General features: G+C 38.1%; 3 protein-coding genes across 11 annotated transcripts; 1 reads left to right on the forward strand and 2 right to left on the reverse strand.

The window, feature by feature from the left end:
• Window positions 1–3627: 3627 nt before the first annotated feature.
• si:ch211-125o16.4 (neuroblast differentiation-associated protein AHNAK) lies at window positions 3628–10487 on the forward strand. The gene is made up of 5 exons (XM_067455591.1): window positions 3628–3705; window positions 5737–5798; window positions 6122–6215; window positions 6432–6565; window positions 6656–10487. Exons 2-5 carry the CDS (start codon window positions 5793–5795, stop codon window positions 9938–9940), a joined length of 3519 nt encoding a protein of 1172 aa, XP_067311692.1. The 5' UTR covers window positions 3628–3705; window positions 5737–5792; the 3' UTR covers window positions 9941–10487.
• A 477-nt stretch (window positions 10488–10964) lies between these two features.
• Window positions 10965–30292, reverse strand: edaradd (EDAR-associated death domain). 2 transcript variants are annotated; one of them, XM_067455592.1, is made up of 6 exons: window positions 30028–30292; window positions 21354–21412; window positions 20763–20814; window positions 20472–20542; window positions 18809–18860; window positions 10965–13537 (listed from the first exon to the last, which is right to left on the reverse strand). In XM_067455592.1, the coding sequence occupies exons 1-6, from the start codon at window positions 30083–30085 to the stop codon at window positions 13161–13163; spliced, it is 669 nt and encodes a 222-aa protein (XP_067311693.1). In that variant the 5' UTR covers window positions 30086–30292; the 3' UTR covers window positions 10965–13160. The 2 variants fall into 2 exon arrangements, with proteins under 2 accessions (XP_067311693.1, XP_067311694.1); XM_067455593.1 differs by lacking the exon at window positions 30028–30292 and adding an exon at window positions 21705–22577.
• A 17913-nt stretch (window positions 30293–48205) lies between these two features.
• On the reverse strand, window positions 48206–216318 carry slc8a1b (solute carrier family 8 member 1b). 8 transcript variants are annotated; one of them, XM_067455601.1, is made up of 7 exons: window positions 215982–216318; window positions 143791–145634; window positions 70482–70594; window positions 65459–65604; window positions 63538–63637; window positions 59293–59568; window positions 48206–52981 (listed from the first exon to the last, which is right to left on the reverse strand). In XM_067455601.1, the coding sequence occupies exons 2-7, from the start codon at window positions 145611–145613 to the stop codon at window positions 52605–52607; spliced, it is 2835 nt and encodes a 944-aa protein (XP_067311702.1). In that variant the 5' UTR covers window positions 145614–145634; window positions 215982–216318; the 3' UTR covers window positions 48206–52604. The 8 variants fall into 8 exon arrangements, with proteins under 8 accessions (XP_067311702.1, XP_067311697.1, XP_067311698.1 ...); XM_067455596.1 differs by having other exon boundaries at window positions 143791–145637; XM_067455597.1 differs by lacking the exon at window positions 215982–216318 and adding an exon at window positions 183336–183389 and having other exon boundaries at window positions 143791–145637.
• Between the last annotated feature and the right edge of the window lie 5052 nt (window positions 216319–221370).

Genomic DNA, 221370 nt, shown 5'->3' on the forward strand with positions numbered 1-221370 from the left:
TGTGGAATTTTAATTTTGTGATAAGTATATGAAGAAAAGGTTAAATACACCTTTGAGTGGCTTGTTCACAAACTCTAAACATATTAAGAAATAAATATATTTTTTAAAGGGCTTAGTTGTGTTTATGGGATGCAGTATAACATGTCTCAATACTTCTTCTTTTTTTTCTTATATTTGACCTTTATTCCACACCGCTGTCTCCACTGTCAGTTGAAAGGCTTGTTTGCTTCCTGCTTCTAAGCCCATCCCTCCAAAAAATGCAATGGTCTTAGACTGGTTAGATGGCAAATGTAGTTTCATGTATTTTTATTGGCTAAAGTGCCAATCACTTTTTAAATTAGATTTAATGAGAGCTACACAAAAAAGTTGGGACAGGTAAAAATAAGAGGCCGGAAAAGTTAAATGTACATATAAGAAACAGCTGGAGGACCAATTTGCAACTTATTAGGTTAATTGGCAACACGGTTGGTTATAAAAAAGAGCCTCTCAGAGTGGCAGTTTCACCAGAAGTCAAGATGGGCAGAGGATCACCAATTCCCCCACTGCTGCGGCGAAAAATAGTGGAGCAATATCAGAAAAGAGTTTCTCCGAGAAAAATTGCAAAGAGTTTGAAGTTATCATCATCTTCGGTGCATAATAACATTCTCTGTGCATAAGGGTCAATGCCGGAAAACTGTACTGGATCTTCAGGCCCTTTGACGGCACTGCATCACATACACACTGTAAAAAAATATTGCTGGTTTAACTTAACCCAGTAAGTAACCTGGTTACCGTAAAATTTTAAGTTCATTGAAATAACATTTTTTAGTTGATACAATGAAGGAAATTGGTTTAATAAATAGAAACTCAAAATATTTTTGTATCTAAACCATATAAAAATGTGATAAATCATTTTGGCTTGGTTCACTGTCTCATCACAAATAAAACACACACAATAACCCAATATGCTTACAAAATCTTTTAATTATATTTGAATAAATGTTGTCGATTCTCAAACATGTTCATTGTAGTAACAAAAATTTTAAATTTCAATGAACTCAAAATTTTAAGGCAACCAGGTAACTTATTTTTTAAAATATTTTTTGCAGGAATGATACTGTAATGGAAATTCTAACATGGGCTGAGAAATACTTAGAGAAAACATTGTCGGTGAACACAATCCACCTTGCCATTCGTCGATGCAGGATAGGTCAAAAAAGAAGCCATATCTAAACATGACCCAGAAGCGCAGGTGTTTTCTCTGGGCCAAGGCTCAATTAAAATGGACTGTGGCAAAGTGGAAAACTGTTCTGTGGTCAGACGAATCAAAATTTGAAATTGAAACTGAGATGCCATGTCATCCGGATTAAAGACAAGGACAACCCAAGTTGTTATCAGTGCTCAGTTCAGAAGCCTGCATCTCTGATGGTATGGGGTTGCATGAGTGTGTGTGGCATGGGCAGCTTACACATCTGGAAAGGCATCATCAATGCTGAAAGGTATATCCAAGTTCCAGAATAACATATGCTCCCATCCAAATGTCGTTTCTTTCAGGGAAGACCTTGCATTTTCCAACATGACAATGCCAGACCACATACTGCATCAATTACAACATCATGGCTGTGTAGAAGGAGGATCCGGGTACTGAAATGGCCAGCCTGCAGTCCAGATCTTTCACCCATAGAAAACATTTGGCACATCATAAAGAGGAAGATGCGACAAAGAAGACCTAAGACAGTTAAGCTTAGGTCATAAAGCTAAGAAGCCTGTATTAGACAAGAAGGGGACAGCATTCCTATTCCTAAACTTGAGCAACTTGTCTTCTCAGTCCCCAGACGTTTGCAGACTGTTATAAAAAGAAGAGGGGATGCCACACTGTGGTAAACATGGCCTTGTCCCAATTTTTTTGAGATGTGTTGATGCCATGAAATTTAAAATCAACTTATTTTTATTATGTGGTGTGTGTGTAGAAAGTAACATTTTAACACTTTAGTTTAGGGTCAAATTCTCACTATGAACTAGTTGCTCATTATCGTGCATATTACTAGGATATTGGCTGTATATAAAGCCCATAATAATGCCTTATTCTGCACAACCATATTCTACATCCCTTAAATAAACTTTACAATTACCTTACTAACTATTAATAAGCAGTAAGTAGGGGTTTATTGAGGCAAAAGTCATAGTTAGTTAGTTAGTTAGTTAGTTAGTTAGTTAGTTAGTTAGTTAGTTAGTTAGTTAGTTAGTTAGTTAGTTAGTTAGTTAGTTATAGTGAGAATTGGACCCTAAACTAGTGTGACCAAATGTATTAGTCCAGAAGTCTTAAAGTGTAAATGTAAAACGATCAATAATGACATAGTAAATAATGTTTAAATGTATTATAATAGTTATAATAGTAATAAAAATCAGATGCTCACACAATAAAGGGCTTCCCTGTTTTTAGATAAATAAAGTCAAGTATGTTTATTGCACTTGTTTTCTAGTTTAAAGGTGTAACATTTTTTTATTTTTACTTATTTTTATTTAAACTTTTACTTGTACATTTGTCCCTGGAAAGATTCACAATTGCTGCAGTTTAGTGTTCATGTTAAATCCCATTCTCTGCAAGAGGTTGATCATTTGTATTGACATAGTTTCTTCTTGTAAATCTAAGACTTATGCTGTTTCTGCCATGAATAGTGGTTAAGATGAAAAGCTCCAAGAGCTTATGGTTGCAAGGTGGGTGACTAATACTTTTCAAAGTATGCCAAATATAGTTAATACTAAGAAATGTGGATGTACTAGAGTTCATGAAGTGAAACAAAAAATTACTTACAATAAAGTCTAGTTCATATGCCAGAACGACAAATCATTTCAGAACAACAAATGCATTGCACTAATATCTTAACAACTTTGTGGTTTATTTTATTTTATTACACATCTTTCCCAAACTCTCAGTATTATTCAACAAGACATCAGTTTCCTGCTGGACTTTTCTTTTGTGTGTTCATTTAATTGAATATGCCTCTGTAGTGCTGAGAAAAGTGAAAAATCACTTACATGGGGAAAAAACAACATTCATTTCCTTTACTGAAATGTTTAAAACATTCATCTGAAATCTTTCTTTAGCCCTTTTTATTCAAATGCATTTTAGAAAGAACTTAAGGGTGTGTGGCACAAGACTGTAAGGCCAAACCCTTGCAAACACAACAGTTTACTGTTGACAAAACACACTTTTTTTTTTTCTCAGGGGATGCTGCTGATATTTTTAATAATCTGACTGAAACCAGTGCCATATAGACCTTAAGACTCTCACAGTTTGACATTTGGTCCCCAAAAATATTATATATCTGATCACATCCTTGACTAAACCATAGTTTAGCTCAGCATAGTTCAAGTATGATGCAAATGCAGGTTTTCCAAATATGTTTTGGGCTATCTTATCAAATCACTGTGGCTTTGTCTGAACTAATGTTCTCCATGAGGCAGAATGCCTAAAAAAATAAAATAAATCACAATTGCTTCAAAACATTCATCTGCATCAAACTTACTCTCTGTATCTGTAGTTTCGGTGTGAGTGTGTGTGTCTGTGTGGTTGTCATGCCAATGTTGTAGAACCTGTTTGGTGGGTCCACATACATTTATCAGACAGAAACCCCATGACAGAGAGAATGACAGTCATATTCACCTGGAGTTTAGAGGTGTCAACACCAGCGGATACAGAAACACTCTCATGAACGATTTTGGGTAAGTGGCTTAAATCTCTCCCTTGTTCGGCTCATTGCTGCTAATATAAAACATACAGAATCAGAAAGAACACCATAGTGTAATTTATCAATCTGCATCATGATTTTGTGCTTAGGCATCTTTGCCTCTGATCGAGACTAATTCACTTACTTGCAATATGTAGAGGCACAGATATGGAATAAATATTCAAACTGTTCTGTTTTTTGAAGCTTGAATATTTGTGTGTGCAGTGGACTTCGCTCAGGTTGTTGTTATAAATGTGAGTTAATGGATGTTTTAGTGATTAATAGAAACTGGAAACGTTCACAAAAATGTGAACAGAAGAAATGTTGAATTTTTCTAAGCTGAAGCGTTTAGCACTGATTTGTCATGCTCAGGCTATAATTATAATATCATGATAACAAAGATGGCTTTTTAGCATCAGTTGTTTTAGAAGCAAGGTGACATATTAGATGATTCCTGTTGCTGATTAAACTCAAGGCTTTATTGTGTAATCGTATCGTTTTGATTGTGACTTTGAAATCTTCACTACATTGTCAATGTAGTGATTGGAATTGTCCATCTGGCCATTCCAATCACAGTCTGAATAATGTGTTTTAGACAAAACACTTGGAAGACAGACATTTAGGGAGGAAAAGCAAGAGAGATGCAGAAGTACCTGGGGCCTCATGTATAAAACTTTACATAGATTTTAGCCTAAAAGCTAGGATGTTAAAAGCTGGATTTCGCATACACACAGAAATCTTAAAGAATTGCCTGCAATTTATAAAACCCAGTCAGTATGAAATGTGTAAATGCATCTTCACCTTGTCTCCTCCCGAATTAACCTAGTTTTACGCATATCCTCATCTGCATATAATTTCCATATGTATATTCCAATCCTCATGATATCATGTTGGCATACAAGACATTAGGAAAATATGAGATAAGGACTATAAATTCCATTTGCTCAGTCAAATGACATTGCTAAAAAAAAAAAAAAATTGTTTTATAAATCCTGATATGTCCATGGAAAATTGCATATGCACATTTCAATGCCTTTTTTTGTGTATGTACGCAACGTTTATACATCAGGCCCCTGGTATTTATCTCCTCATTCATCTTTCTTTCATCTGAACAAACTGGTTCTCCTCATACTCCACAGTCCATACATTCCTAAAGCATTCCTGACAGAAACCACACACACACACACACACACACACACACACACACACACGCGCATACACACACCTAAACATCTGTTAAAGACACAGCATACCAGGTTACAACGCATTTATAGGAGTTATAGGAGGGTAGACTTGCTGTTGCTGTGTTTTACAATCTGAAATGTAACTTGTCTTTAAGCAATGTGGAATATTAACAGCATGGAATAATATCTTCCTATCCTCCTATCTTATTTATCTTTTGACAAACACATTCTCACTATGAGATCTAGTCTTGTTGAACATCTGAACAACATAATTACATTTATGTCTTGGAAAAACTGGAGGTGGTTCCTGACTTTTCACTGCCACTTCCTCTTTCCCTTCTTCAAAACACAATGTTTGTTATTTTTAGTTATAGTGATAAAAAAGTGCAACAATCAACCAGTTCATGGTTTAAAAAACATGTAACAGTGTAACTTCATATTATCTTTATTCCCAGTAAATGTACAAGGCTACTAAAAATGATGCAATATAGATGTAACAAGTGTATAAAGGACTGTGGGAAGGCGTTAAGCAAGGAAGTAATCGCAAACTTATGCCCATTTATGGAGTAGCAATGGCATGCCGATTGTGTGTAACAGCATTGTTTTGAATCAGCAGGGGTTTCTCTTGCTCTTAGTACTGAAACTAGCATCACATTCCGATTAGTCACTGTACTTCCATTTTATGTCCCTAAAAATACTAAAATAAAATGTCATTTTACTTGCAAATGTGAAATGTAGGCTATACATATTTGTTTTTAATAATTTAAAAAGTTAATGCTGACATTAGCACAGTCCCATATGTTAATGATAAAGATTTTGTCATATTGTTTTTGTTTTGACAGATCTTCTGAAATCTGGTTTTCATGACATGTCCAGCTGTATTTAAAGGAGTGAAGACATGATGGTTGGTACCCTTTCTCAAAAATAACTATGTAAAGGTCTAGTGGAGCACAGGAATGATCCCTATAGCCTGACAGGTGTAATCAGATTTGTTTAGTCATTAAGAAGACAGGCCGTATCTGATTCAATGGTTAATGCTGATGGAAGTTCCAGCAAGGCTAACAATCATTTACAGCACCTTTAATTGTTATTATTTTTTTAACCTCTGATTACATCCGTGCCATGGCACAGTAAAATAATTTTCCTGATGCATATAATATATGTATATATGATATTATGAACAAAAGACTTTAATGTATGTTAGTAAGTCACCTTGTTCATGTGCAGAACGGAGAAACAAAGAGTTTAACTTTGGAGGGCAAAGGGAAAGGAGGGGCCGTAGTCACAGGAATCACAAATCCAGCAATTAACCTGCAAGAAGGTAAAGAACTCACATAAACTGAGCATGTCTCTCTCTCTCTCTCTCTCTCTCTCTCTCTCTCTCTCTCTCTCTCTCTCTCTCTCTCTCTCTCTCTCTCTCTCTCTATATATATATATATATATATATATATATATATCATATATCATCGTATATCAATCATACAAGCAAACGTCATTGATTATAACATACCTTATCCTCTCTTTTTGTTTTTTTCAGGACACCGGCTTGTTTCTGCAACAATTCATCTGGACCACCTCAGTGACGATGATGTGCTAAAACTGATCAAAATTATAGAGCCCTATGACAATAACCTTGAACTTAAGACAACAAAAGACCTAAAAGCAGGAGTGGTAAGCAATCTTGTGAATTACATTTTTTTTTTTTTTTTTTTTTTTAGCTAAACAGGTCTCATGATGTCTTCATCTCTTCTTCCTCTTTAGTCTGTTGGTGATCTCAGATTGAACAGGGAGGCAGGACTTCGAGCACCAGGTGTTCAGGTTAATGGACTAAATGGACAGATAAATGCCCCAAGTCTCAAGGGTGGCATCTCAACCCCAACACTAAATGCAGATATGCCACAGATTGAGCTAAAGGATGCCACACCAAACTTCAGCCGTCCAGTTTTCAAAATGCCAACTTTTGGCATGTCTGCACCAAATCTCGATGGAGCAGGTCTGGATGGCACATTAGAAGCTCCTGATGTCAGTCTCTCCAGCCCTAGTCTAAACACTCCAGATGTTTCTGTTAATGTGGATAAACCTAATTTGAAGACCAAAACGCCCAAGTTTAAAATGCCCAAAATGCCCAATCTACAGGCTAAAAAACCGAAGATTGATGGTGATGTGAATTTAACAACCCCAGACATAAATGCTGGCCTAAAAAACCCTGATCTAAATCTGTCAGCCCCAAAGATTAATGGAGAAATGAACACCCCTGAAGTAGAGCTCAGTGGTCCAAACCTGGACATTGACACACCAAAAGTGAATATTGAACCTCCCTCTGGCAAGTTTAAATTTCCCAAAATAAAGAAAGTAAAAACTACGAAAGTAAAAGTACCAGAGGCGAGTGTTGATGCAAATCTAAATGCACCAAATCTTGCGCTTTCTGCCCCAAAATTAAATGCAGATGTCAATGCACCAAATGTTGACATTGATCTGCCGAGAGCTAATCTTGAAGCTCCAGACTTAGATATTCAGACTCCTGATGTCGATATAAATGCTCCCTCTGGCAAAATAAAGTTTCGGACATTCAAGAAACCCACATTCGGGAAAAAGGTTAAAGCACCAGATGTTGGCTTAGATGCCAATGTCTCAACACCTGATTTGAGTCTCTCAGCACCAAAGATAGATAGAGATATCAAAATCCCAAACACAGATGTTAATGTAAAAGCACCTGATGTAGATGTTCAGGCGCCATCTGTAAAGAACAAGTTCTCAACTCTTAAAATGCCAAAGATAAACTTAAATAAATCAAAGTTGAAAACTCCAGATGTAAATGCAGGCATAGAAGCACCAGACTTGAACATGTCGACTCCTAAGGTAGATATGAATCTGCCAAAAGCTGAACTGGAAGGACCAAATCTAGATGTCAAGGCACCAAAACTCAACCTCTCTGCACCGGATCTAGACATTAAGACTCCAGCTGTTGATATGGAGGCACCAGATATTGACATAGAAGCTCCATCTGGAAAACTAAAGAAGCCGCATGTAAAAATACCTAAAATAAATTTATCTGGGCCAAAAGTAAAAGGTCCAGATGTAGACCTCAATGCACAGGCAGATCTCCAAGCACCAAACCTTAACCTCTCTGCACCAGATCTAGATATTAAAACTCCAGCTGTTGATGTACAGGCACCAAATATTGACATTGAAGCTCCATCTGGAAAGCTAAAGAAGCCACATGTTAAACTACCTAAAATAAATCTATCTGGGCCAAAAATGAAAGGTCCAAATGTAGACCTCAATGCACAGACAGATCTCCAAGCACCAGACCTAGAACTGAATGCTCCAGATCTTAATCTTTCAGCACCCAAAGTGGAGGGCAAATTACGGGCTCCAGATATGGACCTGAACTTGCCAGATGCTAATATCAAAAGTCCAAATGTAGATCTTGAAGCCCCGAACATTGACTTAAATGCTCCTAAAATAGACATCAATGCCCCTTCTGCCAAAGCCAAGCTACCTCACTTGAAGTTTCCCAAGTTTGGTTTTTCGGGACCTCGGCTTAAAACACCAAAAGTAGATGCATCTGATATAGATGTGGATATTCCTACAGCAGAACTCAAAGGACCTAATATGGATGTTAAATCACCTGATCTTAGTCTTTCCACACCTAAAGTTGAAGGTGACATTTCTGCTCCCTCCTTAGACATTGGTTTGCCAAAAGGCAACTTAAAATCTCCAACTGCAAACATTGGGGGAAATCTAAAGTCACCAAATCTGACCACTCCACATGTAGATATAAATTTGCCAAAAGCTGAGCTTAATGGACCTGATGCAAATCTAAAAGTCCCAGATGTTGACATTAATACCACACCTACAAGATTTAAGATGCCACATTTCAATTTGCCAAATCTGAATCTGTCTGAGCCAAAAGTAAAAGGGCCTGATCTGGATGCTAATGCAGATCTAGATCTCTCTGTTCCCAAACTCGAAGGAGAATTAAATGCACGTGGTGTTGACCTAAATCTTCCCAAATCTGGGATCAGTGTGCCTGATGTAAATGCAACTTTACCAAAAGCTGAAGGGAGTGTTCCCAGTATAGATATCAATTCCCCAGACTTACAGGCTCCATCTGGAAAGCTGAAACTAGTTACAATAAAGAAGCCAAAAGTTGACCTTTCTGGTCCAAAAGTGAAGAGTCCTGGGATTGACATAAATGCAGAAGCTCCTGATCTTAGCCTCTCAGCTCCAACTGTTGAAACAGATGTCAAAGTGCCAGATGCTGATATAAAGCTTCCCACAGCAGATGTCGACATCAACACACCCAAAGGAAAACTGAAGCTCCCAACATTCAAAAGGTCTAGTCCAAAAGTCAAATCTCCTGATTTTGACATTGCTGCTGATGTAAGTGGACCAGATCTGAATCTATCTGCACCTGGGGTTGGTAGTCCTGATGTTGACTTGAGTCTACCAAATGCCGGGGTTGATGTAGATGTTCCAGGCATTAATGCTGAAGCTGAGGGCTCCAAGCATCGTTTCAAATGGCCCTTCAAATGGCGCAAATCTGTTGAATCAAAGGATGAGGATATAAACATTAAATCATCAGGAGTAGATGGTACCACTTCAGAAATAAAACTCCCTAAAAATATACCTCTCTTCAAAACTCACAGCTTGCCTCCCAGCAACATTGACAATATCTTGAAAGAGCTCACTGGAGTGGTTGATGATAGTACTGGCCCTACGAAAACAATTACTGACGCGGTTGTCTCCGTCTCGTCAGTCAAGACGAATCTAAAAGCATCATCTCCATCTGTTGGGGTCAATGGACAGACAGTCGCTGTAGACATCCAGGAAAGGCTAAGGTTGTCTAATTCACGTAACACAAGCTCAGATTTCAGCATATCTTCAGAAACAGACAGCCCTATAAAAGTGAATAGAGGAACATTTAAAGTCACAAAGCCTGATACTGATAAGGACTATCCGGTAGTTGATACTACCAGCAAGGAAGATGATGCCAAGATGACCCTCAGCTTGAACAACATGCTTGGTTTGCCATCAGATTAAACTTCCAGTAAAACCTTGTTAGCGTGGTTGCATATCCACTCCATATAGTTAATGGATATGTAAAATAATCTGTAAAAAATTATAATAATGATAATGCACCAACTATTTACTTTAAAAGTGGGAATAGTATTTATGGAGAAGCATTTTAGAATTTGGCAGAGATGTAATTATTTTTATATTCAGTTAAATACATAATTGTATAATAATCTCTTTAAATGTTTAATGAACGAATCGTCTCAAAATATTAACAAGAACATGAAAGAAAATACACCAAATATATAATTCTGTCTATTTTGCCACTGTTTTATAGTGTGTTATTATTATCTAATATATATGTCTTTTGTTTACACTTTATATTACAGTTGTATAATTCTTTTCATCAGTATTGCAAATTGAAAAAAAAGAAAGAAATAAAAAACAAGCCCACTTCTTAAACCTAAAACCACATATGTGCTGCTTTCTGTCTGTTTAATGAAGGATGTGCCTACTGTATTCACAAAGGCAAAATTCTCTTAAAATGCTTTAATAAAGTTGATCATATGAACAACACATGGCTACTTTATTTTAATGTTCACTTCAGATGCCACAATGTTTGGATGCTTGATGCCTTAAATAGAAACTTTTTTCAGATCATCTAACAATGTGTATAACAGATGGAGTACAGCTGTAAAACATCTACAATGATTTGTTTCATTTTTCATCACTTCTGACATTAACTATGCCAATAACTCATAATGTATTGCTGATGCCAAAGCATCCAAAATAAAAGTTTGTGTTTAAATAATATGTGTGTAATGTGTATAAATATTATGTTTATTTGAAAACACACATACATGTATACATTTAAGAAATATTTGCATATATATATATATATATATATATATATATATATATATATATATAAATATAAAAAACTTAAATATATACAACCATGTGTGTGTATTTATATACCTATACATAATAATTATACACAGCACGCACTATACTAGACACACTATAGAGATAATTATAACAAATATTCAGATACTGTGCATAAAAAAGTTTTATTTTCATACAGAGAACCTCTGATGCACACAAACAGATGTGGCTTTAAAATTCAGACAGGAGATTAAAAGCTAGGTAGAGTACAGAGCACAAAACCAAACACTTTTTAAAGAAGACAAAAGATTTGTGTTTAGAAGAGGTAATGTTGTCAAAAACCTACCCTATACTACCTGCTTTGTGATTGACATTTTACCAGGAATTCTGAAATAACTATCACCTGCATTTTTGAAACGATCAAATATTTCCGATCATCAAATTAAGACTGTTTAAGCAAGTCTGATCAACTTCCAAATCCATGGTTCTCTGCAGTTATACTGCTATTTTAATCCTCCTTTCTCAGAGACATGCTAAATCTTTCTTAAAGATTCCAAAAAATAGGGGAAAAGTATTTTCAAGTGCCATTCATATACTAAATTCAAGTGCTCAGTAAGCAGTGCAATGGGAATCTGAATATATCACAATGTTTTATATGATACTCAAATGTAAATTTTGAATCTTTAACTGACTACTTCACAAACTCTCCTCACAGAATGAGTCTCATTTATAGAACACGAGCAGAACAAATTTCAGTGTAAATCAAACTATTCTTACATCTTGCATTCAATTCAGCAAAAATGTATCGACAAAATCATCGTAGCATAAAAAGGCCAACAATCAAAGCATGCCACCCTGTACCATATCCCTGTAACTAGGACTATGTTTAATTAAGTTAAATATTTTCCTTTACCTCATCAATTCTCTTGTTTTGTTTTTTTACCAGATCAATTCATCTTCTCTCTTAGTTTTTACTTTTTTATAGAGTTGAATCAACTGCTAAATAGATGAAGTCTATATGTGATTTGACATCAATCAAAAACATTGAGCGACCTCTAACCTCATATTTTCCTGGGATATATCTGCCTTAGTGCAGGATTTGTTACAACTACAGCAGAAATAAAAGGGTTAGTTCACCAAAAAATGAAAATTCCCTTTAAGGAGATTCCGTTTTTATGCCCAGACCAGCCATTCATTTGTGAATAATGCATAGGTCATTACTAGATTCCAGGAAAGACTAATGCTGCCCTCCAGGCAGGTTTTTGAGCCCGCAAGTTACAGCTTCAAACCACGACTCACGACTTTGTAATGTTCCAGGCAAAGTCTCGCCAATTTGCCTAAGCGCCAGGAATTGTGGCAGCTAGATGTAAACAAAGCATTGCGGACCTTACAGGGCTTATGCTCATTTACAATAATTTATATCGCCAAAGGTGCTTACACCTTTGTTTATTTGAGGGAAACGGAGGAGAAAAATGGGCGCATAAGGAAAGAGAAGCTGTTACCTTTTATTTTATGTTATTTGTATATTTGCAAAGGTATTTGATATTAATTTATTCTTGCTGTTAATGGACTGAAATTAGTCCAATTAATGGACTGAAAACTAGCTAACGCTAGAAAAGCTGCTGATAATGCATAACATTTGCGGATAAATAACGTTAGAGCAATACCTTATTTTAATAAACGATATGATTTTTAATGTGCGACTTCCATTAAACACTGCATCCATAGGGGCTGCCATTGTTGTTTCGCGGACTATGTGACATCAGAACTCGTAACTGGGAGGCCACCGATCTAGTACGAGTTCACGGGTGGGAAATCACAAGTTTGACTGATGTTCCAGTGCGCACTCACAGGATAAAGGTTGGAAAAACACGGGTCACAGGTTGCCTGGAACGTGGCATAAAGGTGAAAAACCATATCACAAAGGTTACTAATTTATGGACACTTCATAAAACCACCAACAGTGCCACAGCACCAGCAGATGGCTGTCTGCATTAAAAATAAATTAAACAGTGTTTGACTGAAATGACAGAGACTTTCCACACAGAAGCTAAATGTGTAGTCACACCTGAGTGGTCTTTCCATTTCCTCCTGAAGTGCTGGGGCGCCACTGCTTATATTTGTTGATCACCCTTCAATCACATAGTAAATATATGTATTTCAAAGATGTGAACCAATCTGTGACACTTGGATGAAATCAGCCAAAAGTCGAAAATGTCCAGTGTACAACCCTGTAAACACTGTCTTTGTACCACCACTGTTCAGTAGTGTGTGTTCTGGCCTGCTGTCCATCCCTGCAGTTATGAATTTTAGATTCTACGAACGTTTCATTCATTAAGGTCAAGTTATTGTTAAGTCCCAGCTAATGGGCCTTCTGCCAACGCGAGGGCCAGTCGTTCTCCATCCACCTCTGGAGCAATCGTAGCACATCGATACGCTGGTAAAGCTGGCAAAGTTCGGTGAGCTCCGTGACAGGTTTCTGGTTGTAGCGCAGGAGGAACTCTTGAGTGGGACTGTGGTAGGTGGCCCCGTGTGTGCGCTGCTCTAGAAGCGTGAGCTCGTCGTAGCTCATCCCCCAGCGGCTTGCAAAATTCTTCCAGTTTTTGACAGTGCAGTGAGTTGGATCGAGCTTCAGCCTAAGGGTGTACAGAAGGTCTTCGTCGTTCATCAGGTCACTGATTTTGGGTGGAGGGGCAGAACATATACACTCCTTACAGGACTTATGTTCTTTACTAAAGTCTAGAGAGTAGAGAAAGAAAAGTAGATATTACAACAGTGTATACAATTCCAATGTAGTTAACATGAACTAACAATGAACAATAATTCTACAGCATTTATTAATAAATGTTTTAAAAATATATTGCTTACTGTTAGTTCATGTTACTAATGCATTTACTAAAATGTTAACAAATGAGAAAATGTATTATATATGATATCTAAATTAATCTTTACATATTTCTGATGCACAGTTTCAGTTCAGTAAAGTATTTTGGTAACATTTTCTATGAAGCTCATGCTTATAATGAATTATAGACCAATTTATACTTATTCATAAGTAAGTATTACTAGACTCATCAAGACATATATTGCATTATAAAAACAGTTATAGCTACATTTATATAATTTTTTGATAATTACTTAAAAGTCATGCATTTGCTTTTTTAATGCGCATGCTCATAATCCATTTTACACTGATTTATAAGTATTAATTAGTCTGTCTTATGGTTCTATGAATGTATTTATAAATATGCAGCCTGCATTGCGATAATGTTATTATATAGTGTATTGTCAAAAACACATCATAAATAGTGAAGCCACCGCACCACCATACTGGTATTCCCCAAAAAGCTCACACTTTCTACTGAATTAAAGGGTTAGTTCACCCAAAAATGAAATTGATGTCATTAATGACTCACCCTAATGTCGTTCCACACCCCTAAGACATCTTCGGAACAATGTATTTTCGATGTTTCAAGAGATTCTAATTAACCAACTGATGTCACATATGGACTACTTTGAGGATATTTTTATTCCCTTTCTGGACATGGACAGTATAGTGTGCATTCACTTGTATACGCTCTCGGACTAAATATAAAATATCATAAACTGTGTTCCGAAGATGAACGGATGAACGGAGGTCTTACGGGTGTGGAACGACATAAGATGTCATTAAGTCATTAGTGTCATAAATGACATCATTTTCATTTTTGGGTGAACTAACATTTTAATAGGAAATTATATGATTTTTATACCTGACGTCTCAATGAATTCTTACAAAACAAAAGTCCTAAGCATGTAAATGGTTATTCATTCAATGTCGGGAATTTCCCCGGTTTATTAAAGCGTTAAGTTTATATTCATTACAGCACTAAACATCAGATTAGCTGACAGATGAGAATCCTCATCATGTGTATTACAAATGTCAAAGTGCGCATTCTAAAATCGGAATAAAGATTTATGCATTGTAACCTGAAATCACCTTTTACTGTTGTGTTTATGTATTCATCTTGTGTTGTAGCATTGTTTTTTATTCATACAGTAGGCTAGCTGCAAATGTTTCAACATTGATTTCATTAACAGCATGCATTTTGAATCACTTTTTACACTTTTTCACAAGATTTACAGGTGCAGTTTGTAATATTTATGAGGATCTATTGACAGAAATCAATACAATATACACTTACCTAAAGGATTATTAGGAACACCATACTAATACTGTTTGATCCCTTTCGCCTTAGAACTGCATTAATTCTACGTGGCATTGATTCAACAAGGTGCTGAAAGCATTCTTTAGAAATGTTGGCCCATATTGATAGGATAGCATCTTGCAGTTGATGGAGATTTGTGGGATGTGCATCCAGGGCACAAAGCGGCTCTATTGGGTAAAGATCTGGTGACTGTGGGGGCCATTTTAATACAGTAAACTCATTGTCATGTTCAAGAAACCAATTTGAAATAATTCGAGCTTTGTGACATGGTGCATTATCCTGCTGGAAGTAGCCATCAGAGGATGGGTACATGGTGGTCATAAAGGGATGGACATGGTCAGAAACAATGCTCAGGGAGGCCGTGGCATTTAAACAATGCCCAGTTGGCACTTAGGGGCCTAAAGTGTGCCAAGAAAACATCCCCCACACCATTACACCACCACCAACAGCCTGCACAGTGGTAACAAGGCATGATGGATCCATGTTTTCATTCTGTTTACACCAAATTCTGACTCTACCATCTGAATGTCTCAACAGAAATCAAGACTCATCAGACCAGGCAACATTTTTCCAGTCTTCAACTGTCCAATTTTGGTGAGCTTGTGCAAATTGTAGCCTCTTTTTCCTATTTATAATGGAGATGAGTGGTACCCGGTGGGGTCTTCTGCTGTTGTAGCCCATCCTCCTCAAGGTTGTGCGTGTTGTGGCTTCACAAATGCTTTGCTGCATACCTCGGTTATAACGAGTGGTTATTTCTGTTAGGGCTGGGCGATATGGCCCAAAAAAAAAATCCCCGATTTTTTCACCAAAAATTCGATTTACGATTTAAAACGATTTTTTTCCCCTCCTACTTAAAATCAGTCTGCAGATGACAAAGAAATTGTTCAAAACAAGTTTTAACTTTATTTTGTTTAGGTAAAATTAAATATTTGCAGCTTGGTAGAAGTGCCACCTGGGGTGCAAAACTTTCAGCATGTGAATAACACCCGACTATTCCACAGTATAAATGGGCACCATATCTTTTGCAATATACAATATACATATCAAAGGTTTATGAATTGATATGCAGATAAAATTAACTTTTATTAACAACAGTAATGTGCAAAAAAAGTATAGGGAAAATTTAAATGTAGCCTAATGCTCTTATTAAATATAGATTAGCATTGTTCTTCAATAGTCTCACACTGAACTGATCGAAAGCTTCAGTGATTATTAAAGGAGCTCTTTGCTTTACTGTAATTTAGTCACAATTTGAAGAAAAGTTTAGTTTTTCCTGAGACTGTGACCGTACTTTCCATACATTAGGGAGTTAAAATCGCTAATAAATCAATAAGTGCTCTTCTGCTGGTTATAGTGGTGGGCATTTCATATCTTTTTTAAAATAAAAATGCTACAAAATGGATTACACATTTAAAAAAAATAAACTAAAAAAAACATTCGACTATTTCTTTCACACGACCCCTTTAATTTTACAAACCATCACATTAAAAATAACATTATAATCGGATATCTAGAGCTTTGAAGTGCTGGAAATAAGTGTGAAGCTCTTGAAAACCATTGGAAAGTGCTTGAATTTCAATCTCAAAAGGTTGTACGAATCCTGAGATAAATAATGACAACAACAACATTAAATCCATGTGGTTTTACTACAGTACAATCGTGGTAAATGTTGGTGTTTTGTGACTGAAACCCCTGCTGACCTTCGCTCAGCTCTGTTTGATCTGATATCTGTGGTTTATAACAGAATTGTGCGCCGACCGCTTCCACTAGATCACAGTAGCAATGGTGTGTTGATTTAAACGGTCTCTCACTGGATCACCAGCGCTGTGTATCGTGTCTGTCACGAGATTGGCCCGTGTGAGCTCGCGCTGCGTTCGTGTCAGCGCAGCTTTAAATGAGTATAGCGCCTAGCGCGGTTCCGTTCAGACTTCAAACACACTTTGCAGCGGGGTATTGTTAATTGTTCTGTGAAAAACTGAACCAATTACGAATGACACGGTATGTTGTTAGACGCGATCCTTGTTGTTTGTGTACCTCTGTGGCAAACGCGCGCGGGGAGGGCTGAGCCATTACGGGAGCTCAGAGGGGAGCGTCGGCGGATTTGAAAGAGAAAACCGATTTTCATTCACAAAAATCGTCGTAAACTAAAAACTCGAATTAATTCATAAAATCGATTTATCGCCCAGCCCTAATTTCTGTCATAGTTGCTCTTCTATCAGCTTGAATCAGTCGGCCCATTCTCCTCTGACCTCTAGCATCAACAAGGCATTTTCGCCCACAGGACTGCCGCATACTGGATGTTTTTCCCTTTTCACACCATTCTTTGTAAACCCTAGAAATGGTTGTGGGTAAAAATCCCAGTAACTGAGCAGATTGTGAAATACTCAGACCAGCCCATCTGGCACCAACAACCATGCCACGCTCAAAATTGCTTAAATCACCTTTGAGGTTGTAATGACCAGGACCACACCGCTAAATGCACTGAAGCAACTGCCATGTGATTAGTTGAGTAGATAATTGCATTAATGAGAATTTGTACAGGTGTTCCTAATAATCCTTTAGGTGAGTGTACAACTATGCTTTCAGTTGTGTATAAAGATCTTAAATAATGAACTGTATTTTTAATACCTTAGAATGAGCAATTTCTCTCTGGTTACACGCGGGTCCCCTTACAGTGAAGTTACCATTTTGCAAGGTCATGTTTCTACATGGACAAACTTCTCTAACAGAGTGCTAGCTACTCTCTGCTGTCTCAGGTGACGAAATCTTTGTCCTGTGTCGGTCACCGTAGCTTCTCTACATGCTTCGAAAGGGAGGGGTGAGCGGTGGGTGATGGCTATTCGCAACCTCACCACTAGATGCCAAATAACGATGACTGGTTTATATTTCTAAGATGATGCATGGCAAACTCTGAACTTGAATACAATATAGTGTAATACAGTAACAGAGGTTTGTATTAAAATGTATTGTCTAGGCTATTCGAAACAATTTGTGCAGCTTAACACCAATATATGTTAATGTTTAATATTTCCTCCATAATTATATACATGAAATATATTTTTTGTGTTTGGTCAGTTACCTGTGTCCGAAGTGTGCAGCAGACACACCCACATCAATTTTTTCAACATATGACTTATCTTCTCCGAAAAAACATAAAAATTACAGATAACATCTGAAGTAACTATTAATTTGCATACATATATCGTAAAACTAATCCTGTGAGACGCTGCAGGTTGTGATTTTAGGTCAATGTTTTGGCTGTATGTTAATGATGCCCTCTGCCCGTAGGGAATCGTAAGACGACCGCTCGAACACTTGTGGCTTCACCGCCTGAAGGCAGTTTAGAACGCGATGAGCAATCCAAAAATCGGTGGATTTTAGAGATTTAATATTCAATTAATCAGCTAATTGTTTGTGCTTAATTGCTTGAATCTAATGCTAACTTAAAGCTAAGCTAAGAGACACTATGTAACTTTTGACGCAAACAAAACGAGTATATGACGGATCACTCAGGTACTGGGTTACTCCGCACCAGTTATTGTCCTGCCCGGTCTAGAATAGTCAAAATATAAACACTTATTATAGTTTCTGTTGCCCTGATTCAGGATAAGACAAAAACAAAGTTTGGAAGATAATGATATACTTGCTCATTATGCACATTTTGAACAACAAAACAAAAAAAAGTTACATATTGTACTTTATCACTGTTAAATTCACAAATTTTTAAATAAATATTCATTTTCACACTGTATATGATTACTTATAGCATATAAAAAACAGTATTCTACCATCAAACACATACCTGGTGAAACAGAAGCCGATGGAATAAATTCAGTAACATCATCTTCAACAGGCTGGGAGATAGAGAAGAGATGTTAAGGCTTGTGTATAAAAATAAGTTTCTATTATAAAACAAATACACTAAAATAAGTGGTATCCACAACTTTCCCGAACTCTGACCTTTCCCATGATCGCTAAGGCAACGTAGAACAAGCCGGTAACGAACTTCCGCTTTACGTTAGTCTGTACTGTTATTTGCTAAACGTTGGTTGTATTATCAGGATTCAGGAGTAGACTTGTATAACAACGCTTCAGGCAAAATTATCACATGTCCCAGATAGTCGCATGGATCTGACTATCTTACAAGAACTTACTAATATCTGTAGCACTAAGCGTTATGCGGCGCAGACATTTTGCCACTGTGTGGTAGGCTTGGCTGTTCCTATGAACCACGCGAGAGTTACCTTCCGTTCATGCGCCTGTAAATCGATTTTATTTTATTATAAATAAAGGTTTATTTGTTTCTATTTATTTATTTTGTTCACCCGCATCCACATTCACCCATCAAATATTATCCCGCGCCGCACTCGGTTTTGCTGGGTCCCGCGGGAGTGCAGGTCTCTATTTGGATAGTAACGTTCGGCTGTTAGAGCGGTCTTGCTACACATTAAATCAGTAAATTATTGAAAACAATAAACATACCCCTTGCAAAAAATTATACAGTTTTACTGCAGTATTTTAAATAGGTTAAACTAATATATAAACTCAATAATTACATTTACAGCAATGAAATGTTAATTTTTATTACAATGCATTTAAATTCATTGAAGTTCATGCATCTATTTTCGTGTTGATTAAAAAAAGTCTACTGACAATGTCTGACATGAACATTTCAACAATTACAAATATTAAATTACAAATATTACTTCTACATCACAATTCTTGAGTTTATTTGAAGCTCGTTGGGCATTGAATGGAAGGTGTAGGGTGCTGCTAGGCAACATGTCAAACGGGTCCGTTTATGTTGCATGGTTTATAGAAGCAAGTGGGTTTCGGAGGTGTGGGACCCAGGCGCTCAGCGCTCATTAACCCCGGCGAGAGCAGCCTTAATTCGGCTAGTCCTTCTGACGACTGCCGCTGCCTGGCAGAAGCCTCCCATGACGCAAATTTGCGTCTGTTGTGTAGTGAATGAAGCGAATGGATTCAAAATGTTTGCGCGTCCAACTTCGCACGAATTGCACTATTTATTCGCGGCACTTGCGTCTGGTGTGAACGCAGCATTACTGTTATGTGTGCTAAACCGGAACTGAGATACCGTCAACCGGTAGTATCGAGTGTCATGGCGACGCCCACTAAGACTTGCAGGAAAGTTGTGGATAGAACAAGTGAATCCACACCCCTACAGAATACTCAACTGAGAGCATGTTTAAGACGTAAGGGGAATAACCACACAGTCCAGAGGAGTGGAATAAAACACAGCCTTTGGCATTTACACATAAACCACATATTTCTTATACGACCCACTGCTTAAAATTCAGTACACCACACAGTTTGTGGTTTGCATCTATAAATAAGGATGTTGTCAGAAATGAGTATGTGACCTGAGCAAATAATGATAGCATGTGATCAGATCCAACAAGATGCAAAGAAATGATCTCAGGCAACTGAAAGATCACAAGACTCACCTGTCGTATTCTGTCCACCGCTGACGACAGATAACCAGGGGGGACAGAGCTTATCTGTAGGGTTACAGGATCTGCAGAGAATCAAAGGTCAGATTCACATGATATTTTATCAACACTACATCTTCATGTCCTATTAAACATGATTAAATGGAAAGTGTGGAGGCTGACCAAAAGGTCACTATTCTCAATATACCTTAAATGAGATCAGCATAATTTAATGCATAATTAAACATGCAGATAGGAAATAAACAAGTGTATCAGTGTATGACAATGTGAATAAGCAATAAATACCTCTGATGCATTGTGGATCAGTGACCTGAACAGGGTAATTTGACCTTAAAGACTGAAACACACACACACACACACACACACAAAACATCAGCAAAGACCCCCAGAGGTCAAACACACATCACACACATCTGAATCAAGACTTTAGAGGAAAACAATACACCTTTGTTTCTCTTTCTACATGTTGGGACACATTTTTAGAGAGGAGGTACGTACAGTGAAGGGGGGGGGATTAAACTTTCAGATGTGTGGATAAATGAGTGGAGAACATGCTAGAACAAACCTCTGAGGGCGTCACACAACAAGCTAAGAGTGTGGGTTTCAAAACCTGCCCCTCCCACCCAATGCTACTTTGATATCATGTATGAAAATCATGTCTAACCTACATAATCAGTGGCATGTGATCACAATATGAAAGACGACAATGTTTACAACTCATGTAGTCTGTCATAACAAACCAAAACTAAACATCACATATGATCCCACTGATGTGTCAGTGCAGTGGGTATTACAACAATCCGTAACATCCCACCCAACTCTTCTGAATAAGTAAAGTAAGACCGTAAAGTAAATCTGGAAAAATTAAAAGCATACCATATCTGTAATGAAGCTGCTGGGGTCAGTGTCCTCCACCGGTTCAGAAGACACTCTCCCTGCAAAAAACAAACAAAGGTGAAACACCATATCACATCAACATTGGCAGTGTTGCATGTTAGACCACAACAAACTGAATAACTTTCATTTGTGAGTATGCAGAATTTGTGCTAATATATAAATATCTGGCACAAAATAAAGGGAACCGATTGAGACAATCGGTGATGATATGCAAGAACAAAATGTGACAAGTATGATAGCATTTGATTATTTTCTATTTAAAAGAGAAAATGCACACACCGAATTCCAAGTTCATTAGATAAATATATCATTTTCGAAGATAAAAAGCACCTTTAATTGTTTTGTCGCAAAAAAAGGCTCCACCAATACAAGTTACTTTAAGGGATTCTGAAAAGTCGAGCAGTGGCAGTTCACAAACTCCTCCTCAGAAGCTGTATGACAATTACGGAACCAACAAACTGCATAAAGAAAGAGGATTGCCAGTAAAAATGACTGCGAGAGGAAGGAAGTGTGTGCGTGTGTGCATGTGTATTTCAGGGCCACCACTGGCTTGTGGCAGAAACACAGATCACAGCTTTCATGGCACAGTAACAATGATGTAATTGCTAGATTAGCTTTGTACAGACGCAAAATTTTTATGTTTCATTTTAATGTCTTGGGGTAATGATGATTTTTGTTTGTACGATATTTCAAGACTTAAAGTCATCATGAAAAAAACGTGTCCAATATATATTTTCTAAATGTATGTTATCGATTGACTCATCCATGCATGCATCCTATTTTTTATATGTTTTGAGTTTCATCTAGTGACACGCAGGACTTCTCTAATCATCTCGTCTGAATGAGGCCCTTCCCTTTCTTCAAGGGGTGAGGGGTGCGATGATCTGAATGATTATCAATACTATTGAATCTGCAGTCCGTAAGTTTTGCCGTTTTGTCGCCATCTGTTTGAAACCTGCAATTGCAGTTAGTTGTGGAATCATCATTTTACATAGGTTATGCATTAGCACAATGAATTAAATGTTTTGCGGAGTAGCCTATGTGTGGCTGTCATTCATTCACCACACTGGTGTGGATACTGTGCTTCGGAATCATAAATTCTATGTCTTGTATGTACGAGTAAAATAATATTTTTTACCAGAAAAAGAAAAAAAAGCATTACAATGAATTGAGCTACCAACAGTAATTGAATCTAACGATCAAACCGTTTAAATTGTTATTATTGTTATACTTTGTTCTCAAATTTTTTAATGTTAAAGCTACACTGTGTAACTTTTTTAGTTTATTCTTAGCTAAAAACTCTTAGTTCTTTCAAAAATATGTGTTCATTAATGTATATTTACTTCTTTCAAGTAATAAAGTATTCTCGTAAGTTTATAATATGCCTTTGAAAATACATACGGGGGAGGGGTTCGAATGCCGGTCGCCATGTTGTCCCTCCATCTTGAAAGTACATTAGCCAAAGAGGGACTTACCCATAAATTCAAGCTTCGCCTTTCGCGTTTTAACACTCGATGACACTCATGGACGACGTCGAACTGGAAGCCATGTTAATCTTGGACTAAATCGGCCACCATAGGAGTTAAAACGAAATCGGAATTGAGAGGAACAGAAACTAATATTCACTGGATTGTCATATACCTTTTCACTGCTAGATGGGGGAAAATATCACACAGTGTAGCTTTAAAGGTCCACTGAAATCAAAATTTAAGTTTTTTAGCTTTTAGTATGACTGTGTTAGCCTTAAAGTTATGAAAAAGCTGGTAAGTTCCAAAACTATGACAAAATTTGCATTTAGGAGATAGAAGCATTCAAAATTTACAATCTCCCACTTCCGTTAAAACGAATCTCAGGTTTTGGTGACATCATTGCAGACTTCACTTTCTCGTCAAATCTTCTGTCCAATCAAATTGCTCTCTAGAATCTAAAGCCCGCCCCCTACACTGCCGAAGCTGCGGCTGAAATTGGTCAGTTGTTAACAACACACATTTACTAATTTCTACATGGTGAAAGGCACATAGCACACTATATATGTGATAAGAAACCAATGGCTCTGGTCTAAATTTAGACTACAGACACGAGAGCGTAGCGCGGATCATATGCGCGAGTCCGCGCAGACAACAAACATATCGATCCATTTGAATTCTGCACAGAATGCTGTATTTCAAAGCGATATGGAGGAGATTATGATGGTAAACAGTGTTAGAGGAAACTGGCTTTACCAAACAGAGAAAGGTCCGCTCTTGCGATCTAGTCAAACTGTATATTAAAGAAATGCTATTGGCTGTTTCAAAAAAGGGGAGGAGCTGCTAACAGCTGAAGCCGTTTCAGGGGAAATTACGTTAACACATTGAATAATGCGGCTCGTTTCAAGGCACTTCAGTGGACCTTTAACAACATCCGCATTGGGCATTGTATTAGCGTTCTGTAGAAGTGTATATTTCAATTTCTGTACAGTCTAATATTTTGCTTGTGACTATATATGAATCTCCAGTTGTTACTGATGATAGTCACTGAACTTTTCTGGATTACAATATGCCATCAAAATGATTAATTTAATGTTTAATTGTTCCAGCTGCATTGAGAAAAGGTTATAAATGATCCGCCACCTGTAGCATCCTCACATGCGATATAGCCTACCTGGGACTCCATGCTCGAATTTCTTGCGGAAAGCCAACATTACCACTCAACTTATAACACATTATTACAAGCTTACCATTGTGAATCGGGCTAAGGTAAGGAGATAGTTTTGAACACTGGCTGGTTATGTACTTGTTCAAAATGTATTTAGATATTTTTTTAATCCTTTAAATAAATGAGAAACTAAACAAGTAGGTTAAGGCCTGGCCACACGGAGGTGCGTTTAGCTGTATATGTATACATTTTGTACCATATCAACGTTTCGTCCACACGGATCTGCCGTTTTGGAAGCATATCAGATATTTTCTGAAACCGGGTCCCAGAGTGGATCAATCTGAAAATGACATTCTTGCATTTTCTTGTGTACAGCCAATCCATATATTTGCATTAATGTAGGGGAAGGTTTATGGTTGAGGTAGGTGTTAATAAAACACATCTGTTAAGTAGCAAATGTATTTATTGTTATTTTTATGGAGAGATTCCCTCTCACCTCCTACCACTGCTATACCCATAGACAGTAAAAGAAATGGACAGAGCGATCCCATAGACGTCAACAGCGGAAAATTGGGTCAATTAGAGGCACTCAGTTCCTGATGGCTGAGCGCACTGCGCAGGCTCAGACTGAGCTTGACGACGTAGATGTGACGTAAGCAACCTGTCTGACAGTTGTAGGTCTTCTAGTAGTTGTGGAAAGTGAAAGCTGAATCACGTTGTTTAAATGTTTTCTCCCGTTGCTTTTGGCTCACTATGGGCTTCTCCCCATTCTTCCCCCTTGACTTTATTGGACTTTATGTCTCCACGTCCCCCCGACTGTCTCATAGACAGTAAAAGATTGTTTCTGAGCGTCTCCTCCTGTCTATACGGTAATTTTTCAACTGTGCACCAGAGTCGCGTTGGTTATGACGCAACCGTTAGCCTATTTTTATAAAAACAGCTTCTACGGGGCGATAGTGTAACGCCGCATTCACACGGGGCGTAGGCGTTAAAGCTTGACGGAGGGCGTGGCTGAAGCTGGGTGCTGACGCGATCGTCATAGTGACAACAGCCAATCACATTAACTTGCCGCTTGGACCAAAACACAACACAAAAAAGCACCTTTTTATGACAGCTAGTCTGTGAGACGAAATGGATGCCGATTTGGTGTTATGTGTGATTGCGATTGCCCGTGTAGTTGTTGTCAGTGCACTGCACAGGTGCTCAAAGCTGTTGGCTAGCGTCTGCTGTAGGATATTTGCATACGGCGATCTGGTTGGATGACGCCTGCGCTGGCGCTTGAAAAGTTGAGAAATCTTCAACTTCTGCCGCTTGGAACGCGAGTGAAGCGCCGCGACGGAACCCACAATTCAGTTCGGCAACGGATGATGTCACCCATTCAAAGTAAATGGGAAGCGTTAACGCCTACAATGTGTGAATGCGGCGTAAGATACAAGGTAATGGAGCCTTTTATGCATTGTCATCTTTCTGTCAATGGGATGCTAACAGCAGGTGATGGCTTGGTTAGCAATGGCCGCCCCTATGGGTGGAACACTTTCCGAGTGCTAGATTACCCCCTCGGCTATACCACTTCTAGCCACAACTCTTCTTCTCTGTTTTAGTGTATTTCTGTGGCAGAATTACAGCGCCACACACTGGCCTGGCATGTATGCTACACCGTTTTGAGTCGGTTTCAGTGATCTTGTGTGTACGTAGATATTTCTTGAAATGAGGGAGGAGACAGATCAGATTTTCACTCTATTTCAATTGCAAGCAAAGTTGTGTCCTGCTGCTGTGACTGCTTTTCTTACAGCTGACTGTTAAACTCAAATTCAGATCTGCCTCCATGCAATCAACATTCAGTGGACTGAACCAAGGCCCCACCCTAAATTTTATTCACGAGTTCACACTTACATATAATTATATAGAGTAATATAAATGCGTATTTGGCATGCTGTCCGGGGGGAGGGATTCGAGCTCGAACTTGGCCCAAACCCAGAGTACCCCCCCTTCGTGTAAGTGGTTAGAACAAAAAGAGCAAAATGTGGAGAAGGGGTGGAGGAGGGATGCTGATAAACTGTCAACAGAATGGAGGTAAGACTGCTGTGTATATATATGCACCTCTCGTTGATTAGCTGAGTGCTCTCCACCTGTGTCAATTATCTGAAAGCCCTCCTCCCGAATCTTTGTTAATAAACATTGTTTATTTTCAATAGTCCGTTTAACTTGAAAACAATGCAACATTAATGTAACATGAACGGATTTCAGTGGGTAAATTTCCATAAATAGATAAGTAGTTATTAAAATAGGTTCCATGCTTGTTGCTTAATATAGGTTCAATCATTTGTTGAGTCTTGTAAATATGCAAAAAAAGAATGTTAAAGGGGTACTTCAGCGCTGGGAAGATAAATCTGTATTTGAATGAGGTTATTGCAGTAGTAGAAATGTGAAATTATTTTTTAATTTGGTGCTTTTTAGACTGAGAAAAGACAGAAAATGTATTTTTGTCTCATGGGGATAAAAGACAGCAACTCCCAGAATGCTTCGCTGCCCTACGAGGCCACTCCCAAAGCCACCGGTACTGGATTACTGGATCACATTCACTTTCCCACCGCCACAGCTTCATTTTCATAGAATCAGTTCAGCTAGAGAACAGACACTACAATGTACTACAAGTGTCTGTTCAATATGTGATTTAGCCGCTGAGGAAGTCACACAGCATAGACGCTGCAGGAGTCAAATTACATACATTCATGATGAGCTGAATGAGCTCTCGTGATGAGAGCTGAGGTAAATGCGACTGCACTCGCAGCATAGATTCACAGCGCGAGTTCAGTCTGCCGCGTTTTCAGTTTATGCTTTTGAAAGATTAACTCTCATTGGAATTAATTTGAGAAGTTAACACTTACTTTGCTTCCCCTGGCCGCACCGTTTACATGAATGCCTGAGCCAAGCTGAGCTGTGAGTGCGATCTCCCATCCCCCATGTGCGAGTTGAAAACATGCGGAAACAGCTCCCTCCGCTGGCTGTACACTTTAGCCTCTGGCCAAAAATTCCTCCGATATTAGCCTCATTCGAGGAATTTTCCCAGAAATTAAATGCATAAATCTCTTGTCTCAGGGGGATATGAGGAGGGGGAGCACAATCATTCAAATATCCTCCACGGTTTCTACTGATACAAAGCCATATGCTAATCGCTGAAGTAACCCTTTAAGCCAAAGGCCCCATCCCAAATTTCATATGCAATTATGGTCTTGTGGACAATGGCCGCCGTGTGCATGTTTGGTGTCCCATTTCTCATTTTGGGTGTCAGAAGAGTTCTCACAAACGCCCACTTTGTGGTCGATATGCACCCTATACTTATATACTGATATATTGATATATCAGGGCAATTTCACTTTTGGTCTAAAAAGGGCATTTACATTTTTCTGTTTCTAAAAAAAACAAAAACAATAGCAAGCCAAGCCCAGGTATGAAAAAGTAACATAACACATGACTTTTTTATACAAAAAAGTAACTAACACAATAACTACGTTTACATGGACAGCAGTAATCTAATTATTGACCTCATTCTAAATAAGACAATATTCTGATTAAGGTGTTTACATGAGTTGCTTTTAGAGTACTCCGTTCATGTTCCCGTTTTACATGTGATAGAACATAGATCGATTATGGCACGTCATTACGTCCCCATGCCATGTTCTCCAACATCCAATCATAGCGTGACTTCGGCAGGTCTGTTAATTTTATGGGCTCAGGAAACCCGCTAACTTCACCTGTGGGTGTCGCTGTTGGACAGTGTTACTTTACATTAAGAAGTATAAAAAACATGTGTTTTTATAATGTTTTATATACATTTAAGTTGATTTATTTTTGTAATATTATGTATTGTCTCTTTCTGTTTTTTTGAAGAGACACTACCCCTCTTTTACTCCTTATTGACAGCCTACATTTAGAATAATAGCTTTGATTAATGATGAAAAAGGTTTAAAAATCGTGACTGTTTGGATTGTTTTTCCTGCCGTCGAGCCACAGGCGTTCACTGAATGACCCATCTGGTTCACGATTACAGATAAACTTATTGTATTTTACTTTTACAATGAGCATAATAATTACAACAAAAATAAAAATATATATAGAAAGGATGCAGTGATCAAAATGCGGCGAAATCTCCGTCACAACATTAATAGTTAGATTAAGGTGTGTACATGTCTCCGATAATGCGACTAAAATAGGCATACTCCACATGTCTTAATCCGATTTATGTTTAGTTAGATTATGACTTTAATCAGATTAAGGTAATTAGAAATCGCTGTCTACATGGTAGCCTCTTAATCAGAGTATTGTCTTAATCAGATTAATATCGGAGTATTGTTGTCCATGTAAACGTAGTCATTTAGTTATGCAATATTGCAATACATTACTTTCAAACTTAACTTTTTTCAACCCTGATCCAGGATGATGTCAGCCCTAAAATAGTGACAGCATTGGGTTCCTGCTAAATAAGTCCAAAGTATCTTTTTTTTTAAAATTTAGCATAATAAAAGCATGACTTCAATTACATCCTATTATGCTTAAGGTTAGAGACATCATTTCAGACATCAGACAGAAAAAAATGACTGTCTGCTACCACAGTTTTGGTGAGGGAAAAGATTGATCATGTAGACTGGTTATCACCCCAGTCTCACCCACCAGACAGCTTAACCAGTTGTATATCATGCATGTGTGTTGACAATTTCTGCTGTTTCCCACGAAAGAGACACAATTCAGAGGAATTTATAGGTTTTTTTTTGTTCCTTAAAATAGTCCTTAATAAACACTTGAGTATGAAATATAAAGGGTATTTTCGTAGAAATCCCATCAGCTGAAACAGGATGTTGGCTTTCAGAAGTGAAGCACCATTTATCATGGTAACTGTTGAAAGTACATGCAGGGAAAAAACAAGCAACAAACTCTGATGTAAGCATCGAACCGGAAAGAGTGCCTAGCACCTCGAGCTGATGTTATCTCTGTCTGGAAAGATATTTTCTTTTGCTCCGCTACAAAAAAAACCCAACAGAAAACCCAATACTAATAAAAAAGCTTATGCAAAATTATTTTCTATCAAAATATGCTTCAAAAGTTTTACTCATTCACAACCTAATGTTTCACAACCTAATGTGTTTCATTCTTTACACCAGTAGAGAGATAAACTAAAGCTCATGGACAGATCTACACGTGCCACATTTAGCCCCAGTCAGTACTGCAGACGAATCCAAACCTGTGCAGCCTGCATCCATTCATGAGTGTTTCTGCTCAGCCAGGGAATGCCGAGAGCATGTAGCTGCTTGCTCGGGATGCACTTGAACAGATAAAATGTAAACCACATCATAATATAATCCTGCAGGGCAAAACCCTCTGCACAGATCTTCTTCTGCACGGCCACCCATACACTAACAAGAAGCAACACAAATAAATACAGTATAAACCCTGTCAACTCTACATGCAAAGAATAAAAGCCTTTTTAAAATAAAAATGTCAAGTTATAGCAACTAAAACAAATAAATAAAAAAGAAACACTGCATCCATATAGTCACAACATACATTGCACTTGACCCATCCCATCACACAAATCAAACATTTTTATAGGCTATAATCCTAAATGCAAATATATTTGTCTACTTGTGTAAACGACAAAATACCCTACCAAACTCAGAACCAAACAAACGGAAACACTTTAATTTAGAGTCCAATTCCGACTAGTTACTTATTAGCATGCATATTAGGATATTGACTGTTTATTAGTACTTACAATGCCTTATTCTGCATGACCATATTCTACATCATGACCTTAATCCTACCCAACACCTTACTCAATATTAATAAGCAGTAATTAGGAGTTCATTAAGGCAAACTCGTAGTTAATGGTTAGTTAATAGTGAGAATTCGACCCTAATATAACAAGTGCAACCAAGACATATTAACAAAAAACAAGTGCCTCTCCGGCATGCAAATGCCAGTAACAAAGAAAGTTTAGTAAAGATCCCGCAGATTTACTTACCAAACGGCTCGGTAAACGCCTTCAAACTCGTCATGTTCACTACGATTGTCCCAAACATAGGAGAAGATCGCTGATGACCTTTACACGAAAACTGGATGTGTGCGGCGCCGGTGTTTACTTCGCCTTTGAGCGCGTTTCTGCGCCTGCTGTCCTGGCAGATAGAATCGACACAAAAACCTTTAAACTACCTGAACCAACTTTTCCTGCACAGCATACCAGACATCTACTTGCTTGTGTGACTCGAGCTATGGGAGAACAGAGTGGTCGAGAGTGTCTCTCCCACACAAGGAAATTGCGTAGACGCGCGAGCATTTACGCCATAGATCATTACGCATATTTTCTCACCTCTGCCTCAAACGTGAAAATGTCCCATTTAGCTAATGTCATGAGTTGGGTCACTCTCGACAGAAATAAATAGTAGGCTAATAATAAATTGTAATAAATAGGCACTGCACTTGCAACATTGCATGTGAATAAACAAGAATGTAAACCAATGCGCCATAGTACAAATAAATATTTACTTTGCACCTTTAATACAAGTGAGTTCTCAAGCATACACATTCAAAAATATTTCACTTAACTGGGCTAATTTGTTAAACAAAAAAAAAAACAAAAAAAAAAAAAAAACCCTTTATGTTTAACTTGATTTTGGAGGAAATTATAATAAAAACCGAGCAAAACTTACTTGTTGGAATCAAAATGCAGCTTAAGTCAGTTATGACTATTTACATTTTATAAGGCTATCTGTCTTTTTGTCCATTTAAACTTGTTGCGTTTCTATTATGCATATTGCTAACTTGCTGGGCCTACCAAAACCCCCTGACATATTTATGTGTAATACGGCGGTTGGAAAAACCTCCCTCAAAAATAAGTTTTGAGTTTTAGTGTGTGCACTTGTTTAATATTTGTGTGGGCCAAATACTCACTTATATAGTGAACAATTAAATAACAACAAACTTGAGGACATTTTAGTGGTCCTTAAAAGGGCTTATCAAATTAGCCAAAATATATTTGTATTAATGCTGGTGTTTTGCACATGTTTCTGTGATGTGTAGGTTTAGGGGTAGTGCTTGGGTTAGGCAATATAAAATCATCTCCCTGATATAAAATCAGTGGAAGTCTATGCAATGCCCTCACTATATATTACAATAAAACATCTGCGTGTGTGATTCCGGTAAACCGTATGTTATGAGGACAACATTTCTTTATAAGATGGCAATATCTGAAATCCTTGTCCTTGTGGGGACATATTTTGGTCCCTATGAGAAAAACAGCTTATAAATCATACAGAATTATGTTTTTTGAAAATGTAAACAATGCGTTTTCTGTGATGGGTATAATTAGGGGGTTAGGGGATAGAATATACAACTTGCACAGTATAAAAATCATTATGTCTACGGAATGTCTCCCAGTATATTAAAAATGAAAACAAACCACGAGCGCGTGTGTGAGTGTATTGCAGAATGTCACCACTGAGAGGCGCTATAAGCTCATGCTCAAAGAAAAAAAATAATGTTTTTCAAATTCTGCTTAGGACAAAAGGAATTGTGGTAGGCTAACACTTTACAATACCGGTGCACTAATATGCATTAATTCATGCTAATGCACTAATGCACAGATAATCATGAGTTAATATATGACTCAGGAGGAACTAAACCATTTATTAATGATTACTGCATCAGCAACTAATGATCATTCCATATGATTAATAAATTAAGTAATCATTACATATAGTTAAATGTGTCATAATGTATTAATTCCCTATAATAACATACTATATTAACTAATAGTGTAAATTCATATGTTAATTACCACAATAGGTCAAAGCCATGCATTTCAGCTTCCAGTTGTCTGCTTTAATTAATCATTAGCTAACCGTATCATTATATGACTTTTTTTTAACTTGTTGAGGCAAATGACTATTAACTCATTCAAAATGAATTCAAAACCCATAACCACAATGACATATTACGTAACAATAATTTAATAGTCATGTGCCTCAACAAGTAAAGTCATAACATAATGATACCTTTGCAAATTGTTGATTAATTAAAGCAGACAACTGGAAGCTGAAATGCATGGCTTTGACCCATTGTGGTAATTAACACATTCATTTACATTATTAGTTAATATAATATATTATTAGGGAATTAATACATGATGTAATACTTAATTAACAGCAATTCATACACTCTAAAAAATGCTGGGTTAAAAACAACCCAAGTTGGGTTGAAAATGCACCAACCCAACAATTGGGTTGTTTTAACCCAATGGTTGAGTTGTTCTTACCCAGCAATTGGGTTGTCTTAAGCAACATTTAACCCAACCACTGGGTTAAAACAACTCAACCATTGGGTTAAAACAACCCAATTGTTGGGTTGGTGCATTTTCAACCCAACTTGGGTTGTTTTTAACCCAGCATTTTTTTAGAGTGTATATTACTTAATCCAATAATAATATAGAATGATCATTCGTTGCTGATGAAGTAATCATTAATAAATGGTTTAGTTCTTCATGAGTCATACATTGACTCATGATTATTTGTGCATTAGTTAAGCATGAATTAATGCATATAAGACCCGTATTGTAAAGTGTTACCTGAATGGTTTTGCCGAGCTCCGTGTTTTACTTTTTTTTTTTTAATGGTAGGCCTATTGTCTGCAAGGATAACATTTTAACAGAATACAAGGTTTGATTAGGTTTGACTAATCAAGCAGAGTGACTTTTTTAGAAAGCACTTTTTTAGAAAGGGCACATATAAGGTCCCCCATGTTGCATGTTATTTTTCCATTTGTATTTACACTAAATTCACATTTGGTGCTCTTGCCTTTTTTAGGTGCTGATTCAAATGAAAACAGAACACACTACAGACTAGTAACAGAGCAAGATCATATTTTGTGCTTAAAAAGCATCTCAGCATTAATGAGTAAACGACATTTCCCTGATTCTCCAAGCTCATTTTACAACACAGTTTGGTTATTTCATCTCTTTCCATCCCCTCGTCCTCTATAAATGTTAATGTTGGCTTCACTTCATTGAGGTGAAGTATTAGATGTATCCATGTAGAAAGAGGACATTAATACACTTCTTGGAAAGCGTCAACCAGAATAATTAGCTCGCTATGTACTAAATGCTCCATTGTTTAAAATGGCAGGCCATGGTGTGATATACAGCCACGCAATGGGCTGTTTTCATTCTCGATATGGTCCGTTAAACAACAGAGGGTTTGAGAAGGGGGGCAGCCTAAATGAAAAGCTAGTGGCTACTGTTAATCATGTACTAATCAAATTTAGCACTTCATCTGCAGGGCTAATTACTGAAAAATGAACATATCTCCAATTATTTCTTATTCAAGTGTTTTCTTAATCATTTTTCATTCATTGAATAATGAGAGAGAAAGGAGAGTTACTGCAGAGTATCTATATTAGACTGTGACGTGAAAGTCAAGTATGGAATTTGTCCTCTGCATTTAATCAACCTTTGTGTTAATCAAACTTTGTGTGACTCTCCATTAGGCCACAACTGCCCAACTTATTACAGTGACACTGTGAAACACATCAAGTTATAGATTTATATATATATATATATATATACTGTGTAAATATGTAAAGCCAGAAATTTTAATAGAAATTCAAAAAATAAATAGAAACTCAAAATATTTTTGCATCTGAACTACATAAAAAATGTGATAAATCATATTTGGCATGTCTCACTGCATCATCAGAAATACAACACACACAATTACCCAATATGCTTACAAAATCGTTTAATAATATTTTAATAAAGATTGTCGAATCTCAAAAAATGTTCATTGTATTAACTCAAAATTCCAATTTCAATGAACTCAAAATTTTAAGGCAACCAGGTAACTTTTTTTCTAAATATTTTTTTACAGTGTATATATAATTTTTCTGGCTTTACATATTTACACAGTAAAGTGCTATTACACATTTTCTGAAAAAATACTGAATCTCCTGATCAAAATACGTGCGAAGAAGACGCAGAAACAAGCGATATCATATGTAACGTAATTTATAATGTAAAATAAAGTGATCGACATATAAATCAATCGATATTTAACAACATATAAATCAAAACTGTGACAAGCTCCGGGACTTGTTGATGGACTCGATCTAATCCATCTGTGTTTTGATCATCATTCTGAATCCGATCTGGATGTAGTGTTTGACATAGATGCATTTTTTTTGCTCAAAATGTAGCTTTTTTAACGAACCTTACCCACATTCAAGTTTTGAAGAATAAAGCGGGTTTAAAAGCAGAGGCTCTTTTCTTTCTTCTGCATGTTTAGATAATCATACAACAACATATGGCCATGAACATTTTGTGAAAATGACCAAAAATGTTGGCGGTGGATGGCATTTATTTTATCAAAAATACAGATTTTTTTTTTAATATAGTGATATATTATTACAATTTAAAATATTTGTTTTTCACCTTATTATTATACTTTAAATTATCATTTATTTCTGTGATGCAAAGCTGAATTTTCAGGATGGTTACTCATGTCTTCAGTGTCTCACGATCCTTCAGAAATCATTCTAATATTCTGATTTATTCTGAGTGTTGGAAACAGTTCTGCTGCCTAATATATTTGATGAATAAAAGGTTCAAAAGAACTGCATTTATTCAAAATAAAACATTTTCAAATAATATAAATCTCCTTTACTATCAAATTTAATCAATTAAAAACATATTTGCTGAATAAAATTATTGATTTATTTAAAAAATAAAATAAAAAATGAATGACCCCAAATTACTGACCAGTAGTGTATACTGTTGTTACAAAAGAGTTCTAGATTTCTCTTTTCTTTTCTTTTTTTAAGTATTATACACTCTCAGAAAAAAAGGTACAGTGCTGTCACTGGGGCGGTACCCTAAGGTACAAAAGTGAAAAGGTACATCTTTGTACCTTACTCACCCCTAAATGTTACATATTATTACATTAAAAGATAAATATCAGTACTTTAAGAGTGCATATTAGTACTTTAAAGGTACATATTAGTCAGGGTTTGCTAAGGGTACCGCCCAAGTGACACCAATGTACCTTTTTTTGTGACAGTGTAAAAAAGTATCACAGGTTATGAAAAAATATTAAGCAGCAGAACTGTTTCCAACTTTAAAAATAAATCATCATATTAGAATGATTTCTGGAAGATTATGTGACACTGAAGACCTGAAAATTCAGCTTTGCATTTCAGAAATAAATGATCATTTAAAGTATAATAAATTGAAAACCAATTATTTTAACTTGTAATAATATATTACATTGTACTATTTACTATTATATTGTAAAAAATATTAAATTTTTTCTGTATTTTTGACCAAATAAATGAAGGCTTGATGAGCTGAAGAAACGTCTTTAAAAACATTACAAATAGTAATGTGTCCAAACTTTTGGCCTGTACTATACACACACACAAACACACACACACAAACACACGCACGCACGCACGCACGCACGCACGCACGCACGCACGCACGCACGCACGCACACACACACACACACAAAACGCTAATGATGGTTTAAATGGTTCAAAATGAAGCTGTAGGTAATCAAAACTTTTTCCTCAACACAAATTATTTTCAAACTTCACAGGTCTCCAATTGAAATTTTTCAAGTGACTGATCACATCTAAAATTTTCAGTTGGCCGAATTAAAATTCTGTGAATTGATGCAATTTAATTAACAGAAATTCAATTTAGCCAACTGAATAATTTAGATGTGATCAGTCACTTGAAAAATTTCAATTGGAGACCTGATTTTTTATTTTTTATTTTTTATTTTAAAAGTGTGTGTAACTTACCAGCTCTGGCTATCTAACACTTGAAGTCTTACACCAGCTCTGAAAAAGTGATTTACTTTTTAGTTACTTATATATGTAGGGAACGAATTGAACTTGGATTGCAATTTTATTGAACAATTAGACATTTACAAAATAATCATATTTAGAAATAGTGTTGAGTGTGTCATAAGAAGCTGCCGCATTTAGAACCAGTGTAAGAAATGCTCAGAGCTGAGATTTCTCCTGGAATGAAATAAAAACTGTTGTTATTGTATTATAGCATAAGTGGATAAGGACACTTTGTTTCTATTTCTTCCACTTGCAATTAAATTTCCTTTGAGGTCCTTCTATAGCCTCCATAAAAGTGTCTCAGTAACAAGCTGAAAAATGTCCTAGAAAAAGGACAACCTCGTCTATTACCTCTTAAAACCCAATGAACACTTCTCTCCTAATTACAAGTGTTTAAGAATACAACAACACAGTAGAACACATGGAAACATCACTGCTTTGCTTGAGGATGCTTAAAGCTATTCAGGACGAGTAAAGGGTGCTTTGGATTGTATGTGATTTGGTTGAGCACAAGTCACTGTGGCTTGCCCTCTAACGTTACACACTCTAAAGGGCCCAGAGACCACTGCCCTGCCATTTATGTGACATTTAAGAACTCTTTATGCGGTCTAAGTTGGTCCTGTCAGAATGATATCTGTTTTGAAACGCACACCATTATTGAACATCATCTCAGCTGATTCATTCAAATACCAAACAATAGTAGAAAAGCTCTTCAAAGCAACAAGATAATAGCAAATGACAGAGAAAAAGAGAATGACTATAATAAAATGAGTCTGCTCGCTAGCAGATGCTCGCTCTCATAAAGAGCATTTCAATTCAACTGGTTCTGAAAACAGCTGATTATGTCTGATTCTGACATAAATGTTTCCTATCAGACCATTTTAAACTTTAATGAAAAGCATTTAGACTGCGTGGATGAGTGCGTTTATGAATATTTTGAATGTACTGCCTCTAATACAACGGCACTCGGCCTAAACGTCTAAAAGACTGTAGGTTTTTGAAACGCATGAGAGCAGAAACACAGCTGACACTCATGTGTGTTGGATGATTGATGAATCTGTGTGAAAAATATGAGGTTCTGCAGTCTTTAATCTGTCCTCCTGTCACATACTTTACACTGCAGTGCATTTCACACCCGCTAAAACTGATGGAAAACCGGCGCACTGCCTCAGGGGCTTCCCAGGTTTCCCAGCCCTATCATACACCCGGCTCAATGCGACGCCAGGCGTGATGCAAGTGTTTTGTGTGTGTGTGTGCTAGTTTCGGCCTATAACACAGTTATCATTTTCACATACAGCGCCACATTATTTAAAATGCAAATGCAGTCGCACCCATCTGTTCGCCTGAAACAAAGTGTGTTCAGGCGCAGTGTTGGCGTGTTGCTATTCTAATGCAAAACTGAAAACGACTGCGCCATTGACCAATATGCGCTTATAGGCGGGTGCACAACACGCGTACACTCTGCTTATTACAGACAGCAGCACACAAACATTTTAAAATATTAAAAATAAACGGATTCCTCTCTGGAGAAGCGAAGAGACCATGCGCCTGGCACGCCAACTGTTTTTTTCAGCCGGATCTCACTAAAAATGCGTATAAATAGTACGAGTGTGCAATGTCGTGGAATGTACAATGTGCAATGTCGTGCATATGATACGCTGTTTTTTGCGTGCATATGACACGCGTTTTATGGCGTATTATACATACAAACCCCCCACCCCACTACCCTAAACCTACCCTAGAGAGCGTGTCATATATACGCCATAAAGTGCGTATCATTTGCACACTCGTACTATTTATACGCATTTATGTGTGATCGCAAAAGTGGATCTGCACCATATGCTTCGGACATGCACTCAGATCATTAAAATAGGGCTCCACATCTCCTAGTCACTGCATGAAAAGTGGGATTTTCGTCCCCGTAAACGGCCGGAAATCTCCCTGATTTTCGACAATTAACGTCAGTTTACAGCCTGTGAACGTCGCGTTCGTCTGTGCCACATATTGACGGAAACGAACCATGACGTATGTGGAGCTTGCGGAGGCATGCTGGCGCCGGCGCTAATGGCTCTAATTAGCATATGAATAGCAGCTCTGGGCGGTGCCTTGCCGGAATGGCTTGAATTTCCTCACTCAGTATTGGTTGAAACTACTACATTGAAACAAGAAATATCAATTGTGATTGGTTGGCAGATCTGTTACTATTGGTCAACCTGGGTAATAAATTAATAAATTTAAACCCCCAAATTATAATAATTTTACACACACATATATATATATAAAATTATGATTTGCATATTATTTTTTAATTGTATATATTCATATTCATGTGATATGCTATTATGTTTTATATTCATGTCATTGTTATCCTATGGACTACGCTATTATAACCATCAAGGACATTCATTTATTGAGGAAAGGAAAATATGCCAGGGACGTGCAGTTTATTCAAAGAAAGAGCTTTATTAGAACAAACACAAACACACAACCAAATGCAAAACGTGTGAGATCTGCCCACACAACAATAGGAAGCTCACGAGAAGCCCAAAATCCTACAGCACCATGAAGTCTCTGTTTTCCGCTTCAGAGCTGTAGGTAACTAGCGCCATTCTGTCTGTTTTAAGTCCATTTTTCAGACGTCTGTCGTGCGTTGCCCTGTTCTTTGGAATCGCCTCTAATCTCAATTGCAGCGTGGCACAGAGCTCGGCGAGCTCCTGGCTGGTCAAACAGTCCATCCAGACACCGCGCGAACGATGCCGTCTTCCTCATCAGACATCAGGTCTATGGTAGCGCACTTCCAAAGGCCCACCTCATATCCTCAGCTAACACACTCTTTCTTGCTTGTAGCAGCTGTAAAAACAAACAATAAAGACAATCAGTATTGCGCGATGTACTGCGTAAAATGCACCTGAAAAAAGTCACACTGACCAAAAACGGATCTAATCTAATAAATCTTACCCTCTTTCTTCTCAATCGACCCCGAGCTGAACTCTTCACAGCTTCTGCGTGCGATGCAAGAACTGGATGTTTGTACCTCCTGCGTACTGTCTCTATGTCTTACATGCAGCTGGAAAACAATTACATGAGTGTTATGACGAAGTTGTGAAGACGGCGTACTGCTTCCTGTAAAATGACCAGAAAAAGAAAACACTTTTATAAAGCAACTTACATTTGTTCTTTTACAAGGCTAATTTCAGCTTGTGCTGCTTAAAAAGCTTTGCTTTAGGTTACTTTAGCTTAGATAACAGTCTTACCGCAATCTTAGGACTGGTCTTCTCTTAGGCACTCGTCTTCTCTTCTTAAAGTTAGTATCTTCCACACAGTTTTTCGACGTTTATGGACAGCAACCTGGAGATTACTAAAGTTAACTGCTCGTTAAAATCGGCAGCAAACTGAGCAAGCTGACGAGATAGCCCACTGATTGCATTCAGCTGTTTCTCCCCGCCGGTGTTACGGATCAACTGGGGATCATGTTATCTGGGGACGGGCGCGTGCACGCAGCTAGTTTTACCTGGATTTACAGCAGATGTTAGACGAGGACAGATTCGTCACAGCGGATTTTCCACTGAACAGATTTAAAACGCTTTCCACATTATTGGTAAATGTTTGCATACTATCAGGCTCTGTGTTTTCCTCTGTCGCTGCTTTGCTGTATGTTTCAAACGCAGTTTAAGGGAATTTTTAATGTGGTTTCATTTCACAACACAGACCACGCCCACATTTTGTTACATTCTTTTCGATGAAAGTCGTATCCAATGACAATTACATTCAATAAATTACATTGTGTCGTATTAGTATCGGAATTTTTATTTTATTTTTAATAACCATTGTTTTTGTAATTTGCTTAGGGTATTTTTTAAATTATATATATATATATATATATATATATATATATATATATATATATATATATATATATATATATATATATATATATATATATATATATATATATATATCCTAACTAAAATAACTCATAGCCTGTCATATTACCTTTCTCATATTAGCCTATTATATTCTATTATAATCTATTATATTGCCCACCCCTTGCCCACCTGCACATCCCAGCTGATATACAAGATTTGGGGGGTCATTCTGCATTTGAAAGTTTGAAAGGGTTTTAAATCTTCTAAATAAAGTAAAATGATTCAAAATCAAGTAATTTATATATGCCAAAGTCAACTTTAAACATATACAATGTTATTTCCAAACAGCAAAATTGTGGCCAGTGAAAATGCTGAGTGGCTAGTAACTTTGGAAAACCACTAGCCACAGTGGCCGGTGAGCAAAAAAGTTAATGTCAACCCCTGTATGTATATATATGTAGTGCCGTTAAAATTAATTTGCGTTAACACGTTAATTTTGACAGGCAATGATATATGATATATAAAGTTTGCTGATGTATGACGCCGCTTATTAGCAGGAGACCGCAATGATTGGTAAAAGTTGCGGTGATTGGTCAAAATTGCGAGTCGCACTGAATTCACGGGGACTGATTGCAAATGACACACAATAAATAATCTAGAATACTTTCATCAAATATATAAATTCAAGCTTAAGTTTAAGATTTTACAATTAGGCTATACTGAGCCTGATCTATCTAAGAGATTTTCTTAGAAGGAAGTTAATACCTTTTAGAAAAATGTCACATGGGTTAAAACTCCTGCTACCCTGATTTGCATTTGTATAGCTCACAGCATGTTCATTTACATGTTAAAGCCTCCCCTGGAGTTAAGGGAAGGGGGGTCTTGGGGGGGACAACTGCCAAGCAAGGCCCACGTCAATTTCTGACAATTCACGGCAGTTTTCGGTGTCGCCTGCAAACTGCCGTGTACAGTCGTAAACCTGATCTTCCACGACAATCTACAGTGCCGCTTACTGACGAAAATCCCACTTTTCATGCAGTGAGTAATACGTTTTACTAGTAAGATGATATTTAATATCTTTATTATTATAAGTTTTTGTAAAAAAAATAAAAATAAGCCAATCAATCATCAGTCCTTCTTTTAAAATATGATTTTGTCTTACCATGATTCACTATGGTAAGCCTATTATAAATGTTTATATTTTGGACCTGTTGGGATGGTTTTGGGGGAAATTGAGTTGCTCATGTGTGTGGTGGTAGTGGCATAGGATAGTTATCACAACAAGCCAAAATTGGTTGACATGGAGCACAATAAATCTCCAACCTCTGGAAAATCACTCCAAATAAAAACGCTGAACAAATGAGAGTATGCTGGCAAAATGAAAATGCAACAGTTAATAATAAAATGAGAATCAGCATTCACTTGGCTTTTCATAAAATACAATGCAATACAATGATAATTGAGAGAAAAACGTTCATCAAAAGCCTGATGTATCACATTTCATACTCACATTTTAAATGATTTTTCTTAAAAAATATAAATGGATAATCGAGGAGTTGCTTCAGTCCAGTAAGTATTCATCTTGATATATTTCAAACTATTTTAAAGTTATGGTCCCACTTTATAATAGGTGCCTTTAACTACTATATACTAACATTTAAAAATAATCATTACGATGCACTTGTTGTGTACGTACATGTTTTTACATTGTATTTATATATTTAAAATATCTGCATGTAATTATAACTGTAATTAGATTATTACATCTATAATGATACTACCGTTACCTCTTAATCCATCCTTAAACCTACCATATCACCAAACCCGTATCCCACCTCAATAGCAGCAAGTGTTTTGCAAAACAATATGAACACAGTATACTTACTTTTAGCACATAGTAGTTAAGGCCACACTCTAAAAATTAAAATTTCCAAATTGAAATCTCCAGTTGATATTTTTCTAGTGACTGATCACATCTAAAATTTTCACTTTGAAAAATTCTGTGAATTGATTAAAAGAAATGTAATTGAATTTTTGTGAAGTTATGCAATTTCATTCACAGAAATTCAATTCGGCCAATTGAAAATTTTAAATGTGATCAGTTACTTGAAAATTTTCAATTGAAGACCTGCTTTTTTTTACAGTGCACCTAATATAAAATCTGACCAAAGTTGTTCTTACGCTTATAAAAAAAGTATATTTCACAGCAAAAAGATGTGTACCATGTTTTTAGAATTATACCAAATTATAGCCTTTTATGTGCTATCATCCAGAGGGCAATGGCATGTAGTAAAATATTACAGTAGGCATTATAAGTTTAATTTACAACAAAAGAAAAAAAAAAATCTTGAATTTTATAGAATGAAATTGTTTGAGCTCAGTGTGGACCTTATTTGGGACAGTTTTTTTGTGTGAACTTTAATATGTGCAAATGATTGTGGGTGATTGGAGAACGTGAACGATACACTTGATGCATCCTTCAAAACACAGCAAATGAAGGATATGAAACATCGGCAGCGGTAAATGCAGTTGGATTATGACTTCTAAAGGATTCATGGCCACTTATCTCCCACTGCCCACCCTCCATTTTTTGTCCATTTCAAAAGTTTCACATTCACAGAATTAGAGAAGTTATATTTAAATATATATTTTTAAATATTCAACCCGTTCTTTCACTCAGAGGTGTTGAATGCCCGTGTCACCTCCTTTGGTAAAGAAAGCACCTTCTGAATCTAATTCTATACAAGGTTACAATACAATACAGTACTGTATGTGTACACTATGGGTTGATATTTTGTCATATTGTTCGTGTGGAACCGAAGCAGTCTGTGTTCAACGTGAATGTCTCCTTTATTAGAAGCATCAGAGAACTCACAAGTGAAACTTTCTGAAGGCCATTTTCCGCAGACAAGGTCCAAGTTCAGTCTCACCAGAACGCATTACCTGAACTACAAATGGAATCTGAGTAATGGAGTGATTTGTGTTCACAAAGAGCACAAAGGGTTTTCAAGATGAAATTCATGGACTGGCCCATGGTCACCCAACAATTACTTTTTCTGTGAGAATAACAGGAGATTTAAAAGATTTTTCAGTTCTGGAAGTGCATCATGAAATCTGTTATTTTATTAGACATGCAGGCAAATGCCTGTATTGTAGTGTCCATAATCAATAAATGGCATTCAGCGGGTCGATGCTAAAAAGTGTCAGCGCATTCAAGGTATACTGTCTTCCAAAATTATTAGCAATAATAATAATTTATACATCATAAAATAGTTCTGTTCTCTCTCCTGTAGCAATGGGAATTCAGATTCATATATATATATATATATATATATATATATATATATATATATATATATATATATATATATATATATATATATATAACATCACATACACACACACACACACACACACACACACACACACACACACACACACACACACACACACACACACACACACACACACACACACATATATATATAACATCACATATACATACATACACACACACATATAACATCAAAACATCAATTATTAAATAATCCTCTGATTTATTTATATTTGCATTTCCTTTATTGTCCACGCAGGTGGTCTTTTGCTCAGCTAACATGTAAAATAACTAGAAAGGCAATATTGAGAAAAACAGACCGATTCACATTACATACATTTATATTTATGCCAGCAGACATATCACCCTGTAGCCAAAGACTGGTTTCCCAATGAAGCTAAGCAGGGCTGAGTCTGGTCAGTACCTGGATGGGAGACCTCCTGGGCAAACTAGGTAGCTGCTGGTAGAGGTGTTAGTGAGGCCAGCAGGGGGCGCTCACCCTGTGGTCTGTGTGGGTCCTAACGCCCCAGTATAGTGATGGGGACCCTCTACTACTGTAACAAACACCGTCCTTCGGATGAGACGTTAAATCGAGGTCCTGACTCTCTGTAGTCATTCAAAATCCCAGGATGTCCTTCGATAAACAGTAGAGGTGAAACCCCGGCATCTAGGCCACATTTGCTTATTGGCCTCTGTCCATCATGGCAGAGCTCGTTGACAGAATAAACATTCGCCGTATCCGGTCGGTAAAACCCAGAACACATCTTCCCTTTTTAAGAATGACTTCAGTGCCGTTCTTTGTTCTTTTCTCAGAGAAAAGCTTAACTCCAAGTCTTCCAGAGTCGCGGTCAAAGCTGATTCGAAAGACCGCCGTTCGCCAGATTCTGTATTTACTAGAAGCATGCAAACGCAACTCAGCCATCGTCATTATGTTAAGAAAACATTTCATTTCATTTCACCTTCGTGTGAGCCAGATAGGCAGCCTTAGGTCGAGTTTGTTTTACCTAGTAGGCCAACTAAGGCTATATCATCAGCGTATTTAAATAGTCTAAAATTTGCCTCCTTAATCTTGAATTCATTAGTAAAAAGAAGGAAAAGCACAGGGGAAAGAACACAACCTTGTGGACAGCCTGTCTTTAAAGTGAGCACATCAGACATAATCCCCATAACACCCTCTCTGGACGGCAAGAAAGAAAGTTTCTGATCCAAAGGACTAACCCTGTCTGTATTAATCCTTTTTATGTGGTGACAGTAATAGTTGTGGGTGCTGTCGCAATGAAATTTTACAGTAAAAGGTCTATTGTCAGTAGCGATGCATACGGTACACATATCAAAGTCACTTTTAAACCAAGCAGCTTTCTGTTTGTCAGAGCAGTGAATACGTGACTTTAACATTAGGTTAATCTGCGTGAGGAACATTTTCGCTCTCATGCTAAACTCCCGAGGGTGCACATTCCTATTAAAATGACTGGCTGAGCAACGGTAAATATGAAACATACTGAGAGCCCCATACGGAGGCCATGTTTTTCATAAACACTTTTTTTATACCAGCTGAAACTGGTTGAGAACTTATAGAGTTCTTATCAGGTCGAGAAAGTATTATCATATTTTATCATATACCCCAAATTCATTCTGTACTGGTTACCTATTAAGTTCCATATATAAAAATTACAGCGTTGACCTTTAAGGCCCTTAATGGTTTAGCTCCTGTGTATTTAACCGATACTCTATCGCCCTACAATCCATCACTTTCTAGACTTTTGGTAGTACCTAAGATATCTAAGTCCACTAAAACAGGCACACTCACCCAGTTTAGAGACACATCTCTTTAGCCAAGCATTAACTTGCATCTCATAACCAGTTATATTAGATCATCACAATTATTAAATATTACCTGAAACATGCTAATTAAAATGTTCCATTTGCTTTCTGTTTCTTCTTTGGGATGCCAGTGTCGTGGCAAATTCTAAGTCCCAGTTGTCTTCAATATGTCAAAGAAAGTCTCGTTGTCGAGTCGAAGTTCCAGGTCTCAGGAAGGTAAACTTTATTGTATGAACAACAAAGTGAGATGCCAGCTGAACATCTAACCATCTCATCCCCGGCTCACATTTTTATACAGTTCTAACTCGTGATCTCATTTGCAGGTGCATTACTCCTCAAACATTTATCACAGTTACTCCATTCATGGACTTATTTAGTCTTCTTTGTAAGGGTGGCCGACTGCCAATTGTTTTTCTTTCTTGGTTGTCGGTTTCCTGGTCAGTACCTGGATGGGAAACCAACTGGGAAAACCAGGTAGCTGCTGGTAGAGGTGTAAGGCAGGCCAGCAGGGGGCGCTCATCCTGTGGTCTGTGTGGGTCCTAACGCCCCAGTATAGTGATGGGGACACTGTACTGTCAAAGAGCAAGTCTTTCGGATGAGATGTTAAACTGAGGTCCCGACTCTCTGTGGTCGTTAAAAATCCCAGGATGTCTTTCGATAAAGAGTAGGGGTATAACCCCGGCATCCTGGCCAAATTTGCCCATTGGCCCCTGTCCATCATGGCCTCCTAATCGTCCCCCTCTCCTGATTGGTTTCATCACTCGGTCTCCTCTCCACCAATCAGCTGGTGTGTGGTGAGTGTTCTGGCACAATATGGCTGCTGTCACATCATCCTGGTGGATGCTGCAGATCGGTGGTGGTTGAGGAGATTCCCCCTTCTATGTAAAGCGCTTTAAGTGCCTAGAAAAGCACTATATAAATGAAACAAATTATTCTGCATGATTTAATCAAAAATGTCATCTCATCTTCAAAGTTTAAAGTGTATATAAGTATAACTGATTGTGTATTTTTTTAAAGCAACCCACAGCTAGTATATGATACCTTTGCTACCTAAGGGGAAAGTACATTTTATAAAATTATATATTTTTTGTGTGTTTTGGGGTTTGATGAATCTGAATCGACCTGAATCATGCATTACAGTGTAGAATTGTGTAATGTATATTATGTACTGTACTATGAAAAAAAAGGTTCATTCTGAAATGCTTGAGTAAAAAAAAAAAAATTGTGTCATAAAAATAAATGTTCAAATGCTCAATTTTTGCTTTCATTTTTAGTGTTTTAAGCTTTGTGTTCAATTTATCTAATGTAATATTTTAAAGAGGGGGTGAAATGCTGTTTCATGCATACTGAGCTTTTTACACTGTTAAAGACTTGGATTCCCATCCTAAACATAGACAAAGTTTCAAAAACTAATGTTGGACGTTTGATGGAGTATTTCTGTGTTAAAAATACTCCTTCCGGTTTCTCACAAGTTTCAGAGAGTTTTTTTTCGAGTATAGGTCGGCTTGACGTTAATAGATCGGAAGGTCCTTGTATGGGCCGTACGTGCTCTTATCCCGGTAGGGTGCGCGCGTGACTAGCGCGAGAGAGGAAATGCACGCCCGTAAACACTCATGTGCAGATCCAGTCGATCCAGGCGCCGCGCTCCACTTTATTCCTATGGGTGACGTCGAGCGACTTCAACGCTTCAGCACAGCATTCCAGGAAGGCAGCGCTGCATTTGAACCGATTTGAACGCAGAAATGACGGGAAGCTTCACAACTTCGCTTCAGTCGCGACGCAAAAGTGGATCTCCACTGTTCACTGCTGTCAGGACTTTACCAAATCATACCAAAGAAGTGTGTTTTTGATGGAGCGGTCCCAGCGATAAAGGTTCGGTCCTGCTTTGGAAGCAGCCGGTGAGTAAAACTGCTTCAAATGTCTGTGCTCTTGGCTATCGTCACGTGAGTAAATATCAGTAAACGACACGATCGCGTGCTTCGTCATTCAAATGCGCTAACGCTATTGTTGTTCTATGTATAACGTTACACTAGTCTGATGTGCAAAACCGTTTTGCTTGCTACTGCTAAGGTTTAGTCACATACAATAGTCCATAAACCGAATCATGTCCTCATAAACGGCGAGTAAACACACACAAATGTTGACAGGCCACTAAATACAGTACATACCACAGAGACGGACGTCCTGCTGTTGCTGTTTCTCCTGTTCAATTTATTTCAGCCTCCGAATGATTCTGGATCATTATCTGTGATAGCCATGGGTTTCTCCACGCTTGAGGACGTCACCGCTTTGTGCGCTTGTCATTCTTTAGCTCCGCCCACACGATACGCCTCCAAGCGCTCTGTTTTTCCCGGAAAGACTCGGTACAGCCCATATTTCTTTTATAAATATAATAAAACTAAAGACTTTTCGGAGATATGAAGGATGCAATACTACTCTATAGGTACTCAAGATTGACATGAGATTGACTGAAACTGAGTGTTTCACCCCCCCTTTAAGACATAATATAAATAACAAATAATATGAATAGCAACTTTTTACTTTAAAAACTACAATAGGGTATATATATATATATATATATATATATATATATATATATATATATATATATATATATATATATATATATATATATATATAAACGAAAAGTGAGATCTATCTTATGAAATCTATCTAGCCAATCTATCATCTCTATAACTATCTTCAATTAGAACTTATTAATAAAATACTTGACATTTTTAACATCGTTTAAAAAGGGCTTGAAAAGCTCCAAATAAAGTAATGTTTATTAAGATAAATCAGCTCCGCCCACTTATGGCATGAGACTGTGGCGTGGCGCTGTTGTCGTCCTCAGACTGTTGTGAGTGACGTATATGGTTTCTGCAGTTAGACCTATCTCGTTTTACTGAAAAAAACAAAACAAAAACAAAATTCTTGTGACTTCCTCATGTGTGTTTTGATCAGGAGATTCAATAATCATTCAGAAGATGCGTAATAACGCCCCCTAGTGTCTGACAATGAAAACGTGGAAACCCGGAAAATTCTGTTTTTGGACTGGCTTTCGCTCACAAATAACGGAAAATTCAGTGTTTGGCTGGGAAAGATTTAAAAATCTGTGTATTTAATTGTTTTGTTGATAGCTTGTAGTATTGCTTATTACTTTTTTATATACTCTATCTGAACTAATTTGAATTATTAGTTTCACCATTAATGATGACACCTCTCTTGCTTATGTATGTGTGTATTGAGAAACATAATCATAAAAAGAGACAGACTGCAGTCACTTAGCTCTAAACAGGATATCCCAAACTTTATTTCCTGCGTAGAGGTGTACTAGGGGAGCAATCACAGTTAGTGGACTTCCATCTTATTAGATTGAGTGCAACACACAAAAAAATCAACAAAAAAGAATCTCATATTTAATTAATCAGATCGAAATAAAACCAACCTAACGATCAAAACAAAACGGCGTGAAATAAAGCGAAAATTGAGAAGGAAGAGATAAGAGAGAGAAGAGAGAGAACATGAGGAGGAAAATAGAGTCAGCTTTAATAAGCTTATGACAAGAGGGCTGTGTAAGACACACTATGGCCACAAGGCCACACACACTTGCATTAACATGACTCTCAGCGTTAGCTTACAGCGGTCGTACACGCAATGATTTGAGCCCCTCGATCTGTACAAGACAGATAAGATAATTTAACTCACAAGCCTTCATTTAGATCAACTATTACATTACATACAATACATTCAGTCCTGCTTTGGCATGAGAGATTTCTGCCATGATGTTTACATTGCAAAAAAACAGTGTTTTGTCTCGTTTTCCTGTCAAAATATCCTCAACACTATCTGATAAGCTTTTATAAATATTCAATTGTTGTTTTCTCTTGTTCTTAAGCATACACCTCTTTAAACTGTATTAGATTTCTACATTGGACAACAAAAAAATAAAAATTATTTGAGAGATCTTCTCTGAAATCTCTGCAAATGTATCTTGTTTTATGGATTTTAGATATTTCTACTGGAAAACAAGACAAAACGACTACTTAAGAACAATATTCTCTGCAGTATAAGTGGGTTTGCAAACCTTTATACATGCTATAAATTTACACATTATAAATAAGTGAAATGTAGACATTTACGCACATATACGCACTGTTCAGGAATACCAGGAACATTTTACACATATACACTGCGATCTTTACTACAACATACAGCCTATAGAATTTCACTGGACACATTAATGCAAGATGTTAGTGAGGCCTTGGATTGGTGAGAGAGAGAGAGAGAGAGAGAGAGAGAGAGAGAGAGAGAGAGAGAGAGAGAGAGAGAGAGAGAGAGAGAGAGAGAGAGAGAGAGAGAGAGAGAGAGAGAGGGGGGGGAAATGGGGGAGGAGAGAGAGAGAGAAATGGGGGAGGGGAGGAAATAATATTATCAAAGATTAGTATTAAACCCCTGAAAGACTAAAGACCATCTGAGCAGTGAGGAAGAGGGGAAGGGTTAGGAATGTAATACATACAACAAGGCAGACCTGACACTTCACACACTTTCTCCTGATGTTTTACAGACATTTTCCAGATGGTTCACTGATTTATGCAAGATGGTTTACAGACTCGGAGCAGATAAATAACGGATTATATGTTTCCTTAATTCTTACAGGTATCACAGATTGCTCCAGACTGACCAAACACACACACACACACGCACACGCACGCACACACACTGCTCAGCGAAGAAACTAGAACAAAACAAACTCTATGCAACAATCAATCCAAAAGGCAATATTTGTCATTCTGAAGTTCTTAAGGGTCTCAAATAAATATGTTGTATTCTCTCTGTGATAATGGCAGAGCGGAGACTCTGCCTTTATTCTACTGTACAGTATATACATACACACACCTTAACGCTTCAGCGAAAAAATATTCCATACTGTTAAATAATACAACCACTGCAACAACCAAGCAGAGGGCCTTGACATATTGCTTCCTTTTGTTTGTACATGTGCTCCTGTACCAAACGACAGATACTGCCTTTTTAATATACATGTGCAAGTAAGAACAAACAAAAGAAACATTCAAATGAAACTTACGGACAGGGAAACCAACCGAACAAGCAAAGGAAACAAAAGTCTGAATATCTAGCTTTCAAACCTCTGTCGACTACGTTAATGAAGGGGATTCTGCGTACTATATACAGACAGGTTAGCATCCATGCATTGTCAACACGAAGCACATTAACATTCCAAATATGGACATGGCAAACAAGGGGGCGGGGAACGGGGAGGGGCTAGGTTTCACAGGGGGCGGTTCCAATACAGCCACGCCCTGATTTACAGACTGCAGAGCACAGATGTACAATTGCTGACCCCTGCTCTGCCAAATCAAATACATATACAGTATAAACCGGAGAGACCATGTACAGTTTGAACGCCCCGTACGGAGAGACGCACCCACGGTCGGTTGGCGTGACGGCTAGCGAGCAGCACGTACGGCGAGAGTCCGTGAAGGTCTTCACGGCAGAACTTGGTATGGCTGTAATTCACATGGTTTCACCAACTCCATCTGTTTATTGGTTAAATAGATATTAGGCTTCAGGAAAAAAGTATTTTTATCAATGTTTTTTCCGTCATTGTTTTGTAGTGTCTTTCTTGTGGATCTTAGAATTAGCAAGCAACAGCGGACCATCTTCACCAGGGACTGAAGGTCATCTTCAAAGGTTTCCTGCAGAAATGCCCTAAAGCCTGTACAATATTGTATCCTTTCATTAAACATGTAAAGCAAAATAAAACAAACACAACGAAAAAGATCGAATAAACAGCTATTCGAGCTCATTTTTTTTCTTCTCTTTCAAAATCAAGCTACTGGAACTACAAACCCCAACACAGAATCCCAGAATTCCTTTAAAAACACTCTTTCATCACAAGAAAAGGTGTTCAGATGCAGTAAAAGAGCTTTAGGCTGGATCCCTTCAGTACAAACACCTATAAGAAATGTCACCAAGGCCTCTTTATCCTTGCAAGGACATTTTTTGGTGTGGGTAAAAAAATGTATGATTCGAAATAGAAAACCCACTTCAGGGGCTGTGGCACACTGCAGTTCTCCATTATAGAAAGGGTTTCCCTTTGGCAAATTTGGCTCAAAATACACAATAGATGGAGTCCAACATATCTACATCAGATCTACTGTGCTCATTCCAGAAGCGTGAACTTATTTTCAATTACCCACTAAGACTGGAAATCGAACTTTGGAAAGGACAGTGAAAAATCCTGCAATTGCATTTTCAAAATTTAAAACGAGCAACTTTTTTTAGTTTGTTCTGTTTGTTTGTTAAACCATGCTATCCTAAAGAAGTTTAGAGTCAAATTCAGATTAGTTCTACAATTTCTGCTTTTTAAAATCGACCTACGTCTAAAACCGTGACTACTCTACGAGATTTACCTTACAGCTCCGTATGCAGAGAATCTACAAAGTACAAAGAAGCAATCTCAGCAGGGTTGGAGGGAAAAGCGTGCCCTCGTAAACTCCACATAGATGAGTGACTGAGTGTATCTGTACGGGATATTGAGCAAGTTTATCAAGCAAAAGTCTACCAATTATACATGCTTGCATGTGTGTCTGAGAACAAATCAATGAAAGTATGGCCACTGGTTCTACGTATTTCTCAATGTTTGTGTCCGTTAATGTATGCGTGTGTGTGTGTGTGTCTGGACGGAAAGTAACAGTCATAATTGTAAACTCTCGATGTGATGTTGGCAAAAGCATGTCACATGCTGGATTATCTCAATACACTGACCTCACATACGTTCCATCGATTGCATAAATTAACGTTCTAATCCGTAACGAACCGCGGTATGTTCGTAATAGAAAATTCAGGATGTTCCTTAACCCGAGCTCACTCAATAGCACTTCACGATCAATGCTCTGAAATCAAAGTCTTGCACTAGTGCACCTCTGGTCTCTGAAGCTTCAGCGCAAAGAGAGACTCTCCTTATTGTTCTTCTCTTCTCTGAAGTGAAATGAACTGCACCAGTGCAAGAGATGGATAAAAACTGGCCTTCACAGCAATTAGTCAAACAGAGCTGCTCTTGAATGTGACAAAAGCCGAAAACGAACGGCGAAAGTTGAACCCTTTCGTTTAAGACCGCTTCGATTACATAATCTGTAAACACATAAAGTGGCGGGTCTGAAAATTCACCCAAGCAAAATTACCGCTCGGTCAACATTAAGATAACAAACCTATAACACACAGCCACATTACCCAGAGTTCCATGGCACTATGAAGGGAGCTTACAGATTCCACGGTCCCACGTGGCTTTTATACTGGTTTAGGTTAAAAAAACAGCACAACTACAGTAGTTAAAGGTAGCAATAGTAGCTTTTCATAGTCTAGATGTTTGAACACTGTGGTCATTTAGCGCACACAACAAACAGAGGAAGATGAGGATGAAGGAGAGGCGTGTGGAGAGAACAGAAGAACTCTGATGGTCTGCGGAAAAACGATTATCCACATGGAACCCGAAAACCCGAGTCCGCCGCTGTTGCCTTCCTCTGCAGTCTTTAGTTTTTTCCCTTTATTCGAACCTTTAGTCTTTGCGTATTTTCCACAGAATGCATGAACGTGTGTGTCACTGTGTGAAGGTGTGTAGTTCTGAGTGTGTGCATGTGTGAGCGCATGTGTGTGTGTTTAGAAGCCCTTGATGTGGCAGTAAGCCTCCAGAGAGGAGAACAGGATGTAGAGGAGCCAGAGGCTGATGAAAAGCATGGTGGTCAGCACTTTAGCAGTCCGCGGACCCCCAAGCTCACCACCGATGTCGGGCCGGCGGCGGTACATGAGCACCGCCACGCAGATGAAGGCGAAAATGGTGAAGAGGGTGACAGAGAAGGCCAGGCTACCCGGATCCACCCTGAAATCACGGTCCTTTGAGTTGTGGTAGATGGCGGCGATGGACCAGGCGACTCCGATGCCCAAGAAGACGTTCACAGCATTGCTGCCAGTCACGTTTCCGATGGACGCGTCGGCGTACTGATCCTGTATCGCTGCCACTTTACTGGCGAAGGTGTCTGAGAGGAAGACGATGAGGAAAGAAGGAAAGGAGAAAAAAGGGAAAGATTGTAATACAGTCAAATACATCTTTTTCATAAACATTCATAAACATTCCGAGGGAATAATAATTATAAGAAGAACTTAAATAAATAAGCAATCAAATAAACAAGCATAAATAAACAGAATACACACTTCCATTCAAAAGTTCTAGATCAGTAAGATTAAACGTTTTTTTAAAAGAAGTCTCTTCTGCTCACTAAGACTGCACTTATTTGATCCAAAATACAGCAAAAACTGTAATATTGAGAATTGTTTTGCCATTTAAAATAACGGTTTTCATTTGAATATATTTTATATATATATATATATATATATATATATAATTTATTCCTGTGATTCAGAATTATCAGCATAATTTCTCCAGTCTTCAGTCACATGATCCATCAGAAATCATTCTTATATGCTGATTTGCTGCTCAAGAAACTTTTATTATTATTAATATCAATGTTGAAAACAGTTGTGTAAATGATTCTTTGAGATATAAAATTCTAAAGAACAGCATTTATCTGAAATAGATTGTATTTTGTAACACTATAAATGTCTTTAATGTCACTTTTAATCAATTTAATGCATACTTGCTGAATAAAAATATTAATTTCTTTAATATCCTTCCCAAGTTTTCTTACTGACCCCAAACATTTGAATGGCAGTGGAAAATTATACAAAACAAGTCTATTTCAAAAAATGTTTTTATTTTACATTTTCTATTCATCACAATTTAATTTTTTTCATTGTTTTAAAACTAGTCTCAACATTGATAATAATAAATGTTTCTTGAGCACCAAATCAGCATATTAGAATGATTTCTGAAGGACCATGTGGCTCTGAAGACTAATGATGCTGAAAATGTAGCTTTGCCATCACAGGAATACATTACATTTAAAAAAAATAGAAAAAATAGAAAACAGTTCTTTAAAAGGTTAAAAAGAATAAAGTCATATACACCTAGGATGACTTAAAGGTGAGTAAATCATGGGCTAATTTACATTTTTGGGTGAGTTAACCCGTTAAATTGTAAAAAAATATATTTCACAATATTAATGTTTTTACTGTATTTTGGATCAAACAAATGTAGCCTCAGTGAGCTGAAGACACCTTTTTTGGTTTATTTGGCTGTACCAAAAGTAAAACCAAATAAACCATAAATACATTCAGATACTTTTTTCCAGGAATAAAAAATCTCGTTAAAAGAGCACAGACAAGTAGTAGTACCCCATTCTCTCTCACTCATCTCTCCTTTTTTGGTGAGGATGCAATTTTGTAATAACAGCCTGGTTAACCTCTGATTTGAGTTGAAATCAGTGGGCTGTCTGCTATTTAAACAGTGTGGTTTCTCTCTCTCTCAGAGACAGCTGCATGGTAACAGGTTGATCTACTGCTGACAGCTGAGAAGCCATGAGGGTGCTGATTGTGCGTTCTGTCTAGGAAGGCCTCTAAATAACCCTAGATGCACATACCCTTCCTTTCAAACTCGTTCTTCCTCCCTGTCTCTTTTCATTTTCATCTCTCTATTTTGTTATGCTAATGTACCCATAACACATAACCCTGCTGAACTGCTCTGGATATGTTGTTATTACTCTTTGCTGCCTGTCGTCACAAAGAGCCATTTTCCTCATTTAAAGGTCTCGCTATCCTGCGGATACACACTGTAATATTCACACATGCTAATATTATATTCATAGGATCAAGTAAAGACATTTATAATATTACAAAAAAATTATATTTCCAATATATGTTGTTGTTTTGAACTTTCTAAGAATTGTCATGATGAATCATTTCAAACAGCTCAAAGTTGTAATTCCGGTAATTCCAGCGCGACATAACTGCAGCACTCAACATCAGTCTAAAAGTGAAGGTTAGAAACTTTCCGTGGAAAAGTATCCGAGAACAAGAGTAGTCATTAGAGGGCTTAAAAGACATCGGCATCTCAAGATACTATTATAAAGTCAAAGCTGGGTTTTACTATAAAGTACTTAACTCTGAAATAACATTTTCCTTCTTGTTATTCATCACTGTCCTGTTATGTTGTTGTAAACAACAGCATGGATGGAGCCGTTTCCATGGCATTACCAAGGAAATTCTCAGTTAAGGCTCAGCTAACACCCAGTCTGGTGTAAAGTCCTGCCAAAGAACCTGGCAGCGTACAGACGACAACTGCTGCTAATGTGGGTGTCATGGCAATGCATAGCTTCATCCTAGAAAGACGCTTGGGAGCAGTTAATCATTACAGATTTAAATGTATCAGCGATCCAGACTGTTACAGACTTCGAAACTGTTATAAACCTCATATGCTTGCATTTGCATATGCAGGACGACCACACATATAGTTTAAATGAGTACTTTATTGACTATAAAAGTCCCTGTGGCTCAAGTACACTATATTGAAGCATCAGGACACCCCTTCAAATCATTGAATTCAGGTGTTTTCAATCACTTTCATGGCCAAAGGTGTATATAATCAAGCACCTAGGCTCACAGACTGCTTCTACAAACATCTGTGAAAGAATGGGTTTTATAACAAAATGGAAGCAATTGGGAACAACAAGCAACTAAAATCACAGAGTGGGGTCAGCGCATGCTGAGGCGCACAGTGCGCAGAAGTCGCCAACTTTCTGCAGAGTCAATAGCTACCGATCTCCAAACTGGCTCAAGAACAGAGCTTAGAGAGTGCTCCATGGAATGAGTTTCCATGGCCGAGCAGCTGCATCCAAGCCTTACATCAGCAAGCGCAAAGCAACATTTTTTCACACTGCCACTGGACTCAGTGGAACAGTTTGGGGATAGCCACTACCTGTTCCAACATGACTGCGCACCTTTGCACAAAGCAAGGTCAATAAAGACATGGATGAGTGAGTTTACTGTGGAGGAACTTGATTGGCCTGCACAGAGTCCAGACCTCAGCCCGATAGAACACCTTTGGGATGAATTCGAGCAGAGACTGCGAGCCAGGCTCTCTAATCCAACATCAGTGCCTGACCTCATAAATGCGCTTCTATAAGAATGGTCAAAAATTTCCAGAAGAGTTGAAGGGCCATATCAAACCCAACAGATTAAGAATGGGATGTCATGTGCATGTAAAGGCAGGCGCTCCAAAACGTTTGGCAATATAGTGTATGTCTGTGCTGGGAAATACAAAGTGGACTACAAAATATTTAAATCGAGAGAGAGAGAAAAATCACTATAATTAACCTTTCATATCACCACACATTAGCGAGACCGCATTCAGAGGATGCACGTTACTCATCAAGCCCATTTTCATTTTAAATTCATAGAGCAAATTATTAATTCAAGATCCTCTAGCTATACGAAGAATCTAAAGGCTTTGTTTTCTGTTCCAAAGCATTGTGAACGCTGCCTTATCAGTCAGCGTACATGTCCCTCGCCTGGTTTCTGGCCGTGCGCTTGGCTAATTGGAAGTTCAATTGTTTTCTCAGTACTATTGGCTTTCCTCTCGCACTACAGATTAACGGATTTGTCATTTTGTCAAACTGTGCAGAAACAGCAGAAAAACCAATCAATGGATATGGTTGCAAACTCTTCAGCAGAACAGTTTTTAAAATTTGCCTCATTTCCCTTACTATTGACTTGATTTTTGACCTGTTACTGGTTAAGACATTTTTGGTACCTGAACCAGGCTTTGTGATTTTATCATCTAAACAAACACAATTAAAACTACTCATTCATTCATATTTATTTTTAATCATTGGTCAAACTTAGCCAAAACATGTGCATTGTCTAAACTTTAGCTCCCAAAAGAACTTTTCTCTAACAATTAAGGAAAGACACAGTTTCCTGTTAGCAAGTGATTTTTTTGCTAGAAAGTGATTTTAGCTGATAGGGTTACGATGTGTCTGAAAAAACTGCTTGAATGTAATTTTCTCCTACTAAAGCACTAGTTCTCTAAACACCTGTAGTTCTTCTACTAGTACTGTCACTATTTTAGATTTACACTACGGTATTATCCTGGGAAAGATAAGGGACACTATATCTTACATTTTGAATACAAATATTTATATTTTGTGTTTTATCTTTTTATATTCAGTATTTTTTTTCTTCCCCCAAAAAGCATTGCTAGAAAAAGCCTTACTTAAATATTCATGAAGCGGCACAGTTTGTGTAAAAAGCAATATTGAAAAACAGCGTCCCATTTTCATTTTTGTTTCAATCACTTTTAGAGTTTCATCAATCTAATATAGAGAATCTGTGGGATATTGTGAAGAGAAAGTTGAGAGACGCAAGACCCAACACTCTGGATGAGCTTAAGGCCGCTATCGAAGCATCCTGGGCCTCCATAACACCTCAGCAGTGCCACAGGCTGATCGCCTCCATGCCACGCCGCACTGAAGCAGTCATTTCTGCAAAAGGATTCCCGACCAAGTATTGAGTGCATAACTGAACATAATTATTTGAAGGTTGACTTTTTTTGTATTAAAAACACTTTTCTTTTATTGGTCGGATGAAATATGCTCATTTTTTTGAGAATTTTGGGTTTTCATGAGCTGTATGCCAAAATCATCAGTATTAAAACAATAAAAGACCTGAAATATTTCAGTTGGTGTGCAATGAATCTAAAATATATGAAAGTTTAATTTTTATCATTACATTATGGAAAATAATGAACTTTTATCGCATATGCTAATTTTTTGAGAAGGACCTGTATATATATGTATATATATGTATATATATAAATAGTTTGGACACATTACTATTTGTAATGTTTTTGAAAGAAGTTTCTTCTGCAGAATTTTTTGATATATTATACAATAGTGTGATATATTATTACAATTTTATATAACTGGTTTTCAATTTATTATACTTTAAATGATCATTTATTTCTGTGATGCAAAGCTGAATTTTCAGGATCATTTCTCCAGTCTTCAGTGTCTCATGATCCTTCAGAAATCATTCTAATATGATGATTCATTTTCAAAGTTGGAAACAGTTCTGCTGCTTAATATTTTTTCATAACCTGTGATACTTTTTATAATACTTTGATGAATAAAAAGTTCAAAAAAAGAAAAAGAAAAATAAGCAAATGTTTTAAAAATAGAAATCTTTTGTAACAACAATATACACAACTGGTCGGTAATTTGGGGTCTTTTTTTATTTTAAATGAATAATTTTATTCAGCAATGATGTGTTAAATTCTGTATATTCTGGAAACAAATCCATTCATCTGCACTTATGCAAAAAAATGTGTGGAAGTTCCAGGTGTATTGATGATAACCATGATATAAAAAAGTGAAATAGGCTTATTGATATCATGTTAATACTGCATGAGCTGAAGCATCCCTGTGTTGCAACCAAACATTTATGCCTTTTTTTCTGCTTCTGTGAAACAGAAACAAAGATATTTTGAATATGCTTGTTTTTTGTCCATAAAATGAAAGTCAAAGGGGTCTAGTGTTGTTTTGGACCCCGTTGACTTACATGGTATGTTTTATCTTCTTCTTCATACAATGAAAGTCAATGGGGTCCAAAACAACACAACAAAATCCTTCAAAGTATCTTCCTTTATGTTCCAAAGAAGAAAGAAATTCACTCAGGATTGGAACAACATGATGGTGAATAAATAATGACAAAACTATATTTTTTGGGTGAATTATCCCTTTAAGGATGTTCTGAAAAATACTGATTAAGAAAATGTCCTTTTTGTGCATGACATTGTCAATGTATGATGACTTTTACTGGAAAGCAAGATGTAAATGTAAGAAAATTATTTTCTGCAGTGAGATGAGAAGAGCAAAAGGAGAAATGGAGGATGAAAAAAATAAACGGAGTGAGGTAAAGAAGGAGAAGAACAGCATTAGAGAGAGAGATGAGAATGCCTTTGCATTCTGCTCCCTCAGCGTTTTCTCTATGAGTAGTCCGGTGTGCCTAGAATACTAAACACGGTGAACATGTACTGCACTTCCAGCAGACACAACCTATTTAACGTCTGTGTGTGTGTGTGTGTGTGTGTGTCTCTTCTGTACATGAACATTGTGGTGTGTGTGTCTCTTCTGTACATGTGGTGTGTGTGTTTCTCCTGTTTTAAATAACAGTTATCATGACTGATGAAGGTAATATATGGGGGTGCAATGTAGCAAGGAGCTTTACTCTGCATAATTATATGATATATCATAATCATAGCCATGCGCATGCTCACACACACACACACGCGACACAAGCGCTTGGACATCCTCATTCTGTGATAAATGCCTGTATGTAAATATAAACATGGGTGGCTGAAGCACAAAAATCAGAGATGCATGTTTTTCCCCCTCACCTGGCACTGAAGTGCCCAGCGCCACAAACACCACGGCTGTGACGGAGTCTTTGAGTCCGATGGTGCAGCCGAAGTGGGAGGCTAGGTCTCCGATGAAAGCTGTCAAGAGGCCAATCATGCAGATTGACACCACGAAACACGCCCACCCGTTCCAGTAGTCGGTGGGGGGGACGAAGGCGAAGAGAACTTTCCAAAAGACAGTGAGGAAATGCATGACGTAATCGAAGCAGGAGGGGAGCTTCTCCTCTCCGCACTCTTCATCATCATCATCCTCACCTGCAGGAAGATAATAAAGAGAAATAATTAAATTTGACCTTCTGCTGCAAGCTGAATAAACCCCTAAATATTAAAGTTTGCTACATGAGTCATCCTGTACCATATATGCTAAAACAAGCAAGGAATATAATAGATTTGCACTGAAGGAGGAATCTGGGCCATATCTAAGGGACCAAAATGTGTTCTTTCAAATGATCAGCAGTCATGGCAGTGTAGATAAAGCCACACACACACACACACACACACACACACACACACACACACACACACACACACACACACACACACACACACACACACACAGCGTTTCCATGTTGTATGGGGACTCTCCATAGGCGTAATGGTTTTTATACTGTACAAACCGTATTTTCTATCCCCTTACACTGCCCCTGCCCCTAAACCTACCCATCACAGGAAACATTCTGCATTTTTACTTTCTCAAAAAAAAACTCATCCTGTATGATTTATAAGCATTTTGAAATATGGGGACATGGCCAATGTCCTCATATTTCACCCTCTCCTTGTAATACCTAGTCATACCCATGTCATTATACACATTTGAGTCCTCATATTTCACCCCCCCCCCCCACACACACACACAGACACAGCTTTTTATCAACATGTAGAACACGCATGTGTGCATGTGTGTGTGTTCAGTGAGGGTCTAATCTGTTTGATATTCTGTTGGTGCGGCGTTTCCTTGAGAGCGAAACGCGAGCAGCTTACACACGCCCACACACTGCTCTCTGACAGGTGAGGCTGTTCCTTTAAAGTGTGATTAGATGATACAGGATGTTCAGAAATCTCGCCTATTCACAGCATCAGCTGAGAGCAAACGGATTCAAGCCTTTGGCAGTGGATTCCATCATTGTTTTGCTAAGACTTTCTATTCACAGGCAAAACCTGATAACACGCTGCGATTAAAAGGATTATTGATCCGAGTAGATAATTAGACTGGGACACACTCGTTGAGACAGAACATCCACACTGATCATTCAAAATACTATCAAATAAAAATTTTAATCAAAAAAGAACTTAGATTTTTTTTTTCCAATCATTATGAGACCCTTTTGACGATTCAGAAAGAAATATGCTGATCTACATGAGTGTATATGTGTGTGTCTGTATCATTACAGCACAAGAATATTTGAAGGTCACAATGATGTTTGCTGTCAGTGCAGTGCATGTATGTAAATATGGATACATCTGTGTCAAAAAGACAGAGAAGGTCAACGTGATGCTTTATGTGCTGCCCACAAGTGTCTGAAGGGTGTAAATGCCTCATAAAAGAGCATCAGATTGCTTTTGGAGAAGAGTAATGCATGCATACATGCACTATTTTTTTGTCCTAAATGAGGATGTATTGTAGACTTACTGTCTATTATTGCAGCTTTTAATTATATATTTTTGGTTTTAATTTTAGTTTAAGTTGTAGTAATTTTATGTGCTTTTATAATTTTGTTGTTTTTATAAAATATAGCAATATATATGTAATGTAACATACAATTATTTACAATCATTTAATATTGTATTTCTAATATTTATATATTTTATAATATTTGTAATAGTTTGAAAATATTTGTAATAGTTTAGTTATAAAACTAAAATATATTAACATTGACCAAAAACTGTCAAAAATACCCCCTTCACATATAATAGTTTTTTATTATAATTGTTTAATGGAAATTTCTTTATGAATTATTTTCCCAGTAAAAGACATCTCCAAATGGTTGTGTGACATGTAGCTCAATTCTATTGACCATTTTGTGCCCAATCTACAGATAAGTAAACCCCTACACACTCCGTGCTCATGTTGTGTTGACTCTCTCCTTATCTTTCGATATAAATTATCTTGCTGTGCTGCGGAGTCTGACATTTAGCAAAGCTTTTAAACTTTAAACTCTTCAATTTACTGCCATTAGCTGCAGACCTTTTCCTCTTCTTTGTATCTATCTGTGTGCATTTGCGTGTATACGCGTGTACGCCTGTGTGTCCTGATAAAAAGTCTGTTGTGTCCTCAGCGCCATTAGATAAAAAGACTAAGTCATTGACATCTGTTAAGAATCGATTCATGTAAGTTTGATGTTACATAGGATGTTTACATTGCTTTTTTCCAGTGTGAAAGTAAATGGTGCTGCCAAGATCAAAAAATTACAACAACAACAAAAAAAAAACGTTATATTATTATATAAATAGTCTATTGTAAATTAAAATCTCATTTATATGGCTCGAAAATGCACATATAAATTTGTCGCACTGGGATTCATTCAAGACACACAAGACAAAAAAGCTGTTTTAGGGCAGATCAAAATGATATATGAAAAGACAGCAGTGGTGTACTGGTGATTACAGGTCAGTTCAGAAAGCAGAGCAACGCACACACACACACACACACACACACACACACACACACACACACACACACACACACACACACACACACACACACAAACACACACACACACAAAGGCTTTTAACCTTGCTTTGCCCCAGAGCACAAATTGGCACACTGAGAGGTGTTCAAGTGTGAATCACTAAGTCACCAACACCTGATCCACACACACACAAACACACGGCTAGAACAGCAGCAGCAGCCTCTATGATCATCAGTCTCTCCGAGGTCATGCTGCGAGTGCTAATTACTTCAGAGAAAACACCCCCCCCCCCCCCCCAAAAAAAAATCCCTCTCTCAATTTTTTTATTTTTTATTATCTACTGCCATTCTGTCCACTGCAGAGAGAATGAAGAATGCATGGCTGTAAGTGTCTGAGTGAGGTGAGGCTATAAGACTGAATTTCCTGAGTAGCAGAACGGCTACCTGGGGGCGCTTTACAGGAGAAGAGATGCATTACAAACATACTGTATGCTTTTAAATATAACAATTATTTTTTTGCATTGATGGTTCCATGATGGAGAACATTTAACATCCATTGAGGGTTTTTTTATGGTGAAAAAAAGTTTAAGTTAAAGTACGCCATTATGCTATTTTAAAGGTTTCTAATTTTGTTTTGGAGGTCTCCTTCAATAGGTTTATATGCATCCATGGCAAAAAAAATGTTCTCATCGCAGCATCACCTCTTTTCAAACAGTGTCTCAAACAGTTTCAGAAAGGATTCGGTCTCTCTAAACTGCTCCTTCCTGCGAGCCTACTCTGCTCTGATTTGTCTTCTGCTTACAGTGTGTGTCAAAAACAAAATGCCTATGGTTCTGCTCTGGTAAGGCAGGATCTGGAGCGACTTTACCAGCTCACAAGCTGCGTGGAAACAGACAATAATAAAATTTGCAAAAAGGGAATCCGGCAACACTTGTGGTAAGGGGAGCTTTAATAAATTACAAAAAATGATCAAGGCATTTTGGCTTAGGAGACTTCTTCAGGGTATACAACCGACACAGTGCATGAACATTTTAGGAAAACATCCCCATACTGAGTTACTCATACAAAGAAAATGAACAAAAGCTGACAAGCTCCACTCAACATGTCACACTAATAGGTTAAAGGTTAATGATCAGAATGAAACAAATCACCCATCCAGAAAACATCCTCATCAAATTGGCACGTTTTACCCCTTTCTATGTCATGATACAGAGAGAAATACTGTAGGTACAACAAATGCTGTAGAAAGATACTTTAAAAAATTGTCAAGACAGTGCCAGTACCCAAGTTTCAAGTGGAAACCATACAAACGTAACATTTGATGCAATCTTCCTGCAGAGCCTAGCTTTAAACCTATTACTAGAATCTTCCAGGCAGGTGTATTAAGACAGGAGCCTAAACTCCACAGGAAGATGGCCCTCCATGACAACCTTGATATAACCCTATTGAAAACAAAAGCGCTAAACAATGGCATTTAACTAATTCAGGCACTTCTGGCAACACGTATGAAAGATAAACATCACAAATGAATATTCCTTTTTTAATGAATCACTAAATCAGACCTGCCGATGCTCCTCACAAACCCAAATACTCACCAGCGCTGACTGTGATGGCCTCGATAAACTGGTCCCTCCAGCTGTTGGTGCCAACCAGAAGAGCCAAGTTTGTCTTTTTAATCAGCTTATCAACAGTGTTCTATATGTGAGAGAGAGAGAGAGAGAGAGAGAGAGAGAGAGAGAGAGAGAGAGAGAGAGAGAGAGAGAGAGAGAGAGAGAGAGAGAGAGAGAGAATCATTACTGTCAGTGTAACTGAGAACAGGAATAAACAAACAAACAAACACACACTTCAGACGAGGCGGATCACAATCCATCGAGTGCTTCTGACTGCTCTCTGGTCTGCCCCGCTATGAAGTGTGTGTGGGATCAGAGTGTGTGTATGTCTCAGGATGGCTAGTGTGTGTGGGCTAAAGTGCAGGCGTATGCATGTGTATCGCGCTGAAGTGTGTGGAGGCGACCGATGAGATGCCAACGTTCAAGATCCTTGAACTTCCCTGACAGAATGTGAGTGTTTCTATAAGAAACTAGAAGGAAACTTGTTTCTCAGAAAAATGGGCATCTGCACACTTGCAGTCTGATGTATTTCTGCTTCATACTCTCGAAGTGCTGAATGTAGTAACCCAGTGTCAGGTTTGCGTGAAAACTAGCAGCTATTGTCAACGAAAATCATCCACAAATCATAATAAAAGCCCTCAGTATACTAATTTTACTGCATAACAGATCTTAATGTGAGCTCCTTATGATAATTGGCTATTGCTTATACTGTACACCAATCAGACATAACATTATGACCACCGACAGATGAAGTGAATAACAATGATTATCTCTTCATCACGGCACCTGTTAGTGGGTGGGATATATTAGGCAGCAAGTGAACATTTTGTCCTTTGAAGTTGATGTGTTAGAAGCAGGAAAAATGGGCAAGCGTAAGGATTTGAGTAAGCTTGACAAGGGCCGAATTGGTGACTGGGTCAGATCCTTTCCAAAACTGCAGCTCTTGTGGGGTGTTTCCGGTCTGCAGTGGTCAGAATCCATCAAAAATGGTCAAAAGAAGGAACGGTGGTGAACCGGCAGCAGGGTCAGGGTCAAGGCTCATTGATGCACATGGGGAGAGATGGCTGGGGAGCTATTGTAGCTCAAATTGCTCAAGAAGTTAATGGTGGTTCTGATAGAAAGGTGTCAGAATACACAGGGCATCACAGTTTTTTGTAAATGGGCCTGCATATCCGCAGACCAGTCATGGTGCCCATGCTGACCCCTGTCGACTGCCGAAAGCACCAACGTGAGCAACAGCACTGGACCACGGAGCAATGGAAGAAGGTGACCTGGTGTGAGGTGTTGACGTCAATCCAATCGAGCATCTGTGGGATGTGCTGAACACATGGAGTCTGATCCATGGAGGCCCCACCTCACAACTTATAGGACTTATAGGACGATTTGCTGCTAACATCTTGGTACCAGATATCACAGCACACCCTAAGGGGTCTATAGGTTTTTGGCAGCAAAAGGGGAACCAACCCAATATCAGGTCATAATGTTATCCCTGATCGGTGTATGTACATAATAGTTCATATGAAAATGAAAATTTTGTTTTGTCATTTACTCAACATCAAGTCGTTCCAAACATTTATAACTTTCTTTTGTTCTGCAGAACAGAAGATAATTTGAAGACCTTTTTGGTCCATAAAATGAAAGTCAATGGGGTCCAAAAAACAACAACAAAAACATGGGGCCTTCTTGAATTTTATTGTATGGACAAATAAATACTGAAACATTCGTCAATTATCTTCTTTAGTGTTTTACAAAAGAAAAAAGTCATACAAGTTTAGAACAACCTGAGGTTAAGTAAATCGGGGAAGTATTTCCCCCATTTAGTGAATTTTTGGTTGAAGTACCCGTTAAGGTTTCTTTAATGTGATTATGAATACAAACTGTGAACTATTAAGTTTAAACAACACACCTTAAATTCATAAGATTCCTCAATGATAATCTCCAGTTTGGGGTGATCTCCGAGCATTGGTTTCCCCATCTCAGCGATGCGTCGTTCCTCTTCATCTTCGCCTGTCAGAGGCTCCTCCTCCTCCTTTCCCACTTCTTTCTCCTCCTCTGCAAACAAAACACCAGTCAGAGTAGAAAACAAACTCACCAAATCAGCCACCTTATATGTCATCCAAAACGTGTTTGTGGATCAATAGGTTTCTGTGGATAAACTGGATTGTGTAAATAGACATGAGTTTTTGTCAAAATGCTACAGTGAACAAAAATTTGTCTCTGCAGGTGAAAATCCTTTAAAAGGTCAAAATCTCAGATCTTCATTGGTAAATGTAATAAAAAACTGTGTCCATTTCATAAAACATACTTTCATAACAGAACACATACAGACCATGTGACCCGGTATACATGAGAAATATGTCAGGGGCAGGATTTTTCCTTCATTTGTTTCAGCGATGAAGCTTCTATGGGAATTCTAGATAAGTAAGTGTGTGACATAAGCAACTCCTGATCGTGTGACTGGGTTTAGCCCAATCAATCACCCACATTCACACACACACAATGAAATGAGAGGGTTAAAGGGAAGATGCAGACATAAGACAGAGGTATGATGAGATTCGGAAATGAAAACAATTAAGTAACATTAGAGGCATGCACAAACTGATGTGGACAGACAAAAGCAAAGGGCTGGGAAAGGACAAAATGACAATCCTTTGGGCAGCAACATGGTGATTCCAGTGGAAATGTAATTTCTTCCGATCACATATATTCTCTCTTTCAATGTGTCTTTCTCTCTCATTTATTTCATATTTCTTCTCAGTTCACAAGCTCAGCTGGCATTAAAAATAAATTGGTCACATTGTGATTTTGTGATTAGCTTTGGTAATTAAATGAGATGCTGCATATTTCCATTTTGCCCGTAGATGTAGCACAACAGTGAGATGGAGTCAGGTTCATGTAATCTGATATTGATTTAAATGGCTGAGGTTCTCTCTCTCTGGTTTTGTCCCTAAAAACAGAGCTATCATTTTCAGTCTACAGTTTACACACGCACACGCACACACACGCACACACACACACGCGCGCGCACACACGCACACACACACACGCACGCACGCACACACACACACACACACACACACACACACACACACACACACACACACACACACACACACACACACACACACACACACACACACACACACACACACACACACACACACACACACACACACACACACACACACACACACACACACACACACACACACACACACACACACACACACACACACACACACACCTTTTATTCTCATCCAACCATCTCTTATGCTGTCCTGTATTTTTCTAGTCTCATCTTTTCTTCTTTCTCTTATAATATGCCATCTTTTTTCTCTTGTCTATGAAGGTTTTGAATCATCCAGGGTACTCTGTGTCTTACAAACGAAGCTAATCAAAAGCAAATGGACTTGATTATTAATTATTTCGAAAATGATTCGCCACTCATCTGAGTGCCTTAATCAATTTTTATGTTAATCACTGATGAAGTCATATGGCTGAGTAGCAAAACATCATCAAAACTGTATAACCAAATCCAGCTGCATTTCATGCCGTTCTACCTGATGTTTCCCTCTCAAATGATCTCTTATTTTCCATGTTTTGACCCTTGGATCTCTTTTTGTTGCATCTTATATCAGTTATGCTAAAGAGCATTAACCAAAACCAAATGTAAATATAAATACGATAAAAAACATTTGATTCAATAAAGTGCTGGGAAACCGAACTGCTTGGCTTCCTGGAAAATAAATGTTTATCTAAATGTGAGATGAAACACACTCAAACAACCTTGGCTTTGAAGACTGCTCCCAATCTTGAGCTCAGAGTATTTTTGAGCTCCCCTAATCTCTCCTCATGATTTACAGCCCAGTATCTGAACTCATTTGCTGGTGTGTTTTGACATTTCCTTTGTGTCTAGTTATGAGATTATTGCGAGGAAACTAAATAAAACAGTTCGCTTTGAAGCTTTCTTTATGAATCTGCATGTATCCTGAACGCACCCTATATGGTAAACTACACAAAGACTGTTTAAGAGATGAATCTCACTATAAAGTATCATAAAAAATGAATTGGCCCTTTTAAATAAATGCTTTGTGTATTATATGAACACATTGCAAGCTTCAGTTTGAAACTCTCAGACACAAAGTCCATATGCTATCGTTCAAAAGTTTGGGGTCAATACGATTGTTTTGCTGTATTTTGATACAATAAATGCAAGCTTTAAAAAATCTCACTGATCTCATCCTTTTGAGCGGTGGTGTATAGATTGAAATAAAGCAGATGTAGCTTGTTCTGAAATCATAATATGTTAATATGCATATGACCGACCCCATTTAAACATTAACAGGGCCTTTTATGATACACTTGCTCTAAAACACCATAACTCTTTCCCCGCTACTGACGGACATTTCCGTCATTAATGAGACAGCTTCCCCACCGTTGCAGGACATTTCCGGCTTTGTGCGTTTTCCCTGTTATACGGTAGAGTGCGCTATGACATCTTCTGAACCTCCTGATCAAAAGACATGTGAAGAAGAAGCATAAACATGCTATATCATATGCAAGCAGATAATGTACTGTATGTAAAATAATGTGATCATTAACATTTAAGGCATATAAATCAAAACTGCCTAGGGCAAATGTTGACCCAGGACAAGTTCTAAAGGACTGTGAAGCTTTGGGGATCTACTCCTCTGCTCCATCTATGCTTTGATCATTGTTCTGAATCCAGTCTTAACATATTCTTTTGACAAAATGTGAATTTCTCGGATTTGTGCTAAAAATTTTGCTTTTTTTAATGAAACTTACCCACATTCAAGTATTGATAAAAAGGAATGCATGAAGCTAGGCTCTGTTCTTTTTTTTTTGATATATTGCATGTTCAAATATTCATACAACAAAATATTCTGGGGGCCATTCAAATTTTGTGAAAATGATCAAAAGTGCTGGCGTCGCCTCCCAACTAAAAAAAAAAAAAAAATGCTGGAGGGAAAGATACTAGGGATGTCACAATTCTCAATATAATATTGAACCGTTCGGTATGGCATTGATGGTTCAATACGCGCTGGTGAATTGCGGTTTTGCATTTAATGAATTATTTCTATTTCTCTTCGTTTGAAATATATCTCTCAGTTTATTTCGCCTCTGTTTGAGTGTGCCTGTGAGTCTACGCGCTGATGAGCAAACGTCCAATCATATGCACTAAAGTTAGGGGGTGTTTAGCCACGTTTTAAAGACTTGCTGGTTAAACATTTCATTCGCGTTTTAGATGTGCTGCGCGCACGCTTGTCAAACACACGTGATTATTGGACTAAGTATTCTTAACGTGCTAATACTGTCAAATACACACAAGGTTAATATATATAAACACAGTCGGCGTCTAAAGTGAAAGTAAACTGTGTGTCTGCATATTAATGCGAGCAGGTCTTAGCAGAGCAGCCTAGTGATTGTGAACACTTGTTCTTAAAGGGACAGTTCAGCTCTAAAATTGTGTTAATAAAACAACCAAAAACAAAGAGAAAAATCACTCACTGCCCTTGAATAAAATATATACAGTAGCTTTCAATCAATGTATATTGAATATTGAAGACTATGTAGTTTTAATTTTAGCCTACATTTATTCATTCAATTTCATACTTAAATGCTGCTGAACATCTCTGAGCTGCCACTGTAAATATATATATATATATATATATATATATATATATTTTTTTTTTATATTATACAATACACCCGGAATGTGTACAGTTTTAAAAAAAAAGTATAGTTAAGTTTAAGTAAGTTTTTTTTAAGTGAAACAAAGAAAGAGTATTACAATAAAAAAAATTCTTCTTAACCTCTTTCTGTTCCTATCGCCTAAGAATAGAAACCGAACAGAACTGAAAACCGTAGTTAAACACCGAGGTATGTATTGAACCGTATTATTGCATCCCTATAAGATATTATTACTTAACTGGTATTTATCTAAAGACAAGAGTAAGATATGAAAGTCTACCAAAACATTTTTCTGATCCTGGTAAGGTCAGTGCAAAAATAAAAAGCTGCATATTAGGGCTGTGCAATATATCAAAATTATTGAAATATCGCAAATGTATATATCACAATATGCATATTGCAACGGCATGCAATATCTGAATGATTTTAATAGGCTACTTTAGCATTGTGAAAAGTGTAAGTTTTAGGTCGGCGCATATAGCAGAGAATAGACACACGACTGTTAGCTTGATGTTAAAAAAGTTATTAAACGCAACTCCTTGCAGTCTCACACTGTATGACACACACCGAAACGTGCACACAAGCCGCCTCTCAGAAAGCATTCATTTTTCTGTCTACATTATATTTTTTGTTTGTTTACATTGATAATAAAATTATATAGTTAGATTTGTGACATTAATTTTTGCTAAAACGCAGCTGGTCACTTTCAGAAGATGTAGCGATACTTTCTTTTTCCAGAAAGAATGTGAAACACATAAATGGTTTTTAAATAAATGTTTTATGCAATTGAAATAGATTTTACACACTAATAGCAATATCATATCGCATTTCGAATATCGCATTATTTAACAATGTATTGCATATCGCATTTTTCTTCCATATCGCACAGCCCTACTGCACATGACCAAATCTCTTGTTTTAGTGAAATGATTTACTGACAGGCGAGTTGGCGGTTCCTCACTGGATGCATCAGGACCTATTAACATCTACTTAATTGTTTTTGGTAAAATAATCTTTAACATTAAAACAAGCATCTCAGCCCCTTTATAGCATGCGTAATGTATTGTGTGTTATTGTGCGAGGAGTTGTGTAATCAGCGAAAGCAAAGATTAGTGAAACAGCACACACACCAGGAGACAGAGACAGAGAGGGTGAGACTCTGCCCAGAGGGAGAGAAGAGTCAAAAGTAAAGGAGACACTGTGAGAGGGAGAGAAACCTCTGTATACTGTCCATCCTCTCCTTCTCCAAAGTGGCGTCTGTAGCTCTAAGCAAAAGCTGCATTGCTTATCGTATTCCTCTCGATTGAGAACCCTGACTGTTATCGTCTTCCTGCAGAAACAAGACAACAGGAGGGGTTTGGAGTAATGCATGCATGATACACACACACACGTACACATACACACACAAACACGCAAACAAGCACACGCGGGGACTAGGCTGCAGGGCTGTCGATGGTGTAGTTTGGCCTGTACTTGATCCCGATGATGATCCAGAGGACCGGTGTTCAGTGTGTGTGTGTGTGTGTGTTGTATGTGTGGTTTCCTCTGCAGGTTCAGGCCACGCCCCCCACCTCTCTTCTCACTGGTCTCTATGAGCTGAGGGTCTCCGATCTCCAGGAAGAAGCTCTTGTTCTTCTCGTATTCTTCGTCATCAATTATCCTGACTTTTATTGTTTTGCTGGAGAGAGGGGGAGAGAAAGAAAAAGAAGGAGAGGAAGAAAAGAGTGAGGAAAAGACAGACCAAGAGAAAAAGAAAGATCATGCAGGCATGCAGTCATGCACAGGCAGAGCATCAGAATGAGAGGATGATGCAAGAGAGACGGACAGAGAGAGAAAGAGAGCAGCCTCATCAAGTCTGACTGTCTGTAAATAAACTCACAAACACGGATACAATAAATATTCCCTCTAATATTTATTCATTACGGACGGATCCCTAATTTAGTGATAGCTGTTTCTCAATTCCAAGAATGCAAAGAACGAACTTGCCAGGCTACCTTGAAAGAACGAACTCTGAAGGAACACTCGGAAATGCATCTTTGTGAGAGTTGATGCAATCTTGCTGCTCAACTGACTGCCCCAGCATATTCCAGCGGCCAAATTACAAATTACAGATCATAAACTAATGTCATAACATATTAAAACATTTATTTCATATTATTATAGACGTTATTTTCATAGTATTTTAGGTCGCACTTTATTTTACAGTACATGTACTCATGTGTACTTACCATGAACGTGCTGGGTGACATAACTACAGGGGTTAAGGTTAGGTTTAGGGTTAGGTTCAGGGTTAGTGCCCAGTTATTACCCAGTTATTGCAATTACTATTCTATGTGCATAGTATGTACATGGGGAACAGGACTGTAAAATAAAGTGCTTCCTTATTTTATATTTGTTTTAATTTATTGAGTAAAAATGAGTATGTTTAATGCCTTGTCAATGCCAATAGAAATACAGCAGGCTTTCTCCAGGTCTTTATCACTTTACAAAGAACAAAGGTCTATTTACACGAGCCGTCACGTATTTGTGATCTTGCAGTGGAAATCTGTAAAGTGAGAACGAGAAGTTTAAGGCTCACAGGCTTCTGTCTTTTGGCATTTCTAATGGTTTAATTGTCTCAAGTCTGCACTTGATGCATCCTCGATATCAAGAACACATTTGGGTACTTTTATGCATTCTCTGTACTTGCCTTCCTGAGTATTGGAATTGAACTTCGACGGTTGAAGATGATGAAGTAAGAGAATGCACATTGAGAAACGGCCAAAGATTTTTATACTACTTTAATGAAGCGTTTTTAAAAAACACTGGGGGGGAAAGAGTTCAATAAAACCGATGGCTGTGTGGAAGGACTCCAGCTGAAACGGCCATTCATTTAGCTCTGACTCAAGAAAATGTGGTCCTCCTAAAAAATTTTCCCATCTGCACAGGAGTAACATCGGACCCGGTATGCTTAGAAGTTAGCCTCGAAATCTAGATGAAATCTAATTTGCCGGGAGTGTTGTCTAGCAACTCTCAATAGACTTCTGAGCTGGAAAAACCGAAGTCTGGTCAGGCCAATCACATCGTGTATAGAGTCGGGGGGCAGGCTTAATAATGAAGGCAGAGTTGGGTGCTACTTCTCTAGCTGGAGAACGGCGGTCTTTCGAATCGGCTTTGGCCGTGACTCCAGAAAACTGGAGAGCCTTTCTTTGAGAAAAGAACAAAGAACTGAAAATCATTCTTAAGAAGGGAAGATGTGTTTGGAGTTTTGCCGACCGGGAACAGAGAAAGTTTAATCAGTCAACTAGCTCCGCTTGACGTTGCTCTGGTTGGTTGTAGCTCTATCCAGTTGCGTGCAGAAGGAGTCTGAAAGACAAGAGTTTATCCCGCCCCTCGGATTGAGCCCTGTCTATGGTGAGTTTCCAGACCAAACATCTTGATGTGGGTTTGGCTTGTCAGGTTACTTAGAGGTAACACTGAAAACAAACCTCAACCTCCAAGCTAACAACATCATCATGATATCACCAGAACCAAAAACTAAATCTTTCATGCACAGAATCAAGACCACTTGCTGCTATGCTTGCATGACCTTTCCTCAAGAGCAACCGCCACGCAGAACATTACAAGCAGAAAATCTCCACAACCAACCATGTCACATTGGCCTAATGTCACGATTAAAGCCAACATGAAAACAAACTCGACTCTCTTGGCCTACATTTTACCCCCCACTGAATATCACATTTCTTTTAAAAGAAGTCACATTGAGGAAATAAAACAGATTGTAAAACAGAAAAATGTATTTACATTTAGAAAGAAAAATAATGTGTTTCAATTAACTGATACAGTTCTGAAGGATCTGAAATGAGTGAATATTTTAACCTAGTACTTTAAGTATTTTTAAAAATTCTATTTAACAAAATGTCAGTGCCAACCGGACAACATCCAGACTTTCAGAATACAAAATGCACAGTCACTTTTAACAGTCATCGATCTTCTATTAAGACAGGTACCACAGCAAAAAAGACAGTAGCTATACCTTTAAATGGACACTTTCCCTTTACATGAACATTAAATAAAGAGATTGGCTTGATGTGCAGGTTTATATGAAACAAGCCTCAAATGGAATTTAATCTTTTGACATTATGAATGGTTTTCTGCTTTTGGCGACACCAGCCGTCATCCTGCCATCACTTCTTTTCATTACCATCAGAAAAAAAAGGTACAAAAGCTGTCACTGGGGCAGTACCCTTTTAAAGAGTGCAAATTAGTGTCTCAAGGGTACATATTGGTACAAACATTGTACATATTTATTACTACATATTAGAACCTTTGTATAGGGTACTATCCCAGTGACAGCTTTTGTACCAATTTTTTCTGAGAGTATTCGTTTTGAAAAGCAGACAATCTATTTTGGGTCCTGATTAGGAGACGACAAGCACAATGAAGCTTTTTTTGTACTGAGCTGCTTATATTCATCAAACAGTTAGAGCGGCCCTTCCCGCGCTCAAAACAAGGCGTTTGTGGATGAAAGTCCTAAGCAATGACTGCTCGGAGGACATTGTCCTGCACAACTACACAGGCAAAAAGTGGAATTCAAATGTTGGAGCGATATCAGTCATTTATTACAGTATAACAACAGCTCTTTGCGTCATTATGCAATTTCTACATCATTGCACATGTGCAGTACTTTCCAGTTCCGGTTTTCAATCTGATCAAGTGTTTACACGTCCTATCGAATGGATTAGAAAAGTTTTAAACCACACCTTACAGTCCGAATTAAATTTGCCCAATGATTTCCGACAAATGTGGTTATGATGTTTTTTTTAATTCCGACTGTGCTGCTAGTTCAAATACAGATGGATTATTAGGGTCCACGTAAACGCAGCTAATGAAGAAAAGGCATGAGAGAATGAGACGAGAAAGACAGAAGACCTATCAAATGCTGGCATATGCTTCAGGGAAGATCTTTCTCCATCTCTTGCTTCTCAAAGGCAATTTGAGTTCAAAGCCTTCATTGGTTGTCAGAGAAACCGTTTCCAGATCTGCGCTGTGTAAGGCGCAGTAAGCTATATGTGTGTGGGAATGACCCTCTTCACTTCTCATCTGAATGTGGGTTAGGTTCAGCTGGGGTCACGGCAGTGCGCTAAAGCTACATCAATAAGTCATAGAACTGCTTTTACACGCACACAAAGGCTTTAAAATGACAGCGCACACTGTTTTATTATGTGTGCGTGCGTGTGGGGTTGTTTCCCTATTTATTCTTTGTACGGTTTGTTCTAGTCAAGTGTTTTTGACATCTGTTATCTGCAGTTACTGGACACTTGCATCATTTGAAACGAGAGAGGAAGAAATTAGGGGAGTGATGAAATTACGCATCGCGTTTATAACGAGGCAGCGGTTATTAAAATCGGAAAACAAAGCCATCTTTCAAGTGTGTGTGGTGTAGATAAGATGTTAATTAGAAGTGCCCCTGAGTTTTTATCATTCAAAAGAATCAACACATAACACATTTGCAAGCAGTCAACACATCGGAACTCAGTGAAAACATGTGAACGGTTCAAGCTCTGGAGGAGACAAACTGTGACCATATGAGACAAAAAAAAAAAACACCTGCTAAACACAATGGCTGGATATCTACACATTTCACAACCGTGCTGCCCTCATCGGTGATGGAACAAATCAACTGCTGTGTGGCGGTAAAATACATTATGTTACTGAGGAAAGAATGCAAGTTTGATGACGAACAAGAACGCATATAAAAAGATGGAATATCTTGCAGCAATTTAGCTCAGAATGGAAAAAATTAAAAGTTGATTAATTATGAATATTTCCCATTCGAGGTAATTTGCTACATCTTGAAATAATGATGAGAAATCACATCTTCCTATCGATCCGCACGCAAACAAACATACAGCGCAATGAGCGTGGGCAGATTCATGAGTGAATGACTCATGAGTTGACTCTGTGTCCAACTGTGAGATAACAAACCAATCAAAAAACTATTTACTCGTCTGAATCAGTCTAATGAATCATTCACTGAATCAATTCACTGACTCACTAAACCTCTTGATAACTTGGCACTTTGAGTCATTTTTGTCTACTTAAGGTTTGCAATGTCTTGACATCTTTATATTTAGGTTGTTGAAATTACATGTAGGCAAAGATATTATTTTGGCAATCAATTATTTAATAATTTAAATTAAAATTTTCTATCATGTTTTCTATCATGTTTCAAGGATCAAGGATTTCCATAATACTAAACATATTTATTGATTTACCTTAAATCTAACTTTCAAACAAATTTTTATATGTACTTTAAGAAATTATCCATGTTTATCAAGCAGTTTCCTCATACAAACCATTGGCTCATCTCCATAATGTAGATGTTTTCAGCTTTTACAATTTGCATGGGCCTGTGACATAATGTGCACACACACACAGTCTCTCACACACACAGTCACACGCACACAGTCTCACACACACACACCTTTATGGGGACTCGCCAAAGACATAATGGTTTTTATACTGTACACACTGCATATTCTATCCCCTCACACTAACCCTAACCCTAAACCTACCCATCACACAAAACTTTCTGCATTTTTTACATTTTTAAAATAACCTATTCAGTATGATTTATAAGCTTTTGTACCCATGGCACATTTTATACCCTGACATTAGTTCCCATGAGCCTGCGTGCATTCAGGTTGAAGTCGCCTCCAGGATAGCCAAAAATGTCCCCACGAGGACAAGGATTTTGTATATTGCTACCCCCCCCCCCCCACACACACACACAAAGGGATACTTGATGGACATGAAGACACACCTTTAAGCCTCCTGCATTCAGCACAACATTTCTCTCCTCGCGTGCTATTACAGTAAATGACATCTGACATCAGTAAATGGCTTTATGCGCGTGTACCAAGTTCCCCTCTGAGAGCGCCCCTCTCTCTTTAGCAGCTCAAATTTTAGCCTGCAGGAAATCAAAGCGTGCTTTAGATTAAGCCAAACGGGCAGGGCCTTATGGGAGACGCTCGGGGTCTTGAATCTCTGATCAGGGTGTTACATAAAGCTGCTCCAATTCATGCCTGACCAGAAACCAAGCACTGCAACATGACATCACAAGACATCATCTCACTCATAAAAAGCACAGGAGGCAACAACGCAGCACACACACACAAATGATATGACATTATCTGTTCATTAGCATATCTGCATTGCAGTAGCCTTGAACGGAAGAGATCCTGACACACGCACGCACACACACACGTCTGCTTCACTATCTTTGTGGGGACTCTCCATAGGCGTAATGGTTTTTATACCGTACAAACTGTACATTCTATCCCCCTACACTGCCCCTGCCCCTAAACCTACCCATCACAGGAAACATTCTGCATTTTTACTTTCTCAAAAAAACTCATCCTATATCATTTATAAGCATTTTGAAAATATGGGTGATCTTGGGTTTTACTATCCTTATGGGGACATTAAGGTTCCCACAATGTATAACAACCTTAAGCAAAATCTCTTTCGCACAGCTCTTTAAAATACATATATGGCTCATACATCTCATCTACCACTTAGTGTTTGAAATGATCTTCGGGTCGATGCTTCTCAAGGATCTGCAGACACGTTTTATAGAGCAGTTGTGGGACAATCAGGAAGCTTAAACTCACACACTCGAGCCGCAGTGATTGCAGATGATCGCCCGTCGCTGCTGCATTACAGCGAGTTAGTGACTGCGCTGATGTCTGATGTGAACAAATCTCTGCGTCTGACCCATGCTCAGGTACCAGTTTTAGATCAGTGCAGCTGGACCGGAATGAGATCCAGACCTATTAGCTTAATTCATAAGCCAAAACCACACATACACACTCAAACACACACAGTTTAACTTACATTACAGTCCAGAAACATTCGCCAGCAATTAGATCTGTGCTTAGCAACCACAGAAAGAGACAAAATAAAGCCACTTTTCAACTGATTTACCAAAGGCCACATTAAACCTCATGTGTGTGTGTGTGTGTGAGAGAGCGGGTGAAGTAACGCAACCTCTTTAAGATTCAGATCATGTCTGCTCCTTAACACAAGGAGGAGCCACATTAAATCAATAAGAGCTTACTTTTGTATGCATGTATGTTTGTGTGTGCACATGGGTGTGTGCATGTTTAGAATGAATGTAAGGGCATTCACTCTTTTTCTTGTGCCATGGCGAATTCGGTAAGAATGAATTGTGCCCGCTGATTACATTGCACATATGAACATGCACAACACACAAACAAGCAATAAGGTTTTAGCAGCTGATTCATACAGGACAGGAGTTATGCAAATCAGGCAACAATGCGAATTAGACTGTGCCTTACCCTTACCCTTAAGGGTTAGTTCACCCAAAAACGAAAATTCTGTCATTAATTACTTACCCTAATGTTGTTCAACAACCATAAGTTCATTTTCGGAACACAAATGAAGTTATTTTTGTTGAAATCCGATGGCTCAGAAAGGCCTTCATTGACACCAATGTCATTTCCACTCTCAAGACCCATAAAAGACACTAAAGACGTCGTTACAAAGCCCATCTCATTCCAGTGGCTCTACCATCATTTTATGAAGTGACGAGAATAGTTTTTGTGCACAAAAGAAAAATTAAATAACGACTTGTATAGAGATGGGTCGATTTCAAAACAAAGTTTTGAACGGTTATGAATCAGTGTATTGATTCATGATTCAGATTGCCAAAGTCACGTGATTTCAGCAGTTTGACACACGATCCGAATCATGAATCAATTATTAAAATCGGCCCATCACTATAAGTCGTTATTTCGTTTTTTTGCACACAAAAACTATTCTCTGTGCTTCATAAAATGATTGTAGAGCCACTGTAGTAAGATGGGCTTTGTAACGACGTCTTTAGTGCCTTTTATGGTTCTTAAGAGAGGAAATGACATTGGTGTCACTGGAGGATTTTCTGAGTCATCAGATTTTATCAAAATATCTTCATTTGTGTTCCGAAGATGAGCGGAGGTCTTACGGGTGTCGAAGGACATGAGGGTCATAAATGAATGAGAGAATTTTCATTTTTGGGTGAACTAACCCTTTAAAACACTGTACTGCTAAACTAAAACTCTTTTCTACCTCATTTCAAGCATTAATAATAAAACAATTAATTGCACAAGCAAAATAGTTGCAACAGAGTTATAGTTGACCTCTCATTTGCATTAAAAGTTAATTCAAATGTAACTTTTATTTCTTAAAGAAAAGTTAATTGAAAGTTAATTAAAACGAATGATTCATTTAAACATGCCTGGCACAGTGTTATAGTAGCACAGATATTGTCTATTTAAACTGGACTGCATAATTATAATATTAATTACAAAAACAAAAATATTTATGTTATTCATTTGTTTTAAACAACAAATATTTTACTGGAAAAAAAAAGGATTGTAATGGTTCAGATGTAGGTTTTTGCAGTGAAATATAACATAAACATCCTCAGATTGTATGTGAGAAGTGAACATTATGAAAAATTTAAACTTAAAGTGTGTGTGTGTGTGTGTGTGTGTTTGCACACGTGTGTGAGTCTAAAAGGAAAGGTAAATGAAACCATTTCCAACATGACCAGAAGTGCATGTAGAATAAGCATAAACTAACGTTGGCATATGCAATATGCAATCATTTTTATATATTCTGTACTGCAATCTGCAGATATCTTATGACGAATTGCATGCTCATTTGTGTAAATACACTTAAGCCTATATAAAATGTGCATGCGCTCTCTCTCACACAGACACGCAAACACACTGCAGGTATTGATTATGTCGTAGTGGGGTGAAATGAGAGCTTGCTGCAGAGACCTGCTAGCGAATAATGGAAGGAAGGAGAAGGAGAGAGAGAGAGAGAGAGAGAGAGAGAGAGAGAGAGAGAGAGAGAGAGAGAGAGAGAGAGAGAGAGAGAGAGAGAGAGAGAGAGAGAGAGAGAGAGAGAGAGAGAGAGAGAGAGAGCAGACAGACAGACGGATGTATGTGCCTTCATACATATTACACGTCACTGAACCACAAACATCATCCTCCACGTGATTTTAAGTACTTTAATAGATTTAAATTTGTTGAAGCTACAAGCTGATTCATGAGTGTTTCAAACCTTTTCAAGCCCTGTGATAAAACATGGCCCAATGAAGCATCACCGACTTCTGACACATTTGTACATTTGCTCATTGTTCTTTTACAAACCGCAATTATTACATAATGGGATGCTTCATAACTTACATTTACATATCTTTTGTAAATGCTGCTTCGTCACTATACCGTTGTTTTAAAAGGGCTTGTTGTTGGGCAGAAAGTGACATTTTGTAATTTAGTGTAAAACATGAGTACACTCAGAAGAAAGGCTTCTATATAGAGTGTATATGTACACTATAGTGTTGTCAGGTGCTTCATATATAGAATGGTTCACATCATGGGATCAATGGACGAATTTAGTTTTAATTAATTTTTCGTTTTTTAATAATTAAACAGCTCGTAAACGTACTTTATCAGTAGATTTTTTTTTTATGACCAGTTAAGCATGAAAGCATTACGCAATCATTTAAAGGGATAGTTCATCGAAAAATGACAATTCCATATCGAGCAGTTTAGTCCAACATTTCTAAAGACACACGCTCACTTTATATGATGAACATATTAAATTTAGGCTTTTATTCACATAAACATTCATCCGTTCACACATCAGTTGTGGTAAACAGAAGCTCAAACATGTTCGCTTGACGTGAGAGAACCAATGGTTCATTCTCGTGTGTTACGCAGCACGTTTGAGCTTCAGCAAAAGGTTTGTTCTCGTGTGTCAAGAAGGTTTGGTTGAGCTTCTGTTTAAATTGGCTGATTTCATTTCAATATATATATTGTTTTAATTGGTCATTTCATAATTTATTTTGACTAAACAGCTCAATTCATTCGGATTAGTTTGGCATCTCTTTATGAACTTTTGAAGTGTTAATGGAGGGACAGAAAGATTTGTGTTCCGAAGAAGAGAAGTCTTACGGGTTCGGAACCACATGAGGGTGAGTAAGTAATGACAGCGTTTTCATTTTTGGGTGAACTAGCCCTTTAATACATTTCTCCGTATATTCTATTTAAAGTGTTTTTTATTTATTTATTTTTATTAAGTCTATATTAAACCTAACTGAACCTTTTTTTGTAGATGGGATATAATAATTTAATAATGAATAAATATAATAGTTGTGTTTGCAGTTGTGTTTAAAAATAAATGTATTATATTCACACATTTATTTTTTTTAAACTGCTAACACAACTATTATATTACAGTTACATTAACTGTTATTGTGTATATTCCTCAACTTATTATGAGTATAAATAATAATTTACATTTTTCTTATTCTGCAAAATATGTATTTGACATGATTAGCTTATTTACAAAACAAATGAGGTGGTTATAATAACAATTCATACCTCTTTGATCACTTGATTTTCAATCGATGTTTCTATTGGAACGTGTATGATCCAATATAATGTTTTTGTTTAGGTCAGTAAATAACAGAAGTGTTTTTAAAAAAGTCATCTGATGGAAGTGCAACAGTGAACAAAAAAACATCTTGTATTCCCTGGCCTTATTTTGGAAAGGGGAAGTACATCTGAAATCTTTTCCTTTATATGGTTCTGTTCACTGCTCTCTGAATTCTCTGTTCCGGGTCAAGGTGAATCAAAACTGAACGAAAGATTTTTGTTCTTGACACAATTTCTCAAGTCTGAACGGTCACAAGAGACTGAAATGACAAGAAGACCCAATTTCAGAACCACAGCACTTCAAACCCTCCATTGCTTCTGTCTGCTGATATCTGGCTCACCCCGCCCATCTCTCTTCTCAGCATCTTCTTCTCTCATCCTCTCTCGGGTGACATGCCTGATGGGCAGGCCTTAAGTGAGACAGTTAATTAGATTAATGGTAACTGGCTATGTGCCTCAGGAGACTAAAGCATGCTTGTGTGTGTGTGCGCGCGCGTGTGCGCGTTTGTACTGGTGAAGTGAAAGAACTTTTTAAACTCCTTAGTGATAAAAGCATTTCAATATTCATGAGCTTTGTTTTGCTAATCATTAATAATGTATTAATTGAAAAAGCTGCAGTATGTTCTGCAGATGGGAGTGTTGAGACACAGTCCAACAAGTTGATAGTCCTTAAAAAAAGCAGCACAACAGACATCCATGCCTTCAAGCACTTACGTGTCTACACATACACACACACACGCAGGGTAGCACTTCAGAGAGTGGAACAAAAGGCTGCAATAAAATTGGCCTTCATAGTGTTTCTTGTCTTCTCTGTGTTCCTTTACAGCCCTTTGCGGGTCTCTCCATCTCTCTCTGCGCTTTCTCCAAAAGAAGAGCTTAAATCAGGGGCTGCTGGAACTGCAACAGTCCTGTCTGCCGTTTCTCTGTAACGAAGCAATGCTGGATTTGTGTGTCGAAGTCTATTGCCTCGAAACACAATCATGACATCCATACCTTTCCGGAAATTACAGAGAGAAAAACACTCTCTTAAAAAAAAAAAAGGAAGAAAGAGAATCTTTACATTTTTTAAAAAGGCAACTGCTAGCATTTTGGGTTGTTATTAGGGTGTTGCTAAGTAGTTGCTAGGCTGTTAACTAATTAAATCAGAGCAGATAGATTTCTAAACAATGTTTGAATGAAATTTTTTTTATGTCTTTGATTTCATGTACTGATTAGGACAGGGACTAACATCTCTGTATTTAGGTGGGATAGTGTTTTTTCTATACGTGGAAATTACAGAAGGTCACATGCTATTTACTGATATAATTTTAATTTATTATAAAGAACCTATTTAAGTAAACTTCACAAGTTTATAGAAGTGGCTGTTTATAATAAACCCACTTAAGTGAGCAGAAAAATCCAGATAAGCATCTTACTCTTACCTGACATTAACATTAAAATTTCTGTTTCTGCGATTTGGCTCAATTTATAAATGTTATAATGATATTTTTCCATCGGATACCATCTATATTGAGATGAAATAAAAAGATTGGTGTGCAAATGCTAGTTTAGGTAGGTCAGGCGTTGATACAACATCAGCAGTCACCAGCATTGCCTGTGGTCATTTTTCTGGAACTTTACAGAAGGTAAAAGTTCCTGCAATCTTTACTGACATTGTCTATTATGATTAACATTCGGATGGGACTAAAATCAATGAGAAGCTCTGGTAATAATTACTTTACTCTACCTCTCCATGTAAACTAATCCTGTTCGAATAGGGCTATAGATAGATAGACAAAGTCATATAGTCATGTCCCCATAGTGCTGTAGTCTTTTCTCTGCTGGGCTCTCTGGATGCCCATATAAGGATGCATTTCTCAGCAATGACCCCTTGACCTCTCCTCCTCTAGATCCCACATACATCAGCTCTACTGTCACTGTAGATTGCAGATTTGATGCGTATTGCATCAATAACTTTCATATTCTGCATTTATTGCATTTTCCATTTTACCTTAAAACTATACATTTAAAACTTTGCATTGTAAAGTGTGCAGTTATTAAGCGCTGAACATCTACATTACCTTATTGCCATTAATAAGGTATTAATGGTACCTTACCAAGACCTAATTGACCTCCCCCATCAAAACCATTGTTTATACATATAGGAATATCAAAATGTTTGTTAAACCTCTTTTTAATTTTAGGTTTTTAATGACTTTTTAATGAAATTGACACTGTGAGTAAAATACCAACCACAAAAAAATAAAACAAAAATAAACATTGCAATTCCAATATAGGGTCCTCGCACTGATGGTGCTGGGACCCTAAAAATGACAGTGCTATGCAAATTTCTGGTGGGGCTATAGCCTGATGTATTTTTGATCCTTCTTATGCGTCTCTGGTTCAGGTTATTGATGGATTTTCAGAGGTTTCCAATTCTGTTTTAAGCTTTATTGCATACACGTACTCCTACATCTCTGATGGCAGGCAAACATCCAAGCGAGACACAAAAAAAGTAATCATATATTTACTAGAGGTCAAATAACAGCAATCTCTCTTCTCTTGTGTCTTTTTTTTCGTTCCAGCATTCACTCTGGATTTCTTTTCTGGGAAGAGCAGCAGTATCTATTTTTCCTCAGATTACGTCTACTATGGAGCTGCATAGTCCACACGAATGTTTCTCGCTTGCACGCACATGCACACGCGCACACACACACACGTAGTGTTTCCATGTTTTATGGGGACTTTCCATTGGCGTAATGGTTTTTATACCGTACAAACCGTGTTATCTATCCCCCTTACACTGCCCCTGCCCCTAAACCTACCCATTACAGGAAACATTCTGCATTTTTACTTTCTCAAAAAAACTCCTTCTGTATGATTTGTAAGATGTTTTCCTCATGGGGACCCAAAAATGGCCCCACAAGGACAAGAATTTCGTATATTGCCATCTTTGTGTGGACATTTTGTCCCCATAACACACACACAGGGCAGCTACTGCACACTCAGCAGAGATGCGGATAACCAGAGAGGCTGAGTTCAAGACAAACTGACAGCACACAAATCAGAGAGAGCAGAGTCCCATCCCACCAGATCATTATCCACCTAATTTCCGAACAATTCCGCACAGATCAAGAGCAGATGAGGCCCATCAGCTCCAGCCAGCAGCCCCTAAGTTGAGTCACAGAGACCCTGCTCCACCCTGTTGCTCCTGTTAGCACCAAAGATACCTAGCAGCTTGTTTAGATGATCCACAAATGTGCATCGCAGTTACTCCTCTGCCACTGCGTGAACTAGAGTAAAGATAAATGAACCGATTTGTTGGACAGGTGCAAGGCAAGCGAGAATTCTACTCATTAGTGTGATAATAATGACAAAAAAGGAACAGGCTGACAGACTTGGAGACCCTGAGGCCATTTTTCACCGTTCTACTGATTGCGCCAATAATGCAATTCAGAGAGGTATCAGTCTTACTGCATTAGAATAAACAGGTCTCTACAAATTCTCCAATCACACTATCCACCTTTTGGCAGTTCAGTAGTCCCACATCAAACCCACGTGATTGGTTGAGAGAGAAGCTGACATTTTACATTTATGTTTAAACGTTTAGCAGACACTTTTATCCAAAGCGACATGACATAATGAGTAGAGCAATAGAAGCAATCCTGACAACAAATAGTGCCCTATTTGTTGTCTTGATTGCTTCTATTGCTCTCACACATCAAGGATCTCCAAAATTGTGCTTTGACTAAAAATCTGGGGGCAGTATATATATTTAGTTACCGTGATAGTTTGCCACCTGTGCAATAAGTCCACTTGTGAAATTTCCTCACTACTAAATATTCCATGTTCTTCTTTCAGTGGTTTTATAGCAAAGTGGAAGCAATTGGGAACAACAGCAACTCAGCCATTAAGTGGTAGGCCACGTAAAATAACAGAGCAGGGTCAGCGCATGCTGAGGCGCACATTGCGCAAAAGTCGCCAGCTTTCTGCAGAGTCAGTAGCTACACACCTCCAAACTTTGTGTGGCCTTCAGATTAGCTCAAGAACAGTGCATAGAGAGTGTGTAGAGAGGGTTTTCATGGCCTAGCAGCTGCATCCAAGCCTTATATAAAGTACAATGCAGAACGTTGGATGCAATGGTAAAGCATGTCACTGCTTCAGCATACCAAGACATTTTGGACAATTTCACTTTGTGGGCACAGTTTGTGGAGCCTCTTCCTGTTACAACATGACTGCGCACCAGTGCACAAAGCAAGGTCCATAAAGACATGGATGAGCGAGTTTGGTGAGTAGGAACTTGACTGGCCTGCACAGAGTCCTGAACTCAACTCGATAGAACACCTTTGGGATGATTTATAATCGGAGACTGCGAGCCAGGCTCTCTTGTCCAACATCAGTGCCTGACCTCACAAATGTGCTTTAGAAGAATGGTCAAAAATTCCCATAAACACACTCCTAAACCTTGTGGAAAGCCTTCCCAGAGGAGTTAAATCTGTTATTACTGTAAAGGGTGGGCCAACTCCATATTAAACCCAAAGGATTAAGAATGGGATGTCAATTCAAGTTCATTTGCATGTAAAGGCAGGCGCCCCTTTTGGCACTAAAGTGTATTTATTTATTTATTTGTTTGTTTGTTTGTTTGTTATATTTTATTTTTAGGAATTTGTACTCTCATTCAACATGGATGCATTCAATTAATCAAAAGTGACAGTAAAGAATGTGACAAAAGATTTCAGTTTTTTAAAAATCTTTCTATTAATCAAAGAATACTTTTAAAAATTGCTCATATTTTCCACAACAATATTGAGCCAAGGTGTTTTCATCATTAAGAAGTGTTTCTTGAGCAGCAAATCAGCATATTAGAATGATTTCTGAAGGAACATACGACACAGATGACTTTTGTGTTGTGAGTATTGATGCTAAAAAATTCAGCTTTGCCATCACAGATTTTTTTTTTTACAATTAATAAAATATTAACCAGAATCAAACTAAATATAACATCTAATGTTAATAATAATTTTAATTAATTATTGAGTGTTTTTAGTTTGGAGGGGACTATTCTCCTTCCTTCTAACTCGACTATATGAGAGCTGAGATCATCAAACCTCTTACAACGCTGCCTCCTCATGGGCTTTCAGCCTGACTGATGTCAAAGGTCACGCAGTGAGAGGCGCAGAGGGAGAACTTACTCATCACCCCACTGTATATGCAAATAACCTGCAACAAGGTAATTAAAATCTCCATATAATGAAGCCATGCTTGGGCAGGAATATAGAGCAAAGGGAGGGAGTTAAAACACAGCGAGAAAAGGAACTGCAAAAAGAAAAAAAGAGATCCTGAGGAAGTTCGTGGTAATCTATCATGTTAAAAATAAACCTATATATTTATGACATCAAAGTGAGACACCATGTTTCGGGCTGGTGGATCTGGAAAAGGCTCACAGGATTGAGCTCAGGTAGGGGAAAACAGAGATTTTCAGAGATTCTGAATCACTGCGGCCTTGAGCAAAACACTTGACTCCAAGTAGCTCTTTGGGGACTGTCCACTGACATAACTTTCCCGTTCAGTATGTGCCTGCCTTATATCAAATAGTGATGTTTTGGTCCTGAATGACGATGAACGAATACAGTATGACACTGATTCGTAAACCTTCTAAATGTGTTTCTACCTTCAAAGACTAACTATAAAAGTAACACATCAGAGATAAAATAAACAGTCTTACTAGGCAAGCTTTTAATCGATCAGTAAGAGTTAATGAACCGAACCTTCCGCTTCTCTAAATCGAGTTTGAACCAATGAGTGAGTAGAGAGGGACTGAATCAACCATCTTGTTTGTGAACAAATGAGGCATGTCCTTTGTGAATGAGTATCCGTTGACCTTCAATAAACCAAAGGAATGAGAATGTTGTTCATTCAGTTCAGCGAAGCATAAGCAGCCAGATGAAAAGAGTGTAGCACTATGAAAAGCTTTATAAGTGTACACACAGCATAATCCTTAATTTATGAATGTGTAAAAATGACTGGTGACATACAAAATTTTAACTGCAAGGAGCCTACTTGAAATGCATTGCTATGCTGCCCAATGTAATACAATATCTTAATAGCTCTTTAGACACTTTAAGCATATTATTGAAACCTAAATCATTTTCTCTTTAGCTTGATAAAAGTTGTAAAAATAGAAATAAAAACAATACAACAGCTTTCAAAACAGATATGACGGTATTATTTCTCAAGTCTCTAAGAAGATCATGTAGATTGGCAATGTTTTGTGAAAAATAGTACATTTTTGGTGAATTTGAATGAATTGAATGGCTCAATGGTTTACTCATAATATTCTAAGACATTCATTGGTTGCAATTTGCAACCTTCTGGCATAATGATGTGACATACAAAAAAAAAAAAAAGAGTCACTGAATTACAGAACAAATCGGAGCTATTGTTTTGGGAGAATGGACTCAAAAGAGTAACAGACATTAATCAAAACCCCTAGCCTGACAAGCAAGACCCACATCAATCCAAGGGCGGGATAAACGGTTGTCTTTCAAACTCCCTCTGCACGCGATAGGATATCGCTACACCAACCAGAGCAACGAAGGTGAAGCAGAGCTTGTTGATAGATTAAACATTCGCTGTATCCGGTCGGCAAAACTCAGAACACATCTTCCCTTTTTAAAAATGACTTCAGTGCCGTTCTTTGTCCTTTTCTCAGAGAAGAGCTTAACTCCAAGTCTTCCAGAGTCGCGGTCAAAGCTGATTCGAAAGACCGCCGTTCTCCAGTTTCTGTGTTTACTAGAAGCACGCAAACGCAACTCGGCCGTCGTCATTATGGCCCCGCCCACCAACTCTATACACGATGTGATTGGCACGGCAAGAGTTAGGGGAATACAGTCCAGAAGGGTATTGAGAGTTGCTAGACGACATTTGCGGGCAGATTAGATTTGCTGCCGCTAGGGTGCGTCCAGATTTCTAGGCTACAAAACTCCATCACTAATAGCAAATAGTTATAAAGTGAAAATCAATGGAAATGGCATGGATTTGCTCATTCATTCAAAATGTAGCAAAAGCTAATTTCGTCAATATAATAATAACATCTGGAAATTGGTCACCAAGGAGGTCTAAAATACTTAGATTTCTGCAGAGTTTTATTTTGCAAAAATGCTATTTAATCAGAATTCATTGCTACTTTTCAATGGCCGTCAGTTGAAAAACATACATTTTTTTCCTACACATAATAGTGTAGTTCTGGAATCTACCAGCAGGGATAAACTGCAAAAGCTCTGCTATGGAGACTGTCCATGCACTTTTTCTTGGTTTTGGTAAAGAGTCTCCTAAATGACAAGTAATGGTACTTTGGAATGCACTCACTAAAACATTTAATGTATAATTAATACACTCCACAAACCACCATTTTCTCTGCACAGACCAGTGAAAAAAATCAAACCTTTTACAGAACTCTCACACCCTCAATTTCTTTTACATGTTTAGAGAGCATGGTGCATTGAGTGAAAAATGGTAAGGGGTTGTATTTAGTAATGTCAATCATCAGAGCCAATTCCATTCTAATTCCATTGATGTCTGTGCTGTTTGCTTCCTGAATGTTCCGAAGTCATAGCAACTGGTTTTCTGAGGTCACAGGGGGAACTTAACAACATCGCCATTCCAAGTTTTCAATGGAAAACTTGTAATCAGTCCCTCTTTTTCTACTGCATGTTTCAAAAACATTATCCGTTTCTTCTCCTTCCATCACTCTTTCACTGTGTATACGTCTTTCGAGTCTGCATCTGTTACTGTACCACCCGCCCACACACACACACACACACACACACACACGCACACACGCACGCACACACACTACTCATAGAGCAACACGCACACACAAACGCGCACACATGCGCAAACACACACAGCTATTACTCAGAGAAATACACACAAATGCATTATAAAACCTTGTCAGTTTTTTTCACTTCAAAAGGTTGTCTGTAAAGCCAAAGAAGCACTCAAGAGACAAAGACTAGTAGAAAAAAATAACAGGGGAGGACAGATGACAAAAACCAGAGCATAATTTCAATGGCAACTGCAAAAAGACATGGCTTCTAACCTATGTCTACACGAACACTCACATATACAGTCACACATACATTGTAAAAAAAAGAAAATCAGGTCTCCAATTGAAAATTTTCAAGTGACTGATCACATCTAAGTTTTTCAGTTGGCCAAATTGAATTTCTGTGAATTAAATTGCATCAATTCACAGAATTTCAATTTGGCCAACTGAAAAATGTAGATGTTTTTCATTTTTCAATTGGAGCCATTTTTTTTACAGTGTCAAAACTCATAAAAAAAAATAAAAGTAAAAGTAAAAGTACAATGACAAAAATTTTAGGTGCTCCATTTAAATGCACAACTATTTATTTCATATGTCCTGTGGAGGAAAATGTAGTTAACTTTTGGTGTTTTCCTCAGACAAAGCCATTGTACTTGTTTAGAAGATTTAGAATGTGTGGAAAATTTTAAAACAATGTTTTAAAACATTCAAAATGTTAATTTTTAAAACATTGTAATGTTGTAATAAAATGGCGGTAGCGTAGGGGTTGGGGGTTAGAGCTTGGTTCTATCAAAAGAGTTTTGAAAGCAAAAATAAATAAATAAATAAATAAATTTAACATACTATGTAGTATTTTTGCAGTAAAATATCCCAAAACCACTGGGCCAGTGTTATATTGTTCAATTGAGTTCTTACAATATCCCAAATGTTTCCAGCTATTTGTAAATTGCGTGAAAATTGCTGTCATGGAGCCGGGACGTCTGAGGGAGCCGTCTGTCAATCGTGTCATATCTGCGTTACCCTCGGTTTCTGGTTTTATTTGGTAGAAACGCTTTACTCTCACTGCAGTGTGCAACAAGTGTCACAGCAGCCACCGAGCGAACACACAGAGTAATGTTATAACATCATTTTAAACACACTTAAATGTATCGAATATGATAAACAGAGCTACAAAAGTCCCGTTGCTCGCAAGCCGTGTGTAGCTCAACAATCGCTCTAGCGGCCTTGCTCAGCTCCTTAACACTCTGTTCTGCTCTGCTTCATACGACAGTAATGTTAATAATCACATTCATGAACATGAGTCCTATCCCGATTCTTTTCCACATGTCCCAAGATTCTGCGTTAAAAATTTCTTCACACAAAGCTACCGTAAAACTTCAGAAGATTTGGAATACAGTGCAAAAGCTGTAACTTGACTTTATTTACGTACAGTTTTTGGAAAAGAGCAGCTTGAACATTCTGCCTAACACTTCAGTTTGTGTTCTACGAAAGCAAGAAAGTTATATAGCTTTGGAACATGTAGGTGAGTTAAGCAATCTAACCCTTTTATCTATCTACCCATCCATCCATCCATCCATCCATCCATCCATCCATCCATCCATCCATCCAATATATATATATAATAAAACAGCTGAACAAGCGCTTGTTTCTGTCTTTCTAGGGTTCAACAATGCTAAATGGTCAAGAATAGACTACTGTTCAATAAATGAACAGAATTAAATATTGACTGCGTAACGATTACCTCCACCGTGTGTTTGATCTAAACACAAAACCTCCATTTTAAAGGTCAAATTGCAGTGATGAACACCAGTGTCGGGCATCTGATGCTTCTCTCTCTCTATGCAGAATGAATGACAGCTCCAGAAATTCATATTCCTTTGACACCCTTTCAATACCTGTTTTTTTCACTCGCACTCTGATCAGCCCATAGAGGCACCAGCCCATGGAATAAGGCAAAATATGTATGTGAGAGAGGAAGAGAGGTACTGTAATAACTGTAGGAGGTAGAAGGCTTCACAGGAGCAGGCATTCAAAGAGGAAGAAAGAAGGAAAGAAGAAGAAAGAGGGAAAAAAGGTAAAAGGAAAGTGGTCTGAAGGGAAATGAAATGAAGCCTCTGAAGCTGTTTGGGACTTTTCTATAGAGCTCCACTGAAGGTTTAATCAATCCGCCATAAACTGTTTGGTGCATATATCACACTAGGCTGCATTCGACATTAGCACGTGTGTGTATGGACCCGTAACCTATAGAAGTGCATTCATATGACGTGTTTCAGGACACATTTGGAAGAGAAAGGCGTATGTTTTTTTTACGCTCGTACTCAAACTAAACTCAGACCTGGTTTTATAAACAATCTCCGGTTGATTGCACAGCTATTCTACACGGGTTACCATTGATCAACCACAGCGAGAACAGAATAAACATGTACGTTAGTGTGAGTAGACACCCAAACAAACACATACACACATATACGGGTACACAAAAAAGTTCTTAAACACCCCAAAATGGTAGGCTGTACCTAAAACAGGCCAGTCATCTCCACAGCAACCATCTGCACAGCCAAAACAAAACAAAATCAGCAATGACACTTTCAATGAATGATAAATGGCGAAAGCCGGGATAAAGGGAAGTGAGTTAAGCCACTCTCTGAGATGACTGACAGATGGCACCGGTCAGCTTTCCGGTGGCAACGCCCCCCCTTACTTGCATAAGCCCAGCTGTGTGTTTATAGTCCAGGAGTGAGAATAATGCTCTGGCACAAAAACCCCTTGAGGACTGATTAGCGTCTCTCCCTCTCTCTCTGTCCATTTCACTGTCCTCAGTCAAACATCCTTAAGGACTCATTAGTTTCTGCTTCTGTCCACGCCGCTGTCACCTCACATCCACCCAAGTCCATGTCTGCATCCTAAATTCAAAAAGTTCACTGTGGATGGGTTCAAATACTTTGAGTATGTTTTAATATGGTCTCTAGTACTGGGACACAAAGTACCACGTCATGTTATTACATTTTCATACCACAGAACACAGACTTTTGCATGCAAGCATTAACACCAGGGGTTGGGTATTATTTGAATTTTAGTGATTTTGATTCTGCTTATAGATTACAATAAGGTAAAAACATATAGATATCAAACATATTCATTCTGTCTTTTTGCAAAAAATTCAGTTGCAGCTGAACACCATGAACAAAAACGAGCAGCCTATAGAACACTTACACAAAGAACTTTTGCCCATGGTTTAAACAAAAATACCACACCAAAAACAACTACACTGAATAATACAAGTTTCAAACATTATTAAAGACAAGTAAACATTCAGTAATACAATAAGAAGAAACAAACTAAATTAGAAATATCACCAATAAATACAACCAAACAAAGTTGCCAGCATCCATATCACCCTGTAGCCCAAGACTAAAGCTAAGCAGGGCTAAACCTGGTCAGTACCTGGATGGGAGACCAACTGGGAAAACCAGGTTGCTGCTGGTAGAGGTGTTAGTGAGGCCAGCAGGGGTCGTTCACCCTGTGGTCTGTGTGGGTCCTAACGCCACAGTATAGTGATGGGGACACTATACTGTCAAAGAGCACCGTCCTTCGGATGAGACTTTAAACCGAGGTTCTGACTCTCTGTGGTCATTAAAAATCCCATGGCACTTCTCGTAAAAGAGTAGGGGTGTAACCCCGGTGTCCTGGCCAAATTCCCTCGATTGGCCCTTACCAATCATGCCCTCCTAATAATCCCCATCCACTGAATTGGCTCCATCACCCTCTCTCCTCTTCACCTATCGCTGGTGTGTGGTGAGCGCACTGGCGCCATTGTACTGTGGCTGCCGTCGCATCATCCAAGTGGATGCTGCACACTGGCGGTGGTTGAGGAGAGATCCCTGACATAAGTGTAAAGCGCTTTGGGTGTACAGTAGTACATATGAAAGCGCTATATAAATGCCTCATTCATTCATTCATTCATTCAAGTTCAGGTAGAAAAATTTGATAAATAAAACTTGAGCAGTGTTTTGTTGAACTTTTGTTGTTGGATAACATTAATGACACAGACGGCAGTAGGTTTATTAGGCTGCTGTCACTTTAAGACTGAATGCACTGATCCAATATTCTGATACACATGCATTTTCTTTCACAATTATTTAAATTCACTTTAGAAAAAACATCCTGTTAACAAGGATATTTTGACATTCTTGTGTGTATTTTACTGTTAAAGCGCAAGACGACGTGAAAGAGAACTCAACTCAGTATAGAGTGCTGACATGAATCACTTGAATTACACCATCACTAAGCTTCCACCAACTCTGTGTTTACAAATAATTTAATAGTTTTCAGGAGAGTTTACCTGTTTGGCTAATGGGTTTTATTGACCCAGACAATCCCTTTAGTCCCATTTAGCCACTTGTTAGTAATTGCCTTTTATAAGACAAGTTAAAGAGGATATTCACTGATGTATTTTATAATGTAGAGAAAAACTTGAAAATATCTTGAGCAAACCTTTTTTCAAGCATTCAACAAAAAAAACCCCACTGACTTCACAATGATGGAACTGGAAATGCTAAAATGCTAAGTTGTTTCTGGCCTATAAAAATCTGCCGTCCCTGCACCACTCTATTTGCTCACTATATTGGCGCTTTTCCACTACAGTTCGTTATGGCTTGGTACGGCTCGCTTTGGCACGTTTCCACTGCATGGTACAGTTCGGTATACGGCTCACTTGTTGGTGCAGCATTTTGTTTTGCTGCTATCAGCCTCATTTGTAACGTATTTGTCTTTAGTTAACTTTAGTTAAAAACATCCACATGCTGAGAAGTAGAGCCGGCACAATTACAACGATCATTCTATAATCCAACCCACTTTAAAGCAGTGCTAACCGCAGTGGAAAACCAAACAGAGCCAAAAGTGAGCCGAGCCGTGCCAAACCGAGTCGTACCACCAATGGAAAAGCGAACAAACTAAGCCGAGCCGCACCGTAGCCCATCCCATGCAGTGGAAAAGTGCTGTATGAGAGGCAGTTTCTTATTTTTTGATTTATATATTCATTTTAAAGATGCTTTGAGATGATTAGAGGGTTTTTTCATTTAATCTGAATGCTGTTCTTTTAAACTTTCTATTGAACTTACTAACTCAACACTGCTAATCATAATAACTGTTACTCGAGCAGAATATGAGCATATTAGAATGATTTCTGAAGGATCACATGACACTGAAGACTGGAGTAATGATGCTGAAAGTTCAGCTTTGGCATTACAGGAATTTTAAAATATTTTTATTTCATAATATTTTACTGTATTTCAATCAAATAAATGCAGCCTTGGTGAGCATAAAATAATTATTGCAAAACTACTATTTAAAAAATCTTACTGACCACAAACTTTAGAACAGTAGTGTATGTTTTACCATATAACACCTTGAAAGAATACGGTTACAAATTCCTTCTCTTAAAAATGGGAAAAGAATTGTTGGTAATATAAGCCCAAACAGCACATACAGACTAATCATATGGCATCTACAAAAATCGGACATTTTCACATAATCTAGGACAGTATACTGTAATGATAGCGTACGAATTATATACATTCAACAAACCCACTGCCCACATGGCAGCTACACGCAGACCTCAAGCCCCTTTTTAAGGGCAGAATATGTTCAAATTCACAAACATTATGCTTCACGGACAGAGAAAAACACTGCACTTATCCCACTTGGATGCAGCGAGCAGTGAATTCACCTCCTCACCTCCACCGTCCAGTCTGAATGAGAATTAGCTCTGACAGCTGGTTGTGGGGGCGCGTGGAACAACTGCACACTCACAGACTGTTTCCTTTCAAACCTGAAATGCTACAGCCACACGCTGCGCATGTAACTGTGCCATCTGTCAGGTTTGCCGTTTTTTTTTTTTTACTGTGGCTAATTATTTCAAAACTAGCTTGTTAGTCCGCTCGATAAATGCAATGTAATGTTTTAGCAGCATTTGTTCTATACATGAAGGTATCTGAGATTTGAGGCTAGTTCTGATCGGCATTTAACCAACATCTGATTTAAGCATCTCATTTGCACAGGAAAATAATGCTATTTCCCCCCCTGATTTTTGTCTCATGGCAACATGTCCTAATATTTATATTTTTAATTATCTTAATGTGATTAATCGCATCCAAAATAAAAGAATGTGTTTACATAATATTCATCTATGTACTGTAAGCTAAAACACGAACAAAAAGCATGGATGTTTCCAAGAACATGTTTGAATTAAAGGAAATTAAATAAAAAACAAAAACGGAAAATGGTAATTTTCTGCCAGTACTTTATCCAGTAATTTTACGAAAAATTCCGTTAACCTTTAAAACACAAACTAATGTAATGTGTAATTCAAAATACAGGTAAAACACCTGTAAAAAACCAATACGGAAAATTCCTTCATATTTATACAGTACATTGTGCCTGTCTACAAAGTCTATTTTTACAGTATACCACATCAATCAGTTTTTTTTTTTATAAACTCCATTATATCATTAATTAATTATAAATGAATGATCCTGAACAACAGATTTCCATTCAATCAAATGTTTTACAGAATACAAAAAAATAGCATTGCATGCGATGTGGCAAAAGCCTATTAGCTGTTTTAAAAAGTGACGATTAAAAAGATCTTGAAGCTAAACCCTTGCATAAAACTTAATGGCCAAAAAAAGAACATGATGCTTATAATCTTATATCACCAGCTAAACCGCTGCCGATATCATAAATATTCAACATATTGTCATACATCCTTAATGCTCATTCATGCTGTATAATAACTAAAAGGCCAAAGATTCTCAAACAGCTGTGATGAGCAGTAAGAAATACAGTTTCGTTAGGCCAAAATGCTTCTCTTTTCCGCTTGGTTACAGAGGCCACAATTATCCTCCACTCATTCCTCCATCTGTTCTTACAATACGCCGCATCTCTCCTTCATTCTGCTCTTTTCTACAAAATGAGCCACTGAAGCAGTATGTACTGTAAGATGAAGTGTGTGTGCAGTTTAATCAGGCAATATATGCATGACGGATAACTGGGGGGTGGGGGGTGGGGGGGGGGGGGGCATGCACAACCGTTTTTTCTTTTTTTTTGCTGACAAAAACTAATAACAAGATGTAAATGAAAACTAGCTCAGTTTAGTTACTTATCCTCTATTTCAGATGAGCATATACTCATAAATACTCGTGGTGAAAGCACAAAACAAATCACAGTGCTTTTTGATTCGACATGGGCGCTGAGCGAGCAGAATCTGTTATGCTTCAAATGAAAATCACAATTTGTAGCTCTGCCTTTGAGATCAAAGCTTCCCGTTCCCGCAATTTCCTGATTGTGTGCATATTGTAAAACTTTAATGTTTCTCCAATAAAGGGCACAGAGTTACACAAACAATGAGGTGCAAACGTCTGAAATCATTCTGCATTCTTCTACTATATTTTAGGCTGCATGATGATTTGAGTGACAAGCTCAATTGAAAAATTAACAAATTCCTAAATGTCCCTCTTTTGCTTTGATGGCAAAAGCGCTCAGGCTGCGTGAACTCCACAAGTTTGTGTCTAACCCAATGATCATGTCCTCCAGCATGATTTGAGATGATCCAAAAAGCATATTGAGCTTCAATGGAAGAACATCTGACTGCCATGAGACCCATAAAGAGTGTCATTTCCTTGACTAGTGACTTAGACATTAGACTTTAGTGTATTTCCAGGTTTCAAATGAGAAATGTTACAGTAAGCCCCAAAGTACTTACAATAGAGACATGTATAATGTTACACACTTCTATTTTTAATTAATGTTTTTTCAACCTTCTTTTAAAGGTGCACTATGCAACTTTCCGTCCACTGGAGGGCGCCTATTGTAAACAAAGGCGTATTTTGATGACGCCAGGTGCGAGTGCAGTATTACTGCGCATACTGCCATACTGCCATAGCGCATACTGCCTCCCAGGGCCGAGACTGGTATTACGACACCTGTCGGGCCGGGGCTAGTAATGCTTCTGCTAATTAAGGTTGATATCTCTGCAGCACTATAACTTGACATTTTTTATGACATCATCGCCCTTATTTCTTCTCATTCTTTTGATGCGTGTAGGTCATTTTTTGGATATTTTTACCTCAATTTTTATACATGGCATCTTTTAATCTAAAATATATCACTGTTTCCATAAAAATAATTTGGGAGAGAGAGAGAGATAATAAATTAAAAGACTATGGCTGAACTGTAATGTTTGCATGTGTGTGGTTCATGGGTCTACTTGTAAAAAGGAAATGGGGTTGACCTTTGGCCTAGACTGAAAATGACAGAGTAAAAATATGTGGATGACAACTGTCATCTGGTTGACACTTGACCTGAGACAGTGTTCACTGTTCTACTGTTCTGTCTATAGAGTTTTCCCAGGATAAGGACATCTCTCAGCCACTTACAGTATTACGGTCACTTATGGTCAAAATCTATTTATTTCCTCCTACCACTATTTGCTGCCCCTCTTTTTTTTTTCTAAACAGTCCCATAATTGACAGGACTTACAATTCCCCTGGAGCCAGCTAAGTGCCTTGCTCCAAGCAACAATGATGATCGGGAAAGACTGTGACCCACTTTCTTTGTCACCATTAGTTGGCTCTATACCTGCAATAGTTGAGTTGTAGCAGCCTAGATGATCAACCATTCAAGTAATAGCTCTGTCATTTGCGCTCCCTTGTGCAGTTCCAAACTCGTATGACACTTGCTTCAATAGACTTTAGAATGAGTAGATGAAAGCAAGGCTGTGAGGGATAAGTCCAGTCTGTTCAATAAGTAAAAGAAATTATACATACATACATACATATATACATACACAGTGCCTTGCGAAAGTATTCGGCCCCCTTGAATTTTGCGACCTTTTGCCATATTTCAGGGAGTTGCAGCAAACTCTCTCCAGAAGTTCAGTGAGGATCTCTGAATGATCCACTGTTGACCTAAATGACTAATGATGATAAATAGAATCCACCTGTGTGTAATCAAGTCACCGTATAAATACACCTGCACTGTGATAGTCTCAGAGGTCCGTTTAAAGTGCAGAGAGCATCATGAAGAACAAGGAACACACCAGGCAGGAACACACCAGGCTGGATTTGGATACAAAAAGATTTCCCAAGCTTTAAACATCCCAAGGAGCACTGTGCAAGCGATAATATTGAAATAGAAGGAGTATCAGACCACTGCAAATCTACCAAGACCTGGCCGTCACTCTAAACTTTCAGCTCATACAAGGAGAAGACTGATCAGAGATGCAGCCAAGAGGCCCATGGTCACTCTGGATGAACTGCAGAGATCTACAGCTGAGGTGGGAGACTCTGTCCATAGGACAACAATCAGTCTTATACTGCACAAATCTGGCCTTTATGGAAGAGTGGCAAGAAGAAAGCCATTTCTTAAAGATATCCATAAAAAGTGTCGTTTAAAGTTTGCCACAAGCCACCTGGGAGACACAACAAACGTGGAAGAAGGTGCTCTGGTCAGATGAAACCAAAATTGAACTTTTTGGCAACAATGCAAAACGGTTTGTTTGGCGTAAAAGCAACACAGCTCATCACCCTGAACACACCATCCCCACTGTCAAACATGGTGGTGGCAGCATCATGGTTTGGGCCTGCTTTTCTTCAGCAGGGACAGGGAAGATGGTTAAAATTGATGGGAAGATGGATGGAGCCAAATACAGGACCATTCTGGAAGAAAACCTGATGGAGTCTGCAAAAGACCTGAGACTGGGACGGAGATTTGTCTTCCAACAAGACAATGATCCAAAACATAAAGCAAAATCTACAATGGAAAGGCTCAAAAATAAACATATCCAGGTGTTAGAATGGCCAAGTCAAAGTCCAGACCTGAATCCAATCGAGAATCTGTGGAAAGAACTGAAAACTGCTGTTCACAAACGCTCTCCATCCAACCTCACTGAGCTCAAGCTGTTCTGCAAGGAGGAATTGGCAAAAATTTCTCTCGAAGTGCAAAACTGATCAGCTGTAATCGCAGCAAAAGGTGGCGCTACAAGTATTAACTTAAGGGGGCCGAGTAATTTTGCACACCCAATTTTTCAGTTTTTGATTTGTTAAAAAAGTTTGAAATATCCAATAAATTTCGTTCCACTTCATGATTGTGTCCCACTGGTTGTTGCTTCTTCACAAAAAATTACAAGTCGCAAAGTTCAAGGGGGCTGAATATTTTCGCAAGGCACTGTGTATGTATGTATGTATGTATGTATATATATATATATATATATATATATATATATATATATATATATATATATATATATATATATATATATATATATATATATATATATATATATATATATAATTAATATTTTATGGACAAAATTATTTTTATAAACAGCCAGCTAGCTGAATTAGGATGCAGAGTAAAAATAAGAAGTCACGCAATTGTAAGTCTTCTAAAACAGCATTCTTCCTCTAGTGTTGACTCTAAAGCTAGATCAATCCAAAATTAATATTTAAGAGCAAACATGTTAAAGATTAGTGAAGGGCAATCGATTGAATAAATGGTACGCCATTTTCCCAGTTTATTTAGCGTAGTGAAGCCATAAAAAAAAAAAATCCATAAAAAAAATTAAAAGCTTCTGGTCTCCGTCCCTGAGTACCACAGTGTTTTTTTTTTTTTTTTTTTTTGCTAACCTTGCATGCTTTGCTACTATTCTGTTTGGTGCTCTCTGAGTAAATTTAACCCCAATAGACCCTCTGAAAACCAAAAGACAAAGCTCAACTGTCCCAAACAAGACACACATGAAAACATGATTGTGTGTGAGGGGGAAGGGTGTATGTACACATGTTTTTATGTTTTCATGTTGTGCTGGTGTGTGTTTATCTCACCTGTGCAGAGAGGCCTTCCTCTTTCTAACACCTTCTCTTCCTTAGGCTTTCATAATAATCTGAATGATCTACTCATGCGAACTGTATACTTTAATATACATAAAATAAACAGACATAGATGAAGGGTAAGAATGAAGATGCAAAACAGACTGCAGTGTGCATTTCCATATCAATGCTACCTGTGTTTTCAACACAACACACACAGACACACACACACATGCAGACGACCAATCAGCTGCTCTCTTATGTTTACACACCACTGATCTACAGCAGAGAGTGACACATTTATTAGATGTTATTGCCTGTATATCAAGTCTGACTGCATTACGAGAAACTACTGGACGTTAGAAAGGTTAACGTCAGGTCAAAGGATCCAATATGACCTACATCCAATCTGAAGTCAGAGCCACTCAAAGGAACGAGGGAATGTCACACACACACACACACACACAGACACACACACGTTTGTTTTTGTGACATATGGGGACATTCCATTGGCGTAATGGTTAGTATACTGTACAAACCGTATTTTCTATCCCCTTACACTTCCCCTGCCCCTAAAACTACCCATCACAGGAAACATTCTGCATTTTTACTTTCTAAAAAAACTCATCCTGTATGATTTATAAGCATTTTGAAAAGAGAGGACATGTCCAATGTCCTCATATTTCTCCTCTCCTTGTAATACCTGTGTCATACCCATGTCATTATACACATTTGTGTCCTTATATGTCACAAAAACATTACACCCCCCCCCACACACACAGACGCACATACACACAAACATCACAGATTTTATTTTATAATATTTAATAGAGCTGTATGAATCAGAGTTTTGAAAGCATTAGCATGGCTGCAAAAGGCGATAAGAAATGGAGATCAAGCCGATTGTAGAGAAACACAATCACTCTGTTTGCATTTGTTCTCTTCTGATGACTCTCTCTCCCTCTCAATCTCTCGCTGTGTCTCAGGCGGCATGGTAAAAAGACCTTTTGGAGCATTCAATTCACTCCTTTGTGGCTGCTGTCAGCGTTTTAATTGAACCAGGCAGAGATGAACAATACCACAGAGAGTTATGGAGCGTGTGTGTGTGTGTGTGTGTGTGTGTGTGTGTGTGTGTGTGTGTGTGTGTGTGTGTACATAGGTGGGGAGGGGGGAAAGTAACGTTTAGTAAGACTGAGAGAGCTACTTGTTGGGATTCGGCTTGAATTTGTCTACTAAAACAAACCAACAGCTAGTCATATATGAATAACTCTCATGACTTCTGCTTTGATTCACAGTGCCACTCTTACACAATTGATTGAATAAGGAAGTTCAAGGGTTAGTTCAATTTTCTTCCTTAGAATCCAAAATTAGATGTTTAGCAGAATGTCCAGGTTGATTTTTCTCACATAAAAGGGGGATGGTTTGGAAACTGAAGGTTAGTTTATGATATTTACTGAACTATCCCTTTAAGAAAGAGCAAACCATCAGCATTAAAGGGTTAGTTCACCCAAAAATGGAAATCTTTAAAATCTGATCTTATTTTTTTGTTCAATAGAAGAAAGAGAAACTCAGGTTTGGAACATTTCCTTTTTGGGTGAACAATCCCTTTAAGGCTAGTTCACACTGCCATGGTTTGGTTTGTAAGCAGCATTTAGGATCACACAAACTGGGGACTGACGACATCTGTGACCGTTTCAAAGAAAAGCAGTATGAACAATAATAATAATAATAATAATAATAATAATAATAATAATAATCTTTTGTTTTACGCCAGACCCACTTAGAGTGTCTGTTGCCAAAAAGCTCAATCTTGGTCTCATCTGACCAAAGCACACGATGCTGCTTTCTTTTGGAACTATTTTCATCTGTGAAATCATGGGTGAAATGGAACAAAAAAGGTTGTTTTGATCTAAAAAATTAAGTAACTTAATATGAATTAGGCTACTTGTTTATTGAACTAGGATACACCATTCATGCTACACAATTCACGATTGCAAAGTCGACTTGTGTTATTAACAATATCATAAATATCAACCGCTACAAAATGCTCAGTTTTACCCCAGTATGTTTCTTCTGTGAGTTTATATTGCTGCTCAATTGTTTTGATTTCTCCACGAATGCCTCTCACAAAGAGACAGGCAGCGCGAGCCTCAACGCGACTTGTAAATGTACCAGAGGCAGAGATACAATCATCAATCGCTGTTTACATTGAATATAATAAAAACAAAAATCTGAATCATTCTCACGTTTCTGGTTATTTTTATATTTTATTTGTACCATTTGTCCCAAAGAATGTCAAGCCCTCGGCTTACAGACAGCCCTGTATTCTCCTGTGACCAATGGTTTGTCTGTATGTGTATTCAGAGCCAGTGAGTAACGGCCTTTCAATATAACAATAAATAACTACGTTAATGCGCGATAAAATAATGCCGGCGTTAATTAATTAATGCGTTAATATATATATATATATGTATATATTAGAGGTCGACCGATAGTAGATTTTACCGATACGGATAGCTAGGTTGGACCTCGCTTGCCAATAACCGATTAATCGACCGATAGTTTTTAAAAAGATACTAAATAAAATATAATAATAATACATAAAATAACAGGTAAAAAAACAGTGCTGAACTTTATTACAAGAAATTAAAAAAAGTACTGAACCATGAAAATATGTTCAATTTCATATGTAAATATGAAAATATTAAAATGAGTTCTAACAGAAAAAAAATTCTACAGAAAATAACTAAAACATTAAAATATTACAAATAAATGTTTCTTAAGCTATAACCTAGAAACATGTATGTAAATGTCAGGTAACAGACAGCAAATCCCATTTGTTAACAATGATGTATTTATTTAGCTTACATGAACTAAATGCATTATGCAATGTACATTTTACAGCATGTATTAATATTCGAGCAATACAATTTTACCTTAATCATTCATGTTAGTTCATAGTGCATAAAAAAAGTTAACAGATAAAACTAACAATGAATAATACTTCTACAGCATTTATTAACCTTACGTAATGTTACAAATTGAATATTTTTGTATTATATGTGTTATCATTTCATATAAATCCAAACAGTTCGCTTTTTTTAGAAGACAACGGTATTCTTTCAAAATAACAATATATGTATTGACGTCTAATGCGTTTATATTTCTGTTGGATGCATGATACAGTTTCTCACATCAAAAAAAGTTTCTGTTACATCGTTTTAAATGCTTGAGGTAACCGTTGCTGCTAATATTAGCTTCCTGTCAGCCTCGACGACAAAGTACATATACTGCTGTTCTTCCCCTGCTAAAGCATCTAGTCAACAAATCAATTACTTTATAATGATTTGGCAACATGTACTGAAGTGTTCTGTATTCATACCGTTTCTCTGTTGGTGTTTTAAAGTTTATCAGATGTGTCAGCGTGCTGGTTTTTTTTTTTTTTTTTTTTGTCTTAAAAATGCTGTCTTTATTTAAAATTTTAAAATTGTCCTGTGGTGTGAATGTCTCAAGCATGGTTCAATAAATTATACATTTTAAATCAGGCAATTCCACAGACAAGTTTAATTAGTTGAAGGACCCCGATTCAAGTTTTTTTTGTTTTTTTTTTGTCAGCGCACTCTGTGCAGCGTGTGCTGTGAAGCGCGCAGCCTCACGTATTAATGTAAACAATCAGTGATAGTTTTTCATTCGGCCTCTAGAGGCCGCTCTCGTGCTATATAATGCCAATAGACCCTTCTCAGAGCTCTCGTAGGCTACCGTGTAATGACAGCAGCCTTCTCAGCCGATCCCGCAACGGACGCAAACCGCAAAAACTATCGGTGTTGATTTTTGCCGATAAACGATTGTTCCACCAATCAGCTATCGGTGCCAATTAATCGGCAAATCCGATGAATCGGTCGACCTCTAATATATATATATATATATATATATATATATATATATATATATATATATATATATATATAAACTCACCTAAAGGTCAAGAATATCTCCTGAACTCAAGACTGAATGTCAGAATGGGAAAGAAAGGTGATTCAAGCAATTTTGAAAAACATCTTATTAACCCTCATGCACTCTTAAAAATAAAGGTTCTTTCACGAGTTCTCACTTACATCAAATTAAATAGAGTAAAGATTATGCATATTTGCCGTGCTGTCCGGGGGAGGGCTCCAGGCTTACAATATGGCCCGAAACCAGAGTACCGCCCCCGTGATAGAGATACTCTAGAACTAGACTGAAGTGTATTATAGATTGTGTTGACTTCTAATAAGATTTTTTTAGAATCAAGTGAGGAGATGGGGTGGTGGAGGGATGCTAAAATGAAAATGGTCAACGAAGGAAGGTAAATCAGCGGTATATATACACAACTCTTATCGTTGATTAGCTTGATGTGCTCCACTGGTGTTTAATTAGGTTTAATTATCACACGTGCTCCTCCCGAAATTTTATTAATAAAACATCACTAAATGTTTTTTTGGCAGGGTGTTCCATGAAGAACATTTCCATTGCACAATAGGTTCTTTGTAGTGCAAAAAGGCTTTTTAGACTATAAAATGGTTAGGAGAAAAAAAAGGTTCTTTAAAGAACCTTTCACAAAACGGTTCTTTGGGGAACCAAAAATGATTCTTCTATGGCATCACTGTAAAAAACAATTTTTGGTTCTTCCTGGCACCTTTATTTTTAAGGGTGCATTTTGAAACGTATAATATACAGTATGTCTCTGACAACAACATTTAGGTGGTCGATGTCATCAAAACTTTGAAAAACACTGCATAAATATTCATACAGGCTCACTTTCTGAACAAATAGCTCAGACTCAATAACAGGTCAGACCGTGATCCGGTAGGCAGCTGGATTATTCTCAGTATAATGGGATTATTTGAAGCTGGTGTGCGATTATGACAGATAAGGACGTGACTGTGAGCTCTGCTCTCGTGCAGCCAGATTAGGGATTAACCAGAGACAAGATGCTCTCATTCTAACCCATATTATCCAGCAGGACTGCACTCTCTTTCTCTTTCTCTTTCTCTCTCTCTCTCTCTCTCTCTCTCTCTCTCTCTCTCTCTCTCTCTCTCTCTCTCTCTCTCTCTCTCTCTCTCTCTCTCTCTCTCTACATTGCCTTGACCTTTTCATTTCATCTCTTATTTTTCTGCTCTGGCTCCAACAGTGGAGCTCCAGGCACAGAGAACCCATGAAATTAAACCAGTATATCATCTCAAACACCCACCCACACACACACACACACACACACACACACACTCAACATTTCCTCATTTAACACTGAAATGGTTGTGAAACGATATGGAGAGTCTACCTCGGTGACTGAGTGTGTGTCAGTGTGATGTTAATGTGTAAAGTCATTGATCAAGCTCATCCCAGAATCCCCTCAAGCAGTCAGGCACTTTAAAGTTCCACTAAGCCGGATGGCACGGCTTCTCTCTCGGGGCCTTATGCGTGCACACACACTGCTCACACAACACCCGGAGTGAGTCCGCAGACACCCCTGTCAATTTAAAACACATGCTGGATATGAGAAGAGAGGGAATGAAGGACAACAAATTCCCCACAATGTCACTCGGCAAAACGGCGTTCCGTTCATCGCTGCCGCGCGCGTCATTCTGCCGCCCGTGTTCCCTGGCGACCACCTCTCAGACTTCCTCAGATGCTGAGATTTCCCACAAGGCTTGTCAGTGTGACAGCACCAATGACAGCGGAGAGGCTGAGTGGGAGGAGCTGTCACACTGCATGACAGCTCTGAGCCAATCACGGCCCAGCTGAAGCTCTGAGAGGGCTGGGACTGTCAGATCAGACACCACAGGGTTAAATTTCATGTGTTTGTGGGCTGTTGTACTTTACGCAAGTCTAAATGGCAGATCTGGGCTGTTCTCGATGTGCAAGTATGTGTACCTTCTCTTTTGTTTTGCGCTGATCTTGAGTGATCACGGCTGACCTTTAGCTGCTCAACAGCTACGAATGAATCATAACACAAGTGCGTGAGTTCATTGAAGCCAAACGCACACTACACGACACAAGCTTGTCAATGGTGATCTTTTGAGTTGTAGAAGTCAACAACACTGTGCTGGTATGCATACTTGCAGCTAGATTGTACACTTGAAATATATGTCTTCAAATGTGCATATAGTCCCAATAATCCAGAGAGCAAACATGAACACTGACAAGCAGAAGCAGAAAACATAAATAAAATATATTAGCAAAATCTGATAAAACTTTCCTTTGGGAACATCTAATGAGGTCTGGAAAATTATTTTTTTATTTATAGCTGAAGTAAATCATTTATATTTTTAATTAAATAAAATGGCTAGGGATTAGTATGTAGTAATTATAACTATCTTTGTATAAAACAACTGAAGTCTGTGGAATATCCACAGATAAACAGGGACGGATGTTTCTGGGACTTTCCTCCTCAGAGTCGAAGCTAAATCTCTTCAGACATCACTAACAAAAGCACAGTACGCAACATTAATAACATGACCAACAGATCAGTCAAACTCTGTCTAACTAATCACGCTGAGGGCGCAACCTATCAGGGCTGTTCTTCGTAGTCCCGCCCCATTTCTCCATGGCAACAACCAATAGGGTCTGTTTTCTGGTTAATTGACTTTTTGAGAGCAGAGGCAGGAACATCAGTCTCTTTAATGGGCAAAAAATAACTTCAAGAAATTAAGTCTCTCTCTCTCTCTCTCTCACACACACACACACACACACACACACACACACACACACACACACACACACACACACACACACACACACACACACACACACACACACACACACACACACGTCTGGTTCACTATGTTTGTGGGGACTCTCCATAGACGTAATGGTTTTTATACTGTACATACTCTACATTCTATCCCCTTACACTGCCCCTGCCCCTAAACCTACCATTGCAGGAAACATTCTGCATTTTTTCCTTTTTAAAAAAAATAAAATAATTAATTAGTATGTTTATGAATCCATTTACATTGTGGGGACCGCTGGCTGGTCCCCACAATGTAGGTGATCTCAGGTTTTACTATACTTATGTAATATAAACAATGTAATATAAACAAGGACACACACACACACACACACACAAACACACACACACACACACACACACACACACACACACACACACACACACACACACACACACACACACACACACACACACACACACACACACACACACACACACACACACACACACACACCTCTCTAAACCAATACATCAGTCCTGCTATATGATACTCACACTAAAACCAACACAAAACACACACAGAACAAAAATGACACAAAGCTATGTAACAGTGTGAAGAATCACATCCAAACACTATCACACTGTACCAACAGAGACCAAACTTATCCAAAAAAGCCACTTACTCCCTCCCACTTGACTTTCTCTCCACGCGGTCGCATCTTCGGTGCCGGCATGTGCGTGTGTTGGTTGGACTTGTGTTCTATGTTCTCTGGTTTCATGAATAATGGAGCTAACAGGTCCTTAATTTAATTTAATTAACAGCCTACATAACGTTTGGCAGAGTAAACGAGACCGAAAGAGGCAGAAACAGGGTGCTGACCAAAGAATTTCAGTACTGAGTTAATATTTGACATTTAGTATGATTATATTTAATTACATTTGTCAACTGCATGTTTTTAATCTCATCTTTGGAACATGATTACAATATAGATTCATCGGAGGTATAAGTTTAACTACCATTAACCAACCAATCAACCAACACCGCATAACTAAATACACTATTAATACTAAATAAGTATGTAAAACCAAAATGCCAAGTTACTAAAAAAAAAAAAACTATGCTACATAAACTAAATAAAAGTACACTGGTACTCCATGTATTCTCACAAGATAAATAAAATCATGCTAACCAGACAATTAAAACTATGCCGAGTAACTAAATAAAAATACACTAGCATTCCACTAAATAAATCCATGTAGCTATAGGCAACTAAGTAAAAACTATGCTAATTAAATAAAACAAAAATGAAATAATTAAATAATTAAAATGTAGTATCTCTGCAGTAAAATATCCAAAAACCACTAGGCCAGTGTTATATATTTTGTTTAGCTCTTACAATATCCCAAATGTTTCCAGCTATTTGTAAATTGTGAGAAAATTGCTATTATAACCAAGGAGCCGGGACGTCTGAGGGAGTCGCCTGTCAACTGCGTCATATCTGCGTTACTCTCGGTTTCCGGTTTTATTTGCAGAAATGCTTTACTCTTAGAACAACTGTCACAGCAGCAGCTTCGCGAATGCACAGAATAACTTCATAACATTATTTTAAACACACTTAAATATATCTAAAATTATAAACAGAGCTGCAATACCTCATAATTATGACCGGAATAGCGGAAATGGCTGTGTCCCGTCATAATAAACGTCCCGTTGCTTGCAAGACGTGTTTGTGTAACAATCGCTCCAGCTGCCTTGCTCAGCTCCACAACATTCGGTTTCATATTACAGTTATATTAATGTTAATAACCGCATCCATGAAGATGATTTCTTTCCAAGTCCTATCCCGATTATTTTCCACCGGCTATGAGGTGAAAGCCACATGTCCCAAGATTGTGAGCTCAAACTTGGCGTCATCAAACTACACCTTTGTTTTGAATAGGTGCCCCTAGCAGACAGAAAATTACATAGTGCAGCTATAAAAAAAACTGTGCAATAGCTAGGCTAAATTAAAAAAGGTAAAGTAACTAAATAAAGCTATAAGTAACTATAACAAACTTGTTTATTGTATTAACAAATTTCTACGCCCCATAATGACAGCCCAATGGAGCAGTATCAGACTCATATTCTGACTAGAATTGAGTATGACCACGTCAGGCTATAAAATACAAAAAAGCTAATAAAAACTGAACTAATCACATCTTGATATTTGTATTGAGCATGTTATTCTGTATTTTTAATAGACTGTATTTACAATTTTAGAAACATTGCACAACTATTACCTTTTGGGCAATCAGTAAAACACTGATTGCTTAGTTCTTGAGCAAATTGTCCTCCACATTAGACAATTGAATGCCATGGTTGGACTTCAAATTAAGCTAAAAAGAGTGCACTTACATAGCCTGCTTTACAGTAAATGACTGCGAGACCTTTCGACTGCTGGAGGGTCTTGAGTCATTCCTCATGTCTGAACAACAACATCATTTATCTACACAGTAACCCAAACCCGCCTTTCCTCTCCTACAGTGCACGCCAGATGAAACGACAAATAGTTAATGCAGTGCAAAAATAGAGATGAAACGATCAATATTTCTGCAAATCTTTGTATGGGTCTGTGTGCGAATATAGTTATTCTGATCATTTCTCATGGGTGTTTCTTTAAGTTCCCAACATTAGATTTGTCTCGCTCTCAGAAAACCTGCTCTGATATTTTGCCAGTTTTGCATTTACAGAAAACACACACACACACTCAAAATCATGCACATAATCCTCCCGACATGGACCCACATACAGAGTCTGAAAGTTCACTAGAGGAAGAGGAATGAAAAGAAGTCTACAAATAGATAACTGATACAGAGAGAGAGAGAGAGAGAGAGAGAGAGAGAGAGAGAGAGAGAGAGAGAGAGAGAGAGAGAGAGAGAGAGAGAGAGAGAGAGAGAGAGAGAGAGAGAGAGAGAGAGAGAGAGAGAGAGAGAGAGAGAGAGAGAGAGAGACTGATATGGACTTCAACGAAACCTCATATTCCTGTGGTGTGGGTTAGGGGTTAGGGCCTGCATGTGTTTTCTCTGCTGGTCTTCCATGGCAGGGTTTCATTTCTGAGGCAACCATCTGGATCAAACAGCATCAAATGCTAAAGGACAACACACACATTTGCTTCTCATCTGTCCACATGCTTCAATGCTTCTCTTTTTCATCTTGACACTGTATCCGTCCATCTCTACTGCTGCTATTCTCACTCTTACTGGATCTTCTCTCTCTCTCCCTTCCTCTCTGAGAGCGTTTTCTTGTCATCTCTCCTGCTTCTACATCACCAGATTACATTAGACGGTAAACATGTGACACAGACACAAGATCATCCACCAGTATTGGCATATATGAGCTGTGTGATTTGATTGATGGCGTTTTGGGAACCGCAAATATTTTACTACGACATATAAAGTCCTGACATATCAGTGCTGTCGAAATGAATGCGCTAACGTATGTGATTAATTTTTCAGTTTAACATTCCAAAATTATACGCAATTAACGCAGCAGCTGTTATCATCCTTTGGCTAGCGATACATTAACAAACAACACACAAAATTATGCCAAAATGCCAATTTTGTTAATTATACTCAAAGGAGCAGCCTTAATTTAGTTGAATAACATCTTAAATGAAGAGTTGTGAGAAAATAAGATGCGTTAGACAGCACGTCAGATCTGCATCTTGTGCACCAGCAGGTCTTAAAGTGACAGCAGCCTAATAAACTAGTTGCAGTAATGTCTGTCATTAACCTTTTCACACGCAAGTTTAAAATATTCCGGCTAACAGTTTTTCAAGGCGACCGATATTTAGAACGTTTCACTTTTTATTGTTTCTATGGTGACGTGTGATTGCTTGTCACATGATGCATGGTTGCTGCCATTTTAGTTTGTGCTATTGGATTTACAACACGTGAATTAATCCACTTTCATCCATTCATACATCAAAGCAAGTGACTGTTGAACTGAGAGAAGAATAGATTAAACTTTAAAGTAACTAACGCACTGTACATCTGATTTTGATAAAACTTATTTATATTATTATTAGAATTATTATTGTCGCTTCCATAGACATCAGTGTGTATTTTACAAAAACTCTAGCTAAATGCATGGTTTGCTGGTACTTATGTACATTTAATTGTCTGAAACCTAAATGAAACATTATGTGGTTTAAAAACACTGAATAGTTGTTGTATATGATATGGACCAGCCAAGACTGATCACACCAGTGTGATCGTACATGCGAAAGGGTTGATGTTAATCAAACAACAAAGGTAACAGAAAATTGTAGCTTTAATAAGGATTCCTCTATATTTAATTTATAATTTACGCAGATAAGACTGTAAAGTGTTTGATAACTATTACATTTCTGTATACTGATTATGTTTAATGTTTAAAAAAAATATAATTACATATTTACATATATAACACCATTACATATTGTAATGCCAATAAATTACATTTTAAACCATCTAAACAGTAACAGTACTTAGAAACAAGACTTCAAAATATTACAGTTTTACTGTATTTTGATCAAATAAATGCAGATTTTTGTCATTGTTTGCACAGACAGACAGACAGACAGACAGACAGACAGACAGACAGACAGACAGACAGACAGACAGACAGACAGACAGACAGACAGACAGACAGATAGATAGATAGATAGATAGATAGATAGATAGATAGATAGATAGATAGATAGATAGATAGATAGATAGATAGATAGATAGATAGATAGATAGATAGATAGATAGATAGATAGATAGATAGCAATGCCACTGGATCCCATGTTTCATAATGCAGAAACACTGGCCAGAGGACGGCCACACACACAGACTCTGGGGGTCTTGTTGCCCGGGTGACATTGCCCCATTATTTTAACTCATGCACAAAGAGGTTTCACAGGGGGGCTGTGTGTGTGTGTGTGTGTGTGTGTGTGTGTGTGTGTGTGTGTGTGTGTGTGTGTGTGTGTGTGTGTGTGTGTGTGTGTGTGTGTGTGTGTGTGTGTGTGTGTGTGTGTGTGTGTGTGTATACACAAAAAGGACTGAAGTCATGGAAAAAATGTTGAAGTTTACGTAGCTATTCAAAACAAGGAGCTGTGCCAACAAGAGACAGAGAGACGCAGAGCGAGACAGAGAGAGAGACAGAGAGATAGAGAGAGAGATTAATCATGGTAGTAATCTTTTTTATTTTTAACATTTCGTGATTTTAGTGTATATAAATAATGGTGATGATTGTTGTTTTGCTGCTCCATCTTTGGATTAACACTAAATTCAACAATCACAAGGTGGGGAAATTACCAACACAAAAACATCGGACACATGTTTCTTTCCTCGTTTTTTTTTTTGCTGCCATACTAAAAGAAACTGTGAGAACTGTATGTGTGTGTGTTTAGGGGATGTCTGGGCATTCCTGGGGGATTCCGACATTTTCCATTCCCTTTCAGAATGTCCCAGACTCTTTTCCATGAAACCGGAGCAACGGCTAATTCAGCTACTAGCACAAATGTAATCAGCCCCTGAAACACAAATCTAATGAATGTATGAACAGAATTTATTTATCAAATAAATCTTTCTGCACAGAGGGATGTTACTAAGTAACAATTAAAAGGATGAGTGTCCATCTCCCTTTTCTGGAACTTAAATAACTAAATAAACATTAAAAATGTATTGTCTAAATTGACTACAAATTGATTGGTACACGTTGTCTGTATTGTTTTAGCACTCAATTTATTAAAATAATTATATGAATCAGGTAACATGGCAAAAAAAAAAAAAAAAAAAAAAAAAAAATTCCCAGTGCATTTCCCCATCAAATGAATGTGCAGATGAATATGTCTGTTTATATAGGCATACAAAAAAGCTGTATAGAAAACAATACAGCAAGAAAACAAGTGCACAAGTTAACAAAGTTTTATTGACCTTCTTAAGCTAAAAAATAGTCTGACACACTGACGGCTGGCCTTAAAGGGATAGTTCACCCAAAAATGAAAATGAGATTTAAACACCTTCAAGCCATCCTAGACGTATATGACATTCTTCTTTCAGACAAATACAATCTGCCTTATATTAAAAAAGTCCTGGCTCTTCCAAGCTTTATAATGGCAATAAATGGCAGCCCAAAATTTCAAGCCCCAAAAAGTGCATCCATCCATCCATCCATTAAAAAAGTAATCCACACAGCCTTCTGAAGCAAAACAATTGGTTTGTGTAAGAAAAAGAGATATATAAACATTTTATAAAGTAAAACAAATCTAGGTTCTGTATTCACTGCAAGTGATTTGAACTGCGAGAGACCATGTAAGTTAAACATGGAAGTCGGCCCACCTAAAAATAGAAAATTTAATTTTTTAAGTTAATCTTTTCTTACAAAAACCCATCGATTCACTTCAGAATGCCTTTATTTACCTGCCGGAACCGTATGGATTACTTTTATAATGGCTGGATGTACTGTCTCGTGCTTCAAATTTGACTGTCATTATAATGCTTGGATTAAGACATTTGAGAATTTTATATATATAAATTATGAAATGTTTTAATATAACTCCGATTGTATTTGTCTGAACGAAGAACGTAATACACACCTAGGATGACTTGAGGCTGAATAAGTTATGGGATAATTTTTATTTTTTTGGAGAACTATTCCTTTAAGGTTACGACTGGAGGTTTAAATGAATATCAGAGATCTGATTCATAACTCAACAGGAGAGAAATAAATGTTTCCATTTGTTCAAACTTCACAGTGATGATTAGATAGCAAGTGTTGTATATGTGACAGTATATGTAAATCATATGCAAACGTGTGCACACAATACATTTCTTTTTTTTTCTTTTTTTGAGAATTAGTAGATATAATATCAGATGTAATTCTGTACTGTTTTCTATAGTCTATCTATAGAGTCTATCAGAGACCTGCATGCAAAAACAAACAAGTCCATTTCTTTTTCCTTTTAGACTGGTGTAGATTTCATACTGACTTTCATGCCACACCAATATTCTTTCTTCTCAGTGTGAAAGCATTGTTACAGGCAGGAGAGAAAGCGAGCGGCAGGGTGACTGGAAAAGAACCACAGCAGATTAAATGAAAAGAAAAGGAGGAAGGGAAGACATAAAAGAGTGAAAACGTGATGCGCACATCAAAGCTTCACCATAATGACCATGGCATTTATGATGACGTGTGATATTTGTGTGTGTGTAAGCGCATGTTTGTGACATTCAAACGTACCATCTACTGGGGCTTTTGTCCATTAAAGCAGACATATTTTCTACCTAAATTGCTTAGTTTTTCATTCAAAACACGGTTACGACCTTGACTGCTGATCTGAGACCTACTTTATTGTTCTCAGAAGAGGAGAAGTTTGACTTCCATGCAAGAAAAACCCAGCTTCTGATGACAGTAGGCTTTAGTTTTACAGCTGGTTTATCAGCAATACCAGCATTCATCTAGTCAAAAAAAATGGTCAAACAAACATTTGTCTTTAATCTAAGTTTGGCAAGATATATAACATTATACAAGTTATTACCAGTTACTTTGTCATTTGTCACCAGTCATTTGAAAGTAATTATAATTTTACTGTCTCTGAAATTGTAATGCATTAAACAGTATACTTTTGCTTTACTTTTGAGTTACTTTCACCAAAATAGCCACAGAAGTATGACTGGGCATTCTAAAATGTTAAAATGTAGTTTATTCCTGCACATTATACATCCAGTTGAGGGAGATGTTGTGTAGACACCCAATCCTACAAACAACATATTGCTATAGGCACAGCGCAGCGCAATAAGTAACAATCACTGTCACTATCGAAGTCTAGAAAATTATGGTAAGATACCAAAATCAATAGGGCTAGAGCCCACTATAATGCAACCTAGCCTAATGACATGGCAAGACACACAACCATGTTTCTACTCTTTTATTTTCTTTTAATTCAAGTTTACTGCACAAACCTGGCATGCGTTGGGTGGACCCGAGTCTGTTCACTTATCGGGGTTCGAGCAGCATGGCAGGATGAGACAAACTGAAATGCTTTTGCTTAGTCTTGCCCGAGAAGTACCCTCGGTGCACAGATAGATTGCACTTGGATATTATGTTCTGTCCTTTTCTCTGATGAACTTAAAATAATGGGAGTATGTCCATCTCACAAATGTACAATCCGTTCTGCTGTCATCTCAACCATCGAATTCTAACAACAAGAAATAAACATACTATTTTATCTGTGATTTTTTTTCAGTGCGGTTTTGCAAAAACAAAACAAAAAACTAACACCACTAAAAGTGCACTGTGTAATTTTTTTGTGCCATCTAGCGGAGAGGTTGCGAATCGCCCACCACTCACCCCTTACTTTTTTGAAGTATGGGTAACTCCAGCTTGGTTTCTTATTGGTCGCAAAAGCTGCCTGTTCCTGCTGTTATACTCTTAATCGCTATTGGCAAATAGGTTAAAAGCAAGCACAAACAAACGTTAATGATATTACAGACGTCATCACCGCAATCTTAGGTCTAAGTTTATCAACCATCAAAATGAATGAGCAAACATTATTATTTTTTGTTAACGTTAATTTCAACATTTACCAAAACACATGAAAATCATTTACTCTAAACATGTACAGCTGTTTTTTGGGCAAAATTAGCCGTATAGCCCAAAACCACAATTTGTAACAGGCTGTAAACACGTTTTTTTCTGCTGTATAGTTGGGAATTTAAACATAGGGCTCAATGAGATTCTGCTCCCTTCTAGAGCTTGTCCCCAGTGGCCAGACGAGGAATTTCATTTTACATTACTTCCATATTGGCTTCAAGAGAGATTGCGGGAGGTTGCAGCTTGGTTGAGCAACAGAAGGCTGCTTGGTTTGAAAGTAACTTGAGCATGAGCTGTAATTCAAACATCGCTAGTTCGCTACACTATCGACAATTTTTTTTTTTATTCTGCCAAATATTTATAATGTGTCTGCACCTTTAGTCAACCTGCTAAACTGATGGAGACAAGGGTGAACTGGTTAACCATACTTTTTTTTTAGAAACACAGCTTGACGACCTTAAAACTTCATAAAAACATCCTTCTCCTAGGACCTCTTTGAATAGAGCCAGGCTGTTCATTCCACCGCCTGCCAAAATAAGCCCAACAGAATGGACAACAGCAATCTTTCACATTCTGACTTCCTGTCAATTAGACAGCGTTTCGACGGCAACGACAGCCTCTCTGCCCACCCACCAGAACGCTTTGCTTCTGGAGACAGACGGATGAGGCGCATGTGTGTCATAGAGCAAAGCAGAAATAAGGGTGCAAAAATAAATATGGGTGTGTTTTATTAATGAACTCCAGTCTCTCACTGAACAACTCAACCTGCTAAACGCTGTCCGTATACTGTGCGTCATGTCAGAGCGTCATATCTTTTTCATGTGTGGTGTCTTAGAAGTGGCATTTAACTGATCTGAGTCAGTCGGACAGACTAATCAAGGCCAGTTTATTTCTAAACCGCTTCAGTTGGCACCAAAGAACATCTTTTGATCTGGTGGTAGTCAAATTTCCAGGACGAGTCTTTTTTCGAAAGCTTGTTTAACACACAGTTAAATAATAAAAGACTAATTGTTTAAAAGATACAGATGAATTATAGAATCAGTTCAGTGGAGTGGGTTACAGCTCTTCTGCGATTAATTGGCTTCGGAATACAAGAAACGGGGGAATTTCACACAGACTGACGTGTGTGTGCAAATGTAAATGTGTGTGTGTGTGTGTGTGTGTGTGTGTGTGTGTGTGTGTGTGTGTGTGTGGACGGGCTTGGAAAAGACAGTTGCTTAAGCAAAACACCAGAGGATTCTGGGACGTGAGTTGTGCCTTGGGTAACATCATTGCAGAAAGCTGCAGTGACGCACTCCAAAAGATCACACACACTCGCACACACACCCGGAGCGGTTATTTGGGGAGGACGTGCTGGAATATGACAACAACAATTCAAACGCTGACAATTTACGACCATCTTGCTCACCTCCCTCAGCGTCACTTGCCATCTCTCTTGTTTTTCATTTATAGCCCTCCCAACTCACCATTTTCTCTGAGAAATGGCATTCAAACAGTGCAAAGAGAAGCCAAATATCATCAGGAGATCCAAACAGAAGAGCAAAATTTCCCCATTCTCCATCCAAAACACTGTAATGTCCTGATTCTAAATACGCTGAAGTGGAAAATGAAGGTATGTTTTACATGGTTTCTTGTGGTTTGAGCTGGTCTGTCTGGTAAAAGTGGTTTAGCTGATTGCTAACCTAAATACCAGATGGACAAGTCTGGCTTTGGCATTTGCCAGGAGAACGGTACTTGCCTGACTGCATTGTGACAAGTGTAAAGTTTAGTGGAGCGGGAATTATGGTGTGGGGTTGATTTTCAGGGGTTGTGCTTGGCCCCTTAGTTCCAGTGAAAGGAACACTTAATGCTTCAACATACCAAGACATATTGGAAAATGTAATGCTCCCAACTTTGTGGGAACATTTTGTGGATGGCCACTTCCTGTTTCAACATGACTGCGAACCATTGCACAAAGCAAGGTCCATTAAGACATGGATGAGCAAGTTTGGTGTGGAGGAACTTGACTGGCCTGCACAGAGTCCTGACCTAAACCCGATAGAACACCTTTGGGATGAATTAGAGCGGAGACTGTGAGCCAGGCCTTCTCGTCCAACATCAGTGCCTGACCTCACAAAACACACTCCTAAGCCTTGTGGAAAGCCTTCCCAGAAGAGTTGAAACTGTTATAGCTGCAAAGATTGGGCCAACTCCATATTAAACCCTACAGATTAAGAATGGCATCTTGTTAAAGTTCATGTGCATGTAAAGGCAGGTGTCCCAAATTTTTTGGCAATCTAGTGTATCTCTGTCCAGTTACAGCTTGTAACACCTTGACTAAACCCGTAGAGGCCTGATTGAGCTGGACAAACTAATTAATGTTCAAAAACAGCTCAACAACCTCTACAGTAAGCGCTGACTCTGCTCTCATGACCCTTTTGGACTGAACCAGGGCTGTTCGTCTGGACAGCAGGAGCCTTTCACATTCAGACTCGCAGCCATTAAACCCAAACTACTAACACTAATAACCTAAGAAGAAGATGGATATGCTAATTCTCCTCCACTCTTTCTTTAGTCTCTGTTTCTTTTCTTCTCCCCCTGTTCTCCCCTGCTGTGGCCTGCTCTTACTGCAGTTCACACTCATTACTGTGGGAGCTGTAAATCCGTTTGCTGTTTTCTCACTCGAGAAGCAAGGAGAGACAGAAAGGAAGAAATGATGGAAGGACTGATGATTGAGTCAACTCCAGTAACCACAGATGGGAAAATGTGCTCAGATCTGAAAAGCAGCAACTTTTGTGTGACATTTTAAAGTCGAAATGGCATTCTCAATTGATTTCCGAGTGGAATGGGAAATTCATAAAAGAAAACATGCAGGGTGGGATTTGACTTTATTATAAGGTGTTTTTTTTATTATTGATTAAATATGCACTGATTAATCCTGCACAATAACACTAATCCTGCATAATGTATTAAGATTTTAATTGTCTGATGAAAGAGTAGTGGTCAAACAATACTGATTTTTTAAAGGCTGATGCCGATATCTTAACGAGCAGGGAGGCCATAAAGCTGACTTTCTTTTATAATTTATTAAATTATAAATAAATAATTCGAAATTAATTTCATAATTTATAGTCTTATAATTTAGATGGAAACATCTTAATTATTCATATTTTCACACAACAAAGAAAAAACATATATTTATATCCTCCATATACATGACCAACATCAGGGCACTTCGATATCTAGTAACATCGTGCACTGCACACTGGAAATTATAATGTAACATATGTCATATAAAATATGACAGCGGACAATATATCGCAGAGCATAGTTTGAAATCGAGGTCTAAAGATTGTCGATCGTGCATTTCCAGTGACAGCTGAACTTTCCTCCTGTCCACATTCAGTTCATACGAACGTCTCATGCACAGAATATGCGTGATTTTATGCTGGATACAAAAGCACGCTTTTGAACATCTCATAGCTGGGTTTAAAAAAGTCTGCGAGGTTTGAGAAATTAAATGTCTATTAGATATTCAAATATTTCTTTAAATTATACAAATGCGTATTTGTTGACGATAAATGAGAATGATTTATAATGTTTGCCTTTTTATTGCTGATAATATAAAATCAAACATATATTTTTTCTTATACCGATTACTTTCTTTTTCTAACAGTTCTAATATCTAATATACTGTAATCCAATAACCACCGACAAAATAGAACTCGCTTCCAACACTTCAGTCAAACAGAAAAATGTATAGGCCGATGTTAATATTTAAAAAAGTGCCAAATATCAGCTGAATATCGGTCGACCACTATGAAAGAGTGGACTACAATGGATCCAGAGTGTGATGGAGCCTTTAACTATACCCATAATTCTATATAACTGTTCTTGTGTTATGACAACATAAACTCAGCATGTTTTATGTAAGTGGTAAGTACCTCCTTATATATTATATTATATTATATTATATTATATTATATTATATTATATTATATTATATTATATTATATATTAATTTAGCAGATTCTTTCATACAATATTAACTTTATTATCAATATCCAAATGTTATACAATGTTGTTATAATTAAATAAAAATAAAAACACTATAACATCATGGCAAAATTAATTTAAATGTAAAAATAGAGAAAATGAGCAAGCACAAATAAATATCTAATATCAGCTGATATATCCTGTGAGTAATTCTGATAAATTAAAGAAATGTATTATTTATCTGCCAGTTACCAATGTGGTACCAATATATTGTGGATCACTATACATAGTATTACAACAAAAGTATTACAATTATTATACTTTTGTTTAAAAATAAAAAGCAACATTACGACATTTTCCCTTTGTTCTGTAGTTATTGCATTAAATGTAAAGTCACATTTCACTTGCTGTTCAAGTCTAAAGCCTAAACAAACAAAAGCTGGTCTGAGGCTCAGCTGACAAAACTGAACATAGACCTCAGACTACAGGAACCATCGGGAAGGACACGCACATACACGGATACACACACTTATCAGTGTCTCTGTCCTCTTAGTGGACTGGACAACCTGCCCTCAGCAAATAGAGAAAGAGAGAATGAGACAGAGATGAAGCAAGGAGAGAGAGAGAGAAAGGGAAGATCTATGTCATTGTATGCTTTTTGACTCAGAGCAGTTTGAGTGACTGAAGGTCTCAACCCATCATGGCAATATTCAGATCCCATAGACACGAGACCCGGAGCACAATGTATGTGTGTGTCTCTCTCTGTGTGTGTGTGGCGGGTGGCTGTCCTTGCCTGTCCTGGCCACACCCTGCAGGGAATGAGTTATAAAAGGAGCAGAGCTGCCTACACATACAAACACAACACACGCAGTCTCTCACTCTCGGAGTGTTGCTCTTTTTGTGTTACACCATCCTCAGGGTGACAATGCTACAATGAACACCCTAACCTTAAACCTGTCCTCAACCTAAACCCATAATTTAATCTCTATCCCTAATCCTAACCTCTGATCCTAACCGTTTCCTCATTCCCAGCTTCACCCAAACCCTACATTTTTATATTTCCCTCAGTCAATTCCAAACCACCAGCAAAAAATGTAATCTAATTTTAATATTAATCCTTTAAGAAAAGCCCCAAATCCTCCAACCATAATCCCAATATCATCCACATCTTTTAATATCAATAGAGAATCTTATGCTGAACTCTTGGTTTTGTTTAACCTAGTCTCAGCCTCAGACTTTTCCTGGCACACTTTCAAGTCATCACCTGATTGGTTGAATTCTACAGGATGTCTGTGAGACGCGTGTGAACGGTTCGCCTGGAAACAAATAGCGTGACGCCAAACTCCCTTGTGGCAACTGTGACAATGCGCACTTACCAGGATCAACTAGCTGTTGGATTTTTAAAAGTATTTGAAGTTCGCGGCTCCATTGTTGCAGTAAACGTGCAAAACATTCTTGAATTAATTATATATGGATGCACTTGACGCCGGTCTGTTATTGCAGGGACATCGAAAAACAAACTGTGATAGGTTCTGTTACATGTCAGCCACTTGGGCGGACTTTGGCCAATGGTCAAGTTCATAGAAAAGACTCTTGTTCATAGAAAATATGCTTGCCATAATTGATCGATATACTTTGGCTATGGTTGTCATCCACTAACTTAAAGAAAAATAAAATGCATCAAATATAAATATTAGATATTAAATATTGAAAATGAGAAATGTTGAACTGAATGAACTGAAATAAGTAAGTCAGGCCGTGTTTCCACCAAAGCGGTTTTATCCAGCTGAAAACGTTAGGTGCTCTGCTGAAAACGCTTCGCTGCGAGCGCTTTTTTTTTCATTCGTTGAGACTTGCTTATGATATGGAAAATCCGTGGAAGTGTTACTAATTTCACAGGTAGTTTGTTTCTGTATTGATTCTATATAAAATTGCAGATACAATGCAAAGTATTTGCTTTGGCTGTTATTAAATTATTTTGTTCTGTTATTATTGCTTCTTTTCATCTGTTGACGTTGTACACGCAGAATGTGGTGGTTGGTCTTTGTGTGGTGTGGTATTTGTCCCGCCCTTCCTGCACTGTGATTGGACAGCTGTGTGAAAAGTAACAGTGATGAGCGCTGCGTTTTACTCAAAGTTTAAAATTCTTCAACTCTTCATTTCAAATACATATATAACTGACAACAGTAGTCCGGCCAGGATATTGTCATTTAAAAGTTGTTCTTGAGCCCTCAACTGATGTCGATGTTGACATGTTGATGTTTTGGCCTGAAGCACCACCCTCCACCGATCTACCAATCCCAAAATCAGTAGTGTTTCTGCATCCGGGTTGCCAGATCTGCTCTAGTTACCACAGCTGCAGCTACAAACGTTCCTGCTGGATCCTGCAGCCGATCTGGCAACCTCGAGTCAGAGGAGAGGGGGAGAGGGGATACACTACTCTAGTCATTTGAAAGTGATTGCAGTACTAGTTTTGGCTAGCCTAGAAATCTAGACGCACCCTATCAGCAGCAAATTTAATTGTCGTCTAGGCACTCTCAATACCTATCTGAGCTGTATTCCTCAGAATCTGGACGGGCCAATCACATCATGTATAGAGTCGGCGGGCGGGGCATAATGACGATGGCCGAGTTGCGTTTGCGTGCTTCTAGTAACACAGAAACTGGCGAACGGCGGCGGTCTTTCGAATCAGCTCTGCCCGCGCCTCCGGAAGACCTGGAGTTAAGCTTTCCTCTGAGAAAAGAACAAATAGCGGCACTGAAGTCATTCTTAAAAAGGGAAGATGTGTTCGGAGTTTAGCCGACCGGATACGGCGAATGTTTAATCAGTCAGCGAGCTCCCCTTCACCGTCGTTGCTCCGGTTGGTGTAGCGCTATCCTATCGCGTGCAGAGGGAGTTTGAAAGACAACCGTTTATCCCGCCCCTCAGATTGAGCCGTCAATGGTGAGTTTCCAGACCAAACATCTTGATGTGGGTCTGGCTTGTCAGGCTAAGTTTTGGCCACAATCTTACATACACTTCCTTTAAACTACTAAAACATTAAAATGATGAGTGATATATAAAAATAAAAGCCAATTCAATATAAGAAATACAACAATAATATACGAATAATACTAAAATACCACTGGTAAGTTTATGAATGATCTGTGTGTTCAAATAGTTTTAAATGTAATTTTAATCAAAAATGTGGTAAACCATTATTTACACAAGATTTTAAAGATTTCAATTTCTTGCACACGCCGTTTATTAAACTCAGTTTTAGCCTTCATGCCTTAATGAACATGCAGAACAGCAGTAATAGCACCTTAATTTGCTCCAGGGTAAAATCATTTTCATAATTAATGCTGAATCATGTACTTACTGATTCAGGTTGTGGTGTTTTACAGTGCTATACACAGAGTGTTGTAGAAACAGTTGTGTTCACTTACACTGATGTTATCACTTATAAATCACTTTCAAGTGAGCTGTTTCTATTTTTAAAATGCCTGTGATAAGCACTTGCTTTTGTCTCTCAGTTTCTAAAATTGCATAATTAAACCATTTAATTTTTTCAGTAAAAGGGTACAAATTATACATACATAACCACCATATCAATTTCATATATATATATATTTTTTTTAATACTTTGAGCTCATTTTACTGACTCACAATCTGTTTTCCAGTTCATTCACTACACTAATCGAGGTAAGAGGAGCTTCACAAAGGGACATAAAGGGATAGTTCACCCAAAACTCAAACTTCAGTCATAATTTCTTAGCTCTCAAGTTGTTCCCAACCTGTATCCCTCCCATCAAATGTTTGGCTACACATATCCTTCAAAATACAGTTTCATACAGGTTTGGAACAACTTGAGGTAAAGGATGAATGAATCTTTATTTTTGAGTGAACTATTCCTTTAAAATGGATAGCATCTCTGAATCACATTATTCCTCTTCCCCCTTCTACAGCACACCGGAAGGATCCAATTGAATGCCAAAATGTTCGCTCTACCCATAAACATCACTACAGCAGTGCAGCTATCGTAGGGCTACACCAACTCAAGATAACGGTGCTGGCTAAAGATAGCTCTTTATTAGCAATTACAAGCATGTTAAAGGGAGAGACGGCTATAAAAGAAATGACACTTTTCCTCCTGTTGTTGTAATGTCTTCACCACAAAACAACTGCTGATATACTCACTCTAGACTTCACCATTTTCCCTGTTCATGAACTCCTCATATTCCACAAATCTGTTCGAATAATCAAATTTTAAAACAATCCACCTCAACATCCACATTCGACTCAGAATTTTAATCAAAGGTATTACTGCTGATTTAGCGATGCAGCGCAAGTTAGTTCGGCCAGAGGATGCTTAAAATTAATGAAAGCACTTTTTCAGTCTAATGGCGTTATTGAACAGTAAAAAGACGCAGCAGCTCTTTCCTGTAATTATACAGCAGCATTGATGGTCGTCTGGCCTCAGATCAGTAATGGAAGTAAGATTTAGAGCCACCCCTTCCTCAGTCTGATTGATGAAGCATATCAGACTTTATCGATATAGACGATACTTGTTTTTGCATAAAGCTTTTCAAAAGCTGTCCAAGCAGAGATCTAGGGTTTGGTAAAAGAAGGGGATCTCAGGGGTTTGTTTGTATAGTCTGCCGTGTTTTGCCGGTGATTGACTAAATCCTATAAATATGTTTCACACTTATTTTGTGTGGTTGTCTGTATCTGAAAGGTTTTAAAGCTGTAAGGAAAAGTGTTTGTGCTCATCAACTCACTCAAAGCCCAATTTTAGCTGTGAGATCAAACCAGCCCTGCAGAAAAGAACATGCTGGTGTGCTGGGTTGTCCCCTATGGTGTCGAATGGTGAGAAATGTTTTTTATTTTTTAATTTGGTTTGCTAGCTGGTTTATTAACTCACCCTCACCCAGGGCCCTATGAAATCCACTTTATTTTTTTCCATTTTAATTATTTTAGACTCTATTTGAATGGTTAAATTAAATTTTAGCAATCAAAAACCATGTCTAATTAATTGAAATCATGAAACTTATACAATTTAATAATTTAATAAAATGTAAAAATTACATAATAGGGCCTGTGATTTCTCTCTCTCTCTCAAATTCATTTGTATTATTATTATTTGAATCATATGAAATAAAAACAAATTTGTCAAACAAAAAATACATTTTAAAATAAGTAATTATCATTATTATTATTATTATTATTATTATTATTATTATTAGTAGTGTTATTATTATTATTGTTATTATTATTATTACATTGTGACATATAGTTAAAGTCCACTGTACAACAGTAAAATATGTTACAATTTCAAGTTAAACTGAACTTTTATTTTGAAAAAGTCTATATTCAAATTTGATTTAAGTGTGCTGACCTGCTTTTAATTTATTTATCAAAGATTTTACAAATTCTATGAGACTCCGTTTTTCTGACAATTCCGCGGTCCTGTCCGCCGTTTCCGCATAGGATTTCTGCATGTTTTCCAGTACAAACAAGATTAATCATAAATGCAACCTGCATCTGTACAAAGTGATGCAAATGCTCGGGTGAACTTGTATCAAAGAATTTTAAAAAGCATGATGTTTCCACGAAAATAGTAAGCTGCATAACACATTTATTTGGTATATATTTGTTTTATAGGTACTTAATTTGATTATCCATCAAACTACCATGGAAAACTAGCTTCACCACTACTACTTTGCCCTTCATTTCTACCAATTCCCCATGCAGCTAACAGCGGCACCCAAACGCCTAGTCATCTTGAGTCATCATACTATAAGTCACATTCAATATAACGTCCATGTTAAAGAACAGCTCAACCGGAGCACTTGATCCCTAATGCACAGCTGACACCTGGCTTATTCTGCGTGACAGAAAATGATTGATTATATCCAATGACATTAGCCATGGGCAGCAGAAGATCCGATGAACGTCTCTTCCAACACTAACAACTGAAGATCAAGGATACAATTAGAAGTGACGTGAACATCAGCCAGGCCAAACAACAGTTAGCGCCTCTACTGATGCTCTTCTTAAAGAAGAAACAGTCGGGTTGCCTTGTTCAGTTCGCTTGCTCAGTCAGGATCGGTCTCACTCATAGCTGGTTTTATGGTTCATTTTTTATGGTTACAGTGGTTTCAGGTTCTTAACGGTTTATGGCATCTGTGTGTTTCCATGATACATCTAATGATTTCAATGCAGACACACGTTTGTTTTTCCATCACGGTGGGAACTTTCTATTGACTTTCATTTTTTTTGATACAGAGATACATACAGTTCTACGGTATCTCATAAACCTAACCTTCACAGAAGAATATATTTTCATTAAGACATGATTTATTATATACGGGCCAGATTTGACATTAATTCTGCTCTAGTACATACTGTACTGTACATATGATCATTAGCAACTCTCCACATTTAAATGAAAGTCTTGAACCCCTACAGTCTCTCTCTCTCTCTCTCTCTCTCTCTCTCTCTCTCTCTCTCTCTCTCATATATGTGTTAAAGATGCTCATTGTAAACAATTATGGGAAAGGGTTGATATGGAGGGCTTCCCCTGAGGAAGTTACTCCTTCTTGAAGACTTTTATATAAGCCTCCAATACCAAAGAGAAGTGGGGATCATCAACATGTCCTTTTTGTAACGAAACTGACAATGTTTTTCATTTATTTTGTGATTGTTATCGTTAAGTGCCTTTGTTTTTGTTGCTTGATGAAATTATGTCTAAACTTGGGTTCTTATTCAACAAGACATTGTTTATTTTTGTAAATAGGTATAGACGTTCTTGGCAAAGGGAGCGTATGCTTGCTAATTTTTTGTTGGGGCAGGCAAAATTGGCTATTTTGAAATCCCATCAGTGCAAGAATGAAAATCAAAATGTTGACTTGATGTTATTTAAATCTTTGGTAAAATATCAAGTAGGTACGCACACGTATTATCAACAAACAAAACAAATATTTTATTTGAAATGATATGGGGTGTTAGAAAGGCAATAGTTACCGTTCATGAATCTGGTAATCTATTTTTTCACTGGTGATTATGGTTAATAGTTTTTTGTTTTGTTTTTATTTTTTTATTTTATTTGTATTAAATTTTTTGTTGTTTATTTTTTAATATATTAAAGGGAAGGAAGGAAAGATGCGTATTTAATGTAATGTTTTAAAATAAATACGGTTTTGAAGGTCTCTCTCACACTCTCTCTCTGTTCATGTTTCTGTGAGCTAGTGCTAGTGTGTGTGTGTGAGTGTGTGTGTGTATGTGTTCATGCATGTGTGCTTTAAATCCTAAGGGGCTGGGTTGTCTGTCCAGATAACCGAGTCTACCCTTCAACCTGTTTCATTATTTATGTCCCCTCTCATTTCGCTCTCTCTCCCTCAAAAAGAAAAATCAGAATGGAGAGAATAAGGTGTGAATGAATGAAAGAGTGAAAAATATAAGACAAGCAATAGAAAATAAAAGAGAGAGAGAGAGAGAGAGAGAGAGAGAGAGAGAGAGAGAGAGAGAGAGAGAGAGAGAGAGAGAGAGAGAGAGAGAGAGAGAGAGAGAGAGAGAGAGAGAGAGAGAGAGAGAGAGAGATAGGCCCTGGGATATCTATCAGCTTGCAGTCATTCATTTTATGAGTGGAAGAGGAATAAAGTGCCCACTGGCTTCCCAGCATGCAATGCCAAATCTAAAGTCTACAGCATGAGCTCAACTCAGGCATTAGATTTGCATTTTTTTATATATCACAAACACAAACCTTAGACACAAAAAAATTCTCAGTAAAGATATTCACACCGTTACACATAGACAACTACGAGTGATGGGCAATATAAAAAATAAAAAAGCCAGTTCATGACACCTTTAAGATTGATCATCTGTCTGGGGAGTCTGCTCTGTATTTTCTACTGCCCAAGAGGTGGGATCAACAGGCATAGTTCAAATGACTCTGTACACAATTGTGGATAGTCTTTCAACCAATCAGACCACAAGAGGGGTGACCAACAGGCATTTATCCTTCTCTAACCATCATTGTGTTAAACCCACAAATAGTGCGCCAGGTGGATAACCCAGTATGTGATCGGTTCCCGTAAAAAGTATAACAGAAGCCGGATAAATGAATGTACTGGTTTCCAGACTGAGCTGCAGGGTGGCAGATCCGGCTTGGTTTTACCCAGTTTAGTGCAATGTGACATGTTTTGAGCAAAAGCAAATTGTGTGTCCAGGCTGAACTTGAATAGCGTAACACTCACAGCCAATCCGTTTAATGTAAGCGCAACAGTCACAGACTGCTTTTTCAGTGGCCTTAGTTCCCGAATTAGTCTTCCTGTCATTTCCTGTCACTTTTTGTAATACACACACACCCACACCCACACCCACACACACGTAGTGTTTCCATGTTTTATGGGGACTTGCCATAGGCGTAATGGTTTTTATACGGTACAGACCGTATTTTCTATCCCCCTACACTGCCCCTGCCCCTAAAACAACCCATCACAGGAAACATTCTGCATTTTTACTGTAAAAAAACTCATCCTGTACAATTTAGAAGATGTTTTCCTCATGGGGAGCAAAACATGTCCCCACAAGGACAAGGATTTCAGATATTGCCATCATTGTGGAGCACAATACGTTGTCAGTATGGTAAGAAAAGCAATATATAAAATTCACAATGACATTTAGAACATGTACAGTACAGCATGGAAGTCGACCCCGATTTACCAAGATCCACTCACTTGAACATTTCCTGCCACACTGCTGGCTTGTTTATCATCATTTATTGTTTTGTTTTTAAAGGATATTTGTGCAAAACTCAGTTTATATACTTCATGTCTTTGAACAAGCCGAGTGAATGAAGATGTAGTGGCTGTACAAGCTTTGGCCCTGTGCAGTGCTTGACGCTTTATTATGTGCAAAATGTCATTTGGAAGGTTTCCTTTTGGCTCTTCCTTTTTCCTCCATAGAGAAAATGTCTTCAAGGAAGAGTTCTAAAGAATGAACCAAATCAACCAGTACTGAGATCATCAAATCATCTTTGGTTTTACTGTAGGTAAACAAGTATTTGAAACTTCCAGAAATCTGGAAGAATGTGTAGTTAACATCCTTCACAAGACAATAAATGACACAGCCCATTAAGCTCTATGAATGACAATAATAACACTAATACTAAAACAGAATTGTGGGTATTGTAGTTCTTCGATTCAAATCAGCTATGTGATTTTATTTTTATTTTTATAGAAAGCTGAACAAAAACTGACTGGTCTTCAACTGATGCATACATTATTTAATAATATCAGAGATCATTGTAGGACTTAAAACGTTTGGGGTTGGTTTTAAGATTTAATGTTCACCAATTTAAATATTATTACTATTTAATACTACTGTTTTCTATGTGAATATATTTTTACAAATGTAATTTATTCCTGTGACAGCAGACCTTAATTTCCAGCATCCTTACTCCAGTCTTCAGTGTCACATGATCCTTCTAAATCTTTCTAACATGAATCATTCGGATATTTGGTAAAAATGTTTTTGTTGTGCTGCTTAATATTTTTGTGGAAACCATGAAACTTGTTTCTGAAAGTTCTGAAGAACAGCATATTTGAAATATAATCTTTTACATCAATCTTTCCATGTCTTTGTCAGTTTTGATCAATTAAATGCATCAATGCAGAATAATAACACTTTTGAAATGTAGTGTAGAGACAATGTTTTACACTCAGACAAAAACCTGTCCACATAACCTGCTCTTGATGTTGGCGGTAGCGCCGAAAAACGCCCCTGCACCCCGTGGAGTGCATCCTCCCTGCGCTTTCATAATTACCTGCGTTCTATCAGAGAATGTTTGGCATTTATCGCACTTTTCTGTGCACAGCATGATATCCTCTCTCGCTCTCTTTCACCCTTACGTTCTTTCTCACTCTAATATAAGAAACTTGGCTGCACCTGTCGGGGTTCTTATATAACACTACACTATTGATACGACATCACTAGCGCAAAACAACTGAAAGCATACAAACATCTGATCTGATGTGGAGTACATTTACCGTCATAGCAAGACGAGGACGGATCCAACCCTGCTATGCGCGATCAGGAGATGGTGCATCTAAGACAAAAACCAGGGGAACACGTGTGTTGCCAGGGGCCTGAGGAGACATCTATAAATACGTTTGTGAACCAGGCCAGAGCGGAAATAGGGAAATGAAGCAGGACAACCTCCACTGAGACAGGACTAGAAAAGAAAGGAGTAAGACAAAGACACGACTAACAAAGAGAGAGAGAGAGATGGACTGCTTTATATAATACACCACAAATGAGACATCTTTCATATCGCAATTGCTTCTTAAAGACACAGTAGGGCCACGGCCTTCCATGTTTCTAATTCAAGAAAATTTGGTCTTTGCTTACCATAATGTTCTTCTAAAAGCAAAGTCTTACCCTCAAGTGTTGCTCTCAAATATCATTAGAAAGAAAAAGTTAAATCATACAGGTTTGGAACGACTTGTATGACAGTGTGGCAAGGTAGTTGAGCGAGAGACATGGGATGAGCGAGCGAGACCGGTACGTGATTGAAGATGAGCGTCACCTCTCGAGTCCTCAAGTTTTGAAGGAACATCCACTGAGCAATAAAATTGCATCTGGGTAAATGAATAGACACAAACTGTACAAAACTGCAAGCGAAAGCTTTTATAAAATGTCATCAGAAACAAAAGCTGGCCTTTTGGTGAAGCTAAAAAGCACTCTACGATTACAAAACAGATTGAGACCCCCCCCCCTCTCTCTCTCTTTCTCTCTCTCTCACCGTTACTGGACAGTCAGTACCAAGAGACACTAATAGGATGGCAGACAGACCACAGTGGCACCCTGACATGTTTCGACCCTGCGACTCACTGATTGCGACTCTGTGTGTGTGTGTGCGTGTGTTTGTGTGTGTGAGAAAGAGAGAGAGAGAGAGAGTATGTGGACTGAAGGACAGGCTGACCGCTGCGTCTTCATGTTAACCTTCCAGACAACAGAATAAGTGGTGTTATAAGAGCCTTTCCTGTAAGCCACCGGTGTGAAGTGACAGTACATCATCAAGTGTTTTACTGTGCTGCTGTTCGATTACCATAGGAGTACAATTCAAACAATATGACGCGTCATGGGAGAACGACACAAAGACAGAGAATTTGTCATCCAGAGAGATCTGACATCCTCTGTGTGTCACTGCCAGTCGTATCTAGGGCATATATTTGAATTTTAACTTTAACCTGTATGGGTGGGTGTGTGTGTGTTTCCAATGGGAGATGTTTAATGATGTTCTGTCAGGAGGGTGACTCTTCCCGTTTAATCATTTTTAGTAAACTCTACCAAAGCTAGATCAGCAGTAAATAGAGAGGAGAGGGAGAGGGAGAGGGAGAGGGAGAGGGAGAGGGAGAGGGAGAGGGAGAGGGAGAGGGAGAGGGAGAGGGAGAGGGAGAGGGAGAGGGAGAGGGAGAGGGAGAGGATTAACAATTCAATGGCACAACACATCGTCTTGAGTCTCCTACACTGTAAAAAAATGTTGCTGGTTTTTGTTGGTTTAACTTAAAAAAAAGTAAGTAACCTAGTTGCCTTAAAATTTGAGTTTATTGAAATAAAAAATTTGAGTTGATACAATGAAGGAAATTTGTTTAATAAATAGAAACTCAAAATATTATTGTATCTGAACCACAAAAAAATGTTTGATAAATCATGAAAATAGCACTATTTGGCATGTTTCACTGCGTCATCCGAAATAAAACACACAAAATTACCCAATATGTTTACAAAATCTTTTAATAATATTTTAATAAAGATTGTCATATCTCAAAAAATGTTCATTGTATTGACTCAAAATTTTTATTTTAAATGATCTCAAAATTAAGGCAACCAGTTAACTTTTTTTCTAAATAATTTTTTACAGTATAGAAATCAAAGTAAGGGATCAACACTAACAGACACCTCCATGACTAAACACACACACATACAAACACATGTTTGTTTCACTATCTTTTTGGGGACTCGCCACAGACGTAATGGTTTTTATACTGTACAAACTGTATGTTCGTTTCCCCTTACACTAACCCCACCTCTAAATCTACCCATCACACAAAACTTTCTGCATTTTTACACGTTTATCTTGCTTTTTCATTTAGGACTAAAAAATATAAAGGTAAAGTGTCATTTCCACTACTTAACTGCGAATGTGCTTCCAAACTGTTTTTTAACAAACATGCTAACAACTTCTGAGGACTATATTGTCCTCAAAATATAGCTATGTTAAACCACAAACACAAACTGAAGGATTTCACATTCGAAAAACTAGTTTGAGTTTATCACTTTCTCTTAAAGAAAGGGTTCACCCAAAAATGACAATTCTGTCATCAATTTCTCACACTTATGTCATTCCCAATCTGTATGACTTACTTTCTTCTATAACACGTTCAAAATTAAAATATATGATTAACTACTAAAAAATAACAATACAAAACTTTTGTTGTTGTTGTTGTCAACTGTCTCCATTGACTTTCTATTGCGTGAGGCTGCCTCCTTGTTATTTCTGACTTATTACAAAACATCTAACAATGTCTAAAAGCTGATATGTGACAAGGTGTACAGAAAACAAGTTAAAAAGCCCAGAACCAAAAAAACAGAAGTGTTTATAAGCTGCTGACCCCCAAAAAAAGCGTTTAAAGACCAAAAAGTACATACATGCAATAGAGACAGAGCGTGGCATGTTATATTACACTGAGAACTACGTCCACTGGAGGGGAAAATAATTAGCAACAGTAAATATATTATATAAAACTTACATTTGGATATTTGACTAAATGTTTACTGCACACGTAGGCATACTGAATGTCAGGAGCCCAAAATTGACCCATTCTTCTTGCTAAAGCTTCACATCTTATTGCCTGTATCCACTTTTGTCTCCTTAAACGCTCGTTTGTTTGTTTTTTTGGTCGAGAGCTTATAAAAACGTTTGTTTTTTAGCTTGTTGGCTGCACATCTTGTTACATATCAGCTTTTAGACATTGTTCTGTTTTTTGTAATAAGTCTGAAATGACAAGGAGGCCGCCTCACGCAATACAAAGTCAATGGAGAGCGTTGGATTGCCCCCCCCCCTCCCCGGTGTAGGCGTGGCCTAAATATGCTCCATCTCTATCGTCCTTCATGCATAAGGCATTAGCAGGCAAATGTTTTTTTTTTTTTTTGTGGCTAAGATTGCAGGCTTGCCTTCAAGTGGCTTTGCTAGAACCATTAAAGGCAGGTGTGTTGAGGCAAACTGAGGCTAAACTCTGCAGGACAGCAGGTTCTGGAAAATCTAATTTTAGGTTAATTCACAAAAACATGAACAAAATTAGGTAAGTGGTTAGCTGTTTAGTCAGTTTTTGCCCCATGCAAACTTTTAGTGTGTGCGTGCACACAAACATAAAACATACCTTCTTAAATCAGTACATTACACTGTACATTTCAAAACACAGAGACATATTGAAGTATCAAAAAAGAAGATTAATTTGACCACAGTAAAACACCAGTCATAGGCAGACAGACTCTGACTTTTCACAAAATATAATGCATCAGATGAAAAGTGTTTGATTAATTTAAACGGTGTGTGTGATTGATTTCTCCCTCAGCACAACACTAATAACTAGGACGAGTGTTATTATCTCTGCCTCCCAGGGACTGGACTGAGCCAATCCATGAAGTCTTTTGTGTTGCGGAGGAAAAAAAATAAAAAATCATCTCAGCACGTCTCCATCTGCCGGCTTTGAAAATGATGCATCCTGAAGAGGGGAAGCATGCTCAACACAATGACATAAACGAGGGGGGACGTATGGGATAGCTGGACCTCCGAGAGGGCTAAATTCCTGTCAGCAGATTACAAACAAAACTGCCCTCATAACATGACTCAGCAGGATTAGGAGATTATCAGCTGTCACCTCTCTCACACACAGACTCATTTCTCTTTCTATTCCTCCATTACTCTTCTATGTGTGATTCCTCACTTTATAGGGAACTACACTGTAAAACATTTGTGGTGGTTTTTGTTGGTTTAACTTAAAAAAAAGTAAGTAACCTGGTTGCCTTCAAATTTTGAGTTTAATGAAATTAAAAATTTGAGTTGATACAATGAAGGAAATTAGTTTAATAAATAGAAACCACATAAAAAAATGTGATAAATCATGAAAATAGCACAATTTGGCATGTTTCACTGCGTCATCAAAAATAACACACACATTATTACCCAATATGCTTACAAAATCTTTTAATAATCTTTTAATAAAGGTTGTCGAATCTCAAAAAAATTTCATTGTATTAACTCAAAATTTTAATTTCAATGAACTCAAAATTTAAAGGCAACCAGGTAACTTTTTTTCTAAATAATTTTTTACAGTTTAGGAACTTCTAAAATGAAAAAAAAAAAAAAATTATAATAAAAAATTATATTTATATATATAAACGACTTTATATAAAGGTGGCCTTAACTTCTATTTACTTAAATAAAAAAAATAAGTACTTATTGTGTTCAGATTATTTTTTACACATTAAATATTGAAAACACTTTGCTGAGGTGGGATACGGCTAAGGTTTGGGACAGGTGTGGAGGTATGGGTAAGTTTAAGGGAAGGGTTAGGTGTAAGGGAAGGGTCAACAGTGTAATATAAATGTAACTACAGAAATTAATTACAGATTTAATTACATGCAGGAATTTTTTTATGTTCAATGTAAAAACATGTATGAACACAATATGTGTTTTGTATCAAATGATTAGTTTCAATGTTTGTATATAGTAGTTAAGACCACCTAATATAAAATGGGTCCAAACCTATTTAGATATTTTTTTAAAGTATAGATGAAAATATCATATAATTTCTGTAGCCATTTTTAAAAAACATCTTAAGACACATCTTTTCCAATTGCACCTGACCAATAAAGAATAGCACTTAACTATCCATTAAATTTTGTTTGTTTGTCCAAAAAAACAAAACAAAAAACAAACAAAAAAAATTGTGTACTGTGCTTAATTAACTGAGACTTCTTACAGCTCTTACAGGTTGTTGGCCTTGTTTGTTTCGTTGCTTCTATTGCTCTCCCCTTTTTTGTAAGTCGCTTTGGATAAAAGCGTCTGCTAAATGATTAAATGTAAATGTAATATTTCTTTTTTATTGTGTTACTTTAATTGCCCTTTTTTCATTTTTAAGAGGTTCAATTAAAGTTTTTAAAGGTTAACTTAGACCCAATGCCTCGATTCTGTGCCTTGCCAGACTTTTAAACATAAAAGAATTATAAAAAGCATCAGAAAATTATATTTAACATTTTAAGAACCTTAAAATATTTCTGACTCAACTGAAATTTGTATGTATTAGTATTAGAATACACACGCACACTACTATTCAAAAGTTTGGGGTTAGTACGACTTTTTTGAAGAAAGCCAAAAGTCAAAATTGACAGTAAAGGGGTTTATATTATTTTTTTAAAATCTATTTCAAATAAATGCTGTTCTTTTAAAATATTTATCAAAGAATCACAAAAAATGTATCACCAGAAAAATACAGTAATAAGCAGCATAATAGTAAGAAATGTTTCTGAAATGCCAGATTTCAGAGACTGAAAACTGGAGTAATGATGCTGAAAAATCAGCATTGCCATTTGAAAAAACATTTTAAAATAGCATATTTTATCAAATAAATGCAGCCTTTCAGACTTTTGAATGGTAGTGTTTGTGACAGTTTGAAGATCAGAAAAGTTATTAACTTTTACTTTTTTTGTTGGTCTATCTAAGAGTAGTTTTTATTAGTCAATTATTAATTGAGAGAGATAATTCAGTAAATTTTCATAAATATTTTCATGAATTGATTACTGGCTAACTCCAATGTTTATTTATGAATGTATTTATTGTCACTGTGATTACATCATTACCATCATATCATCTCACAATATACCAAAAATCCACATAAAATGACTTTATCAGATTTTTTTTTTTTTTTTTTTTTTTTTTAGATGGATAGACATATGGTAAAATTATAAATTTTATAGTCTAAACAAACAAGAACATTCTCTCTCTCTTTCTCCTTTCCCTTTCTGTAATTAGTTTCTACTACTCCTGCCTTTCTTCTTCTATAATGAGGATGGATTGCTGCTTCTGCTTGTTTCAACATCATGAATCTAAAGCTTAGCTCATTACCGAACCCGAGACATTTAATAACCTCCGTTTCAGAGAGCTAATAAGCATTAATGCTCCTACGTTCTCCCCAGGCCAGAGTGTGAATTGACATTCAGCAAATCACTGGCGTCGGTCAGAGGAATCGCCCTCGCTTTCAGCCCGACCTGGGGAACCTCGTTATGAAATGTGCGGTATTCAACTGCGCCTGGATTTGTTTGGAAAGTAACGGGACCTGCGGGCCACCGTAGATTAGTGCGGGAAGTTTTAATCCTGTGAAAAAGTCACAGGAGAAAGATCAGCAGCTTAAAAGTTCCACTGCAGAAGGCAAAAGGCCAACTCCAAAGAAGTATGATAGCTCAGACTTTGTGAGTTTAAGCGTGCATGTGTCATAAGTCTAGTAAAGGTGTGTAAAATTGATCTAATCCAGGGGGATCGGTCTCCACCAGCAGCAGGATTTTCCTGCTCCACTAATCTTTAAAGAGAACCATGCCAATGTTTCCACTTGCACCAGCTCATTTATACAGCACCCCTCTCTCTGCCTCCATCTCGGCGCTAAGTTTCTCTTTCCTCATTTGTGACCTGTGGAATGGCAGCCACTCCATCACATCTGTTGCTTAGTGATGATTTTGTGTAAATTCAGCTCTCTCTCTCTCTCTCGCTCTCTTTTCCATACATACAGAAAAACACTAACTCACTGAGCTTTATTGCACCGCTCTGGATGTAAAATGCTATCTCTGGATCTCACTTTTGTGGCATTTTATATATTTTCCTCTAAAGTCAACTTATAATGTTTACTAAAGGTTTCTTGGACCATAATTTAGTTTTTCATGACTATTTTCCACCCGCTCTCTACCTCAAGCTGTTATTTTGGACTGTAGATTTAAGACTATGGGCAAATGACTTTTTGATTGGCTAATCACTTATCATGTGAAAAGAATATCATTATTAACATATTACAGGGTTAGCTCACCCAAAAATGAAAATTCTGTCATTAATTATTTACCCTAATGTCGTTCGACACCCGTAAAACCTCCGTTCATCTTCGGAACACAAATGAAAATCTAATGGCTCAGACAGGCCTTCATTGACACCAATATAATTTCCTCTCACGGAGGTCTTACGGGTGTCGAATGACATTAAAGTTAGTAGTTATTGACAGAATTTTCATTTTGCGGTGAACTAACCCTTTAAGGACATCTGTCATGTCATGTACTGATCTGGATGGGTTGGTATTAATGGCATAGTTTGCCCAAAAAGAAAACCGTCATCATTTCTATCACACACACATATATGTTTTCACACACATTTTCTTTTTGGGCAAACTATCCCATAAAAGAAATCCCACTATACTAATACTAGTTTTTCCATTAAATTTTCATTCGAAAATTGGCAAAAACACGTAATTCTGCAATGAAGATGCACAGGCACGCAAGAACAAAAGAAGCTTTAATTACATTATTCAACACAGATCAAAATAAAAGTGTTTTGTGAAAGATCATTTACAACCATCATAGAGATTTCTATCTTTTATTCAGAGGTGAGTTAGCCCCCCTCTCCCTCCCTTTAAAAAAGTCATTTTAAAAAGAGATTCGGCAGGTGAAAAACGAACGTTCGATTGAAATAAAAAAATTATGCGTGCAATACGAATTTACTTGACCTCCTCAGGGATGAAAACTGGGTCCTGTACGAACACAGCTTTAGTGTACGTTTATGCAGTACATCAAACGCTGCAATTTCACCAGAGCAAGTAAAAGCCTATTTTCCATTATATACACCCTTTAACCATTTCCTTTTTAATCCAGACACATTCATTGTGAGTGACTGGATGAAGGAGTGATTTCATTCCTCGTGCCCAGGCCTATACTGAGTCCACAGACTTTTTTTCACATTCTCTGCACCGATTCTGGGCACATATCTGCAGGATTCTATACATTCAGGATTCTGTTGTTAAAACATGAAATGCATTAAACGCAGCTGATAGTATTGTGCTTGTGTTGGGAACTGAAAAAATATTCAAATTAGACAAACTATTTCATAAACAAACAAAATAGGAACCGGCATACGCATGAATTATGGCCGTTCCAATTCATGCAGAAATCTGGACGTGTATGAACATAAACCATCTAAACAGGGCCCAGGTAGGATAAAGAAAGAGATAGACACAAAGTGGTGTAATGCGTCCTGCTCTATGAAACTACTTGTAAATCAATTATCTCCTATATAGTGCAGGAAACACATTGAAAATGTGCTTTGGGTTTATCTATGGCTACCGCTAATATTCTTCTCCAATATTTTAGGTCAAAAAGGAAAAATTCTTAAGAGGAAAACACACACGCACGCACGCACACACAAAGTTTGTGTGTGTTCTCTGGTTACAGTAAATAGTAATAGCAGTGTTTTGGCAGAAGTAATCCCACCTGTTAGCTCAGCGCATGCCAGGGAAGCTGAAATACAACAAACATTTCACCGCCTTCTCTGCTTCTCGTTTTCTCTTCCTTTCTCATTTCTCCAATCCCCTATTACCTTCTCACTCGCCTCTGTGAGAATGAACTCACATCAGAGTGACCCAAAAAACAAGCGCGCGCACACACACACACACACACACACACACACACACACACACACACACACACACACACACACACACACACACACACACACACACACACACACACACACACACACACACACACACACACACACACACACACACACACACACACACACACAACAGAGAAACCAGAACAACCACAAACATTCACCCTCTTACTTTGTCTCTAAAGACATGCAACACATACAAATTAACTGAAAAATAGCAGTTGTGCAAAATGTGCAAATAAATACGGTTAAGCGAAATAAAACAGGTTATCAATAAATACACATACACTGAAAACAAAAGGTTTACTGCTTATTCAAATTGCTATTCATTTTGCACAAACTTAATTTGATTGTGTTTAATCCACTTAAACATATAAATAAATAATATATATATATATATATATATATATATATAATTATATATATATATATATATATATATATATATATATATATATATATATATATATATATATATATATATATATATATATATATATATACACACACACACATTAAATTGAAGTTTACTTAATCTGTTTGTGTTAAGATAACATGGATGATTTGTGTTGCATTAAACGACAGTGGGCAGGGCTTGTTAGTTCCCAGCATGCTTTGCATATGGCTAAATCAAGAGAGAGTAAGTGTTATTTTATATGTAAAAGTGTTATTTTATGTATTTTTGAGCAAGGTAAGAAAGGGAGAGACTTGATTATGTTAAATAGTGTTTTATATTTAATTATGTTGGAATTATTAGAACAATTAAAATTATTGTGGGTCATTGTGGAGTGGAACATTTGCTATACTAATCAGCCCCTCCAGTTTTTCTGCATTTTCTATGAATGCACATTAATTTACAGAATACATGGACAATTCAATGGTTAGGTCACCCAAAAAGTGTTAATTATATTGCTGTCTGTTCAGGGAGCTCTCAGGTTTCATCAAAAATATTTGAAACGACATGAGGGTGAGTAATAAACTGCAGAATTTCAACGATATCAGTGAACTTATATCATACTTAATTTAACTTGTGTACATTTGAACCTGAAGTATATTAAGTTTTACAGTACATGTTCATGATGTATCTGATCTCCAGATGTGGCTCTCATTTCTTAGGGGTTATGGATTTGAACAAACCAAATCACTAAGTATTAGAAGAGGTGATAGACAGCAAGCAAGAAAGAAATCACGGCAGAAAGCACTGAAAGGGGACTGGAGCGAGTGAGACAGTGACAGCGTGTCGGGGTATTCATTAGTGAGGCTTGACTCAGCTCTCGGGGTGAGTGAGGGTTCAGGATATCTGACAGAAACACTCCCTTCCCACCTGCACAGGAAGCTTGTGTGCTAATTGAAACATCACTGTTAATAACCCTCTCATTACAGACGCACAGACTCTGCCCAGAATGTAACATTTTTCATGCCACTGTCAGAGTGAGAAAAAGAGGGACACAGAGAGAGAGAGAGAGAGAGAGAGAGAGAGAGAGAGAGAGAGAGAGAGAGAGAGAGAGAGAGAGAGAGAGAGAGAGAGAGAGAGAACAATTTGAAATCTTGACTAATACTAGGGTTCATTATTAATATTTAATAGAGTGCTATTACATACTACAAGCTTTGCACATCATTAAGAACAGCAATCAGCCACACTCCTTACTTTTAAATATCATATTATATTTCAAATTAATGAATGACACTTACAGGTGAAGTGGAATTTTTTTCCTTGCTCCAACAGTTTATGGAAAATAATATAAAAATATTTTTCCTGCAACGTTTAACTGAATAATACCTTTCTTAATTGTTAATCATGAAACAGCTAATAGCCTTTAAAAGAGTGCTAATAAGTGTGTGCAAGCATATCTAGAGTGTGTGATGTGTTATTGCATTCTGAGACGTCACACGCAAGTGTTTGTAAAATATTGTTGATCATTTATTTTGTCCTTGTGAGATTTTTACCATTTAGAAAGTTAAATCTGATGGGCTACAGCAAGTCAACATCAGTTTAATGCTGAAGAGCATTTGAGTTATGTAAATGAATAAAAAAAAAAAGTCTAATTTCTAAAGAAAAATATATAAATGCACATTAAAAAAATAAAATCTTACATTTTTTAAATAACATTCTAAAAAAAAAGAAGCAAAAATAACCTAAAGAAAGGCAATTTGAATATATATATATATATATATATATATATATTCATTCAAATTGAAGAAAAACTATACAACAACTATATGCCTATTCACAGGCCATGAAAAAAACAAACAATTTTCTTCATTGATAGCATGTGCAGGCGTTTTAAAAAAATATAATTTTCCTTGGAATCTACGCATCTCATATGGACAGTTTATAAGGCGAGATGAGTTCTTGGCTATTTCTCAGTCTGTGGCACTAAAAAGTCTATGAAAATGGTCGCTCTAAAATCAAGCCAGATTTAACCAAAATACATTTTACTCATAATGTCACAAGAATGGCCCCTGGCATGGGGTCAGGGGCCGTGGGCAATGTGCGTAAGCTTGTGTCTAACTGCGTGTGGCCTGTGTGTGTGGGGTGAATGTTCTAGTTACGCTGTTTCCTCCAGCTGTTATTGGCTCTAATGAGACAGAGCAGATTAACACTTCAAAACTGACCCTGTGTCTCTCTCTTTGCCTTTCTCATTAATTCTCGCTCGGTCTCTCTGAATCTGTTGCTCTCTTCATCTTTTTCTTCCGTTTTCTTTACTTGTTGCCAGATTTGAAAATTGGCACTTACCAAGCACCAAATAGCTTCGGCAGGTGAATAAACTGGAGCTACTTGCCATTTATCCAGTATTAGGTTAGATGGCATTTGATCTGCAAGAACAAGAATTACCTTTTGTGATTTAAAGCAAACTATATCTATATATATCTTAACATAGATTAACTGAATTGTGTGTGTGTATATATATATATATATATATATATATATATATATATATATATATATATATATATATATATATATATATATATATATATATATATATATATATATATATATATATATATACACAATTCAGTTAATCTATGTTAATAATGGTCTGTGATGCCTAAAATGCTCTCTCAAACAGCTTTTAAACAACCACTCTCTCATATTTTGTGTTGTATTTCTTCATTAGCTAGTTCTCAACATGTTTCACTCTCCCTTATGTTTGCCTTTATTTATTTAGTCTTTCATCTCATTCGGAGTCCGTCCAGCGGGACTATCTGATGATTAAGTTGTCAGATACAGATACAGATGTCATTTGTCATACCGTTTTATAACGTACACCTGCACACTTTTTGTATTTACACACACATAATCCCATAAACATGACTGCTTTATCTGATCTAAGCAATGACTGGACATCGTAGCAATGGCTGCTTTAAAATGACATAGGCTACATACACACACACACACACACACAACAGAACACACCTGGATAACCATGTGCAAACCGGCAAACAACAGATGTACAAGCATTGGCATGACTCTTGACTTCTTGCCACCCAGTAACTGGCACCGTGTACTGGGGCTGTGCACGAGCTGTATTTTTTTTTTGTTTGGCCAATTTTTTTAAATTGGGATCTGGAAATGAATACAGGGAAACCAAGGTTATGCAAAATTCAGATTTGAAGAATTCACAACCTTTTCACAACCTTACATGAGTTTGAATTGAATTAGCAGTTCAAACTCATGTACTGTGGAATTAGCTACATGATCACACAAAGTTGAATTGGAATTAGAACGACAGGTCGAAGAAGAATAAAGGAAATTAACACTTCTTTCACCTACATCCATGCACAAAACTTAATTTATTAAGTAGGATTATATAATTAATATATATTGAATATTTTAGCTAAATATACATTTATAAACATGGTAGGCTATATCAAACACCTATCCATCCAAAATGTATCTGACAAGCTTTAGTTTTAATTTAGATTGTATGACTGCTTTCTGTTTGCTACCTCAAATTCAAATAACGTTCAATAAATAAAAAATGAAGGAACTGATTTGGAAAGTAAAAGTCATTAAAAGCGAAAACATAAAAGACCAATTTACCACAACCCGGATTTTTTTTATAAACGCACTCATTTGCAGACTCTGGGGAAAATTTCATGGGAAAATCTGCAGGACAATATATTTATTGGGAGATGGAAGAATAATCAATAGTCCAAATATTTCATAAACAAACCCACGAGGATCAGGGGATTTGTAGAACTTTGTGATTGACAAGTGCTCTCCACTGTGGAAATCTGCTTATCAGTTAATGCCAGCGCTCCTGACTCGCGGAATAATCCACTGGGGGTAAAGAAACTACAGGCCTGCAAGGAGCTCAAACTTTAGTTCTGTGTTCCTCTTACAAACTGCGACACTGAAATTAGGGTGGAGTTTGCCTCTGGCTCTGGGATGTAGATCATCTATTTTCTCATTCCCTTTAACTTTTTTTTCTCTCTCTCTTTTCCAGAGCAATCCATTCTTCCTTGCATCTGGGTTGTGTTCAAGGGCATCGCAGCACGGTGGCTTGTCTCCTTCTATGAGATCTAGCCTGTGCTTAACATCCCATGATACCGCCATACCACTGAAACACAACCATTAGACCCAAAAGGCACCACAATGAAGGGCATGTGTGACAGTGAGACCACACAATCCCGAAAGGAAAATAGAAAGTCGTGTGTCCGCGAGCACATCCGTGATGTTAACAGTTTGGCAGTAAAGGGAGAGTTTGGCAGTCCGTTCATCTTTCACCGACATCCAGAATGTTTCTGAGCAGAGTCAAACACTGTTTTGGAGCAAATCATTTTCACAGGGCTGTATTTAGTAAACAGAGCGTCCAAACCGTTCCAAAAGGGCTCAGAAAGTGCAATGAATCACGTCCTGCACAGTGAGGTAACCCACAGTGCATTCCAACCTTGTTCCAGACTCATATTCCAAAATGCTGAGATAATGTTCTAATTATACATTCGGGACATTTTTAAGATCTGAAGGAAATCAAGACATCTGAGTTCTTGAATGCAAGTTGAGCTGCAAGACTAAATCGGCCACAATCCTGTCTACAGACCAGTGCAGGACACACCCCCTATCCCTTCATCATTTCATTACAGGAGTGTTATTAAAATCCACTTAAAGGCGCGCACAGCTTTGCTCTATGGAAAGTATGCAACAGGCCAACAGGCCCCTGGAAGTCTGACCCTCAACATCTGCTTTGAATCTGGTTAAAATATACACGGCCCTGTTACAATCGGTCACTGTGCTTGCCTAACGCCTTGTATACGAGGACAGATGGACAGTTTTCTGTTTTTACAGTACAACTTATACAGATGTGCTGATTATTCACTTTCAATAACCTTTGCTCAGGTGCAGGAGACATGTTAGAGATAGCTTTGAGGCTTCCCTCACATGTCAAGCAAACAGCTTGTCAGCAAACAACAAAACACACTCATTCTATGATCTGTAGCCTAGAAAATTGGTGTTGTCATGATGTCAGAATGGCAAATCTAATGGATTCGCATGGCAAGAAACCTAGGGCACACACTAAAAAACTAGACTGAACCAGCCTGGTTTACTGGTTTTTGGTGGTTTGAGTTGCTGGTCTCTTGGCCTGGACAAGATGGTGTTTAGCTGTGTGCCCAGCTGGAAAACCCCCCTAATCCAGACAACAAACATGCCTGACCAGGACAGGAGACCACATCTTTCAGGGAATTTAGTCATGGCATAAGCAACACGTATGCATGCATCATCTCCAAAAACGAAAAACTTGAGGCAAAGGTTGTAGTCAAAAGCATAAAGAAGCCTTATTAAACATTACACAAACACTACACGAAGCAGTCAATAAATAAAATTAATAAATAAACAGGAAACAAAACCGTCAAAATTCCGCCAAACTGAATATTATAATTATCATCATCATTATCATTCACACTGACTCTGAGAAATCAGGCTTTGAGGCTAAAATCTAAAGAGAGAATTATGAATGAAAGATACATGAAAAGATTGAGAAGAGGAAAAGATGAGAAGTAGATCTGGGAGTTTCTTTTTGATGACATCCTCCATCGGCTGATAACTGCACACAATGCTTCTGATATCATAGGTGACATCACAAGGATGTCACACAGCGAAATACTTAGCATCAAGCATGCCGCTCCATCAGGCACATACAATTCAAAAACATCTTACATGCATTACATTCCTGTTCTGACAGGGCACTATACTCATAAACAAAAGAAAAATGTTATTTGAATAAAAGTTGCTAAAATGGTTCTTCTTGACAATGTTTTTATCAGTGACTCGTCAGGACAGGAACCCAAATTTTAATGTAAATATGAGACTATGACTTACAAGATTTCGTCGTTTTGGAACTCCAGAACACCATGGGAGTCTTCAAAGTCCTCTCCTCCTCCACGTGCAGTTCCCTCAATGGTTTTATACGGCAGTGACACCACTCCACGGGCGCCAGACGTGCGCAGGACCTTCACTTCCATGACACCCACACTCTCACTAACATGGGTGACTGACTCTTCGAATGTGAAGATTCCGGCATGGTCATCGTCAAAGATGGTGACTGTTGCTGTGGAGGGCACACCGAGTGTTGCAATGGTCTCCACGTGATTGGCCTCAGTGTTCTCTGGCTCATCACCCTCATGAAGCACACGGACATTGCTGAGGTGGATAAGGAAGTTCTCGTCCTCTTCAAAGATGTCATCGTCAATAATTCCAACTCGGATCTCCTTCTGCGTCTCGCCTGCCTTGAAAACGACAGTGCCTTCAGTGAATTCGTAGTCTGAGCCGGCATTTGCAGTTCCGTCTTCTGTGCGGAATTCCACCGACACGGTCTGGTTGAGATCGCCTCCACGCCGAATCACATTCACCGCCACAGTTCCGCAGTTTTCAAGGCACTGGTAAGAGCCAGGGTCAAAAAATATCTTAGAAATCGGGTCATTCTCTCCAGTGTCACTGCGCACCTCGTGCATGCTCACTGCTTTACGAGCCTGGTCCGCCGCATGCTTCTTTAGAATGTTACCTGCTCCAGTCATCAAGCGGGTCGCCTGGCATCGGTAGAAAGCACGGCTCTTCTGCTGCTGGCTGAGCACCTGGTAATTAGCAAGTTCAATCAACTGCTCTACTTCTTTATCCGGATGTTTCTGCTTCAGTTCCTTCAGGATCTTTGCCATTTCACGTCTTGCTTCCTCCTCATCTAGGTCTTTGTCCTCCAGTTCCAATGCCAGAGTTCCATCCAAGAAGTCTACTGCGTGAGAGTTCAGCATCTTCCCGTCCATCTCGATATCCACCTTGGATGGCAGAGGACGGTCCCCCTCCGTCTCAATGATCATGCCACGGTGCTTGCCGGCTCGGTAGCGCTTGTAAACATACTTGTAAAACAGTAGCCGGCGGTCGGCAATCCAAGCGAAGACCACGCAAATAGGAAAGAAGAAAAGAGTGAGAAGACCCTCCCACACTTGGACGATGCCCGGTGAGATAACAGCCAAGATCAAGTATAGCCACAAGTAAGCGAAGATGCTCCAAGCGGCAGTGACAAAGAAAACACGCAGGTGTTTCACTTTGCGGAGCTCTCCGTCGGGTACCACATAGACACAGATTCCAATGATGACGAACATGTTGAAAGCTGCACTGCCCACGATGGTAGAGGGTCCGAGGTCACCAGCTTCAAAGTTATGGCCGCACACTTCAATGACCGAGAGTAGAATTTCAGGAGCAGAAGACCCCAGAGCCATGAGGGTGAGGTTGGACACGGTTTCGTTCCAGATGCGTACAGTCGTGGTGGTCGTTTCACCATTCGGTTTCTTAATGGTGATCTCCTTTTCCTGAGAGGTGATAACCTCGATGGATGCCATGAAGCGGTCAGCAATAATGGAAACTCCCAGAAACATGTACACCAGTGCCACAAAGTAAACCGTGGCCCGTGCAACCTTGTCCCCAAAGGAAGGGTTTGGGGGTTCCCACACCGGAAGGATGACTCCAGCTGCGCATGTGACAGTCCCACCACAGGACAAAGACTTGTTGGCAGGAGAACTATGATCCTGGCTGTGGTCCGGAGCATGTTCTGCTGTCACATGGTGGATGTTAAAGAGCAGTATCACCAAGATGACTAGACACTGAAAGCTCAAGAAGAGGCGTGGGGAGGTCTCACGAAGCCTCATCATTCCTTACTCGGTGACAAACTTCTGCTATAATAGAAAGAGAAAAGAAGAAAGAAGAGAAAAATTGAGAAAAAAAGATTAACCAACTATTGAAATGAAACTAGGGCACTGATCACCAACAAGCACCAGCATACGTGTCAAAAATGGTTGCTATATTATGGGGTGTCTGACACTGATTCAATTCTGGCATTGTTGGAACATTTTAACAGCATTAAGGCATGTTCCCGAAATGTTAGGTGAAAATTATTCTGGAGCATCTGGGCTTGAGTATCCATTTGTCAAAACTGTTAATGAATTCAATCATCAGGTTAATTTCGACAAAATGCATAAACAAGTCCAGATGCTCCCTTAAGCCTAGTGCTGAACGACATTACATTCTGCAAGGCATTTCTTCTTAAAAGAGTGCTATTAGTCCAGAGCGTATTTGGATTTAATATATATATATATATATATATATATATATATATATATATATATATATATATATATATATATATATATATGAATAATAAAAAAGTTTAGGTTGGAGCTCGGAACTTGACTGAAAGCAAGCAGACCGGAGTTCAAATGATGCCTGGAAAATGCATTATCAGACAAAGGGTGGCAATCGGCCCTTGAGGCAAGAAGATGAAACACTTGCTCATGGTGCAAAGCACATGCATGGACACACACCCACAGTGTTACACACTCATATCTGCAGTCATCAATGGGCATAGTGCATAGCAAAATCTTGCAGACCTTCCTCACACATTCATATAATACTGAAACCATTTAGATTCTAATAGGCCTACATAATTATTTAAATATGAATTTCAGTAGTTCTAACGATCGTTTAACCTCGGTTCACTGATCTGAAATGCAAAAGAACCAAACACGGAGCGCTTTAATTCAGCACTGCTCAGATCTCACTCTCATTCAGATCTACCGCAACCTACTGCTCTCATTCAGCACCTCTACCCTATCCACTGATGAAACATCTGTTATCCCACTTCCTAGGCGTTGCGGACATGCATTATTTCTTATCGGCGATAATAATTTATTATTGTTCGGATAAAACGGTTGCCTCAAGGGCTTTTGTCCCGCGATGTGCCCACGGGGCGCGGAGGTTCGCAAGAAAAGATCGTGTTTAATACAACTTTCACGTGCACATCAGAATCCCGTAAAACGAGGTGAAGGCGAACAGCCGTTTAAATCATCATCCGCGGGCCACTGCGGAACGGCCACACCGGACGGGCACAAGAGCGCACCTCTGTATCAAATGGGTCAGTCTCCGTAATGATTAGGCTACATGAGTGTGATACCTCGGTTTGTCAGCCCCCTTTTAACCCTCGTGCAATACCGCCATCATTAAGCCATATATATATATATATATATATATATATATATATATATATATATATATATATATATATATATATATATATATATATATATATATATATATATATATAAGGTGCGCTTACCGTAACAGTGCTCCGTGAAGTAGTAATTAGAAGTCTGAGAGAAAGCGGCAGCAGGAGTGTTAACGGAGACAGTGAGTGTCGGAAGCCGTCAGTAGTATCCCAGCTCGCATTAGTTTAGGTTTTTATATAGCCTATGGTATGCACGGAAGATTAGAGACCCACGCGAGTGTTATATGCACCCTCCGATTTCCATACACGCGGTTGTTTTCCCCCAAACAGACCCGTAGAGATCAAATATCTGATGCGTTATCAGCAAATCTATGAGAGCTGAAATATGCGTGCGAGTTCTTCCTCATTCTTCCCTCTCTCGGCTGGTTCAGTCTGTGTGTGACTGTGCGTAAGTGAGTGAGTGTGTGAGCGAGCGTGTGCGCGTGTGCCGCGGAGCCTCGCGCTCTGAGTGGGATACGCGCGCTGCATTCGAGAAGAGACAGAAGAGAGAGCGGAGATTTTGCTTTCACGTTTGCGTTTTTCTTCCCCCCCTTTGTTACCTTCTCTCGTGTAGCTATGAACGCAAACGGCCCTTTATCCGTGTTACTGATGATCAATGAATGAATTAACGGTGACCACGTGATACAATACCGGTTTCTTTTGTAGTGGTGCATCACACACACTCAACATCTTATTCATCTCTATACTGCAACCTGTGTGTAAATGGGGGAAATACCAGTAATTTCGCTAATCGGTTCTTTAGGACCAGTTCATTTTATTTGTAATATTTGGGTTCTTTGTCTATTAAAATAATAAATGACTAAATATATTGACATAGCCTATGTTTAACCCATTTTTTAAGTCCAAAGATACACCCCAAATACTTTTACTATCCGCTAAAATAGCGCCCGATAGAGACGATTCTCGGTTGAGTAAGATTGTTAGTTTTTGATTCGTGAACCGCTAACCGAGTCAAGTCCGATTTGTGAACGAATCATTCAGGATTTTAAGCCTGCCTACATATAAAAAGACTGAAAGGAGACTTGCAGATTTGCACAAGTACTGCTCTTCATGTTTTTGTTTTGCTGCTGTTGTCAGTACCTAAGCAAAATGTCGACGTCGTTAGGAGTAATATTGCAGGTTCAAAAGTTAACATGGTTCACATACGCACGCACGCGCGCGCACACATTAAACACTAAGATGATTCCTTTGATCTTCATCCTTATAAACAAACATATCTCACTTTTTAAATTCCATGATATTAAAAACACTAAGATGCTTTTAGTAGTAGCATGTATTAAGATGATACATGTTTTTTGTTTTTGTTTTAAATAGTGTTTTTTATGTTAGTGTAGGCTATGATCTACAAACAAAATATCAGGTCAGTAAATAGCAAAAAAGGGCAGCATTTTTTTACTGTAATCTGTCTCCTGCTACCTATAGTGCACTACCTAGTTTTTTTGTTTGAATGCAGTAACACATTGTGCCAACAGAGGCACCATATTAGATATAAGAGACGTAAGGTGAGGTAAGCTACGGCACAAGTGAGTCTGATCTTTCTTTAGCAAGTTCCTTTTCTATTTTTTTCTTACTCACTCAAAAACACTATATTAATGTAATTATTATTACCTCATGGAATCAGACAGGCGTGGCAAATATGGCCAGACTTGTGCAAATATTTGCTTGTGCTCTTTTGTTTAAAACAATGTTTCATTCATCTACATTTAGCTCAGATATGTTTGACACCCAGCGAAACTCAGGGACAGTGAGGCGATCTAAACGGCATGCACTGCCACACACATGCAAAAGTTGAATTTGTTATTACGTCCTTGCAGCTCCTTAGACACAATCGTGGTTGGAGTAGAGGACGTTTGTCACTAATGTAAAAATAATGTTACAGTAGTTGTTTTTTTCCCCTCAATAAATCTAAAGGTGAGTTAAAAAAGAAGCAGCAGCTGTTTTGGCTTTGCTCAGGTGTGGTACAGCGTGCCCTAGTTCTTGTTCATTTTGGCCAGAGGGAGATGCGCCTCTCTCTCTCTTTTTCTCCTCCCCTCTCTGTTTCTCTACTCGTCCCTTATTCGCCCTCAGTCTCCCTCTTCCCTCAGCATTGATCCAGCAGTTTACTGCCAGTTTAAGCAAAGCTGTTATGTAAAAACAGTCAGTTTAAACTAACACCTCTTTCACAATTACACAGAGACATAATGGTTTTTATATTATGAGACTGATATTTACAATGTCACACAAACCTGTTGATGTTACTGGAAGTAAAGTAAAACACCTGAAATAAAACATGATTTATGAGCTATTCAAATTGTTCAGAGTACAGAGCACAATCAGTAGATTTCTGAAGATATTTCTACAAATTTAGCACTTTAAGTAGAGATCACACTTCACCTTTCATTCCAGCAACGTCCATGATGTAAATGCAAGTGACCAGAAACCTAAGATCACAGAAATCTGGCTTCATTCTAAAGTTCCAACTCTGATTTGTGCATTTGTATTACTTGAAGGCGTGACCAGAATTTCTTTGTAATACAGTGGGGCAAAAAAGTATTTAGTCAGCCACCAATTGTCCAAGTTCTCCCACTTAAAAAGATGAGAGAGGCCTGTACTTTTTATCATAGGTACACTTCAACTATGAGAGACAGAATGAGAAAAGAAAATTATGGTGGAAAATAAGTATTTGGTCACCTACAAAAAAAGCAATATTTCTGGCTCTCACAGACCTTTAACTTTTTCTATAAGAGGCTCCTCTGTCCTCCACCTGTTACCTGTATTAATGGCGCCTGTTTGAATTCGTTATCAGTATAAAATACACCTGTCCACAACCTCAAACAGACTCCAAACTCCACTAAGACCAAGACCAAAGAGCTGTCAAAGGACACCAGAAACTAAATTGTACACCTGTACCATGATGAGAAGACTGAATCTGCAAAAGGCAAACAGCTTGGTGTGAAGAAATTAACTGTGGGAGCAATTATTAGATAATGGAAGACATATAAGACCACTGATAATATCCCTCGATCTGGGGCTCCATGCAAGATCTCACAACGTGGGGTCAAATGATCACAAGAACAGTGAGCAAAAATCCCAGAACCACACGAGGGGATCTAGTGAATGACCTGCAAAGAGCTGGGACCAAAGTAATAAAGGCTACCATCAGGAACACACTAAGCCGCCAGGGACTCAAATCCTCCAGTGCCAAACGTGACATATGCTTAAGCCAATACATGTCCGGCCTGTCTGAAGTTTGCTAGAGAGCATTTGGATGATCCAGAAGAGGATTGGGAGAAAGTCATATGGTCCGATGAAACCAAAATATAACTTTTTGGTAAAAACTCTACTTGTCGTGTTTGTAGGAGAAAAATGCTGAGTTGCATCCAAAGAACACATGCCTACTGTGAAGCATGGGGGTGGAAACCATGCTTTATAGGGGCTGTTTTTCTGCAAAGGGATCAGGACGACTGATCCATGTAAAGGAAAGAATGAATGGGGCCATGTTTTGTGAGATTGAGTAAAAACCTCCATCGGCAAGGACATTGAAAATGAAACGTGGCTGGGTCTTTCAGCATGACAATAACACTGCCCGGGCAACAAAGAATTGGCTTCGTAAGAAGCATTTCAAGGTTCTGGAGTTGCCTAGACAGTCTCCAGATCTCAACTCCATAGAAAATCTTTGGAGGGAGTTGAAAATCCGTGTTGCCCAGCGACAGCCCCAAAACATCACTGCTCTAGAGGAGAACTGCATGAAAGAAATGGGCCAGACTACCAGCAACAGTGTGTAAAAACCTGGTGGCGACTTACAAAAAACGTTTGACCTCTGTCATTTCCAACAAAGGGTATATAACAAAGTATTGAGATTAACTTTTGTTATTGACCAAATAATTATCTTTCACCACAATGTGATTTTCTGGATTTTTTTTCTCATTCTGTCTCTCATAGTTGAAGTGTACCTATGATGAAAATTACAGGCCTCTATCATCTTTTTAAGTGGGAGAACTTGCACAATTGGTGGATAATTAAATACTTTTTTGCCCCACTGTATGTTGTATATAAGAATATTTGTTATTTGTTGAATTTATGTTTAAAAAAAAGGCATGATGTCATATCACGACAAATGCACTCAGAATATAACATTATATAATCTACTAATTCTGTAGCCTAATTGTATAATTCTGTTTTACGCCCCACAGGGATCTTTGCAAAAAGCTTACTCATACTGCACAAAGGGTGAAAAGGCCAACAGCGGAATAAAATTACAGTTACTGAATAACATTTTGTTGACAAACTGAAAAAAAAAACATTATTATAACAAAGATTCTGTCAGAATGCATGGTTGTTTCTTTCTCATTCACTATCAGTCATATGATGAGACCATATTCTTAACTGATCTATGAGAGACTGCGTGCAATTAAACAGGGCGGGGGTATGTTCTCTAAGAACATATCTCTAAACATGGCAGAAATATTTCCTGTCTCTCTGATAACATTATAATTCTCAGCTGTCTTCTTCGTTCTCTCACCTTGTCCGCAGTGCAGTTCTTTATCGCTTCATCTCACTCAGACCTAAATGTGACACATAACCAGTTTTTCTTCTGACTGTTGGTGAAATGTTAACTGTGCATTTGGTTTGTTTGTGTACATGTGCATTTTCTTGCAAAACATGTATTTAAATAACTAGTATTATGCATGGGTGGTATTGTTTGATATTTACCTTTAGGAAAATATGCCATTTACACACCAAATCATTACCAAAACAAAGACATGTGTGTCTGGTAATAAAGCCTTAATTAAGTTATAAACATGTTTTGCACCCAAAAAAGAAAATTGTAATCATCATCTCCCTTATTCAAAACTCATATTAAGTTATTCAACAGAATGTTCAGGCTGCTCTTCCCCCAAAAATCATAAACTATTTTTTTTTTTTTAACTATTTTTGAGAGAGACCTAGCTACAAAAGAATAAAGACTTGTTCACAACAACACACGTTTAACATGAAAATTCAGTTTGACTTTCGCATGCGATATGTCTGTTCAGTAGAAATGCCCTGGTTACTCTGGTACACAAACACTGCACAACTCTTCTGACACTTACTTGATATGACAGTTTTGGATTTTCCTCTGCTGCTGTTGGGCACTACTAAGTAGTTTTATCTAACAGTAGGGCGAAAGTGCAAATCTCATTGGTTGGCCAGATTTCTTCGAAGTGCATTGGAAAAGAGAGAAAAAAAAGTTAATTTGAAAATTTGTTTCACTGATGGCACGCATATTTTTTGTCCAATCACATTTTCCAATCACTCACATTAATTCAAATTAAATGTTTTTCGCACCGAATATTTGTCTTGTTGTGAACAGCCCTTAACCTCTTGAAGTGCACTGACCTGACCTCTGGCTTGAACTCTGGCATCCCCTTTGTTTACATTTACTATATAGACTACTGTCTAAAATGTTTGAAAATGTTAACAAATTATACATCTTTTGAGCTCAAGGCTTTAGTGCCAATCTGTGGTGTCTAGTTAACAACATAGATGCTTGTTATTTCTGTCAGGAGTACAAATGACAATAAGCACAATCAAATTCACTCCATAAACATGAACACAATTTTAATTTGCATAAAGCAATCGTTCTATTATTGTGTGGAAAAGAGCAGCTTTCTTATTAAGCGAAATAACTTCTGTGGGGTTCTACATTCAAAAAAACAATGCTGGTTTTGAACAAAATGAGGGTGAGTAAATGAATCTAGAATATCCCTAGTACAATAGTACAATTGCAAGTGTATCTGTGTGTTTGAGGTTCAGTGGGTTTAACTTTGCCTTCAGGGCCGTTGTGTGCTGCTCTTTTTCAGACCAAACTGTGTCGGAAGCACAGAGCGCCAGAGGTCAGACAGCAGTCACCACACTGGACTCTGCTTATTTCAGACATTCACGTGCGTGTCGGTAGATGTGTGTGAATAATCATCAAATGGATAGCTTTGCAATGAAGTATCACAAATTATATTCTAAATGATAACTATTCTAAATGATCATGATAACCCCCCCCAATCAGTAATCATCAGAAAGATTACTGGCAAAAATAGAACCATGTGCATATGCAGAACACACACAGCACCATTGAAAACAAATAATTGCAAAATGGTCCTTTTATGTGTACAAGAGCTTGTTTCTTGACTAGTACCCACAAAGGTGCACATGCTGCACACCTGCTGCAGTTTAGAAGTTTGGGGTAAGATTTTTTGTTTATTTTTGAAAGTTGCTCACCATGATTCCCTTTTTTAATGAAAAATACAACAGAACAATATTATTGTGAAATATTATTACAATTTAAATGTATTATCCATCAGTTCCTTCAGTGATCCATCAGAAATTATTTAAAAGTTTGTGTTCTGTTAGTGTTTTTGGAAGTTGCCATTGTGGTGACGTGTAGAGCATGCGGTTGGGGTGAGGACCTGCTATTAACAATTAAAATTGTTTTAATAATAAAAAAACAGCTACTTTGGGAATGCCATGGATGTAACAAAACCATTTTCTGGCTAGCCAATAAGATTTTGTAAAAGATTTTCTTGTTAGATAACATTCATAAATTTGTAATTAAATTGGACTACTTGTTATGATTCATGTTCATTTTTTTTTACTGAAATAAACAATGTAAATTAAATTTAACACAGCACAGTTACGTGGAACCTGTTGACAAAAAAGAAAAGAAAAAGTAAATCTAACATATGATTTTTTTTGAGTGTGCGGAACTGTTGTAACTTTGCGTCATTATGTTAAGCCCGCCCACCGACTCTATACACGATGTGATTGGCCTGACTAGAGTTTGGATTTTCAAGCTCGCAAACCAACCGAGAGTTGCCAGATGAGCCCGGCTGCAAATTACATTTTCTAACTCTAGGGTGTGTCTAGATTTCTAGGCTACTGATTTATTATTGTCAATGCAGTGATACATACATACCATCATGAATAAAAAGTTCAGCAAGAACAACATACACTCACCTAAAGGATTATTAGGAACACCATGCTAATACTATGTTTTACCCACTTTCACCTTCAGAACTGCCTTAATTCTACGTGGCATTGATTCAACAAGGTGCTGAAAGCATTCTTTAGAAATGTTGGCCCATATCGATAGGATATCATCTTGCAGTTGATGGAGATTTGTGGGATGTGCATCCAGGGCACAAAGCTCCCGTTCCACCACAGCCCAAAGATGCTCTTTTGGGCTGAGATCTGGTGACTGTGGGGGCCATTTTACTTCAGTGAACTCATTGTCATGTTCAAGAAAACAATTTTATTTGATTCGAGCTTTGTGACATGGTACATTATCCAGCTGGAAGTAGCCATCAGAGGATGGGTACATGTTGGTCATAAAGGGATGGATATGGTCAGAAACAATGCTCAGGTAGGCCGTGGCATTTGAATGATGCCCAATTGGCACTAAGGGGCCTAAAGTGTGCCAAGAAAACAACCCTGCACCATTACACAATGGTATACCCACAGCTAATCTTCCTTGAAGTAACAAGGCATGATGGATCCATATTTTCATTCTGTTTACGCTAAATTCAGACTCATCATTCAGATCTCCAAATTCAGACATTCAGACCATCTGAATGTCTCAACAGAAACCGAGACTCATCAGACCAGGCAACATTTTTCTTCAACTGTCCAAATTTGGTGAGCTTGTGCAAATTAGTCTCTTTTTCCTATTTGTAGTGGAGATGAGTGGTACCCGGTGGGGTCTTCTGCTGTTATAGCTCATCCGCCTCAAGGTTGTGCGTGTTGTGGCTTCACAAATGCTTTGCTACATACCTCGGATGTAACGAGCGGTTATTTCTGTCAAAGTTGCTCTTCTATCAGCTTGAATCAGTCAGCCCATTGTCCTCTGACCTCTAGCATCAACAAGGCATTTTCGCCCACAGGACTTTTTTGTTTTTCCCTTTCACACCATTCTTTGTAAATCTAGGAAATGATTGTGCGTGAAAATAGTAACTGAGCAGATTGTGAAATAACTGAGTAGATTGAGCAGATTGTGAAATACTCAGACCGGCCCGTCTGGCACCAGCAACCAGGTCACACTCAAAATTGTTCAAATCACCTTTCTTTCCCATTCTGACATTCAGTTTGGAGTTCAGGAGATTGTCTTAACCAGGACCAAACCCCTAAATGCATTGAAGCAACTGTCAGGTTGATTAGATAATTGCATTAATGAGAAATTGAACAGGTGTTCTAAATAATCCTTTAGGTGAGTGTATATGTTTAGCCTTAAGCCTAGTTCAGACTGCACGATTTTCAAACTCGTCGGGTCACTGCTCTATTCACACTGCATGACTATCTGGGGTATCATTCAGTCACTGCTGTATTCACACTGCACGATGGTTTGACGACAGAGGAGCTCACACTGCATGACTGAACAAGGAAGAATCGCCGACAACTCTCTCTCTCTCCCGTGCGCAAACTACGTTTCCCAAACACACGTGCGATGTGACAAGTAAACAACGCGAGATCACACGTGCGTCAGACCGGAGTTCTCGCGCGAGACTTGGAATTGTTATTAAAAATGATAAACTGCACAAAGTTTGCTTCAAATTGTATGTGTGCTGATTTGTGGAGAAAAAGAAAAAAGATTATGGCGGAAGAAATTGTTGGAGAGACAGAGGGAGCCAGGATTTTGTTCTGCAAAGACAGTTTGAGGTAAATAAATAATTATTTAATGTGCTGCTGCTGTGGCTGGATGTGCAAATGTTTGGCCTTTGTTTCTGTTTCATAGAATTGTAAATATATCTATTAAAATACTGAAATTCTGCTTTATAACTCCTCCCTGAACCTCCTGCTGCCCTGTATCTCACTCTCTCATTGGCTGTCGGTGTAATTTTCAGTCAGAACGCTGTTCACACAGCAGGAGTTTGAATCGCCGACAGGTCCAGATATTTAGCATGCCAAATATCTCACCGGCGTCGGCGACTCGTCGGCGATTCTCTCTGATCGCGTCTTTGATCATTCATACTGCGTGATTGTCACTCGCGTGCACGAGCACCGATTTGCCTGTGATCTCGGGCATTTGTCGGCGATTTCACAAAACCTGTCGGCGACTCAAAATCGGGGCAAAAATCGGGCAGTGTGAACTAGGCTTTAGTTCAATGAGGATATTTAAGTTTTTATAAACATGCCTTAGAAAAAACATTACTGGTGTGCATTTTAAGACAAAACAATGGAAATGACTTATTTTAAGACATGTCAGTACTTGTTACTAAGTTGCTTTCAGTTAAAACAGCTCAAACATGCATTTTAGTCTGGTCTATATGCTTAAGCTTTGTATGTGAAACCAGAGGCAAATGTCTCAAATGTTGTCAGTTTTGATCAATTAAATGCATCATGATTAATAAAAGTTAGTTTTATTAGTGATACACCAGACAGTGATACTGAATATTGGTGTGTACAAATTGCATGTTTTCACACACATATATTTGAATGTTTACATGCTTTAGAGCCAATTAGATAATGGAAACCAACAGCTATGGACACATCCCAGAAACAACTTGATTATTTGCCATGCGGTTCACATCCAAACAGTTTACAAAACTTTCATCGCTGCCATTTCATTAAAACGTGATTTTCTAAGCTAGCTGTAATAGTTGCCAATATCTAGGAGTATAGGAATTGAGTTTGTTCAAGCACACCCAAAGACAAGCCAGAAACACAAACCAAACCAATCCAGCAGGAGTGTACTCAGCTGCAAGCAATTTGAGCTCAGATCAGCTGTGGCGTCATGGGATTTAGTATTACTCCAATTACTGGGTCATTGTGTGTGTGTGTGTGTGTGTGTGTGTGTGTGTGTGTGTGTGTGTGTGTGTGTGTGTGTGTGTGTGTGTGTGTGTGTGTGCCTAACATCTGTACTTGAACCCCTGCTGTGACTGTGAGGCTTTCTGCCAATATGTTCCATTAAGACTAACAGTAACGATTAATCACTACTGATGTATTTTATCACATACTGAGTCAGATTATCATAACTACATGTGTAATGTCTGAAAAACGATATTGACCCCCAAGATGTCTTTGGAGTGTCAGAACACCCAGCTGAAAACCAAACAACACCCTCTGCTGTAGAAACAGTTTCTTATTGCCTTCAAATAACCCAAAAAAATATTTTAGGGCAGACTAAATTATTAAACTAAAAACATTTCAGATTCATTACATAACCAACAGAATATCAAGGCAAGTATTACACATCACATTTGTATGTGTGTGTGTGTGTGTGTGTGTGTGTGTGTGTGTGTGTGTGTGTGTGTGTGTGTGTGTGTGTGTGTGTGTGTGTGTGTGTAGAACAAATTGTTTCTCTGTACAAGTCGGCATCTGTTCCCAAAGTGCCTACTCTTATAATCCTAGTCTTATAACTGACTGTCAATTTGACCAGTATTATGGCAAAATCTGTAAAAACACTTATAAAAATACCGTGTTATGCAAGATATACACTCCTAAGATATCAATACTTGTTGTCAGTTAAGTTTATTTGTCTTACCACTTTGGCAATTTATCTTTCTTGTTTGAAACAATTTGTTGGAAAAAATAAACAATTCTAAATATATCGTCTAAAAACAAGTCTTAAAGCAGCCCAATTATACTTTTTTACTTTTCCAACTTTAGTTGTGTGTAATGTTGCTGTTTAAGCATATAAAGTCTCCAAATAATTCAATATTTTCGTTGACAAAACACTTTAAAGCTACACTATGTAATTGTTCCGACTGCTAGAGGTCACCTATTCAAAACAAAGGCGTAGTTTGATGACACCAAGTTTGAGTGCCGAATCGTGGGACATGGTCTTCACCTCACAGTGGAAAAGAATTGGGCTAGGACTCAGATAGAAATCAAATCCATGGATGCGATTATTAATGTTACTGTAGTATGAAGCAGAGCAGGGCCGAGTGATGTTAAGCTGCAGCAAGGCCGCTGGAGCGACTGAAAGCAAAAAAACAGCTTTTGAGCAGCGGGACTTTTATTATGACAGGACACAGTCACCGGCGCCATTTCTGCTTTTTCGGTCATGAGTATGAGGTAACAGCTCTGTTTATCATATTAGATACATTATGTGTTTAAAATTATGTTTGTTATGACGTTACTCTATGAGTTCTCTCAGCGGCTGCTGTAACACTTGTTGCACACTGATAAGAACTGGATACCGAGGGTAAAGCAGATATGACACGATTGACAGGAGACTCCCTCAGACGTCCCGGTCCTTAGTTAAAATAGCAATTTTCTCACAATTTACAAATAGTTGGAAACATTTGGTATATTGTAAGAACTCAACTGAACAAAATATATAACATTTATTGGTTTTTGGATATTTTACTACAAAAATCCTACATAGTGCACCTTTAAGAAATGAAAGCTTTAGCGTACGTTCTGCTAGGAAGATTTAATGTTATGATCTAAACAATCACGTCCTAATCCACAGAGTATAAAAGATGGTCACCTACACATGTCTGAGTTCGCAGATGCTAACCGACAGTTACCTCCAACCTCCCCACCACCACCAGGATGGTCCCCATCTATACCTCTCGGGGGTCCGCTGCGCCCCTGCTATCCTCTTCAGGCAGGATATGCAAAGTCTGTTACCTTCAAAACGAAAGCTAAGGACGGTGCCTACGCCAATAAACTCTAATGATCATACTTGCTGGACTATCAATAAATGTGTTAATTTTTGCAAGTTATCTGGCTTCCGAATCTTTCTGGTAGAAAAAAAAACAAAAACAAAAAAAAACACGGCTCTCTGGGACTATAACATGCTTTTTCCAGATCTAGTGAAGCCACAATGACTACTACTGTCACGGTTCATGGATCCACCGGCTCATTTTGTATATGTGCGTTTGGTTGTGTCTTCCCGGATGACTTGTGTCTGTGTGGATTCTTCCGTCCTGAATTTCACGTTGCCTGGTCTGTGCCCATTGCGTCCGTGTCACGTTGCTGCGCCGTCTCCTAAGAGCTTCCTACGTCTACCACCAGAACCACCAGAGACTGAGCTTTTGCTGTTATTTTTACCAGCATCAGTAATAAAGAGACCTTTTGTATTCGCTATTGAATCCGCATCTGTCTTCATTCTCATTCCGGCGTGACATAACGATCGACCAACATGGATCCAGCGAAAGCATCAGAGTTACAAGAATACCTTTCCAGTACTCACAAGCGTATGGATCAACAGGATGAACAGGTTCATGCTACTACACGAGCGGTGCAGGCGTTAGTGACACAGGTGTCCGAGCTCACCACTCAGGTTCGCAAACTGACTTCACCCGCTGCGCCAGCCCCACCCGCCATTCTCCGTGAACCCATCAACACTAACTTCCAGCATGAGCTGCGCATTCCCACACCGGAGAGATATTCGGTTGAGCCTGATTTATGAAGATCTTTCCTTACCCGATGTTCTGTGTTCTTCTCATTGCAGCCACGCACATTCGCCACTGAGGAAACCATAGTGGTATTGGTACTCACCCTGCTCTTGGGACGCGCGGCTCTGTGGGGAACGGCGGTGTGGGAAAATAAAGATCCTTGCTGTTCCTCGTTCCTTACACTCTCCGAAGAAATGAGACGAGTCTTTGACCGTGCGGTAGCGGGTCGCGAGGCAATCGATCTTCATCAGAACAACTGATCCGTCTCAGACTATATGATCGACTTCCGGACCTTGGCGACAGAGTGTAAGTGGAACGAGGAGCCCGACAGTAGAGCGGAGGATACTGTCGGGCGGTTCCAGGTTGGGGAGATACCCATCCACCACTCTCCTCCCGGTAAGACTGCAATAGGCAGACAGGTACCACAGCTGCCAGGCGAGGGTGGACAGTGAGGTGGAAGGTAATTTTTTATACTGCTCGCAGCTCCTCACCAAGCCTCTCTGTCACCCCATCACTGTGCACGCGTTGAATGGACAAAGACTACCACAGATCACATCTGGCAACCACACCGAGACACTTGACTTTTAAATCACTAACTCACCTCTTGTTCCTGTCGTTCTCGGTCATCCCTGGCTCATTAAGCATAACCCCAGGGTTGACTGGGGTCATAATTCTGTTTCTGCCTGACGATCAGTGCTATGCCTCTTGTCTTGTGTCTGCCCGTCCGTCTGTGTCTAGTTCTGTGTTACAGGATGAGTCGTTGGATCTGTCAAACATGCCCACGGAGTATCTGGACTTGAAGGAAGTGTTCAGTAAGTCCAGGGCTGCTTCTCTACCTCCTCAGCGTCCCTATGACTGTGCTATAGAGTTACAACCAGGTACGTCTCCGCCTAAGGGCAAGTTATACTCACTGTCTTCACCAGAGAGGGAAACAAGGGAAAAATACATTTCTGATTCTCTAGCTTCCAAGTTCATCCCTCCTTCCGCTTCTCCAGTGGGGGCGGGGTTCTTTTTTTGTGGGTAAGAAGGATGGATCTTGCATTGACTACCGAGGGCTGAATAACATCACGTTAAAGAATAATTATCCTTTGCCGCTGATGTCTTCAGCTTTCGATAGGTTACAGGAAGCATCTATCTTGACTAAGTTGGACTTGCGTAACGCATATCATTTGGTACGCATCAGGAAGGGTGATGAATGGAAAACAGCATTTAACACCCCAAGAGGCCACTTTGAATACTTGGTCATGCCCTTCGGCCAGTCCAACTCGCCTGCTGTTTTCCAGGCACTTGTCAATGACGTGCTGGGAGACATGGTAGATCAGTTCATATATGTTTACCTGGATGACATATTGATTTTTCCTTCGTCTCTCCAGGAACATGTCCAGCACGTCTGACGAGTGCTCCAGAGGTTGCTAGAGAATAGGCTTTTTGTCAAGGCGGAGAAATGCGCGTTTCATGCACAGTCTGTTCCGTTTCTTGGGTATATCGTCTCATCCGAGGGAATGCGCATGGACCCCGACAAGGTTAAGGCTGTGATAGATTGGCCAAGCCCAGATTCCCGCAAGGCCCTGCAGAGGTTTCTGGGATTCGCCAATTTTTATTGACGATTAATTCATAACTTCAGCCAACTAGCCGCGCCTCTGACAGCCTTGACAGCTAGCGTAGCCGAAGCTGCATTTACCAAACTGAAGAGGTGCTTCGTTTTGGCTCCTATTCTCGTTGCCCCTGATACATCACGTCAGTTCGTGGTGAAGGTCGATGCGTCAGCCGATGCGGCACTCTTCCTCGGATGACAAGATGCACCCGTGCGCGTTTTACTCACATCGTTTGTCGTCAGCCGAGCGTATTTACGACATTGGCAACAGAGAACTGTTGGCAGTTAAACTAGCATTGGAAGAATGGCGCCATTGGTTAGAGGGAGCGGGGGTTCCTTTTCTTGTCTGGACGGATAACAAGAATTTGGAGTATATCAGATCCGCTAAAAGACTTAACTCTAGGCAGGCTCGGTGGGCTCTTTTTTTCTGACATTTTGACTTTTCACTCTCGTACTGCCCGGGTTCTAAGAGCATCAAACCCGATGCTTTATCTCGTATTTTTGACCTATCCGAACCTCCGTCTACTCCCGAGTGCATTTTTCTGGAAAAACTCATTATCTCCACACTCACATGGGAGGTCGAATCAAAGGTCAGAACGGCCTTAGAAGGGGTAACGCCTCCGTCCGGCGGACCACTGAGTCGATTATTTGTGCCAGAGGGGTTACGGTCAGACGTCATCAGATGGGGCCATTGTTCCAATGTAGCATGTCATCCAGGGGTCAGTCGAACCAATTTTATGATCAAACAACGATTCTGGTGGCCAGGTATGGCTCGGGACGTTCAAGATTTTGTTTTGGCTTGTTCGGTTTGTGCCACTGGTAAAGCTTCCAATCGTCCCCCAGAAGGGTTACTCCAACCGCTGTCTGTCCCTTCGAGAACCTGGTCTCACCTCGCACTAGATTTTGTTACCGGCCTCCCAGGGCAATACTGTCGTTTTGACAGTAGTAGACCGGCTCTCGAAGGCGGCTCATTTTATTCCCATACCCAAATTACCCTCTGCTAAGGAGACAGCGATGACTGTCGTAGACCACGTCTTTCATTTACATGGCCTTCCGATAGACGTGGTGTCCGACAGGGTGCCAAATTTGTGTCCAAATTTTGGCGAGAGTTTTGTAAATTACTGGGGGTGACGGTCAATTTGTCCTCAGGTTTCCATCCCCAGAGCAATGGGCAAACCGAGCGAGCCAACCAGGACCTTGAGAGAACGTTATGATGTGTGGTGTCCAAGAATCCTTCCTCCTGGAGCCAACAGATCTCATGGGTTGAGTACGCTCATAACTCCTTGCCAGTGTCGTCTACGGGCTTCACTCCGTTTGAAGGTAGTATAGGTTACCAGCCACCAAATTTTCCTAGTCTGGAATCCGAGGTTGCGGTCCCCTCCGCTCACGCCTTTGTCCAGGGGTGTCATCGCACATGGACCAGAGCCCTTGAGACTCTGCTCCAGGTGGGAGCACTCACCAAGGCCAAGCCAATCGCCACGTTCTAAGCCTTCCGTCTACATCGTAGGTCAAAAAGTGTGGCTTTTCTCTAAGAATATTCCTTTGCGTTCCATTTCCAATAAACTTGCTTCTAAATTAATTGGCCCGCTCCCTGTCACCAAAATCGTTATTCCGGTGGCAGTCCGCCTCAAACTACCTCCAGCGTATGGGAGAATTCACCCTGTGTTCCATGTTTCTAAATTAAAACCGGTATTTCATGCCAAGATTAATCCGCCTGCCCCAGTTGGATCTGCATCTGTCTTCATTCTCATTCCGCTGTGACAACTACACTTACATGCAACCAAATAATCAGTTAATAATCGAATCGATGGCTCAATCGGACTGAAAAGCCTTCGTGTACACACCTTAAATCAATCCGATTGAAGCTTGTTCTGAATGAAATTTTGATAGGATTGAAAGGGGTGGTTTATTTCCTTTCTAGTCCAATTGGGAGAATGTTATCGGATTGAAAAAAAAAACTGGAAAGGAATGAAATGGCATAGACATGGCATAATGGCAGTTGTTAAATAAAATGTCATAACTGGCTCCTGTTATTCTAAAATGTTTTAAAGATTTTTGATACACAAAAAATAAACTGCTTAAAGTTGACAAAAAAGATTTCAATTAGTGTGATCAAAATGAAATCAAATGCATTAATCTATTCATTCTATTTCTACAGATAGATCCTATTTCTGACATAGCGGACTTTGAGATAAGGGTGAATGTGGGGTTAAACATCTGTTGTGCCCACCCAAATTTAGGCATGGATAGTGCTTTTATAGGATTTGTGCATTGTTTAAAATCAATCTGAGGTGGGCTGTGTTTTGAGAAGATTGTTAAAGGGCTGTAGAATACACAACCAATAATAAAAGAAAAATAACACCAGAAAATTGCAGTAGGCAATTTTTCTTGTCTTAGCTGAAAGTAATAGCGAGGTGCTTCAGTGTGTAACGTAAAAACAGAGGCTGACAATCACACATGCCAAAATAGGCAGAAATATTTGTGCTATCAAGGTATGAATTACAGGGCATTAAAGATGACTTGCCCATGCCCTCTTTAGCTTGCTGTTAATGCTGTTAAACTAAATGTACACGGTCTGCTTAAATAACACTGAAATGAGAAAGTGCTGTCATTATTAACTACCACTCACATTGTTCCAAACCTGTATGAGTTTCTTTCTTCTGTTGAACACAAAAGAGGATATTTTAAAGAATGTCAGTAACTAGAAATTTGATAGCACCCATTGGTTTCCATAGTAGGAAAAAAAATACATAATGGTATTAATGGGAACCATAAACTGTTTGGTTGCCAACATTCTTTAAAATATCATCTTTTGTGTTCAGCAGAAGAAACTTATACAGGGTTGGAACAACTTGAGGGAGAGTAAATGACAATTTTCATTTTAGGGTGAACTATCCCTTTAAATCAGTTAGGGGCCATTCACACAGAATGAGTTTTTGCGAACACATCCATCCATCCATCCATCCATCCATCCATCCATCCATCCATCCATCCATCCATCCATCCATCCATCCTTCCATCCATCGTATTAAGATGACTGGTCTTAAGAATAAATCACGTAGCTAACACTTTCTAAGGATGAGAGTGAACCTTCCTCCGCATTGTAAGACATTCAACATCTGGATGGACAGTCTTATTTTTATAGGAGATCTTGTATGCAATTACTTGCTCTTCATGTCCCGTCTACCTTTTAACCAATGCAACTGTGACACAGAAAATAGAACAAAACACAAATACTTGCTTTTGCAGACACCTAAAGTGGCAAAGGTGTGGTAGTGTTGATTGGCTGGTGGCATCACAAAACTTTGTAATCAAACTCTCCACTATAGGAACTATATTGAGCTGTCAAAGGCGGCAGATTGAATACATTCATTCCATGCTTTTAAGAGCCCTTCAAAAAAAGCACACATTTGCAATACTGGCAAATAATAACAAAACATTACAATGACAAAACATTTGTTTCATTTATTTACTGACAGATAAAACGGTACACCTCTCTCTTCCCCATAATGTATTCACATACACCTACACAGTCCACATGACTCAACAAAATGAGATCACTCTCACTTTAATCAACAAAGCTGTCTGCGAACAGGGCCATGGAAACTACGTTAGTTGGACCAACATTTTTTCCAAGCATAAAAATTTGGGTGGAACCGGAGAATCATAAAACAAGGCTGCATATTTTTGTGGGTCAGTAAGATGTTTTTATTTTTTTAAGTGCATTTAAAATAATAATAATAATAATAATAATAATAATAATAATAATAATAATAATAATAATAAGAAGAAGATTTTATTTATAACGCACTTTTCAATGCGTAGAATCTCAAAGTGCAACAATAGAAATGGGGGGGGGGAAACCCTCAAGCCATTATCAGTGTTTTCCTCTCTTAACTTCTCCCTTATTATCAGGTAACAGCAACGTGTAATGCACAAAACACACTTTCGGTTTAAGTATAAACACTTTAATATAATATGAATGAGTTCACATGTTTAGTGCTATTATTTTATACTTTAGTAAAAGTTTATCATGAGTTTGGTGCGGTGGAGCACATGATTAGCATTGCTCCGCGATTAACGCGAAAGCCCGCCACATGAATGGTTAGCTATAAATAGATTTGAATCTATGAGATAATATTGTTTAGCGTTATTAATTATCTTCAATTTCTACATGTGGTCGTTCAATCTGCAGTGATGTCTGTTAAAGGACAACTCCGGCGACATTTTAAGTTTATCTTGATCATTATATCTTATGATCGTCAGTCTATATATTAGGGGTGACCCCGAATAGTCGAAGATTCGATGGATTGATATGCGGAGCCTGGTTCGATCACCGATCTCACGGTCAAATCTTCGCGGGTGTTATGAAACGAGGATCATACCATTTTGGCAATATGGGGGTGCTCAATATTTTAAAGATGCGTCGCGGTGCTGAGCTGAGCATCCGGTGTGCGACCCCTTTAAGGGCGCTGAGCTTCGCACTGCGCCTTTAAAATTTCGAACACGTTCAATGAGTGTACACACACCGGCGACAGCATTCAGCTCCTGTTCATGGCCACTCAGGAAGTTGTTTAAAATCCTGCCGCACCACAGAATGCTTTTTCAAGGTTTTATATTAAATTTATATTATATTTCCCTCAAATCGTCAATGTACATACTGATTTAACCCTGTGCTATAAGATACACTCATCTTGCAGTTCTGTCAGTCAATTCAAAATTGAGCTCGCGTGTATATAATGTGCGAGCCAGGTGGCGGTGTGAGATCCTGAGGCGCGAGGCAGAGCTTCGCGGCCTTCACCCCCTTTAGGCACAATCGGCTTAAGAACGGGCATGTAAACGCACTCAAAGTATTCTTTTCCTCTCTAGGCAGGTTTTTTTTTATTTTAGGTTTATTTATCAAAATGTTCTTTTACATATTTGTGTGATGTTCTGTGTTTCGATCGTGGCTTTAACATGTTATGAGAAAACGGTTTATGAATGTTTATCCACCACATTACCCTTTAGGCTATTTAAACCTAAATAAGAAAGCCATTGTCAGTTCGTCTGTCAGTTGGCAGGCAGTTTTGGTCGCTTTATTAAAAGTTGTTGCTGTGTGCAGTGTGTAAAGGAAAATAAAAATAGTTTTACCCTTCTGCTGACAAGTGTCGTGCCCCTCCCAACCCATTAACACACACATAGATGATTCGACTATCAGTCGACCATAGAGAAATACGACAATTCTGATTGAATGTCTAAATCCTTAGTCGAGGACAGCCCTACTATATATATAAAAAACGAACCGGATTGGTCCTTGTAACATGGAGCTGTTAAAGTTAATGCCCAGAGCCCCCACTCCGTTAAAACGACTGCTATGGGGGCATAAACGTAAAGGGTGTCTTTGTGCCTCTTCACAGACATAAAATGCAATTAAAATGTCTGTCCAACATGAACAAGGACCTTGACAACGAGATGCATTTAGCCACATAGTCATTGTTTAAATTAACCTGTTTTAGACGACTAGCTGTGTCTCGCGCTAAAATCCTGTGGGAACGCTGTTGTAGACCGAAAAAAGGCAAAAGGTCCAGTTGGGAAGAGTGTTGTGAGTATGAAGAGGCTCTGCTCGTCGGCTCGTCCGTTCTCCGTATCGAACGTGTCCGAAAGAAATGTTTTTCAATTCTGTACTGCTGATCCGAGAACTACTGCTCGTTCAGTTACTCGCGCATGCTCAGTATCAGCTGCTCGTAAGTTCATCGGTTCTCTCAGCAAAACATCTCAGTTCAGCGAATGGTTGGAGTTAAAACATATAATTGAAGACATTCGTTTATTTCTATTCGGGGGGACTGCCACTCATGTCAGAAAGTTAGTAACTAAATTAACTTGTGGGATCAGCGCTGATTTGAGACGCGAACCGCTTAGAATGATTCAGTCCGATTTGGTGAACTGGTTCGACCGGTTCACTTAAAAGAACCGGTTAAAAAGAACGATTCATTCGTGAACCGGACATCACTACACTGTAAAAAATTATTTAGAAAAAAAGTTACCTGGTTGCCTTAAAATTTTGAGTTCATTGAAATTAAAATTTTGAGTTAATACAATGAACATTTTTTGAGATTAGGTGGATGAAATTTTCTATTATTAAAAGATTATTAAAATATTTTGTAAGCATATTGGGCAATTATGTGTGTGTTATTTCTGATGACGCAGTGAGACATGCCAAATTGTGCTTTTTTCATGATTTATCACATTTTTTATGTGGTTCAGATACAAAAATATTTTGAGTTTCTATTTATTAAACTAATTTCCTTCATTGTATCAACTCAAAGTTTTAATTTCAATAAACTCAAAATTTTAAGGCAACCAGGTTACTTACTTTTTTAAGTTAAACCAACAAAAAACCCCACAAATTTTTTACAGTGTAGAGTGTTGATCCGATCGGGCTCACGAGTGAAGGAGAAATGGTTCAACGATGACTAAGTTACACAGACACAACACAGCGGGCCGGTTGAAGAAAAATGTCATTCCGTTGTGCAACCACTGTGAAGGTAATGTAAACTTTATTTATCCTTATTTATTTATATTTATTATTAAGCACAGAGGCTTGAGAAAAGATGTGCAGTAATAAAATAATCATGCTTTACACACACAACAATCTTCCCAACTGGACTATTTGTTATTTTTTCCTGGCTACAACAGAGTTCCCACTGGACTTCAGCGCGAGATACAGCTAGCCGTCTAAAACAGGTGAATTTAAACAATGGCTAAGTGGCTAAACGCATCTCGTTGTCATGTAAAGGTCCCTGTTCTTGTTGGACAGACATTTTAATTGCATTTTGTGTCTGTTAAGAGACACAAAGACACCCGTTACGTTCATGCCCCCATAGCTGCCGTTTTAGCGGAGTGGAGGCTCTGGGCATTAACTGTAATAACTCCGTGTTGCAAGACCAATCCGGTTAGGGTTTTTTCCTGTAGACTGTACTCACAAAGGTTTAGCGATCAAGATAAACGTAAAAATTCCCCAGAGTTGTCCTTTAAGTATGTGTTATGCTTTACATTGGAGTGAATTTTGTTATTCAATGTAATATTTCAGACAACAAACCAAGCTAGGGGTGTCCATGGTTAACCGATTGACCGATTAACCGTTAAAAATTGCGTAACCGAGTGAAACATTTTACTCGGTTAAGTGGCGTCAAAGCAGTATGCTGAGAATGAGAATATGCATTGTATTTTAAATGTAGTTTTACATCATTATTATTTAGATAAAGGTTAAATACTAGTGAAAATGTTATATATATTGAAATTATTGATGACCATGTAAATGCTGAATATGCTAAATGTTTTAATGAGTAAATAAGTTGTTAATGCTTATATTCTGCCATTACTATGTAAAAGGTATGTGTTGACCTTATATGTATAATTCTGCAGTTGTAATGTATTTAATTGTATTAATTAATTTGTAGTATAAATGCAGAGGAGAAGCCATCTGTGTTCTTCTCTTAATTTCTCCCTTATTTTCAGGAGTACTACAATTAATACTTTTAATAAAAAGGGATGTCTTTAACGTATCTAAAGTTAAAGTACATTTATCATGTCACAAAAGATTTCTATTTTAAATAAATGCTGCCCGATGATAATGATGAATTGTTTTCACAATTTCATTTAATCAATGAGTGAGAAAAGAGAACTTTTGTACTACCCCCCACTAGAACGATGAAACTCAAACACACACATGCGAATATTCCCATACAGGTCTTTCTATCCCAGCAAAAACAAACTAACAGTCTCATTCCCTTTGATAATTGCAGTGTTTGTGTGTGTGTGTGTGTGTGTGTGTGTGTGTGTGTGTGTGTGTGTGTGTGTGTGTGTGTGTGTGTGCGTGTGCGCGAACAGAAAGAAAAGACAGGGAAAATGGGGACAGAACTCAAAGCCAGCTGCAGTCTGTCATGTGCAGAAGGGACCAGAGATGAATGGAGGAGAGGAAGATGGGATGAGAGGAGAGATTTCTGTGCAACTGTCTGCAAGTGTTTATATGAATAAAGGGGCAGGGGGTTTTTGAACAGAAAGGTTTGAGTGGGCATGCAGGACCACATGAGCCGTCAGCTCTGCAGCATACGTTGCACCGCTGTTTCATATTTATGTAAGACCGTTTTAATGGTCTTGGGCACGGCTACTTAAAAGCTAATTACCATAATTATCAGAAACCCTCTCGTCTAGCATGACATGGGGAGTCGTTCGATTGAGGTACAGTGCACACCAGAAATTATTTCATGGAAAAATGTGCCAGTGCTCGATCACTCGTCTTTTGAATAGCAAGTAGAGGTCACCGATCATTTTATGTAGGACAGGCAATTTCCAGTTTTTAGTAACAAAGTATTTTAAAGTCGACAATCAGCATGAAATGGAAGTTGAGGTAGTAATTTCTTTCCTATTGTGATGTATATTTGAGTTCGCTTCTCGAATATGAAAAAAAGTAGGGCCGGACGTGATTTTGTCCATCTAGAATTGATTGGATTGTTGTGGTTTGCTACTGCTGTGATCTCATATGAATGATAGTTTGTCCCACGCTGGTAAACATCATCATAGAAGAGAAAAGATGTCACCGGAAGAGGGAGCATTTAAGAAGTGGATTAAAGATTATGAGGGCTCATCATTTTTTTTTTTTAAATGAATAATTTATAATAATTACTTCAATATTCCATAAAAAAATAACACTGGTCAATGTAACAAGATTCGTTGATAAGAGAAGAAGGAGGTGGGAACCGACGAACGATCAACACATTTAAAAATAAACACAAATCGAAAGTAAAGCAAAACAAAACACAACGTAAAGTCCAGGCTAAAAGCCAATTTATAATACAAGCCAAAAAATGTTAAAGTCCCCATGAATCAAATGTTTTTTTGGCTTTTAGTATGAATATGATAGCCTTAGATTGTTATCTATAAGCTAGTGCGCCCCAAAATTAACATTTGGAAGATAGAAGCATTCAAAACCAGTCACTCACTTCTGCAGATATAGATCAATGATGATATCACTCTGCACTTCTGCTTCTCATCAGATTTTATGTCCAATCAAATGCTCTCAAGAATTTAAAGTGTCCTGCCCCCTGCACTATAAATAGACACTGAAGCTGCCACAGAAAAATGGTCACTTGTTCACACATTTACTGTTTTTTTTACATGGTGAATGGCACATAGTGCACTATATAGGGAACGATTCAGATGGTGTAAATACGCTCAGATCCAGAGACTTGATAGCACAGATCAGATCATGCGTGCGAATCGGCGCATACCAGAAAACGCATCGGGCCCATTTGAATTCTGCAATGCTATATTTAAAAACTATATGGAGGAGATAAGAATGAGAAACGGTTAGAGATCAAAAGGAAGCTGCGGCTTTACCTATAGCTGGGTAAAAACAAATTGGGATAAGGTTTTCAAATTTACCTATCGGTAAGCCCTGCCCCCCTTAGTTACTGTTGCTACCTCGGAAAAACAAAGAGCGGCTAACCGTCTTACAATGACAGCTGTCAGTTCGAAAACCTTATCCCAAGTTGTTTTTGGACACAGAATGTGGTGGACACCATTCGATTCGGTGCTATAAACTGTAAACTTTGCAAAAACAACTCCGATAAACTGCAAGCTTTTCCTTTCACTACCCGTATCACACAGCAGACTATAATGCCCATCAAAATTGGAGTCCCTCCTTAGTAAGACAGATATTGCAGCAGACCATAAACATACCTAAACTCACAGAAGTGAGTTGTCTGGCACGTATGTTGTCTGGCACGCACCAGACCAAGCTCAATTTAAAATTGAACATTGGTCTGGGGAGTCTGCTCGGTATTTTCTATTGCACATGAGTCGTGATCAAAGAACAATATTTGAATGACTCTATACACAATTGGATAGTCCTTTAACCAATCTGACCACAAGAGGTGTGATCAACAGGCAATGACCCATCGTTTCTCTATCCGTCATCATGTTAAAGGGTCATGAAACCCCCCTGCTGCAGCTGTGTTTTTTCACACCTTCGATTTGAAAAGGCTTGTTAAAAGGGGAGTGGTCGACTGTGAAAAGGTGGGATGGTATTGTGTGGAAAGAGGGAATGGCTTGCATAAATAGGGGAGTGTCAGTAGGTGCATTAAGATTAGAGATACCAATAGCAGCAGTTACAGCAGTTCTGAGACATGTTCTTGGTTCACGTTGGCATTGTTTACCACAGAGAGATTAAATGAGGGATGAGTACAGCGAATGAGAGAGCTATGCGTGGCGTGCAGCAGAGATCGCAAATCATTCAGCTCTTCATATTCAAACCAGCATAATTCAGTGAGAAATGAAAATAAATGTTATTCTGCATGACGAAATATTTTGCAAACGTGATAAAACTATATTTGCCTAAATATGCACGCTGTTTGGCAAGATGAACAACGCGCCGACGTGATAAGAGAACGTGAACCACCCAACATGCGATGTGATAGAGATGTGTAATACTAGATCAGGGGTAAAAGCGAAGGGGTTTGAGGCCAGTCTCGACCGCGCATCTGAAGCACAGAGCGACGCGCGCTGGGTCGCCGTGACGATCCGCGCTGTCTATCACTCGGCAGCTAAATCTATATTTGTCCAAATATGCAGCACACTGTTTCACTAAGAGCCCGAACACATGCTGTTTAGTTTATGGCTGTGACCACAAATAAAACAGAGAGGACGTGGCTTTTGTTCATTAGCCTACAGATTACAGATTGGTTATTTTGCACTCCTGACATAGATAGTCAACGCTTGCAGGTTCGGCGTGCGATTGCTCAAGTTAATTTTACTTTACCGAGCCTTTGTAGCAAAGGCTTCCACTTTATGTCATGAATATATATCGAGAATCGCTCGGAGCGGTCAACGTCAGCATGTGCCCAGCAGCCCATACTTGGGCCGAAAAGGCCGCGCCGACGTCAGCATTTGTGACGTTGCTCCGACTAAGCTTTTCAAACCAGAAGACAGAAATCGGTCTGGAAAATGCAAAAATAACTATTTTCACATATGAATACAATTAATGAGTACCCTTAGTGTTTTCAATGATGTGCAGCCTATACATATCTGTTTACATCTCAAAAAAAGTGTTTTGGGGTTTCATGACCCTTTAAACCCCCCAATATCACGCCAGGTGGATAAGCCTGAGCTCCCTGTGACTGAAGTCTGTGATTGGTTCCTGTAAAAGTGTAACAGAAGCAGTAGAAACTAGATTAAACAGTTTGTAGACAAACTTTATGAAAAAGCATAACCAGTAATAGTTTGAAAAGTTTAAAGTTTGACAGGCGGGCGGACGGACGGACGGACGGACAGATAGATAGATAGACTTGATTAATATACTGACACAGGAGGACCACCTCTCACCGAGGAGCATTCAAGTGGGACTTAAATATACCATGATGGGATATATAAAGGATTTTAAAATAAATATGGTGAGAGATTCATTTGGAAGCTAGAGTTTACAGATCTAAATGAAAATGAGAAGCCTAATGTTACGGTCATCACGATCGCAGAAGACAACATCCAGGATCAACACTGTTCATGTACCGCAGGGTAAGATTAAATTAATTTACATTTAACCAGCTTAAGAGGCACTGAAATGTAGATATTTGTTCATGTGTTTTTGACCTACACTGTTAACTTTACATGATGTGAAAACAGTTGGTTATTTTCGGTGTGTACATTAGCAGGGACTCAATAACTTGAGAGCATAACCAGAAAATCCTCTCAGGATACCTGCAATCAGTGTTACAGTACCCCAGGCACATCGTTTTACCATTTTTGTAGCATCATCAAACCGATGAGAGCTTCATAATTTCCAATCTTTTTCTATGGCACTGAAATCTAAAGATGTCAGAGTTCTGGTCCCCGTGCGACTGATACTCAACTGCCATTGGCTCATCTGCGTTACTTCGAGGGAAGAGCCATAACGATAGGTCAAAACGATAGGTGGCTTGGATGATGCACTGGGGCAACTAAGCTAGCCTCTCCCCTAACACCACTAGAGCACATCCGTATCAGTTCGCCCGCTCAATTGCGATAACTTACAAAACAGCTTACAAAACAAAAATGATGATATCAAGGAGAGGTGGAATCATTTTGTGAAGAGCCACCCTAATGAAGAGCTGAAGATCACCACCAACACCTTCCTCTACAGTGAACATTTTACGGTTATTAAGTGGGCGTGGTTTAATAAGCGTGTTTTTTTTCCATTCAAATTTGGCTGGGTGGTTTATAACACATTTTTCTGTAGTGTGACAAACTCAAAAAACATTTTAATTATATATCCTATATATTTGTTTACCAAAAAAGTAAACAAACTGGGGGGAAAAAAGAAGTTTTTGGGGGGTAATGTAATCCTGTTAAAACATCTTAAGGCTCTGGCTGAGCTGTGATATCAACAAAAATGCTATTTTTTTTTATTTTTTTAAGGAGGAGCTGTTTGATATGCCCTGCCTTCCTATTTCAGTAGAAAGTAAGTCACCACATTGAAAAATGCTGCGCGTTTCAAGGCACTTCACTTCAAGTAAAGCTTAGTCCAGCATGGTGCAGTTAGGTAACCTCTAATTGGCTACAGACATACTAATGCTGATATTCAACAGAAATCAAAGACTGGTTTTACATACATTCTGTGGTTATTCAAATGAAGGTAGACACTGAATAGATCTCTTAACAGGAGTGTTATAATTGCGTCTGACGTTTTTGTTCTTAACCTGTGTCGGCCTCTGTAGACTAGCCTACGCTTTCACCTTCTTGTGAATAACATGCTGTCATTAGCATAGCGATTATAAACATGAGCACTGGTAGACTTTCTTTAGCTGTCAATCAAATAAACTCTTATTGTAAAGTCTTAGATTCTACAGGCGCAAGAGACATTTCGTATGATGTGTTGATTAAAATACAGAGATTCATCAAGGTGCTAATACTAGTACTCACAAAATCCTCATTAAGATGCAAGGGGGTCTGACCCCTATAATTAAGTATTACTTACCCTAAAAAATACAAAAGATAGCCTAAAAACAAAAGATTTAGGACAACCTGCTATATTCATTTTGCATACCAGTAAATGCATTTTAACAGGGTTTTCAAACAATGTGAGAGTAGACACAAAAGTCTGAGCAAGAATACTGCTAACAGAAATCATATTCGTCTGAGGTTACTATAGCAACAGTACAGTAGGCTGCTCAAACACTGTCCATTAGCATTAATATCTAAAAATGAATTAGGTATTTTGAAAGGTTTTTTCTAGTTTACACTTAAAATGGAAAAAAATAACCCACTAACAACCACTTCAAGATATACCCTGCAACTGTTTTGGGGTTTCAAATGGGTTTAAAAAGTGCAAGCTTCTGTGTAAAAAAAAAAAAAAAAAAAAAACATGAATCTGTAAAACTGGTGACGTTGTGTGCATGTGTATTATGTATATTACTGTGCTATACCTGGTTTCACAGACAAGGATTAAACTAAGCTCAGACTAAAATCAAGTTTGAGCTGTCTTAAATGCTGGCGGTCACTGGAAACTTTTTCAAAAACGCTGGCGGGGAAAGAGTTCAAAGCAACTTGCAGTGGCATATCTTAAAAGACAAGATAAAACTCTCAAGACAAAACTGCACAGTAGCAATGTTTTTTTCTAAGGTGTGTTTATAAAAGCTACTTAATTAAGGCCTAATTCTGGCTTAATAATGTCTTATGCATTGTTGCTTCTCAAGTAAATGAATCTAATTGAAACAACTTTTAGATATTTTTACTGGAAGATTAGACAAAACTACTAATTTACACGACACAGCTTTCAACTAAAAACGGAAAGCGTTTTTGCCGTTCATTTACACGAATCTATGAAAAGAGTGTTGTCATGTGCATTATGTGTTTAGTCTATACTGTAGGCATGTGCATTTGGCACGAGTCTGGTCCGTAAAAGAATGAATGGCCAGACCCAGGGTTTCCCAGCAGAACATTGCCCAAAGCATCACACTACATGCCACCTACATGGGCTTGTCGTCATCCCACATCACTTTGCCAGACAAACGGCGCACACGTACACTGCTGTCTACATAATGTAAAAGAAAACAGGACTCAGGCAACCTTCTTTCATTGCTCCAAGGTCCAGTTCAGATGCTCGTGTGCCCATCGTAGGCGCTTTTGATGGTGGCCAGGTGTCATCACAGGTACTCTGATTGGTCTGCGGCTACAAAGCCCCAAAACACAGCAGAGTGTGATGTACTGTGTTGTAACACATTTCTCCCATAACCATCATTAAAATTCTGTGTGACTTATGCCACAGTAGACCTTCTGTTTGTTTGGACCAGACGGGATAGCCTTTGTTGCCCAACACCCTGCCGTTGGTTTGCGGTTTGTCCCTCTTCATGACACTGTTGGTAAATTCTCACCACTGTTGACCAGAAGCAACCCACAACCCTTGCCATAATAATTTGGCCCTTGTCAAAGTCGCTCATATCTTTATTCCGGCCCATTTCTCCTGCCTCCAACACATTTAATACGAGAACTGATTGCTTACCATCTAATCTAACCCAGACTGCAAGTGTTTTTGAAAACGTTTTCCAGTCACCGCCAGCATTTTTTTACCATTTTCACAAAACTTTTGTGGCCTCCAGAATATTTTGTTTCATAAATATCAGAATAAGCAATATATACAAAGAAAGAATCAAGCTTTTAAAATAGCATTAAATGCATTCTTTTTTTATCAACACTTGAATGTGAGTAAGTTTCATAAATATAAAATAAAAAATTTAAAGCAAAATGCTGATCAAATGCTGTTTTGGTCAAAGACTACATCCAGATCGGATCAGAAAAATAATCCTATCAAAACATAGATGATGATCGAGTTATAATGTTGCACAGTCCTAGACCTCATCCTGGGTCAACATTTAGTTCAGTAACATTAGGCTCTTTGATGTTAATGATCACGCTAGTTTACATATGCATTTGTTTTATATGCTATCACTTGTTTCTGCTTCTTTACGTTTTTGATGAGGAGATTCAGAACTCCTTCCGAAGATGTGTCATACTGCCCTCTACCAAAAAACAGTGAAAACACAGAAAGCTGGAAAATTTCATCAATGGTGGGGAAGCGTCGTCTCATAAAAGACGGTGGGGAAATAATTAATACGTGGCTTTGTTAGAAGATGATCAAAGATACTCTCTTCACCTGTAGGAATCCACAGCGAAAGATTATGCAATGGGTTCAAGCTAGTCCAGCAATGACCAACTAAAAGCTTCTTGGTTTGAAAGTAACTTTTGTGTGGACTGTGCTTTATACATCTACTTACAACAGACAACAGACTGCACCTTTAGTCTAATGTTTAAAATTGTTTAAGGAGCGTTTAGCCTTTAAGAGAGTTGACTGTTAGCTAGTACAGATTAAAGGCTAACTTGGGTTGCGTGAACCTCAAGCGATTATAGTCTTTATATAATTTTAAACAATAAAACATTGACCCTCCTGAAAGTTTCTGAAAAATTCACACATTGATTACCACACTATTCCAAAACCACCCCTAAAACTCCTCAAGAAACATCAACACTGTTCACATATCACCTGAAACCTATCCCAGCACCATCTCTGGGCAACTACACTTCAACTCCAAGCTAGGGCTGGGCAATATGGCCAAAAAATTATCACGAAATAATTTTCCATATCAGTTGATATCGATAAATATCACGATACATGTAAAATCTTTATTCTTTAAAATGTAAAGCCATATTTTTGCTCCTGCGTACTAACTGTGGTTTTAAACTATCCTTTATTGTCAAAACATGACAAATACTTCCCAAACAGGTGAACAATTTATTAAAACTGAGGTAGATTTATTTATTAAAATATTAATTGTGGTAAGCATTTTTTTTACTCTACACTGTATATCAATAATATCATTACTTAATTGTGTAAGTAGTAAAACACTACAAATGCAAATGGGCAAAAAAAAAAAAAAAAAAAAAACGTTTTAAGTTAAGAAACATGTTGAGTCCCCCCTTCTGTTGCCTCACAGTGGATTGGTCCACCGTGCATCTCTCTCTCTCTCTCTCTCTCACCATAGACCATAAGACAGACACACACACACACACACACACACACACACACACACACACACACACACACGCCCATCTCACCGACACACACACCTCACCGACAGTGGGCCGTTCAGTTCAGAGCAAAGTTCAGTATTTGTGGATCTCCAGTAAAGGCTGTCTAGTCTATTTTATTCATTTTAAACATCGGGTGAAATTATTTCTCTTTTGATACATGCAATGCTGAGTCATAAATACATCACCAAAGACAAACAATTATGATAACGATGTACAAGTCCAATGTTTTAGTGATTATAGTTTGGTAGCGTTAGCTTGCAAGTCACCCACTAACGTTACAACTAACTAGTTTATAGATTTACCGCTGTGTTGGGCTTAATGTTATATGGAAGAACTTCGAAGAAGCACGATAATTTAATCATTAAATTACGCGTGGTGAACCTATCACAAGCAGCCCACGCACGTTGCTCTGTTTTATGTCGGATGGGATCGCAAAAATAACTCCAGACCACTGAAGTTGAGCGAACTAACTTCTCAACAATATCGGTGTCCTCCGAGCTGGTCGTGAGGCGCTGCATTTTCTTCACTATTGCTTTTGTATCGCTCCACTTCACTCCGATCCTACAATCCTGTCAGACCAAGCCTGCAGTCTCCCTCTCAGATACTGAAGCTTTCGCGCCTCGATCGCCCCCCGGTGACCGGTCCCAGTATAGCCGCCCCTCTGTGTTTTCTAATGGACGTGAGGCAAACTAAATAATAAAATTACACTTCAAATATTTTTTCCCCAAAGTTAGTTTATGTCATTGAAGGCAGTTATCATCACGATTTCATTTCAAGTGCTCGTTTTTAAAATAAGTTTAGTTTGAGTTAGTTATTTGATGCTATAAAAACGGGGGTGTGACGTCATGATTGACAGCTGAGACTGATGTCTTCTCTGAGTGAAGTTGTCACTGAGGCACTAACGGACTTTTTCGGAATTTTTGGGAGCAGATTGGAGCTTTAGCTTTAATTTCTACATTTCCATAACTGTTTATTTCACACCAACATAATTAATTGTTCTGCATCTGCGAGAGTGTGGGCGGGCTTTTGATATCGCAGCTGTACTTCCTGCTCTACTTCCTGCGCTCTACTGCGCAACTCCGGTCCCAAAATCGCCACTGCGCAGACTCGGTCCCAAGATGTCCGTGCCGTGCAGGCCGCCTAAAAGCTTCAAATCTGCCAAGCGGAAACGGATGATGTCGAGTCGTCCATATTTTTTTACGGTCTATGTGTCAGACACTGACTGTAAACAACAGCGCATGCAGCACCCAGAAGCCCGGTCTACAATACACATGCGCAGCATTACGCATAGCGCGTAAGCATTATATCGAGAATTTATCGAACTGGTGTTATCGTTTTATCGAGGAAAATTATATAGCGATAATTATCGTTATCATTTAATCGCCCAGCCCTACTCCAAGCTCAGGGCTAGATAGGGGTTGTTTTCTTTTTGAAAGGTTGCTGGTTTGAGCACACAAGGAACGACATCCTTGTGCTCTTCAATACAAATCATTCTCTTCCAAAAACTTGATTAATACCACCCCTCATCATAAGAATTAATTAATAAATAAATGAACTAACTCAGAAATGTCAAAAATGTGTGTGGAACAGATGTTCGAAGCATGGCACATGGACATTTCAGCTCTTGTTATTCTCTCACAAATACAGGTACTTTCCAGATGGTCCTCACCAGTTCTTAGTGGCTTCCTATCAGATCAAAGGAATGGAAAATTAGGCTAGCAACTCTTCTGATTTTACAAATCACACAGGCACATATTCTCATGCATATCCACGCACACATTCAACTGAAAACTATGCAGAATGAGAAGATAAGTAAGCAGAAATGACAATGCTCACAGCTCATCACCATCACTGCAGCTCTGCCATGTCACAATTCTCAGACCAGCGGAGGCCAACAGCTAACCTTTTCTCTAGAAACAGGTTTCTTTAGTTACCTTTTACCTAGTTTCTGAGTTAGGATCCTGTAAGGAAAACAGAAACTACAGTTACCGCTGGTATATTACACAATAGTGTTTTTTTTTCAGCAAGTATCTCTTTGTTGACACAATCTGTATTTTTGAAGGGCTAACATATCAAAGTTTCCTCATAGACATTTGCCTCCCTGTGATTATGAGTATGGGGGCCACAGCTTGGGCCTGCAGCTGTGATTTCAGAAGAAACAGCACCATGCTGACCAGAGCAAACAACAGAATATCAAAACATCACCTTTCACATCAGGACACAAGAGAAAGACATCTGCTCATAAGCATGGAAAATGACTCTTCAGTAAGATCATTTCACAAAATTGGTCAATATACCCATACACACACTCAGTAGGGATGCATTGTCATTAACATTCTGACTGATACCAATAAACAGATCATTCTTTTGTTATGTTCTGGCTGGTTACTAATAAACGGGATATTAGAATGATATATTATTTAGTCAAAATATAATAAAGTTAGCTAAAGAGGTAACACTTTATAATAGTCTTATTTGTTAACATAAGTTAATGCATTAAGTAATAAGAAGCAACATCATTTTACCAAATGTCATCATTTAACCTTTGTTAATGTTATTAAAAAAATTGTAATTTTAGTTCAGAGCATTAACTAATGTTAACAGATACAACTTGATATTGCAGTAGTAAATGTTAAGATTAAAAAGGATCCATAAATGAACAAAGGTCTTATGGGTTTGAAACGACATGAGGGCGAGTAATCAAAGACATAATTTTATAGGTGAACTAACTCTATTAATAGATGCTGTTGGAGTATTGTATATTCTTAGTTTATCTCAAAAGATGATATATAAAATTATTAGTGTTCTTAAAGATTAACACGAAACAAGCGTTAGAAGACGGCAAACAATCTAAGTGTAAAACCACTAATGAGCATGTGCAATTAAATATATACATTTATCAAATACATGTTAAAAATATTATAATGATACATCACCCATTCCTATAATGTTCAACTTTATCTGGTTTTGACAAGCAACTGTAACATCAAACTTTTGTCAATGTCTCAGTGGAAATGTTTACTTTTTAGCAGAGTTAATGTGATTGAGGACGTGTCTCAGGCAGCATTGCTTTAATTTATTCACAGTGCTTCCTTCCACTTTAAAGTGATAATCCTGTCCTCTCTTGACTGCTTTCAGTTTCAGTAAAAGAAACTACAGAAGGAATTACAGCACATGTGGAAATTAGCTTGCTGTGACAATATGGGAATGGGCATGAGGAGGGGAAAATATTATAAAATACAAAATATTGCTTCACTTTGGAGCTGAATGAAAGAGGCTATTTATGTAACACTTGGTTGCACAGAAACCAAAGTAATTCACATTAATATTGGGACACATGAGAACCTGCTAAGGGTGGTGCTTTTGTTACTGGGCCCAAAATGGACATGATTGAGAGGTTATGCTGATGTAGTTAATGGAAAGATTTTCAGTGAGTCAAAATGAGTCAAGTGTGTCGCATTCCTTTCTACCATGCACAATTTTGTAGCCCCCCAAAAAAACACACACACACACACACACAAAAAAACAACATGCACAGCTCGCACATCCAATTTAAAAAAGGGGCTGTGTAATAAATGCACAGAAAGAGTTCATGGTGTCATCATTTACTCATCCTCATGTTTTTCAAAACCTGTATTCATCTATTAAACACAAAAGGAGAAATGTATTTCTGAATCCAAGCTACTCTTTTCCATTCAATGAAAGTCAGTAGTAACCACAGCTGTCACAGTCAATTTAATGCATCACACTAAAAAATATCCACCACCTTAAAGGTGCCCTAGAATGATTCGAAACAATATGATAAATTGTTCTCTGATATCTACATAGAGGGTATGTGGGTTATTTAAGGGCAAAATTTGTCCAGATACAGTTTTACAGGTCCATTTACAACCCTATAAATTGTCCCTGGGATGTAATTCTCTGTTTTTGCCTTATTTGGAAGAGTCATGAATAGAGTTTTGAGCTCTGATCTGATTGGCTTATTTCAGCAGCTCACAGCAGTTCAGTTGTTCAGCTCGTGAGTCCTGACCGTCCTGACAGAACACAGACCGACTGATTGACACTTTAAGCAGAACATCTCAAATGGAGATTGATAAAATGCAGCCTACTTGTTTATTGGTGTTTTTAGATCATCTGTGCGTGAGAAAGAGCTTGCGTGCTTCCGGTTGCGGTTGCCAGATTTCAGTAATTAAATCCCCCAAACATAGATTTTCTGTGAAAAGAACTTGTATACTCTCCTGTATTATACCTAAACAAGTCCATTCTGGCAACCATATGCACACAAGCTCTCCCGTGCGCGGATGATCTGAAAATACCAATAAACAAGTAAGCTGCATTTCATCAATCTCCATTTGAGATGTTCTGCTTAAAGTGTCATTCAGTCTACATTTTAGAATTGTCTTTTTTCGTCAACGATATTGCATGTTTATATAACGTTAGTCACAATGTAGGCTAACGTTACGCAGTAACTGTGAAGTACTCTGAAAGCATGCAAAAACATCATAGGCCTACTTCAGTTCTCAAAAATATATATAACTTATAATTTCACAAAATGAATAACCTTGTCAAATGACTGTCGTTTTAACTTATATGGTGGAAAAGGTGACGTTTGCTAGAAGGATGGAGTGAACGATCTGTAAGCAAAGTATCTACGGTTGTATTTTGTAATACAAAATAATATTACCCTTTGTCATTAGACACACTATTTAGTTTTGTATGGTACTAGGAGTTTCCTATTGTTACTGTACTAGCATATTGCATCATCTAGACAATGCTGTCTCTCAAGAAACTTTCAATTTAATCAGAAATTGTTTAAACAGTCAATAAGTGGATAAATCACTACTTACTGCTTGCAGGAATACAGTTGTAATTGCCACTTTTTTCAGTTTAAAACGCTGAGCGAAGCTTGCATGAAATGGGCCGAACAAACAAACGATCTTGAATTAAATTGTTGTGGTATCCGATTATAATAAACCTCAACCATGACTGATGACATTTTTTATCTGTGGGAAGGGTAGAAAAGTCTCCTGCACAGCCTGGAACATGACATGTGTCCATGAGAGAAGTTTGTTTATCTGCAGTCCCAGTTACCGTCATTTCCGCCTGACAATGCACATGTTTGGACAGATGCAAATGTTGGGGGCGTGCATATAAATGATCCCCAACACTTGCGTCACAGTTGGGTTTATGTTGAGAAGCACTTTTTTTCCCCTGGTGTTTTTGATTTACGAGATTTACATATGAAGGAGGAGGCAATGGTGTTTGAGACTCACAGTATGTGATGTCCATGTACTGAACATTATTTCACCATGGCAAGGTTAATTCCAGTTTTCATTCTAGGGCACCTTTAAATGTTGCTTCCATATATCTTCTTCAAATGAGTCGCTTCAAATGTACAAATCTAGCATACCTTAAAAAAATACAATTGAAATTGGTTTAATTATTTTGAGTTGTGGAAGTAATGGAAAAATGTCATTTTTTTAAACTGAAGATTTTCAGGGATTAATGAAAACATTTATTCCATTCCTTAAAGCTATTGTATGACTTTAGAATGGAGTGCATGAGTCATATGGGCCACTTTTATTATACTCTGTGTGCTTTTTTATATCCTTTTTGGAGCTTGACGGCCCTTGGTCACCATTCACTTTCATTATATGACAAAGAACAGCTCAGACGCATTTCCTTTGGCATTCTAAAGAAGAAAGACAGTTACACAGGTTTGAGGGTTTGTAAATGATAAAACTATTACTTTAAAGCCAACTAAATGATCAAACAGTACTAACTAAACTACTACCATTTAGCTTTACATGCCACTTTCGGAATTACCACAAAAACAAACAAAAAACAAACAAACCTGCGCATATACATATTTAAACAAGCCACTTTCTACTATGTGGTCGAGTCCACATATTTGGAGTTCATCTTTAACTTAGATTTTTCTCTGACTAAGAATGCAGCAAAGAAGAATGACATTATAAAAAAAAAGCTGTAAACAGAAGTTACACAGTCAGCGCTCAGCTGCTGTGAGACACAGAGCTGAGCTCATTTTCATGAAGAAAAAAAAAAAAGATTCCTTTCTTTTCTACTGGGACAGTGACGCAAAATGTTGTCCAATATGGCGAACAATAATGTTCTCTTGAAAAAGCCTGACTGGCAGCAGCTGACTGGACACAAAATGTCACTCAAAGCCCAAATATTGCTGTAATAATGGAAAATGACACGTTTTTTTCAAGTGTAAAATGTGTGTGAAATCAGTCTGTTTTCTCACCTGCCATGTTAAGGAGAGCTCTGCAGGTTCCCTCCTCACAGCACTGGAAAATGCCTGGTCAGATGTGAGTACCGGTTAGTCACTGGAAAATACTGAATCACCTGCTTAGGTAATATTTCACGAATGGAGTGTGTGAGAAGGGGGAAGTGTGTGTGCATGCGTCTGGTGAAAAACCATGGAGGCCTAGAGTCTCACAGAGCACACTAAAATGGGACGTATTGTATTTAAAAAATACATTGGGTTCATGATCACCTCTGTGTATTATGTGTGTGTGCAGTTTAAATGTGTCAAGGTCAGCAGTTTTTCAGAGTCCAAACCTGGTGACCTTTAAGGTTAAAAATATGATGGATGTATCGCAGGAAGCTGCTGTAATGTGTTCTCTGTCTCTCTCGAAGCCCTGCAGAATTCATTGTGAGCCCAATCTTTGAACCGTCCATAATTCTCCCTTACACTGTCTCTAATGGTTTTATTGAGTGAAACTTCATTGAGCGGCTCAGAAAACCAGCATGGTCAAGTATTGTCTGTATGTTGTCCTTCAGGTAATACTTATCGATGTCCTTATCTGTTTGCGAATTACTTTGAATGGGCATTAAATGCATTTGTTATTCTTGAAGTTGAGTTAATAACGTTAGCAGATCTACACGCCATCTGTCATTTTCTATATAGAAAATTGTATAGAATTTGATACAGTACTTGTGAATAATAAAGGGGAAACTGGAATAAATACTATGTGTTGATGGTCTGCACGAAGAAGATAAAAACACACAGTAGCAATCACACTTCTAATTATTACCACAGCAACACGTCACACTTCCCACTATTACCACAGTGATATTATTATACGTGTTTTATAATTACCGCAGCAATAATACTGCTTTCAGAGTTGTTCCACCACAAACACAGGGCTAAGCACACATTAACTGTGGCCATAGAAAGAGGAAGAAAAGAGATCTGGAGTATTTTGTAGGTCTTCTGCTTTGGTTTATATCTCTATAATGGCTGATGACAAAGTTGAGGTCAGGCCTTTTATGAGAACAGCCTTAATAACACCCTGATGCACAAGAAAATGAAAACCATCTGTGAAGGATCAGCTAGTCAGAAATCTCCCTGTACTTCATCTCTGCCTGTTTAAGAGTCAGACTTGGCATATATATATTATTAAACAAAATATTGTACTATACACAATTATAATAATACATTTAGCATTATTCCTGTCTTGCAAAGACACTTTAAGACACCTCATTACACTGGTGTTATGCAATGTAGTTGAAATACCCAGATATAACATATCAAATCTTACACATCATCTCTGAGCTCATCCAATTTTTCTAGCTCATTCATTCTTTTCCATTCCCCCATCCTTCCATCGCTTTCTTCCAAGTCTCCCTCTGATCAAAACAACTGTCAGCCTCCTCCGGGCCTGACCACAGAGTAGCGCGAGCATTAACTATAATCTCTGTGCGCAGCTGTGCGCAGTGTGTTTCTATCAGTGTGTCTCTGTATGTGTGTGTGTGTGTGTGTCAGGCGCAGAGCAGAGCATTAAACTCACAGCCTGTGTCTGATGGGGTTCACCTTGACTTCTCTTAGACTCCTGACGGCTGTTTGGTCCCCATTAACTGGCTGTGTGTAGGGGGCAGGAGACGACAAGCTCTATCTGTGGGAATTCATTGATTTGGTTCTTAAGCCTTCAGGGGGGTTAAATGTCCAGGCTGTGCTCTTTAAATATGCGTGTTTATAAAGACGAACAAAGGAGTAGTGTAGTGTTAAGTACTTAAGTAAGAGACAGGCCCAGTGTAAATATGTGTGTGTTTGTCTAGCCTAGGATAATTACTTGGGGCACAAATAAAAACACAATTATTTTAACTGATGTATACATTCACATATTTAGACACACACGTGCACCACTAATTCTTGAGACGCAACAGCCTGGTCTGAAAATGGGATGCGAGATGAAAGAAAAAAATCTCTAAACTGTAAAAGACTGTACAAATTTTACAATAAAAAACAGTAAAATACAGTTTAAATGTTTAAAATTTTAAAGTAAAAAGAACCAATTATTTTATAATTTACAGTGAAAAGCCATAAACTGAGATTCCCAGAATTACCTTTGACACATCTGATGGTTTTTCATTTGATTAATTGTTTCTCCTTATATTTTGTTTTGTAATGAGTTACGGTAAGGGTTTCATTAGTGTCATTCTGTTGGGCTGTGTAATATATCGAAATTATCGAAGTATCGCAAATGTACATATCGCAACGGCATGCAATATCTGAATTATTTTAATTGGCTACTTCAGCATTGTGGAAAGTGTATGTTTTAGGTTAACGCATTTAGCAGAGAATAGACTGGGCACACGACTGTTACTTATGGGACTTGCTTGATGATAAAAAGAGTTATTAAATGCAATAACTTGCAGTCTGGCACCGTCTTACACACACACACGCACACACGCACACACGCACACACGCACACACGCACACACGCACACACGCACACACGCACACACGCACACACACACACACACACAATTTGGGACAAAAATGTTTGCTAAAACATTGCTGGTCACTTTTAGAAGTTGTAGCGATGCTTTCTTTTCCCAGAAAGAATGCGGAACATAAATGGTTTTATTATCAGTTTTTAAATTTTAAATTTATTTTTTAATATTATTTAAATAGATTTTACACACTAATAGCAATATTGTATCGCATATCGAATAACGCATTATTTAAAAAGACATTGCATATCGCATTTTTCTTCAATATCGCACAGCCCTAGTTTGTTATGGTGCTTTGTATTTGTGTGGATGACAATGTGCACCTTCTATATATTAGTAGTATGTACCTCAGCTTTTGGAAAAACTACTTTGAAACTACTTTTGAGTTCTTATTAACACCAGTGTTATTATGGTGGATGTCAGTGGATACATTTCAATTTTGAAAATTAAAAATGTATAGGTTGTTCTGTAAATAATATACTTGCATTTCACTGTATTTTACAGAAATATTCTGGGTAGTTTTTTTCTGTGAAAGTCAGGACCATTATCGTCAAAGATAACTGATTGACTATTAGCATATAGTTTGATTGTCGGTATGGTTCTGTTCGGTGCAAAAACTCCCTGCAAATCTATGCAGCTTAGTATGGATAAGAGCAGGGAGAGCAGCAATAACCAATAATTATGCAGCACAACTGTTTTAGGATAGACAGACATATATATATATATAATGAGAGGAATAATATTTTAATATTACAAATATATATAGATTTTTTTATAAAAAGATAAAAAAATAAAAATAAAACATGACATAACATTTATTTTAATAATTAGAAATAAAACATACTATTCATCTACCAAGCAGTCTATTAATCTAACAAGCATTTGGCTGCAGAACTGGAATTATTAATTTATTCATTTTTACATTAACTAAATCCACATCTATGAGTTGTCTTGCTTCACTAAAACATCTGCAGCTCCAAGTCTGAATTAAACAGTATTTTGGGAGTCAGATAAAACAAACCAAACACTTTTTAATCTGCACTTTTCTCTAAACGTGCACAATTTGACAAGTGTATATTTTTTATTTATTTAAGTGGCAATTAAATTAAGTATTAAAAAAATAAAAATACAAAAATATAAATCAAATCAAGCAATAATAGGAACGGCAGGTTTCCCATCACCTGCCTTTAAGAGTGTATTAACAACACGCTGGTAAGTTACACACAGGAAACGCAAAGAGTGCTAACTGTTTCGTAACACTTGGAGGTGTGACTGGTAAATGCCCGAGGCATTCAAACATCCAGTTTGATTAGTTAGGCAGTTTGTGACCTTGACTAAGGTTGCTCCTGGTTCCCATAAACATAGCTGTATGGTAAGACCCTGCGTCTCAGAGAACCCTGACCCCTCCCCCTCTTCTCCACGGTTACTGTTACCATGACACTGTGAGTAATCCATATCACTCACTAAAATTTAACACCTTCAGGGAGCGAAAGGCTCCAACTGAGAGAGAAAGTGAGATGAAGCCAAAGACATTAAGGTTTCCAAGCAGCTGAAAAGCTTCTGTCACATTATTCCTGCTTGTTTTCTAAATAACTGTCTTCTGCTGTCTGTCCCAATGGCCTCTAGTATAACAAAGTGCTCATAGATCATTTTTATTTGGACACTTCAAGCATAGGCCCGGTGAGATTCAACACAAAAAGGAGACAATGGACATGGATGAATAGAGATAGAGTTTCCAACATTGGATGATCTCTTTTCTTCTCCAAATGAGTTAGTTTGTGTCTTGTTTCTCTTCCAGGAGGTCCATCTGAGCTGGCAAACTGGTTACCTCTGTCCATCCTTCTTCTGAAGTGAAGGACATTAATTCTTTTTATTGACCGGTCTTCTTTGGTGCTCACAATATTTAATTAGTCTCAGCAGTTCTAGCAATCAGACATTCTTGTTCCTATTTGTGAGACAGAAAATCTTCAACTCCTAGCCATTCACCTTTCACTGAGTTACCCAGACTGAAGTGGGTCCTCTTCTCCACACTCTTAGGCCGTGTGTCCCCCAAAGCGTTTTTAGCCAGCAGAAAACGCTAGGCGCTCTGCTGAAAACGCCTCGCTGTGAGCACTTGAGAGCGTTTTGGCAGGCAGCGTTTTTTTTTCTTCAGTTGAGACTCTTTTCTTGTTATGATTTGGAAAATCCGCGGAAGTCTTACTAATTTCACAGGTAGTTTGTTTCTGTATTGATTCTATATAAAATTGCAGATCCAATGTAAAGTATTTGCTCTGGCTTTTGTTTTAAATCATTTTGTTCCGTTATTATTGCTAGTTTTCATTTGATGATGACACGCAGAATGTGGCAGTTGGTCTGTGTTGTATTTGTCCCGCCCCTCCTCCACTGTGATTGGACGGCTGAGTAGAGAGTGACAGAGATGAGCGCTGCGTTATACTCAAAGTTGAACATTCTTCAACTCTCGGTGACCAGTTAAAAACGCTGAGCGTTCAGCGCTTGAGCGTGATATACTTGCTCAGCGCCCCGTTGCGCTCCAGGCGTTCTAAAAACGCAGCGCTCTCATTGAAAAGAATTGAAAACGCCAGCCAGCAGCGTGAAAAAACACTTTGGTGGACACATGGCCTTAGGGGAAAAAATGGTTCAATTGATTTCCAAAGTCCAGATTTCCTTTTAAAGAATGATTTATGTCAAAAATTCTATACAATCTGATTACATAATTAAAACAAATAATTAATAATAATACATAATTAATAAATTACACCAAAATGAAATTCTTACAATAATGCTAATGGAAACCCATAAAATGTTATGTCAAGAACCTTTACTTCTAAGAGAGTGCAGGCATATGACTTACAGTGAGGAAAAAAAGTATTTGAACACCTGTCTATCAGCTAGAATTCTAACCCTTAAAGCACTGTTAGTCTGCCTTTAAAATGTCCACCTCCACTCCATTTATTATCCTAGATTAGATGCAAATGTTTGAGGTTGTTAGCTACATAAACACACCTGTCCACTCCATACAATCAGTAAGAATCCAACACTAACATGGCCAAGACCAAAGAGCTGTCCAAAGACACTAGAGACAAAATTGCACACCTCCACAAGGCTGGAAAGGGCTACGGGGAAATTGCCAAGCAGCTTGGTGAAAAGCTGTCCATCTCCCTCAGACTGGGGCTCCACCTCATGGGGTCTCAATGATCCTAAGAAAGGTGAGAAATCAGCCCAGAACTACACGGGAAGAGCTGGTCAATGACCTGAAAAGAGCTGGGACCACCGTTTCCAAGGTTACTGTTTGTAACACACTAAGACGTCATAGTTTGAAATCATGCATGGCACGGAAGGTTCCCCTGCTTAAACCAGCACATGCCCAGGCCCACCTTAAGTTTGCCAATGACCATTTAGATGATCCAGAGGAGTCATAGGAGAAAGTCACGTGGTCAGATGAGGCCAAAATAGAACTTTTGGTCATAATTCCACTAAACGTGTTTGGAGGAAGAAGAATGATGAGTACCATCCCAAGAACACCATCCCTACTGTCAAGCATGGGGGTGGTAGCATCATGCTTTGGGGTGTTTTTCTGCACATGGGAAAGGGTGACTGCACTGTATTAAGGAGAGGATGACCGGGGCCATGTATTATGAGATTTTGGGGAACAACCTCATTCCTTCAGTTAGAGCATTGAAGATGGGTCGAGACTGGGTCTTCCAACATGACAATGACCCAAAACACACAGCCAGGATAACCAAGGAGTGGCTCTGTAAGAAGCATATCAAGGTTCTGGCATGGCCTAGTCAGTCTCCAGACCTAAACCCAATAAAGAATCTTTGGAGGGAGCTCAAACTCCATGTTTCTCAGCGACAGGCCAGAAACCAGACTGATCTAGAGAAGATCTGTGTGGAGGAGTGGGCCAAAATCCCTCCTGCAGTGTGCAAATAGGTGGACATGCACCTATGATGACAATTTCAGACCCCTCCATGATTTCTAAGTGGGAGAACTTGCAAAATAGCAGGGTGTTCAAATACTTATATTACACTGTAGCTATGTAGGAAAATATGTTCTCAAAACTCTTAAAGATTCTTGGTTTTAAAAGGCCTTGGACGTCTCAAGAATAAGTTCAGGCAAAAACATTGGATGAAATCAGATTTAAAAAAGTTTGTGGCAAATACAGATTGCAGGCTGTCAGAAACCACTTTCCAAAAATGCCTGTTACAATAATTGTAACATAAAAACAGATCGAAAGACTGTAATCGTAGAGACCTGCTGCTTCTTTCTGTGGCTTACCGCATTAAAAGGCTTGCATTTGTGCTTTTAAAGGCAAAGAATAATAGGAAGCTGGCAAAACGAGACAACTTGAAATGACATGGGTGCTTTCTGGAAGATCTTACGGCCTGTCATCAAATGTAAAGAGCATTCTGTGAAGACAGAGGACCCTACAATTCTCACTAGGCCTAAACAACAAAACTTTAGAAGTATGTGTATTTGGTTTCATAACTATACTGTTTCTCTTTCACTCTCCCTTCAGCTCTTCCCACTCTCTGTTTCCTTTTTTTGCGGTTGTTTCATGCTGCTTCTCTCGCCAGGCCTCTGGCTCGATTTAAACCGGGAAAGTGAACAGAAGCGTTTTCATACGTATGCTCAGCGGAAACAGTGCTGCTAAATTTAAAGGATTTATGAGCCGTGCGCTTTCTCAGAACGTCACAATATCACAGCCAGACAAAGAGCTGTGACCGACAGGATCACTCGGCTACATTAAAAGTACATTATACAGACATCATGCCCGTCACACTCAAGTACACACACAAACACATATACACGCATATGCACGGCATCAATTATGCAACTGTCCGATTGCAAGCACAGAAAATTTTTACTTTCGCACACAGCTTTAACAGCGATCTCAGCAATCCATACATGCATACACGAAAAATGAATCTACTCACAAACCTAGCCAATTCATCAGTCAATCACTATCTATCTATCTATCTATCTATCTATCTATCTATCTATCTATCTATCTATCTATCTATCTATCTATCTATCCATCTATCCATCTATCCATCCATCCATCCATCCATCCATCCATCCATCCATCCATCCATCCATATATCTGTCTGTCTGTCTGTCTGTCTGTCTGTCTATCGTAAGGTATACTCTCTGTCTGTCAATTGAGCCCATTTTACTCCAGCTTCTTTAAGTCCTGTAAATTGTGAGGTGGAGCCTCTGATCAGACTCATTTGTTCAGCACATCCCACAGATGCTCGATTGTAAGGGTGTGCCAAAAAAAACAAAAACAAAGATTCACAGAAGAATCTAGATTCTCATTTGCAACAATTCAGAATCGATCTGAAATGTCCAAGAATCGATTTAATAAATTAATACAATCAGCTGACTGTTCGCCTCCATTTTGTAACTAGCCTATACGCAACGTCCGGACTAGGGGTGGGAATCTTAAGGCACTTAAAGATCTGATTCCGATTCTGGGAGTAACGATCCGATTCCCAAAACAATTCTTAACATGCTTTTTTGGTAACTAATTATCATGCTGTGCAAATACATTAACTTTACATTTTAACCAAAATTGGTCACTATGCTTTTTGTTTATAGTTAGAATATCTGTTTGGCAGTATTGCCATATTAAAAATGATTATGAAGATTTCTTTCAATATTCTTATTTATTAACAAAGTTATATCAGGATTAACAAGCTCTGAATGAAACATATAGTAGGCTAAGCCATATAATTGCAAAGAACAATCATTAAGAATAAACAGTTCTAAATTTACAACTAAGTGTGAATAGTCTTTAGCCTTTAAGTCTTTAAACAAAAAAAAAGTTATTTCAAGTCAAGTCAAATTTTATTTATATAGCACATTTAAAAGCAACAGAGTTACGCCAGGTAAGCAGGTCATAGTTTGTCCATTTCATCTTTAAATTCACCTTTCACCACGAGTTTGATTGACAGGTGATCTGACCAATCACATCACCGAATCGGCCAGTTTGTCCGACAAAGCAGTCAGGAGAGGTTAACGTTGGTGGTCTTGAACTTGAAACCGGTGTACTGACGTCTTTCTGCGGTTGAAACAACATTTCTTTTAGTGTTCATTCATGTTTATTTTATGCTTATCAATGAACTAGAAGGAAGAGGTTCACGAGCAGCTTTAGCTGAGGCGCTAGTGATCAGGACACATTAGAGCCCCACAAAACACTATTTGTGGTTTACATTTTTTTTTAAAGACAACATTTTAAATTCTAGACTTTGTTTCATATCGAAAGTAACTTGCTCTGTCCTGTTTGTTGGCGTGTTGTCATTATCCTCTTTGCTCCGCGATGTATTTTCTCTACGTGAGAACGTGTATGTGGCGAGAGAAGCCCATGGCATGTCAGACATAGCAACAGTAACTAAAGAGGTGGGGCTTTGCGCACGGTCAGCAAACGAATGTTCGTCTATCAACATGTTTTTCTGTTTTGCCAGTGAGTGACCGCGCGCTTACAGTGGTGAAGTGGCAGTTTAGAATCGATTCTGAATCGATAGATAAACTCCCTGCCAACTCCAACACAGTCATGAACATTTCAGAGACAAGTAGCTTAGGGGTACTATTTTTCATTTTGAAAGAAGCACTTTATTTTCAACACTTGTTATTCTTTAAGTTACTTTGTCTGACTGAGAAATTCACAGGTTGTGTTCTACATGATATTTGTGGTAAACTGCAACTTATTTTATAGCTAGCTACTAATGAGTAGCAATTGAGAACCAGACAATGTTTTTGATAAAAGGCACTTTCCTGAGAATTGAACTTAATAAATGTGAAAAAAACTTTAATGTCTTCGTTTGTCATTCTGTATAGCAAAGCAGATGAGAGTAGATCATGATAAGAAACCTGATTAGAAATCATTATGGATAAAATCGAATCATTTTGAATCAAAAAACATTATTGAATCGAAAATTGATTATGGATCAAATCGGGCCTAAATAATCGGAATTGAATTGAATCGTGAGATGGTAAAAGATTCCCACCCCTACTCGATTGGATCGAGATCTGGGGAATTTGGAGGCCAAGTCAACACCTCAAACTTGATGTTGTGCTCAAACCATTCCTGCACTTTTTTGCTATGTGGCAGGGTGCATTATCCTGCTGAAAGAGGCCACAGTCACTACTAGGGAATACCGTTTACATGAAAGGTACATGGTCTGCAACAATGTAAATGGTCTGCAACAATGTAAATGGTCTGCAACAATGTACATGGTCTGCAATAATGTACATGGTCTGCAACAATGCTTAGGCAGGTGGTAAGTGTCAAAGTGACTTTCACATGGATGGCAGGACCCAAGGTTTCCTAGCAGAACATTGCCCAAAGCATCACACTGCCTCCGTCGGCTTGCCTTCTTTCCATAGTGCATCCTGGTGCCATGTTTTCCCTAAGTAAGTGATGCACAAGCACCTGGCTATTCACGTGATGTAAAAAAAAATGTTATCAGACCAGGCCACCTTCTTCCATTGTTCCGTGGTCCAGTTGTGATGCTCACATGCCCACTGTTTGTGCTTTTGGTGGGGGACAAGGGTCAGCAGGGGCACCCTGACTGGTCGGCTCCTATGCAGCCCCATACACAACAAACTGCGTGTATTCTGCACTATGTATTCTGACACCTTTCTATCAGAACCAGCATTAACTTTCTATCAGAACCAGCATAACCATGAGCAATTAGCAGTAGCTTGTCTGTTTGATGACCACCACACGGGCCAGCCTTCGCACCCCACGTGCATCAATAGCTGTTCCCATCCACCTATTTTTATGCGAATTTTGGGATATCAAATCAAAAACTGCTGGATGGAAGCGCCAATATGCGCATAAATGCACATAAAAAAGTTATGTGCTTGTTTGAGTTGGATACATTTTCTATATGATATACGAAAACTATGATGGAAATGCATTTACCGAATAAATTCCTCGATGCGCATAAAAAAAAAAGTGACTTTGCGCGACGCAACAGCATGACTGTACTAACCAGCGGAAAAATCTTGTAGCAAAACATTTGAAATGCTGTCTTGGTCATTCAGAAGTCTGTCATCAAAGATTCTCTGTATATTTCCCTCCTAGAACTGTCTAACATGACTGCATTCTCAAACAGCAGCATCTGCCTTTTGAAAGAAAGACAACACGTTATTGCATTTCGTCTGCCCGGTATTTTTTTTTTTTGGCACGGGATAAGACATCTCAGTAAAACTAGCAGAAGTGGGAGGAGTAACTCGCTTTACGCACCATGGTAACCTTGACATCATGTGTGTATGACGTTACCATTATCACATGAGCAAACACACAACATGAGCACCAGTCTGAACTCGGTCTCCAATATATTGTGCGTTTTAATACAGTTAGGTCCAGTCTAACGATTCTGATTGGATTGTGTTGGTAATAGACACGTTTCTATAGCTAAAATAAGTGTTGTGCCTCTAATAATTGCTTTTGATCTTCTTTTTGCTTTAAATGATATGTGTAAAATACTGGAAGTTTGCCACAGAGTTGTCCCACCACCTACAATGCAACCAAATGCTTCAAGCGCCTCCAAGCTCGCAAAATGCGCTTTTTTAAAAACTTTTAAACAGGAAATGATGGACTTTTACCATACATTTTTACAGCGGGTCTAATTGAACGGGATTAGTATTACCCAAGGTCATTTTTCCGGACCTTTTTACAGAAGGTAAAGTCTCGTAATCTTTACTGACATTGTCTGTAATGATTACCGAGATGGCACATTCGGACGGGACTAAAATCACAGAGAACCTCTGGTAATAATTACTTTACCCCCGCGTCCCCATGTTAATCTAATCCAGTCCTTTATTCATAAATGTTTTATGCGATATTGCAATTTTGCGCACAAGTTAAATTCGCAACTTTGGATGGAAACATAGCAAATGAGCCTTGGCTGCCCATGATTGCCATGATCGGCGGTTCACAACTGTTCCTTCCTTGCTGCACTTTTGATAGATACTGACCACTTCAGACCGGGGACACCCCACAAGAGCTGCAGTTTTGGAGATGTTCTAACCCAGCCACCCATCTAAACGCAATTACAAAATACCAGATTTTATATTTCTCTAAATTGAAAGACAGCTTGGTGATTCTGTATTTTATTCTCAGTACTGATTCTTTAAAAAGGAAATCATGAATGATGAAACCCTTACTCTTGGGCTTTACTGATGGGCCTGTGGGGGTACCGAAGGCAAAAAAAGGTAGAGAAACTCTGTTCAATTCACTCAATTTCTATACATTCTAATCCATTTTCATCTACAGACACACTAGCTATATCCGACAGCTGTTATGTTCTCGCGGGCACTCATTTCTCCCTCAGATGTGCAGTAGATCAGATAGCAGCGAGATGTTGAGCGCTCGGCTATTTGTAAACCTGTATTACTGTTGCCCTCATAGGACTCAAACACTTTCCGTAGTGTTCCAGTTTAAAATGTGGTGAAAAGCAGAGTTTATCATGAATTCAGGTGCTGAGGGTGGCATTTCCTAATCATGCTGGCAGACCTCTTATGTTTGTTATTCCATGGGGGTTGTCATCTGTGGTCTTTATCGCTCGTGTAAATCTTCACACTCAGCTGAGGCAGAAAAAGAAACAGAGGCCATAAATATGAAGTCACATGTTGACATGCACAAACACACACACACACACACACACACACACACACACACACACACACACACACACACACACACACACACACACACACACACAGCTGTCAGCCCACATCACTCAGTGCGCCTCTCCATCATTTTACATGCACTCCAACTACATAGGATTCAGTATCCCAGCAACAGGCATCATAATCACTCAACTCTCTCTCTCTCAAACTCCTTTGACTTCCTCTCCATCTCTCTTTTTCTCTTTCCATGACTCACTCTTGTTTTCTCTTTTTATTCCTTTCTAACTCTATCTGTAACTGTCTATCTATTTTCTCACATCTACTTCAGAAGCTCATAATTTACTCCAGAAGTAAAATTATCTTGTATTATAGGGATAGCTCACCCCAAAATTAAATATTGTCATTACATGCAGACGATTCTTTGTGTAACAAACAGGCTGAAAGAAGTAATTATTCTCCTTATTATGTTTGTCATTTACTTTCATTATATAATAAAGAATGGTTAGGATATTGTTTAAAAATGTGCCTTTACAATTCAATTATCTTTCTACCAGTTTTCTAACAGCTATGTGTTTTATGAATTTCCTTTTCTATTCTTTATTTGCCTTTTATTGGCATTTTATTACAATTTTACTGTTTATATTATTCAATAATATCTCTGACTTTGTTGTCATACATTATACTTTTTTTTGTTTGGCAAGGATGCATTTATCAGAGAATTAAAATAGTTTTCAACATTAATTAATTAAAAAGAAACCAACCAAAAGGGAAACCACCAAACAGCATATTAGAATGATTTCTGAAGGATCATGAATCTACTTATATCTTCCTGTCTCTTGCTCACTGTCTTTCTAACAACTCTCCTTTTCCCTGTATCCCCTCATCTCTCTCACTCCCTCACTTGCAAACCGACTAGAGAACACATAATTTACCAAATTGACTTGATGTAATACATATTACATAGGGCGAATATACCACTGGTTGTTTTATATGAATGTAATTGCATTTGGGAAAAATTGTACTTTCAAACAAACAGAGACGGCAGTGATTAAATCAGCAAGACAAAAGGATATTAAAGACCAAAACAATATTTTCTTTTCCAGCTCACTGCACCAGTTGTGTAGAAGAGCCTGGCAGAGAAGCTAAAGAATGTTTACTTACACAGACTCCGTTAACAAAAAGTAACCACCGGAGCAAGAGGCAAAAGTTGCAGTTTATGTGCACTCTGCAGGCACTGAATCCTGTTTAAGACAGAAAGAACTTACAGATTTAGACTGCGGTGTGTCAAATTTACCAAGAGAAAATATAGGACACATAAGGAGCAACTGTACCATGTCACATGATACAATGGGGTATAATGAAAACAAATAGTTAAATTGGGTTGAGCAGCTGTGAGCAAATTACAGTGAATCAATTACATTTACGTAATCTGTCACAGCAATAATGGCAACGTGCGAATGCCAAGAACTAGATTCATATGCAAAAATCTCTAACATCAGTGACATTACGTAACTAAAAAAGCATTTAAGTGACTTAAGATTGGTTATGACAGCTCAATAAACAAATATTATTTTCAGTCGTGATGGTATTCAGCACTTTTTGGTCATGTGATGTTGCTTGCCTGTATTGTAGGGGTGAGCGATATAGCCTCAAAATTATGTCACAATATTTCAAGAAAATTTGTGATAATGATTTTTATGAAGATATAGAAAAAAAAACATGTAGAACAGTTTTATTGGTGATTACAGCTGGTAGGATGCAGCATTTATTAGTGCAAACAAAATGAAGGGCATTTTCCATCCTCGTTGGTGGTTAATGTATTGTCATAAGGTGCAGCAGGTTCACAGTCACACAGCACGAGTCAAATAGAAGCAACGTAAAAAAAGTAGCCTTGTTACAAGTTGGTAGTGTTTTCACATCTGAAGTAAAAGTATAACAGAACTCTTTAACATTTTAGTTTAACAATAACTTAAGTAATTTATGCCATGGTCTGTCTGAATTGCATTTTAATCTCGGTCTATGCCTCAGTTGAAAAGGTCAAATTTCATAATCTAGAGTCTAGAAACAATTATGTGGTTTAAATCATATTTAGAAAAGAGAAAACTATGTGTAAGGGTTATAAATGCAACATAGAATATATAGATTATAATGTTGGAGTTCCACAAGGTTCTATTTTAGGTTAATTGTTGTTTAGTATGCATGTAAACGACTAACCAAATGTCTGTCCTCCAGATGTTGTAAGTATCAATGATTATGTAAAATGTATTTTGATGATGTTGTCTTGTATGTAAACACAAAATAAACAAGAGGGTGCACAGAAATTAACTAATACAATGAATCATGTTTCAAAATGGCTTATCAAATCTTTACATCTTAATGTTAAGAAAACTGTCTATATGTTTTTGTTTTTGTTTTACAAAAAGGCCAGCCCATGATTTGAAAGCAGAAATATTTGTCCAGGGACAGAAACACCTATGAATGATAATGGACTCTCAGCTTTCTTTTAAAAAAAAACTTGAAGAAAGTGGTCAATATAGTAAAATTGTATTTAGTGAACTTTAGATTTATAAGAAATAGTTTGACTAGAAGCAGCAGTTTTATTTATAAACTTGATGATTATTCCACACATTACATACTGTATGACTACCTGGACAAAAACATGTAAGTTTTTTCTTAAAGGGGGGGTGAAACACTCAGTTTCAGTCAGTGTCATGTCAATCTTGAGTACCTATAGAGTAGCATTGCATGCTGCATATCTCCGAAAAGTCTTTATTTTTTTAATAATTATATAAGAAAGATGCGCTGTTCCGAGTCTTTCCGAAAAAAGCCGAGCGGGTGGGGGCGTGTCGTGTGAGCGGAGCTAAAGAATGACGTGTGCTCGCTGCTGCTATGTTGAGTCGAGTGCGTCGTAAAGCTGTGTCATCCCTAACAGCGGGAAAAACTTTATCTGATTAAAAGCCATATTTTTATTTTGAATACAGCCATACATCTATGATCCGGAATCAGACCCAGAGGCTGCAGTTGAACAGGAGCAGCAGCAAAAACGACTAGAGCAGGACGTCTCTATGTGGTACAAGTTATACACTAACTATATAATATGCTTAGCGGCTTGTGTTATTTACATATTTATACTTGAATTATATCGTCGTATTTTTGTCTTTGAAGGTGTACATGTGGGAAGTGCAGTTGTGCACGTGTGTTTGTGTGTTTACGCGTGGTTTGTGTAGACAGTAAGCGGTCTAAAAAAAACACAGACATTTGAAGCAGTCTCACTCACCGCCTGCGGTTCTAACGTTGGGACTGCTCCATCATTCTGCATTAGGCGATCGGGAAAATCCGGCGTCGAGCTGGGCCTTGTTTATGAAACAGTCGGCACCGAAATGCAGCGAACAGATATAAACATTCGCGCAACTCAGTTGCTGATCCGGAAAAGCAAATTAAATCCACTGTTGCCTTAACGCGGGGTTTTTGGCGAATCTGTGCAGGACTGTCTTGGTCTGGCAACCAAAAACGCACTTTTTTGGTGACATTGTTATGTGCACATCACCTGTCCAGCATCCTACAAGCCAGCGCTTTGATGGGCGTAGCCTGTTACTTTTGCTCTCTCTCTCTCACGCGCTTCCGGTAGAATTGTCCGTAAGGCCCATACAAGGAAATTCCGCCCCCATTAACGTCAAAGGGGACGCATGATCTCAAAAAACTTGCCGAAACTTATGACTAACCGGAAGTAGTATTTTTGACAAAGAAATACTCCCATCAAACGTCCACCTTAACTTTTGAAACTTTGTCTATGTTTAGTATGGGATTCCAAGTCTTTAACAGTGTAAAAAGATCAGTATGCATGAAACAGCATTTCACCCCCCCTTTAAACTGGTTGAAATGGTATATAAACAAACTCTTAAGGTTCTAGATAAAAAGCCAAATAGTAATATTTTTTGGGAACATTTGGTACAATTTGCTGACTTTGTACTCATTTTTAAAATTTGAAATGGTTATGCTCCACCTGCTTTTACGAATTATATTGGTCAGATAACAGGACGGTGTACACGAGCCGGTACTGGGGTAATTGTAATGTACCATTCACTGGTCGGGCAAGTAAAATTCTCTTTCACTTGCCCTTCAAAAAATTCCACTTGTCCCGGATAAGCGTTAATGTTGGTCCATGCATGTATTTACCATTTATCATGACAACACTTTAAATGTCAATCTATCATCCATTTCGCTAGTAGGTTTGATTAGTCCCTTATATCATTTCAACAGTCCTGTGCTTTCCCAAAAGTAATTGCAAAAAACCATCCCAGTCTCCCTAGAGACTGACCAAGAACTTTTTTCGAGTATTTATTCCATCTAGACTAAGTGTAACAAAATGCGAGAGCAAGTCCGATGCCTTTCATTGTTCTAGTGAAAAATGCCACGGCACTCCTCAGCTGTGGAAATGGAAAATAAATGACATACTTCAGAGACAGCATACTTCATTACACTTCTTACTTCTTACACTGTATTTGTCTTCTCCAAATGGCCCATAGGCACTTTAATACTTTCCCGAGAAGTGAAAAGCACAAACGAAAAAAGTTGGAAAGTTGGTATTTTATGCTGTTGTTTTTCCTAGATGTTATTATGTAACTGCAGGCAGTCAGAATTTAGACTAGCAAATGTTTCATAAAAAATGACATATATCTGGAGTTTGATTTTGGCGCTCCCATATTGACCCCTTTGCTTTAAGCATGCAGAGAAAGTGCGCCGAACTAAAGAGAAAGCATGTTACATTAACATCTTGTCTGAGTATGTGCACAGAGTTTCTCTGGAAACACTGACATCCATTAAGGCAGACGTCATGTTTCTCCAAAGCCCTGTGCTCTGGCATTCTGGGTAATAATGGGTCTTGGGTGCTTATTATCGCCTTTTGGCATCTGTTATCTGAACAAATCACAGTCATAGTCTCGCTGTGCACAGAAGAGTTTCAAAGAAAAGTTTGCCACAATGTGCTGTAAAAATAAGAACTGATTGTTGAAACACAGCTAAAGGTTAAAAGTAATTTGAAAGTGCTCAGTGGCTCCCAAACTCATTATTTTACAAATGTTGCCCAAAAGATCATTTGAGAATGCTTTTCATTACCCCAACGTCTGGTTGGTTTTAATAAACCTGACAAGTCCCAAATACCAAGTTGATTCAAGCAGACAGTATTAAACAGGATATAGAGAGCTGGTGTGATCTCATTTACCAGCAACATGATGCAATGGGTGGTGCCCAGTTTCCATCCTTATTCAAAAAACAAATGTAATGAGATATTTCTTAAGCTCATGAAATCTTCTCATTTAAGGTTTTGCTATGCAGTTCCTAATGTGTTCTGAGTGTTGTTGTTTTTTTTAAATAAAGTTGTTGGGTGTTGTGTGTGGTTTTTAGGTCGTTGCTTACTGGTCACCTCAAAGTCTCTATGATATTAGATATGGCAAGATATGTCTCTCCTTCAATATTGGGACATTTTTAGACATGTTTGTTTATTTTTCTCAGTGTCATTAATACAGATTCGATTATGAACTATAGTATCTGATGTAGGTTAAAACGGTGCTAAAGGCACACCTTAAGAAAAATGAGCTTTTCACTACTCCTATAATGTGTGATATACAGAAACATATTTATGTTTGTATTAAACATTTATGGAGCAACAGATTTTGTGTGAAAATAAACCATAAAAGTGGTTTATTTTATTTAAAAATCTTCAAAATGTATGAGGTGACGAGGGGGGCCTTTTACCCCACACATGGGGTTGATAAAATTGATACAAATACTTTCGTTAAAATGTTTTTAATAATCTTTAAGTTAATACTTGTTCAAAACAATCACTTTAGCAAAGTTAAGCTATTTTCCGATTAATAAAATAATTAACTTTCGATCAATAAATATGCTGTCATTAAAATATGTTAATATAGAAATATATCTGAAAAATATAGAAACAAAATCATTTTTAAAAAGTTATGATTCTGAAAGCATTAAAGGAGATTCCATAAGTTAATATAAATTTACAGTAGTAACAATAACTTATATTTTATTATATGATATAATTAATATCACATCTTTAAATATGATGGTTTCATTATAAATATGGTGATTATCTCTAAGGTGGACACCCAACTTAATATATGAAACTTACCATCTGAATCTAACCATTTCATGTCAACAAATGGAAAGGTCAGCGGCTGTTTATTATCATGTTAAATGCCTTTTGCCCCAACAGCAGGAGGACCTTTTACCCCAAATATCATACTTTTACATATTCTTCCATTATGGAAAAACTGTTGTTTTAATTACCTTGAACAAAACTGACTAACATTAAAAAGATTTGTTTCAAAATATATTAATTTGTTTTAGCAATTTGTATTTGCTACCTAAATCTACAACTTCCAATTTTTAAAAACATCAAATATTAGATCAAAGGAGCACAGGATCAACTTTGCGCTGCTGCCTGAGATCACCTCAAAGATCAGACAAATTTCCACCCGCATCTTGAAAAGTGGATGTTTTGGAAAGTGCTGAGGCAAGTTTTCATGCCATCTAATGGTTAAGGGGGAAATAAAATCAAAGGAGCCTTTTACCCCATGGAGCCTTTAGCCTCGTTTTATACCCTACTGACAGATGATCTCCAAAAACTAGAGATCAGACCTGCAAACTCCTCAGAGTAAAAAAGGTGACAGTGCCGGGGGGCGGGTGGGGGGGGGGGGGGTATATATAATAGACTATATATTGCATTTATTTAATTAAAAATGCAGTAAAAAACGTAATACAATGAAATAATGAAATACAATGAAATTCTGATGTACATTATCTGTCCGCTAAATGAATATATAGTAAAGTGTCATTTATATCTGTGATCAAAGCTGAATTTATCATCATTTCTCCAGTCTTCAGTGTCACTAATCATTCTCATATTAGGATTTGACCTGGCGCATAGACCGTAAAAAAATATGGACGACTCGACATCATCCGTTTCCGCTTGGCAGATTTGAAGCTTTCAGGCGGCCTTGCACGGCGCGGACATCTTGGGACCGAGTCTGCGCAGTGGCGATTTCGGGACCGGAGTTGCGCAGTAGAGCGCAGGAAGTAGAGCAGGAAGTACAGTCGCGATATCAAAAGCCTGCCCACACTCTCGCAGATGCAGAACAATTAATTATGTTGGTGTGAAATAAACAGTTATGGAAATGTAGAAATTAAAGCTAAAGCTCTAATCTGCTCCCAAAAATTTCGAAAAAAGTCCGTTAGTGCCTCAGTGACAACTTCACTCAGAGAAGCCGTCAGTCTCAGCTGTCAATCATGACGTCACACCCCCGTTTTTATAGCATCAAATAACTAACTAAAACTAAACTTATTTTAAAAACGAGCACTTGAAATGAAATCGTGATGATAACTGCCTTCAGTGACATAAACTAACTTTGGGGAAAAAATATTTGAAGTGTAATTTTATTATTTAGTTTGTCTCGCGTCCATAAGAAAACACAGAGGGGCGGTTATACTGGGACCGGTCACCAGGGGGCGATCGAGGCGCGAAAGCTTCAGTATCTGAGAGGGAGACTGCAGGCTTGGTCACGACCAAACCTTAGCGATTGGTTATGGCAGATCCAGAGCGGCTCAGGGCAGATCCAATAGTTATAAACCTCAACAGGGTGCCCGCCTTCGCAGAAATAAACCCTTGTCAATGGAGAGTGGCCAGACTCTATGTACAAATGAAATGTACGAGAGTCTGGTAAAACCAGGCTAGAAATGTACCGCCCCTTTGGCGATTTCACAAATATCAGATATTGAATTATACTGCTCATTTCCATTTAATATACTTTATATTTTATTATCTAATACATTTATATTTAATCATTTACTGATTATCTTTGCTGTCATTCAACCCTCTACAATGCGAGTAAATCACATTTGCTCTGGGTGACTATAGATATTGTCATTAGCATTAGCTAATAAATTCTAAGATTTTACTTGCAAATGTTGTGTGTTAGCGGATAAGTATAAGTTTATCATATATTTTCACTTGCTGAAACTCTTGCTCCATAGACAACTGGCCGTCACTTTGCTGAGAGTGCTTCTCACACACGCAACGAGAGCGAAAGAGATTACAGAATTGACGCGCTACATGTAAACAATATTCTTTGTTGTACTTTCCTTTCAAAATAACAGTTCATTTGGAATGATCCATCTTTTAAGAACAAACAGAAGATATTTCTCAATTAGTGGGCGGAACTAATGCTCAGAAATCAATCTATTACTGTCCCTGACTTCAGCAAATCAGTTAGAGCAAATGTTGACAATGTGATATTCATGAATGCATGGATATTTATTGTTTATAGTCCATAACAAGAAAATAATTACTTGCAAATTCCCAGCCCTAAGTACGAGCAACAGTAATGTTGCTGGCCTCAGCAAACAGCACTAATGAATTGCTGTGCCCTAGCCTCTCCCCTCACATCTGATTGGCTGAAAAGGATTTACTCTGCTTAAGGAGACTGACAGGTTCTCAGCAGTAAGCTGATTTGAATATCAGATGGGCAGTAGATCCACTGGAATCTGTCATCAGCTGAGAGGGACAGCGGTCCAATCTGTCACCTGTCTCTCCCCTCTCTCTCTCTCTCTCTAGAACATTAAACTTTCATTAATACAACCCCCCCCCCCCCCCCACCTTCCTTCAGGTCCATCTCTACACTTTCTTTAAAGAGAAATGTATTTGTCTGCCATATTGATCTGTTCACCCTTAAAAAGCAGAGAACTGCTTTTATGTCTCTCCTGTCTCTTTCCATGTCATGAACAGATGTAGGGAAAGAGCTGAGAACCATGCGCTTTGAACAGAAAAATAAAGCCTTTAAACATCTTTGGGATCTTTGCGAGTTTGTCTTTTAGTACTATGAAAGCTACAGATTAAAGACTGGAGTTTACACACGGGTACCACAGATCTCCACGGCAACAACACAGTCGTGATCTTGCTTTTAGCTTGTCACCTCACAAAAGCAGATTAAGTCGGTTCACTGTCAGAATCTCAAAATCTCCTGTTGAACGTATTATAAAGGAATTCAATTTGAAATTTTCACAAGAAAATGTGTGCCTTTACAAAATAGGCAGAAGAAAAGCTAGGGTGGATTTAAGTTATTCCGTGAACATTAGCCTAATTAATGTATTATGTAAACAAATTAAAAAAATAAAGAAAGCTAGTAGTATAGTAAAAATTAATCAACCCATTCTGCTAGGTTAATAAACAACCCAACTTGCTGGCTAAAATTAACCCACCATGTGTTCTGTCCTATATTTACCCAACCACTGGGTTAAAACTAAGCAACCCAAATTGTTTGAGTAAGGTATTCTGGTTGCTTGCTATGCAGTAGATATAGCTGCATGCTTGTCAAGTTGGATGAATGAAATGCTTTGTTCGGAAACCTGCTTGATATTTAAACACATGAAGTGTTTTATTAAATGTTTAGACAGACAAATAAAAATTAATAAAAAATATATTTTTTTAAATATTTTGTCCCAGCTACTTGCAGAAGGGTCACTGAACTAATTAATGAACAAACCTGGACAAATCCTTTAGGGATTCACTAAAAGAATCACTGAAATGATTTTTTTCTTAATTCTTAATCCCCACAATTAATCATCTGCCAGACAAAAATATGATCACTTTGGCCCCATTTACACTGCATGGTTCAAGTGACCCAATTTTTCTCTCTCATGTGGCATGACATGTGTAAGCAGAACAAAAAGAAGCATGAATTCCGATACCCTCCGCTCGGATTCAGGCCTCACTCACGTGGTAATAAATCTGATATGATTCCATACGTGCATTTGCATCTGCCATGTAAGCGGTCAAATCGGTTATTTCTCAGAGTCTTACGTCATTGAAAAAGGGAAAAAGGGAGGCGAACGACGTCAACTCAGGTGGACACAAACTGTAATCACATGACACTAATGGCGCGATGGAAGACGGGAGCAATGTTTTGCTGACCTTTAAAGGTGCGGAAAGCAAAACACTGAATAATAATTTTGTCTGCATCCATTGCATCTTGCGCCGTTTTACTTCCTTTTCCGGGTCAGAATGTCTTGGGCTGTTTTGCCAGTGTGTATAGTGTAAATGCAAATATTTTTGATGATGTAAGCGGGTCATAAAAAAAATTAAAAAAAATCAATAGGCCCCGTCCACACGGAGACGCATTTAGCTGTATACATATCAATTTTGTACCGTATCAGCGTTTCATCCACATGGTCTGGTACGGTGAAAGACTAAAGGGATACAACTGCAGGCACTGCATGCGCACATCAATATTGCATCATTTAATTACTGTATTTGCATTATTGTAAAGTAGGTTTAGGGTTGGGGTAGGTGTAGGCGTTAATAAAACACATCTGTTAAGTAGCAAATGTATTTATTGTTAGCCTGACAAGCCAGACCCACATCAAGATGTTTGGTCTGGAAACTCACCATTGACAGGGCTCAATCCGAGGGGCGGGATAAACGGTTGTCTTTCAAACTCCCTCTGCACGCGATAGGATAGCGCTACAACTAACCAGAGCACGAAGGTGAAGCAGAGCTTGTTGACAGATTAAACATTCGCCGTATCCGGTCGGCAAAACTCCAAACACATCTTGCCTTTTTAAAAATTACTTCAGTGCCGTTCTTTGTTCTTTTCTCCAAGAAAAGCTGAACTCCAAGTCTTCCAGAGCCGTGGTCAAAGCTGAGTCGAAAGACCGCCGTTCGCCAGTTTCTGTGTTTACTAGTAGCATGCAAACGCAACTCTGCCGTCACTATGTTAAGACCCGCCCAACGACTCTATACACGATGTGATAGGCCTGACCAGAGTTTGGTTTTTACAGCTCAGAAGTTTATTGAGAGTTGCTAGACGATACTCGTGGCAGCGTCTAGATTTCTAGCCTATTTTATTGTTATTTCATGGAGAGATTTTGCCTCACCTCCTACCACAGCTATACCCCTTCTAGCCACAACTCTTCTTCTCCATTTTTAGTGTATTTATGTGGCAGAATTACAGCACCATACACTGGCCTGGCATGTATACTACATCGTTTTGAGTTGGTTTCAGTGATCTTGTGTGTACACAGCAGTGATGGAGTACTCGAGTCCTTATTCTCTAGTCTCAACTTGGACTTGCAGACTGATGACTCGTACTTGGACTCGAGTCTCAAGGATATAAAATCGGACTTGAGGATTCATCAAATGAATTACGTTGTTTCTGACTAAATAGGTTATAAAATTTGATATAAGATGTTACACTTTTCCTGTTTCGGGCTCCAAGACCAGCCGTGAACCGTGATCTTTTTTTCCCTCACAGACACTGCTGCTACCGCTCACTCTCCTTGCTTGACAACACACTCACTGACGTCACTCACTTTACGCCGCATTCTCCTGCATTATTCGCGGGCTTAATGTTGTCATTAGGAAAATGCAGAAACTATTATTGACTAATGCATATATGATAATAAACAGAGGAAGCTAGGGTTGGGTGATGTCTGCTTATTTGGCATCAGACATCGACGATGTCTACGTACAGTAAAGCGAATGTACAGTGACGGGACATAACTGCCAGATTTAAACTATGCTTTCTGCAATGGCTGGCTATGAGCCAAAGACGGACACGCTCAGCGCTTAATCCCGCTTATGTTTATGTTAGATTTCATTCAGATATTTAAATACATATAATGTATAGCAAAATAATACATTTATAGTTTGTAAAATACACTGTCTATGTCTACGGAAGCAGCAATAAACAATCCTTTCAAATGTATTTGCCTACATACACCACAGGCCAAAGGTTGGACACATTACTGTAATGTTTTTGAAAGAAGTTTCTTCTGCTCATCAAGCCTGCATTTATTTGACAAAAATACAGAATTTTTTTAATATTATGATATATATTTTACAATTTAAAATATTTTGTTTTCAATTTATTATACTTTAAATTATCATTTATTTCTGTGATCAAAGCTGAATTTTCAGGATCATTCCTCTAGTCTTCAGTGATCATGATCCTTCAGAAATCATTCTCATATGAGGATTCATTATGAGTGTTGGAAACAGTTCTGCTGCCTAATATATTTGATGAATAAAAGGTTCAAAAGAATTATTCCAAATAAAAACATATTTTTAAATAATATAAATCTCATTTACTGTAACTTTTTATCAATTTAACACATCCTTGCTGAATAAAATTATTGATTTATTTCAAAAAAAGAAAGAAAAAAAAGACCCAAATTACTGACCAGTAGTGTATATTGTTGTTACAATATAAGAGTTCTATTTTTAAAACATTAGCTTCTTCTTCTTTTTCCTTTCTTTCTTTTTTTTTTACTTTTTATTCACCAAAGTATCCTAAAAAAAAGTATCACAGGTTATGAAAAAATATTAAGCAGCAGAACTGTTTCCAACTTTGATAATGAATCATCATATTAGAAATAAATGATAATTTAAAGTATAATAAATTGGACTTGAACACGTGACTCGAGACTCGACTCGGACTCGAACTCAGGTAATGGTGACTCGGAATTGGACTCGGAACACTGGGACTCGGGACTCGAGACTCGACTCGGACTCGACAGTTGGTGCTCGACTACAACACTGGTACACATAGCCTGGATGCCAGCCGAACTTAGCCCCACCCAGAATTTTTTTAGGTCGGGCAGTTCGGTCTGGCCTCGCTCCATAGAAGAGTAATTATTTCTGAACAGAAACTGTTCGGACCAATGAAATCATCAGGGCGGGCTTTAGACGATGATGGACAGATGATCAACAGTAACGTAATCATGCACGTCATCAAAGGGGCTTGGATTATATTTACTCGAATCCTAAACGAAGAGCTTGTTTATATATGCATTCACCTTCACAATTTCTCTCAGAAATGATGATCATGTTGGGTAAGTACTCTGTGTATCATTAAATTATGTTATTTTTTTACAACACCTGCAAAGATTGTGTATTCCAGCCTGATACCAGAGCGCGTGCAGACAGGGTTGCCAAGTTTTTACAACAAAACCCGCCAACTACTAGCCCTAAACAATTGCTTATCTGGGGGTTCTCCGGGGGAAAATTGGCATTTGGGGGGTAAAATGTGTGTTATTTTGGCAATGTTGCCTGCTAAAATTTGCACTCATGGGTCTATATATCACATAATAGTCACTTCAACCCACGGACATAGAAAAAAAGCAGACTTGGCAACACAGTGCAGTTGAGCTCTGTCTGTTGACATTTGACAATGCGTCGCTTCATTGCTCTGATTGGTTGTAGGTCTATCCAATTGATGTCTTTCCTGGTTCGGTTGAAACACGCCCCATAATCACAGCCCAATGGAGCAGTTTCAGACTCATATTCTGATTAGAATTGAGTATGACCACGTCAGGCTATGGTACACAGATATTTCTCGAAACGAGGGGAAAAAAGATCAAATTGGGTAAGCTCTGGCTTTAGGTGGTTATTCAGGTGGGCTCCAACATTAATTATTGCAGCTGTATTTTTTGCAGTTTAAATTATTTAATTTAAATTGATAACAGCCTATAGTGTCTTTATTATTATAACTGAATTTATTAATCAAATGTAAGAATTTAACATGAAAGATGATGCATACATTTGCATCATTAATAAGATTTTTAAAAATGGCCTTTATAAAATTAAATAACACCCTGGGGTGAATATCACAAATATGCATATTTATGTAGGCCCATGTTAAAGCTGACAGAACACTAATGAGAATATTACTACAGAATCAATATATGTATACCACCAATTTAATTCAATTTGATTAATGTTTAAGTTGATATTTACGAGAAATATTGTAACTGTTACTAACTTTTAACTGCTGCAAAATGCGCCTTATTTGTTTAAAGTGTTTGCAAACCATATGTTATCGCACTTTTGTTCATTAAGCAGCACTTTTGTATTCATTATTGAATTTTGCGCAAACTGCGATTAATCACGATTAATCACAGAAAATCATGCGATTAATCTCGATAGTGTTCAAATGTGTTAATGTGTTCAAAATTTATTTTTAAACACGTTCATCTCATTTGAACAAAACCGTGATAATATTGATAACCGTGATCATTTTTGTAACTATAATCGCGATATGAAATTTTCATACCTCAGACACTGCCCTGCTCATCAGAGACCACAGGATATTTACGAATGTGCTTATGTGTGTGTTTGCAAACAAGCTCCAATGCTTTGTAAGTGCTAATTACAACAACCTCCCACAACAGTTAACACATCCATTGAAAACAGAGCAAGTGAACGAGCACGAGGACAAACGAGCGCTGATTCTTCTATATAAACACACACAGTTGGTCGGGAGGTCAGGTGACTGCTGCACCAGCTGCTGAGTCCTGGAGGCAGAGCATAATCTGCCTAAGGTTTTATGGGTAATAGAGCAAAAATGGCACAAAACAAAAACTGATTCAGCTTTATGTGTTGACAGATACTGATGTGAAATTTAGGCTTGTAAGAATGTGTTCAATACAGTTAAAATACATATTGTATGCAGATTTAAGTCACATTGGAAATTCAACATTAAAAGACTAATGTTTAAATGGGAATTTCAGGCAAATCTTTGTTGAGATAATATTGCAATTGATCTGTTCCAAAACCTATGAAGACAGCATGATAAGGCAACATGAGCACGCTTCCAAGTCCCAAAAATAATTATGAGGCTTCCTAATGCCAAGTTCACTTCACTGCACGATTTTAGCCCCGATTTTCACTCGCCGACTGGTTTTGTGAATTCGGTGCTTGTTCACACAAATGACAATCACGCAGTGTGCATTATCAAAGACGTGATCTGAGAGAATCGTGATGGGTTGCTGACGCCTGTGAGATATTTGGCACGCTAAATAACTGGACCTGTCTGCAATTCAAAAAACCCGCTGTGTGAGTGTGAAATGTGTTTAGACTGAAAATTACATCGTTGATGACTTTACAGCCAATGAGAGAGCAAGATACAAGGCAGTGGGAAGTTCGGGGAGGAGTTCTAGACCAGATTATCAGTATTTTAATAGATATATTTACAATGATTTTAAACAGAAACAAACATTTGCTTGACTAGCCGCAACAGCAGCACATTGCAAAATTATTTATTTACCTCCAACTGTCGTTGCAGAACACACAATCCTTGCTCCCCACATCTCCGCAACCATTTCCTCTTCCATCCATAATATTTTTTTATATTTCTGCTTTTCACTGCAAATCAGCACACAAACTATTTGGATCGCAGGCTTCTTGTGGGCTACCATTTTTAATAACAATTCCGGTCTCACACGTGATCTTGCGTTATTTCCTTATTAATTCTCAATTATCATTTTTTTCCGGTTCTGTAACGTAGTCTGCGGACCAGACTGAGTTATCTGCAATTCTTCCTATTGTAAAGTCATTCAATGTGTAACAAAATACTTAATTCAAATATGAAAATTATGTCATGAACGTATGTACATGAAATGTGCTTCCAATCATTAGATTACATAATTATAAATTAAAAATATGGACTACTGCTATGGTATTTATTTAATTTTTTTCAGTGCTTTTTTTGGAGCTCAACAGTATGAATCATTTAATTGCATGGAAAAGAGCAGATCTTGGTTCACCTTATCCCTTTGACACTTTTGAGTCCTTAAAATACTTCCAACACACACACACACACACACACACGCACACGCACACACGCGCACACGCGCACACACACACACACACACACACACACACACAATGCTCCACCTAAACACCTGTCCTCCTGAGGTTGCAAGAGCAATCCCAGGTATAGATGGCACAGAAATAATGCTCTTTAATGTCCTTGAGCGAATGTAATCCCTGGTACCTCATTTCAAAGTGAGGTTGCGCTGGTGTGATGACGAGCAAAAAGGTTGTAAGCTCAATCCTCTGTGTGGGTTACTATGTGCAGAGATTTATTTTAAAACTAGATAACAAACATCAAGGATTCCATAAACAAGAACAAATTATCAACATGCCACTATTGTCAGAAGATTCACCACAAAACAATACTTCATAGTTAACAAGGTCTAAAACATACTAACCAAACTTGTAAAATCAGAATTTCCAAATTATTATTTGGAGAAGTGAAACGGAACCCGTTCTGAAGTAGAACTCAAAGCACAAGCAGTTTACAACTCCGCCTTTGCCTATGTGTACAATTTTAAATATGATGATCACGCAATATGCTTTGAAATGCAAGAGATGCAAATGTGAATTATAAACTAAGGCTGTCCAAGATAGTATTAACAATTTTTTCCCCCACTATTTAACACAGATATTAGGCCTATACATAGATGTTTTAGTAAATAAAATATTGCAAATTTTGAAATACTGATTATTTTCATTTTTGTGTGCACATGAGATGAGTAACAAGCACTTCTGCATCTACACAAATGCCCAATCGATTACATAAAGGCATGCTCAGGACCCTGTTTCATGCAAACTGCCATACAACCACTCTTTCCTATTTTTAAGTCGCAAACCCACTCAGTAACAGTGTATATGATTGAAAATTGATAATGATTTTTTTTAATCATTACTGTAAGCAAGCAGTACAATTACAAGGCTGGGTCGACAAGTCAGTGCGTTCATTAGAATTGCAGCATGTTGATTAGTCAACAAGCTATCAGAAACCTAATGGGTGTTGAGCTCAAGGTTGTTTATGATAATAAGCACAACAATTATCTTTACATACAGCATAATTGACTAATTATGGTGGTAATGTGTGTAGCAGCTATGTTATGTGGGGTAAAAAGACAAAAGTGCAGGATCAATCAGGTAAAGCTGACCCCTAAATCCTTGAGGGAAGATTTAGGGATGACAGCCTATCCATGTGAGATATTAGCTCCGGCATCTGTTTCTTGACGTTTTCACACAAAAATAGATTAAAACTTAGAACTAAATTACCTTTTGCAAGATGATAGTTAAATTAAAATTACAACATGAAAAATTATTCATAGAATTAAATTATTATGGATACAAATACCATTTTTTAAAGTAATTAGCACAGTGTATATAATATACAGTATTGAGTTAATAGTAAGAAAATAGCCCATAGTCCCATTGACTATTATTGTTTCCTCAACTCCATGAAGTGAAATGAGGCATTTCAATGGAAAAAAACAGCGTTATCCCGTCTGACTTAAATTGTTACTCAGTACACCATATGAGTTAACACATGAATTGTCATTTGTACAACACTTAAACATAATAATGCTCATAAATAATTAATGTTTATGTTATGCAATGTTTTTCCAAGGAAATTAATTAGGCTCCACTGTAAAGAAATACTCATGTGGTTTTCAGTGTGTAAACTGTTACACACAAACTCAGTGTGGTTTCTTCCAAGATTTACATTATTTTTTCATGAATATCAAAACGGCACAACCTTTCAACATTAGGTTTAATTTAGTACAGAAAAGTACTTTAAACCATTTCATTGATGATAATATTATTTATCTACATCAACATTTATAAATAATGTAAAGGGTTATGGTATAGGCAATCTTCACTCATTTCACTGAACAGTATTTATTTGAACAACACATTTACAAAAGCATGTAATTGAACAACATATTTATAAAAAACAATCTTATTAATGGGTACCTAGAATCACTAAATTTCATTAAATGAACACTACAGTGGATGGCCTGTTCTTAAAGGGGTGATTAATTGAGAAATCAACTTTCCTTTGAGCTTTTGATTAATAAAAGGTCATGGTAATATAAGAATATCCTGCAAGTTTCAGAGCTGAAAACTTTATAGTTAAGGCCCTTTCACACTGGACGCGATTTTGACGTGCAAATAATTCGCGCGATGGTTTTTTTTTTCTTCGATCAGCTGTTTGTGTAATGAGCGCTTCCACACCGAACGCGAATGTGCTGAGGCGAAAAAACAACATTTATTTTTTCGTTTCGATGTCGATTTTTTTTTTTTACTTTAGCGGCGACAAAAACGGCTTCAACCAATCACATAAAAGAAAACAAAGGTGACGAAATGTCCAGTTGATGTCACGAGCTATTCAATCAACTTTAACCTTTGCCAGGCATGGCATTTCTCATGAGATTACAACTGTAAACTGTACAGCTGCAGCTGTGTTTGCCCACTGTATGATATAGACAGCAATAACTTCACTTATAAGTTAGTATAATAACTTATAACTTATTACCTTTTATAAATAGTTGATTTTTTTCTAAACATTGTGTCCGCGATTATGGAAAGTGAACGTGTTGCCATCAGTAGGCTACGTCTGTGGCACTGAAATGTTTACATGTGACTCAACTGGAAACATCTGCTCGGATCGATTGATTCCCTGAAGTGCGTGGTTTGTCTCGTCAGATCGTCAGATGCACTGCCGTCTCTGGAGGAGATCCTCAAATTGTCCCACAGACTTTAGAAAGTAAGTGCTGAACCGGCCATGATAAAGTTTTAGCTCCTGTACAAGATTAGCATACTCCCCTTCAGACTCTCTGTTCTATAAGACTGGCTGCACCCAAAACCTTCTTCTCGGTCCTTTAAATAAAACGAAAAGCTCGTCTTCACTGAATGATGAAGTGTCCGTGTTTTCTCAGCTGTCGCCGCGAATGTTTTGGAATGTTGGAGCTTTGAAACGTCGCAAATTCGTGTTGCGGCTGATGTGAATGGTTTTGACACGAAATATTCGCATGCGAAATATTCGCTTATTCGTTACGCTTTTTCGTTACATGTCCGGTGTGAAAGGACCTTTAGTCAAAGAAAAGCTTTCATAGACACCAGGCACAGAAAACGATCGTGTGCTTCATCCTTATGTCATCGATTGACGAAACATGCCTCTACAGGATAATAAGCACGTGTAATTCAGTAGTCCCACACACCGACTCGTCTAATTCTGTAGCCCCCCCCCCCACTGTATCATCGGATCATACTAGCCAGCAGCAACATGCTGAAGAAGATAGCAAGATATTGTGGAAGAACACAGTCGCTGCATAAGCTTCCTTTGGATCATAATATTAGGAATGTGTCATAAGTTCCAGCTCACGTGGGTTAAACCGTACATGTGTTCGCGATATTTCACTGCGGTAAACAAGTCGACACTCAGGTGCTGGATTTGCAGACATATTGAGAACAACATCATGTGAACTGAACTGAGAAGGGGAGCTTGAGCTCATTAAATATGCAAATCTTATCCAATCCTAGCCGTGAGCGTTTACTTCCAAGTCTCCAGTGACACGCCCATCAAAACCCAGCGTTCAGGAGAGGGCATCAAAACCAGTGTAGAAATAGCCTATTACTTAGTTATGATGTTTCTGAATGTAAAAACCACACAAACGTCATTAGTTGACATTATGGGCTAACAGAAAATAACTTATCCTATATGACAAAAATGTTATCCGGTATGACAAAACTCAGTTTAAATCTTAATCAGGTAGTAATTTTGGCCACCTATAGAAATCTGCAACCTTTACCTTCAACTTCCAAATATGTAAATTCATGCTAAATAAACATATTTACATAAAATCCACATTATATATGTTATTTTAGCGTTATCCCATATGACACAGGATTTTACTACATAGGTGTGCTAGTGAGGAAAAAGGGTAAGTTAAACACATTTTATGAAAGACATACTGACATTTTACCATTGTTTCAGGGTCATTCAGGGTCTACATGATTGTGTAACATGCTGTCTCACATCGTGTCAAAATAAAATTCACAATAAAATTGCGCCAGTTTGCTTGTTATCCCGGATGACATTGGCTGACAGCCAGTTTTGGGACAGAATGCTCCAAAGCATAACAATCAACTGGATGTTATATTCTTTGTAATATTTAAATTGTTGTCAAGACTCATACAATAATGCCTGTGGCAGAAATATTAGGGTTTATTAAATTTTTTTTACAGTTTGTTTGGCTTTTTTATATGTCACTCTAAGGTCCGGACATTTATCCGGTATGAAATTATGTGACTATAATGTCTAATACTTATTACACTTTGTAATATCCTCAATTTATGTTTATATCATTTGATAAACAGAGATCAATAGATTCAATAAATGTGCTTTTTATTAAACATTTCCTTATTTATTTTGGCTTCATAAATGGGTTTGGACATCAAAATTGCATGTCACGTCATTGGGCCTTTTCCATCAGCGGGTAACTTAGCCAGTGACTAACTTATATGGGTGGATGAAGTAAACAAATCGTGTTCTTTAGTACGTGATCTGATGACAATAGGCCTAAATGAATAATTAAAAAAAAGCTGTTTTGCTTTACATTGGATACACTGGAATAAATAATCAAGCCTGACTGCTAATCAGTAAGTTAGCTGAAACATTGCTTTTATATAAGGCGCATGGACGACTTTGGTCTCCCTAGACAACAACAGACACCGACTAACGCTAGACTTGACTTTACTATTCCACACAGACGGTGAAAAATACGAATATGAGTTCTCTTAAACAAACATGGATTTGAATAGAACTAAAGGTTAGTATTTTAGTCAACTTACTTCTCGTTTCGTCAGTCATATCCTGCGCCCAATCGGTCGTTTTACTCCCGTTTCTTCGCTCATTTCGAATTGATCCACTCACTTCTAAGTAAAGACCGACACATCTTTTCAGAGAGTGGTTAAAAAAAACTAAACAAATCATGAGACGTGCTGATCGATCGAGTCTTCGATTCATGTGTTTGAAGCTGCACTGGACAGACCGATCCGTGAAAGTACCGCGACTCTGCAAGACCGATTTAAAAGAAAAATCTCTCTGATCGTTCTCGCGGTAACTTAACGTTACTTCTTCTTCTTTTGGTGTTAATGGCGGTTGGCAAACCAACTTAAACTCGCGGTACTTTCATGTCCGCTTCCTTCAAGTCCAACATTCGAGAACCGCGGACCAATCAGATTTCTGAATTATTAATTCAGAATGTTTTGGGAATCGGTTCATTCAGACCTGAAAAGCCCAAAAACGACTCGTTTGCTTTTTTATTTTATTTTTTCAACTTCGAAATGAGGTAGTGAAATGACTAAAATGCATAGCTTAAAGGCACAATATGTAGCCTATAGCCTACGATTTTTAGTTACAAATAATTATTCCTTAAATGTCACCTATAGTCGTGTGTTCGTTCATCTTTGGCTCAAGCATTCACGTTATTATTTTCCAGACCTAGCCTGCGTCTCAATCAGCTCCCTAGTTCAGTAGTCAGGGCACTGATCAGGACATAAGTCAATGGGCTGACTCCTGATCAGTGCCCTGACTACTGAACTAGGGAGCTGATTTAGACGCACCCCTAGTTGTGGTAAGAGGTCAAGCCTTACAAGCCTTTACTGGAGTAAAGTACAAATAGTTGTGTCTGCTTTATGAACATATTTTTTCTTCTTGTTAACTTAATTACTTAAAATAATCAAATACAACACAATTTATAAACAATTTGTCAGAGATTGATTTTATTCTGCAATGCAATTAAATCAATGTGACCGATGGTGACAAATCTCCATTTCTTCTGAAAACACCATTAAGTACATTACATATAGCAATAAAAGCTACATTTGCATGATTATAGTCCACCTTTTTTATAGCATTACCATTACATTAAAAATCCATTCAGGTTGAAACAGCATAATTTAAATTCATACATTTAACAAAATGCCACACCTAAAATAACTTCAAATATCTGTGATGAATCTGATACAGAAGAACAATTAATATGTAGAAAATTGAGTCACATATAGTCACACATAACCTGCAAAAACAAGCACACCCTTATACTTACACTCAAAGGCATATGTGCACACACAGCAGTTTTTGACTAAGAGAACAGGACTAAGGGGCCTGCTGTCCATATGGAAGACACTCAGACGTGAAACATGACGCAGGCATAACCATGAAGAAACAACGGGACAGCTTTTGTTGCCTCCTGAAGAATTATCAGAAGATGCATGGCTAGGGGCTGCTTCAGGGCTATAATACTTCACACATCCATGCATCTATACTATTTCTGAGAAAGCAAGATTTTATACTTTTGTCCTACAGCACTGTATCTTAGTCTTATGACACTCTTATGTGACTCAGATCGGATGCCCTGTAGAAAGATCCAGAGTGTCCTGGAATAACACAAAGACAATCTTGATAGCACCAACTGCTTTCGGGGGCCTGGAGGTCAGCTATTACGTTACAGGCCTCATAAAGTGCACATGAGTTTTACTAAAGGTGACGGGCCACTGTTGGATCAGGATTTCATGACCTCACAGAACAAAGACGTTAGTCAGTGTTAAGATGACAGAAAAGTACAAGCAATGCCTGTTTATGCCCCGCTGATCACATGGTGCACAAATCCATACTGACAGGATGACTAATCAAACACACACACACACGGTCCAGAAAGTTAATGTTGCTTGTGGTTGCACAGCAAAAAGTAATTTTTAAAATCCTTAACACAAGATAAACTTACTTTATAAGCTTAATTCTAACAAGAAACACACACACATTGTTGTTGTTTTATTAAATTATATATATGTACACACACACACACACACACACACATATATATATATATATATATATATATATATATATATATATATATATATACATACATACATACATACATATATATATATATATATATATATATATATATATATATGTACAATTTTATTAAAGGGGGGATGAAACACTCAGTTTCAGTCAATCTCACATCAATCTTGAGTACCTATAGAGTAGTATTGCATCCTTCATCCTTCAAGTCTTTAGTTTTATTATATTTATAAAAGAAATATAGGCTGTAGCGAGTCTTTCCGGAAAAAAAAAGAGTGCCTGGAGGCGTATCGTGTGGGCGGAGCTAAAGAATGACGAGTGCGCACAAAGCGGTGACGTCCTCAAGCGTGGAGAAGAAAACGCTACCCTAAATATACCATGGCTTATGATGGCTTTCAATCAGATTCAACTAATACAGATATGATCTAGAATCAGATCCTGAGGCTGAAATAAATTGAACAGGAGAAACAGCAACATCAGGACGTCCGTCTCTGTGGTATGTACTGTATTTAGTGGCCTGTCAACAAAATTTGTGTGTGTTTACTCGCAGTTTATGAGGACATGATTCGGTTTATGGACTATTGTATGCGACTAAACCTTAGCAGTAGCAAGCAAAACGGTTTTGCACGTCAGATTAGTGTAACGTTATACAGAGAATAACAATGGAGTCCGTTAGCGCATTTGAATGACGAAGCACGCTTTGTGAGAACGCTAGGTTTCTGTTTGGGTGGTTTTACAATAAACAAACTGACACCTATAGTGGTCAGATAAACAAATGTATTTAAACGCACACGACAGATCGCATGCTCCATTGATCAGAGATGGACAAAGTACACAACTCTATTACTTGAGTAAAAGTAAAAGTAATACTGGTCAAATATTACTCCGTTACAAGTGAAAGTTGTAAAAAAAGATTTTTACTCAAGTAAAAGTACAGAAGTGTTTGTTTTCAAAAGTACTTAAGTTTTTTAACTTTTTTATGCCAATGCATTATTTTATTATAGTTGTATAAATGCACACTGTCATCATGGTTTAAGCCATTCAGTGATGCTCCATCCGACATACTAGCAGACGACTAACTTAAACTCATTTAAATACTTGTAGAAAAGTTACAAAGCTCTTTACAAAGCTGATGTCACTTTAAGGCCGAATGCATGGATCCAATACACTGATACACATCTGATATTCTCCCAACTTTACTCTTCTCTTTATACCAGAGGTTTATATTTTTAATGTTTTACAAGACATGCACCAAGTGTATGCCAACTAAACTAATCTTGATTTTTTTTATAACTGAAACATACTTTCAAAGTATGGCTATGGGTGCACACACTTGTGCCTAAGAACCGTCTTCTTCCATTTTCTTCCAACTGATCAGTGTTCAAAAAAAGTTGGGAAAATGTATATGACTATAAGAGCGATTCCTGATAGACTGTCTGAAACAACAACACCAAAAAAACTTTTAAAGATGGAAAAAATCATCCTCCGACTTTCAGAGCTGCTACAGAAACAACTTTCGACCAAGATAGAAATGTAGTGGAGTAAAAAGTACGATATTTGTCTTTCAAATGTAGTGAAGTAAAAGTAAAAGTATCCAGAAAAAATAATACTCCAGTAAAGTACAGATACTCAAAAAGTGTACTTAAGTACAGTAGTCAAGTAAATGTACTTAGTTACTGTCCACCTCTGCCATTGATAAATTAACTAACACTATACACGATCGTGTTGTTTACTGATGTTTATTTACGCGACGATAGCCAACAACATTTGAAGCAGTTTTACTCACCGGCTGCTTCCAAAGCAGGACCGAACCTTTATCGCTGGGACCGCTCCATCAAAAACACACTTCTTTGGTAACTGTTGATTTCGTAAAGTCCTGACAGCAGTGACCGTGGAGATCCACTTTTGCGACACGACTGAAGCGATGTTGTGAAGCTTCCCATCATTCCCATTCAAAACGGTTCAAATGCAGCGCTGCCTTCCCGGAATGCTATGCGGCCGCTTTAAAGTCGTTTGATGTCATCCATAGGAATAAAGTGGAGCGCGGCGTGACAGACGTGTTCACGGACCTGCAGTTGAGAGCAGTGTTAATGGGCGTGCATTTGCTCTTTCGCTCTAGTCACGCGCACGTGCACCCTTCCGGGAGAAGAGCGCGTACGGCCCGTACAAGGACCTTCCGCTCTGTCGACGTCAAGTGGACCCATACTCGAAAATCCACCTCAAGGTTGTGCGTGTTGTGGCTTTACAAATGCTTTGCTGCATACCTCGGTTGTAACGAGTGGTTATTTCAGTCAAAGTTGCTCTTCTATCAGCTTGAATCAGTCAACCCATTCTCCTCTAAACTCTTGCATCAACAAGGCATTTTTGCCCACAGGACTGCCGCATACTGGATGTTTTTCCCTTTTCACGCCATTCTTTGTGTTGCGGGCTAGCACCTCTTGCAACTTTAACAATTATGGACAATGATTCCGGTAAGAGAATCAGGCACAGAAAAATATATCCTCTTCAAAATTCTCTTTAATAACATTTGTCAGGCAGTCAGTGACATCCATTTACAATATGAGGATGATAGGAATATAATGTCATGTTATGATATTCGTTGCATGAACGCACACCATTAAACAATGTCAGGAGCACACAGGTCGAGCTGTTATCACATCCGTCTACAGGATGTTGATATCTGTCATAGTGCCCTACAGATTTTCTGTTCCAGGACGGTCTTTCTCACACTTTGTAAACCTTAGAAATGGTTGTATGTAAAAATCCCAGTAACTGAGCAGATTGTGAAATGCTCAGACCAGCCCGTCTGGCACAAACAACCATGCAATGCTCAAAATTGCTTAAATCACCTTTCTTTCCCATTCTGACATTCAGTTTGGAGTTCAGGAGATTTCTTGACCAGGACCACACCCCTAAATGCATTGAAGCAACTGCCATGTCATTGGTGGATTAGATAATTGCATTAATGAGAAATTGAACAGGTGTTCCAAATATATATATTGGATTGGATTGGATTGGATTGGATATATATATCTAAAATTTGTAATACATAATATATGTGTGTTGCGTGTATATAATATAGGCTTCTGGCAGATGCTGTATTACATGGAACTGCAGATCTGTAAGCCTGTTCTCCACCAGCAGGGCATGTTCATCAGCTGTGGATGTTCAGCTCATCTATCTGTGATCTTTGTGGTCCAGTGGTCCCTCTAATGAACATCAGAACAGATGAAAAGAAAATGGATCCAGGTTTATAGGATTAGACTGACTGAACCTCTGTAATGAAGGGATGACGCTTTAACAGACTTTGATTTGTTCATCTTACCATCTGCTATAGCCTCAACACACTGAATTCATTCACACACA

This window comes from Pseudorasbora parva, chromosome 10 (assembly GCF_024679245.1).
Source record: "Pseudorasbora parva isolate DD20220531a chromosome 10, ASM2467924v1, whole genome shotgun sequence".
Classification (NCBI taxonomy): Eukaryota; Metazoa; Chordata; class Actinopteri; order Cypriniformes; family Gobionidae; genus Pseudorasbora; species Pseudorasbora parva.

Excerpts from the sequence above, each read along its gene's own strand:
- si:ch211-125o16.4 (XM_067455591.1), top strand. Across the intron at positions 6,216-6,431 it reads AGCAATTAACCTGCAAGAAG|GACACCGGCTTGTTTCTGCA; the intron begins GTAAAGAACTCA and ends TGTTTTTTTCAG. Across the intron at positions 6,566-6,655 it reads AAGACCTAAAAGCAGGAGTG|TCTGTTGGTGATCTCAGATT; the intron begins GTAAGCAATCTT and ends CTTCCTCTTTAG.
- edaradd (XM_067455592.1), bottom strand. The coding sequence starts at position 30,085 with ATGTTTGGGACAATCGTAGTGAACATGACGAGTTTGAAGGCGTTTACC. Across the intron at positions 18,861-20,471 it reads CGGTGGACAGAATACGACAG|CCTGTTGAAGATGATGTTAC; the intron begins GTGAGTCTTGTG and ends TCTATCTCCCAG. Across the intron at positions 13,538-18,808 it reads ATCGGCTTCTGTTTCACCAG|ACTTTAGTAAAGAACATAAG; the intron begins GTATGTGTTTGA and ends TCTACTCTCTAG.
- slc8a1b (XM_067455601.1), bottom strand. The coding sequence starts at position 145,613 with ATGATGAGGCTTCGTGAGACCTCCCCACGCCTCTTCTTGAGCTTTCAG. Across the intron at positions 70,595-143,790 it reads TTCCAAAACGACGAAATCTT|GAAGACGATAACAGTCAGGG; the intron begins GTAAGTCATAGT and ends TTGTTTCTGCAG. Across the intron at positions 65,605-70,481 it reads AGGATGGACAGTATACAGAG|AGGAGGAGAAAGAAGTGGGA; the intron begins GTTTCTCTCCCT and ends TTTTGTTTGCAG.